Source organism: Onychomys torridus, chromosome X, assembly GCF_903995425.1.
Source record: "Onychomys torridus chromosome X, mOncTor1.1, whole genome shotgun sequence".
Lineage (NCBI taxonomy): Eukaryota > Metazoa > Chordata > Mammalia > Rodentia > Cricetidae > Onychomys > Onychomys torridus.
Genome location: NC_050466.1, coordinates 24860253 through 25148610, shown reverse-complemented (window position 1 = coordinate 25148610; position 288358 = coordinate 24860253). Strand labels below are relative to the sequence as shown.

The 288358-nt window shown below is 36.4% G+C and overlaps 2 protein-coding genes and 1 pseudogene across 2 annotated transcripts; all 3 read right to left on the bottom strand.

Moving 5' to 3' along the window:
- Nucleotides 1-42561: 42561 nt before the first annotated feature.
- Nucleotides 42562-43377, bottom strand: LOC118574535 (annotated as a pseudogene).
- Nucleotides 43378-44986: 1609 nt separating this feature from the next.
- LOC118574580 (melanoma-associated antigen 11-like) lies at nt 44987-45976 on the bottom strand. Its single transcript, XM_036175544.1, is given in 1 exon segment — nt 44987-45976. A coding segment is annotated over 1 exon segment (990 nt).
- Nucleotides 45977-208377: 162401 nt separating this feature from the next.
- LOC118574579 (testis-expressed protein 13C-1-like) lies at nt 208378-210639 on the bottom strand. The gene is made up of 2 exons (XM_036175543.1): nt 208978-210639; nt 208378-208566 (listed from the first exon to the last, which is right to left on the bottom strand). The coding sequence occupies exons 1-2, from the start codon at nt 210637-210639 to the stop codon at nt 208378-208380; spliced, it is 1851 nt and encodes a 616-aa protein (XP_036031436.1).
- Between the last annotated feature and the right edge of the window lie 77719 nt (nt 210640-288358).

Below are 288358 nucleotides of genomic sequence, written 5' to 3'. Positions count from 1 at the left end.
CAAAAAAAATGCTCCATAGGTTTTTGTCAAGTGGACATAAAACCAGTAAGCTACAATGGAAATTGTAGTAGTTTGGACATCTGCAAGAAATTGCTTATATTAGAGCACAAGGAGAAGATGCAGAAACCACAGCAGAATCAGGAATGGTTCCTTCTAAAGTACACTCATTGTTTCGCCCTGACATCTAGGGGCCACATTCCTAAGAGCCTCACAACCTTAAAAATAGCACAACAAAAAGCCAATCTGATGGCAAATGCATAAATCCAAGTACTTAGTGGTCTGAAAAAAGTGGATTGCATGTCCAAGGCCAGCCATAGGTACATAGTAAAACCAATCTCAAACAACAGAAAGAAAGAAGGAAAGAAAGAATGTAGCAAGAATCATAAATGTTCTTATTAATAAAAACCAAACCTGAAGCCAGGTATTGGGGTGAAGCAGGAAGATCAGAGGAGTAGAACAAGCCACAGCTTTCTCACCTCGCTAATTCCTCAGGTGATCCTGTTTCCTCAGACTGGATGCCTCTCAGCTGAACTGTGCTGCTCAAAAACCTAAAAGCTTAACCAGCTCTAGTTCCTGGTCCTCACACCTTATATACATTTTTGCTTTCTGCCATCACTTCCTGGGATTAAAGGCATGAGTCACCCTGCCTGGCTGTTTCCAGTGTGGCCTTGAATTTACAGAGATCCAGAGGGATTTCTGCCTCTCAAAGGCCTGTGTGCCACAATTTTCTGGCTTCTATATTTAGTGGCTGTTCTCTTCTCTGACCCCAGATAAGTTTATTATTGTACACAATATTTTGGGGAGCACAATATCACCACAAAAGAAAGTGAGGGGGGATGGAGGGAGGGAGGGAGAAAGAAAGAATGAGAGAGAGAGACAGAGACAGAGACAGAGAGAAAGAGACAGAATATGAAAAGAGAAAAATAAACTCCATGGCTATAAATCCAGCATTGAAAACAAGTCTGGTAGACATTTAAGAATGAAACTATAGCATTTACCCTTGCCTCTCAAAGGCTTGTGGCCTTATCACAACACAAACTGAAACTTAATGAAGAGGTCTCAAATTTTAGTTGTCTTAAAATTAAAGTTTTATTTTTACAACATAGATTATTGTAAAAGTATTCTCAACCTGATGGCACTGTCCTTTTCCAGTGCAAAGTACATGACTAGTATGTACTAGTGATGATCATTGATGTCACTGCAGTCTCTTTGTCTGCAGCTTTAAACATGTGTGTTCTGGGGCCCAGCAAGGTAGCTCAGCTGGTAAAGGAACTTACCACTAAACTGATGGTCTAAATCCAATCCTCAAGACTCACAAATTGTCATCTGACTACCACAAGTGAATCATGATACACACATGCAAACACAATAAATAAACAAATAAATACATGAATAAATGAGTAAAAATATGAACATATTCAGTTAGTCTACATCTTTAAATTCATCTGTACCCTCAAAACTGCACTTTTCACATTTTTATATTCTTCCAGTTGATCCTGCTTCTTGCTATTAATCTGGTTTTATAAGCCTGACAGTAATCACAATATATTTTGAATTATGATGTCTTCAAATGTGTCCCACAAAATATGTAATCTATTAGTTTTAAATTTAGTCTCATATGAATTTTCAGACCACTAGTAAATCAGGAGCAAATTCTTATTCAGAATGTAAGCAGAAAAGCATATAATATGATTACCAAAGGAATCTACCTTCCTAGTTTTAACTTCATGAGAACAGTTACCCCATGAATGGTTCATTAAATTGTGATTCTTCTTTTTCTTCTCTGATAGAAACTTAAAATATTTTCAGACTTTAAATAATCTTTGAGTATACTGAATCTTTGAAAATGTTATCTGATGTGTGAAAAATGGTACACACCTGTAATCATAACACAGGAAGATGATTCATCATTAATGTGAGTCCATGGCTAACCTGGAATGTATATTTGAGGGTATTTGAGATCAGTATGGGCAACTTAGTGTGATGGAAAACAGGATGGACTACCTCATATAATTTGAGGTATTTAGCCACCATTTCTTGTGAGTTCACATTCTAAGACCCTTTCCTTGACTACAGAAATGTCGTCATCCAACATTTAGAGACAAGATCTGAGAAGACATCATTTTCATAGTTTCACTGAACAAGGTCCAAGATAACCATTCCCCTGAAAATAATTCAGTCATCACATTCTTGAATTATAGAAGTTCTTGTGTTCTCATCAATTACAAAAGAGAGTAAATAAGCTTACATACTGAGGTCAGGCTGTTGCACCAACCTTAAAAGGTCTTATTAATAAAAACAAACCTGGAGTATTGGGGTGAATTCTGGAAGATCAGAGAAGCAAACAAGCCACAGCCACCTCTCCTTGCCAATTCTTCAGCTGACCCCGTTTCCTCAGACTGGATGCCCCTGTGTCCTCATCCAGAATGAAGCTGAACTGTGCTGCTCAAAAGTCTAAAAGCTTAACCAGACTAGTTCCTGTTTTTCACACCTTATATACCTTTCTGCTTTCTGCCCTCACTTCCTGGGATTAAAGGCTCACTTGTTGGGATTAAAGGCATGAGTTACCATACCTGGCTGTTTCCAGTGGGGCTTTAAACTCACAGAGATCTGGATGGATCTCTGCCTCCCAAGTGATAGGATTAAAGGTGTGTGTGCCACCATTTTCTGGCCTCTATGTCTAGTGACTGTTCTGTTCTCTGACCCCAGATAAGTTTATTAGGGTGCACAATATTTGGGGGAACACAATATCATCACACCAGGCTGAGCCCCATATCAAGAGTCTGTGATTTGTAGACTTCTTAGGTGCCCTGGGATATTCCTTAGTAGTATCCAAGAACTAATGTGTCACAGGGTGACAGAATTTATGGCAATATAACCTGGAAATTTTAAAAATAATAGAGAGCCTGAAAACAGCAAAAAAATAGGTGTCGTGTTCCATGTCTATAAATAATAATAATACTAATAAAGAATTTATTTATTAGAAAGGAAAGTAGGAATTAAAATAAAACCAATATAGTGGCTCCTACAACATACACAAAATAAATAGTTATCTTAAAGAAGCAAAATGCTCAAAGAAGCACAGTAATGTATTACTATATATGTAATACAATTGGATGTTTCTAGTTTTCAGTTTTAATTTTATATACCAACCTCATTTCCTTCCACCAAGAACAATTTTGAAGCTATAAATTTACTAGCTCATTTCCTTAATAATATTATCATATACATTTAAGTTTGTGTCATGTAGAATTATATATTTTCCTAAGCTACCATGTGATCCAACAATTCCAATTCTATGTATAAATTTCAGAAAACTGAAAGCAATGTCAAAAAGAGATATTTATTCTTACATTTTCATTGCATACATAAACATAGAGCTAAAAAGAAGAAGCCACTCAAATATCAATAAATAGTTGGTTCTATAAATAAAATATGGTGTATACATATAGGAATACTACTCAATATTTAATGGGAAAAAATTGATGTATTCTATAACATGGATGAACATTGAGGAAATTATGCAAAATGAAATACACCTGTCATGAGAAAATATCCTATAATGGAAGGAAACTAATATAAAATTGACAAGGACAAGATAAAAAATAGTATAAAATTCCTGGAAACAGGGAGAGAAGAAAGCAAGAAGTGCACTAAATTGCTATTTTGCAACATTCGAAGTTCCTAGTGATCTCTTACATAGGAGTGTAAGGCTATATGACATTTAACATTGATTTATTTATATATCACCTATTTATTTTATATATACCATGAAGCTCATGTGGCGATGGGCCCAAATTCAGGTAAGGTTTTGTGACAGTTTTCTTCACTGAGACATTCATTAATCAAATGTGAATTTGTTTAATAATAGTGACACATATATTGAAAAGAAAGGTAACCGTAAATATAACTCAGCCCTGTGACTTAACATAAGTAACCTGCCAACTATATTGTGCAATTGTAACACAAAAGTTACAGGAATAACAAACAACATGAGATTTTTTAATTGAAACTTTATAAATTAGTAGATTTCAATATTATATTTTCAAACATCCTTAGTTTTAATTATTCATCAATCAACCCCCTCCTCCATCCTACCTCTCCGCCCCTCTCCCAACTTAAACCTCCTCCTATTATTCCCATTTCTCCCTTCTTATATATTGCTTTTTTTATTCTATTATACCCCCTCAGTTAAAGATGAATCATCTACCTCCACACTCAATGTCCCTTTTCTAGCTTCCTGGCTTCTATAGGCACTCTTAGCAAAACACAGAAATCTAAAGATTCAGTGGTTGAAGACATGTGTTCCCTCACTCAGTATAGTTTTTCCAATCATGTGTGCACAAACTTTAGAAACTTAATACTTACTTTCATAATACAATATGCCATAAAGGCTGTCAGGGGAGAAGAATAACAGGCAGTCACTAGTACCAAAAGCTACAATAATGATAGCTCAGGCAAGATATGCTACAAGGGCATCCAGCAACTTTCTGATAGTATTTAAAACCCACTTCAAATGAGGAAACTCATATCTAGTACTGTAAATGTAGCCAACATTCCATGGCTGGGAAATTATAGGTCCTAAAATTAAACCTACTAATGTTATTTCCCAAAATAGATATAATATAAAATTACCTTCTGAATTTATACCCATAGATGTGTGCAGCTCTTGGCCCTCACTAGAGAAGTGTTTTTGTGAAGGGGGTTATAGTTAAAACATAGACTCACAACTGGTTAAAATGCAGATAATATATGTCTATAGATTGCTTAGTCATAAATGGTATATCTACATCACACACATTGTCTTTAATTATTAGAGTTTCTATTGCTGTGATAAAACACCAGGACACAAAAGCAAGTTGGGGAGGAAAGGGTTTATTTGGCTTATACTTCCACATTGTGGTCCATTATTGAAGGAAACCCAGAAAGGAACTCAAACATGGCAAGAACCTGTAGGTGGGAGCTGATACAGAGAATGCAGAGGGCTGCTTCTTACTGGCTTGCTCTGCATGGCTTGCTCAGACTGCTTTATAATAGACCCCAGGACTACAAGCCCAGGGATGGCACCACCTACAATAGGCTGAGATGTCCCCATCAATAAATAATTAAGAAAATACCCTAAGGCTTGCATAGGCCTGATCTCATGGAGGCATTTTCCTTTCCCACTTTTTATTAATTGAAAATAGATTTTTCTCTCATATAATACATCCCAACCACAGCTTTCCCTCCTGCACAAAACCTGTACAAGGTCAAGTAAATCAACAGTCCAGCATGGATGAGGAAGTAACACACAGTCTCCCATTCCTACCGAAAAAGCCATTGATAGTGATGGCTGGCGATAGGAGGGGATGTCTTAGTGTCTTAGTTTACATTAGGAGTATGGACCCTGGCAGGTTAATTATGCTCTGAGTCGATGGCCCTATAAATGTATGCAAATGAATAATACAAACTGTACTCAATGGCTTATAATAATAAAAAGGAGGATATGAATTTGGAAGGATATAAATTGTATAAGGAAATTGTTATTCAATTTGTCAATTTGATTAGGATATATTGATCTTATCAGTCATTTCTACTGTAAAATATTACATCAAATGCTTGCAGAAAACAAATCACAAATATTACAATATGTCAGGGTTTATGATGACAAATCAAAATGATACACACTAATTTAAAACTAAGGTTGGAATGGCAATAACCTATAAAGTAATGTTTCAAGGTTTTTAGGGTATCTTCGATACCAACTCCAAAATAATAACCCATTATCAGCACTAGATATATTTGTGCTCTTGTGTCTAGTAAAACCATGTTGCCATATTATAGGATAACTATTGGTGAAATTATTAAGGCCACTCCACGTAGTTAAAAGGGAAGTTTATTTTGTGGGGTAACTTACAAATGAAGGGGTAGGTCGCAGAGTCTGGCAAAGGTATAGGGTAGTCCGGAGGCGTTCACTGGAGAACTCTGCTTGGTCCACCTCCTGCGTCCCGCGTCCCGGAACCAAGAGAGTGAGTCCTTCCCGATCCTTCGTCTTCCGCTTCCTCCTCTGCCCCGCCTTGTGGGTGTGACCATTACCGAAGCCTCAGTGGGGGTTGGAACTTCCAGGCCAATGCTGGGATGCCTATCCACTACAGATAACTATTTTAATCTACTTTATTTATATGTAAAGACATATTTTAGAAAGATTTTGCAATAGTTGGTCTCCATTTCTATATGATTTTCATTTTATTTTGTCTTCATCTCTCCTACACCAATTTATCTATTCATGTTCTGTAATTCTTTTTTTTTTTTTTTTTTTTTGAGCTGAGGACCGAACCCAGGGCCTTGCACTTACTAGGCAAGCACTCTACCACTGAGCTAAATCCCCAACCCCATGTTCAGTAATTCTTATTTAACTCTGTTTAGTAGTATGTTCTTACCTCCCATCACTTGAAAGCCCCTCACTATGGAGGATTACTAATTTCCTGACATCTGTGGGTGTTCAAAAATGCAATATTTTTTCTAAAGAATCAAAGATAATATCAAAATGAGAGAAACACAAGACATATTTTGAGGACTGGGTTACCTCACTTAGAATGATTATTTACAGCTCTACCCATTTACCTGTGATTTTCTAAATGTCACTTTTTTTTAGTAAGGAGTGGTCAATATTCTGTTCTAAATCACATTTTCACTATCAATTTATCTAATCTGTTTCCATCTCCTGGCTATTGTGAGCATCAGTGAAAATAGAAAAGCAACTGTTCCTACAATGGTATACAGAGGCCTTTGGCTATATGCCCAATAGATGTATAGCTAGATCATGCAGTAGATTTCTTTTCAGCCTTTTTGTTTTTTGTTTTTGTTATGTTTTCTTTTGTTTGTTTTGAGACAAGTTTTCTCTGTAGCTTGGAGCCTGTCCTGGACTAGCTCTATAGACCAGGCTGACCTCTAACTCACAGAGATCCACCTGCCTCTGCCTCCCAAGTGCTGGGATCACAGGCATGCACCATCTGCCCAGCTATTTTCAGCCTTTTTAAAATTAGTTCTTTGTGGTTTCATACAATGTGTTGTGGCCATATTCAATCACCTTCCCCTAATTTTTCCCAGATCTACCCCCATCCTTACCTTCCCAACTTGGTATTTTATTTAAAAAAATTTTTTTTCAATAAAATAAAAATTTGTGCTGTCCAAATATTTTTATATGTGTTGTCTTCCAGTGAAGAATGGTAAACTTAGCAAGTTATACTCTTAAGGAAAACTGTCTCTACCTCTCCTTGAGCTAACAATTGCCAATTGATTAAGATGTGCAAGTAGGATCTGAATGTTGGGATTTGCTTTGGCTTAGGCTGACGCAGGTTTTGTACATGCTGGCCCAAACATTGTGAGCTCAAATGTATTACAACCTTGTTGTGTCTAGAAGACAATGTTTTCTTATAGTTATTTTCCACCTCTGTTTTTACACCTTTTTCCCTATTCTGCAATGATTTTTGAACCTTGAGGGGGTGTGATCTGTGCCATATATATGCGATTTTAGGCAGAACATTCTGCAGTCTCATTTTCTCTACAACTTGACCCATTGTGGGTCACTATGCTAATTACCATCTACAACAAACAGAAGCTTCTCAGATAAAGGATTTGAGAAGAGCATAGACCTATGGGTATAACAATAAATTAATAGGATTCAGTTTAATGCTATGTCCATTTAGCAGCATAGCAGTAGTAGGTACTTCACTAGGGCCAATGATCTATTTAGCTATAGTTTCTAAGCCCAATAATGGTGCCAGGCATGTATTTCACCTCATAGTGAAGGCCTTGAAGTCAAGCAGAAAGTAGTTAATGTCAACATGCCCATCCCACTATCACACCAGTGGGCATGTTATCCCAGACCAGTCATATTACTGTAGCTTTCAGGGTTCTTATCTCTGTATGATTAATTTTCTTCTTCTGGTAGCTTACATAGCACTTTCTAATACTACAAAGACTAGCATATATATATAATCTTCCAGCACAGTTCCAGTTTGATTTTATCTTGATCTGTGACTCTGCAATGTGGTGTCAGCCTCTTAGGGAACTGCTATGCTTATTGCCACTACAGTTGCAGGTGCACCTGTGGTCTTATTTTGTTTGTCTTCTCACAAATAAAGCTTGCCTGGAGATCAGAGTGTGGAGCTAGCCACTAGAGGCTAGTCAGTGATGGTACACACCTTTAATCACAGCAACTTGGGAGGAGGAAACAGGAAGTGATATGGCTGGATGTAAAGAGGAATTGATAAAGCAGGGTGGAGAGAGGAGCTGGACCATTTTAGGCTGATGAATTGGCAGAGGTAAGAAGTCTTTCTAGTGGCTGACTACTCTACTTCTTTGATCTTTCAGCATTTACCCAAGTATCTGGCTCAACATTTTTATTATTAAAACCAATTAGGATTCATGCTACATGCACCAATTTGCACTCCCAACAGAAATGAGTCATGATTTCCCTTTCTCCACATACATGCCAACGCTGATCATCATTTGCTCTTGTTTTTGCTGTTTTATTTCAATTTTGTTTTATTTTAGCCATTCTTATATGGGTAAAATAAAATCTCAAATAGTTTTAATTTAATTTTCTTCTTACTTGTTAAGGATGTTGAACATTTTAAAAATGTTTCCTAACTATTTGTATTTCATCTTTTCAGAACTTTCTTTAGGTCCATGTTCCATTTTTTAAGATGGCCTGTTTATTTTCTTTCTTTCTTTCTTTCTTTCTTTCTTTCTTTCTTCCTTCCTTCCTTCCTTTCTTTCTTTTTCTTTCTTTCTTCCTTTCTTCCTTCCTTCCTTCCTTCCTTCCTTCCTTTCTTTCTTTCATGTATTCATACACATTCATTTATTTACATATTCTAGATATTAAATATCTCTCAAATATATAGCTGATAATGATTTTTTAACATTCTGCTCGATTATTCATCATTTAAGTGATAATATCATTTTCTGTAGGGAGTAATTTTAGCTTCACCAAGTCACACTTATTGGTTGTTCATCTCAATGTCTGTGCTATGATGGTCCTATCTAGAAAGTCCTTCTCCTCAGGGAGAAGTATGTTCCCTACTTTCTCCAGACCTTTAGAGAAAGACCCAACTTCTGAAAACAACATTGACCATAGTATTATATGTGATTAACGAACCACTTCTTGAAGCTTATTACATAAGATGAAACACATAACTGGCATCATTATTATCCAAAAAACTGTGGCTAGACAGCTCACAGACCCCAAGATAGAACCTAGTTCTAGTAGTTAGCTAAACAGATATATTATTAAGCCATTCCTAATGACTTTCCATTACACCTACAGATTAAGGCATCTCTCAGCCTTCATTAGAGAAGGGTCTGTTTTCAGTGGAGGATGTTCAGCACAGATACCCAAAATTGTACAAGGTATATATAATACAAAACTACAGAACACTGATCCCTGAGTGGAACATTTACAACACATCCTTCGTCCTAATCCTCAGAGTACACTGCATAAGAGTGGGTAAAGAGAGTGCAAGGTGTAGTAATGATGGATGATTACAAGAACACAGTGTCTTCTGAACACAGCAAGTCATGTGTAGACATTAACTCAACAGTAGTGGTATCAAGCAAGAGATTTGCATAAACATAAGCCAGCTCAAATCCCATCATTTGGGGACTGTGGATATGGGCTTGCATTTTCATCACTACCCAAGAAGAGATTGGCAGTTCTTAGTTGCTAAGGGAGGAAGGGCCAGTTTTCTCTAAGGGTATAGCCCTTCATAAGTAGGCCACACTCAAGAGGAAGGTCACTCATCCAAGAATAATTGGGCAGCACAAATAGGCCTTGACTGTAGTTGGAGATCTTCTCTCCAGGTGCCACCAAGCCCCTGTGGTCCCACAACCACATATAAAATAATCACTCAGACACTTATGTTACTTATAAACTGTATGGCTCTGGCAGGCTTCTTGTTATCTACTTCTTCAATCTTAAATAAACCCATTTCTGTTAGTCTATAAGTTGCCATGTGGCTCATGGCTTACCAGTACCTTACATCTTGCTTGTCATGTTGGCGGCTGGCAGAGTCTCTCTCCACCTTCCTGTTCCCAGAATTCTCTTCTCTGCTTGTCCCACCTATACTTCCTGCCTGGCTACTGGCCAATCAGCATTTTATTTACACAGAGCGATATCCACAGCACTTGACACCACAACAAAGGAAACAAGGTTGAATGGAGGTGAAGACAATGGCTTTGGGAAGAGTTGAGAAAGGGAGAGTGACCAGGATCAAAACATGTCTTATAAAATTCTCAAAGAACTGATTACACACACATACACACATACACACACACACACACACACACACACACACACAAACACACACACGCCACAGGCATGTAGGTTCTGCATAAAGTATTATTTTAATGGTTTTAAGTGAATGCAGTTCTATTCAAAACAATACAATAATACATTTAGTTACATTGGATGTCACTCTATTCATTTTTGTCTCAATATATTCCATGTTGGATTTATATTTTGTTTGTTTCTTAGGGGAAAGAGATTTCCATAAGGTGGGAAGCCTTCTTCAAATCAGTTTATATCTTGAATAGCACACAAGGAATAGCCTTCTTCAAGGAACCAAAAGAGAATTCTGTGTAGTTAAAGGGTTTTGTTTTTGTTTTTTTTTGTTTTTGTTTTTGTTTTTTTTGCTTACAAACTGTATGGCCATGGCAGGCTTCTTGTTATCTACTTCTTCTATCTTAAATTAACCCATTTCTGTTAGTCTATACTTTGCCACATGGCTTGTGGCTTACCAGTGTCTTTACATGTTGCTTCTCATGGTGATGGCTGGCAGTGTCTGTCCTCCCCAGCCTTCCACTTCCCAGAATTCTCTTCTCCCTTGTCCCACCTATATTTCCTGCCTGGCTACTGGCCAATCAGCATTTTATTTATACAGAGTGATATCCACAGCAATTCTGTAATATATTACCTTCAGATATTATTTTCTAACATATCCTAGTTCTGTGACACATAGATTTCAGTTTGGATCTGGCTTGTCTAGTAGAATTTGGACTTGACAGTTTCCATAACCACTTGAGATAATTTCTTAGCATGGGTTTTTCATGTATCTTCACATCCTATTAGTTCTATCTCCATGAATGCTTCATGCATGTCAGTAAAGTTAGAATTGCAAAGTGCTAAGATAAATAGGGTAAATATATAAATAATAGACCACTCTCAAAGTAACTATCTATTTTGAAATGGTCTGATAGAAGAACATGAGAATAACACCTAATAAATGTCAAGTATACCATCATTTACAAAGACATTCACATATTCATGGGATTCAAATTTCAAAATACCCCATTAGTAAAGAAGGTGTAGTATTCACAATTTCACTTTCAGGAAATGCCATGTACTACTTCCTACTGTAACTCAATTATACCTTGCAGAAATTCCATCTAGTTATATATAATTCTAGAGAATCTAGCCACATACTAGTATAGAAATATGAGTTGTTATTGCTATTAATATCCAGATTCAAGTATGTTACAAAAAACATCCTTGACTTTCATAATCAATTATGATGCTTTCATTCTATAGTATGCATTGGTGAATATTTTTGTTTCCTATCATTTTGTAGGACAAATCAACTCCATTCTTATTCTACCTTAAAAACAGACATGAAGATGGTGAGTAGCATTTTGCCTAGTACTATACATATATAGATAGATAGATGGATAGATAGATAGATAGATAGATAGATATAGATAGATGTATAGATAGATAGATATGCTCCATAAATATCTAAGTTGTGTTTTACAGTGATTAATCCAATTTTTAAATAAGAAAACTAGTATAATGACTATTTAATTTTTCCAAGACAATATAAATAAGAAAGGAAAAAATATAAATGAAAAATTATTCTCACATAATAATTTCTAATATATACCTACTATTCTCTTCTAACATCATAGGAGGCCCATTTACCATTGATATGTTTGCATTTTGTGAGTAAATATAGTCACTCTCAATTATTACCCTCTCACTTCGCACATGGATTTGATTTTATGTCTTGTTTTCTATACTCTTACAAAAGCCCTCTAGTGATCCTCAAGACACTCTCAGTCACTTGCAGTTATTGTCTTTTGTGTACATTATTTTCAGCAATATATTGTCTTTCTTCAGATGTATTATTCTAGTTTCTATGTAAGTTTTCAAGTGTTATAGATACTAAAGAAAGAGTGCTCTCAATATCATCATCATAAAACTATGTCTTTGTTATGTCTATCCCTGGGGTTGTACATAATTATTGTTATTGTCAAGAAGTTTGTGCACACCTCTTTCATGTACTAAAACAGTAGTATATCAAGAGGAAAGTGCTTATGCAGCCTTTCAAAGGACAGTTCACTTAATCTTGGCCTTTACCCTACTCTAAAGGAAGATTGCAATATAGGATTTTCATCAATCTTCATAAAAGACTTTGAAAACATTAATTTGCTTAATCCATAGTACTGGTGATTATAGCTGTAGAAAAGACTTCCCTAAGCTGTAAAGTTTAAATACTTTATATAGACACAAGGTTGATAGGTTTTTGAAACTTCTAACTGCTTAAAGCACGTCTTCTCTACCATTAATCGATTGGCATTCTTTGGGCTGTTTGTTCTACAATGACACAGAGGCAACTTCACTACTACATTTCAATGACACACTATAGTGAATACTGAAGAGAGAGTATTTTGCCTGAACTGAAAGAGAGGAGATAAGTAGATTTATACCAGTTTTTTTCATCTTACAACTCTGCAAAAACACAAACAGAATTATATAGCCAATCATTAAAACCCCTTCATTTTATTACATAAGCCTAGATCAAGATAATTCCTTTTTAACACAACAGTGATGATGTTACAGTGCTTCCTAAAGCAGTTTTCATTCTACTGTTTCATTAGCTTTTAAAACTTCTTGCTTTCATCCAGGGTGTTTTGACTTTATTTCATTTGTAAAGCAAGTAAATGTAATAAGCACCCTTTTGGAAAATCAGGCTGGCTTAAATCATGCATTCTTTATACAATGTTAGGAGGAGAATAGTTAACATTTGTAGCCTCATGACTTGCAAATGAAAGAAAATAATAATGCTTAGCAAGACATTAGAAGAACACATTCACCATGAATCATACTGCCCTTGAAGGTGCAGCTTAAAAAAGCAGAGAAATAGATTTGACACCACTTGGACTTGCAGCTTGGACATGCTGCATTAAACTGTTCAAAATTAATTTAATCTGAGCAAGGAGAATAATAGCCTCTCAGTTCAAGGCTTCTGATAGCAGTAATTTGCACTCGAAAGTACTTCCAAAGGGAAAGAATAAATGAAGGGCGACTCTCCAAAACTGAGTGAGCAAATGTATTCACTAAATGAAAGCCTCTTGATCACCCCATAAAAGATCATCCAAAAAAAGATGACACTTTCTATTTCATTCTCTTGGGTAGGAATTTTCTCCTGACTGTTCAGTTGCTCTGCTTTGGGAATAGATTCATCACTTTTTGAACTGTTGATGACTATGGAGAAAAGTGTCTGGCTTCAGTTGCTACATTAATTCAGTTGTCCAAAACCAATTTGATGAAAGATCATGCAGTCATGGGCTTGGTTCTCATTATTTTCTTTCACACTCTTAGAGAAGATATTACTCATTGAGTAAATAAGCAAAGAAATTATGCATAGTAATTATTTAGGATTTGAGACAATCTCTGATGGAAATGATCCCATTGAATGCATATCTCTAAGTGCTAAATATAGACAGGGAAGGATATGTATGCAAGATAGGGAATTCATCCAAATGATTTAATGGATCAAAGTTTTGAATTGACCATTGGAATTAGCATGATACACTATATGATTTGAATGCCAACAACATCTGTTTACTCCAAATTACTTATTCTATTAACTTATGACAGTCAAAAAAAAACTCATCAAAAAATTCATCACTTACCAGTGGTTGATGATACCAGAAATAAATGATAAATAATATTGTTAATTATCTAATATAATTTGTTGACTTATATTTGTGTGTTTATGTGTGTGTGTGTGTGTGTGTGTGTGTGTGTGTGTGTGTGTGTGTGTAAAAGAGAGAGAGAGAGAGAGAGAGAGAGAGAGAGATGGGGGCTGATGGTTTGGGGGTTGGTTAGAGAAGTATTGGGTAAGTAAGAAGTACCTGAGAGGATTTTTTTAATAATGTTTCTTATTAATTTCTAGTAGAAAGGGGAAATTGCAGGCAAAAGTGGTGTTGCTAAGTACCCAAACGATTACATGCATGGAAAGACAAAACTATCTTCATTTTCCATTATTTCTTTGCCTAGATGTTCATCAAATAATTTTTTGCATAAACTGGGACAAATTATTTTTCCCTTGATTTGAGCGCTAATGATGGTGAGAAAGAACATGCAGGCAAATATAAAGCAGTTTTCCCAAACAGCAAGAGAATAAGCAATACATTAGTATTTGCGTTTCACTTTCAGTTCCTTAGTTGCTCTCTTGCAAATTTAGACAAAGAAACAACAAATGGTCTTTTTAAATTCTGTGGTAACACTTAATTTCTCTTTAATAATTTACCTGCCAGTAGATATTTGCTCAATAATAATTCAAAAAATGACTATTATGCTGAAGGCCCTTATTAAAAGGAATACCTCTAGAATATATTATAAATTTAAAATAAATTGAGGACTTTCAAGACATTAAACAACACTGTTTCTATTAGTTAGTGTTAACAATTAAGGATCTTTTGACCCCTAGCAAGAATGATTATCACATAAAAGTTTTATATACAGTATTCTGTATTCATATCTGGCCTTTCATGAAAATTTATCAACTTCCTTCAGTTATACAATTTTTAATGCTTAAGACAAATATTATTATATGAATACTTTAAAAATATTTTGACAATAGAAATTTTGATTGACATATTTCGGTTTCCTCATATTAATCAATTTCCTATCAGTTCAGAAGACTCAAAGACTATTGTGTAAAAATTGTTATTAATGCATTAGATCATATTTCCCAAAATGAGGCTACAACTTTTTTTATTATATTTATTTAATATGGAAGGATGTAGCTAGAAGTTTTCCTGTGTTCATCCCAGTCCTATGTGGTTCAGACAAGTGTCCTGCCCACAGTCCCACAGCCTTTTATAAAATAATCACAGGTTGGGGATTTAGTTCAGTGGTAGAGCACTTGCCTAGCAAGTGTAAGGCCCTGGGTTCGATCCTCAGCTCAAAAAAATATATCACACACAGGTGTAGCTGGAGACCTTCTCTCCAGCCTGTGACAAGCCCTGTTAGTCCAACAACCCACTTATAAAATAAACACTCAGACATTATATTATTTAAGCTGTTTGGCCTTTAGCTCAGGCATACGATTGTCTAGCTCTTACTCTTATATTCAGCCCATTTCTATTAATCTACACATTGCCACGTGGCTCTTGGCTTACCAGTACCTCGCATTTCCCTTGTCATGGTGGCGGCTGGCAGCTCTCTCTTTTGCCTTCCTGTTCCCAGAATTCTCTTCTCTGCTTGTCCCACCTATACTTCCTGCCTGGCTACTGACCAATCAGATCCCCAGCCTTTACTTCCCAGAATTCTCTTCTCTGCTTGTCCCGCCTATACTTCCTGCCTGGCTTCTGGCCAATCAGCATTTTATTTACACAGAGTGATATCCACAGCACAGAGGCTTAATATTATTTATGACTGCTTGGCCATTAGCTCAGGCTTATTACTGATTAGTTCTGACAAATAAGTTAACCTATAATTCTTATTTATGTTTAGCCACATGGCTTGATACCTGTTCTCAGTTCTGCCTTGTCATCTTGCCTCCTCTGTGTCTGGCTGGCAACTCCTGACTTAGCCTTCCTCTTCCCAGAATTCTCCTTGTATCTCACCCCACCTATACTTCTTGCCTGGCTACTAGCCAATCAGCATTTCATTTATCAATCAATTAGAGCAACACATATTCACAGTATATATAATGAAATCCCACAGCAGAAGAACATGACATTTGTGTGCCATATTGCATGTATGGAGTTCAGGGACAGTTTTCTTGAATAGTTTCTGTTTTTCCACCATGAGAGTTTCAAGGATCAAACACAGACCATTAATCTTATTGGAAAGTGTCTTTGTCTACTGAATTATCTGACCAGAACCTATGAACTATTTGTTTTAGATTGAGTTATGATAATAGAAATCCAAGCACTACCACTGTCTATTCTGTAGCTTGACTAACATTTAAATGAATTTCCTTATTTAAAACAACTATTTTCTAGTGTAGAAAACTACTTATAAGAGTCTGGCAGGGTAGGTTTATTGTATCTATTTTATAATATTCACTTAAATAGAATTTATGATGCCACATATCAACCATTTTAAAAGAGTGCTGTTTGAAAGATTACATAACTTTTACTGAGCCAAACTATATCCTGGAACATGTATCTGTTGGTTCTAACTTTCATTATGAAGCCACAAGAAATGATTATACTTTTCCACCAATAAGCCAGTCCTTCAACATTTTGAAAACACTTATATCCTGTGTGTTTTCTACCCTGTGCAGACTCCTTGGCTCTCCCAGTCATTTCTTCTATAATATTTTCAGATAATGTGTCGTTTTACTTTCAAACTGTGGTGGCTAGAGTTGAATGGGATTTTTAAAAAGATGTGACTTGATCAGTCAAGAATACTACAACACTATTTTTTTCTACTCCCTGTTTGGAATACTAGACTCATAAAATACCATGGCCCTCAAAACTGTATTTCATATACATATTATAATCTCCCAGCATACTGTCCTTAAAATAAAAACTTCTTATCCACTTAGGAGAGTATTATTTAGTATTTCTGCATAGTGTACAGATTAAGTCAGTATTCTTTCTTAAGGCAAAGGCATATGAATTATTTTCTTCAGATAAGATGTTATTAAGATTAATAATGGGCCATCATTTAAGTTTACTGACTGTTTTATTAATATTTTTTAATTTTACATAATGACCACAGTTTTACCTCCCTCCTCTCCTCCTGTGACCTCCCCCCACCTGCCCCCTGACTGTCCATCCACTCCTCCTCAGTCTCCATTCAGAAAGGGGCAGGTCTCCCAGTGGGGTCAATAAAGTCTGTCATATCAAGATGAGGCGGGATCAAGCTTTAGCAGCTGCTGGGCACTAGGGAACCTGCGTGGGACCACCCTAGGCCCTCTGCAAGTGGATGGCAGTTGTGTAGCTTGCTCTGTTTGTGAGGCTCCTAGCAGTGAGATTAGGACCTGGACCTGGCCTTTGAGTTGGGTTTTTTGGAACCCATTCCCCATGCTGTGATGCCTTGCCCAGCCTTTATGCACAAAACCTGTTCAAGTCCAAGCCAAACTAAAACTCAGCACTCAAAATGCAGTTGTAGAAAAACTTCCACCTGTAGCTAAGTAATTAGTGGCAATTATCAGCTGCTGGGGGAACTCTTTTCACTAAGAGTATATCCACTAGTAAGTAGACAATGCTCCAGTAAATGACTACAGAAGCAAGAATATTTGGGCAGCACAAACTTGTCCTTATAATTTTAATAAAAGGACAGGTATAAGGGTGAGCAGGGAAGGGCAAGTGGATCTTAGAAAAGTTTGGGTAAGCAGGGTAAATATTATCAAAAAATGCACAAAATTCTAAAGAACAAATTAAAGGTAAATAATTATGTATGGAAGAAAAAGAATCAAAGTCTATGTGATTCAAGCCAAAAGGGAAGAAAAATCCCCTTCAGTTGTATCAACAAGCATTATGCAAAAATAATGTTTAAGACTGGAGACCATCATCTCATGCAGCATGAGGAGTAATTATTATAGAAGTAATTACTAGAGAAGTAATCCTCTGCACTTCATAGTTCACCCACTGGTTCTGTAGAAATCAACTATGTTAGGAGATGAATTAGAGTTAAGTAATTGACCCAAGAGTAGCAATACATACTGTAGTTTTTATATTTCTAAATTGTAAAGGCATTCCTCATTATGTTTGCTGACATGGCCACCCTGAGAATTAGTAGAGATACAGGAAATAGGAATTGCTTATTAACTGGACTCAGGTTTACAGACATGCTAGCAACCCACAAACCAAGCCATGCAATGTTAAAGAAAAATAGATCTGCAAACTCTGGAGGCAGAAGCCAGAAGCCATATCATACAGAGAAGCCAATAAACAAAGGTGTTTCTGTTTCAACTCTGGTAAAGACAGAGAGATGAGATGAGTGTGAATATGAACAGGAGTGATAGGAAGGACATCTGTGAGTTCAGGGAACACAGTACCAATCATAGCCTCATGCCTAGCCAGTGGAGAATGTTTGGTTTGACTGCTTTGTATACTGCCAGATGGCCAGAGAGAATAATAGAAGCACACTGCTTGGAAGGAGTTCAACCTGAAAATAGCTCTTTCTGTTCTAACCTGCTTGGACTCAGAGAGAAAAATAAAACAGCTGTCTAACACACAAACTAAAATGTAAAAGAAAACTGTGAGGACAGGAAATCAACCTTCTAAATGAGGAAAAAACAATTACTGTTTTCTTTTCTTTTTGGCTGTGTTGTTTTTACTTTTATGGTTAATTTTATATGAATTTACTCTTCTGGACTACTATTTCTTATAGTTTCATTCAATATAATTTTCTGTCTTTCCTAGTTTGTTCATATTCACTTTTGATACTTCCCATGCTCATTTATTGATGTTGTTCAGCTATTAATATCTTTATTTTTCACCTTTTTAAACTATTAGGTTATCTCACATGTATTCATCCTAATCAATTTCTTTTCCAATATTTGTAGTATAGTTGATGTTTCTATTTTTAATACACATGAATATACTGTTCTCTTTTGATTTTTTTTATTTTTCACTTTATTTTTTATGGAAATTTTTTACATTCATTTTACACATCAATCAATGATCCCCCTCTTCCCTCCACAAGAAGGCAAGGCCTCCCATGGGGAGGCACATCCACTAGAGGCAAGTCCAAGCCCTTCCTCCTGCCTCAAAGCTGCACGAGGTATCACATCATAGGCATTGGCCTCCAAAAAGGCCCCTCATGCACCAGGGATGGATTCTGATCCTACTGCCAGGGGGACCCCCAAGCTGATCAAGCTATACAACTGTCTCATCATACAGAGGGCCAGTCCCATGCAGGATCCATAGCCATTGATCCAACTTTTATGAGTTCCCACAAGTTTGGTTTGGTCATCTCCGCAGGTTTCCCCATCATGATCCTGATGCACTTACTCATAGAATCCCTCTTCTTTCTCTTTGACTGGACTCCTGGAGCTCTGCCTGGTGCTTGGCTGTGGATCTCTGCATCTGCTTCCATCAGTCATTGGAGACAAACTCTGTGATGACAATTAGGGTATTCACCAGTTCAGTTCAGGCACCCTCTCCACTATTTCTAGAAGTCCAAGCTGGGGTCATCCTTGGGGATTCCTGGCAACTTCCCTAGCACTGGGTTTCTCTATCCCCATGATGTCTCCCTCTATCATGGCATCTCTTTCATTGCTTTCCCACTCCATCCCATTCCCTCCCTGTTCCAGCTCAACCATCCCATTCCCTTACGTTATCATCCCCTATCCCCTATACTCCATTGCCCACACCTAATCACCAGTTTATAATAGATTTCATCTATTTTTCCTTCCCAGGGTGATCCATGCATCCCTCTTTGGGTCTTCCTTGTTAGCTAGCTTCTCTGGAGTTGTGGCTTGTTGCCTAATTATTCATTGTTTTATATCTAATATCCACTTATGAGTGGGTAAATACCATGTTTGTCCTTCTGAGTCTGGGTTACCTCACTCAGGATGATAATTTCTAGTTCCATTCATTTGCCTGCAAATTTTATGATGTCACTGTTTTTCTCTGCTGATTAGTACTCCATTGTGTATATGTACCACATTTTCTTAATCCATTCTTCAGTTGAGGGGCATCTAGGTTGTTTCCATGTGCTGGCTATTATGAATAATGCTGCTATGAACATAGTTGAGCATGTGTCCTTGTGGTAAGATTGATCATTCCTTGGGTATATGCCCAAGAATGGTATAGTTGGGTCTCAAGGTAGATTGATTCCCAATTTTCTGAGAAACTGCCACACTGATTTCTAAAGTGGCTGTACCAGTTTGCACTCCCACCAACAGTGGAAGAGTGTTTCCCTTGCTCCACATCATCTCCATCATAACTTGTTGGCAGTGCTTTTGATCTTAGCCATTCTGACAGGTGTAAGATGGCATCTCAAAGTCATTTTGATTTGCATTTCTCTGATGACTAAGGATGCTAAGTCATTCCTTAAATGTCTTTAGGACATTTGAAATTCTTCCTTTGAGAATTTTCTGTTTAGCTCTATAGCCCATTTTTTGTTTTGCTTTGTTTTTTTTTCATTTCTTTTTTATTGTAAATAGAATTGTATTTAGTATACATGAAGAAATTGGATAAAGCATTATCAAAATAAAACTCAGAATGACTGATGATCTGGAGTGTATTTTCCCTTGGTTACCTGATAGATTATCTTGGCTGGGGTGGGTGGGAAGAGGGAGGACAGGGGAATCTGAGGTTGATAGGTAAAATGAATAGAAAAATCTCTTAATAAAACAAAGTGGAAAAAAATCTATCATTATAGCCCATTTAAAAATTGGATTGTTCATTATTTTCATGTCCAATTTCTTGAGTCCTTTATATATTTTAGAGATGAGACCTCTGTCAGATATGGGGTTGGTGAAAATCATTTCCCTTTCTGTAGGCTATCATTTTTTGTCTTATTTACTATGTCCTTTGTCTTACAGAAGCTTCTAAGTTTCAGGACACCCCATTTATTAATTGTTGTTCTTAGTGTCTGTGCTACTAGTATTATATTTAGGAAGTGGTCTTCTGGGCCAATGATTTCAAGACTACTTCCTACTTTCTCTTCTACAAGGTTCAGTGGAACTGGATTTATGTTGAGTTCTTTGATCCACGTGGACTTGAGTTTTGTGCATGGTGATAGATATGCATCTCTTTGCAGTCTTCTACATGTTGACATCCAATTATGCCAGTACTGTTTGTTGAAGATGCTTTCTGTTTTCCAATGTACAGTTTTGGCTGTTTTTTAAAAAATCAGGTGTTCATAGGTGTGTGGACATGATCATTTCATTAGATGCTGCAAAGACCTTTGATAAAATCCAACACTCCTTCACAATAAAGGTCTTAGAGAGATCAGGAATACAAGGAACATACCTACACATAATAAAGGCAATTTACAGCAAGCCAACAGCCAATATCAAATTAAATGGAGAGAAACTCAAAGTGATACCACTAAAATCAGGAACAAGACAAGGCTGTCCACTCTTCCCATATTTATTCAATATAGTACTTGAAGTTCTAGCTAGAGCAATAAGACAACAAAAGGAGATCAAGGGGATACATTTTGGAAAAGAACAAGTCAAACTTTCACTATTTGCAGATGATATGATAGTATACATAAGTGGCACCAAAAATTCTACCAGCTAACTCATACAGCTGATAAACACCTTCAGTAATGTGGCAGGATACAAGATTAACTAAAAAAAACCCAATAGCCATCCTATATACAAATGACAAAAGGACTGAGAAAGAAGTCAGAGAAATATCACCCTTTACAATGGCCACAAATAACATAAAATACCTTGGAGTAACTCTAACTAAGCAAGTGAAGAACCTGTATGAAAAGAACTTTAAGTCTCTGAAGAAAGAAATTAAAGAAGATATTAGAAAATGGAAAGATATCCCATGCTGATGGATAGGTAGGATTAACATAGTAAAAACGACAATCTTACCAAAAGCAATCTACAGATTCAATGCAATACCCACTAAAATGCCAACACAGTTCTTCACAGATGTGGAAAGAACAATATTCAACTTCATTTGGAAAAAAATAGAAAACCCAGGATAGCTAAAGAATCCTGTACAACAAAGCCACCTCTGGAGGCATCACCATCCCTGACATCAAGCTCTGCTATAGAGCTATAGTAATAAAAACAGCTTGGTTTGGGATTAAAAACTGACCTGTGAACCAATGGAATTATTATTGGTGTCATTGCATTCTGTTTTCTGTCTTCCAAATATTAATAAAGATCTTAAGCTAAACAAGTGGCAGCCCACTAGGAAGAGTCCTCAGAAATTAAATAAAAAAGAAGAAAGTTATATAAATTCAAACTAGAATGTAGGTAGATAATAAATATCAAAAGTTTGTAACTCTCCAATAACAATAACTGAAGATAAAGGAATTGTTGAAATGTGAAATAAATAATTAAATGTTTAGTTTAAAAAATATTTATTAACCTGAATGATTACTCAAACTTAGGGAAGATGGAAATATGGAAATCCTTAAAAGACCTGGGTGAGAAAGTAAGCAACCTGGATGGGAAATTCATCAAATTTTGAAGAAAGGAAAAATTGAAAATTAAAAGTTCAATAAACTCAATAGAAAGAACAATAGGCAGCAAGAAAAATAGGATCATACAGAAGAAAAATAGGAGAAACTGAAGAAATATATTCAACTAGCATTAAAACAAAAGTGAGCATAATGAAAACGTCAATGGTTCTGAATCATGATGAAGATATTGGGCATAAGACACCATGAGACAAATTTATAATATCATAGCAGAAATTTTCCAAAATCCAGATAAAGTTACTCACAGCCATATTAAGCATGCATTTAGAATTCAAAATTATTATAATAAGAAAAAAACTAAAGAAACCCTCCAAATATATTGTGTTTAAACTCCTAAGACTAGAGAACAAAGAAAGAATATTGAAGCCTACAACAGAAAGTGCCAACTTCTAAAAGAAAACCCATCAGAAATATGTGACTTTTCTCAGCAAAGAACCCTAAATATGAAGAAAGTATGGAAAGATGTATTTGAAGCCATAAGAGTAAATTATTGCCAATCATGATCAATATAGTCAGCAAATTTGCCACTAAAATGATGGAGAATTTTACACACCTCAAAGTAAACACAAACTAAGAAAAAACATGACCATTAAGTCATTATTGTAGAAGATAAGGAAGAGGAAGCAAATTATACAAATAAATGCTCTGGAAAGCATCAATTCCATGAAGATAACAGATGAACCAATTTATTTTAAGGAACATACTTATATAACTCAGTAAACCTTCAAACTCCTAAGGTAAATAAGAAAAAAACTAAAGGTTTTCATGTGTTTTTATCTTATGTGTATGAATATATTGCCTGCTTTTATGTCTGCACACCACACACATGCCTGGACCACAGCTTTCACTAGGTTGTTCAGTTCCTAATCATCTGACATATTCTATCTTTTTCATATTATTCTAATATGACTGTCAGGAATAATATTCAGAGACATTTAGCTGATTTCATCAGGAATGATGGAGAAAAATGTATTCTCTTCATCTTCCCCAAAGTAGAAGACTGATGATCAATGATGGAGCTAGAGATGGAGAACCAGCAACGCACTCATCTTACATAATTAAGCATGTAATTATGTGAGTCCACTAATATGGACATAGTGTCACTCAAAATTGAAAGGAAAATAATGGGTATGATATAGGTACAAATTGAGAGAGGGATTTAAGGTAAGGTATAGGGAAGGGGGGAGGACGGAATATTAACATCAATAATGCTTGAAAAAAAGCCATATAAAAAACTACTGTTGTAGCCAGAGTTTTCCTGTGTCCTGCCTGGACTGTGGTCAGGACAAATCTTTCTCATCCGCCAGTCCCACATAAAGACATAGAATGGCTTATATTAATTAAAACTTCTCAGCCATTAGCTCAGGCCTACCACTGACTAGCTCTTACACTTAAATTAACCCATAATTCTTATTTATGCTTAGCCATGTGGCTTGGTATCTTTTCTCAGTTCTACCTTTACATCTTGCTTCCTCTGTGTCTGGCTGGTGACTCTTGACTCAGCCTTCCTCTTCCCAGATACTATTTTATATGCTTCTGAAAAATTATATTTTTAGAAGTATAATTGTAGTTATCCTTTGCGCTTCTTCTGGATGTCACAGGATATCAAACAAAAATCCCAATGCCAGTGGTGGTATGCTTATCCTTAAGATATAGATGTGGGGGTGTTCCCACCTAAATAAATACAAGGTAGTTCATCATCATTTATACTGGCTAACTACCAGTATTTGGTAGTCAGGCTTTATTGCTAAAGATACTACAGCTAGTGCTGACCCGAATCTGCCTCTCTGATGTCTAGTTTATACAGGTGGGATATAGATTTCTGGGAGTGAAAATTCATCAACAATCTTACTCATCTACAAATACTACAATCTACAATAAAGACTAATTATTCAATAGTAGCATTAAAGTTACAGTGCTAACAAGTAGTTTTCTTATTAGATTTAAGATCAGCTCCACTGTAGGGAAATCATACCTGGTATTATAAATCTGACAAACAATCCATGATTAAGGAAATCATATGCCCTAGGAGATAACCTAATACTGTTATTTTGCTAAATAGATATAACATCAAATTATACCATTACCTCTCCACAAGGCTCAAGGGTAATTGTGAAGAGTAGCAGAAAGATTTTAAGAGCCAAAAGTAGGTGAGGACTATTTCAAATTACTGTCTTATGAACATAACAAAGCTGCTGCATTCATGAACTCATGGCTGTGTTTGCCTGCAGAAGACCTGAAAAAGATAAGCCACTCAACATCCTAGCATGTATGGGATAGGTACTCACAAGGTACCCCAATCAGCTGACAGTTATTGGCAGTTGATTCCTTCTAGGAGAGAGAGGTGTGGTCTGTCATATGTTGTTTACCCTCCAATAGATGGTCTATCCACATCTAAGCAACACTAACCACAGTCATTGAGTTACTTAAAAAAGAAAAATAGAGCAGCAATGAACATGGATGCTTAAATATCTATGTATCAGGAAGCCAAGTCCTTCAGGCATGTAGGGAAGAGTGGTATAGATGAGTCATATGGTAGCTATATGTTTTAGTTTAGTTTCTCCACACCAATTCATATCTTCCTCAGCATTTGTTTTTCATTTGTTGTTGTTTTTTTTTTTTTTTCACATTAGCCATTCTGACTAGGGTGAGATGAAAACCAGATCTGCTTTAATTTGCATTTCCAGATTGTTAAAGATGTAGAAAACTTTTAGAAATATTTCTTATCCATTCTTCTTTGAGAATTCTCTTAAAATTCATAGACCATTTTTAATCGGGTCCCCTTTTTTATATTCGTAATGTATTCTGGATAGCAATTCTCTATTATAGCAGGATTTCTCTTTGGCCACCAAGCAGCTTCTAAATCATGACACAGAGACGTATTGTTAGTTTTGAATGCTCTGCCTCATCTTATACTTGTCCCACTAGCTCTTATAACTTAATTTAACCTGTTTCTCTTCATCTAAATTTTGCTTCAGATATTTTTACCTTTATTTCGTTCTGTGTGTCCTATTTTTCCTGCATCCTCTGTGTCTGGCTGGCTGGGGGCTGCGTGGCTGGCTGGCACCAGATGTCTCCTCTTTCTCTGTCATTCTCTCTTCTCTACTGAGCCTAGAACTCCTCCTACTGATTCTCTCTGCCCACCAATCCCTTCTGTCCCTCTACTCCATATCTATTACCTGATTAGCTTTTTATTAGACAAATCAGGCAGGCAAAACAACACATCTTTATATTGTTAAACAAATGCAGCATAAAGAAATGTAACATGTTTTTACATAGTTGAAGTAATATTCCACAACACTCTATCAGATGTATAGCATCAAAAATTCTCTCCCACTTTGGGAGATAGATTTATTTTATTTGCTATAGGCAAAACCAGTAATTCTATTCAGTTTTAATACCTATAAACAATATCAAGTACCAGACTGGTAAGATATAAGGTGTGATAATGACATCAATACTTTGGTGGTAAGAATAGCTGTCAAATTTACTTAAGGTAAAAGCATGAGGAAATTCATATCTGACAGTTAAATCTATCCCACAACTCATGGGTTATTAGACCAAGGATAATAGATAATCTACCACTTCCTTTTCCCAAACCAGTATAATATCTAACTTCATTCTAAATATTTACCCTTATACCTGCAGGTAAGTTTAGCTCTCACCCTGCATCAAAAAACTTCTTTGTTGTGGAATATCAACTTGAGATGTGTTACATTTGTTTATGCTATGGAATATTTATTTAATGATGCAAAGATGTGTTGCATTCTTTTCATTTTTTTTTTTTTTTGGATCGAACCCAGGGCCTTTTGCTTGCTAGGCAAATGCTCTACTACTGAGCTAAATCCCCAACCCTGTGTTGCATTCTTTTATGTTGCATATTTTTAACTCTTTAAAGCTGTGCTACTTTGCCTGCATAAAACACCTAATTGCCTAATAAAGAGCTGAACAGCCAGTAGCTAGGTAGAGAGAGAAACAGGTGTGACTGACATGAGGAAAGAATTTATAGGAAGAAAAACCTTAGGCTCAGAAGAAGAGCAAGGAGGGTTGATTGTGAAAAGGAAAAGAGGACACCAGGGCCAGGCACATAGCCAACAACTCAGCTGTAGAGGAAGAAGGAAAGAAAGCTATATAGAGTATAGAGAGGTAAAAATCCCAGAGTCAAAATGTAGTTAAAGAGAAATGGAATAATTTATGTTAGAAAAGCTGGCTATCAACAAGCCACACTAAGACTGGGCATTCATAAATAAAAGTAAGTCTTGTTACATGAATTGCTAAATGGTCTTATTAATATTAAAAAAAAAAAAAACAGAGCCAGATATTGGAGTGAAAGCTGAAAGATCAAAGGAATAGAGCAAACCAGCCACAAGTTCTTACCACTAGGAAATCCTTAGCCCAAGAGAACCACTTCCTGGATACTCACACCTATATACCATTCTGTGACCTGCCATCTTACTTCTTATCTCTACCCAACTACATCACTTCCTTTTCCCTCCTAGATCTCTAACTTCCAGTCTCTACAGACCCCCAGACATCTATGGTTAACTAGTGCTGTGATTAAAGTCATGTGCCTGGCTCTGTTCTCTGTGTGACCTTGAACTAACAGGCATCCAGATGAATCTCTGCCTCCTGAATTTGAGGATTAAAGTAATGTGCTACCACTGCCTGAACTCTATGTTTAATATAGTGGCTGGCTTTGTCCTCTGATCTCCAGGCAAGCTTTATTTGTTAGAGCACAAATAAAATATCACCATAAAGTCTCTGTGTGTTTATTTGGGAGCTGCTTGCCCCTTCCCCCAAAAAAGAAGAAAAAATCCCCACTAACTACACTTCTTTTTATCGCATTACAGCATACTGACACCATTACAGAAAGACATAATTGGTCAAAGCAAAAAGGACCATGACACACTCAGCCCCAGATGATATACATTTATAGCACAACCTCTATATAAAAAGCTCATGGATCATCTTGGAAGGAGAAACTGAAAGACTGTAAATTCTAGAGGACTGACCAGAAGATCTGCTCCAAGAATATCTTCTACATATGACAGAAAAGTAGACCCATGAAATCTCATCAATACGGATGCTTGAACAAGACTTGAAAATGACAGCACAAATTGACATACTACCTTGGATAGAGGACCCCACCCCTAGATGAAAGGGCACAAGTACATAATGACTGCTGAGAGAGGGATAATCTATATGTAGTGATGAGCTGTCTGATATGCTATGTAATCCCAAGCAATTATTACTACACATGCATAGGTACGAGCAATATTAAATAAACTCCAAAAATTGCGTGTGTGCATGATGTGTGTGTGTGTGTGTGTGTGTATGCAACAGAATAAGAGTCTGTGAACTTTAGAAAGAGTGGGGGCCATGGGAGGAGTTGGAGTGTGAAAGAGAGAGGAGAAATGTTGTAAATAGAGTATTCATACATGAATTGTTCAATAAACAAACAAATAAATAAGAGGACATGAAACTTTAAAAAGCACATGCAAGGGGTAATGGGAAAAGATGGAAGGTGGTATGTGTGTGTGTGTGTGTATAAAATCAAATTACAATGTATATATTGGCATCATCAAAAAAGCCTAGAATAATGTTAAAGAATGATTAATTACTGTCTACTGTGTGGTACATTCTCATATATATAGATATGCATCAACTATTTTTGCCTGTAGTGAAAGGGTAAAAGCAATATTTACTTAAAACATAGTTTCATATGTGCAGTATATTTGGAAAAAATATATTTACTGTACTACTAATGTCTTTGTGAAATCTAGACATGATATTAATTCATTTCCTCTTAATCTTTCAGTTTGCCAAACTACTTATCCATTTATACAAAGGAAACTGAATTAACTTAAGAACATCTTTAGTAATCAGGAAAAGGCACATTAAAACTGCTTTGAGATTTTATATTACTTCCAGTTAGAATGGCTAAGATCCAACAAAAAATGAATGAAGAAAAATACTGGTGTGAATGCAGAAAGGGAAACACTTATTCATTGCTGTTGTTGTACAAACTGGCACAGCTACTGTGGAAGTCACTGTGAAATTCTTAAGAAATCTAGAAATACATCTACCACAGAAACCACGTATATCCATTCTTAGACATACACCCAAAAGCTCAATATCCTTAAACAGAGATATTTGTATTTGGTCATTCTTCTTCATTGCCTCAATATTCACAATAACTAGGAAATTATAACAGTCTTGATGTCCCTCAATTAATGAATGGCTAATGAATATATTGTGCTGTGGGATGTCTTTCTGTGTGCTGTGAATATGTGTTGCTCTGATTGGTTGATAAATAAAGCTACTTTGATCTATGGCAAGATAGCAAGACAGCTTAGAGGCAGGTGGGAAATCCAAGGAGAGCAACTGCGTAGAGAAAGACAGAGTCTGGAGAGACTCCAGAATGCCATCCTGGGAGCAACATATAATGGGATGCAGGTAAAGCCACGGATAACATGGAGATATATAGATGAATAATTATGGGTTCAGTTAAACTATAGGAGCTAGCTAGCAAGAGGCCTGCCATAGGCCATACAGTTTGTAAATAATATTAAGCCTCTGAATGATTATTTTATAAGTAGTTGAGGGACTGTGAGGCTAAATGGAACCTGAGGAACATGGGACCATGGGGCTGAGTGGGACCAGAGAAACTTCTGGCTACAATATTTACATTCCATTTGCACAGTGGAATATTGCTCAGCTAGTAAGAAAAATGTAATGAAATCTGCAAGTAAATGGATGGAAATGAAAACAATCATTTTGCGTGAACTAATCCAGGCCAAGGAAGACAAATATTCTGTTTTCTTTTGCTTATATCTATTACCTTTGAATCTTCTGATAATTCAGGTATTCATTTGGAATAACCATAGTGGTCAGAAAATTACTAATTGGGCATTGGGAGGTATTTTCAAAGGAGGAGAGATAGAATGCCCTGGTATAATATCTGCAACAGTAATTATTGGAAGGATGGGTTAAATTAGAGTTGGGGAGAGGAGGACAGGGTAGACAAGGGAAAACTGGGTGGGATGGATAATACTAAAGACTATTTGAAAAAGTCTTGTGAAAACCTACTATTATAAAATCTTCCTAAAATATATCTATGTAGTCAGAAGACTTGCTGTGTCCCAGCCTGCTGGTGGTCAGAACAAATATCTACCACTTGTGTTCCCCAAATAAACACACAGAGGCTTATATTAATTATATCTATATGGCCCTGGTACAAGCTTTTTGCTAGCTAGCTCTTATATCTTAAATTAGCTCATAACTATTAATCTAGGTATTGCCACATATTCTTTGTCTTTACCTGTGTCCCATTACATGTTGCTCCTTGGGCGGGGCTCACTGGCATCCCCTACCCCTGCTACCTTCTTCCTGTCTCTCCCTTTAAATTTCTCGCCCGCCTCTAAGCTGCCTTGCCATAGGCCAAATGGCTTTATTGATCAACCAATCATAGAAACACATATTTGCTGAGTACAGAAAGACATTCATCCATCATATCTATTTCTCAAACATAAAAAATATTTAAAATGCAGTCTCTATTATGGGCCAGCAATTGCCTCCATTAGACACCAATGGCTAATAAATGAAAAGCCCAGTACATGCAATGGGTTACTTATTTTGGAGTTGTTGGGTAATGAGGTCCCATTGCCTTACCCTGAACATTAAAAAGTAGTAGCCATGTTCTTGCTTGCCCTCTAAAATTTGATAGTAAAAGTCTGTCACTGAAGGTAGCACATAATTGAGTCAAAGAACCTGAAATAATCAAATTGCTATTAACTTTTAAGTTTCATCCCTACTAGCTACCTCTCATATTGCTCGAATGTGTTATATGTGCTATTACAGAAAATTATATTTGCTGTAGATAATAATTAACACAGAGAACTAGTATTGGCCAAGGTGCAGAGAAAAAGAGAAGACAAAATAATAAACTAAATGGAAAATTATATACTTCTTTCTAAGGCTCAAGGAAAGAAAAAAACCTGAAATCTGAGCTACCTAATTTTTGTAGGTATATATGACTATGCAACTCATGATACCTGTTTAAAATTTAATGTGCCTGTAAAAAGCAAACATAATCCTTCTAATAGTTTTTGATTATGTAACATCAGAGGCAAATATCATTACTCTTTATACAATCTGTAGTATCAACATTTCCTGATTTTTATTAAGTTTATATAGCCATATACTTTTAATTGACCATAAAACCAATTTTCTATGAGATCATAAACAAGCCACTAGTGTAAAAGAAACCATAATGACTACTTAGATTAAAAAATTACTTTACTTGGATAGCTTTCTGATTTCAAATAGTGTCAATTCATTATCATCATCATCATCATCATCATCATCATCATCATGAAACTGGTATTAGCACTACAGGCAGAGTATAGAGCTTTCAGTTTGTTGGAGAACAATATATTTTATAAGGCTCATTTTTTTTAATTGGAAATCTTACTATGTTACTCATTAAGAACATAAAATCAGTGTCTTTCATCTCAAATTGCAAATATATTGTTAAATATTTAACTTTTGATAATAGTCACTGTGTTAATTATTTTAAAAATTATACATTACCAATGGTTGCTGTACAAATGAAAAGGTATGAACCCTTTGAAGTTACACTGTTTTTTTGTAAAGTTTATTTTGCAAATTATTTTGCAAATGTAGTTTCCTTCATCCATGCAACATATATTATAGAGCAACGTATTTTTATTCTATTGCATAAAGCTTTTGAAACATGAGTTACTAACCTTCCATGTTAACTGTTAATTTTCTTTGTTTATGTTTTCAATTAATTTAACAGTAGGTTCATAAAATTTAGATTGTTTTTATGGAATCATATGTTGTTTATTTAAAAGTACTATATATATATATATATATATATATATATATATATATATATATATATAGTGAGTTTAATTTTCATTAGTTCTTTGAGAATTTCTTTTTACTTTTAGTAAGATATAACAAATTCAAATATAATAAGAGAAAACAAAAAACTATCATATTGAAGTTTGACAGGACAAGCAAACAGAAAGAAAAGAGCCTAAGAGAAGGCATAAGAATTAGGAATCCCATAAAAAACACTAAACTGGAAGACAGATATGTACAGAGAGGACCTGGTGCAGAGCTGTGCAGGCTCTGTGCATGCTGCCTTAGTCTCTGGGAGTTCATATGAACTTTACTTGTGTTGATTTAGAGTGACTTGTTTTCTTGGAATCTTCTATCCCCTTAGGCTCTTACACTCTTTCTATCTTCTCTTCCACAGGGTTCCCTGAGCTTTGAGAGGAGGGATTTGATGGAGACATTCCACTGACAGCTGAGTATTTCAAGGTCTCTCACTCTCTGTTTAATGTCTGTCTGTGGGTCTCTATATTTGTTCCTATCTGTTGCAGGAGGAAGCTTCTCTATGATGGCTGAACAAGGCCCTGATATAGGAGTATAGCAGAATATCATTAGGAGTCATTTTATCACTAGTTTTTTTTTTGGTGTGTTTGTTTGTTTGTTTTTAAATAAAAGTATTCTTTGGTTTTATCCTAGGTCCCTGGGCTATCTAGTCTCTGGCTCATGGTCATCTAAGAGCATTATGACCTCTACAATCAACCCTGTTTCCCTATATGCCAGAGTTTCCATTTTATATGCTGCATAGCATTTTGTTGTATATAATACATACCACATTCCCTTAATCCATTCATTTTCTGGTAGGTACATTTGTTGTCTGTTTTGGTATGTTCACTATTATGAATAATGGTTCAATTAACATGTCAGTGTAGCTATCTCTTTAAGAATCTTATTACATTCTACTAATATAAAATATATAAATTATATTATCATTCAGATTGTAGTTTTATTTTATTTTTTAAAGAATCTCAGTACTCTTTTTCATAGTAGTTCCACCAGTGCATATTTCTACAACAGTTTACAATGTTCCCAATGTCTTTAAATTTTTATATTTATGGTTTGTTTCAAATCCTCAGAAGGTTCTAAATGATTTAATTTTGTTTACCTGATGAATAATGATGTTGAACATCCTTTCCTATAACAAATTAATTCATATATATTCTACTATGGTCTGTACCTAAAATCCATGCAGAAGGCTCATCAATTAAAAGCAGATTGCCTACTCACAGGCCTTTGGCTGTGATTGAGTCATAAAGAATATAATCCCTTAAGTAGTTAAATCCATTAATGTGTTCACAATTTGATGACATTATTCAGAAGTGGTGTAAACTAGAAGAAAGTCTTGGCAGAGGAAGTGGTTCACAGTGGCATATGCTTCAAGAGTCTACCTGGATTTGGGGGTCTTTCATGCTCTGGTCTACTGATTTCTCATTGTCATGAAGTAAAAGACTCCTTAGCCAGCACATTCCCAATGTCATGATGTACAGCTTGCTTCAGTACTAAAGTACTTTGCTTCAAACAGAAATCAAAATATATTCTTTTACTTGTAATTTGAAACTAAGAGGTCTGTGTTAGTTGTGTTTCATTTATTTAATATTTTACAATTGATTTGTTGCTGTTTATATACACTTTAGCTATAAACTCTTCATCATATAACTCATTTGCAATTATTTGGTCCATTTTGTAGGGTGGTTTTTCACATTGATAATTTAATGTCCTATGCTCAAGAGTTTTAGTTTAATGTATTCCTATTTGTTCAGTGTTGGTGGATTTTCTTATTCTTTAAGTGTTATTGACAGCATTCATTGTAAAGATCAACGACAGGAAATTCTTCTCTTGTTTTGTTCTAAAATTTTTAGCTCTTATTTTATGCTTATTCCTATAATCCATTTTGAGATGATTTTGTTCATAATGTGAGATAAGAGGTCTAATGTTTTATGATGTTTATCAAGTATATCAAGTGTTGTTTCAAGTTTGTTGCATGTATCAGTTAATACTTACACAATCCACTAACACAGGTGCTCCCATATTATATCCATTTTCAAAGTAAGACACTAGGGAAAAAGATAATTGAAACTGGTCAAATGTCAAATTCTGAGTAGGTAGAAAAATGCAATTTGAAATGAGTTAGCATCTACAGTCTACATTCTTAACTAGGACACCATGTTCTACATCTTAGCCCATTTGGCTACTATAACACAATATTGCAAACTAAGAAACTTAACAATAGGAATTTATTTTTTACACATCTAGAAACTGAGAAATCCAAGATGAAAGTTACAGTGAATCTTAGGACTGATGAGCACTCTTTACAAATTTTTCATAGATGGTATATTTTTGATATTTCATAATAGAGTTGAAAGGAGAAAGGAGCCACTTTGAGCTGATTATATAATAGCACTAACCCATTCACCAATGCATGATACCCATGAAATAAGCACTACTAAACTGTACTCCCTCTTGATGCTATGATTTGGGAGTTGGGGTTGTTTTACAGTTTATTAAAATTATTATTATTATTATTATTATTATTATTATTACTGTTATTGCATATGTGTGTGAGTATAAGGGTTGATGTGTGTGACACTGCACATGAATGGAGGACTGAAGAGACAACTTCTAGGATTCGGTTTTCTCCTTCAACTGTAGGTTCTGGGGATAAAACTCAGGACCTTAAGCTTTCCCAACAAACATCTTTACACAAGGAGCCATGTTACAAGCCCAAGGAGTCAGGATTTTAACCTAAGAATTTCAAGAAGACACACTCATTTATACCAGAGCAATCTCTCTTTAAAAGGCTCAATAATTTATATGTAAATGCAGATATAGAAATGTAAAGTTAGAGTTTTATGGAACACAGAGATATGCAATATGTCCATAAGGGGGTAGCTGTGGGAGGGGGCAATGAAATTCATGTAAAATTATGTAGCAGGTGTTTTCAAATTAGCATATTTATTCAATCTCCATGACAACACTATATGTTGGATTATACTATTCTCCTTTCAAAAAGAAGACATATAGATTGAAGGATTTGGCAAAGATATAATAATGACAGCACATAAATAGAAAGTCTTAATCTGTATGTTTAGAATGTTAGCCAGAAAGTGAATGATGGAGGTTGTGCATAAGTTAATATGGTTCAAAATAGTATGGCCACAAAGGCATAAAATTAAGTTTACCTTAACTTATAAATGAATTTCACTTGATGTACAATTATGAGGCTACTAAAATGTAACTTATTTTCAAGCTAGATAACAGTGCTTTTCCTATGCTCATAACATTAGCATTAGCATATTTTATGCAAAACAAAATCAGAAATACATGAGTTAAGGCAAAACAAGTAAATGGAAAAATGTTCAACACTGATGACATTTCAACTTCTTTCCCTGTTATTAGAAAATGCAAACAAATATATGTGAAACAGCATATATAAAAATATCTTTAGGACCAGTATATAATGCTACATGCTAGAAAAAACTAAATGTCTACCAACAATAAAAGGATAAATACATAATGGTATATTCATATGATGGGTACTAACATCAAACTAAATGGAAATGCCATTGACTATCATAACAAAAGTAAACTTTGCAAATGCTATTTTAAAATGAAAACAAAGGTTCAGGATCCACATGTTTCTTAATGCAGTAGAATTTTTTAAAGTGTTTGTACTATATTTTAGAAAACACTAAAATGTAACTCAGAATATAAAGTATATAATAAGTGGAAAATTAAATATGTTGTTCTATAATCCATGTAAAATAAAGAAATAGTTTTCTGGAATTTCTTTCTCATAAGTGTTATTAAATGGCTAGATGACAATGTTTGTAAACACATACATTATTTTATAGTATTAAATGAAGCTTAAAATTCAAAAAGTATATATATGGCAATTTAACAAAAATATTGACTTTAAAATACAATTTTTCTTTCATTAACATTTGCAAGCATTATTCATCATATATTATCTGGAATTATTTCTGATTATAACTACCTTTTTATAATTTGAGGGAAAATATTCATGATATTTTAGATTTCCATGATTTTCAAAATTTATCTTTTTCTAGATACTCTGAAATATATTTAGAAATACAATATATATTGTGTTCATAGTATAATGCATATATATATATGAAATTTTCAATTATCAAATTATAAAAATAAGATTAAAAAGTGAAAGTATCCCTCTCAGATAATCTGCATAGGTAGATAAACTATTGGTAGAAGCCAATGATTATTGAATGAAAACCTCTATATCAAGGGATTTCTTCATCATGAATTTCACTATCTCTACAAAGCAATGCAGGTTATTGCCACTATTGTTGGTTGACCACTAACACAAGAACTAAGACTGATTGCTGAAAATATCACATGCTTTGGTAATAAGAAATAGCTAAATCAAATTAGAAATGAGCTATAAACTTCTTCTCTATTGGCTACCCTTCATAGTGCCCAAAGGTACTACACAGTTAGCTAGATGAGAACTGTCATCAATGATCTTATTCAACTCTTGATCCTTGCAGATATGTTATCATTTGCCCAGGTAAGAAATGCTCACTAATGCAATAGTGGCAAGTCTACTATTGTGTTAACCAAATCCATTCCAATTAGATTTGAGGCTGCCAGCTACACAGAGGGAAATTCATGCCTGGTATGGCAAACCTGATCAAAAGCCCATGACTGCAGATGCAGTAGACACATAGATGCATATATTTATCTAATTGTACATAACATGCCTGTCAAAATCCATTGGAAATACTTTTGTGTATGTGTCCATTAATGGATTTTTCTCTTAGTTTTGATCAGAGAGATTTATTTTCACAATAGTCAGCAGTTACTGCAGAAAATTCTATCAAGTAAAATAAAAAAGTACTGAAAATTAATCACCGTTGAAGCATGAACCCTACATAGGACATCTATATAATAGCTTCCAAGTTTTAGGGACCATTTCAGAAAAAGGAACAGAAAGAAAAATATAAGAACAGGAGGAGAATGTGATAGGGATAGTGTGTTCTTTCATATTTTCTTCCAGACATGGCATGGCCAAATTGATTCTATATCCTACCATGTTGTTTAGTGGTTTATCGTCTTTAGAAGTTGTCTGGCAGAATTTGTGGAACCTCTTAAGTATAATATCATTTTCTCTGGAAATCTGGAGCATTTGACTTCTTTTCCTTTTTGTATCCATTTAATTTGCTCCTTTTCCTTGTTGCTCCACCTAGTACTTCATGCACAAATAGAAAATGAGTAAGGACAGTGGACATTTCCATTTCGTTCCTAACCTCAGTGGGATTCTTCATGATTTTCCCAATTTAGGATGATGTTGGCTGTGGGTTTCTCATAAATAGCACTTATTATGTTGAGATATGTTTGGTCTAGTCCTGCTACTAACATTTATCATAAACGCATGTTGAATTTTCATGGAAGGCTGTTTCTGCATCTATTGAGTTTATCATGATGTTTTTTATCATTAAGGCCACTGAGATGGTTTATTAAATTTATTGACTTGTATATATTGAACTATCCCCGAATCACATCAATTTGATTGTGGTTAATATTTGTGTGTATATGTGTGTGTGTTGTTTTGTTTTTGTATTATGGTGGTTTGAATGAAAACAAGACCAGTGAGTTCATATATTTGAATATTTGGTGGCCAGTTTATTTACTATTGAGGCAGGATTAAAAGGTGTGATATTTTTTGCAGGAGGTGTGTCAATAGACATAGGCTTTAGGGTTTAAAAAGTCCATAGCAGTGTCCCTACCCACCTCCGGTTTGTGGATCTGATGTACACTCTCAGTTACTGCTCCAGGACCATGTCTGCCTGCTTCCTGCCATGCTCCCTACCATGGTGGTCATGAACTCACCCTCCAAAACTGTAAGCCAGCTCCCAATTAAGTGATTCCTTTCATACATTGCTCTAGTAATGATTTCTCTTCACAGAAATAGCAAAGTAACTAAGACACATATTCTATAATTCGTTTGCAAGTAGTTTATTGAGGATTTTTTTAATATCTATGCTCATTAGAGATATTGGTTCACACTTTTGTTGTATCTTTATCTGCTTTTGGTATTAGAGTGAGACTAGCTTCAGAAACGAATTTGGGAGTACTCCTATTTCTTTCTTTTTTTAAAGTAGTTTAAGCATTAACTGTAAATCTTTGAAAGTCTGGAAACTTCTGCTGTGAATCCATCTGGCCTTGTAATTTTTTTCAGTTAGAAGTCTTCTTATTACTATTTCAATCTCCTCATTTGTTATGGCTCTGTCTAGGCTGTTGGCGTCTTCTTGATTTAATTTTTATGGTTTGCATGAAGCTAGAAATCCATTCATTTCTATTGCATTTTTCAAGTGAATGGAGTACAGATTCTTAAAATATTTTCTTATTCTGAATTTCTTTAGTATCTGTTGTAATATTTCCCTGGTCATTTTTGATTATGTTAATTTGCATACTCTTTTTCTTTTGATTAGTTAGACCAAGGGTCTGTTAATCTTGTTTATCTTACAAATGCATTGATCAGCAGTCTAGGCAGACTCATTTCGGAAATTTGACAGTAAAAATATTACCCCATATTATGTATATTCCTAATCTCTAGAAGGATGTTTATCTTCTAAAAGAAGCAACTGTACGTGTTGTTGATTCTTGTAACTTTTTTGTTTCTATTCCATTAATTCCTGCTCCAGTTTTTATTATGTATTTCTGTCCACTGGATTTGGATTTTGTTGTTTATGTCACCAAATTTTTGAGTTCCATAATTAAGTTATTTTTGTGTGGTCATTCTCATTTTTTAATGTAGGCAGGTAGAACTATAAATTTCCCTCAAAGGACTAATTGTAATTCACCCCACAAGTATTTCTGTATTGGGTTTTCATTTTCATTTAGTTCCAAGAAACTTTTTATAGCTTTCTTGGTTTCTTCTTTGACTAATTCATCATTCATTACTGAGTAATTTAATCTCCATGATTTTAGATATTAATTTCAGATTTTTTTGCTGTCAATTTAAAGTTTTATTTCATTAGTGCCATATAGGATGCATGGAATTACTTTAATCTTTCTGAGTTAGTAATTTTTTTTTGTTTCCCAGAATGTGAGCTATCTTAGAAAAATTTCCAAGTGCTGGAATGTGTATTCTTTCATGTTTAGGTGAAATATTCTGTAGAAATCTCTTAAGTGCATTTGATATTTGATGTCATTTAACTCTAGTGTTTCTCTGTTTATTTTTTGCTCAGACGACTTTTCTACTGAACTGAAAATGGAGTATTGCAATCACCTACTATTAATAGGTTGATTTTTGTGTCTTTTATTTAAGTAATACACTGTTGTTTTCTTTTATGAAATTGGGTGAACCAGAATTTGGTACATACATGTCTAGGAGATAGTAATCTCTTCTTGGTTAAATATTCTTTTGATCAATTTTAGTTTAAAGTCTGTTTTTGAAAGTTTATGGTTTAACAGTGTTGGTTTTGTGTGTTAAATTAACAAAGGGTCAATTGTGGTGGCTAGTTTATGTAAACTTGACACAAGATAAAGTGATTTTGAAGTTCCCACTAGATTGGACTGTGGGCAAGCCTGTGGTACATTTTCTTAATTGGGGTTTTGATGTATGAATGCCCAGATCACTGCTGGTGCTGCCAAGCCTGAACTGGTGTTCCTGAGTACTATAAGAAAACGGGACAAGTAATCTATGAGAAGCAAGACAGTAAGCAGAACTCTACTATGGCCTGTGCATCAGGCCCCGCCTTCAGGTTCACACCAGTGCTGACTTCCTTGGATGATAGAATGCAAGTTACATGATGAAATAAACTCTTTCACACCCAAGTTGCTTTTTTTGGCCAGATGTTTTTTCACAATAGTAGAAACTCTAAGACTATAACACAACAAGGTATTTTTATGAAAAATACATGGGTCATCACAGCCTCAACAATTAAAACGTGCATTCTTTCTGTGCCTGGAAAGTCTCTGCCACAGGTGCCTGGCCCTAGAATCAGAGACTTATGTTAGAGACTGGACCTGACCTTCAGCTATGAAACATTGCACAAGTGAGCAGCCTTGGGGAGATAGGCTTAGGATTATAATTAGGAATTTAGAGTGTGAATCTTGCATTATGACCCCCAACATAATAAAATATAACTTTTGTTATACTAACTACATGTATCTATGCTCTTGCTCAAGACACTTGGTTTCTGTTTTGTCTCTGGTCATTTGGCTTGTATCACTTGTGGTTGAGCAAAGGGTATCCACTCAATTTGGGGCTGGACTTCTGGTGGCTGGCATGGTCTCTTTTAAGCAATGTCTCTGCTCCAGTTGGTGGCAGTTCTGGCGGCAATTTTGGCCACTGATATAACAGGGAGTCAGTGCCTGAGATGGAGGCTGGAGTTCTAGTGGCCAGTGTGGTCTCTGGTCCAGCAGAGAGTGTCCACTCAAGTTGAGGGTTGGGATATGTGTGCTTGATATATTGTGTACCCCAATAAACTTATCTGGGGGTCAGAGAACAGAACAGCTACTATATTAAACATAGGTTTAGGCAGTGGTAGCACACGCATTTAATCCTAGCATTCTGGAGGAAGAGATCCATCCAGAATGCTGTGAGTTCAAAGCCACACTGGAAACAGTCAAGTATGGTGACATATGCATTTAATCCCAGGAAGTGATGGCAGGAAGCAGAAAGGCATATAAGGCATGAGGACCAGGAACTAGGGCCTTGTTAAGCTTTTAGTCTTTTAGTAGCAGTTCAGCTGAGATCCATTCAGATGAAGACATAGACACTTCCAATCTGAGGAAACAGGATTGTCTGAGAAAATGGCAAGCTGAGGTTAGCCATGGCTTGTTGTCTCTCTGATCTTTAAACATTCACCCCAATACCTGGCTCTAGGTTTGTTTTTATTAATAAGACCTTTCATGATTCATACTACAGATATGACCATGAAGATGGAAAGGGGACTGAGGATAGGGTGGTGGCCTTCCTGGTCTTTTGGTAAATGTGGCCTGTAGTTGGGCAGGGGGTAGGGGTTGTCAGAGGACAGCTGGCCTACCTGGTCTTCTGGCAGGAGTGGCCTCTGGTTGAGCAGGGATATCAGACAAGAGACAGAGATGGAAGAGCAGGTTCCTGAGGGAAAGAGGCACAAGAGAGTACAAGAACTTGACAGAAATATACCTGAGACAATCTCCTAATTGTGTTTGATCTGTGCATTTAGGTTTTATTAGTGGCTATTTTCAGTGATATTGGCCTCATTGCGAGTGCTTCTATTCCTGGCTTGATAGACACTATGAAGAGCCCTGTTATTAAGATTCAGAGGGTCAGCTTTGGTCTGGGAAGATTGAGAACTGCCTAGGTTACAGTTGCATGCAGACTCCTGGTCTTCTCCCAGCACTATAATTTATTAGTGAGAAATCATGTAAATTCACCATCCTTAGGAGCCTCCAGTCTCTTAACCTAGGAAATGTGATAAAGCCTGATTAAGTCTGGTAAAAACCTGCCAATTAGGACATCTAGAATATGTGCCCTGTGTGGAAAGGCCCTGGTGCAGTGCCTTGAGTTGGGGAACAATAGTAAAAGTCAGGTGGCTGTTATTTCCATTAGTATTTGATTGCAGCCCCTTCTATCCTGTGGTGATACTGTTCTCATGGACATATGAGATAATATGTAATAGAGTGAAACATAAAATAACAAATCTGCCACAATGAAATTCCATGAACAAACATCACGAAATCCTCATTCTTGTTGGATGCATTGAATTCTGGATGCTAATTAGTTGTCCTAACAGGGAGCTTCATAGAATGTGAGTCAAGGATCAGTTCTTCTCCCTATTATCTGCTATTCTAGCCAAAGCATTATTTTCAATCATTCACCAGTTCCCCCCAAAACCTGCATCTCCTTAGAGTTGGAAAAACTGTACTGGACTAACCAAAAGGAAATATTTCCTTAGGGTCAGGGAGAGGCATCATAGGGTAAAAGTACTAGCTGCTCAAGCATGATGATTTGAATTCGATCCCTAGAACTAATGAAGCAGGTTGAAGCAGAATGAATCTATAATGCTAGCAATTTCTTGGCAAAATATGAGACAGAGTTGGGAGAATTGTCCAGAATATCTCAGCCTAGCTAGCCTAAAGCATATAGTGCAGCATTAGAAACAAGAGAGACTATGCCTCGATGAGGTGGAAGGCAAGACCCACACTGAAAGTTTTCCTCTGCCATCCATACCTGAACTATGACATGCATCCAGACTCACACATATATATTGACACACAGTTGTGGTTTTTTTTTTTTAACTTTAGAAATGGTTTTATTTAGGTACAAATAATAGGCAACATTCTATCCATAAATTCTATTTTCAAAAACATTTTTTTTAACAAAATAAAAAATGCTGGGTGTGATGGTGCACACCTTTAATCCCAACACTCAGGAGGCAGAAGAAGGTGGATCTCTGTGAATTCAAGGCAGCCTGGTCTACCTTGTGAGTTCCATGACAGCCAGAGCTACATAATATGAGAGATCCTGCCTCAAAAAAAATGAAAAAGAAAACCACATAATAAATTTTAAAAGGTACCAAGATACTTCTGCTTCTAGACCATTGCTGGGCTGGAGAGAATTGGAGTTGAGGGGTGTTGGGCCAGAAGTCACAACTTGGAATTGAGCATTCTCCAAAGCAGTAATAAGGTACCATGTGACAAAGTTCAGTCAACCATGCCCCACGCCCACACCCACAGGCCGCCTATTGGAATGGCTGAAGCGGGCAGACAGCCCAGCGTAATTCAGCTACATTGTAGCATTGAATGCGGCCAGCATGCAACTCTGAGAAGCTGCTAACCAGATTAAAGCAAAGCAAGAGACTGAGGTGGTCCTGAGAATGGTTAGTTACTTGTGACCTCTGCTGAAATAACCCTAATAAACAGACTATCCTAGTGCAAGGAAAATATTACATCATGACAGATTTCACACTAGAAAGACAGTCAATACAGAAATGTTGCCTGGTACCATTAAGCAACAACTTAAACCATATTATGCCCAGAGTTTATGCCTTCATCTACATATAAACCTTTGTGCTTATGTGAGCACAGCACAGTGACACAGAACACTGAGGTGAGATCTAACACCCACAATGGATGCTTTTACAAGCTGCAGTCTAAGAGGAAAGCATGTGAATCACCTTTGTCTGAGGGACCTTACATAACCATCAGTAACGTAGGGACCAACAGTCTCTACTGGTTTCCAGTGTGACCAGGGCTGGTTGCAGGAGGCAGCATTAGGAAGCATCCTCCTAGTCCACATCCTCCCGCAACTGCTGGACCATTTTTTCTTCCAGCTGCTTTCCTTTGCCTGCAAGAGGAGCCCGGATAAGATGGATGCTCTGCTTGACTTCTTTGATGTGCTGAACCTTCTGTAGCTCTTTGTTTTTCTTCAACCTGTTCATTATAAACTTAGCCTGGCGTTTCTGCTTGATCTCTTCAACTCTCTTCATTGCATCAATAGTTTTACTCCAGAGCTCTCTCTGGTATTTCACAGGTTCATTTCTACGTTTTTTTCTTTTCTTTTTTTTTTTTTCATGATTGCTCAAATTTTATTTATTATTATTATTATCATTATTATTATTATTATGTGTTTTAATTTTATACATCAGCCATGGGTCAGGAAGTGGCTGGGGTCTCCAGCAGATGGGTGTGGGGGCAGGGTGTGGAGACTGCAGAGTCTGCCTGAAGTCTTGGAAAAGGGGAGCCTTCCCGCAAGGCCCGCTGATTGGCAGGAAACTGGGGCCAAGTTGGTCAGGTCCTCCCGGGATGGCCTGTGTCCAGCGGTGGTACCCAGGGGCAGTTGCCTCTCTGGCTATAACCCATTTCTACGTTTTTTGAATTCAAATGAGTTGTCAAGGGTGAGCCCCTTGCCAGCTGCTTTCCAGAAGGCTTTACTTCAACCTGATCTTGCGTGGGTTCCGCTTCTTCTTGAAGTTTTTATGACACTTGGATTTGCAGAATCGGAACACCTTGCAGTTGTTGTGGACAAACATCATGCTGTGGCCCAGGTAGATCGGACCGGAATAGAAGTAACATTTCTCGATCCTCATGTTGACTCCATGTGGCATCCACCTCCCAGGCACCGAGCTGAAGAGGAAGTGGTCCAGATGTGGGTTTTTAATTTGCTTCATTGATTGACTTTTAAGTTTAATATTATCTGGGGCTTGAAAGAAGACTCTGCTGGTTAAGAAAATTTGCTCTTCTTGCAGCAGACCAGGATATGTTTTCCAGCACTCACATGGAGGCTTACAACCATCTATAACTAGTTCCATGTGATCTGGTACCTACTTTTGCCCTCCCAAGGTACCAGGGACACATGTTTGAGTTAGTATACATGCAGACAAAACACCCATACACATAAGTAACATTTAACATTATCTTTTTTTTTTTAAATCTGCATTGTTTTGTGGCATGTATGTCTGTGTGAGAATTCTAGATCCCCTGGCACTAGAGTTACAGACAGTTGTGAGCTGTCATGTGAGTTCTGGGAACTGAACCCAGGTACTCTAGAAGAGCAGTCAATGCTCTTAACTGCTGAGCTATGAGCTAATTAATCACATTTGTATCTCCTGAACAGGAAGGCCACAGAGGCACTAAGAGTTCTGGGTCTCACTTTTCCATGATTCCTCCATGTGACAGAAACCTATTCCAGAGGATGGAGACAAACTATGCAGTCTAGGTGGTGTGTTCAACTGAAACTCCCATTTCTGCCACCTCTCCACTTTTTGGCTGTGTTTTTAGTTGACAGGTCTTTGCTACATAAGCGTTCTACCAATTAGCAACACCCTAGTCTGATTCCTTCCTATGGTGTCTACTAGCCAAAGGAACTGCTCAGAATAGTTTTCTCCTCTCTCAGCCTTAAATCAGTCACACCATCAAAAGGCCAGGCATTTTTGACTTTGTAATTTCATTAAATTCTACTCCCACCCAAGAAGAAATTGTCATTTCTGAGCCTCCCAAACTGCCTTGGTTTAAGATGTTGACACTATGCTGCTTTCCCTCGGAAACCACTCTGCAGTTCTCCTAAAGCCTAAAAGGACTTCTGTCTTTCTCCTGCACTCACCCTTTCTACAGGTGATGGTACATCTAGCTTCTCCTATGTCCCACTGCTAAGAAAGGGCCTTGAAAAGAGCAGGTAGTCAGAGACTGTTTGTTTAAGAGATTCCATTCAGCATAGGTTGTAATTTTAATTAGTAAACCAGAATGAGAGCCTAAATATAGTAAGACAATTGAAAATTAATTTTATTTTGTTTTTAATGTTAACACCAAGTTCTTTTCCATGGTCCACTAAATTCCAATTTCAATGCCATGGTATCTTGTGGTATTACAAATTAGAAGGCAGTTTACTTTGTTTTCAAAATAATATATTTCTTCTAAACTGAATCAACAATAGATGATTTACTAATGTCATTTGAAAAAAAAATCATCCCAATCTAATGAATGATGCAGTAAATGCAGCAACATTTTGAAATACCAAGAGTCCCCAAATCACCCAAATGGAACAGGAGGAGAGGAATGGTTTATACTCCCCTCTCACCAGCTCTCAAATGAGGGTCAACTCCTTAGATCATTGTGTCTCCCTAACCCGATCTTCGTTGGAAACTGCTAGTGCTCTTGAACTGGTCAGGGCCATAGCGTCATATTCCAGGTAGCTCTGGCCTAGGTCCTCTCTAACTGTTCACTCAAAGCTTCTGCATACTTGGTACCATAGGATCTGCGACTTCTCCCAGTGACCTGGGCAAAAAAGGTCAAGATGTTCATCTTGATGGTTTCAACCCAGACCTGTGGGCCCCACAGGAAATCATGGCAAGGAGGTTTTCTGCCAGGAACTTGTCTATATCGCAGATACCTTTCCTGCACAAAATCTTCAAAAATGAGTTTCCTGGGCTCCCCAAATATGGAATGATACTGCCCAGTATATAGCCCCATTTTATTCAATACATGCCAGAATCTCTTCTCACTGATACAGTTGTTCTCTATGAAGATGATACCAAGAATGATTATTAATAGGCCTGTCTTGGGTACGCCCTGAGCACCATGCAGCAACCCATCATAAGTGATCCCCAGGGCAGTGACAAGGATATAGGAGTGATCATCAGGATCTACTTCTATCATGTCAATGCCAAAGATCAGCCTCATGCACTCATATGCCTTACTGAAGATCATAGGATAATACTCCTTATAATTTCTAGTAATCATATCCTGCATACCTGTCTTGCTGACTAGCTGCTTCCTGTGATACTTGAGGAACAGGAATCACAGCAACTCAATTATTTTTGTATTTAATGTAGCCTCTGAGGGGAAATAAGGATCTTCCACATCCTCTGTTTGGTTGGCAGTAGCCTCACCAGATGGTGCCCCTGCAGTGGAGCCCATAAAATTGGAAGGAGAGGAGGCTCTTTGAGAACTCTGGGGAGAGCTTTGTGTTCCTTCATCAGATACCCCCTCTGAGATGGTGGCAGTGCCCTCTGCCTCCACTGCTTCAAGAATGGCAACCTGTGCACACTCCAGGCCCATTTCCTCCCCTGGGACCTGAATATTGTTCAGGAGATTGCACCCCTGGCTATGCCCAGCATGATCCATCCTGACTTTCCTTGGTAACAGCAGGTAGGAGAATGTGCAGTCACAGCAGCGAAGACTCACAGGCATGAGGGATAAGGAGAGAAGGTGAGTGGACTCTGACAGTTGTTCACTGGGCAACTCTCAAATATACCTGTTACAGAATTTAGCTTGCATAGTTCTCTAGAGCCGAATGATTCTTGCCTTGCATGTGCCATTGAGACCTTGAAAGAGGAAGAGACATGGCTACTGAGGGTCTACCCTCTTCTTGGCTGGCAGAGTTTAAGAACAAGTTTCTAGGAGTTTGAGCTGTAACAGAAAGCAGTGAGGGTACCTTACACCTCCTTACACCTATTCAAGGGTAACTGAGAGAAAGCCCAGTAAAGAGTGGTCCATTGATCCTAGGATGGGAGACCAGCCTAATCAACACCTTGATAAATTGTGAGGTTCAGAAAGTTCTGTGTGATTGCTGAGTCCACCTTCCCTAAGGCAAAAGACTATTTTTGTGAGTCAGAAGGAAGAGGGGATCTACATAAAGTACCTAGATTTTTCTCTCAGTGCCAAAAGAAGGGCTGAGATACTAACGGTTCCTTTTATGTTTGGCTGTTGGGACTCCCTGGGTTCTCACCTTGAGTATTGACACACCCAGTCCAACCTCTGACGACTCTCAACAAGATGCTCTCAACAGATCCTTAAGCTCCCTTATGCTCTACCTGAAACAAGGCAGGGAGATCAGACTAACAGTACTGCTCCAAACTGTTTGGATGGCACATCAGGGAAGACTTTTTATCATGAACCTGCGTGTGCTCTGGAGTGGACTTTGCTTCACTCATCCCTTGGGTTTCTTGATTGGAACATACCAAATCCTGGAAGCACTGTACTTAACAAAGTCTCCAACTCTGGTAGAGTTCCTCACCTCCACAGAGATCCTGAAAACTTCCAGAGCAAGTGAGCTGGTGGCACATCCCTTCCACCCCTGGTCGTGATCTCCAGTGCTGTCCACATGACCTGTGCTCATCTCTGATGAGAAAGTGCTTCCCTGAATCCACGTGAAGCTCATTCAACATATTTGTCCTTCTTGAGATTTCTCCTTTATACTAGAACTTGTCTCTCCAAAGACTCCCAACTTTCTGCCTGAGGTAGTTTAAATAAGCAAAGCACATAATCGCCTCTGAGCACTGACTCCAGGGCATAGCCAGTCTGTATAGTAACTTTTGTTTTGGCTTCAGATTCTGTCCTCAGGGGAAGTCCATACATTAAATGCCTTTGCTCTCCATATGTGGTTGCACACACTGACTTGTCTTCAACAGCAGGGCCAAGACCATCACCTACTAAAGAAATTTCAACCCAAATCATGCAGCCTAAAAGAAGCCAACCTCAAAAGCCACCCATCCAGGGCTCTTTAGGCATCAGGAAGGGGGGATACAGGCTCTATGTGCTCCATTGGAGATGGGGACCTTTCACACTTTCAGTTATTAACAAAGTTACTCACCTGGATGGTGCTAGTAGATACTGGACATGTTCCTCTAGTAACAGCACTTGGTTCCTCCTGAGCTCTATGGACAACTCCTCACTTAGCAGACCCAGCTTCCTGAAAGAGGAGACAGAGGTTAAGAAGGAACACATCTAGATATAACTGAGGGGTTTCTCAAGACTACCAGAAGGTCAATGGTCTTCTGTTGTCTTGGGGATTCTGAAATTTTTTTCTTATTTACTCCTTATAAGGTCTTTGATAACCCTCAGGTACATCTTTCAGGCCCAGGCCCCCCTGATACCTACCTTACCATTGAACAGGAAATCTTTGTTCTGGAGATTTTGTTCAAAAAAGCCTTCACTGACAACAGAGACTGCTTGTATATGTATTGTAGCAGAGGTCCCCTTGCTTCTGTTTGAGGCCCATAGTGCCTTACCTCTGAAGGTCCCAGGCCTTACTCCTCACATGGCCCATGCCTCTGTCATACCCCATGGTCTGATACAGAGGTGAACAGAATTTGGTGGCTATTCCAAGTCCTACTAGTGTTGATGACAATGTGTATACACACCTATGACCTGAAGCAAGAATCTCATACAGCAGCATCACACATAAAGCAGGAACCTTCTATCTGAAAGTGTCTTTGTAGGCAAGCTTGTGCTGTAACCTTGACTCTGATAGTGTGCATATCCCCACCAGGAACCAAATACGGATGTGAAAAGTTAGGATGTTTGTTCCTGCAACTGAGCACTATGTAACCTCAATATACTGCTCCAAGTCCCCCAAGTCATAGACAGCAAGTCCAGAAGTTTAAGAAGGGACTCATTCTCACACTTCTGCCTTGATTTGGTTAAGTACTACCAAAAGTATACAATATGGCATGATTATTCCAGCCTGGCTGTCTTGGGGAGTGGTGGCTGCAACCCATACTCAGCTCTCAATAAGATTAAAAAAAAAAAAAAAAACTAGCACTTTAATGTTTTGGAGCCTGCAAAATGGCTCCTAGTCATTGAGTGCAGGGGAAGGAGGGAAAAAGTCGTATTCCTCCAAGTATACCACAGGTGTATTATCATTTGGATACCCCTTAGACTGTAGCTTCAACAGTCAACTCTCAGGCCCCACTACAGTTATAAATAAAGATAAGCTGCTTTGTGGGAACAAATAAGTTCTAAAAATCAATCCATTGTCTTGTGCCGAGTGTCCAAACAAGCAAAAAACTCATTCCTATAATGAGACCCACTGAATGAGGCAGTACTCAAGATAAGTAGAGACTTCCAATCACAATAAAATAAAATGGCTCAAGGCTTCCAACTCCCTAGATGAAGACGAGAAAGCTGGCTGACAGCCCAGCTGTTTCACATATGTACTAAGGTAACTTTAGTCAGGAATATCAAAAATGGCTATAGGCCATAATACTTAGTGTGTTACTAACAAACAGTGGTACAACAGTCTTATCTGTAGCCTTTCCACCCAGTAAAGGGGATTTTTCTATCAACCAAATACTCTCAACTTCTCTTAGCAGAACATGCTGAGAAAAAACCAATAAATGAACCTAAATGATAGGTCATGCTGTGTACTTTGAGGAAAGAACCATTTTCACCACCTCCTAGAATAGCTGGGGTACAGTTAAATTTATTTATTTGGTTGGTTGGTTGTTTGTTTGTTTGTTTGGTTAGTTGGTTGGTTGGTTTTTGTTTGTGTATTTATTTTTGACCCATTCTATCCTGAGTTGGGATTTATCAGAATACACTGGGTCTTTCAGAATAAAGCTGAGGTACAGTTAGATTTATTTATTTGTTTGCTTTGCACAACTTGATCCTGAATTATGAATTACTGGTGTACTCTGGGTCTTTCAGAATAGAGTTGACAGGAGCAAGCCTCTTTCTGGGAACCTTCCTGAAAGAGTACTGTAAGAACATGCCTCAGGGCTGACATGCATGTTATTACTGAGTATCTAGCTGGCCCTCAACATTTACATCTAGGCAATTGGTGGTGAGTAGGCTGCTCACGAGAGAGGCTAAGGTCACATTTCATAAGTTTTCTGGCAGCTAAAGACTGTGTCCATACTGAATTGACTGGAAGGAGCAGTCCTACACCTTTGTGCATTTACATAGGAGGACTTTGGATAGCCTGGGAACAGGGATGTCAGGAACTCAGGAAGTGTTTTCTAAGCCCTGTGCCAAACAAATCTGATCCAACCTGGCTGGACACTGTATGAGAAAGACAGTGAACTTTTAGAGCTCTTTTGTTGTATGATATTTTGTTTGTGTTTTGACAAATGAAGCTTGCATGGAGAAGAGAGGACAGGGCTAGCCACTATTTAACCATAGCAGCAAGCAATGATGGCACACACCTTTAATCCCAGCACTTGGGAGGACAAAGCAGGAAAATCAGGAGTTCAAGGCCATCCTGGGCTACCTGAAATTGAAACAGTTTAAGGGAGAAAAAGAGTCAGGCAGTGGAGGTGCATGCCTTTGATCCCAGCAGTAGGGAGGATCTTGCTTTCATCCCAGAACAGGGGAGGCTCAGGCTTTTAATCCCAGCACAAGGGAGGCAGAGAAAGGAATACAAGGCAGATAGAGACAGGATGTGGCCCACCCCTATTCCTCTAGACTTCTTAGAAGTAAGAAGTCTCTAGAGGCTGTTGCTCTGCTTCTCTGATCTTTAGGTTTTTCACCCTAATATATGACTAGGGGTTTTTATTGTTAAGACTAAATAGGATCAAGCTTCAAATTTTTCCTTGATAAGAATCAGCAAGTATTTCAGAACATAGTGGGTCCTGAGAGTGGAATTCAGAAACACAGTGCTCAAGATGTAAGCAAGATTATAATTGTCTGAAGTACACTATCTATAATGGTGATGATGAAACTCACTATCAGGTCTTCCACAGCAGACTTGACCACAGACACTTCATGTAAACCAAGAAAACAACTTCTGTACAGACCTTCCAATGTTGGACCCAGTCAAGAGCTCTTGACAAAAAAAAAAAAAAAAAAAAAAAAAAGCCTCGATTAGTGACCTTTTAACTAAAGTAGAGAAACTATGTAATTTCTGGCCCTTCTACTCTTTCCAGGAGTCTTTGCCACGCCCCAGATTCTCTTACCTCTTCTCAGCAGAACATGCCCAGAAGCAACCCACAACTCCTTTCAAACACTCTCACAAAATGGCTCCACACCCCCAAGTGCCAGGATGTACAGTCCTAAAGGGACCTAAGCAACCACGGGTGCCATCTCTCTCTTTACCCTTACAGCCTCTAACTGGAGGGAACCTAGCAAAATGGTGCCTGAGGCTCAAGCTGCTGGACATAACTTGTAACGGAGATGTCAAAGGCTACCTGGAACCTCACACATGTCACCTCAGCACTCTGGCACCTGCTAAGTACCAGGAACATCACACAAATGGCTCTGGGACCCCCAAGTCCTGAATAAACTTGTGGAAATGTTTCTAGGGGCTCATTTGTGGCACCTCAGTACCAAGGAAACTTCAAACGGCCAGGACCTCACAAAATGGCTGCCTTGGTGCCAGAGTCCACCATCCCTCCCCCAACCCCATTCCAAAAAGTGTCTTGCTCCTGTCAAATCGACTCTGTAAGATCCAGAGAACGTTGAGAAAACCCAACAGAGGAGAGTGTGGGGCAAAAGACATAAACAAACAAACAAATAAATAAATAGATAAATAAATAAATTTAAACTTACCCTCAACTGTTCTACAAGTAGGGATGCATAGGGTTCATTCTTCCAAGTATACAGCACCACCTGTCATTTGGTTTCCCATTAGCTAGCCTTGTGCTTCTGAATTCCACTCTCAGGGCCCAGTAAGGTCTGAAAAACTTGCTGCTGCTCCTCAGGGAAAAGAGCTCTCAAAATCAGCTAAAGACCTATTGTGCAGAGCGTAGACAGGCTAAGTCCTCTAACTACCAGATTTGTCAGGCACAGGGCTCATCACTGGGTCAGGGTTATAATTTTTGGAGTACACTAACCTTGTACTAACATGACTAGGGATTCATGAGCTCACTGTCAGGTCTTTCCCACTGGACTGGACCTGTGCCTCTTCCTGTGAACCAGGAAACAACTTCTGTACAGACAGTCTAGTGTTGGACCCAGTCTGGAGCTCTTAACAAGAAAAGCAAGCCTTGCTTAATGACTTCCTAATCAAAGCAGTTAAACTCTAATTTTGGTATCTTTCTACCATGTAGTGGGGTCTTCACCTTACCCTGGATGATCTTACCGCTTCTCAGCATAATTTTTTGATATGTAAGTTAGAACTTTCATCAAATACACTCACAAAATGACTCCATATCCCCTTCATCCTTTTGTACAGGGATGAATAAAAATTGTGTAATTTTTGTCGGGGTCTCAATTTCAATCTGTTAACAAGGCAACCCCAACCAGTACTAATCTCCCATTGTGGCTTAGTGATTCACCAAGTTCCAGGATTTAGATCCTGAATTGTGGCTAAGGCTCATCTTTCCCAGTTCAGAACTGAGGCTCCTCTGGCTGATGGAAACTTCACATGATGGCTCCTTACCTTTTTCCTTTCATGTGGTTTTGCCAAGTGGTTAAGGACCACTTAGTGCCAATTCATTTCTGTGGCAAACTCCACTGCCAAGTACCTCAAAAAATGTCTCCATACCCACAAGTCCCTCTTATAGGTGGGGAAAGGTGTTTAGGTGCTTCTTTATGTCATGTAAGTATTGAGGCTAAGTCAAACTATCAAGACTCTCACTAATGGCTCCAGATTTCCCACATTCCCAGTTGAATATGTGGAAGCTTGTGAACCACTGACCCATTGTCACAAGACAGCCTAGGTTTTGCATACAACCCTCGTAAGGATCTTATGTAGCTTGATTATCTGTGCCTATTTATTAATCGTGGGGTTTCTGAAACACATCCAAGCTTCTATCTTGACTAAAAAGTCACATTGTCCCCCTCTGAGAACCTCTGAAATGCCTTATTCTTTAAGAGTTCCCCCTCTGAAGGAGGTAAAGGGGTTCATTTCCACAAATGGACCCTGTTTGATGCAAAACACACTATATTGGCTCAACTATAATATCTGGGCTTCCTCTCATCAAAACAGAGCTTTTATAGCCCACTCTCAGGTTCTACTTTCACTCTTCTGGTTAAGTGCCCCTCTTTCTTTCTAGGAAAATCTGAAAATGGTGCCTATGCGTTGTTCCATGGAATGGAAGTGTAACAATTCTCCTTTGTCCATGTAGGCCCCATTTATCTAGGCTGACCCTAGACATAAAACTGCCTTATTACTGGACCCTCTACCATGTAAAGGGCCACTATAATCCACTATATGCTCTTATTTCCATTCTGAAAGTTCAGTGTCACTGGCTCCATTTCAGCAACTCACAAAATGGCTGTTACTCTCCCAAGTCCCTGGATGAGGACATGTAAAGTTTGGAAAGGTCTCATTCCTGAAGTCAGCATTGAGGCATCCTTGAAGCAGAAATCACCTTACAAAATGGTTCTAACTCCTCCAAGTTCCTGGATGAATATGCAGAAACAAACACCTGTAAAAGGCTCATTTTTCCAAGGAAATCCCCTTTGGTAGAGGACCACAAGTAAAGATGCTGCTGGATCCAGACTTGTTTGTCCTGTCTGAGCCATTCTTAACCCACCCTCTGCTCTCATCTTGACTCTGGAATGAACCAGACACTTACAACATATCTCCTATGCAAAAAGATCTACAACGTGAAGTGGGACTGGAGCTCATAGATGCATGTGGATCACATCTTGATGTCAGGCTTACTACATGAGAGAAAGTACATTATTTTGGGATCCTCCTTGTGAATCAATGGTCCCTATTCCATCCTATATTCTTTATTATTATTATTATTATTATTATTATTATTATTATTATTACTATTATTAATTTATTTATTTTACACCCCAATCACAGGTTCTGCTTCCTCTTCTCCTTCCATTTACCTCTGCCACCTCCTCTCTGTTTTCCCTCAATCCACTCCTCCTTTGTTTCTGTTCAGAAATGGACAGGCCTCCCCTGAGTATCAGCAAAGCATAGAATATCAACTTGCTGTAAGTCTAAGTACCTCCCCTTGTACTTAGGCTCACAAGGCAATCCAGTGTGAGGAATGGGTTCCCAAGATCCAGCCAAAACACTAGGGACAGCCCCTGCTCCCATTGTTCGGAGTCTCACAAATAGACCAAGCTACAGAATTGTCCCATATCTGTAGAGGGCTAAGGATGATCACATGAATGCTCCCTGGTTGTTGGTTTAGACTCTGTGAGTTCCTGTGAGCCAGGTTAATTGTTTCTATGGATTTCCTTATGATGTTATTGACTATTCTAGCTCTATCAATCCTTCCTCCCTCTCTGTAGATGGATTCCCCAAGCTCAACCTAATGTCCACTGCTGTGGTACAAACTTTGTACACTGTGAATATGTATTGCTCTCATTGTTCATAAAAAGCTGAGTGGTCAATGGCTAGGCAGGGTATTTGGAGCAGAGAGAATTCTAGAAAGAAGGAAAGCAGAGTCAAGGGAGTCACGAGAGACACAGAAATAAGCAAGAGGAATGTGCAATGTTGAAGGAAGGTACTGTCACATGGCAGAGGATAGATAAGAAATATGGGTTAATTTAAAATGTAAGATTTAGCTAGTAACAAGCCTGAGCTATCAGTCAAGCACTTATAATTAATAATAAGTCTTTGAATGATTATTTGGAAGCAGCTGCTGTGACACAGAGAAACTCTGCCTGCAAATGGCACCCAAATCTCTGGCAACTAAATCCTGATAAAACCTGAGAAAGCTTTATAAAGGTAATAAACACACAAAAATAGAGTAAAACACAACTTCCTAGACTAGTGTCCCTCATGCTGGTCATAGTACTAAGACATGTCTCCCAGTAGCTGCCTGAGAGAAGAGGCAGCCACCAGCTACCATGTACTACCACCATTAATCAAGCTAAGCTACACTGGTGACATCCACAATAGCAGTTCAAGATTCATCTTATGAGATTAAAAAGCAATACAGATGGTCAGTAAAGCAGATACAAATAGAAGAAAAATCTTAAAACAGGTTACAATGTGTTTAAAAGTATACATAGGTGCCAGGTGGTGGTGGCGCATGCCTTTAATCCCAGCACTCAGGAGGCAGAGCCAGGTGGATCTCCCTGAGTTTTGAGGCCAGCCTGGGCTACCAAGTGAGTTCCAGGAAAAAGGCACAAAGCTACATAGAGAAACCATGTCTCAAAAAACATATATATATATATATATATATATATATATATATATATATATATATATATGTGTGTGTGTGTGTGTGTGTGTGTGTATACATATATGTATGTAAACATATATGTATATACATATACATATGTATACATGTATGAATATACATATATGCATATACACACACACACACACACACACACACACACACACATAATCAGGAGAGAGAAGAAAAAGGATAGAGACAGTCATATATTAAAAAATAGTTTAAAAATAATAAGGTAAATTCCTTAAAAAAGAATAGAGTAAAAAAATATAATAAGCCATGTAGAAATGGAAAATACACAGAGAGTCTGACTTCTGTATGCTATTGTGTTATTAGATTTTCTGGTTGCTAATGAAGAACAACAGCTGCTAAGACATATTAGATTATGAAAACTGCTGGATTAAACCAAGAAATGTTTTGACCTCAAACTGGAAATCAAAAGATATGTTACTTTGAGGAAGAGGTTATGCTTTTATTTCCACAGGAAAGGAGAGCCTGTGGATTCATTCCAGGTTAAAGAAGAACATATTTTTTTGAGAAAGACCCCCTGAAAATCCTGACTACAAACATAAAGAAATAACTACAAATAAACTACAAAACACATGATGTATATTTTACCTGCTTAAACACGTAACAAATATCATCTTTAGCTAACACATATACAAAATACAGTCTAGTCTTATACTAATACAGATATGTAACTTACCTTTAAATGTTGATGTATTTTCAGAGCAAGGGGACCAGGCACCAATAAAAAAAATGGCTCAGATGATCCAGCATCTCAAAATGCCTTGTTGCAGTTTTCTCAGAGTTCTGCATCCATAACAGCTTCGAGGATACTGGCTGAGGTGGTCCAACCTCACAAATCACTCTAGTCAAGACTTAACCTTTATCCTGAATTTTCTCAGGGTACCCCAAAGATTCCAACACCCACAAACAATAGGAAGTACTCTAGAGAAAGGCACCCACATTCCCAAAAGATGAGTTATGAAAGTTTATTGTCATTTAAGGGGAGTTATTTACAAATTATTTTTGGTCTTAGTAAAAAAAAAAATGACTAAAAGTTAAATTTGAAGATCTCTTTCTAAAGGGAAACAGGGAGAAATTATATAGGAATAATAGGAAAAAGGATAAATTGTTGAATCCATTTTAATCCAAAAAGAACTATTAATCTCAAAATATTTTACATTGGTATTATGAATTTTGTTTTATTGATACAAATTTAAAGTTATTTTTATACTGTATATATGTTTCTGCTTTTGTTTGGGGTATTGTGATTATACAGCTCATTTAAAAATATAATGTATATTTAAGAAATACAGGAAATTATTTAGTCATCTATGATAATTAAACTTGTAGTCATATTAGGTATGTTTTCAAGATTAAACAGATATATTTAGATAGATGGTCTTAAAACACATCAAAGAACTACAGTGTCAGGGACCAAGATGTCAGGAAGCAAACATGAACCATGGAAAAGTACTAGCTAGGCCAGAGAACAAGTCACATGCCCACTGCCCTTTCCCAGAGCAGTAACACCTGTTTACTAACAACTGTTTACTAACCAGAGACTCTCAAAGATAAGAGAATATTCCACAGTCAGGTGCCATGACAACCAAATGTAAAGAGCATTCCATGGTCAGGTAGCCTAGCAACAGAACAAATGGGCCCTGACCAGTGACATTAGCCAACATCCTGCAGTTGCACGATCTGCATGTCTCCCATCTCCCACATTCTGCACTCCTTCTACGTTCTGCATACCTCTTTCCCCTTCTCTCCTTCCTGCCCCCTCCCCCCTCCTATGCTATATAAGCCTTGCTGAGGAAAATAAAATTTGCAGCTTGATCAGAATCCTTGTCTTGCTGTTGTCTTTCGTGTCCCCTGTTCCTTTCATTCACTCCCACAGGGGGTTGCCCCCATTGAAACCCCACTGTCCAGGGCACTACAGAATACAGCATTTAAAATGTTTTAATAATGCAAGACTTTTCTTGTCAGTGAGACCCATCTGCTCCTGACAGCACCAATTTACTTGAGAGAAGATGATGGACACTGAAGAACCTCTATATAGAGTTTGCTTTCTTTATGGCAAAAGCTAGCCATTTGGGCAAAAAACTGCTCTTGCCCCAATTGTTGACAGTATACTGTCAAAACTAGACCAGCAGGATAAAAAAAAAAAAAAAAAAAAACTAACACACTTTACCAAGACAGGGTAGGACAGTCCTTCAAAATTCCCTGATTCGCAGAAAACTCTGTCAGATATACTATGCTTGTAGACCAAAGAATGGTGCCCCAATGTTACAGAAGAACTTTGGGTGATTGTCCAGGTAGCCAGTGTCCCTATATTTAGATAACATTTAACCCTTCTGGGGTCTTTGACAGAGTTGAAGGCTGGATAGTCATAGTTAAAGTTTTCCTTAGTTATGATAAAAGATAAATTCAGTATAAAACTTTAGACTCACAAAGATAAAATAAATAATGAGTATTTCCTCTCATTTTAACAAATACAAATGGACTGGTTATTATAACTGTAATTCTTACATGATAACTTTTTGTTGTATATAGTTTTACTATGTTAAAGTTAAAACCTTCTTATATAATTAGAAAAAAAGAGGGGAAATGCTATGGAACAATCTTTGTATACTGTAAATATGTATTGCTCTCGCTCTCTTTGTTAATAATATGCTTATTGGCTAGGTAGGATATTTGGAGCAGAGAAAATGCTGGAAAGGAGGGCAGAATCAGGCAAGTCACAAGAGATGCAGAAAGAAGCAAGATGAATGTGCCATATTGAAAGAAGATACTGTCACATGGCAGAAGGTAGATAAGAGATATGGGTTAATTTAAAATGTAAAAGTTAGCTGGTAACAAGCCTGAACTATCAGCCAAGCATTTATAATTGACAATAATTCTCTGAATGGTTATTTGGGAGTGGCTGCCAAGACATAGAGAAACTCCACCTCTACAATCCACCCTATATTCTTACCTTCACTCCAAGAGACTGGGGCACTCTTCAATATGGAAGATCAGGACCTAGCTCCTATTCAAAGATTCTCTGAAGAGAGAAGGGAGAAATGGCTCATTCACACAAGTAAATTCCATTCCAATGACAAGCTGATCACAGGTGAAGATGTATTTACTTACTGCATATTACTCTATATGAAATGGAGCTTCTTCAGGCTACCCTCAAGTTCTCATCTTGACTCTGAAAAGACTCAGACCTTCTTCACACCATAGACTTCAGAGTTTGGCTTGCAATTGGAGTCCCCATGTGGAAAAGTAGAGGAGGGCCTTCCACGTAATTCTGACTCTGTTTGTGTATGTGTGTGTGAGGGGGGGGGAGAGATTCTTAAATCTATGACTATAATAATGCTTAGTCTCTATAATGTAAATTGAATGTATATGTTTTCAGGGCTGACCATTTGATGTTAGACACAAGATAGTGTACCCTTTCCTGAGGAAAATTATTTCTCCTACTCTCCGCATTTCTTAGTACCCTGTAGTCCTTATCTAAGGTTGATGTCTCCTGAGCTTTATCCCCTACAAATTAGTATGTCTATTGGGGCCTTCCAGCTATGTTGTTGAGACGTCATGGTCATAGCAACTGGCATTTCTTTCTTTCTCTCTCTTTCTTTTCTTCTTTTCTTCCTTTCTTCCTTTCTTTCTTTCTTTCTTTCTTTCTTTTTTGAGACAAGGTTTCTCTTTGTAGTTTTGGTGCCTGTCCTGGATCTTATTCCGTAGGTCAGGCTGGCCTGGAACTCACAGAGATTCATGTGGCTCTGCCTCCCGAGTGTTGGGATTAAAGGTGTGTACCACAGCTGCCTGGCGCATCTGGCATTTCTTTTCTTTTCTTTCTTTTTTTTTTTTTGCTAAAAAATAAGACATTTTAATGTATGTATTTGAACATTTAATGTATTAAGTAGATGAAAACAATTAGAAAATGAAAATTAGCAGTGTTGTACTAATGTATATTAAAGAAGAGCTTTGTAGTACAACCCACAAAGTTTCTCTAAGACCCTTGGGTTTAGCAGGAAACCAAAAGCATAAATACAAACTTCTTATAAAATATCTACCATGATTTTAGTGTTTATCAAAATGTGTGACTTGTGGGTTTTTTCCCTAAATATGATATTTTTTTCCTCCCACACCCAAGACTTCCCCCCTAACCTATGCCCCATTCCCACCTCCTCCAAGGCAAAGTCTTCCTTGGGAAGTCAGCAGAGCCTGGAATATTCATGTGAGGCAGGTCCAAGTCCCTCCCCCCTGCACCAAGGCACCTCCTAAACAGCTCAAGCTAAACAACTTTCTCACTTATCCAGAGGGCCTAGTCCAGTACCATGGGGGCTCCTAAGCTATTGGTCCACAGTTCATGTGTTTCCACTAGTTTGGCTAGTTGTATCTGTACTTTTTCCAATCATGATCTCAGTATCTCTTGCTCATAGAAACTTTCTTCTCTCTCATCGATTGGACTCCTGGAGCTCCACCTGGGACCCAGCTGTAGATCTCTGCATCTGCTTCCATCAGTCACTCTATGAGGGTTCTATCATGACAGTCAGGTTATTCAGCCACCTGATCATCAGAGTAGGTCAGCTCATGCACCCTTTCAACCATTGCTAGTAGTCTATGGTGGAGTCATCTTTGTGGATTCCTGGGAACCACTCTAGCACTCTGTTTCTCCCTATTCCCATGGTGCCTTTATCATGGTATCTCTTTCCTTGTTCTCCTCACTCTGTTCCTGATCCAGCTTGAACCTCCCAATCACCTAAGCTTTCATTCCCCACTCCCTTGTCTTCCATTACTCCCCCTCACCCCTAGTTTGTCCATATAGCTCTCATCCATTTCTCCATGACTGGGCAATCCCTATGTCTTTCCCAGTTCCTCTCTACTAGCTAGTCTCCCTGGAACTGTGGGTAGCAGTCTGGTTATCCTTTGCTTTATATCTAGTATCTACTTATGAGTGAGTACATGCCATGCAATGGAAAAAGGAAAGCATCTTCAACAAATGGTGCTGGCATAACTAGATGTCAATGTGTAGAAGGCTGCAAATAGATCCATATCTGTCACCATGCACAAAACTTAAGTCCAAGTGGATCAAAGACCTCAACATAAATCCAGTTACTCTGAACCTGATAGAAGAGAAAGTAAGAAGTAGTCTTGAATGCATTGGCACCAGAGATCACTTCCTAAATAAAACACCAGTAGTACAGACACTGAGAGCAACAATTAATAAATAGGACCTCTTGAAACTGAGAAGCTTTTGTAGGGCAAAGGATATGATCCATAAGACAAAACGACAGCCTACAGAATGGGAAAAGTTCTTCACCAACCCCATATCTGACAAAGGGCTGATGTCTAGAATCTATAAAGAACTCAAAAAACCAGACATCAAAATATCTAACAGTGGAATTTAAAAAATGAGCTTTAGAGCTAAACAGAATTCTCAACAGAAGGATCTCAAAAGGCTGAAAGACATTTAAAGAATTGCTCAACATCCTTAGTCATCATAGAAATGCAAATGAAATGACTCTGAGATACCACCTTACACCTGTCAGGATGGCTAAGATCAAAAACACTGAAGAGAGCTTATGTTGGAGAGGATGTGGAGCTAGGAGAACACTCCTCCACTGTTGGTGGGAGTGCAAACTTGTACAGCCACTCTGGAAATCAGTGTGATGGTTTCTCAGAAAATTGGGAATCAATCTTCCTCAAGACCCAGCTATGCCACTCTTGGGCATATATCCAAGGAATGCTCAATCATACCACAGGGACACATGCTTAACTATGTTCAGAGCAGCATTATTTGTAATAGCCAGAATAAACAACCTAGATACCCCTCAACTGAAGAATGGATAAAGGAAATGCGGTGCATATACACAGTGAAGTAATACTCAGCAGAGAAAAACAATGACATCATGAGGCTTGCAGTCAAATGGATGGAACTAGAAAATAGCATCCTGAGTGAGGTAACCCAGACTCAGAAGTCTTTTTTTTTAATGAGGAGTGAGAATCAGTCTTATCTGTTGGTATAAGGATAAGTGTTTAGAATTTAGTTAGGGATTTTGCTGGTTTAATAGGTGGAGGCTGTTGCTTCTCCTCCAAGATCCCTGACTTTACTAGTCCTGGGTATATGGCCAGGTTTCCAGTACCAAGAATGATTTATGTATTGGTAAGTGGACCTTAAGCAAAATTAGAGAACTCTTGGTAGTTCCATGGCATTCACTCTACTATTACACTCTTGAGGTATTGTGGAATGCTAGTCATTGCTGTGGTTCATAGGTATCATAGCTGGGTGAGGCTATTGTTTACTTTTGATTTGAAGAGGAAATAGGAAAAGACACATGGAATACATTTTAACCATGCAGAAGGGAGGCATATCATTGCAGAAGAAGGAAAGGGAGAAATATAATAGTAGGGATATCTGAAAAATTCATAAGAAACCATAAAATTTGGTATCCACCCAATATAATGATAATACATTTAAGTCTGTATTTACCTACCTATAACGAACTTTAATTAAATTTAAATTAAATATGTGCTGACAATATTTTTCCCCAAAAGCCATAGACAATCTAACAAAAACCTCAACATCCTGTATTGTAATCTCTATTTTGAATTGTTCAAGGCTGTCTAAAGAAAATCCCAAAAGATTACAGGCTATTGTTATTGCCCTTGATTGTCCTCTGGAGGTAGAAAGTTAAGTCCCAACTGCTGAGTATACAGTGAAACTCAGCTGTAGGACCCAGAGGACCTGAACCTGACCTGAAAGCCTCCTCCTTCAGGACTAGCTTTCATGGTACCAATAAGCACCATTCAGTTGCAAAGAATGAAGTGTTAATTACTCTAATATTCAATTTCCTTTTAAAAATCCTGTTATTTCTAAATAATTGTTCAAAATCTCTGATTAAAGAAACAAGGAAACAATGTCTAATATTAGTAGACTGACCTTTCTAGTAAGTCAAAACACTTAAGCAAAGGACTTTAAAAACCATAATCATCAATACTGCTTGTATTATTTGTAGTTACCAAAGACAATTCAATTTTGTTTTAATATTTATGATAAAACATGACAAATGCAGAAAAAGTCTTTGACAAATCCTCCGTGATAATAGTCCTAGTGAGAATAGGACAGGCAGGAACACACCTCAACATAATAAGAGTGTATATGACGAACCCACAGCTGAAATTATGTTACCTGGAGAAAAGTCAAATCAAGCCAATTAAAATCACAAAGGATACAGGCTGTCCACTACTCCCACTCTTTTCAATGTACTGCTTGAAAACCAGCTAGAACAATAAGATATGCAATGGAAATTAGCAAACCAAATATAGGAAGAGAAGTTAAATTAAACCTATTTGTAGATGATTTGATATTCTACATACGATATCCCAAAAATTCCACCAGAAAACTTCAAGATACAACAAAGTTGCAGGATACAAAAATCACCTTCAAATGAATATATACCTAATTTTATACACAAACAACAAATACTCTGAGAAAGAGATCGTAGACACATTTCTGTTACCAATAACCTCGAAGTAAATCACATATCTAGGAATAAATATAAGCAATTAGGAGAAAGAAACTTAAAATAAAACTTTAAAACACTCAGGAAAAGAACTGAGGAAGATAGATATTGGAAAAGAAGATCTCCCATGTTCATATTAGCAGAATTAATATTGTGAAATTGAGGATTCTACCAAAAAATACCATAAACATTTAATATAATCTCAATCAGAATTCCCAAAACATTCTTCATAGAAATAGAAAAAAGACATTCTAAAATGTATATGGAACCATAAAACCCCTGGATAACCAAAATCATTTTGAGAAAAAACAATGCTGGAAGGATTAATGCTCTAGATTTCAAGATATGTTACAGAGCTGAAGTCATAAAAACAGTACAATACTGGAACAAAACCAGACATGCAGGCCAATGAAACAAAAGAGAAGATGTCAACATGAGATGTCAGTAACATATACTGAGGGGAAAATAGCATCTTCAACAAATGGTCCTGGGAAAACTGGATGTCCACATGTAAAAGAATGATAATAGACTCATATCTATCAGCCTACATGAAAATCAACTCCAAAATGACCAAGGATCACAAATTAAAACCTGAAATTTTAAAACTGCTTGAATACAATAGTTCAGTAACCTAAAAATATAGGTGTAGAAAAGGACTTTCTGACTATGGCTCCATTTACCCAGGCATTAACACAAATAAATTAATTGATAATGGGACCTCTGTAAAACCAAAAAGCTTCCCTATAGCTAAGGAAATAATCAATTAGGTGAAAAAACAAACCTCAAAGAATGGTAGAGTCTTTTCCAAAGGGTCAAGAAAACAAACAACCCAATAATAATTGGGCTACAGATATAAACAGAGTGTTTTCAATAAAATAAAAATAACTAAGAAATTTCTCAAAGAATGCTTATCATCTTGGCAATTAGGGTAATCCAAATCAAAACATGTTGAGATTTCATCTCATTCAATGCAAAGTGTACTAGATCAACAAGGCAGTAAGTACTGGTGAGGATGAGGGGAAAGAGCATTCCTCATTGACTGTTGATTGGGCTCTAAACTACCAGACACTCTGGAAATCTCGTATATGACATAGATATACCCTTCCTTGTTATATGCTTAAAGGATTTGATATCATACCCCACAATTGCTCAAACATTTGCTCAGCAAAGTTCATTGATGTTCTACTCAAAATATAGTGAGGAAATGGAAACAACCTGAATGTCCTTTGGCATATATATATATATATGGAAACTATGATACATAGACATAATGGAATGGAATATTATCCATCTGTAAAGAAAAATGCAATGGAGTGCAGCTAGAAAGGAAAATAGCATGATGCAATTGATATGAAGTGGGGAAGAAAAAACTTGGAAGGGGTTTTAATAGAGAGGGAGAGAGGGGATATAAGTAGCATTAATGATACTTGAAAAAGCCATGGGAATAGAATTATTTCATAGTGAATTAAACTTAAACCATTTTAAATAATTTTTTCCACTTAGAATGACAATACCTTCCCCAAGAGCCATAGAATGGATAACAAAACTTCAATACCAGGCATAAGAAATGTTCTTTTGAGTTGTTGGTCAAAGGAGTCTGAGATTACCCCCAAAGTATATGAGATTGCTGTTGTTTTTGGTTTCTTCCTGGAATGCAAAGTTAAGTCCCTCTTTATGAAGACACCACATACTTTGCACAATGGACTTGGAGAATTAAAGTTTTATTTTACCTGAAAGCTCATAGTAACAGTAGGTGATATGCAAACTTCCAAACGAGGAGAGAAATCGATGATCCTACCCATCTGGGACACCTGAACCATAGCAGTGACCATCATGACAAAGTATCCATAAAATAACTAATAGATATCTCATTGGACTCTTCAACAGGAGGGAAAATGTCTGGTACTGGAAACTCACCTAACCACCCATGGATAGTGAGGTCATAGCTCTTAGAGGAGAATGAAAGAAATATCACTGCCCTAAACCAGTATAATTCTTAACTGTAATCTAAATGCGAATCCTTATGCCCACAATTAAGTGTAGTACTTATAACTCACCAAAGAAGCTTCCCTTTGCAACATATTGAGAATATTAAAGAAGTCCACAACTCATAAAAATGCAAACAACTGACAATGTGGTGCCCAGCCTCAGTTGATATGTCTACAACACAACCCCTACACTAGAAGCTCAAGGATTATCACTGAGGGGCTTAGGTATTGTAAGAGTCAGAGGACCAGGAAGACTCCTAGGAGACTCTGTATTCTAGATATGATGGGAAAGCTACACATATCTCAACAGTACGGATGATTAAGGAAGACCTGAAAAATGACAGTATCAGGTGACATGTCCATGTTGATTGAGAAAAATCATGCGATTTCATCACCAGATGAAGTGTTTCAGACAACTAATGATGTGTGAAAGGGGGAAGCTACTCTTCTCTAGGGGTGAGCCCTCTAAATATGTACAAGAAATACTAAATGGACTCAACAGGTTGCATTGATATATTTTGCATATATAATAACATAATTATATGTAAAAATAATAAATAAAAAAGGCCATGAACATGTGGGGGGCATGGGTAAGTGTTTGAATGAGGAGAGAGGATGATATAATTATATCTTAATTAAATAACTTATAAGATGTTATAATCATTTTACCTACTTGCTGATTATTCATCTTCTTTTAAAACTGAAAATGGTCATGGAATATTAAATAATCTTTTATCATACTCAGGAAAAAATAATATTGTTTGTTTTCTACTGTCATTTTGATATATAAAGGTCAAGTGTCACTACATTAAAGAAATAACTGAGATCTTATAATTTTTAGAGCAGTGTCAAGAGACACCTACTAATCAATTTTCAGACATTTTCTCTTATAAAAATGAAATAAAAGATCCTGATTTGCTTTTCCTATAGATATAACCTGACCTTATCATGGATTTTTTTATCCATTTTAAAAGCTTGCAGTGCATAGAGCATGGCTCAGTGTCTAAAGAGGAAAAAGCTGACAAGTTAATCAAGCAGACTGATGGCTTGGTGCCTACAATAAAAAAGGTCAAAATCATGTATTATTTCTTGAAATGTATCCACTGATTTGATGATAATGTCAAGTTCAAATCTTAAAAGGCCATTTAATAGAGTACAGAAAGAATTTTTCTTGGAGCACAGCAATTTTGACCTCATCAAGTGAAGCTTGTGAACAATTTCAACTGTTGACCTAAGGCTATTTTATTAATTTGTTAATTATATAATTAATTCATCTACTTAGCTATCTATCTATCCACCTGCTCATTCACCTGTTTATTAATTGATTCACCCTTTATTTAAATAAAAAGATGCTGGATAAATAGCACAGAATGATAAATCATGCTTACTGATCATGATCAGCTCACTCTCTGGCTCAATAGTTCACAAAATGTAATGCTCCCGTATTATGGTAACTAGTACTCCTCTGAATTTTCTAGAATAATTGAAAAAATCCTCAGTTTTCTAATTATAAATTGGTTTAGGTTAAAATATTTTTTAAAGTATTTTGATGTTGATCATGGAAATTGGGATAGTTAAAACATCTTGAAAAATGCTTTAAAGTCAGAGCCAGGCAGTGGTGGCACATGCCTTTGATTCCAGCACTAGGGAGACAGAGCCAGGCAGATCTTGTGAGTTCGAGGCCAGCCTGGCATACAGAGCGAGATCCAGGAGAGGTACCAAAACTACACAGAAAAACTGTGACTCAAAAAAAAAATCACTTGGAGTGAATTAGTAAGGAAATATGACAATGGGACAATTTTGGATATTCAATGGTCATGATAGGTACAAATGTGTGTAACTTTTGAAAAAGTGGTTTTTACAAGAAAGTGTAGGGTAAAATTAACTATTTCTAACAATTTCAATTATATTTGAAATTTTTGATGACACATTGGAAAGAGGAACAAATGTAATCAATTTTAATCAGTGACAATCATGATAAACTTAGTGTTTTATTTGAATAAAAGAGTTAAATGAGGAAAGCATTCTAAATGGTTTCATTTCTTTGGGTGGGAAATATTATTTAAAGCACTCTTAGGCATATATACAAAGGCCTTTTTTATTGTACCACCTAAATACTTGAACATTCTTGTTTGTTGCTGTTCTGTTCACAATAATCAAGAAATACAATCAGTACAGAAAGCTCACAAAGACAAATACTGAAGTGATCTCTCATTTGCTGACCTCAGATTTTTGTCTTTCTGTGGATTTGTGTGGATATGAGCATGTGAGTATGGATTTATATCATGAAACTAGTAAGGGGAACCACAAAAGGTGGAAAAAGAGGTTACAAATAAGGGGAAAGGCATTACATGAAAGAGAACTGTTGTAGATGAAAGGGTACAATGAGAAGCATGCCTATAGGTAATAAAAATCATAAATTATACATGAAAATATTGCCATGAAACCTAATACTTGGTTTGTTAGTCAAAAACAAACAAAAATTTCTTGTTAAATAATTAAAAAGGAGAACATATTACATACTGACATAACATTCAGCATTTCAAAAATGATAACTAAATACTCTGTGACTATAATATGAATATAGAAAATAAATAAGGAAACATAAATTCAATGACATCATAAGATCATTGAATTTAACAGACTGTTACAGAGAATTTCACAAATACTACAGAATATGTATTCTTCTCAGCAGTCAACAAAACTTATTCTGATACAGCTTACATATTTAGACACAAAGAAAGTTTCAATAAATACAGGGAAATTAAAATAACTCCACAAATTCTTCCTGACCACAATGGAATAAACCAGAACTTAATAGTAAGAAAAAACACAGAAAATACTCATACTCATGGAGATTAAACAGCATTCTATTGAATGATGATGGGTCACTGAAAAAAAAAATCAAGAGGTAAATAAAAATTACTCTAAAAGGCAACAAAACTACAGCTTACTAAAATCTATGGGACCATGAAAAAAGTGAAATTATACACCAATCTCCCAGATAAACATAGATGCACCACAAATTCTCAATAAAAATACTTGGCAAAGCAAATCTGAGAACATACCAAATATAGATATACATCATGACCAAATAGAATGCATTCCAAAAATACAGAGATAGCTCAAAATACAAAAGTCAATATATATAATTCATCACATAAATTAGCTTCACTGACAGAAATAACATGATAATCTTGTCTATTAGTTTTTAAAAAATCATAAAGTTCTAGAATGTTTTCCAGAATATGTTTTCCAAACCATCAATACCATCAAAACCAAGGTAATACTCTATAAAATTATCATAGTTCAGAGAAGATTAAGGTTACACACCAACTGTCTCTCTTTGTAGTATTCTAACAAAATGTTTAAGACTGATCACTTATAATCATTAGAAATTTACTTCTCACAGTTCTGGGGATGCTTGGAAATCTAAGATCAGATACTCAGCAGGATGGATGAAGGTGAAGGTTACTACTTGATTTTAAAAGATGGTGGATTACTGAATTTTATGTGATTGAGAAATATTATATCCCAATAAGAAAGAATAAATGTAAAGGCAAAAGTCTATTTGCTTGAGTCTTTAGCTATTTTATGAGGACACTAATTGTATAAATTGTCACACCATCCCTATGACTTAGAAATCTCCCAAGCTTATGTTGCCATATTATTATATTAAAACTTAATATTAAATATGAATTTTTGTGTAGATATCATTAATCAAAGTATAGTAACATCAAAATAGAATGTTATTACATAGAGAAGTTTCTAGAACAGAAAAAAAATAGAGAGAGGCAATGTAGGGAAAAGGGGCTGGCTAAAGAAACCCACCCTGACCCTGGAGCCTAGAACTAGGGAAAGATAGCTCAGATAAGGCCAGTGGAAAAAAACACAGTTTGGCTCAGATCAGAGCCATCTCTGCCCCTAGTGAACTGACTTGTGAAACCAACCAATCACACAGCAGGACAGTAGCAGACTGGCCCTGGAGCCCAGGACCAGGGAAAGAAACACAGCCTGGATTTGGAACCGGAGCCAGAGAAATGAACAATTTATCCTCAAACCCAGAACCAAGGAAACATGCCCTGACTCTGAAACCAGTACCAAAGAAACACTCTTGGTCCCTAGAATCAGAGTCACTGAAAGTAATGTGCCCTGGCCTTAGAGGCAGTGTCAAAAAGCCAAAAAAGGCCAGTGAAAGAAACACAGTTTGGCTTTGAAATCAGCACCATCTCTGTCCCTAGCCCACAAAAATGGCCAATCCCTGGGTAGAAAAAATACTAAACAATCACTGGTTGACTCCACCCCCAAGACATCCTATATAAACTACCCTGCCTGGTCACTTTTGGGCTGTTCTCTCCACCATGGTAGAGGCAGCTATGCTTCTGGACTCCTCCTCCCCAAATCTCTTTCTCAAAAGAGTTTTGGGTGTGAAGATCTTCATTCACTAGCGTATAGAAGATCCTTGCTGAGACATCTCCCAGTGAACAGAGCAAGGAGGAGCTGAACAGAAGATCCTTGCTGAGGTGTCTCTCAGTGGAAAGAGCAAGGAGGAGATGAACAGATGTAGTAGGAATCTTAAAAGTTCTTATTAATGAAACTCAACCCGAGGCCAGTTATTGGGGTGAATGCTGGAAGATCAGAGAAGCAGAACAAGCCACAGCTATCTCACCTTGCTAGTTCCTCAGGTGATCCTGTTTCCTCAGGCTGGAAGCTTCTGAGTCCTCCTCCACATGAATCTCAGCTGAACTGTGTTGATCCAAAGCTTAACTAACTACATGCTTTTTCCTCTTTAGTTCCTGGTCCTCACACCTTATATACCTTTTTCTTTCTGCCCCCACTCCCTGGGATTAAAGGCATGGGTCACCATGATTAGCTGTTTCTAAAGTGGCCTTGAACTCAGAGATCTGGCTAGCTCTGCCTCCCAAGTGCTGGGATTAAAGGTGTGTACCGCCACTGCCCAACTTCTGTTATGGCTTACTCTTCCCATTTTCTAGCCACCATTTCTGGCTCTGTTCTAGTGGCTGTCTGTTCTCTGCCCCCAGATATGTTTATTTCGGGGAACACACAATATTTCAGGGAACACAATACCCACCACAAACAGAAGATCCTTGCTGAGACATCCCTCAGTAGACAGAGCAAGGGAGAGCTGAAAGCTGAAAAAGTAACATTTTTTTTTGAGCTGGAGGAGATTGCTACATTTCTGCAGGGGGTTCCCTTTCCCAAAGCAAAGGAAGCAACATCTTAGACTGGAGAAGCAGAGCTCTGCTAGGAAGCCCCCTTAAGTGGGGCCTGGGCAAAGCTCAGCTGTAGAGGCTTCTCCAGGAGAGGAGCAGGATTGCTATATCCTGTGGGGAGACCATCCCCCATCACACCAGGTATACTTTGACTCTTCCCAACAGTCAGGATACCCTTCCCTGAAGAGCTGTCCTGGTAGCTCCAGGCTTGACTTTCCCGAGCAGTCAGAAAAACTTCACCTCCAGGGCTGCTGTCTCATCACAGCTCCAACCATCACCTGACTTCCAAGTGGTCAGGATACTTCTTCCCAGATTTGCAAAACTCACGTTTTGGTGCTGAAATCTGAGACCAAACCCACAGAGTTGCAACAAATTTATTTAGAGATAATACTAGTGAAATTAAACCTACATCACTAGTTTAGTTAAAAATCATATCCTATTATTCTTAATCAAATGTATAAAATTTGTGGAATATCACTTTAACTATGTAAAGGTGTGTTGCGGAATATCATTTTAACTATGTAAAGGTATGTTGCAGTTGTTCATACTGCATTTGTTTAACTATGTAAAGATATGTTATATTGCTTATGCTGCATTTGTTTAATGATGTCAAGATGTGTTGCTTTGCATGCCTAAGGCACTGATTGATCTAATAAAAAGCTGAATGGCCAATAGATAGGCAATAGAGGAATAGGTGGGGTGGTGGGCAGAGAGCATAAATAGGAGGAGGAATCTAAGCTCAAGAAGAGAGGAGAGAACTAGGGAGAAAAAGAGGGAGATTCCTGGAGCCAGCCAGGCAGACAGCCACCAGGTTGACAGACATAGAGGAAGCAGAAAAAAAGTAGGACATACAGAATGAAAGAAAGGTTTTTTAAAAAAGGAGCAAAACATAGATGAAGGGAAACCGGTTAAATTAAGTTATAAGGCTGGGCAACAATGGCGCACGACTTTGGTCCCAGCACTCAGAAGGCAGAGCCAGGCAGATCTATGCGAGTTCAAGGCCAGCCTGGTCTACAGAGTGAGATCAAGGACAGGCACTAAAACTACACAGAGAATCCCTCTCTCGGAAAAAAAAAAAAAAAAGTTTACAAGAGCTAGTGGGACAAGCATAAGATAAGGCCAAGCATTCATAATTCATATTAAGTCTCCTTGTCTTTATTTGGGAGCTGGTTGACAGTCCAAAAGAAAGCCTGCTACATATCACAGAGAACAGCATTAATGAAAAAAGTGAAATGAAGTTATCACCCAAATCATTTTTTATTAATCAATTCTTCAGAAAAATAGAACCAAATTTTTTATAGAAATAAAATAGAGTTATGAGACTGAGTAGTTCCAATGTCTGCACATAGCAAGCCAGGTTCCCAGAAAAGTGAAAGGTATAGTTGCATTATTAATCTGAAGTCAGAAACATACTAGGTCTTAGTTCAATTCATCCAAGTAAGAAGAAAGTTCCCCTTACTTATGGAAGGGTGAGTATTTTTGTTCTATTCAAACCTTTAACTAATTGGATGGGGTTTTCTCATATTAGATGGGACAATTTTTTTTTTGCTTAGTCTATAAATTTAATTGATCTTATGTAGGAAAATACTCATAAGTATACCCACAATAATAGGTAAAACACTTGAAAGATTTTTATATAAATTTTTATTTGGAATAATCTCAGAAGTATAGAAAAGTTAAAATCTAATACAAAGAAGTGGTTGTTAATTTTATGTGTCAGCTTTATTAGGCCATTTAGTGCTCAGATATTTAGACAAATATTGTGAATATATGTATGAGCATTTTCCTAGGTACTATGACTTATATAAATCCTCAATGAGCATAAATTTGATACAGAATATTGAACATTACACTTGGATAGCCATAAGATTTTCAAGGGCAAGACTCCATCATTAATTGTTATATCTTTAACATGCTGTATATTCTTGATAAAGTCAATACTTCTTAAGTAGATACCACAAATGCAATGAGAAATGTTTCCAAAATGAATTTTCCTGCAAATGCTTTCACTTTCCCTCGGGTAAAATAGTTTCCAGTGGAGGCTATTTGAAGGACTAATAAACATACCATTTATATATCTAGTGCAACAATATGAGTAGGAGCTGCAAATCACTCATGGGCATCTTCCAGCATATAGAGGCTGTTCAAACTGTGCTTTCATGTTTTCTGATGTCAGTAAGGACCTTCTCAGTGAATAATTACAACCTTGCATTTATTCATCATCCCTCTTTTATCTCATAAAGCAATTGCCAGGCCAAGTTGTAAATTTGACATTGTTATTTGGAATTTTGAAAGCTTATAACAGAATCCAGGAACTGTATGATTCCCCATGTAATAGAATTTTATCATAAAGGACAATCTCTAAAATTCCTGTACATTAGTTCAGAGGTGGACGCATATGAAGTTTATTTGGAAGAAAGCAGTATGTTCTCTGAGCTTCAGTTTAAAATTGTGAAGAATGCTCAGCTTCTCTCTTGTTTTGTTTTTCAATCAGAAAAATAATGTTAAATGAATGTTCACAGAAGTACAGAATATAAATTCTTGAACTCTGAGCAGAGCACACATCTAACATGAATTGTTAAAATACATTTTTTATTATTATCTTGATCAGTAGTAGCTTTAAATGTAGAAAACTGGGTTCAATCCACAATGTTCATGTAGAAATGGTATTAAAACTTTTATTCTTGCCGGGCGGTGGTGGCACACGCCTTTAGTCCCAGGACTTGGGAGGCAGAGCTAGGCGGATCTCCGTGAGTTCGAGGCCAGCCTGGGCTACCAAGTGAGTTCCAGGAAAGGCACAAAGCTACACAGGGAAACCTTGTCTCGAAAAACCAAAATAATAATAATAATAATAATAATAATAATAATAATAATAATAAAAACTTTTACTCTTGATATACATCTACAGTTAAGCTCTTAAAATCAAGTAAGAGAAAAATTGGAAAAGGAAGGACACTGTAAAAAATAGTTAATGATTGTAGCAATAAAGTATCAAGCTGGGACAAGAGAGGGCAGAGCACAGTAGTTATTTTCACCATGCTTTGACAAGGGATAAGAAATTAAAACTCAAAACACTTCTGGAAGTATGACGAGGGTACAGGAAAGAAACTGGGGGCAGTTCCTGAATCCACTTGCACAAAGGTGGAGCCTTAGAATTTAATCACATTCACAAAGAGCTGCTTCCATAGATTACTATTGTAGCAATGCTTATCTTAGATTTCTACTTATTTTGACTGGTAGAAACTCTTAATTTCAAAACATTTGCTTTTGTAAATAGGCTGTCCTCAGACTTCAGTCCCAGTTCAAAGAACTGAGCTGGTATTACTATATGTGAACATACTCAAACTTAGGTGTCTGTTAGTAAGTCTAGCCATTTAATCAACCCCTAATCTAAGCATTGTTATGAAGAGATTTTGTAGATATGACTAATCTTCTCAGTATGCTGACTTTAAAGTCAGTAAGTGAATCTTGCTTAACCATTCAAAAGCCTTAATAATAAAATGAAAAGTCTCTGAAGAAGGAAGAGATAATTGTCTCACAACTGCAAATCCACTCCTGTCTGAATTTACAACTTGTGAACATCTCAGTTTTTATGTTGTCAGCTTTTATAACTGCAGTAGATAATTACTTAAAAACTCAGGCTGCAGATGTAACTCAGTTGTAGAGGACTTGGCTAATATACACAAAATCCTGGCTTCAGTCTCTTATACCAAAATGATGACATGGCTGAAGAGTAAAATGAAGCATATTACAAATAATTTTTTCTGATTTTCTCATAATTATTGTTCGTATCTGCTGAGTTCTTAATTCTTTTACAAACATAGAAGTACAAAGGGTCTATCAGTGAGGGTCCTCCAGAGAAACTGAGCCAAAATAAAATATACTTCACATCTACATCTGTTTCTAAATATATATATTGAATTATTCATATCTAATACACACATATGTATGTTGTCTATGTTTATATATGTCTAATCTCTTATTGGCTCAGTTCCTCTGGAGATCCCTGACTGATTATACCATCCTCATTAATAAGTTTTTAAATAAAGTTAGATCTAAGGAGATAATCACAATAATGGATACACAGTAAGAAAACTTGTATAAAATATTTTTTTCTTTGTACTCTTCAGCTTTGTCATCAGTTTGGAGGATAGCTGATCAATGAAATTTCGACGGCCAATTGCAAAAGTGCATGAAGTGGAAAAATGTTAATTTAACATATCCTGTTTTTCATTAGAATGAAGGATAGAAGTGTTGCATAGAAAGTCAAGACTGGTCAATGTTTAAAAGAACTTTTCCTATGAAAATAAAGTACCATAAAGTGAGGAAATTTCTTAAAGTTTGTCAAGATATATATGTGTTTGATATAACATTGCATTCTATTTGTGGCAGCATTATACAACAGACCAACCTTTCTGTAATGATTGATTTCTGGCTAGGAAGCATGTGACATGCTAGCACAGTGGAAAAAATGAATTTAAATTTTATCCATTTTTGATTAATTGTAAGTAGAAGTTGCTACATATTACTTGTGGCAACCAGAGTGAACAGCCTGAAAGTTATTACATATAATTTTAAAGTATAAATAAAAAATAAATACCTATAAAGTTCATGCAAACTGAAAAATATATTTGTGGTGCATGCCACCTCCTTTTAGGGCAACTTAAATGTAAATTGCTATGATTATGTTCTCTGGAGTCAGTCTAGTACTCATGTATCACTTGAAAAATATGTCATTTACAAGGTTAACATTTTGCATGGCATTGTAAATGTCCAATTTGTGATAAGGAGTAGATTTTGTTGTGAATGGATAGTTGCCTTTCTCATTCATTTGTATGGTGATATCTTTAAAGACAGGTCCTTTGGGTATATGTACAAAGTTTACTTTTTTGATTTGAGTCAAACTAAATATTGATTTAAAGTAATTTTTAAGTCTTAAATAATTCCAATCTTACTATTATGCCATAAAGTACAATAAATAATGTCAATCCAATTTTCACAAAAAATTATATGAATATAATGATTTCAAAATTAAATACAATTACCATTATACCAACTTGGGAATTCTGGGTAATACAAACTAATAAACTTTTATTTAAACCATAAATAAAGTGACAAGCATGTTAGGTTCATTCATACTCCAAAGGGTGATATTTTTCACTAAGCACATCACTCCATAGCTTACAAAACACAACTTGGGCCCATGAGTTCAGCTATAAACTCTGTCTTTTTATGTTCTTACTTGGAAGTTAGTGCCTAAAATTAGTCCTATTGACACAGTGGGGCTGTTGAACATTTATAAATTTTGCCTATATAAATACAACGAGAGACTAAGTCAGGGAGGGCCATTTATATACAACATGACTTAGTTTTCATCATTAAGAATATGCATCTCTTTAGCATGTTTTGCTTAGCAAAACTAGCATAAATAAAAGTGAGTTTATAGGGATAGTGGACTATGACAGTAACTTCAGGATGTGTGGTTGTAACAATATGATAAATAAATTCTATGCTCACTCTTCTTGTCAACTGCTTATTAAAGCCAAATAATTTGACTAATTAAATGAAATGTTTTATTGTGATTTTAAAACTTTAAGGAAGTTATTTACAACTTTAGTTTATTTGAATCAAGGTTTTCCTACAAAAATTCCATGCTGTTCTAACTCATGCAACTTAAACCAGCAATGTTCCACATTGATTTATATTGACTGTTCATGGTGGGGCCGTTATTATACATTTTTAAAATCAGTTCTCTGCATTTCTTCTCAATTAGCCCTTTATAGACACTTTGATCTTTGAAGATAATGATTTGATTACCTTGGTAACTGACCCTTCTATAAACTGTAAACCTTACTTGATAACCAAGGAAAATTCACTATTGAATGATACTTAGATTCATCTCTTTGTTAACTGTGAAAGGCTTCATTGGTGTCAGTCCAAAATATGCTATGGTGATTAGGTCTGTCCTTATTTAAACTCAAATTGACATCAACCAAGTTTGCTTACAAACTTCCAAATTAAGCCTTTGTCTCTAATTTCTGGTTTGGGTAAAAGATACATCATCAAGAACTTTACTCATCTTTCTTTAGGGGGTTCCTTTTTATTTTGGTTTTGGAGACAAGGTTTTCCTCTGCAACAGCCCTGGCAGTCCTGGATCTATCTCTGTAAACCACGCTGGCCTCAGACTCACAGAGAGCTGCCTGGCTCTGCTTCCCAAGTGCTGGGATTAAAGGTGTGTGCCACTGCCACCTGGATAGAAATTACAATCTTTACAGAAAAGTAATGACAATCCTGTGTTTAGAGTCATGTGAGACACAACTCTGGCCATATCTATGAGGGAAATTTAACCAACAATAAAAAGACTGCCGTAATTATGGGTATACCATCCCAAGGTCTGGGGTTCCAGACTAATTCAAAAGTAAAAGATAAGAAAGCCAAATGAACCTCATAATTGATGTTGCTCTGCTTGCTGGCCTGCCCAGATTTTAGGAGGCCAACTGCATGTTTCTCCCACGATGAACTCTGTCATGTCTTCCTCCATTATGATAGACTGTGCAATCTCCAACCATTTATCAAAATAAATACTTCCTACCACAAATTGCTTTCTGTCAGATATTTGGTCACAACAAGAAAAGAAATAATTCAAATAGAAAATTGGTTTCAGGAGTTAAGGCACTGTTATATCGACCCTAATCATATGCTTTATGTGACTTTGGAGCTAGTTTGTGGAGAAATGAATAAGATTCAGAGCTGTGAGCTTGAGAAGGCTTAAAATATTATAAGCATAGTTTAATGGATCATTGAAGAATGAGTTTATGATATCATAATGATGATTGAAATGAATAAAATGGAAACTATGCTCACAATATTTCAAAGAGGAACACAAGACTATTTGGAACTGAACTCGAGGCCATTCATGTTAGTTTCTAGAAAAGACCATGTCTGTCTTCTACTTTTATCCTGAAAATTTGCTTAAAAATTAACTCAGAGATAAGTTGTTTGGTTAAAGAAATTTTAAGACAATATAACACCCAAGCTGTTTGGCATGGTGACTCCTTCTTCCTCTTCTTAAGATTGACAGGGTAAGACAGCAAAAATGAGTTAAAAATGCTGTTTGATGAGAAAAGGCATGTGAACAAGTTTTAAGTTAAAGATAAGGAGAATACAAAGGCCCCTTTAAACCAAAAAATATAACTTTGTACCTTATATTCTCCTCATTTTTCTCATATACCTACTTATTGCTTCTTTTTATTTTATTTTGCTGAATGAGTATTGAATCCACATTACACACATGACACATTGTAGCAAATACGATTATTTATATATGTATTTTTAATTACCAAGTTTTTCTTCTTGTAGTTTTAGGAAACGTTTACTCTACTTGAAATTTTGAATTTTTCTACTTCTTTATCTCCTCCTGTCCCCCAGTGATCCCAAAAATCTTGAGAGGAAGTTACATTTCTATGAGAGCTTCAGTGATATCAATGACCTTGAATGGGGAAACACTTTTTAAAAACAAGAACAATTTGGTGGTGGAGTACTCAGATCTAAAAATATTTACAGTTTTCATTTAATTTATTCTCATTTTCTTTCTATGGTTTCTTTCTGTGTTTTTGTTTTAGATGATAATTTGGACTTTGAGTTCCTGGATCCTTTCTCACTCTCATTAGGCAGATTTATAGTTTTTAACAATATATTAATCTTTAATGGCTAAACTGCCTCCCCAGCCCCTTTTTGTAACTTTTCATTCTTTGTCTCAGAGGCTCTTTTATATATAATCTCAGGTACTTAGTTGTTTAACCACAATTCATAGACTCGTGTGTGTGTGTGTGTGTGTGTGTGTGTGTGTGTGTGTGTGTAAGACCCAAATCAAAACCTATTGAACATAACAAATATATCCAACCAATTTATCCATAAATGAAAGAATCTTTTCAAATATGTGATCTTATTAGGATTTTTTGTTTAATTATAAATTATTTAAGAGAAAAAGTGAAAAAAAAGAAAAACACCTTGTCATAGAAACCGTAGGGTGACACCAAGCGTCACACTATAAACACTTTTATCCATTTATCTTTACTTGCAAGTGTTCATTGCAAAGAGTCATTGGTCTGGTTTGAGGCCTCTGGTTTCTGCGACACTATTGATGCTGGCCCCTCACTGGGACTCCTTTTGAATAGCCTGTTGTAGCCCTATGTCTGGCTATCCTGCTGCAGCTTTGGGTCTTAAGGACCGCCCCCTTCACATGCTCCAGAAGTTCATAGACAGGACCGTGTTGGAGTGGATGAACTCATAATGCTACTTCTGGTCCTGGGTGGTTGCAGGGTGGGTCTAGCAGCCAGCTCTTCCCTCTCTCTCCTCACCACGAGGGTGAGTTTGCTAGCATTGTCCCAGCTAGTTGACTCCTTGCAGTGATGAGCAAGGGGAGGGGACATCTCTCTAGCTATTTTTAACCTCAGGGCCAGCTCTCCCTCCTGCCACAAGTCCTGAGGGGAGGAGGAGAGGACATCTCTCCCCTGCCCACACCACCATATGGCAGATGAAGAGCAGGGCCAGATCTCCCATGCTCACATTTTAGGGGCTGGTTCACAGCCCTTCCCACCCCACTCACAATCAATAGTGTCAATACTGCGCTGCCCAGGTGAGATGCAGAGCCCAGTTTCTGAGCGCTGCAAGGGATGGTGTGAGGGGAAAAATCTCTCCTCCACCCATGCTGCTGCATGACAGGGCTGAGGGTGGATAGGGTAGAAGGTGTAAATGAGGGATGTTTAAATGAATGGGACTGAGATGCATGAATGAAAGACACAAAGAATATATAAAAAGAAAGTTTATTTTTTTAAAAAAAGCACTTACTTTAAAAAAAATTAAAAGGAGGATATAATTCTCAAAATGTAGACTTTTGTGGGCAGAAATACGGCACATCTGGTAAAGGCCCCTTTTGCTGAACCTGACAACCTAAATTCAAGCCTGGCAATCCACAAGGTGTGGCACTGAAGAACAGATTTCTCTGTACAGTGTCTTCTTACCTCACCTGCATGTCATAGCATTCGTGAACACTCTGCATCCATGTGCCCACCCCCAATAATACATAATGTCATCTCTTTAAAAGAAATTAAAAATCAGGCTTTGAGAAATACCATTCAAGTGTCACATGAAGTAGAAATAACTATAACAGCTGAAGTAACAAAAATCTCTCCTTTTTATAAGTATGTGGTTGTTTTCAGTAAGTGACATTATGTTAATTATAGACGGACCAGTCTATGAAATACATTACCAAGGTCTTCACTGAGGCCTTTTATTATGCATAATATCAGCAAAGGAACCATACTTTATGCAAGACGATAATGAAAGGCACAAGTGAAAACAGACTAGAAGGAAACCTGGATAATTAGTCCCACCACACAGACTTTTCAAGGGAAGAGATGGTCAAAATCAGCTGTTGACACATGAGAAAATGCATTGAGAGTTCAGGGGCTTTGCATTGCAAAAGACAGTACCATCACAAAATGCACATAAAGGAGTGGGGAAAAAGAGAAAATGGGATAAAAATAACCATGATCATAAAAATAAGGACATGAATACATAAAAGAAGGCACTGACATCAATTGAAGAAAAGTTCACTAATTAAATTAGGAGGAAAGAGATCAAATAAGAATCTATTCACCCAGGTAGGTATGTCTGATATTTGTCTCATCTATTCTGGGTAAGGAAGTAAGTCTTATTCTAACTACATAGAACAAACTGAATTTATAAAATAAATAATAGTTTCCAAAAATTGGAACTTAAGTGAAACTTGTAGACAGATATTCGGATTAAAAGCTTATAAATTCTGACAATTATTTACTTTAGATGCTGAAGTACACTAAAGCTTCTCATGAATCGCTTAGCCCTTCATGCATCACTCAACCACTTTGAAATGCAAAAGTTCTATAATTTATTTAAAAATCCCAAACCTGGTGTTATCTAAAATCAGAATAAGAATGAGCCTGAGATAGAAATGCCAGAGGTCATCAGATTCACTTTTCTTTGTCTTCATCATTTTTGAAGATTTTGGAGAAATATTAGGAAAGCAAGTAGAAAGATAATATAAGAAGTTTGCTTCTACTCAATTTTTAGTTCTCAAAGTAATTTTTTGCATGCTGCTGAGTTGAATGGCAGTGAGAACAGGTAAATTACTATTTTTGGATGTCCTAATAAAATACAAAAAGGCTGGGAGAAGAGAAATTAGTTTATATAAAGTGTGAGTTTCTGGTAGGCTATAATGTGCTGTTACTATTTCTCTTCTTAAACAATCATTGGTAGGACAATTAGTGCCTTTCTTTTTCTTTTTTCTTTTTTATTGAATATAGATTCTTCCCTCATCGTGACTACAGTTTCTCCTCCATTCACTCCTCCCAGTTCCACTGTCCTCCTGTCTCCTCCAGATCCACATCCCCTCCCAATCCTCAGAAAAGAGTAGGCCTCTGTAGCCGAATTTGTAAATGGTCTTATTGAATAAGAAACACAGAGCCAAATATAGGGGTGAAAGCCTTAGAGGTCAGGGAAATAGTAATAGCCACCAATCTTACCTCTCCAGCTTTGTAGCTATCAAAAGATGAGTTACTTCCTGTCTACCAGCACCTTTATTGCCTTGCTGTTCTGCCCTCTCATTGGCTCTTTGCCAAGCTACTTCATTTCCTTGTTACTGCCTGTCTGTACAGACCTCTAGGTCTCTATGGTTGGTACTGGGATTAAAGGCATGTGTTATTATGCTTGGTTCTGTTCCCAGAAACCCTGCCTGCCAAGTGATCAGATTAAGGGCATGTGCTACCACCGCCTGACTTTTGTGTTAATGACTTCTATTTTCTCTGATGTCCAGGCAAATTAATATACAAATAAAATATCACCGCACTTCAGCACAAATAAAATATCACCACAGGCCTCCAAGAAACAACAACCAGACACAATAAAACAAGACACAGTAAAGCAAGATAAAAGCCCTCCTATTGAAGATGAACAAGGCAACCCAGTAGGAGGAAAAGAGGCTCAAAAGCAGATAAAAGAGTTGGAGACACAACTGCATCTACTGTTAGGAGTCCCACAAAAACACCAAGTTAATAGCCATAACACATATGCAGAGGATCTGGTAGAGACCCATGTAGGCCCTGGTGAGCCCTGCTTAGTTAATACCATGGAGCATGTTCTCCTGGTGTCCATCCACTCTGATATCTGCAGTTTTTCTTTCCCCTCTTCCACAGTGTTCTCAGGTTCCAAAGGGAGGCAAGCACTCATCATTACTGAGGGATTTTGAAACAATATTGGATGACAAATATTACACAGCTACTTTAGGGTAGTAAAGATGATTGCCAGATAAATCATTAATGGAAGTGCATTGAAAGAAATCTGTGCAGGAAACTTATAAATGTAATTGTCCATATTAGAATAGAAGATACTCAAGAGAAAGTGGATTAATGAATTGAATACTAACATTCATCAATTTAGGGATGGTAGCAACTTTAAATTCCTGTTAAATAAATTTAAAGGAAATAATAGCATGCAGAAATCTCACAAATGGAGAAATGAGATAATATTTAACTATAAGGATTAACAAAATTTAGGCAAGGATAAAATTGCAGTATACTATTTGCTTAGTAGTAAGTCCTACTTGAATAGACACAAAAACATGCAGTGAATGTCTCCTTAACAAAATATGTTGCTATATTGAAGGAATCTGGAAAATGCAAGGAAACTTAGGGTGACTGAACTTAAGAAAAATAAGGTTTTGTCATCTAAAGCATACACATGTGTAGATACATGCAAGTATGGAATATTTAAGAAATATAGGAAAAGTGCATTGATTATGACTGGAAATCTCTACCCCACAATAAAAAGTAGAAAGGATAACTGAAGAATTAGACTGGTCCACAAGTTAGGTTTCTCATGCTCTGGTAAATGGTCTCATAGCTATGCTTATATTGGAAACATTAACAGGAATCAATGGATTTTCAAAACACAACACAAGATTGAGATTGGAAACGTGTTAGGTAGAGGAATAGATTACAAGAGGGAAAGAAAGAAGTAAATATCATATCTTTATACATCTATAAAATTCTCAAAAGAGAAATTTTAAAACAAGAAACAGTACAACAAGGCACAAAGGCTGGACAATGCAACCCAACAGGAGGAAAAAAAATCCCAAGAGCAGGAAATGACTTCCACATAAACACCAAGCTATAGCCCTCTGCAGAGGGCCTGTTCTTGCCTTCTCAGTCTTTGTGAGTCCATATGAGGCCTGCTTACTTAATTCAGTGGGCTATGTTTGTAGTTGGAGTTTTCTCTAGTACTGCTCAGGCCTGCAGCCACTCAGACCCAGTAAACCCACAGAGACTTATATTACTTATAAACTGTATGGCCATGGCAGGCTTCTTGTTCTCTAGTTCTTATATCTTTAATTACCCCATTTCTATTAATCTATAAGTTGCCATGTGGCTTGTGGCTTACAGGTACTTTACATGTTGCTTCTCATTTTGGCAGGGGCTGGCAGCATCTCCTGACACAGCCTTCCACCTTCCAGAATTATCCTTTCTGCTTGTCCTGCCTATACTATATGTCATGCCTGGATACTGGCCAATCAGCATTTTATTTATCAATCTAATCAGAACAATACATTCACAGCATACAGAATGATTGATATTCACAGTACATGTTCTCCTGATGTCCTCCTCCATTTCCTCTGGCTATAACAATCTTTTCTCCCTCTCTTGCATGGAATTCCATGAGCTCTGAGGGGAGGGACCTGATGGAGACCTCCCATTTAGACTGTCTCTCTGCACAATGTCTGGCTGTGGGTCTCTACAACCCCTTCCATCTACTGCTGGAGTAAGCCTCTCTGGTGATTACTTGACTGATCTATGAGTAGGGAAGAATATCATTAGAAATCATTTCATTGATTTTTTTGTTTGCTTTTCTTTATATCAGTTAATACTGGTTCTACTCTATGTCTCTGAGCCATGCAATCTCCTGTTCTAGACAATGCATGAAGTGTTGGGCACAGGCTCCCACTCGAGGAGTGTGTCTCAAGTTAAATCAGATATTGGTTGTCCATTCCTCAAATTCTAGGATACCATTGTCATAGCACATCTTGTAGGCAGAACAGATTGTAGATCAAAGGTTTTGTGACTGGGTTGGTATCCAGATTTTTCTCTAGCCTGCAGAGTCCCTTTCCATACCAAAGAGACTGTCACATAGGTATGAAGGCTCCATGCAGGCACCAGCTCAAGCTCTCTACATTCAGTGAGTTGTGTTGATATTGTTCTTGGCAATAGGTTCTGCTATACATTTTCAGACAGCAACCCTGTAGGCATCAGTCTGGGTTGTTCAGGGATCTCCACAGGACCCCCTTGGCCAGCAACTCAAAAAAATGCAAAGCAGTCCTGACAGTGAGAGCCTTGCCTGGCTACAAAATTTGGATAGTTAAGACTCCTTTCCTCCTAATACCAGGAGTCCTTATTTGGATCACCCTCATAGATTCCAGGAAGTTTATACTGCACTGGGTTTCCACACAGGACCTCAATTCCAACTGTCTTTTCCCATGCTCTCTCCCTCCATCCCATCACCAGCACGCTTGAACACTTTTCTACAATCCCCACTGGCCCCCAGTCCACTCTGAAAATTTATTCTATTTCCCTTTTCCAGGGATATTCATGTGTAAGCACTAGAGGCCTCATCTTTATCTAATCTCTGTTGGTTTGCAAACGATAGCTTTTTTACCATTTACTTAATAGTTTATAAGTGAATACATACCATATTTGTCTTTCTCAGTCTGGGTTATCTCACTTAGCATGATTATTTTTCTAGTCTCATTCATTGGCTGAGCAATATTCTGTTGTATACATGTACCCCTTTTTCTTTATTAATTTTTCTGTCTAGGGACATCTAAGTTGTTTTCAGTTTCTGACTACTATAAATAAAGCCATTATGAGCAAGTATCCTTGCGGTAGGATGGAGTCTACTTTGGATGTAGCTTGTCCTTTGCCCAAAAGGGGTATAGATGTTTCTTAAAGTAGACAATTCTCAATTCTCTGAGGAATCTCCATATTGATTTCCAAAGTGGCTATACAAGTTTGCGCTCCCACCAGCAATGGAGGAGTGATCACCTTACTCCACATCCTTGCCATCATGAGATGTTATTTGTGTTATTGATCTTAGCAATCCTGACAGGTGTAAGTGGAATCTGAGTTATTTTGATTTAACCTTCTGTGATGGCTAAGGATTTTGAACATTTCTTTAAGTGTTCTTGGCCATTTGAGATTCTTCTGTTGAAAATTTTGTTTATATTTGTACCCCAATTTTTAATTGGGTTGTCTGACTTGTTGATGTGTAGTTTCTTTAGTTCTTATATATATTTGAAATTATTCCTCTGTCAGATGTGATGTTGGTGAAAATCTTTTCCCATTCTGTTGTTTGCTGTTTTGTCCAATTGACAATGCCCTTTGCCTTACAGAAGCTTTTCAGTTTCACAAGATCCCATTTGTTAATTGTTGATCTTAGTGCCTGTGCTATCAGTGTTCTGTTCAGAAAGTCCTCTCTTATGCCTATCAACTGCTTTTCAGTAGTACATATATTATTATTATTATTATTATTATTATTATTATTATTATTATTCATAGGCATGAAATCAGATAGACAGATAATAATTAACACATTTTCCAGAGGAAGGCACTGGGATGCTTACACATTTGTCAGTAATTATTACCTTTATTTATAAAGAACTTAGAATTATTTCTTTATTTATAAAGAACTTTGAAATGACCACAGAAATATCAAATCAAATAAACCCTCAAATCCATGCTAATTATGTATATAGTTAGCTAAAAATTAATTTTAGCATGCATTCTAAATATACTTTGCAAATATCAGATGATCTCTTTTCCCTGGTGACTGGTTTGCAGACAGTTTTTATATTTGTCAATGTTTATAACCCTGTTGGACTAAAAATACATCTATTTTCTAAAATAATAATTGTGGTATTTTAAATTCCCTCTTAAGAGTTATACATAGCTTCAATTTTTCATATATTAATGAAAATTATTTTCCCTAACTTCATAAAATTGATAGAAACTATACTAACAAATGCCTTCTTTTTTTTTTTTCCCGAGACAGGGTTTATCTGTGCAGCTTTGCGCCTTTCTTGGAACTCACTCTGTAATCCAGGCTGGACTTGAACTCACAGAGATCTGCCTGCTTCTGCTTCTGCCTCCCAAGTGCTGGGATTAAAGGCATGCACCACCACTGCCCAGCCAAATGCTTAAACAACTATTTTAAAGCCTTTTTTGATGGTATTTTTCTCATTTGATAATTTTCTGCCCTAGGCATGATGGTTACAAATATACTTCTCTGTTTTTGTTTTTCTGTCAATTGTATCCATGAGAAATCTTTTGTTACCATAGACATTTAAATAAACCATTTAACTAAAAATTACTACTAGAAATAAATAAGACTTCAAAGCCAAAAATATAGATTTATGACAATATTCATGCACTGCAGTTTACCAATTTTGTCCTTGTGAATATTTTTAGCTAATAAAAATAGACTATATAATCTTTTTAATAAATAATTTCCTTTAGCTTATTTTTAATTGAAAGAATATTTCAGTAGAAGGATTAGCAGGACAACATACCACAGGGCAGGCTTCACTTCTTGGAGTATTTGGGCAACATATACTCGAGTTAATAGGAAATAAAATAAAAACATACCCCCAAGAAGTTGTATGAGTATAGAAGAGAGAGGAGAGAAAGTAGAAGTTAGGGGAGAAGGGGTGAACATGGTGAATACACTATTCTCAAAGAATTAATAAAAGTGCAATTTTAAATAATAAATTTCTATTTAAAATATATACATTCCATTTAAAAGGGCAATGATAAGAAACAATTAAGATATCTGTTTCCTAAAATAAAATACTTAAAATAGTAGTTATTACTAGATTTTTGTTTGATAATTTATGAAGTTCATTTCGGCTTTCCCAGAAAGAAGAAGTTCTGCATAAATATGTCTTCCGTTAGATGTCTACTCCTCCCTTCTCCATATCTCTTGATCTTATTTTGCTCTTTGGAATTCAGAGGTCCTCTGAGTGATGATGATTATATAACAGACAGCATGGAGTTCTTGAATATACCTATAATAGTTACTGGCCTTCAGGATGTGACTGTAGACTTCACTGAGGAGGCATGAATCCTGCTGGGGAGGAATAAAGGGGATTTTCCAGAATTTTAAGTTAAAGCACGAAGATGAAACCAGAAAAAAAATGAAATGCCACTTGTAAAGGAAACTTTCAGGAAGGACAAACCTGTCTGGAAGTATGATTTAACAATGAAGAGACACCTCCAAATGCTCCAAATCTGGGACAACTAAACTTTCAGTCAACATGTGTTAAGTCAACCAAGAAAGAAACCAAATCATTATGATTATAATCACTGTGAAAGAACCTTTAGATATTATCATTTAATTGATGTAATGAGAGTCCATATGAATGTCATCAATATGGAAAGGACTTCGGGAAGAATTTGAGACATGATCTCAATCTTCTTGCTTCAGTCTCCCATATGTTGAATTATAGCTGTCCACAACCAGAGTGCACTTTGTTTTCTTGCAAAACAATCAAAACAAAAGCAAAATTCCACAAAACACTATGCCAAAAATAGTAACTTTAAATATAAACTTAAAAAAGTAGAATACACTATGATGTGTGGTAAGGATGCTGTTACTGGCCACATCTGTGTGTTAATGTCAAAGATAAACACAAATAAGAATAAATGAAGTTATGAGGCAATGTCACCATACAATTTTATAAAATACCATTGTAAATGTGTGTTTCAAGGTTCAAGAATACTGATAAATAAGTAACTTTTAGAAATTCACAGGATTTACTGGTTACATTATTTTTCTTTCAACTTGACCTGAAATACGGTTATCTGAGATGAGAGTACCTCAACTGAGAAATTATTTGCATATGTCCCTAAGGGAAATCTAACTGAAGCACTTTCTTGATTAAGAGTTGGGGTGGGATCACCCATCCCACATAAGGTAGGTGATCCTGGTTTATATAAAGCATGGCCTGCTCAAGCCAGTAAGCAGCATTCTTCCATGATTTCTGCTTCAGTTCCTGCTTCCAGGCTCCTGTCTTAAGTTCCTGCCTTGATTTTCCTAGGTGATAGACTTCAGTTGGAAGCTGAAATAAGCCCATTCCTCCAAAAGTTGCTTTGGGTCATGATGTTTTATTATAACAGGGATAGAAAGCAAACACAGGGCCATGAATTTGAAAAAAAAAAAATGACACACTCTATTTCTAAAACACAAGAACAAAACAAAAATAGGCAGATATAACATAGGCTTGCTGCATTTTCTTCTTTTCCTATACTGAATTTGCATTAAAATTCAAATATTTCTGTCTTATGCTACTACAACTTGAATGTTAAGTTTCTGACTGTTTGAACTGACTCTTACTTAGTAATATCTTAAAAGAGACAGAGAGGCTGAAGACGGCCATTCATTGAAATATACCCATAAATATGACATCACTGTAGTTATTTTTGCATTTGTTAGATACTTTTAAAATTAATGATTCTTTTATGTTATTTAGGTTTCCTTTAAATGAATTGCATTATTTGTAATAGATGTACTTTCACCTTCTCCATTTATAAAGTATGTAATCAGCTGGACTGTGGTAGCAGATGCTTTTAATCTCAAGATTTAAGAATCAGAGATCAGTGGATCTCTGAGCTTCAGACCAGCTTGGTCTACAGGGAGAGTTCCAGGACAGCCAAGGCTTCACAGAGAAACCCTGTCTTGAAACAAACACACACACACACACACACACACACACACACACACACACACACACATATATATATATACTGAATTTGAATAGCAAGGCCCACAAATACATAGATAAATATATAAATTTCAGTCTGAGTTCCTTATATTTCACCTTGATATAAACAATTTACAGTCTACAATTTAAATGATAATTTTGAACCTGAAGGAAAAATACATCTATATTGAAGTCAAATGTCACATTAGTAAAGTTACATTTTTCACTGTTGTTGGTTTTAAAGATAATATAACATAAAAGTAGGAGATGATAAATATCTTGAACATTGGATGAAAAAATATTTTGTGGAACTCCATCATATACAGAACCTCTATCCTTCAAAAAGTAAAACACTAAGATATACTTTAAAAAATTTAAATCATGAAATTGCACTAGAAAAGACACAGGTGTTATTATTCAAATTGTGATGCAAAAAATTGTATTTAAATTTACTCAACTTTTATTTGAAAATAACTACATATTCCTTTATTTCAGATTAGCTTCATGCTAATTCTACATACCATACGCAATACACTTAAGTATGCTTTTGTATGACAGTTAGGATGTTTGGCCATCCAATCACCAGAGAAGTTCAGTTTGGGCTTTCTCTTGACCATTGTCAATAATCTACAGCGGAGGTATATTTGTGGATTTCCGGGGACCACTCTAGCACTTTGCTTCTTCCTATTCTTATTTGGTCTTCATTTATCATGGTCTCTTATTCCTTGTTCTCCCTCTCTGTTCTTGATCCAGCTGGGATCTCCTGCTCCCCTAAGCTTTCTTTCCCTCAACCCTTGTCCTTCATTACCCCCACTCATGTCCAGGTTGTTCATGTAGATGTCATCCATTTCTCTGTCAAAGGGCGATCCCTGTGTCTTTCTTAGGGTACTGTTTTCTAGGTAGCCTCCCTGGAGTTGTGAGTAGCAGTCTAGTCATCATTGTTTTACATCTAGTATCCTCCTAGATATCTCATCCAATGACTGAGAGAAGCAGATGCAGATATCCACAGCCAGGCCCTAGGTGGAGCTCCAGGTATCCCATTGGCAAGAAAGAGGAGGGATTGTATGAGCAAGAATTGTTGAGACCAAGATTGGAGAAAGCACAGGGACAAATAGCCAAACTAATGGAAACACATGAACTATGAACCAATAGCTGAGGAGCCCCCAACTGGATCAGGCCCTCTGGATAAGTGAGACAGTTGATTAGTTTGAACTGTTTGGGAGGCACCTAGGCAATAGAACTGGGACCTGTCCTTAGTGCATGAGCTGGCTGTTTGGAACCTGGGACTTATGCAGGGACACTGCTCAGCCTGGGAGGAAGGGACTGGACCTGCCTGGACTGAATATACCAGGTTGAGCTGAATCCCCAGAGGAGTCTTTGCCCTGGAGGAGATGGGAATGAGGTTGGGCTGGGAGAAAGGGGGGGGGGGGAGGCAGTGGAATCCATGGATTATATGCAAAATTAAATTAAATTATAAAATAAAATGAAAAGTATGCTTTTGTAGTCTTTTCAATAAATTTTGAAGAAATATTGTTTTCAGAACAATTACATTTATTTTGAAAAAATATATATTTAAATATTTAAATTAAATTTTTTAAAAAATATAGGCTATTAAACACTTTAAATTAAAATTTGGCCACATAATGGGAATAAACATGTGGATAACAGCAAATTTAAATAGTAGCTCCTACTTTTTAAAGGACTTTAGAGCAAATAATTTAGCTAATAAAAAAATTTTTTAGTTTGATTTTTTTTCTGCCTGGCCCACAGGCAGGACAAATCTCTCTCACCTGCCAGTCCCATAGTCGCTCAGACCCAACCAAGTAAACACACAGAAACTTATATTGCCTACAAACTGTATGGTCATGGCAGGCTTTTTGTTATCTACTTCTTCTATCTTAAATTAACCCATTTCTGTTAGTCTATACGTTGCCACATGGCTTGTGGCTTACCAGTGTCTTTACATGTTGCTTCCCAGCCTTCTACCTCCCACAATTCTCTTCTCTGTTTGTCCCGCCTAAACTTCCTGCCTAGCCACTGGCCAAACAGCATTTTATTTATACAGAGCGATATCCACAGCACTTCCCCTTTTCTTTTTTTTTAAAAGGAAGGTTTTAAATTTTACATAGTAAAATTACATATAACAAAACGATTATTAAGCAAGAATTACAGTTACAATATTAAGGAAGATACCTATCTTATATTTGTGAGTCTAAGGTTTTATATCTAACTTATCTTTTATCATAACTTAGGAAATTATAACTATCTAGTCTTCAACCATACCAAAGGCCTCAGAAGGATATAATATTACCTGAGAATTGGGAGAAGGATGTAAGCATTTTTGGGGAGTCTTGCAAGAGTAGACAGAGACAGCTGGCAGCCTGGACAGTCACCTAATGTTTCTTTGTAAAGTTGGGGCATTTGTCTTCAGCCCACAGGGTAAGAGTCTCTCGGTCATTTCTCTCAGTATCCTGTAGAATGTCTGGCAGTTTCCTCTGAGAAGCAGGAACCCAAAGGACCGTTTTGCCAAGCAAAGTTTAGTGGTCACCTTTCTATGGGTCCTGCACGTCCAGTCGATCAAGGAGTCCAAGCAAGAACAGTTTCTTGCCCAAATGGCTATTTTTGCCAAGGTAAAGATAAACTCCATATTAAGTATCTTTAATGCCCATCCTCCTCTCTGAAGTAAATCGGTGCTGCCAGGAGCAGACATGTCTCACTGTCCAGAAAGTCTAAATTTTAAAAATAGTTTAAATGCCATATTCTGTAGACCTTTGAAGTGTTTGAAGATTACCTGTCTATCTGAAATATGTCTATGTACCTAGAAAACTTAACATTACTGTAAGTTTAACTATCATAGAAGACTAATTAATCTGTATTTCTTAATTATCCATTACAATCTAAATGAGTTGCATAAACATAATATCTCAAACTAGAGTAGAAATATATATACAGTGTAACAAAATTAACTTTAAGTTTGTATCAATAGACTAAAATCTACATCAATGTAAAACATTTTAAATGAGTTGTTGCTCTTTAGAAGTAAGTTCATTAATCTATCCTTTCATACTATCATATCTATATCATATCCCCTTTTCATCTTTAGAAACAGATTGCATTTATAATCGACCTGTTTTAAATAAAATGGTGGTTTTTCTCTGTCTTACACTGGAGGTATCTTCTGATTTGGGACACAAGAAGCTCTTAACCTTTTCTTTTAACAATTTGCTTGGGTTTAGAGAAGGAGTGAGCCAATTCCATCTCCAAAGCCAGCTGGGAATTTAGACATAGTTGTTCTTATTACTTCCTGCTAGATTGGGGCGCTGTATCTTATGGGGACACAAAGAAAATTTTAGGATTATGGAGTAGTCCATGAGGGTAAACCTCTGAGCCAGTTGCCTTGAAACCATTTTGGATGTCGGATCATCTGGGCCATGGTGTCATCAGAGACCTTTCAGGTGGTCTTGGCTGATCAAACCTGATGTATCTTAATCTGGGACAAATCCATAGCCTCTGGCTTTCTGTGAAAACAAAAGCAGAGACTCTTTTCCAAAGCAACATATCCTTATATCCAAATTTTGAAGTCAAGGAATCTTTAAAATTTACATATTTGTTTAACTCAACAGCTTTTATGATCAAATCATTTTTTGTAGTTAAAAATCCCAAAGACAAGACAAACCAGATTCTCTGTGTAATATCCATCTTTGTGAAACTTAAATGCCACAGTGGCTGCTGGCTCCACCCACCTCAGTTTCCCAATGTGGCGGTGGTACAGTTTACCACCAGCTCTGGGTCTAGAGCCATGTGTACCATCAACTATCAGAAGCAGTTCTATTAAAGCAGCGCATAGCCCAGAAACTTTTTTTTTTTAACTAGCAAAGGCTAAATCCACCACGCAGCAGAGTAAAGTGCCACTTGTAGATTCCTCATTCCCGCCACATTGCAGGTCAGACGCACACGCCAGGAACCCGCCATAGTAGCTCAAACTGGCAGGCTGCCACTAACTTGAGAGAGACAACTAGGAAGCTGGTTTTAGCTCCATTTTAGAATCTTTTTTGTCAGGTTTTAGGTGGAAACTCTTGCCAACACGTTGGGTGCCATTTTTAGTTTGATTTTTTTCTGCCTGGCCCACAGGCAGGACAAATCTCTCTCACCCGCCAGTCCCACAGTTGCTCAACTCAACCAAGTAAACACACAGAAACTTACATTGCTTACAAACTGTATGGCCATGGCAGGCTTTTTGTTATCTACTTCTTCTATCTTAAATTAACCCATTTCTGTTAGTCTATACTTTGCCACATGGCTTGTGGCTTACCAGTGTCTTTGCATATTGCTTCTCATGGTGGCAGCTGGCAGTGTCTGTCCTCCCCAGCCTTCTACCTCCCATAATTCTCTTCTCTGCTTGTCCTGCCTATACTTCCTGCCTAGCCACTGGACAAACAGCATTTTATTTATACAGAGCGATATCCACAAAACAAAATTAATTAAAATTTACAGTGAAACTGTGATTACACCATCAGTGGAATATATATTCTTTTTTTCTTTAGTGTTTCTTAAACTATACAATTATGTGTATAGAATTTTATTGAAAAATAAATTTCATGTCATGTATTTTTACCGTATTTCCCCAATATAATTCTCCCAGATCCTCCCTATCTTCATAACTGCATGATTTTTCTCTCTCTACCTTTAAAACAATCAAACAAAACACACACACACACACATAGACACACACACACACACACACACACACACACACACACACATCACATAAACACAAAAATGAAAATCAAAATAAACAAGCAAAAGTTCAATTAGACGAAAAATGCCCAAACAAAGCAAAATTAAAAAAAAATGTCTACAAAAGTACCATTGAGGTTTTTGTTTGTTTGTTTGTTTGTTTGTTTGTTTTGTGTGTGTGTGTGTTGGCAAACCACTCTGTTTTCAATTCTGCCTTGAAATGTGGTTAACATAACCAATGCAACTCCACTAGAGAAAAATTGCTTTACCATTTTCAGCAGTATTAATTGCAGATAGCTTCTTCATTAGGGATTGGAGTCTGTTTTCAATTCTCCCTTTCTGTGCTTGGGTACCCTGTATGACTTGATGCTGTGTAAAATTTGTGCATGATATCACAAAATCTGAGTACATATGTATTTCAGTTCTATTGTGTTTGGAGAAATCTCTTTCATTGAAGTCATCCATCTTCTCTGCCCCTTAAAGTCTTTATTAAACCAATCACAGTAACATATATTCACACAGTATAAAGGAATATTCCACATTTCCCCACTTTTGTCTAATTAAAAAGCAAGATTTTAATGTTAACATAGTAAAATTATACACAATAAAAACAGTTATTAAGAAAGAATTACAGTTGCAATATCTAGTCCATTTGTATTTGGAAAATTTCTAGAAAATACTCTATTATTTCTCTTACTTTTGTGAGTCCAAAGTCTTATACCTAACTTACCTTTTATCATAACTAAGGAAAACTTAACTATGATGATCTAGACTTCAACTTTGTCAAAGACACCAAAAGGATGAAATGTTACTTAATGACCGGGAAATCTGGCTGCCTGGACAGTCACCCTTGCTTCTTTTGTAATATTGGGGTATCCATCTTTGGCCTACAGGTCTAGTTTATCTTACAGAGATTTTTGAGAAGTAGGGAATTTTGAAGGACTGTCCTACCTTGTCCTAGCAAAGTTTGGCAGTCACTTTCTTTTACATCCTGTTGGTCCAGTTTGGAAAGTATACTGTCAGCAACTGAGACAAGGGCAGTTTCTTTGCCCAAATGGCTGTCTTTTGCCATAAAAAGTAAACTGCATTCAGAGTTTCTCCAATTCCCCTCATCTTTGAAGTAAATTCTGCTGCCACAATCAGACATGTCTCACTGTCAAGAAAAGTATTATGTTATTAAAACATTTTAAATGACATATTCTGTAGGTCTTTAAAGTGTTTGAAGACCATCTATCTATCTAAATATATACTTTAAATCTTTAAAACATACCTAATATGACTTCAAGTTTGATTATTGTAGATGAATAACAACTAACCTGTATTTCTTAATTAGACATTTAAAATGAGTTGCATAGACACAATACCCCAAATAAGAGTAGAAACATACATAGAATATAATAGAAATAAATTTAATTTTCTATCAATATACCAAAATCCATACCAATGTAAAGTATTTTGAGGTAAATAGCTGTTTTCTTGGATTAAAGTAGATTCAATAGTCTATTTTTCTTATTATTCCTATATAATATCCCCCTTTTTTAGAAAGAAATCTTTGAGTTTATTGTTTTGTTTAGTCCCTTTTCTTTTACTATGACCAATAACAGCTTGTAACCAACTCTCCTTAAATGATTAAAAAAAATCTATAACCCATCTTTTGGGATTGTGAGCATTGTTCTCTAGAATACTTCCTGTAGTTTGGGGACATTGGAATCTTTGGGAGAAAACTTGAGAAAATCAGGATAGTTGTTAAGTCAGTTGGAATATTCTGTAAGGCTAGATTACCTCAGTCATCTGTCTGGAAGCTATTGTGGATGCTGGATCACATGAGTTTTTATTGGTGTCTGGTCCACTTGCTCTGAAAATCTATAAACTTTTAAATGTAACATACATATCTGCATTAATACAAGTATAGACTGTGCATTGTATACAAGTCAGCCAAAGATAATTTCTTGTTTTATGTTAAAACAGGTAAAATATGCACCACATACCTTGTAGTTCTTTTAGGTTTATTTCTTTATGTTTCTAGTTAGGACTTTCAAGGAGTCTTCCCTGATCAAACCTGATCTATATCAACTTAGAATGAATTGACATCCTGTCATTTCCTGTGGAAATGAAAGCATAACTTCTACCTCAAAGTAACACACTTTTTGACTTCTATTTTGAAGTCCACAGTTTTTAAATAAATAGGTTGGTTTAATCCAGCAGTTTTCATAATCCAATGTGTCTTAGCACCTGTAATTTCTTTATTAGCAATCAGAAATGCTAATGACAATACAATTACATACAGAATCCAAACTCTCTGTATATTTCCTGTCATTACATGGCTTTTTTCTTTCATATTACTTCAATCAGTTTTTAAACACTTAATATTTAAAACTATGTATTTTATGCCTGTCTATACCCTTTTTCTTTTCTCTCCCAAGCCTATGTATGTTTTTAAACACACTGTTGTTACCCATTTAGAGTATTTTTTCCCCACCTGGGTCTGTCTTTACTAAGCATCTGTATTGGTTTTTGATTGAATGAGATGAATCTTAAACTGCTATATCAGATGCCAGCACTCCCAGCTTAGTGAATTAATCTAGAGCGTAGAAGGTGGCAGTTGGCTGTCATATTAGGTAGGTTCCATTTCATGGAGGGAGTCTTATATCCAATCAGAAACAGGTTGGTTACTCTTCTAATATTTATGCCACTATTGAGCCACTCTATCTTGCAGGCAGGTCACTGTTGTAGGTCACTGGGTTTGTAGGTGGGAGATACTGATGACTATTTTTCTCTTCCTGTGGATGTACACTAATCATTGGAAGGGGAGATTCTAGTTAAGCACCAATTTTTCTTCTCTGTGTTCAATTAAAAAATGTATGTGTTGTCCTCAGCAATATGGCCTTAAATTCTAGTTATAGATAGCAACCAACAACCTTGTGTCCAGCTTAGGGTTATTATTTGCTATGATGAAACACCATGAACAAAAACATGTTGAGGAAGAAAGGGCTTCTTTGGCTTACAGTTTCTCATCATGTTCTATCATTGAAGCAAGTCATGCAGGAACTTGAAAAGGGCAGAAACCTGGAGGGAAGAGCTGGTGCATAGATCATGGAGGTGTGCTGCTTACAGGGTTGTGCTACATGGCATGTTCAGCCTGCTTTCTTACAGAACCCAGGACTGCTAGCACAGAGGTGCCAACAACCCACAGTGGGCTCTATCTTCCTACACCAATCTCTAATTTAAAAAATGCCTTACAGTCTTGCCTACAGCCCAGTATTATGAAGGAATTTTCTAATTGAGGTTCCTCCTCTCTAATGGCACTAGCTTGTATCAAGTTGACATAAAAATAATCAGCACACTTTGGCAACAGCCTGTGATGTTTGAGAGTTTTCATGGGGCACTATGGCCAATAATTTAATAAGATGTAAACTATTCCTGTAACAGGAGATTTTACTTAGTCGCATGAGATGTCTAGTTAAGACATTGTCTTCCCCCAACCCTCTATTGCTGTGGATATCACTCTGTGTAAATAAAGTTCTGATTGGCCAGTGGCCAGGCAGGAAGTATAGGCAGGACAAGAGAGAAAAGAATTCTGGGAAGTAGAAGGCTGGAAGGAGACACCACCAGCCACCATGAGAAACAACATGTAAAGACACTGGTAAGCCAGAAGCCATGTGGCAAAGTATAGACTAACAGAAATGGGTTAATTTAAGATAGAAGAATTAGATAACAAGAAGCCTGCCATGGCCATACCCTTTATAAGTATTATAAGTCTCTGTGTGCTTACTTGGAAGGGTCTGAGCGACTGTGGGCCTGGTGGATGAGAGAGATTTGTCCTGACTCTGGGCCAGGTAGGAAAACTCCAACTAAAAGTGGCACCCAATGTGTTGGCAAGAGTTTCCACCGAAAACCTGAGAAAAAAGATTCTAAAACAGAGCTAAAAACAACTTCCTAGTTGTCTCTCTCAAGTTAGTGGCAGCCTGCCAGTTTGAGCTACTATGGCGGGTTCCTGGAGTGTGCGTCTGACCTGCAATGTGGCGGGAATGAAAAATCTATAAGGGACACTTTACTCTGCTGCGTGGTGGATTTAGCCTTTGCTAGTAAAAAAAAAAAAGATTTCTGGGCTATGCGCTACTTTAATAGAACTGCTTCTGATAGCTGATGGTACACATGGCTCCAGACACAGAGCTGGTGGTAAACTGAACCACCGCCATGTTGGGAAGCTGAGGTGGGCAGAGCCAGCAGCCACAGAGGCGTTTCAATCTTACAAAGATGGATATTACACAGAGAATCTGGTTTGTCTTGTCTTTGGGACTTTTAACTGCAGAAAAAGATTTGATAGTAAAAGCTGTTGAGTTAAATAAATATGTAAATTTTAAAGGTAACTTGACTTCAAAATTTGGATATAAGGATATGTTGCTTTGGAAAAGAGTCTCTGCTTTTGTTTCCACAGAAAGCCAGAGGCTGTGGATTTGTTCCAGATTAAGATACATCAGGTTTGATCAGCCAAGACCACCTGAAAGGTCTCTGATGACACCATGGCCCAGATGATCCAACATCCAGAATGCTTTCAAGGCAACTGGCTCAGAGGTTCACCCTAATGGACTACTCCATAATCCTAAAATTTTCTTTGTGTCCCCATAAGATACAGCGCCCCCCTCCAGCAGGAAGTAGTAAGAGAAACCCATGTTCCCAAAATTATCAAGCTGGCTTTGGAGATGGAATTGGCTCACTCCTTCTCTAAACCCAGACATACTGCTAAAAGAAAAGGTTAAGAGATTCTTGTGTCCCAAATCAGAAGAGCCCTCTGGTGTGTGACAGAGAAAAACCAATATTTTTCTTTAAAGCAGGTTGATTATAAATGCAATCTCTTTCTAAAGAAGAAAATGGGATATGATATAGATATAGGATGAAAGGGTAGATTAAGGAACTTACTTCTAAAGAGCAACAACTTGTTTAAAATGTTTTACATTGCTATAGACTTTAGTCTATTGATACAAACTTAAAGTTAATTTTGTTATACTATGTGCATATTTCTACTCACGTTTAAGGTATTATGTTTGTATAGCTCATTTTAACTTGTAATGGATAATTAAAAATAGATTAATAATTAGTCATCTATGATAATCATACTCGTAGCCATATTACTTAAGTCTTCTACATATATATATATATATATATATATATATATATATATATATATTTCAGATAGATAGGTAATCTTCAAATACTTCAAAGACCTACAGAATATGGCATTTAAAATATTTTTAAAATTTAGACTTTCTGGACAGTAAGACATATCTGCTCCTGGCAGCACCGTTTTACTTCAGAGAGGAGGATGGACATTGAAGACTCTTCATACGGAGTTTATCTTCACCTTGGCAAAAATAGCCATTTGGGCAAGAAACTGTTCTTGCCTGGACTGCGTGATCGACTGGATGTGCAGAACCCATAGAAAGGTGACCACTAAACTTTGCTTGACAAAATGGTCCTTCAGGTTCCTGCTTCTCAGAGGAAACTGCCAGACATTCTACAGGACACTGAGAGAAGTGACCAAGAGACTTCAGCCCTGTGGGCTGAAAACAAATGCCCCAACTTTACAAAGGAACATTAGGTGACTGTCCAGGCTGCCAGTTGACTCTGTCTACCCTGCAAGACTCCCAAAAGTTGCTTGCATCCTTCTCCTGGTTCTCAGGTAATATTATATCCTTCTGAGGTCTTTGATGTGGTTGAAGGCTAGATAGTTATAATTTCCTCAGTTATGATAAAAGATAAGTTAGATATAAAAGCTTAGACTCACAAATATAAGATAGATAGGATATCTTCTTTAATATTGTAACTGTAATTCTTGATTGATAATTGTTTTGTTATATGTAGTTGTACTATGTAAAAGTTAAAACCTTCCTTAAAAAAAAAAGAAAAGGGGAAGTGCTGTGGATATCACTCTGTGTAAATAAAGTTCTGATTGGCCAGTGGCCAGGCAGGAAGTATAGGCAGGACAAGAGAGAAGAGAATTCTGGGAAGTAGAAGGCTGGAAGGAGACACCACCAGCCACCATGAGAAACAACATGTAAAGACACTGGTAAGCCAGAAGCCATGTGGCAAAGTATAGACTAACAGAAATGGGTTAATTTAAGATAGAAGAAGTAGATAACTAGAAGCCTGCCACGGCCATACAGTTTGTAAGTAATATAAGTCTCTGTGTGCTTACTTGGATGGGTCTGAGCAACTGTGGGCTTGGTGGATGAGAGAGATTTGTCCTGACTCTGGGACAGGTAGGAAAACTCCAACTACACTCTATTGTATATCCTTGGTCACTCTCAAAATTAGGGATTCTTTTTAAAATTATTATTACATATATTTTATATAATATAAAATTTAACTTCATTTTAATCCATTGGTGTAGATACATTGTCATTTTAATAAATAACTGTATAGTTATTATTTTGTTACAAAATACAAACTTTGAAATAGAGAAAATGGTAAAATAATTCTAAAAAGATTTCTGAAAATCTTGTGTAAAATAAGGTTTCCTTCAAATTGTTAGATATATTTATTTCACTGTCACATTTTATGTATGTTAATAAATATAAATAAAATTAAATGAGAATTTAAAAACTTTAATAAAAGAACAAATCAATTTTCACTTGAAAATAGTTACAGTTTTATAAAGTTGCAATTCAAGGCAACATTTTGGACAGAGAACTTTTCACATAAATACAGAATTAGTATAATCACTAATACAAATTATCATATAATTCATTAGTATTTTATCTTTTAGTTAAGCAGAAGTGCCAATTATTTGTCCTTAAGGTATTACATGTAATTGATATCACACATCACCTCTAATTCAGCTCTTTATTTACATTTGTGGTCATAGCACCTGTATTTCAACCACAATGACATTTTGATAACAGATACAATGATTAGAAAGAAAAAGGAGTATGGGGAAACAGAGTGGACATGAGGGCAAAAAAAGGTGGAAATAGAGATGAAGAAAAGAAAGAGACAGAAGGAAAAAAATAGCAAAGCACAATTTACCTTTCATATTTCTTTTGTGATTGGCATACTGTAAGTGGCTTCCATGATACTTGGTGCTAAAATCTGTATAGAATCTCTTTGCTTAGGATGTACGTGGGACTAGTGACTTTATTCTAAGCAACAAACTACAGTAAATATCTTAAAGACATTCTATTAAGCCACAAATTTCTACCACTTACCAAAAGTGCCAAGCTAGGGACAAAGCCTTTTACAAACAGGTAGGTATTTGGGGAACATTTCAGATCCAAACCATAGCCAAGTGGCAGATATCTTAAAGATGGTTACATCTGAATTTTTTTTTTTCAGAATTGAAGGATCTGACACTTAAATAGGCAAAATGACCACAGAAATTTAGTGTTAGGGTAGAAAATAAGAGCCTGCATCTTTTCAGCACTCTGTCTTTACTCCTAGTAATTGTAATGTTATTTGTGGAGAAATTCGTACTCCATTCTCCATTTAAAGGAATATCATCTACTTAGTATGTAAATAAATGTATGTGTAAGTTAGAATTATATTACCCTACTATATTCCTGGATTTTCTTTTCATGTTACTAGAAATAATGTGCTATCACAGTAATAATTCAGGACATTGATCTTGGCATCACATTATTCATGAGTCAAATTGATAGAGGTCAATTTAATTTTGCTTTTGCTGATTAAACACACGATTCTTTTTGAAATGTAAAACATGAAAGTTACATAGTACAAACACTCACTGTATCTATTAAACACCACGTTTTGTAAGTGGTTGCAAAGTTGTTGAGTCAATACTGAAGTATAATAATTCAATACTGTGGTCAATTTAAAATGATTATTTATTAAATCTGTCATGTATTAAATACATTCTTATGTTCTATATAACATGTTTAATTTGAATGTAAACAGAAGCTTCTGTTCCACTAGCACCTTCCAAATATTGAGCAGTAGTTTCCTAAATAATTGACTCAGAGTCTGAATATTAATTATAAATGCTTGGCTGCTAGCTCGAGCTTATTACTAACTAGCTCTTACACTTAAATTAACACATAATTCTTATCTATGTTTAGCCACATGGCTTGATAGCTTTTCTCAATTTGGCATTGTCATCTTGCTTCCTCTGTGTCTGGCTGATGACTCCTGATTCTGCCCTTCCTCTTCCCAGCATTCTTAGTTTGGTTGCCCCACCTATACTTCCTGTCTGGCTACTGGCCAACCAGTGCTTTATTAAATCAATTTGAGTAACAAATCTTTACAAAGAGGATTATTACAGAGCAATTAAGAAAAAAATTATTTCCATTTCTGAAACATGAATTTGCTAGTCAGAACATTGTAATTTTAGAATCTCAAGAAACAACTGAAACAGCAAATCTTTGATAGCCACAATTTATATAAGTGAAACTATCTGATCAGGTAATCTTTGAAACTATAGCACTTGGATTATGGGTAGTTCTTCTTTAGATATCTCAGTAAAAAGCTGAAGAGATAGCTCTGTGGTTGAGAATGCTGACTGTTTTTTCCAAAGACATGGGTTCAGTTCCCAGCACCCACATTGTACCTTATAACCATCTGTAACTACAGTTGCAGGAGATCCAATGCACTCTTCTGGCCTCTGTGGGAAAAATGCATGCGCTTGGTTAACAGAAATACTTGTAGGCAAAATACTTATATGCATAAAATAAAATTTTAAAATTTTAAAGATATTTTCTCAAAAGTAATTGAAGAAATAATACTATATTTATCTTGTTCAATATACAATCCACAAACATAAGCTTGATTTTTGTCTATCAATTTCTATTGTACAGTGAATAACTCTGTACTCTATTTCCTAAGCACTTCCAACAAAGGAAATAAAATGAAAGGAAGAAAAGGACAAAGGCAAGGGAAATAGAAATGCTTTCACTAAAAGTGTGTGGCATTACATTTTTCACCCAATAGTGTGAAAACACTTAACTTTTGAAATAACTTATTATGGAATGGTATCTCATTTTCTCATTGTGGATGATTCCATCCTTGTGAATGCCAGGTATCCTGACATCATTACACATGTTTTGCAATGCATAATTTTCCTCAAGATAGTACTGGTTAAAATGCAAACTCACTCACATGGGAACAGGAGCAAGATTAAAATCGTACTGAATGATCCAAAACATCACACTTGTATCTGGATTATTCACAATAAAATCTTCAAATTTAAATATGTATATGGTTATATCAAGTTTTATTTAACCTGTTTGAACAACAAAAATACATATACTCAGGGTATCAGTATAGAGAATAACACATCCTGGTACTAATTTTTGATAAATTTATTCCCATCAAACAGGTCAATATATCCATTTTTGCCTTTATACAGTTTAATAGAAAGCAAGGCAATGCAGTGTATGAATGTGCCAGGGAATACCAGCTGAGGGGTAATTGTCAGTCCAAATTCTTCAGCTTATTTCCATATTCTAAGATTTCCTATAAATGGATAGAGACCCTTTATTAACACTTTTTCATTATGCAGGAGTTACATGAATGGGTTCAATGATTTCCCTTTCATTTCCATTTTCAGTTTTATAAATATCCTGTAGATAATAAATATATTTTGGTGGCCAAATGTTGTAAAAGTTGTTAAACTAGTGCTCTTAAACAATATTGAAAATGACATTTTTATTAAGTTGGCATGAACCATGTTTCTAAATCGCTTTTAATATGATAATGTCTGCAGTTTACTAGGCCATAAGTGCAGTTTGGCAGTGGAGCACACATGAATATTTCATCCAGCAAAGGCCATGATTCTGTAATTATAAATAGACCTGATCCTACAGAAGCAGACAGATGCTTGTGTTTCAAAGGAAATGTATGAAACTTATAGTGGCTGTGTAAAGGCTTGGGGTAAAGCAGAGGTACATGTTATCTTTAGGAATCCACTTTTAGATGCACAGAAAGGTAAAAAGGAAACATCATCACCCTTGGCTGTAAGTTAGACAATGTAACCTCTCTAGTTTCTATGTTTGCTCTATGTGTTTGCAGACTGACTTAATTAGCTAGTATAATAGTTCTTGTTACTTTCTTTAATATTATCTTATGAAATTTATTGGATATTATGTCACCAACATAAAAACTTGAATGAAAATAAAGTATAACTATTATCTCTCCTTGTGTGCATTTCTACTGAATATTTAATATTATGAAATCCTTACAGTTTCTCCACATGATATTGGTGACTGAAGAACAGGTTTTCACTCTTTGACACTTCATTTCTAGTCTTATATTATTTTGATGTAAATTTTGATGAGGGCAAAACACAATAACACACACACACACACACACACACACACACACAATGAACAAAACACAACTTCAGCATAGGATCAGTAAATTTTTACATTATGCAGCCAGGTAAGAGCACATTGGCACATTCCTATAATACCAGATCTTGGGATGTAGAGGCAGAATCAGGAATTCTGAGTTATCAGTAGAGTTTGAAACCAGCTGGGTTGTAAGAAATTGTATCAAAAAAGCAAAACAAAACAAAAACACATAAGCAAAGCAACAAAAATTATTTTACATTGTACAATTTATCATGAGACTAAATCTTTGCAACATATATTTAGGATCTTTGAGAATATCTTAAGGTTTTTTTTAATGTAATACAGATTAGGTTTTATAATTTTTTTCATTTTTCTTTATTAAAAAAAATTTTCTGTTCATTCTACATAACACCCACAGATCCCACCTCCTCCCTCCTCCCTCCTCCCACCCCCTAGCCCTCTCTCCCAAGCCACCCCGCAACCCCACATCCCCCAAATTGAGATCTTCCAAGGGGCGTCAGCAGAGCCTGGCTCACTGAGCAGATCCAAGCCCCTTCCCACTGCACCAAGGCTGAACATGCTCAACTATGTTCATAATGCCTTAAGGTATTCAACAGACACGTTAATAATACTTCAGTTTTACAAACACAGAATATGAGGCCCTGGGGAGAAGCATTAGAAAAAGAATGAGATGCTTTGAATTTGTTAAGTGGTCAATAAAATATGCCAGGTGAATGAGTTTGTATGAGAACCAAGAGCTAAGGAAATTTATAACTTGTAACCCCCCTGTAATGAATGTGGTTCCTGGCTGTCACAAGGATAGAGTAATCAGAAATGAGATACCATTCCATAATAAATTATTTTAAAAATTAAGTGCTTTTACACTCCTGGGAGAAAATGTAAACTTTTTAATGTAATAATTCCAAGCACTTAAATGTGTACTTATAAGTTTAAAATAGTAAATGATGCTAAAGTATAAATTACAGAAGAAAATGTTATTTCAGACCACTATGTTAATATATACTTCCACAATTTGTACCATTCTTTACCAGAGCAATATAACATAGATAAACCTGATATTTTAGGGAAATTTAAAAAAATGTATGTTTGAAAGCTGTAAAGTAGTTTCTTGGAAGGTGTTTTTTCTTTCATGCTGTTTTTTATTATAAGTTGTTTAGCTTTTACTCCTGTAAAACTTACTGCATATTTCCTTTGTATTTTGTTTATATTCTCCTGCAATAACAGCATTTCTTTCTTCCTTTACAAGTTTGTTTTCCAAAGGATAAAAAAAGAACCTACCACAGAAGCTATAGCATGCTTTGTCTAAACTGTTCTTGTCCTTTGAAAATGTCCCTACACATCTAGACTTTTCTTTGAACATGCAATTCAATTTGTAATCTTGAAGTTTCTTAACAAAACTGGACTTTCATTTCTTTCTGCAAACTGTATTTTCAAAGCTGGTTTCAACAACTCAAGATACTATTAGATTAAATTCTATATTTTTCCTTCATACACTATAACTGAACAAAATATGATTTTGATTTTAGAATAATATAAATTCAAACCCAAAAACTAATTTACATGAAATCTGCTAATATCTCCACTTATATCACTATATATCTTCATCTCTGTCATAATACAGCATAAGTATACTTTTTCTATCTGCTTATTATATTTCATCTTCTTATACAACTCAATATGTAACAGCTTTATTGCAAAATATACTAGAATTCAATCTCTTTAAGAACAGCATAAAAAGTGTAGAATGTTATATTTATCCACTAAAAGAATACAAAAATCACTCAACAAGCTGAATAATGGCATGAAATCTGTAATCTGGCCATGCACCATCTCCCATTAACTTCACTGGGAGTTATTTGTAAAAATTGATTGCAGGATCACATTTCCTGAATATATACTTTAATCTTGTCACTCTCCATCGAAATGTGGTCACCTCTGAGTTTGGACCCAGAAGCTATTTGAAAGCACAATACAACACTCCACATGTTTAGAATAAGAAAGGAGTCTGTTACTATTAAAACAATAGGAGGGAGGTATTTACTTAGTTATAATTGTTTTTATAAATGTACCCAACATTATCAATGGCCTCTGGATACATATACAATACTTAAAGAAAATTTCAAACATGATACAACAAAATGGATGGAGAAAGTCAGAAAAAAATATAAATGATGCACTTTATAGATAAGCTCATACATAAATAAATAGGTTCATAATGGGCTAATTGCCTGCCTACTCTCCTGATGCAGCCAGATCAAAGTTAAAAACACTAGTAAAACTGATTAAAATGTTCATCAAATGTCAAAGAAAAATATTCTAATTGATTCTCAAAAGAATTGATAGCAATGAGAAAGATTCACTAGATGTAATCATTAAGGATATATTTGACAATGCCTCAAAATGTTCTTTTAGGTTGACTAAACAATTTGGGAAATTCTTTTTAACAAGATCATGTCACGCTTCTGCAAACACTAGACTTTCTTGTAGTTCTTGTGTTCTGTCACATAGGACACAGACCCAATGACCATGGAGCGAACCAAAAGTTTATGTCAGTTTCCTTGCCTCTTTCCTTTCATCAGGTGTAAAAGGTCTGGATTTTTATGTCTTACACATCTTGGGCTCATTTTCTGAATTTCACTGTATTCATTCTTTTCCATGGTAGCCATAATACTTCTTTCTGTGCATTATAAAAAATCAGCCAGTCAGGCCTAGTGACAAAGGCCTTTAATCCCAGTGCTTGTGAGTCAGGCTGGTGGATCTCTGTGAGTTCAAGACCAGTTTGGTCTATGAAGTGAGTTCTGGAACAACCAGAGCTGTTACACAGAAAAACCAGTCTCGAAAAACGAACAGAAAAAAAAAAAAAACACATCAGTCACATTAATGATAATAATATAAAGCAGATAAACCCAAGACAGAAAGAAGGAGGGACATGAGTTATGTGGCCAATCTTAGATTATATGGCTCAATGTTGGCAGATCTAGGATTCATATACAATTAATACAAGTTATAGAATTTTGGGTAAACCATGAATCTAAAGTATCTGTTCCTTATTTGAGAACTTCTTATAAAATTATATGTCTCATCATTTTTGAGATAAAATTGGCATAATGTAAAGTTAAACATTTATCATTTTAAATTATACTTTTATTTAAGTGGTGTTAAGAGAATGTATTTCATATGCTCTCAGTTTTGTTCAGCTGCTTCCATTTATACAAATGTTTTCACAATGTACAAAATAAAGGTTGTACCCACTGCCTTATGTCTATGATAAAGACCATGACCAAAAGCAAATTGTTGATTTGATTTTTCAGCTTACAATCCATCATTGAGGGAAGACATGGTAAGAACTCAATACAGAACCTGAGGGCAGAGACTGAAGCAGAAACCATGGAGACATGCTGCTGACTTTCTTGCAACATATGGCATACACAACCTGCTTTTCCATACACCCCAAGACCACATGTCCAGGGGTGGCACCACCTAAAATGTGCTAGTCCCTCACACTTGAGTCACAAATTAAGAAAATGCTTAATAAGATTGCCTATGAGCCAATATTGTGGAAGCATTTTCTTGTTTTCCCCCTTCTCAGAAAGCATCACACTCTTTTCTGCAGTGTGGAATCCTTAATCTACTTTCTATCACCATAGATTTACTTATTCTGGATATTTCCTGTAACCAGAAAAAAAAATGTGGCTTTTTGTGGTTTGGGCATTCATATGTAGCATACTGTTTTCAAATTTCCTCTTGTTCCAGCACGAATTGGGATTTCATGATTTTTATTTGAATGTATTTTATTTATATAGAGTACTTGTTTTTCCATTAATTACTGAATGGACCTTTGAACTGTCTATATTTTGGATCTTATGAATAGTGCCTCTGTGACTTTTGTGTGAACATGTTTTTCATCAATTCTCTAAATTGCGTATCTAAGTGTGAGATTGCTGGCTATATACTAATTCTATATTTAAATTAATTAGAAATTATCACAGTATTCTCCACATCTTCATAAATACTTGCTATTTGGTTTCTCAGTTATCATTATGATGATGATGATGATGATGATGATGATGATGATGATGATGTCAATGTCAATGATTATGGTAATAGGCATCTTACTGGATATTGAACTGTAATATTCTCATGTGTTGTGTGTACCAGACCCTTATAAGGTTTCATATAACAAATATTTTCTGCTTTATATAGGATTTATTTTCACTCTCTTGATGTCATCATTTGATATACAGTTTAAATTTAGACTTATACAATGTCTTTCCATAAACTTTCCACAGTATTTTGTGTGCCCCAATTGCTGATATAAATTTTACTTTTATAGTAACTTTTATTGGTTTCTTTCATAACATGTCTATTATTGTATATCACTATTGTCTACACTCATCTGACAGATGGCCATTCTGTAACACTTCTGCTAAAGTTAAGTTAGAATAAAAATGAACAAAAATAAATCACTTGAATTCCTTTATCATTCTGTTTCAATTAAATGACTGACAGTTGCTCTACATAAAATTGTTCTAAAATTAGATAAAATCAGTTCATTATTTTACTTCTTTATAAATGTGTACTCTTTCAATTCATGTTAACTTTCCTCTTGCTTTATGTGATAAGGACTTAATTTATAAGTCTGTTTGGAAAAATAAATTACCATTGTTTTATATCAAATTTTTAAAGTATGTTTTCTTTCATTACATTATAATATCTTCTCTCCAACAGATATTCCTTAATTATGTGTACTTTTCAAAGATTTGAACATTGTCTCATACAATCTACTATTTAATAATTCTCAGAGACTCTTTAGCAGTCTTTAAATTTCATTTAGACTCCCATGTGAACATATATGATTTATTTTTTCTTTTTCAGTGTTCTCGAAATTTCTACACTGAGATAGTCTTTTCAATTATTGACATTAATGTAAAAGCTAGTAGAAATCTGATTGAAAGAACACAATAGTTGCTGCTCTGAAATAGTTATAAATCATTAAGGAAATAAGTATTATCAACATTTTTTGGCCAGAAGTATAAAATTATCTTCTACTAGTAACTCATATTGACCATTTATGTTAGCAAGGCTAAGTATGGTGTTTACAGACACACATACACTATGTATTAATCATCTATGAAAAGACCATTTCCACTTTTTCTTTCTTCATGTCCTCCTAAAACCCTAATAATCACTTTCATTTCAACATTATTTTGAAGTGGTATGGACATTCTAATACATTTTCAGTGATATATAATATTTTTGTTTTACATTATTTTATCATTTATTAATTATCACCATTATAAATAAAAATGGCTCTCATTATAAAATTTTCACACGTGCATTTAATGTACTTTGGTCATGCTCATACCCATTTCTGAGGCAAGTAAGACTGAAGCACTTGGCCACACCTTAAGCAAACAATGAGCTGTGACATGCACACAGAGCTCTCTGGCCAGAGGAAACATGACCCATACACTCCAAACTGGAAAATGCTATGTACAACCCAGAGCCTACCAAGTAATACCACTGCAGAGAGAGAGAGAGAGAGAGAGAGAGAGAGAGAGAGAGAGAGAGATACATACATATAGATATAGATAGATAGATAGATAGATAGATAGATAGATAGATAGATAGATCAGCCTTTTGTTTAATAAATGAGAGCTTGCTTGCAACCTCCCAGAGTCTGTCATTGACTCTGCCTCTACTTATCCCCTGCCTGGGTATCAGAGACAGCAAGACCCAAGCTGCAGAGCCAGTGAAACATTACCATCTCCTGTCCCTTTTCCACTCCCAGATCCTCTTTCTCCCAACTAGGCCCCACTTCTACTTCCATATAATTAATTAATTGATTGATTGATTTTGTGATGCAATGAGTTTCAGCAGGGCACTCACATTAGTATTAGTGAGAGTCTATTTACAAGATCATGTACCTCTTCTTAGAGGCTACACCACCAAAGAAAATGTATGTCCCTACCCTGTCAACCATTAGCTGCCAGTAGAGCTTCAGAGTGAGTAGCCATCCCTCTCCTATGATGGGATACTGATTGGCCCAGTTTTATTTAAATCTTGTGTGGGTAATCATTTTGAGTGAGTAAATTCTGTGAATCAATAGGTTTTTTTTCCTTTTAAATGATAAAATAGTTTTTTCATGGATTGACTGCATTACAGTTTATATAACTAATCACCTACTGAAGATCTTCTGGATTATTTGTAGTTCAGAGATGATAAAAATAAATCTGCTATAAACATTCATGTGCATATTTTCTGTAAACATATTTTCAGATTGATTAGATACATGCCAAGAGAGCAATTGTTTCCTGTATAGAAAGAATGATTAGTTTGTAAATCTTGTCAGTGTACTTTCCAGAATGACTTGGCCATTTTTGTATTCTCCATATTCTCAAAATAGCATCTTCAGTTGATTTTTTTATTTACATTTTTATTTTATTTAAATATAGTCATTCTGGTAGATATCTAGAAATCACATTATAGTTTTAATTTACACTAACTTAATATTAACAAGATGGATAATCTCACATTATCTTTGCTCTTTGCTCAGTTCTCCAACTTGATTCTTTAGTGATTTTTTCCCCTACTGAATTTTGTTGTAGATTCTACACAATAGCCTTCATTTAGTGTGAGATTTATACAAGTTTTGTTCCAGTGTTTATATTGTCCTGTCATCCTAAAGTTCTTTATGGAGTAATTTTTATGTTGATAAAGACCACTTTATTGATATTTTGGGAGCAGCATATATTTGATGTCAGTTTGAGAACTTTCTTATTGCCTGAAATCCAAAGTTTTTTTTTTTAAATTTTCTTCATGAAGTTGCATAGTCCCACATTTGTACCTTAATTATGTTATTGTAAGTTAGCTTTTCAACTTATAACATGTAAAGTTTAAGTGACATTTCATTTCCTTTGTTTATGGACATCCAGTTGCTCAAGTACTTAATCTATTGCCCCCAAGTTAGTTTTCCATACTTGCATCATTGGTACACTGTTGAATTTTCTCTTTTGTTCTTAATTATTTACATATTGACCCCTCCACAAGTAAGACCAAATCTTTATTACTGTAACTATGTGATAACATTGAACATAAAGAAGACCAATTATCCCCACATTAGTAAACTTGCATATTAGTTTTTAAGTTTTCAAATTATGATTTTCATTTTATTTTATGCGTATGTGTGTTTTATCTACATGTATCGCTGTGTACAATGTGCATGACTGGTGTCCATGAAAGCCAGAAAAGGACATCAGACCTCTAGGACCAGAGTTACAGAAAGTTGTGAGACATCATGTGGTTGCTGGAAGTAGAACTTGGGCCTTCTGAAAGAGTAGTTACTGCTCTTAAGTGCTGATCTATCTCTCCAAGCCTCACTGATAGCTTTATGAGTATTTATAAAGAATTTATACATTTATTGGAGCTTTTTACATTGTCAAGACGTGAAAAAAGCGTCAGTTTTATTTATTCTTTCTTAATCTGTATGCAACAGTTTGTCAACTTCTGGTTCTTGTAGCCTTTCCTCCCCCTCTTCTGTAATTTTCTGTGAGTCTTGGGATAAGATGGTGATATAAATCACCTTTTTAGGGGTAAGGACTCCAATGCCACTAATTCTTTACAGTTTGGTCATTTGTTTCTTTATTTACTCATCACCCATAGCCAAAACAAGCCCCTCTGAGAAAGGCTAAGAGCAGAATAATACACAAGTATAAAGATAAGTATTTTAAAACCATTTGATACTATGTCCATTTAGCAAAATAATAATAGTAGATTCTCCCTTGTCTTGAATTTTTATTTCTATCCCCAAAATGATGTTTGAATATTTACATAATCTCAAAAACTGAAATAACTCAGTGTTGCTCAGTTGAAATAATGGATGTATAAATTATGATAGGCCATATAACTCAATGCATTCTAATACAAAGTAATAATTACTAATACCTATAATAGTAATGATGAATCTCAAGTACTTTACTCCTCATTTCTTTAATCTTAAAGGGATATTTATACCACCCCATTTTGATGATATCTGTAATAAGTATATTATAGGACAAGAAATAAGATCAAGGCTGAAAGTGAATTAGATCATTAATTTCAAAGTAAGATGAAGGGAATTTAGAGAATAATAAAAATTATTTCCTAATTTATTTGAATTAAGATTACATGGTTACCATGCTCTATATGAAAAATAAACATAGTTATATATACTCTAAATAGATACAGTGCTATTATAATTACACTTTAATAAAACTATGTTTTTAAAGTATATGACTACTTAAAGCATACCATTTAATGTTAAGAAAATTTGATAGTTTTTTTCATCATTATGTTTTGAGTTTCTTCCATTTATCATGACAAACATCATAAAATGATTTTCCCTTTTTACATAAAAGTTATAACTATGATACATTTAATATAATCTTTAAAAGTCAATATTGATATAACAAATGTTATTTTAACATATTCTATCTTATTGTTTAGGAAATAATTTGGCAAATATTACAATCAATGGTTTCAAAAGTCTATTTTAGAAAATTCCATGGAAAAACTACTTATATTATTAGAAAAAAAATGTTTAATTATAAAACTTTCAAACATCAAGAATTACTTCTCTCAAATTGTTCTGTTTAGGCTTAATATACATTCCAGAATGTCTTGGGACAGTTATGTTTTTATGTATACAGAAAATAAAAACTCACATTGGAATCTGTAGTTTCCTAATAGTTAAAAGTATAGCTGTCAAATTATGTACTGACATTATAGGGGGGTGAAATTTATATATTTAAATTTTTTAATTAAAATGTATTTTTATCATTTTCTCTCTTCTCTTTTTTCTCTCACTCCTTCCCATGTTCCCTCTCCTCTCAGATTCCTGGCCTCTTTTTCTTTAATTGTTATTTTATATGCACACACACACACACACACACACACACACACACACACATATTATTCACTGAATATGATCAGTATTTTTTGTACACATATGATTTCAAAGCTGACTGCTTGGTATCAGAAATCTACCCTTCTCTCAGAAGTCATTATGTACCTTTAGTTCTTTGGCTAAGAATTGGACCCTATGAGATTAGAGATTTCCCCTTTCTACATTAAATGTCTATTTGTGTTGTCTTTGTCCAGATCTTGTGTACAAAAACATATAGTTGAGGTATCATGAGTTAAAGCTTCTCTATCATATTTAGGAGACATATATCTCAAAACAGACTTTCTGGTTTTCTGGCTCTTGTAGTTTTTCAGTCCCCTCTTCTATGCTGTTCTCTGAGCCTTAGGTATAGGAATTGTGTTGTAGATGTGTCTGATGAAGCCAGGCAACCCACAATCATTTCTTCACTGCATTTTAACCAGTTGTGGCTTTCTGCAATGGTCTCTATCTGATGCTAAGAGAAGTGTCTTTGATGAAGGGTAAGAGCTATACTTAGCTATGAGTATAAGGATATGTATTCGAATGTAGTTAGAAATAATATTGATAGGAAAAGTGGCAGTGTAGTCAGAGGTTTCTCTGGTTGTTCCTGGCCTTGCATTCAGGATGAATCTTTCCCACCTGCAGTCTACAATGTTTTGGCCCCCAAGTAAACACACAGAGGCTTGTATTATTTACAAACTGTATGGTCAATGGCGGGCTTCTTGAGAGCTAACTCTTTTATCTTAAATTAGCCCATTTCTATTAATCTATGTTTTGCCACATGGTCTGTGGCTTTACTGGTCTGCTAGCATCTTGTTTATATTTCCACGGCAGCTGGGGTCTCCCTAGACTCTGCCTTTCTCTTTCCTGTCTCTCTCCTTGGATTTCCTGCCTCCTTCTAAGCTGTCTTGCCATAGGCCAAAGAAGCATATTTATTAACCAATGAGAACAATATATATTCACAGAGTACAGAAAGAAATCTCCCAGCACTTCCCCTTTTCTATCTAAGCAAAAAGGAAAGTTTTAGCTTTAATATAGTAAAATTACATATTACAAACAGTTATCAAGTAAGAATTACAGTTACAATATCTATTCTATTTGTGTTTGGCAAAATTAAAGAAAATATTTTATAATCCAACATGTATTTGTGAGTTTAAATTTTCATATCTAATTTAGCTTTTATCATAACCAAGGAAAATTATAACTATCTAGTCTCCAACTACATCAAAGACCTCAGAAGGATATAATATTACCTAAGTAAACAGGAAGAGCATTATAAGCAACTTCCAAAAATCTAGAATGACAGAGTCAGCTGGCTGCCAGCATAGTCATTCAAACTTCCTCTGCAACATTGGGGCATCTCTCTTCAGCCTATAGGCCTAGAGTCTCTCAGTTGCTTTGCCTTGTGTCTTATAGAATGTCTGGCAGTCTTTTCTGAAAAATAGGAATGTGAAGGACCATTTTGCCTTGTTTTGACAAAATTTAGTGGTCATTTTTTCATGGGTCCTGCATGTCTAGTTGACACAACAGTCCAGACAATAACAGTTTCTTGCCCAAATGGCTAACTTTTGCCACCAGTAGGAAAGGAAACTCCAAATGGATGCCTAGCATCTTCTCTGAAGTAGATTGGTGCTGCCAGGAGCAGACATGTCTCATTATCTAGAAAAGTCAAAGTTTTTAAAAACATTTTAAATGCCATATCCTGTAAGTCTTTGAAGAGTTTGAAGATTACCTATGTAATTGTAATACATATAGTAGGTTCTTCTCTAAGTTTCACTACCTCATCAACCTGGGTTAGCATGCTTTGTTTTCAGTACAAGGTAAGATTTCCCTCCTGATGAACAGACCTTAAATCCAATCAGGCAGCTGTTACTATTTGCTAAGTTTTGAGTACAACTAATGCACCATAGGAATATCTTGCCATGCTGGTCATTGTTGTGGTTCATGGACATCATAGCTAGATAGGGCTTCCTTCCCTTTGCAGTTTGCATAGCATTGTTGTGTCCTATGAAAGTTTGTCCTCAGTGAGTAGGCTTTCAGGTTCTATCCAGTTTCCATCCTCTGAGGCTTATATACAAAATGAATGGTATCTTCAATAATACCAAGTTATTTTCAACTTCTGTAAGGCAACCAAGAGTAACTGCAATCACCTGTCTTGTTTTGGGAGTCTCTTAATCTTCCCTAACCAACAACATTTGAAAAGGATTTTTTTCATGACTGGTACTGGGATTTTTGTTAGATAACCTATGACTTTTGGGAAGAGCACCACCAGTTTAAGTGACATAACTTAAATTATAAGTTTATGTATAAGTGCTGTGGATATCACTCTATGTAAATAAAGTTTTGATTGGCCAGTGGCCAGGCAGGAAGTATAGGCGGGACAAGAGAGAAGAGAATTCTGGGAGGTGGAAGGCTGGGTGGAGAAAGAGACCACCAGTCGCCGCCATGACAAGATGTAAGGTACTGGTAAGCCACGAGCCATGTGGCAAAGTATAGATAAATAGAAATGGCGGGACAAGAGAGAAGAGAATTCTGGGAGGTGGAAGGCTAGGTGGAGAAAGAGACCACCAGTCGCCGCCATGACAAGATGTAAGGTACTGGTAAGCCACGAGCCATGTGACAAAGTATAGATAAATAGAAATGGGTTAATTTAAAATAGAAAAAGTAGATAACAAGAAGCCTGCCACAGCCATACAGTTTCTAAACAATGTAAGTTTCTGTGTGCTTTCTTGGTTGGGTCTGAGCGACTGTGGGACTGGCGGGTAAGAGATATTTGTCCTGATTGGGCCAGGCAGGAAAACTCCAACTACATATATGTATTATATATATTTTTAGGTACATAAAATAATACTGCCAGGCATAATGGTGCAGGCCTTTAATCCAGAACTTGGGAGGTGGAGGCAGAAGAATCTCTGTAATTTTGAGGCAAGACTGGCCTACATAGTGAGTTCCAGGATAGGCAGAGCTATATAGTGAGGCCCTGTCTTGAAAACCAAATGGTTTTTCAGGGCTTTTTCAAACATTTTTAGTGTAACAAGAAACAGAACTCTCATTTTGAGTTGGCATTAAGAAGTAGACACATGTGCATCAGATCACAACAGATGATGTTCTAGCATAGACATTTGAAAGGCTCATAAATTTTTCCCTACCTGAGGAGCTATTGGCAATTGATGACTACTTGTGAGGGAATAGTAAGTTTCCTTTGGGAAAGTAGTCACTGAGAGGCTACCAACAATCCTGTAGATGTTCCTATATTGTGCATATACAAAAATACTCTATGGGTTAAAAATAGGATATGAAGTTTAGAAAGGGCATGGTAATGGACGTTGCGGGAAGTAGAGGGGGGGCTGGGGATGGATGAATTCCAGATACACTGTATGCAGCCAACCTATGTCAGACCCATGCAGACTCCCTGATTGTTTCTGAACAAACTCCCTCTAGTTTCTGAAAGAACCTATGAGTCCAGGTTAGTTGATTTTGTGGGTTTCCTTGTGTTGCCCTTGACCCTTCTGGCTTCTATAATCCTTTTTTCTCCTTTTCTACAGGATTCCCCAAGCTCCTCATAATGTTTGCCTATGGGTTTCTACATCTGCTCCTATGAGTTGCTGGATGAAGCTTCTCTGATGGCTTTGGTCTATGAGTCCAGTAATACCATTAGGAATCATTTCATTGACTTTTTTCTGGAAGTGTTGGGTTCTATCCTTGTGGGATACCTAACAGTGGGACTCTTTTGTTTTCAGGACCCTTTACCTCATACATTCAGCCTTGATATGAGGGGGGTATCTATTCTTATTGTAAATGATACCTCATGTTTAGTTGATATCCTTGGGAAGCCTTCCCTTTTCTTAAGGGAAAGGGAGGAGGAGTGGATCTTGGGGAGAAGGAAGGGACTGGGAGGACAGGAGGAAGGGGAAACTGTGATGAGATGTAATATATGAGAGAAGCCTAAAAATACATTGCATTCAGGTACAAAATTATCAAAGAATGAATAAAAACAAGTTTTAAAAGAAGAAAGCTCCATTGGAAGCGAAACTAATGACATCTTAAAGAAACAAAATCATCTATTCTTTTTCTAACAGGACTCAATTGGCAAACTGTGGAGAATGTCAAGAATGCTAAATGGAAATGAATAGGACCAGAAATAAGCTTGAGCTCCAATAGCAGTGATTGTACCAACTACAGTAAATATTTCATACTAATTAAGCATAAAATTAAGAATCCTCCACAAATTTTTCTAATAAATGCATCTTTATTTTATGCTGTTAAGAAAATCATAATTGTAAACTATAAATACTCTTCACTAATATTATGATTTTATTCATTTTTAAATTTATTAAGGTTTAGTTTTATATCTTATATACTTACTTCATTTGTCATGGGACAACAGCAAAAACAATCAAAACAGGATCATTGTCACTATCTATAATAATACAAAAGGGGAAACAATTATGGCCCAGTCTCTAAACACACACACACACACACACACACACACACACACACACACACACACATATGTATATGGAAGTAATACATGATATTCATTGAGAATCAAGTGTTTATGTATTGTGCTCACAGAGTGAGAACTGTCAAGTCTGTTAGTTTTTATTCTAATTTATTTCAGACTTATTAAAAATTCCTTTATTGGAACAAGTCATAAAATCTTTAATCTATGAATAGTTATTACAATTGTTTTATTTTACTCTGTTCAATGTTTCAATATTACGTAGATATAGCATATTATTATATTTTTTCTCATGGTTATTACTTAAATATGTAATTAAATTATAAGTCTAGAAAGAATGCCAAGGTCCTTTTATCAGCACTATTGGAATACATGCCAGGCATATTCTATTAAAATAATTTTCTAATGATTTGTAGATAAGGAAAGGATATCACTAACTCCTAATAAATTATCTTGAGGTAATTGGAGCATAATATTATTTCAAGTTATTTGAATTTCATGTTAAAGTTTTACGTTCAGTACACATGGATACTGAGTCTTGGCAATTGAATATTATAATAAATAGTTACTGTAATAAAAATCTTGCTATTTTATTTTAATTTTTAAAATATTTTAATACTTTAAAACTTACTTGTAAAACTCAAGTAGGATTGGAAAGGTGGGTCCTTGGTTAAGAGTACTTGGTGCTCTTGCAGAGGATCTGGGTTCAGTTTCCAGAACCCACAGGGTGACTCATAACCATCTATAACCCCAGTTTCAGGAGATTCATCACTCTCTTTTGGCCTTGATGGGCACCAGGCATACACATGGTAGACTTACAAACATAAAGAACAAACACTCATACACATGAAATTAAAAACAAATAAATATTTTAAAAACATGGATAAATTATTATTTATTTCACAGTTAACAAATAAATCTATGTTAAGATACTGATTTAAGTCCTACTGCACAGAATATCAGTTAGGGACAAATAATAGATTGTCCTAAAATTTTATACTAAAAACACTATCATACCAAGGTCATGTTAGGAAAATATATTGTCAGATCTATCAGGTGACTATACTATCTTGTCTAGAAGGAAAACATGTTATTTCAAGGTGATACTAGTGAAACAAACAGAGTAAATAAACCTCTGCAAAATCTATCTACAAACAACCAATGAGATACTTGGCAAAACATTGTCATATTACATTTCTCAGGTCTCTGAAAATCAATCAAACATTTAAGGCTATTCTAGTCACTAGAATCTAGTACCTATTCTAGAAAAAAAAATCAGCTAGAGCTGTGGAATGTTCTGTATGTCAAATGTGTTGTTCTGATTGGTTAAAATAAATAAAGTACTGATTGTCCAGTAGCCAGGCAGGAAGGATAAGGTAGGCGGCACAAGGAAGAGGAGAAGGCTGGGAACAGGAAGGCTGGAAACAGACACTGCCAGCCGCTGCCATGAGAAGCAACATGTAAAGACACTGGTAAGCCACAAGCCATGTGGCAAAGTATAGACTATCAGAAATGGGTTAATTTAAGATAGAAGTAGATAACAAGAAGCCTGCCACAGCCATACAGTTTGTAAACAATGTAAGTTTCTGTGTGTTTACTTGGTTGGGTCTGAGCGACTGTGGGACTGGCGGGTAAGAGAGATTTGTCCTGACTGGGCCAGGCAGGAAAACTCTAACTACAAGCTAGAATATCAGCAACAATAGAAAAGATATGTGATATTTGAACTTACTCTATCATAATCTACTCTTTCCCAGATTGGCAATGCTCTTGAAAACAATGCCATATAATCATGCTGAACAGCAGCCTGGCAGGTGTGTGAAAGAACTAGTATTAAGCTTGAGATCCTTCTAAGCTTCATCCCATCCCCAATTATCCTTATTTTGCTCTTTTCATTCAAAGATGGGACTTACAACATACCTTTTTGTTAGGAGCACTGTAGGGAAAAGGGGCTAGCTAAAGAAACCCACCCTGACCCTGGAGCCCAGAATTAGGGAAGGATCAGGGCAGTGAGAGAGACATAGTTAAGCTCAGATCAGAGCCATCTCTGCCCCTGTCCAACTAACTTGTGAAATCAACCAATCACAGAGCAGGATAGTAGAACCCTGGACCTTGGGTTGACTCCATCCCCTATACTTTCTGTAAAAAACCCCGCCCTGCCTAGTCAGAAAAAGGAAGACTATTCTCTCCACCCTGGTAGAGGCAGCTACTCTCCTGGACACCTCCTCCCCAAATAGACCTCTTCCTCAAAAGAGTATTTGGGGTGTGAAGATCTTCATTCACTGGTACAGAGAAGATCCTTCCTGAGACGTCCCCCAGTGGATAAAACGAGAGAGAGAGAGAGAGAGAGAGAGAGAGAGAGAGAGAGAGAGAGAGAGAGAGAGAGAGAGAACCCTGAAAGAGTAGGGCAAGGAAAGGAGGAGCTGAACAGAAGATCTTTGCTCAGACATCCCTCAGTGGACAGAGAGAACTGTGAGTTAACAATTTTCTCCAGAACTGGAGGAGATAGCTACATTTCTGCAGGGGTTTCCCCTGTGGCAGAGTGAAGCAAAAGAAGCAACATGTTAGGCTGGAGAAACATAGCTCTGCTAGGAAACCCCCTTAAGTGGGGGCTGAGCAAAGCTCAGCTATAGAAGTTCTCCAGGAGAGGGGCAGGATTGCTGTATCCTGCAGGGAGACCATCCCCCACCACACTAGGTATACCTTGACTTTTCCAAAGAGTCAGGATACCCTTCCCTGCTGAAGCAGTTCCAGGCCCGACTCTCCGGAGAAGTCAGAAAAATTTCCTTTCCAGGCTTGGGCTGTTGCTTTGCAGTCCCAGCTGTCAGAGCTGTGCAACACAGCTCCAGGTGTCAAGGACACTTTAGGGGCAGAGCTCTTGTTCAGAGCAGCTCCAGGTGTCTGGGATACCTCACCCTTCAGGGCTGAACTGTCTCCTTGCAGTTTCAGTCATCAATTTACTAACATTTTGGTACTGAAACCTGGACACCAAACCCAGAGTTTTTGCAATTTACTAACAAGCACAAACTTATATAAAACATATTTTCCTGGGGTCTGTGGTCAAAGCAATTGCAAGGTTTGCTGTTGTTACTTCCTAATGTAAAAGATAAAACATTGTATCAAACACCAGGCTGTCTGGAAACTTAAAATGACAAGCTTTCAAATGACCTACACATAGTAACTTATGAAGTTTTAATACATTCTTGAGACTGTAGAACACATTTGCTTATAAGTTTGTGTGTATATTTTCAGGCCTGTATGCTCATTCAAGAGAGGTCTCAGAAGGCCCTCATTTCTCAACATTGACTGGTATTGAGGCTATGAACAAGGAAGAAATAAATAGGAAAGAGTATTCAAAACATGTTTGAGTGTTGATGATATGTCTCAGTAAAGATTCAGAACTATTTGGCAAATACCAAGGAACTTAAAAGAAGGAGCATTTAAGGGAATCCTCATAAATCAGTAATTCACATAATACTAAGCTGCACTAGATGAAATTTCAGTGACCACAAAAATTTATTAGAAAAGTCACCAAACAGGCAATTGAAAATAGCCAAAATATTATCTGTGAAGAACATAGAAGATCTGTTATATTAAACTGTTATATTATTTAAAAAGTCCAATTTTCTTTTCTTTTCTTTTTTTGCTGTTGTTGTGTTTTTTTTTTCCAAGACAGGGTTTCTCTGTGTAGTTTTGGTGCCTTTCCTGGAACTCACTCTGTATCCCAGGATGGACTTGAACTCACAGAGATCCACCTGTCTCTGCCTCCCTAGTGCTGGGATAAAAGGTGTGCGCCACCACTGCCGCCCGGCTAAAAAGCCCAATTTTCAATAGAAACCACAAACATTCATAAGAAAAGCCACTAATAATAACTGTCTTAGTGAAAGCTGAGGCATTTGAGTCACTCGGATAATTCAATATTTTCAATTAATTAAAAGTAACCTCCATAAGACTAAAGATGAGACAGCATTCTCAGCTAAATGATAATTTACATAATTAGATAGTTAAAAAGAGCCAAATAGAAATTTAAATCCTATAAATGTAACATGTACAATGGAAAATTCACCATAGAAGGCAGAGGAATCAGAAATGTGAAAATAGGCCAGGGGACAAGAAAAGAGTGAAGAAAAATGAAGCTTGCCTAACAGACATAAGAAGTACCATCAAGAACACAAACAAAATGATGAAGAAAGACACAGAAGATGAGTGTGAAAAATTGAAAAACAATACCATAAAATTTCCCAATTATGAGGGATAATATGAATTTAATATCAAAAAAGCCAAACAAATTCCACATGGAATGATCTGAAAGACATCCAAACCTAGACCTAAAATATAAGAGTCTAAACACAAAGACAAAATCTTCAAAGAAGGAATAAGGAACCATTTTATCATATAAGGAATATTCATCATGCTTATCTTTTCACATATGAGGTATATATGTAACATGAATCTTAAAAGGTGTTATAATAAAAACCCAAAGCCAGATATCAGGGTGAAAACTGAAAGATCAGAGAAGCCTAACAGCCAGCCACTAGCTTACCTCTACAAAATCCTTAGCCTCAAGAAAGTGAGTTCCCATTTCCTCATGACTTATATACCTTTCTGTGTCCTGACATATTACTTCCTGGGATTAAAGGCATGTGTCACGACTGCCTGGTTCTGTTTCTCTCATGTAGCCCAATGTGGCCTTGAACTCACAAAGGTCCAGAAAGATCTCTGCCTCCTGAGTGATAGGATTAAAGGTGTGTGCCACCACTGCCTGACTTCCATATCTAATTTAGTGGCTGGCTCTGTCCTCTGATCATCAGGTAAGCTTTATTGGGGTACACAATATATCACCACATATATTCACTATGCTTACAGTCAGTTTATCTTTATAAATCATAAACATCAAACAGAAATAAAAATTTTATATCCATCAAAACTATGCTTCACAAAGGAATAAATATGTAAGATGTTCCTAAACGAATAAAAACTATGAAAAACCATTACCAGCAAGCTTGCTGTATAAATAGTATTAAATGGAATGTGTTGAGCTGAAAAGGTAAGACATTGAAAAATTAAACCAAAACAAATTTAAAAGATAAATATCACCAGAAGCATTAATTCCCTTGACCAATATAAAAGTTTATATAAATGGGGGCTGGTGAGATATCTCAGTGGTTAAGAACACTGGCTTTTTTTGTCTAGAACTCAGATTCAGTTGTCAGCATTCACATGCTAGCCCCCAACTCCCTTTAACTCCACTTTCAGGGAATCCCACACCCTCTTCTGGTCTCTGTAGGTATGGCATGCACTTGATATAAGACATACATTCAAACAAGTAAGATGTACATATAAAATAAAAAATAAAGAAATATTTAAAATATGATATAAATACAAATTTCTTTATAATAATTGTTTTTTTGATATAAGTAGATAGCTTCATGCATTACAAATATGTTGAAAAGATCCAAAATATCTCTATAGTCTGCATAACAAGACCATAGAAGAGCAGGAATTTAAGTGGGTCAATATAGGAACAATGTTTTGTATAGTGCTTATAGTAATTTGGTATTAATATGAAATAGACTAGAATAAGTTAAAATGTTAATTTCATTGCATATGGCAACCATTACTAAACATTATAAGAAATGAAAGGGGAATTAACATAGTAGACTACAAAAGAGTAAAATATAAATGATCAACATTGCAGTTTCTATTAGATGTGGGTTCTGGGGTATATGATATAAAGTAGAAGTAACACTAATTCAGAGATGGAAAATCAGTAGTATGAAGAGAAAAAAATAAAAGAGAATATAATGGTGAGTTGAATATGAGAATGTAAATTTTCATGTTGAAACCTACATTTAGTATGTTTGTTTTTATTTTTATTTTTATATTTCTTTTTATTTTACTTTATTTGTTTGGTTTTTCGAGACAGGGTTTCTCTGTGTAGCTTTGCACCTTGACTGGAATTCACTAGGTAGCCCAGGCTGGCCTCGAACTCACAGATATCTGCCTAGCTCTGCCTCCCAAGTGCTGGGATTAAAGGCGTGCACCACCACTGCCCGGCTTACCTTTGTTTTTAAAAGTAGTATACTAAAACAGAATTTAGATTAAAATATAATTTACTAAAAATAAAATATAGAAAAATGTAACATGTTAATAGTAACCCTAGAATATAAAGTGGCTTAATTACATAAATAGATTTTAATAACAACTGGTTAATATAGATTAGAAATAAAATTGCTGGTCTATGAGAAAGAAAAAAATATAAACATCTTTATTCATAACAACAGAACATAAAATAAATAAAGTAAAATCTGACATAACCTAATGAAAAAACAAAATTAGTCAGAAATTTTAACATCCCTTATTCCATAATTGACAAAACAACTGTAAAGATGAATAAAGATATAATACATATAAATAAATCACCTTACAAAAATAGCATATAATGTCTTTCAAATTTATGAAGAACATTATCAATGATAAATTATATATGAGGCAAGAAGGCAAAGCTTAATAAGTTTAAAAGTACTGAAATTATATGAAGTACATTCTCAATATGGTTATGATTATTCCTCCTCACACTGTGAGAAAATGGTGCTGGTAAAGATGGTCTTTCAGAAAAGTAGATTATAATATAAAATAGTATATGATTATCTTAGCAAGCATAATATTTGTATGTTAATCAGAAACTATAATAATTTCTGGCATTAGTGTCAGTTCTTGCCAAGAAATCACAAACCATTGTTATCAAAATAAGCCATTCATTCCCAAAGCACATTATCTATAACACTAGCTCCTTGGTATATTATAAATTTATTTATTTATTTTATATCTCAACTGCAGTTTCACTCCCTCCTTACATCCCAGTCCCTCCCCACTCCTCCCCATGCACCTCCCCCACTCCACATTCCCAATCTACTCCTCTTCTGTTTCTGTTCAGAAAGGGGCAAACCTCCCATGGGTATCAACAAAACATGGCATATCACTTTGTAGTAAGACTAAGCACCTCCCCATGTATTAAGGCTGGGCCAGGCAATCCAGTATGAAGACTAGGGTCCCAAAAGCCAGCAAAAGAGTCAGAGAAGGGCTTTACCAGCTCTTTTACCAACTATAGGGAACTGGTTAAATAAATTAAAGTAAATAAATGAGATGGAAGATGCTACATTTTTAAAATAACGATGAGGGAGTATTTTACACCCTAACATAATATAGTCACAAAATAATGTCAAATTAAAAACCAGTTAAGTAAAGCCCTGTAATTCCAGAATTGAAGAGGCTGCAACAGGAAGTCAAGAGTTTGAGGCCAGTGTGAGCCACAGACCAATTTCCAGGTCATCTCAATCTATAGACAAACAAAACAAAAGGGGGGATTATAATTTCCAAATGTATTTCAAATTATTCACAGTTAAGTACACTCCTTTAATGTAAGACTTCTTGCAAAACATTAATGGATAGTAGATGTGATGGAGATATAATTTGTAGAGTTTTCAACAGAAATTTAAACATAGAAAAGTGTTTTCAAATATTATTCCATAAATCTGATGTTCTACTTAATTACTTTTTAAGGTACATTAAATTAAAACTCTATAACATGAAACAATAAACTCATTGGCCTTTTGTGATTCACAATTCTAAGTGTTAAAATGAGTTTTGACAGTATTCTCAGAGCTTGAGAAGCAAATTTATTTCAATGTTTTAGGGAAAAGTAATGGCTTTGTTTTATTTATGAGATTCTGTTTACTTAAGTAATGTATTGGAAAAGAAGATTGGAACCAAGTAAGTTTTGAGTAAAAGAATAGAAAATATAAACTTAGGAATTTGAATCTGATAGAAAAACTAGCTTGTATAAGCTTGAGACATTGGTCAAGTTACATAACAGAGCTGTATATATTTTATCATCTCTGAAATAAAATGTGATAATAATGCCCAATATACCCAAGATTAATGAAAGAGATACATACTATAACAAACATTTATGGCATCTGACACATAATAAGCATAAAAGGATCGTTGATATCAGATTCTCCATGCACCATGAGTAATATATTAATTATTAAAAGTGATTAAAGAATTGTTTTCCTTAGAATAATCTCAGCACTATGAGGCATTCTCACAGCATCCTGATGGTTTTTTCATTGAACTTTTGTGAACTTACTATTAAAATAAGATTACATCAATTATTGAAAATTAAACAACTAATATATAAATAATTATCTCATATGGATGTTGTGATTTGAGGTCATTCTATCATACTGAAAAGCATAACAGTTGAGTAGAGATGTCTGTGATAGGTATTGAGAAAATACAATATCATGTACAAGCTAAATAAGAAATTATTACTATGTAAGCATCTACCAAATGCTATGGTTTTAGGCTTATATGTCTTTAATATTCTTATTTCTAAATCCTAACCCAAAACTGAAGCTATTAGGAGGCAGAACCTTTGGGAGGATATTGGGCTATTGTGGGGATATTTTATTTGTGCTTTAATAAAATTTTCCTGGAGATCAGAGGAAATAGCAAGCCCATGTTTAAGTAAACTTTTAAGTAAACATAGAAGTCAGGTATTGGTGAAATTATTAAGGCGACTCCACATAGTTAAAAAGGAGGTTTATTTTGTAGCGTAACTTACAAATGAAGGGATAGGTAGATTGTAGGGTTCACCCGTATATTTGGCTCCGGGTTTTTTTATTTAATAAGACCTTTTAGAAATTTGTCTACAGGCTATGGGTACGGATGCTTTACAGATGCAATTAGGTCCTTAAGGAAAAAGAAGAGTATTCTTTAAGCCCTCTTTCAGGTAAGAAGATATGCAGGCCATGATTCTCTTGAAGAAGTGAGCCCTCTTCAAACATCAAATGTTCTGGTATCTTGATTTTGGACTTTGCAGGCTCCAGAACTCTGAGGAATAAATGTGCACTCTTTATGTTATTTTGCTTCAGCAACACAAATAGTCTAATATGTCTAGGGAGAATAAACCAAGGAATGAAATGATAGCTACAATTTATTGAGAATGTACCATGTACTCAAGCTTTACATTACCCAAATCATATTTTATGATCTCATTAGCTTTGTGAGGTTTCAAAACTATCTCAACTCTATAAAGTGAATACCAGTATCTCTTTCCTACTAATGGTGAAAGAGAATCTTGGAAAGGGCAATTGCCCTATCATTCAGGAAATGTATTTAGCAGTTATAAGTATTACAAAGAAGTTCATGAAAACTCTTAGAATCTTTTTTAGCACATAACAAGTCCTTAATACATGTCAGCTATATTATTTTAAATATAGGATCATGTGAATATATATATATATATATACATATATATATATATATATATATATATATATATATATATATAATAATTTTTTTCATATGTGTGAAAGGAATAATTACCCCCCATAGAAATGTTGTAAAGATTAAATAGGATTATACATTGATTAGACAGGCACATATAAGTGCTTGATGTTAGCTATTATTTCTCTCAATTCCAAATATAGAATTGAATCCACAAAAACTGCATGTTGTCTAATATCATATGAACCATAATAGATTCAGATCTATATCCAATAGCTTCAAAACATAAACTGGACAATGTCTAACCAGTGAGCAGCATGCATTCCTCATCTGATTAGCAAAATTGGAGAAAGTGTTCTGCAAAACAGAAATGGAAAAGGAAAAGGCCCTATTTTCTTTTATCTTTGTCAGATTAGCATGTAAAGAGGGTTGATATAATCAAATCAGTTTTTAAATTAAGTCATCATTCCCTCAAGAGACCCAGAAATACTGTAAGAAGAAAAAAGATGGAACTGTAATATTTAATGAGAGGTAAATGGGAGTAATCACAGCAGCTATACAGAATGCAAGCACTATGTCAAGGAAAACAAGGGGGTGTCCAGAAATGTGGATACCAAAATTTAATTACTTTGTAGAGCAGTTCACTAGTTCAGTATTTCTGTTAGATGAAGTACTAGATTCATTAATTTATTTTTCAGTTTTGGGACAGAATGCTATATTTCTGAGCACTCCCAATCAAAGATTCTACAGTTAGATCAAGGAGAAGATGCCAGTTGTATCCACCTTCACAAGTAAACCAGTCATGTCTGGATGGAAAGAGAAAAATATAGCTAGAACCTAAAAGAATATTGTTGTGTGAGGGACTTCAACTGCCCACCAAATCAACACTTTGATCAAAAATTTCCTCTTACGTTTATTAAAATATCCCTCTTTCTAGTGCCCAATTGTATTTTCTTGTGCCTTCTCATATAAGGATTAAATTTATGGGTTGGCATAATGTTCTGCTCTGGCATATGTTTAAAATGGTCGGGTCTGACTTCAATTTTCCCTCCCTAATCATGCACTAAGTTAAGCATTAAAGCTAATCAATCCTTTTTGTCAAAAAACAAAACAAAATAAAACAAAGCAAAATAAAACAAAACAAAACAAAACAAGTATAAGTTCCTGCTTTAGCCCTGAGCAATCAGATCCATTTTGATGACAGACCACAGAACTACTCAAATAAGTGAATCATGTTTTCCTGTACAAGGGGTCATTTCATCCTCCTAATATAAATCTCTATTTCCACAGCCTGTGTTTTTCCAGCCTATTCCCATGAGCAAAGACATGGTATCCCTTAACAATATGCTATGTTCTCTTCTCTGTGGCCTACTTATGACACCACTGAACTGTCATACAAACCTTTCTGCATAGCTCTGTATATTTGAAAATTCAGAAATGCTAGACAGAGACAGAAATCTGTTTCTTAAAAGAAATAAATAAAAGACAGTTGAAATGATTGAACTCATGAACAAAATGGTCCAAACATGTCCAAGGACACTTATTAAGGACTATTTGATTTTGCAAGTTGCCTGACTTTATGACATGGTTAACGCTACCTGCAGTGAACCTGACCATTGCTTATGAACTTATATTTTCAAGTGAACGAGTCTGTTGTCTTTGTTGAATGCTTGCTGTCTCTTTCCAACCTAAAATGCTTTTATCACAAAATACATTTTACAAGTAACCCAAAAGGACACATGATGCCTTCTACTTTCCAATGAACTGGCACAGTCCCCATTGTCATCATGCCTCTGTCACCATGACCATTACCAAATGAATAGTGCATGGAATTATGTACCTCTTAGAGTAACCTAACAAAGACCATCTGTGAGGTTTGTAGAAAACTAGGACCTAATTACTACAAGACAGAAATAAAAGTGGTATCCAAATGCTCAAAAGAAACTCTTATTCAGGCAATGTAAAGAATTAAGGTCCATATTTGTGGTATCCCATGGCCAAGTGTTAATTAGAAAAGAGAAAAAGGATAATATGTTTTCCAAAGGTTGATAACTTAATTCCCTTTGTGTGAAATCCCTTGTTGTGATGGATGGAAGTTCTGAATTGTGCTGACTAGTTTCATGTCAAATTGATACAAGCTATAGTCATTTGAGAGGAAGAAACCTCAATTGAAAAAGAACGCTGTGTCATGAGGTAGATCAATTCCCAATTTTCTGAGAAACTGCCATATTGATTCCATAGTGGATGTACAAGTTTGCATTCCCACCAGCAATGGAGGAGTATTCACTACACTTCTCTTGGGCATACACCCAGAGGATATTCCATCTTACCACAGGGACACTTGTTCAGTTATATTCAGTGTGGCTTTATTTATAATAGCCAGAAACTGGAAACAACCTAGATGTCCCTCTACCAAAGAAGGGATAAAGAAAAGGTGGTTTATTTACACAATTGAGTTGTGTAAATGTGTTAAAAAAATGATACTATGAAATTTGCAAGCAAATGGATGCAACTAGAAAAAAATCATCCAGAGTGAGATAAAAAAAAAGACCCCAAAAGATAAATATGATATGTATTGACTTGTAAGTGTATTGTAGCATGATCTTAAATGGTCTAAATTTTTTGTCTAAAATTTTTTAAAAAGCTTATAACTAATACAAGAAAAACTATCCAATAAGCATATACAATATATACAGTCAAGAATTACATTAACAATGTCTAGTCAACCAACATTTGACAGATTCAGACAAAAAACTCCACTATATATATTAACAATTTCCAGTCCAGTAACATTTGATAAACTCAGACAAAAAAAATTACTTATCCTATTTAAAACAAGTAGTTCATTTTTAAAAGTAGATTCAATAATTGACTTTTTTATCTTATCATATTCATAGTCTTTCTTTTTTCTTTTCATAATAGATTCAATAATCTACCTTTTGTCATTTTTATACCTTCCCCCCTATTTTTTAAAGAATAGATTCAGTGATCCTATTATCCTATTATTTCTTTATCTTTTTTTCTCAGAGCAGATTCAATGATTTACCTCAAATCTATTTTCATTTTTTTCTTTTTCAAATAAAAACTGTGAATCAAATATCCTTGTTCAGCTTTTTTTCCAATTAACAACTTGTAACCAATTATCTTAAACAATGACAATATCCAAAACTCTTGGGAATATGGGCGTCATTTTCTTAAAATTACTTCCCACTTTCTGGGGGTGAAGACATCTTTAGGTGATTCTGAAAAGAAAAATTTTGCCTTAATTGTCAAGTCTTGTATCATTTGTCCAGTCGCTGCATAATGAGAAAATGCAGGGCTTGTTTCAAGTCCTTGTTCAAGTAGTCTGTCAGGCTGGATCATCTCAACTAGCCATCTCGAAATTGTCCTGAGTAGTTTGTAGTCCAAAGTCAATCCTTGAGTGGTGTTAATCAGCTTAATGACTTTACCGTAGTCCATATGGAATCATCATTGTGGGATCCTGTCATCTTTTTTAAGATTTCAGAGTTGCTGTTAGGCGTGGTCATAGTTCCCTGAAGAATTTGTGTGTGTGTGTGTGTGTGTGTGTGTGTGTGTGTGTGTGTGTGTGTGAACGTTCTTCCCTAGAAGAGAATATCTTACAGCAATTTTTCCCCACCATTTGTCTTGCCCAACTTTTCCAAACTGACCTTTGCCAATGCTTTCTTGTAACATGATGGTCCTGGCAATTCTTCTCTGAACAAGCAGCAGTAAACCCTTCATCCCAGGTAGCAGCAAAATTTCAGTCACCAACATGATGAGAAGAAGCCAGCAACTCGGAGCAGCAGCCACTGCCTCCATGGTCCCACCAATGTTTGTGGCTCAGCCCCGGCCAAAGCTTCTCCTAGGTTGGCCTCAAACTCGGGATCCTCCTGCCTCTGCCTTCAATAAATCCAACCAGTGTGCCACCACAACTGGCTGAATGTAGCTCAGGTCTGAGTTGGGGCCCACCAGGCCACAGGAAAGTAGCTTTTTCGTGAATTCATACCACAAAAGTTTGATGCCAGATGTAGCATGAATCTTAAAGGGTCTTATTAATAAAAACAAACCTGGAGCCAAGTATTGGGGTGAATGCTGGGAGATCATAGAATCAGAACAAGCCACAGCTTCCTCACCTCACCAGTTCCTCAGCTGATCCTGTTTCCTCAGACTGGAAGCCTCTGAGTCCTCATCTGAATGGATCTCAGCTGAACTGCTTCTCGAAAGCCTGAAGTTTAACCAGGCTAAAAGCTTCTAGTTTCTGGTCTTCACACCTTATATACCTTTCTGATTTCTGCCTGGGATTAAAGGCTCACTTCATGGGACTAAAGGCATGAGTCACTATGCCTGGCTGTTTCCAATGTGGCCTTGAATTCACAGAGATCCAGATGGATCTCTGCCTCTGGAATGCTAGGATTAAAAGCTTGAGTACCACCATTTTCTAGTCTCTGTCTTTAGTGGTTATTCTGTTCTCTGACCCCAGATAAGTTTATTAGGATGCACAATATTTTGTGGAACACAATACCACCACAGTGTATATTAGCTGTTAAATAAATGATAATCAAGTCATAATCCATAGACCCAAAGAGGTTAGGTAAAAAGGAGGACTATAGGAAGGGCACATGAATCTCCTTGGGAAGGGGAAATAGAATAGATTTTGCAGGACTGGGAGTGGGTGGAGCTGGGAAGGGGTGAGATCAGGTGGTGGTAGATAGAGAGTAAGGGAGAGACAGGTGGAATTGGGGGCCATTTGGGGGTCAATATGGAAACCTAGTGCAGTGGAAACTTCCTGGAATCTGTAAGGGAGACTTTAGTGAAGATTCCTGTTAAAGGAAGAAACATAGTTTGAACTAGGTAAGGTTTCCATTTGTGGAACTGTGTTGCATTACACTGAGTTTTTTGGCCTATGGGGTCCTGTGGAGATCCCTAAACAACCTAGGGTGATGCTAGGAGATAGGGTCACTTTCCTCAACTGACAGCAGGGCCCTATGGCTAAGGACAACATCCACACAGCCCACTCAACACAGAGAGGTGGAGCTGGGGCCTGTAAGGAGCCTTCACTCCCGTGTTCCAGTCTCACTGGTGCATGAAAGAGAAACATGGACACCAACCCAGCCACAAAATCTCTGACATATCATGTGTCCTGACTGTAAAACATGCTGTAGCAATGGTGGTGCAGAACTTGAAGAAGTGGCCAGCCAATATCTGATTTAACTTGAGGCTGAACCCACAAGAAGGAACCCATGCTCTCTACTGCCTGGATGGTCAGGAAACAGTATAAGATACCCCAGAGACCTAAAATAGAACTAGTCATGGCTGCTAAAATAAATAAATAAATAAAAATAAAATGATTACTAATAATATTCTGCTATACTCACAAAATTTTTGCCTTGTCCAGTCATTATCAGAGAGGCTTCCTCTAGCAGCATATGGGAGCAGGTACATAGAGGCACACAGCCAGAAATTATGCAGAGAAAGATTCTAAATTAGAGGTTTCCATTGGGTCGCTCCCCTCAGAGATCAGGAAACCCTGAGGAAGAGGGGGAGAAATAATAGTAGGAGTCACAGGGGATGGAGGACACCAGGAGAACATGGCCCACTGAATCAAATTAACAGGCCTCATATGGGCTCACAGAGATTGAAGAGTCAAGTATGGGGCCTACATGGGTCTGTACAAGGTTCCCTGCATATATGTAATGATTGTGCAGGTTGGTGGTTTTTTGTTTTGTTTTGTTTTGTTTGTTTGTTTGTTTGTTTGTTTTTGTAGGACTCCTGACAGCGAGAGCAATTCTGTTTCTGACTCTTGTCTGCTCTTGGAACCCTTCCTCCTATTGGGTTGTCTTGTCTGGCCTCAATATGAAGACCCTTGCCTTGTGTTACTTTATATTTTTTTTTGTCCTGTTTGTTGTCCCTTGGAGGCCTCCTCTATTTTTTTTTTAAGAGAAATGGGGAATGAATCTGGGGGAGATGTGAGGTGGGTGGGAGCTGGGTGGAGTGAGGGGAAAGGAAACTCTGGTCAGAATGTATTGTATGAAAGAAAATACTTTCAAATAAAAAAATACCAAGATGTTAGGAGACAAACCTGTAGGGCATCAACTAGTGATTCATGGGGGAGGGTCCAGCCTATTTCAGGTAAAGATATCCCTGGGAAAGTGATCCTGGGTTCTATAAGAAATCAGACTGAGCAAGCCTTCAGGAGCAAGCCAGTAGCAACACGCTTTCATTGCTTCTATGTCAACTCCTGCCTCCAGGTGGCTGCCCTGACTTTCTTTAATGTTGAACAATTATGTGGAATGAAATGAAATCCAAAAAAAAGAAAGAAAAACAATTGTCCTCCCCAATTTGCTTTTGGCCATGATGGTGTTTCATCATAGCAATAGTAATCCTCTTGTGACCATGGGGCTTGATGCTCCCCATCTTGGCCATAATTTAAATAACTTCACTGGATGTGTATCCTAAACTTTGAGACTGACTGAAGACCCTAGTGTACAAGCAGGATGAGAACTATACTTTGCCCAAACATTTACCAGAAACCCATCAAAAGGTCTATGCCATGGCTGAACAGATGGTTAAATGAAAAGCTGTAACTGCACATGTCTAGAAATTTAGAATATTTTGAAGAAAGTTTTACAGAGAGGAAATGTTATATAGTGTCCATGATGTGGTATTTGAAATTCCACATACCTCATAACCAATAGCTCATCATATTCCTTAAACACTTCCGCTATAGTGACTTTCTACCAATAAAGTTTCTGATCTTTACACCTCTGTACACTGACAATATTGGTTTGAGGCTCTCTGGCAAAATCAACTTATAAATAAAACTAGGGTATAAGGGCATTTATAAGTATCTTCAGTGTGGCACAGAAGGAAGAACTGAAACAGTAGGGGCAGAAGCAGTAGCTATGCAGTAAAAAGCAGCACTGCTCTTGCAAAAGACCTGAGTTTGCTTCCCAGCACCTACACAAGGCAGCTTACAGCCAGCTTAAACTCTAGCTCCATCATACTCCATCTTCTCTCATTTGCCTTCACTGGAACATACATACCCTCCTGTGCCCATATCCACACCCAGACACACATACATGCCCAGAATTAAAAATAAGATAAATCTAAGAAAAGAACTGGAACAGAAGTACATGATTTCATGCAGTTAAAATTTCAAATATTGGCTGGGCGGAGGTGGCGCATGCCTTTAATCCCAGCACTTGGGAGGCAGAGCCAGGCAGATCTCTGTGAGTTCGAGGCCAGCCTGGACTACAGATTGAGTTCCAGGAAAGGCACAAAGCTACACAGAGAAACCCTGACTTGAAAACAAAAAAACAAAACAAAACAAAAATCAAATTTTATCAAGCTGTCCCTATGGTCATAAGAGTGGGAGAGCTGTCCTTGGCCCTCATCAGCTGCAACACTCAGTATAGCGGCCCCTATACCTTGCCTGGACAACACAGTAGAGCTGGCTCTGAAGGTGCAGGAGTGGGAGAACCTACCCTGATAATGCAAAAGCATGAGAATTGGCTCCTCCCCTTGCTCCTCAGTGAACTAGCCAGGGCAATGCTGGAGAACTCAGCCTGGTGTTGAAGACAGGGGAGAGTTGGCAGGCTGACCAACCCTTCAACTACCCAGAACCAGGATTATGTGTTGGCCCACCCCAATATCCACTCCAACTGTGATCTGTTGGAACACGGGGTTGGGGTTGGGGTTGGTCCTGTGGACGCAGGGCTACAGGATCTCCACCACACAGGGCAGCAAAAAGAAGTCCAGAAGAGTTCCAGTGAGGGCCCAGCTTTGATTTAGAGACAATGTCCTTGAACCAGACCAATGGTTCTTTGCAATGAATGCCTGCATGTAAAAATGTACGAATAAAGGAGTTCACTGGGTGACACACTGTGTCACACTGCAGCTTCCACGATGAGATTTTTCCCCTTTCCCCTCTTTTTTCTCTAAATTTTATTTTGTTTGTCTTGGTGGTGGGAGGGAGATGGGTGGGATTGGGAGGCAGAAAAACACAAAGAATAAGTACATAGAAAGTGGAAAAAAAACATTCATAAAGTAAAACCATACTAGTTTACTTTTGTACCTGTGCAACAAAGATTTTGGAATATCTTTAGATCTAGATCTATCCAAATTAATCAATTGGCAAGATTTCTTAGCCAGAATCAATATTGAGATTCAGAAGATGGACCTTGCTAAATTTAACTCTTACATACCTAAATTTCTGATGTTCATTGTGCCCACTACCCTACTTTCAGAGAATATTTATAATGGGAGTAAATATTTTGACACAATATGCAATGATTCAAAGTTCTTAAGTCTTTGATACAAATTGGGTAAAAAAGGTGTCTTGATGAGCCCTATTCCCAGATAAAATACCATGTCAAGAAATAAAATCCATTATACTAAACTCTATAATTGAAAGGATAATTATTTCTATATTTCTTCCTTCTGACAGTCCAATTTCCTGTTATTTAACTTTGAATTACATACAGTGTAGAGCATATTAGAACATTAAACATGTGGTCACATCAATTAAAGAATTTATGTCCCATATACTCTATTATTAAAATTGTTAATTCTTGCAATCAGAAGTCATATACAGGTATATATTGACATAGATATATATTCATATATATGTATGTATAATCAATATTTTCTATGTAGCATCTTCATCAATGTTCTATCAAAAGCCTCCCTCACATATAAAGAGAAAGTAATATTTATATCCCATAGAATACTTCGTCAGTCTTTATGACATACTGCAAGTTGTCATTTCAGAGAAGCAACAGATGCCAATTGGCTTCAGGGGATTGGCCCACCAGGAAACAAAACCTTGAAGGAAAAATCTAGGATAGGCAAGACCTGAGATCATGGACTCCAGAATGTCTTTTGCTTCTGCTGTGCCTTTACATGTTTGCCATTTCTATCTCTCTCTGGCATTTGGCATGGTGTCAATGGATATGGGGAGATCCCCACTGCCTGTGATGTAGTGTGTTTAATTTCATGGTAATATCCTTATCTACTAGGCATTTTTACCTGTGGATTATTATGAAGATGATTGCTTCTTAAGCTGTACTATTTAACTGATAATAATAATGTTAGTTTATACAGCATTTTGATGAATAAAAATATGTACAAGGAAATGTTACACAGCTAGGGCACATGAATTTCACCTAAGGAGCTGCATAGATCATAGTCCAGGTTAATGATTAAAGAAAACAATTGAGTCCCAGGAGCCAGGCTTGCTCAAATTCTTTTAATTGTAATGTTGGGAGATGTGTTCATAGGTTTTGGGGTGCATCATAGCTGAATTGAAGTTTTGAAAATAACTTAAAGTTAGACTAAGATGTTTTTGTTAAGTAGCTTTGAGGTTAAAAACCCAAGATGACAACCTAAAGTTTTAGAAAGGCACATAGTTGAATGAGGAGCTTATTAAGGCCAGGGAGCAAGAACAAAGCAGCCCCATTATCATTAGCTGAAATGCCAATCTCGATAAGGCTGGTTGATGATTAAAGGTGATGATCAATTCCTTATACCAATTTCTGCCCTCAATCTCCTGATATAAAAAACCATTGATGAGTGGGCATGTCCCCTAAAGATTGAAAGTAGAGCTGACTGATTCTTTTTCATATATAACAGTTTAGGTTTGTGATTCCTTATAAGATTACCTTTTAAGATTACTAATAAAGTTATTGGTCCTTTCTTTGTAACTGCAAAATGCAGTTTGCTTGCTTCATACTGTTAATCTATATGTATGATTACATGAAGTATGTAATGTTTGGGTATGAATGTACATGGCTTCTTGGGATAATTTGTTTTTCACTTATAATATGTAAAATGTTTAATCATGTAAGAGTTATGAAAAACATCCTGTTGTTTACTTGTATTAATTGTAATCATTCACTTGAAAAACAGAATGTAACCACATTGTAATTTTTATGTATCCTGAAAGATTTTGCTGGTATATATAAGCTGTAAGGGAAAGAATAAAGATAGAGTTAAAATGAGTTAGAAGGAAAACATCAAGAATGAGAGAGTTAGAAGGGAAACATCAAAAATGAGAGAAACAAATCACCAGGAAAATAAAGAATAGAGAATAAAAAAGAAGAAGAAAGAAAATATCTAAAGGAAACCATCAAGAGAGTGTGTGTCTTTTTCCCTAAACCCTTCAGATAAAAAGTCATAGTACACCCTGACTCTTTGGATTCCATTTGAGCCCTGTGCTGCTGGAGGCAGCAGCATCCTACAACATCCAAAGGCAGTGTCTTAACCATACTCACTTACTATTCTTGAAGGACACATATATGACATAACATGGATGTCATGCTTTGAGAAGAAAAAAGTCCTTTGACAGCCCTATTCAGACTTCTGATACAAAAGCACTCAAAGTAGGTGGACTGTGGTTCCATATTTAATGTAAGGTCATCTCATCCTGGTTAAATACATAAAAACCACTTCACATACTAAAAGCTACTACTTTGTTATTACTCAAAACACACAATCACTAACAATTTCAGCACCCCAATATGAAACAAGTCAAGTCAAACATCTTTGCTGCTTATTTGATGGTTCTTGTAAGCAATATATTTTTCTCTTTCAGTCTCTCTTTCTCTTTTTTTTTTTTTTTTTTTTTTTTTTTTTTTTACTGGTGAATTAGTTCAAGGGCAATGACACTTCCTCTAATAAACACATAATAATACCTTAAAAATTGTATTCATTAGGCACTTCTACTAAGGCCCCTAAACCTATTTCATCTATAAAGTTTTAGTGATCTTTCGTGCAATCGAAAATCTCTAGACCTGCTGTGATATATGAAAGTTGTGAATGCTATTTTTGATAAATAATAGAAATATATGTCTTAAAAACAAGGTTAAGAGGAAGAATCATGGTACTGACCAAGTCTATGGCTGGTAAATTTCTCTTTTCTATGCATAGATTCTAAATTCTGTATCAATATATGGTGATATGTAGTGATATTTTATTTGTGCTTGCCTGAAAATCAGAAGGAGGAGTGAGCCACTAATTAACCATAAAGGTCTGGTGGTCTGTACAGCAGACAGAATGTGATAGACCTAGGCAGAGAGAGGAAGTGATAAGGCAGAGTGGAAAGAAGAGCTTGCTTATTTTCGGCAGAGGATTTTGTAGGGGTAAGAACTAGTGGCTTGCTGCTCCGCCTCTCTGATCTTTCATCTTTTACCCCAATATCTGGCTCTGGATTTTTTTTAACTAATAAGACCATTTAGCAATTTGTATTACAGTGATAGGAAGGCATAAAGGAGAAACAACACAACCTCATTCATGGTGTCATACATTTCATTCCTGAAGGTTCTTTTCTAGTAGTTTAATAATTAACTTAAGATGGAGTTCTCAAATTTTAACGTTTAAGGTTTTTATTAATATGTATTAATTATACATAATAATGAGATTTATTGTGATGTCTTACAAGAATATAATATATTTTGATGACATTCATTCCCCATTGTCTTCTCTTATCAATTTCCCTGTTTCTGATCTCCTTCCTCTTAGTAAACTAGACCGCTTTCTCTCTCTCTCTCTCTCTCTCTCTCTCTCTCTCTCTCTCTCTCTCTCTCTCTCTGTGTGTGTGTGTGTGTGTGTGTGTGTGTGTGTGAGTGTGTGTACCAATGATTTAATGAGGGTTACTTACATGAGCATGGGTAAAGAAATCATTTATAGGACCATAGACAACTTGATAGAGGCCACAATACTGAACAAAATGTTTCCTTTACTCAAAAATCATTAACTGCAGGTAGATCCTCAGAGGGTAATAAGGTCTGTGAATATCTCCTCTTGCAACTATTAACTCAATTGTATAACAGAATGCTCACATATCTGCATAAATGAATGTAGAAGCAATTTATGGAAAACTGTTTTTAATCACTTAATCAGAATATTGCTACAGATGTACCAGGTCCTTAACTATGTTCTCTTGGCTATTAACAAAACTTCATTCAATCACTTTCTCACCAGATGCCTCAGCTTGGGAATAAATAAATAGCAATCTTGTAGGCTAATAATGCATTTTGGTCATATCCATTTCGCACTATTCTCTCTTATCAGCCTCTTCGTGCTTATCGTTAATTAATGTTATCACTTATTAGTATTACTAATGAGACCCCTTTTGATGCACATGAACTTAGTACCTTTAGAGGTCAAGAAAAAGGAGAATCAGAGCTAGTAATTATATTCACATATACATTTTTATATTCTTGAACTATTGTCTAAAAGTTATTATTTCTTACTATGTAAAGAAACATGGGAATTTCTTCACACACAGTTACCAAAGATATATATCAATGTAACAGGCATTTCTCTGAAAAGTAAGGCTATGATATAAAACCTTAACAGAACATTCTTATTTACACAGAGATCCAGGAATGGAAATAATGGTCAAGGTATTCATATCAGCAATTGCAACATACAGTGTTTACTTTTGTATAAGGTATTTAGTTCAATTCCCATTCACCTTATAGGCCCTCAGCAACAGATTTAATTGTGAAATACATTATTTCTTATATAATTTTTATTTTAATTACAAAGTGGCAAATCTACAAAATTCTGGATGTTACTATAGCCGTTTGTGGATATGCATGTTCTTTACCAATGCTGCACATGTTGACTTCATTAGCCACAGGACCGTACATAATAAAGGTTCACTAGGTTTACTGTCTTTATGATCATATCATAATTTAATCCTCTCCCTATTTGTTAATGACATCTTTTTCTTGAAAGGATTCATGCCTCCTACTCTTTTCCTTGTGTTTTGTTTTGTTGTTTGTTGCATTTTCAAAACAGGGTTTCTCTGTAACTTTGGAGCCTGTCCTGGAACTCCACTTTGTAGACCGGGCTGGCCTCAAACCCATACAAGTCTGTCTTTGCCTCTCAGGTGCTGGAATTAAAGGCGTGTTCCACCACCTCCTGGCATCTCCTACTCTTTATAAATCCATCACATTGCCAAAGTTTAAGTTGCTGTAAAGGCGTCAGTGGCTCTATTTTAATTACGTATTCTGTACTTCTTTGATATGCGGAAAAATGATAAGATAAGATAATATTTTTAATGCAAGTGCTTCTTCCCCAGTCTTTCTTGGGTTCCTTAGCCAAACAATTTTACTTACTTGGGAGACCAGACATAGTTCTTTATTTTCGAGATTATAGTATACTTACGTTTCTCCTTTCCTTTCCCTCCACCAAAACCTCCCATATGCACCTCATTGATCTCTTTAAATCCAGGACCTATTTGTCATTGTTATTACATGCATATATATATATATATATACATATAATCTTAAATATTAACATGCTCAGTTTGTATAATGTTACTTCCATGTATGTTTTTAGGACTAATCATTTGGTATTGGATAACCAATGGATGTGCTCTTCCCTGAGGATGAATATTTTGATTGTCTCTGAATATCAGGTTCCCTATCAACAATGCAGAGCAATTCAAGCACCTTCTATGACAGAGGTACCTCATCTTTTTAATACTACAAAGCTCGTGAATATCCATTCTTTTCTCAGCTGCAAAGTCAACATAGTTTGGTATGATGATTACTCACTTCTCACAGGCTATAGGTGTCTATGAATAATCATTGTTATCATTCTTTTCTGTCCAGTGCTGGCATTCTCTGCCCATGTTCATAAAAATACTGTAAGAATCATTCCCTCACCACAGTACAAACAAGTGATTAAACACACTATTTCATTTAGCCACCAATAAGCCCTAATAAATAACTACCACCTGTCTTTCTAGAAAAATCTATTCTCTACCAGACATGAAAAAAAGGGAACAAGAGACACATTTTATTTTAGAAGTACAAGTTGTATCAGAGTAAATACGGAATATGTAAGGAAATGATGTACAAAAATGAGTCACATTTAAGAATCGTAGCCTAGATTATTTTTCTCTTCCCAGAATGAAGTTGTGAGTCATGAGAATTAAAGGTAGTGAAGTAATAGAAAAGCAAAGTAGGTGAGTTTAAATACGACTTCCTAAAATGTTCCAAAGGAACTTGTGAGACAGAAGGTGAATGACATAAAAGAGCAAGAAAGCAGGTGGATCATGTACAACACATTTAAATAGAAATCAGCATTTTATTTAAACACAAGGAAATGTGCATTTATAAGAATGGATCAAGTGAGGAAAAAGCCATGGTAGGAATCATCTCTCTATTATTTTTTACTACACATTCTCAGACTCTAATGGGCAGTCAATATTAAGACTCAATAAAAGTTGCTATAATGAATCTAGTCTATTATCTTTTTGCCTCATTTATAAATCCACAATTATTTTGTTATTTTTCTCTCCTATGATACTGTAATTAATATACGTTTCTGTAAATGATTAACCTTTCAGAAAGGATCTTTACTCACAACTTTAACTCAGGTATTAACTGTATCTACAGGCACATCAATGCTTAGATTTGTCAACTTGACAAGCTGTAATCACCTGGGAATAGATTCTCAATTAAGGTTATCTGTATCAGGTTGGCCTGTGGAAATATCTGTGGGGGATTATCTTGATTACATCAATTCAGGTGGGAAGGTTCTCCCACTGTGAATGGCACCATTCCCTAAGCAAGGGATCCTGAATTCTGTTCAGAATGAACAAAAAAATCTGGGAGAAAGGGTACATTTATTCCTTTGCCTCTTCTCTTTACTGTGAGTGTATTGTCACCAGTTCCCTCTGCTACTCCTTCTATAACTCTGAATTTGAACCTGGAACTATGAATCAGGGGAACTTTCCCCGTGAGTTGTATTTGTGACAACACTTGATTCCAGCAACAAAAACAAAATTAAAGTAGATTGCAATATCACAATTTTATATTAGGCAAACATGTTTAAGCCTGGATTGAAAAATTAAAAAAATATTCATGCAACTCATAAAACCATCACTGCATATAGAAAATAAGATGAGAACTTTTGTGTATTTTTCTGCACATGCTTTCCTGACTTAAATATAACTATTTTGTGCTACTAATACAGACTGAGTGTTCTCCAAGGATCTCTCCTAATGAACTAATGCTGCTGGATGAAGTTTCCATTGATTTTGCCTATATCTAAGATAGATTCACTTTACTTTTATTTGTTCATAGGACTCACACAATCTTGGGCATTTTTAAAAAAATAACTATAGGAGAAACATTGGCATCCCGTAATAAACAAATGAACAGTGTTGTTTGATTTTTTTGAATGTAGAATTGAGGGGTCAATAAATGTAGGGTCTTGGATTTAATTTGGTTATTTCTTGCTTCTCCTGCCGCAGCTACAAGAAGTCTGAGCCTACCTATTATGCGCAGTAAATTCCTAATGATTTCTATTTTTCTATTATTGTACAAATTCAAAACTAAAAAATTTCACCTATACATAGGAAAATTTGTTCTTGTTCACTAACATCTATATCTAATCAGAAAATAAATTCTAATGCTGGGGAGCAAATACCTTGGTAAATTCATCTAACTTATCTTCTTAATCTTATTTATAACATTCATTAATTATCCTTTGTATTTCCTGTACAAATGAAGGCTGGTTCTGGTAATTGATTCCTGGGATAATCTACTAAACATTTAATTACAAACCTGTAAACTGTAGGCATCTATGTTAGAATGGTTTTGTTTTAAATAATGTTCATCCATAAGTAAACTTTATTCCCTTATCTAGATTAAAAAATAGTAGAAAATCTGATATGGTTTGTAGCATGAATCTTAAAGGTACTTGTTAATAAAACTCAAACCTGAGGCCAGTTATTGGGGTGAATGCTGGAAGATCAGAGAAGCAGAACAAGCCACAGCTATCTCACCTTGCTAGTTCCTCAGGTGATCCTGTTTCCTCAGGCTGGAAGCTTCTGAGACCTCATCCCAATGGCTCTCAGCTGAACTGTGTTTCTCCAAAGCCTGAATGCTAACCAACCAAATGCTTAACTAACTACATACCTTTCTCTTTTAGTTCCTGGTCCTCATGCCTTATGTACCTTTCTCTTTCTGCCCCCACTCCCTGGGATTAAAGGTTGGGTTTCTGGGATTAAAGGCGTGGGTCACCATGCTTAGCTGTTTGTAAAGTGGCCTAGAACTCAGAGATCTGGCTAGCTCTGCCTCCCAAGTGCTGGTTATTAAAGGCGTGCATCACCACCGCCCAACTTCTGTTATGGCTTACTCTTCCCATTTTCTAGCCACCATTTTTGGCTTTGTTCTAGTGGCTGTCAGTTCTCTGAGCCCAGATATGTTTATTTTGGGGAACACACAATATTTCAGGGAACACAAAGCCCACCACAACGGTTCCTTTAACAATTAGTTATAAAATAGATATTGTCTTAATAATAATTTTTGCTATTTCTTTCAAAATTTCATGCATTTATACATTATACTTTGATATTTTCCACTTCATCTTCCTCCCTTCCAATTTCCCTGGGGCTCCCTAATCCATCTCTACCTTTACTTCATGTCCCCTTTTTATTATTTTATTTATATTACTATTTGTTAAGAATTATTTATTACTTATTACTATTAGTAGTAATAGTAGTAGTAGTAGTTGTTGTAGTAGGTTGTTTGTAAAAGACCTACACAAGGTCAGACAGTCACAATGTCAGTATGGATGGAAGAGAAGCTACCAGGACCCTATATATATATGGAGGACTTAGTGGAAGTTATTTGCTGCTGTAGAAGAGTGATTTCTTTTCTTGGTTGTCACCTTGACTACATCTGGTATTAACTAAAACTCTAATGGCTAGACACACCTGTGAGGAAAATTTTCATTGTTGAATCAGTTGAAGTGGAAAGGCCCACTTCTAATGTGGATCTTTCAGTGGGAAGATACACCTTTAATTCATCCATATCTTTTTTTTTTTTTTCTCTGAGACAGGGTTTCTCTATGTAGCTTTGCTCCTTTCCTGGAACTCGCTGTGGAGACCATGCTGGCCTCGAACTCACAGAGATCCGCCTGGCTCTGCCTCCCGAGTGTTGGGATTATAGGCGTGCGCCACCACCGCCTGGCATCATCCATATCTTTTGATGTGGGAAATTCCACCTTTAATCTAGGCCATAATCTTCTGCTGACAGCCTATATAAAGGACATAGAACATGGAAGCTTGCTGTCTCATTGCCAGCTTTCTCTCCATCTAGTTAGTGCTACTGTTCCCTGTCATTAGAGCCTACTTTTTAGGATTCTTGCAAATACTGAAGACCATCTAAGACATCCAGTCTCCTGTACTGAACAACTACTAGATTCTTGGATTTTCCACTGATTGACAGCTAATGTTGAAGTAGTTGGATCACAGTCTGTAAGCCATTCTAATAAATCCCCCATCTCTCTGTCTCTGTCTCTGTCTCTGTCTCTCTCTGTCTCTCTGTCTCTCTCTCTCTCTCTCTCTCTCTATATATATATATATATATATATATATATATATATATATATATATATATTTATATATTTTTTATACATGTTTATATATATTTTTTTCATTGTGTAAGTTCTGTTCTTCTAGAGAACCCTAATACAAAGGCTCACTTCCCTTTGGGAATATGGACACTAGTAGTTTGTCTATGTGCCAGTCAATGGCACCACATCCATGTGCATGTGGCTGGCACTAATTGAACTCAGGTATTCCTAATAAAATGAATAATGCTTTATAACCTGGAAAAATTCATTTCCAAATCTTAACTTATGACAACTTATTCCCTGAACTTGATTATTTCTCTAAGTCTCATTCTTTATGCTACAATACCATATATAATTAAATCTCAAATTCTATAGATGTTAATGGTGTCTTTAATTTCATTTAAAAACATCGGTAAATGAAAAACAATATACAACATTTTGTATGGATTTTAATTTTGATTGTATTAAAGAAGCAGGCTGTAGGAAAACAAAGCAAGATTATAGATTATTAATATCTTCTTCTTTATTCATTTTATAATTCCAAAGTTTTTATCCAAGCAAAAAATAATTTCAGCAATAATCAAATGTTTTGTAAGGGTTTTTTTAAATAAAAGAGTTAAGCAGAATAATATTGTGAAATTTCTAAAAGGTTTCTCTACTAGGACATGCAGCTTTTCTAAAATAACATTTAAGTTTTCCTCCTGGGGATTAATTTATTTTTTGTTAATATAAGTCAAGAAGAATGGAAAAGCTAAAGTTACCAGAAAGCTTTAAGGAATTAAGCATTTGCATCTATTATCTTCTGCTCACATGGGGAAAGTGAAAAGGATTACTGAAGCAGAGTCTTCTGCAAACTTACAAAAACTTCATCAAATCAATTCAATACTTCTCCACAGGATCCCTCAGAAAAATATTGGTATCAATTCTACCAAATTCTCTCTATCTGCATCAAGTTTTAATACTCTGTGCTTATGTCTAAGTCTAGCACATTTAACATTCAAGAATCACTTGGTTTCCAGTGACTCACCCTGTTTACTATACCAGTAACATTCTAAGCACTCAACCACCACAGAAGTAAATAATATGTCACTGTAGATTTGTGTGAATGATGTATTCAATTGACTATTTAAATGATTTATTCTTTTTGGTTTCCAAATTCGTCATTCTTTTTTATAATTCTTAAAATGCTCTTTTGTGAAATTAAAATATAATTACAGTATCTCTCCCTCCATCTTTCTCTCTCCAAGCCACATACTCCTCCTTTCTCTCTTTCAAATCCATGGCTTCTTTTCTCATTAACTGTTACTGCATGCATGTATGTTTATGTACAAACATTATTCTGTTTTTTAACTCTTCATTGATTATTTGTGGTTTTTACATCATACATACCAATCCCACTCATTTCCCCATCCCCTCACCTCTACCCTCTTCCCTTGTGACCACCCCACAAAACAAAACAAAATTTAAAAGTATAGCCTAAAACCAAATAAAACATAAACAAAAAGATAAAGAAAACATAAAGAGAGATAGAAAGAAAGAAAGAAAGAAAAATTGGATGTGGAGGCTATAATGTGGCCCAGTGAGTCAAATAGTATACCCCTTAGTAAGTGTTCATTGCAATGGATAATTTGTCTGGTTCTGGCTTCTGCTACTCTATGGATACTGAGACTCCCTCCTGGATAACCTGTTGCTATCCTGTGTCATGGGGATCCTGTAGGCTCAGTAGTTAAGAGCATCTATTGCTCTTTCAGAGGTTCTAAGTTCAATTCTCAGCAAAGGTGTGGTGGCTCACAACCATCTATAGGAACAGCTGATGCCCTCTTCTGGCATAAAGCCGTATTCTTTTTTTCTGTGTGTGTGTGTGTGTGTGTGTGTGTGTGTGTGTGTGTGTGTGTGTAGCCTTAACTGTCCTGGAACTAACTCTTTAAATCAGATTGACCTTTAACTCACAGATATCCACTTGTCTCTGCCTCCTAAGTACTATGCACTATTCTTTTCAGCATATAGAAAAGAATCAATATTACTCAAACTTGTGTAAAGTAGAACTCCACAATTTCCTTATTCTTCAATTTATTTGGAAAGCAGCCAGTCTCTTCAATGATATTTCTTTTTAATTCACATCTTTTCAGTCACTAAATATTTGATTTATTATGTATTACAAGACCACTTTTATGTGGAAAAATGTTATGAAAGAATTGAATACCATGTATTTATATGTTATCTATTCATTGTATACATTAGGATTGAACTCAGATATTTTTGTGGCTTATTTCTCATTAGTCCATGATTTTGATGTGCATTCCAAAGTGACTAGTGATAATATGTATCTTAATGCACTTGTACTTCATTTGTATATCTTTGAGAATAAGACTGTACATGTCATTTCACATTATTAAAATTGAAGCTTTTAACCTTTTCTTGTTAAAGTTTTAGTTCATGACATGTTCTAAATACTAGATCTTATCCTTTATGGTTTGCAATTTTTTCTACCATTTTTCACTATCATAATGTTACCTTTTTAAAACAGAAACATTCATATAAATGAAATAAAATCTGGGATTCTTCACATTAGGAGCCCCAGCCCCCTGCAGCTCTACAGGAAGCCAGAGCAGTCCGAAGGACCCAAGGGAAGACACTGCCCACTGCCCACTAAACTTCTTTAAGCCTGTCCAACAACTCCAGACTGCACCCTCACTCCTAGGCCCGATATCCTGACCTACTACTTTGGGAGAAGGCTTTGGCTTTATCAGAGACCAGGCAGGATCAAGGAACCCCAGGTCTACAACTTCAATAGAACTCAGCCTTACTGGAGCATAGGACAGATCTAGGAATCCCTGCTGTCAGCAGCTGTACTGGAGGCCAGGCTGGTCCTAGGGATCCGAGGCCAGACTAGATCTAGGGACCCTAATCTGCATCCCTTCCCCTGGTCTCCATATCCTGACCTATAAATTTGGAAGGGGATTTTGACCTTAGCAAAAGCCAGCTCAAACCTATGGATACTTAACCCCTAAAAAACCAGAGGGGACACCCTACTGAACATGAAGACATACTAGTCACCAGAACCCTTGAAGATTTACACCAGAACACCAGAGAGGAAATAGAAACCATGAAACAAAACACCTTTCCAACAAAGACAAAGGTAAAATTCCACAACTAGATCAAAAATCATCCCAAATGCTGCTCTCTGAATGCCAGTGTGAGGACACACTCAGTAACAAAAACAGCAATATGGAATCAGTAGAGCCCAGCTATGCTACAACAACAAGACCTGAACAATCCAACAGAGCTGAAGCACAAGAAAATGACCTTAAAAAATATGTCATGAAGATAATAGAGGTCCTTAAAGAGGATGTGAACAAATCTCTTAAAGATATTGAGGAAAAAAAAAACTGGAAAAAAAATCAATAAATCCCTCAAAGAAAATCCAGTAAAAAAAAAAAAAATCAGATAAAAGAAACTTCTTAAGACCTGAAAATGGAAATAAAGCAGTAAAGAAAACACAAATGGAGACAATCCCAGAGATGGAAAATCTAGGTAAGCAAACAGAAACTACAGACATAGGCATCACCAAAAGAATACAAGACATACAAGACAGAATCTCAGGTGTTGAAGACACAATAGAGGAAACAGACTCATCAGTCAAAGAAAATATTAAATACAAAAAATTCCTAACAGAAAACATCCAGAAAATCTTGAACAATATGAAAAGACAATATATAAGAATAATAGGAGTAAAAAAAGGAAAAGAAACCCAGCTAAAAAACCCAGAGAATATATTTAACAAAATCATAGAAGAAAATTGTCTCAACCTAAATAAAGATATGACTATAAAAGTACATGAAGCTTAGAGAACACAAGACAGATTGGATCAGAAAAGAAAGAATCTTGGCCACATAATAATCAAAACAAAATATACAGAACAAAGAAAGAAAATTAAAGGTGTCAAGAAGAAAGGGCTAAGTAACACATAAAGTCTGACCTATTAGAATCACACCTAACTTCTCATTGGAGACATTAAAATCTGGAAGGGTATGGACTGTCTTGCAGAATCTAAGAGACCATTTATGCCATCACAGACTACTATATCCAGCAAAATTATCAATCATCATAGACAGTGAAAACAAGATATTTCATGGCAAAGTCAAACTTAAACAATATCTATCCACAAGCCCAGCACTATGGAAGGCACTAGAAGGAAAACTCTAACCCAAGGAAAGTAACTACACCCACAAAAACAGAAGCAATAGACAGTCTCTCATATCAGCAAAACTCAAAGAAGGTATACACAAAGACACACACACACACACACACACACACACACACACACACAAACACTACAACCACCACCAACAAAAAACAAGAATTAACAATCATTGGCATTAATATCCCTCAATATCAATGGGCTCAATCTACCAGTAAAAAGACACAGGCTAATGGATTGGATACAGAACAGGATCTAACATTTTGCTGCATACAAGAAACACACCTCAGCATCAAAGACAGATATTACCTCAGAGTAAAAGTTTGGAAAAAGATTTTCCAATAAAATGGACCTAAAAAGCAAGATGGTATAGCCATCCTAATTCTAAAAAAATAGACTTCCAATCAAAATTAATCAAAAGAGATGGAGAAGGGCATTATTCATCAAAGGATGATCCACCAAGATGATGTCTCAATTGTTAACATCTATACCCCAAATGTAAGGGCACCCACATCTGTAAAAGAAACATTACTAAAGCTTAAATTACATCTAGAACCCCACACAACAATAGTGGGAAATTCATCCCATTCTCGCTAATTTACAGGACATCCAGACAGAAACTAAACAGAGAAATAATGGAACTAATAGACGTTATGACTCAAATAGATCTGACAGATAGCTACAGAATATTTCACCCTGTAGATAGAAGTTTTCCTGTGTCCCAACTGGCCAGCATTGGGACAAATCTCTCCCACTAAAGTCCTCCAAGCAAACACACAGAGGCTTATATTAATTATAACTGCTCAGCCATTAGCTCAGGCTTATTAATGACTAGTTCTTACACTTAAATTAACCCATAATTCTTATCTTTGTTTAGCCACATGGCTTGGTACCTTTTCTCAGTTCTGGCTTGTCATCTTGCTTCTTCTGTGTCTGGCTGGCGACTCCTGACTGAGCCTTCCTCTTCCTCGAATTCTCCCTGTCTGTTTGCCCCTCCTATATTTTCTGTCTGGCTAGTGACCAATAAGCACCTTATTAAACCAGGGTACAAGAGCATTATCCCACAGCACAGGGAGGACCCCATCTTAGACTCCTAGCATTAGTGGATAAGTAGCCTGGTTTGGCCATCTCCTGTGACCACATTGGTGCCTGTCCCAATTGTCATCTGAGAGGTATCATCCAGAAACTGATGGAGGCAGATGCAGAGACTCACAGCCAAACATTAGGTAGGCAGAGCTCAGGAATCCTGCATAGGAGGAGGAAGAGAAAGGAGTGTAGGAACCAGAGGAGTCAAAGACACCATGGGAATGCTCACACAAACAACTAACTTGTGCTCATAGAGACTCACAGATACTGAACCAAAACCCAAGAATTCTATATGAGACTGACCTAGGCACTCTGCATATATGTTACAGTTGTGTGTCTTGATCCTTTTATGGGACTCCTAACAGCAGGAACAAATTATAGTGATATATTCTGTACCTTAATAAACTTTGTCTGAAGATCAGAGAAGCAGAGCAAGTCACAGCTACCACCTCTTACCTCGCCAACTCCTCAGCCAATAGGAATCTAGACAAATGAGCTTTCTCAACCAAAATGGCTTCTAGTTCCTCTCTCCTCACGTGTTATATACTGTTCTCTACTTACTATATCATTTCCTGGCTCAACCTCTCTAGTGCTGAGATTAAAGGCATGAGATCTCAAGTGTCACCAAATGCCTGGCTCTTTCTCTCCTAGACTGAGTCAATCTCATGTAGTACAGGGTGGTTTTTGCCTCCCGAGTCCTAGGATTAAAAGGGTGTTTCACTCCTCTCTGGCCTCTATATTTAATCACCATGCTTAGCTGTTTGTAAAGTGGCCTTGAACTCAGAGATCCCGCTAGCTCTGCCTCCCAATTGCTGGGATTAAAGGCGTGTACCACTACTGCCCAACTTCTGCTATGCTTTACTCTTCCCATTTTCTAGCCACCATTTTTGGCTTTGTTCTAGTGGCTGTCTGTTCTCTGACCCCAGATATGTTTATTTTGGGGAACACACAATATTTTGGGGAACACAATACCACCCAGATGCCCATCATCTTTTCTGAGGTAGATTGGTGCTCTCAGAAGCAGATATGTCTCACTTCCATAAAAAAATCTATGTTATTAAAACATCTTAAATGACATATTCTATAGATCTTTGAAGTGTTTGAAAATGACCAGTCTAACCAAAATATATTTTTGTTTGACCTTGAAAACATACCTAATATGACTACAAATTTGATTGTAATAACTACTTTCATTTCTTTATATTCTAATTAGTGGTAATAATAACTTTCAAAGTCTAGCAATTTGCATTACATTGTTAAATGTACTGTATAGGTACAATATATTGAACAAAAGTAGAAATACATGTACAGTGTGTTCCAACAGAAATAATCTCAACTCTGTGTCAATATACACAATTTGTACACAATATACAAAAATCCAATCCAATGTAAAATATTTAAAACTAGTAGTTCCTTTTTAAAAGTAGAGTCAGAATTATCCAGGAAATGAAAATCAAAACGACTCTGAGATACCACCTTACACCTGTCAGAGTTGCTAAAATCAAAACCACAGAAGACAGCTTATGCTGGAGAGGATGTGGAGCAAGGGGAACTCTCCTCCACTGCTGGTGGGAATGCAAGCTTGTACAGCCACTTTGGAAATCAATATGGTGCTTCCTTAGAAAATTGGGAATCCATCTCCCCCAAGTCCAAGCTGTAGCACACTTGGGCATACATCCAAGGAATGCTCAATCATACCACAAGGGCATTTGCTCAGCTATGTTCATATCAGCTTTGTTTGTAATAGCCAGAACCTGGAAACAACCTAGATGCCCTTCAACTGAAGAATGGATAAAGAAAATATGGTACATATACACAATGGAGTACTACTCAGCAGAGAAAAACAATGACATCATGAGGTTTGCAGGCAAATGGATGGATCTAGAAAAAATCATCCTGAGTGAGGTAACCCAGACTCAGAAGGACAAACATGATATGTACTCACTCATAAGAGAATACTAGATGTAAAACAAAGATGACTAGACTGCTACACAACTCCAGGGGGGGCTATCTAGAAAACGGGACCCTAGGAAAGACCCAGGGATCACCCAATGACAGAGAAATGGATGATATCTACATGAACAACCTGGAGGACAGTGAGAGTAATGAAGGGCAAGATTTGAGGGAAAGAAAGCTTAGGGGAGCAGAAGATCCCAGCTGGATCAAGAACAGAAAGGGAGAATGAGGAATAACAGACCATGATAGATGAAGACCACATGAGAACAGGAATAGGTAGAGTGCTCAAGAGGTCCCCAGAAATCCACAATGATATATCCTCTGTAGACTGCTGGCAATGGTTGAGAGAAAGCCTGATCTGACCTAGTCTGATGATCAGATGACTAAACACCCTAACAGTCGTCTTGGAACTCTCATCCAATAACTGATGGAAGTGGATGCAGAGATCCTCAGCCTGGCCCCAGGTGGAGCTCCAGGTGTCGAGAAAGAGGAGGGTCTGCAAGAGCGTGAATTGTTGAGCCCAATATTGCAAAAAGCCCAGGGACAAATAGCCAGTCGAATGGAAGCACATGAATTATGAACCCACGGCTGAGGAGCCCCCAGCTAGATCAGGACCTCTGGATAAGTGAGGCAATTGAATAGCTTGATCTGTTCCAGTCTGTGGGACCAGGACCTGTCCTTAGTGCATGAGCTGGCTGTTTGGAACCTTGGGCTTACACAGGGACACTTTGTTCAGTCTGGAAGGAGGGGACAGGACCTGCCTGTACTGAATCCACCAGGTTTAAATGAATCCCCAGGGGTGTCTTGGTCCTGGAGGACATGGGAATGGAGCGGAGGGGCTGGGGAGAAGGTGGGGGGGGGGTAGGAGAGGGGAGGACAGGGAAACCCATGGCTGATGTACAAAATTAAAACACATAATAATAATTTAAAAAGTAGAGTCAGTAATCTATCTTTTTATCTTATCATATCCATTTTTTTTTCAGAGTAGATTCAATAATCTACCCTATTATCCTAATATGTATATATATATATATATATATATATATATATATATATATATATATATATTTCATATTCAATAATCTTCCTCTATATCACCACAACAGGGACTGTCTCTGAGTCTTTTACTGGCTTCTGGCACCCTACTTTTCATACCGGATCAACTTACCCAGCCTTAATACATGGGGAGGTACTTAGTCCTGTTTCAACTTGATAGGCCATGCTTTGTTGGTACTCATAAAAGAAGTGCCCTTTCCTGGATAGAGAGAGAAGAGAAGGGAATTGGGGGATGGGAAGGAGCAATGGTGGAGAGAGCCTGGGAGGGGTGGATAGGAGTGCTACAGCTGATAGATAAAATAAATCAATGAACAAAAACTTTTGTGTCTTACATATGCCCAATTGAAAATAGCAAAGATAAATACCTGTTTTCTTCTAAAGCCTTTATAGTTTCAGCACTTATATTTAGGTTTTTAATTCATTTCTAATTAGTCATCTGATGTATGGAAGAGAGCCACACATCTCTCTTTTATATATAGCTCTCCTGTCAACTGTGTAGTCTTGTTGAAGATGATATATTTTTCAATATATGTTCTTGCATAATTATTTTAAAAGGGGGGATTTAAATATGTCTCTACTTCTAGACTTTCAATATCTCATTCATATATGTGTCCACACTTCTGAAAGCATCACTTTTTATTACTATAGTATTTTTAAAAACTGTAAATGGGAATATTCTATGAGCTTCATTTAGAGTGTTGTTTTGGTTTTTATCCATCTTTTGACATTCTATACCAATATTAAGATCAAGCTTTCTATTTTGGCTTAAAATATGTGGATACCACAATCATAATTGTATAGGATCATTATAACAATAAGGAATCTATTTCCATCTTCACCACACTGCCTTACATTTATGAATATATGTTGTGTGGCACTATTCCTGGGGAGACATGAACAAAATCTACTCACCTCAGATGGGGAACCATGGCAGAGTTCAACACAGACACTACAAAATCCAACTTGGTGAACCAGTGAGTTTTGTTACAGTTACGGGAAAGACAGTGAGGGTTTACATACAGGAATTACTCAAAGATGGCTGCATCATCAAAGTCCATCCCAGCATGGGTGACCGATCCCAAGAGCTGGAAACTTGGAGAATACTGCCGATTGTTAAGGCAGTTCAACAAGTTGAAGAGTACACTCTCTAGACAGTTGTATCTGTCTGAACATCTTCCAGGTGTCTTTATTTCTCTGAATGTGACTCTCATCAGTCTTCACTGCTATATATACTGGGGAGTGAGATACCTAGTGAATATGTTCAGGTTTGGGCACTTCTTGAAGCTGTTTTAAGCTGTTTACTTCCTGAGCTAAAGGAACTTTTCTGTAGGAGTGTTTCACCTGCCCTTAGGACATCCTGTTGTGTCAATATATCATGTTGTTTAAATCTCCTCTTTAACATCCTGTGTCATACAGAATTTCCTTCCAAGACGACAGGTTTTAAACTGCTACACAACAATATAGAGTGTCTTTGCACTTATTTATGTCATTATTCCAATAGTCCCTTCCAGCTTTTTCAGACATCTGCTTTTCATGGTATTTCCTCAATTTGGTGCATAAAATGTCCCTTTTTCTGTCCCAATATCAATGTGTGTTCAAGAAACTCTAATTGGACGCAGAGAAGGAGGAAGAGCAGGAGGAGGAAGAGGAAGAGGAGGAAGGGGAGGAAGATGAAAAGGATGAGGAGGATGAGGAGGGGGAGGAGGAAAAAGAGGAGGGGTGGAAGATGAGGAGGATGAGGAGAGGGGGAGGGGAAGGAGGGAAGGGAGGAGGGGGAAGAGGAGCAGAAACCAAGAAGTTTGGAATTGACTGGGAAAGTGATCCATGATTCAGTTTGGATAGAGGAGTTTGTAGGTAGTACTTGTATGACAGGGCAGGACAGCGCAGAGGTTCCTCCATCTTGTATATTTCCTGAGGCCAACCCAGGTTTAAACAGAATTTTATCTCCTCCATGGAGAATCATATGTAAAATTACCAAATTCTAGCCTAGAACCTGAAGCCAAAATGCCCCAGCTAATTTATTATAACTTATATTAAACTCCCGCCTTGTACAAATCTTCTGCAGCTGCTAAACAAGATAATAGGTTGTGGTTTTCACCCTTAAAAGCCCCTTGGTCTAAATGCTTGGGGATAAACTTAGGTTTGAATACCTGAGTCTACACTCAGCTGGCTGAAATAAAGACTTTCAATTGGCTGTAAACTATGTCTGAGTAGTCACCTCTGGTGGGCTCCCTGTAACAATAAGGGATGGGTATGATCAAAATATTTATATGTATTTATGAACTTCTCAAATAATAAATATTTTTAAAGTTTACTTTTTGAATTCTATTGTGAATTAAATTGTCTTCTGAAATTTTGTAGGGTTCATTTTTCATGTATAGGTTTAAACCTGGCTGTTGTGTATTGTTCTATATCCTTCAGCCTTGTAGAAATCATGTGGAATTTATTCATGAAATACTGTGATTTTCCTCTGGGTGGTAGAGGCAGGTGGATCACAGTGAATTCGAGGCCAGCCTGGGGAAAAAAAAAGTGAGTTCCAGGAAAGGTGAACAACTACACAGAGAAGCCCTGTCTTAAAAAAGAAAAAGAAGAAGAAGAAGAAGAAGAAGAAGAAGAAGAAGAAGAAGAAGAAGAAGAAGAAGAAGAAGAAGAAATATTGTGATTTTTCCATATGTACAATTACAAAACTTGTTTATAGGGAGTTTTATCTCTTTGTTTTCTTTTTTACAGATTATGTTAGCCTGTGTTTATTGTACACTATTGTGTATTTCATTAAGGTATTTTCATTTGTGCTGGGCAAAAAGGTTCATGCATGTAATTTTGCCACTTAGGAGCTTGAGACAAGATTATTACTATATGTTCTGTAAGTCCAAAGATATACATAGTGAGTTCCAAGACTGCCTGGGATAAATGGTCAGATTTTGTTCAATTAAACAAAACAAAAAAGATAGACATTTCATTCATGTAAAGTGTATTATATAAATTGATCATACCTCTATTACCATATCTGTTTCCCCATCCTGCTTGTGACTTTTATCCTATCTTGATTTCCCAAATATTATCAAATATAAAATAGTTACACTATTTTCATACATACATACATACATACCACAAAGGATCTATATATGAGAACAAATGTGATATTTTCCTTCTGCATCTTACATATTTAATACAATACCTAATTGCATACATTTTCCTTCAAACGATGATAGACGTTTATTTTTTATTATGGTTAAATAAAGCTTCATTGTATATATGTAACACATTTGTTCATATGTTGATGACACTCAGGCTCTTTCTATAACTTGGTTATTGGAAATAGTGCTGCAATAAACATGGGTATGTCAGTGTCTCTTGACTTTCAATCATTTTTCCATTTATTTTATCCTTCAAAATTGACAACACTGGAATTTGTCAGTCCAATGTTGAATAGAACTCATGGAAGCAAACATACTTTCGTTTATGACACTTTCTGTAAATTGTCCATTTTTAAATTGCTGTTAACTTACCGCTATAGATATATGAATATTGGTTTTCTATATGTACATTCCTTTATATACAATTAATGGATTATTGGTATAATCAGATGTTGAATTGATCAGTTTTTCAATATATAAAAACTTCCTTGTCTCACTTTTCTAGTTTGAACTTACAGAAGATTTTGAAGTATGTAAATAGAGCTCTTGCTGCTTTTTTTGGTTTTACTCCCATGCAGTCTTTTCCATTTCCTTTATACTTACAGTTTATATATTTATCTTTTAATTTTATGTTTATTGAAAATTTCATACATAATATTATATTTGAATCATAACTACACTATCCTTTCTCCCTAACCCCCATACTCCATACTCCCTCTCAGATTTCATGACCTTTTGTTCTTTAATTATAATTGTTACACACACACACACACACACACACACACACACACACACACACACACATTTGATTATATAACCTATCAGAGTGTTCCTCTCTGGAGGAGTCTGATCATCCTTGTCCTAGAAGCAAGCAATTACCTACAGATTTTCATCTACAGGTAGGCCCTTATGAGATTTCCTCCAGCAAAGTTGACATGTTAGCCAGTGTTTACATAATGTAGGTCTTGTTAAGTGTATTATCTCAAAGCAAATGTTTTGGTACTCATTTTCTTACAATCTTTCTGTTCCAGTTTTCTTGGAGTTTCATGACCCTTAGCTATGAGGAAGTGTATCAATTAGAGATGAACAACCTGCTACCAATTTTTCTCTGAAGCTTGATCAGTTGTGGCTTTCTGATATGACCTCCATCTGTTGCAAAATGAAGCTCCTTTGATGATGAATGAAAGCTACACTTATCTGTAAATATAAATATAGGTATTTAGAATACATTTAGGGAATATACTGCTTTAGGGAAGTATCAGTAGTCACTTCTCTAGGATCCAGGACCTCAACAGCTGTAGCTGAGTCTGTTGAAGGAGATCTGCTGTAACATGTATTTGGCCCCTTTCAAATTTAATTCAAGCATTCTTTGCTTTGTAAATGGAGAATTTCATTTGTATACATCTATTATCATTATTAATACAGTGGTTTACTACTTCTACTTCGTTGCCTTTTCTCTATTGTTTTTAGCTTATTCCTTCTTCTTATCTTCCATTTGCATTTCTGGAAAAAATAAAAATAAAAAAATACCAATACATCATGGTTACAATGTTTAGGGTATTCTTACCTTGACAATATACTTCATTTACTGTAATTTTTATGCCTTCATATGCTTACACATTGCCCATTAATTTGCTTTTCTTTATTCCTGAAGAGTTCCTTCCCTTCAGCATTTTTATAAAATAGATCTCCTTAACAGAAAGGGAATGGATCCTGATGGGAAGGGAGGTGAGAAGGAACTGGGAGGAGCAGATAGAGGGGAAACTGTAATCAGGATGTATTGTATGGGAAAATAATCTATTTTCAATAAAAGGGAAAAAAATCTAAAATGAAAAAATCCCACAGCTTTTATTTATATAGGAAAGTATTAGCCTGTCATTTATTTCTAGGATATTTTAAAGATTCTGGATATGGTAATATTGGGTGTCATTTTATTCCCTTCAGGACTCTGAAAATGTCATTATACTCCATTCTTTCATATATATTTTTTTCTGTGAAGTGATTTCCAGGAATATTATAGCTTAAATATATGTTAAACATTCCCTTTTCTTTCTGCATTTAGGATCCTCTCTTTGTGTTGGACCTCTGAAAATTTGGTTATAATAATCTGGGAATCAATGTATTTTTGATGAATCTGATTTGTAAACTTTGACTGTTTTTTCATTGTAATTGTTTTGTTTTTTGTGAGCCAGTAGTTTTTTGTTTTTTTGTTTTTTTTTTATAATTGTTTCCACTAGTTTAGTTTAGGATAGCAGTTTTATCCAAAAGTAAACTAAATAATACAATAATCATAATTAATTATAATAATATTAAAATTAATGCTAGTTTTGCCTAATTTCAATGAACTAACATTCTGTAGTCAAGCTTCCTGATTTTAACTCTTTTGTCTGTGTTAAACAGGCTCTGTAAACTGGGTAAATTTAATTTATTTCTCTATCTCAAGTTTCTCTTTTGAAAAAGGAGGTAATATAAAATACCTTTCCATAGGATAAGTGTGAGGTTTGAAGGAGCCAGGGCATGTAGAATATAGTTCTCGACACAAAACAAGTGGTCAGTGCTTATTGTCACTTACTCAGTACTAAGCTAATGTTGTCTGACAACAATGCATGTTTATTACTTACTATGACTACAAATAGTTTTATAAAATTATTAGCATTACTTATGTCTACAAGTATTTTTAGAAAATTATTGGCATTAAAAATAGTAGACACAATTTAATTTCAACCCATAGGAAATTTTTTTAAAAGGTAAGTAAGAAGAAATAAGTCAAAGCCACCTGGGATTTCTGGTGCTTTTAACTGCCTACAAAAAAAGTGCTTCTCTCTCCTTTTCTGGTCTCTTGAATGTTAATGGCCCAAATATTTGGCCTTTTTATGTTCCATAAATTTCAGGATCTTTCTTATCAATTTCCATTATTTTTCTCTTTTATTCTCTGCCTATATACTTTCAAATAACTGGTATCCAAGCTCATTGTTTTCTATTGATTCTTAATGTTTTGATTAACATTCTCTATTATATGTTTTATTTTGTCATCATTTGAATAATATTAGTATCATTTTTAAAGACTTAATTTTATTATTTTAAATGTGAGTGTGTGTGTATGTGTGTGTGTGAACAAGTGTCCACCAAGGCATTGTAACTGTAATCACACACAGTTATGACCACCTGCTGGGAATAGAACATTTGTATTTTAGGAAAAAGTACATGATTTTTGAGGTATTACTTCAATATTTTAAATTTCTCTATAAATTTTTAAATTGCTTCTCTATATTTCCTTTATGTTTGTTCTTAGCTTACTTAAAATTACTATTTTAAATGATCAATTTCTTTGTGACCAATTGCTCCCATATTATTCTGTGTGATTGATACTCCTTTTTTTGTTTTTTGGTTTTTCGAGACAGGGTTTCTCTGTGTAGCTTTGTGTCTTTCCTGGATCTCGCTTGGTGGACCAGGCTGGCCTCGAACTCACAAAGATCTGTCTGCCTCTGCCTCTTGAGTGCTGGGATTACAGGCGTGCACCACTACCACCCGGCTGACTGATTGTCTTATAATTCCTTGATTATTATTGATCCTTGTGGATGAGTGTCAGTATTTGTGCATTGAAGATGGATATTTCTTACAGTCTTGTCTGTTTGAATTTGGCTATAGATGTCCCTCTGTATATACCTGCCACATAATACTGAAGGCACTAGACTAGAGTGGTGCTTAGGTTCAAAATTGCCTGTACCATCTGAATCATTCTGGGTCACTTTATAGAGCCTAGAAAGCTTGTTATGAAAGGCAAGAGTTCTTTGTGAGATAATTCCAAGGCTCTGAGATAGAACTGTGTTAGAATATTCTATGGGACACAAAGTAGAATGTATTTCTTAGAGACTAGGATAAATCTCCTCCATGGTGCTTTTGTATACAATAATCATGGCTGAAAGAGCTTGAATCATAATCCTAGAGTAGCTTTGGAGTCCAATTCCAACAACATTTTTGGCAGATACATCAAACTTTTTGAAGAGGCACTAGCATGTCTGGCTCCTCATTGTCCTCTTGGTAGATGCCTTCCCTTGAATAAAAAAGTCAAAACATGACCATTGGAGAATGATATTATTTCTGAATCTGATTCCAGAAACACAACAGACTAGTTCATTGATATCTCTGGACCTCTTACCTAAATCTCTATGTTCCTAAAAGTCAACTTAGTCTGTGGGTTCAAAAATCTTATAATGGACCTGTTCTACCATTTTGATGGTGTCACTCATACAGTGTTTGATGGTGTCCCCTAAGTCTCTCCTTGTATTCCTTTTCCTACATTTTGTATATTTTCTGCTCTTTGAACTGTATATTCTTAATGAATCTATTTTCATATCAATCAATTTTTTCCTCTGCCAACTTTGTTCATTAGAGATCTTCTCAGTAGAATATTTGTATTATGCATCTCAGCTCCCAAATTTCATTTCTCCTTGATTATTTTGGAAAAGTTTTGATATTAAAATATATCTTTTGGTGAGAGATCATTCTGGGAGTCTCTCTCTCTCTCTCTCTCTCTCTCTCTCTCTCTTCTTTCTTTCTTTCTTTCTTTTTTTTTTCGAGACAGGATTTCTCTGTGTAGTTTTGGTGCCTGTCTCAGATTTCGCTCTGTAGACCAGACTGGCCTTGAACTCACAGAGTTCTTCCTGGCTCTGCCTCCCAAGTGCTGGGATTAAAGGCATGTGCCGCCACTGTCAGGCTCTACTAGTCTCTTTTAGTACTTTATCCATGGTTTCCCTTGACCCATTGAGCATATTTGACATAGCTGATTCAAAGTTCTTCTTCAGTGAATTCAACTTCTGTGCTTCCTTAGGGACAGTTTGTATTAATTTGCTTTTTCTTCCCTGGACATAAGCCAAATGTATTTGTTTCTTCGCATGTTTTATAGTATTTCACTTAAAACTAGACAATTTTATAAAGGGCTAACTCTGAAAAACAGATTCTTCACCCCTTCTGGATTTACTATAAATGGTTACTGTGGATTGTAATTGCTTGTTTATTTAGTGACTTTTGTTATCACTTTTAAGGACTGTTTGTTATTGTGTTTCTGAATTCTGTTTTGTTAGGTTATTGTGAACTAGAAATTTTACAAGGATTTATTTATACACATGGGGAATAGAAACAGAAGGAAGTGGGCCAGGAAGACAGGGAGGGAGGGATGGAAGAGAGGGAAGGAAGGAAGTACTCTGGGTATTGTCAGGTTAGCTTTGGATTGAACACTCACACAAAGAACCCACCATTTTAAACATTCTACCCTTGTTTCTCCTCTTTAGTAGTTTTGACCCTAAATAGTATTCATAGATAAAAACTTATTGCCTTCATGGGTCCTCTAAGAATACCTGTCTTGACTTGTATCTATCATGCACATAATGCTTTATACTCTCTGCCATCATTTGACCTTCAGTGGCCTCATTCCTCAAACTAACACACTTATTAGATAATCCCGCAAACAATTGTGGCATCATCAGCAGGTCTGTTTCAATTGAATGTCAATGTTTTGGGCAAATGCCTTAGGCATCCTGAGTTGGTGAAAACAAATACAAACACCTTATGTCAGTCCTTCAAGGAAGGCCCAGATAGGATGAAAATATAAGCATTGTTGTTTCTCAGCTATGTGGACCCAGAGCAAGAACATAGATACCACTTTCAAGACATCCACTTCACCAGGAAAGAGAAGACAAGAATTAAAAACTTCAGAAAATTATCCTTTCATATCCTTTTTGTTCTCTTTTCAACTCTAAGTATAATGTTATTCATATGGCTATGATTTCAGAGATGATCACTTGATATTGGATAACCAATCTGGAGCTCTGTGGGGAACACTGCATTCCTTTCTCTCAGAAATTATTTACATATGTATATTGTAAGACTGTAATACTAACTGAAGAAATAGAGACCACAAATTTGAGAAAGGGCAGGGAACTGCATGGAAAGGTTTGGATAGAGGAATGGGGGGAAAGATGTATTATATTTTATTTTCAAAACAATCAAATATATTCAAATGTATTGATATGTTATTCATGCCTGTTAGAATAGCTATTGTTAAATACAGTGTGCAAAGGGGTGTTTTTTTCTGTATCTTTTCTTCAGTTTGCCACTACTGCCGCTGTTCTCATTTTATGAGGGTAGCACACAGGTATTGGAATTTAGTTGCAAAGAAAGATACAAGGAATAATCAAGGACTTGATGAGTAGGTCCTACCTAGAAATTTTGGAATAATTACAGAATATTCTGGCCATGGTATATGTTTATATAACCTGGTGTGACTTTGCCATATGTGGTGCACATGCTTGTTCATGTTATTGAACAGCAAGTAATACCTAAAAGTGAAGAATTATTAAATGCCAGTGAATCCTTCCATAAAAGTGAGAGTTTCACACTTACATCCTTGGGAATCTAAACATGTACAAAATATTATTGCAAATTGAAAGTCTTTAGAATTAGGTGGTAACAATTAGAAAGGAGAAGGAAGCAGGTTGCTACATGGTGAAGTAATACAAGAAGATGTAACAAAATTTAACAATTTTTAAAAAATCAATTAATTCTACCACTGATTTTGTAACTTATGTGTCCCATTAGACTCATCTCATAATAGATTAAAATGTTTGTAGTTGTATACCACACCTAAATTATTAACTGGATAGGAACAACCCTTGGGAAAAAATGACCTTGAGTAAGGTTCTTTTCTATTGTTGAGGAACTACATGGAGAAACGGATATCTAGGAAAACATGTCCTTCTTTGAAGGGCTTTATTGGTAAATATTAAGTCAATCATAGCTACTGAATTTCTGTTCTGTATATGAGTACATACAGTGTCTAATATGACTAACACTGTTTCACACAGAGACAGAATTCTTAAGAAAAATAAGTAATGCATAGTTTAGATTAATTGTCAAATATTGACAAAGACATACACTATTAAAGATATTGTCATTTCAGGGTCCTTCACTAATGCTTCTTATGAAAGTTGATTTAAGTAAATTCATGTTTAGAGGAAAACAAACAAACTAGGTAATGGAAGGATCTAAAATGGAACAAACAAACATATTATTTAGCAACAGTTGTTTTACTTAAAACTTCTTTAGTATTCACACTAGGGGGATGTAGTCAAGTTTACCTTCATTGTCTAAATTCATAACCCCTTTAAATAATAAAAATATACATTTGTCTGTTCACCTGTTAGCCATATGAAATGCTATTAAGAGTATGTAATCTAGATGTAATGCTTGAAATATTGATTTTTTTATCTTAATTACTAAGTCAAATCCTATTCTAAAACACAACATGTGTTATTTTATTTACCTGAAATGTCAAAACTCTGATATGGAGGTTAGAAGAGTGTAATATCATAAACATAATGCTCCTCTTCCTGACATGCTATGGAAAAGGTAAAGAAACATTCATTATGTTACACAGGTAATATTCCAGGTTGTCAATGAAGTCTAACTTCAAAGTTAGTAGTCCCTTATGTGTTTGTCTTACAAACTAGTGTTATAATAAAGAGTGTGTGTATATGTTGAAATTTGGAGATTTACCGTTAGCAAAACATAGAAAACAAGAAAGTTCTCCTTTCTAAAATCAAGTGCACCTGAAATCTTTCAGTTATGAAGTAATTAGTATATTGATATCTTGCTTTTTTTTTTTTTTTGGTTTTTTGAAACAAAGTTTCTCTGTAGCTTTGGAGCCTGTCCTGAACTAGCTCTGTAGACCAGGCTGGCCTCAAACTCACAGAGATCCACCTGCCTCTGACTCCCAAGTGCTGGGATTACAAGCGTGCACCACCGCCACCCGGCATGATATACTGCTTTTATTGTTGAAAAGAAAATAAGAAGGCTTGCAACATTGGTTAATTAACCATTATTTTCTGATAACTTTATAATCATATAACATACTTTTTATCATTTTGAGTTCTTTATTCATAGTCTTTGTGATACCCTGTTGAAAGAGTATAAAACTAACCTTTTATATATGTCATTCAGCTCCTATGTCAATCCAAATTTTATGATTTGGGGATGAATTGGTCTTTATTTAACTATACTGTGTGTACCAAAACCTAGATAAAGCACTGGACATGAAAACAAAATGAAATAGTATCTACATAATACTAATCATTATATTCAAACTAGAACACCAGGGATGGCAAAAGCATCTCACAACTTTGCATAAGACAATTCCATTTCCATAGATATGATGCAATTCATAAAATATGCAAAAGCAAAAATTCTTCATATAAGTAGGAAATGAAAACATTTTCTGGCTTTTAAAAGCTTATCAATAAAAGAAGGTGATTCACTTTCACTTAGAGTTTTATAAAGGCCTCCTCTTTCAATATAACTTTTTTCCATCTCTAAAAATGCATAGTTAACATCATAGAAATTGGGAAGAGCTATTGAGTCACTCAGTCAGTCATTCAAAAATGCTTTTTACTGTATGTGCTATAAAAAGAATATAGAAAAACACATATGTTGCTGAATAAACAAAATGCTTGTGAATGATATGAAAAAAAATAAAACAAAGAAATAGTAATTCATATGGAGGGGATTGGTAAGTAGTTTCATAGGTTTCAGAACCTTTCCTTCAGTCCTGTTGATGTCTTAGGAAGAGAAGAATCTTGACTTATTCTCACATATTTCTGGCCTCCATCTTGACTGTTTTTAAATGAGATGTTGAGGACTCCACATGATAAAATAAATCATATATTTTAATCCTTTAAGTATATAACAAACTGCTAAATGAAAATCAAAGTAAACATTTTGACAACTGTGAGTTAAATATTCTCCCAAATATTTGAAAGATTGTAGAAGTTTATGGCCTTTTCACAGGTTGTTGATACACTTGTGTTTTTCTTGCAAAATTAGGCAGACTCACAGGGCAGGAAATGGCTGAGTAAAATTTATTTTGTGTCTTACAGGTATTTTGTTGGGTAGAACATCAAGAAAAATACAATCATGTTTGATTCATATTCATTCTTCAGTATCCACAATATTTTACTGTACAGCAACCTAAAAAAGTAACCTGACACATTGGAAAGATTTTATAGTGCTATTCTCCAGTAACTTTTATATACTGTTTCCTTTCATAATTTGAGAAGCAATAATGATTTTTGTTATAAATTTCTTCATAAATATTCTTCCTGAAGGATGATGCATTTATTTAAGCATCAGTGGACAAATAAAGTTATCCATGGGTGACTAACAACCTTGAATAAATACCCCTTCACTCAGTTGCTATCCATAGCACCTAAGAAATGCAATTACATGCTGGGACCTATTATCCCAATTAATGGACTGTTTTATATTCAATGTGCATTATACTTGAAACACTTTAGAGGCCTGGCCTTCACTTAGCTATGGGCAGAAGAAAAAATTATAACAAATAACCAAGAAAAGCCTTTCATTTACTTACCAAGATATGTAGCGTGTAATTATACTTTAAGCATAACTAGGCAGAGCTCAAAATACCCTTTGATTTAAACCACAATAAAATTATATTTCTTAAAATATAACAAATATAACTTTGTAATGAACAAGTCCTTGTGGATTACTGCAATACTGGAGGCTTCATTATCAGTTATATCTAGCTCTCCTTTCTTTTAATGATGTGGTCAAAGGTTATACTTGATTATTATTTATTACATTCAGAGAGATTTTCATTGTTCCAAGCATATGAACAAAAAGAGCAGCAATACACAGAGGTCTTTGACTAGCTAGATGCATTAACAAATAAAATAGTCTGCTGAGAAGTACACAGCCCCTTGTTGTGTTGCTACTTTGTAAAATGTCAGCCTGGGGCTATGTTTTATGGCATTGGAATTTGACCACTGAAGTTTAACTCTACTCCCTCTGGTGGTTTCCATAGCTGTATCACCAAAGCTATAAAATAAAACACAGTTGTAATTCTTCTCCTTATTGTAAGAAGCATTGATTGCCTCTGATTGTATATTATAGCAAAGGGGCAGTCTATTACATAAATTTATTGCATCTTATTCCTGATAATTACTGGAAGTTATTGAACAAGGCGGGGAGTTATAGCCAGCAAGTTCCTGCTCTAGCTGAGGAAGCAAATATACAGATATTTAGTGGATCTAAACAGCTGTAAACAACGCATCCTACTTTCAGTCTGCTACAAATGTATAATTTACAGTGTAAGTGAGCTTGTTTTAAGAATCATATTGACTTCCATGATATTAGATTTGAAATATTAACAGTTTCAAAATGCTGTGATAAGAACAACACCTTTGTTTCTTGTAAACTTATCTGACAGCACATAAAATGTCAAAAAAATCAGACCACATGGTGTTACTATTTACTTTAAGACAAGTGTGTTTTGAGGATTTCAATTTAAATGCTTCATCTATAGTGCAAATGACATCTTAATCATGTTTAATTTTACACTTAAGATGTAATTACTTTATTGTTTTAAACTCATTTTTAGTTAAAAAAGGTCTTCACTAACCAAAAATATAACCAAGATTAAAACATTACTAATAATAGCTTCTCTTTCTATAAAACCCACAACAAAATAGGAAAAACTGAAATAATTTGGCTTTTCTTAAAGTACATGTTATGTATTTAGGTTCTACCCAAAATCTGGAAAAATATTATATTTGCACAATAGTCAAGAAAGGACAGTTAGTACTATTAACTGTCTTATTTGTAGAACATAAAATCACCTCATTTGAATGTTCTCTGTCTGGTAAGGTAAAATTCCTTCTTAATTTATCAATATATATAACAATATATAACAGAGTTAGTTAAAGTGTGACAAATCCTCCAACAAGTATAATGAGCTTTTGTAGACCAATAATGAACACTGAGAAAAAAAATCAGGAAAACACTGCTTTTCACAATAGCCTAAACAAATATTAATAATGAATTAGGAAGAAAACAAGCCTTCTCCAATCAGAACTTTAAAAATTGTTTTAAAAATGCACAACCTCTGGAGACGTCACGATCCCTATTACAGAGCTACAGTAATAAAAACAGCTGGGTCTGGCATAAAAACCAACATGTGGACCAATGGAATAAAATTGAAGACCCTGACATTAATCCACACACCTATAAACATATAATTTTTGACAAAGAAGCCAAAACTGTACAATGGAAAAAAGAAAGCATCTTCAACAAATGGTGCTGGCATAACTGGATGTCAGCATGTAGAAGGATGCATATACATCCATATCTGTCACTATGCACAAAACTTAGGTCCAAGTGGATCAAAGACTTCAACATAAATCCAGTTACACTGAACCTGACAAAAGAGAAAGTAGGAAGTAGTCTTGAATGCATTGGCACAGGAGATCACTTCCCAAATATAACACCAGTAGCACAGACACTGAGAGAAACAATCAAACAATGGGACCTGTAGAGCAAAGGACACAGTCAACAAGACAAAGCGATAGCGTACAGAATGGGAAAAGGTCTTCACCAACCCCACATCTGACAGAGGGCTGGCTAATATCCAAAATATATAAAGAACTCAAGAAATTAGACATCAAAATGCCCAACAGTCCAATTAAGAAATGGGCTATAAAACTAAACAGGGAATTCTCAACAGAGGAAGCTCAAATGGCTGAAAGACATCCCTAGTCATCAGGGAAATGCAAATTAAAACGACTCTGAGATAAAAAAAAACACTGAAGACAGCTTATGCTGGAGAGGATGTGAAGCAAGGGGAACTCTTCTCCACTCTTGGTGAGAATGAAAGCTTGTTCAGCCACTTTGGAAATCAATATGGTGCTTAGAAAATTTGGAATCAATCTCCCGCAAGACCCAGCTATACCACTCTTGGGCATATTCCCAAGGAATGCTCAATCATACCACAAGGGTACATACTCAGTTATGTTCATAGCAGCATTATTTTTAATAGCCAGAACCTGGAAACAACCTAGATGCCCTTCAACTGAAGAATGGATAAAGAAAATGTGGTACACATATACACAATGGAGTACTACTCAGCAGAGAAAAACAATGACATGAGGTTTTCAGGCAAATGGATGGATCTAGAAAAAATCATCCTGAGTGAGGTAATCCAGACTCAGAAAGAGTAATCCACTCATAGGTGGATACTAGATGTAAAACAAAGGATGACTAGACTGCTACTCACAACTCCAGGGAGGCTGCCTAGAAAAGAGGACCCTAAGAAAGACACAGGGATTGCCCAACAACAGAGAAATGGATGAGATCTACATGAGCAAACTGAACCTGAGGGTGGGTAATGAAGGGCAAGCGTCAAGGGAAAGAGAGCTTGGAGGAGCTGGAAATCCTAGCTGTATCTAGAACAGAGGGGGAGAACAAGGAAAAAGAGACCCTGATAAATGAAGACCCCGTGGGAATAGGAAGAAGCAAAGTGCTAGAGATGTCCCCAGAAATCCACAAAGATACCTCCACAATAGACTACTGGCAATGGTTGAGAGAAAGCCTGAACTTACCTACTCTGGTGATTGGATGGTCAAACACCCTAACTGTCGTGGTAGAATTCTCATCCAATGACTGGTGGAAGCAGATGCAGAGATACACAGCCAGGCCCCAGGTGGAGCTCAAGGAGTCCAATTGGTGAGATAGAGGAGGAATTTTATGAGTGAGAATTACTGAGACCATGATTGGAAAAAGCACAGGTACAAATAGCCAAACTAATGGGAACACATGAACTATGAACCAATAGCTGAGGAGCCTCCAACTGGATCAGGCCCTCTGGATAAGTGAGACAGTTGATTTTAGCTTAAACTGTATGGAAGACACCCAGGCAGTGGGACTGGGACCTGTCCTTAGTGCATGAGCTGGCTGTTTGGAACCTGGGGCCTATGCAGAGACACTTTGCTTAGCCTGGGTGAATGGAGGAGACTGGACCTGCCTGGACTGAATCTACCAGGCTGAGCTGAATCCCCAGGGGAGTCCTTGCCCTGGAGGAGATGGGAATGGGGGGTGGGCTGAGGAGAGGGGAGGGGAGGGGCAGGAGGGAGGTCAGGGGAATCAATGGCTGATATGTAAAATTAAATTAAATTAAAAATTAAAATAAAATAAATGGTTTTAAAAATACAATTTCATTCAGGATGTATCAATAACAGCAATATATTAATAAATGAATGTAACAAAATACAAGCAACCATCTGTAATCTTAATTGCAAATAATTTTGTGGAGAAACTGGAATTTTAAATTTTATTAAAAATATTAGGATGTACCATTTATATGGACTATACCATGTGTCTTTAGTATGTAAATTCCTCCAAGGAGTATTGTGCAGTGTGTGTGTGTGTGTGTGTGTGTGTGTGCACAGATTATTGTATACTTCCATGGGCAGACTTAAGAATGTATGGGGAAAGGCAAGTTGACTCAAGGTATCTAAAAAATTATTGTAACAGAAAACTATATCTTAAAGATTAGTACTGCAATATTCTAACTTACTATAAAACCATTGGAATCATGAAAATATGGTCATGGATTAAAGCTTTAAAATAAATGAAGAAATCAAAGTAGAGAGTCTAGGTAACTTTAAATGATGAGTTGTCTATTGAAAAAGTCAGCAAAGTTAATAAGGAAAAATAATTTTTCCAATGAATTAAAATGGAAGAACCGAATGGAAAAATAATCCTTAACATCTATTTTGTATCATGATTGAAAATAGCTTAAGATAATTCATATTCCCAAAATAAAACATAAAAGCATGAAACATATAAAAGAAACACGCATGAATAATTTTATTAATTGAGGTTGCAATGGAGATTTTATACAAGAAACAAAAAGTAATACTGGTGACAGGAAACTTCTACCTATCCAAAGAACAGATAAATGACTGGATAAACAGAAAGTGAAAAGTATTTTTAAAGTAGAACCAGACTAAAAACATACCCAAGATATCTAAAGAGCACCTATTGATCAACAACAAAAAATTGATTACACAGTAAAAAAGACTTGAGCAGCTTTTAAAATGAAGAAAATGAATAGCCAATAAGCCCATTAAAAATACACCTTCTACATCATTGCCTGTTAAGAGACTTCAACTTAAAACCACAATGGAACAGCACACTACTTACTGCATGTGCTCCAGAATAGCTACAAATAATAAACTGATAATTGCAAATATTGTCAAGGATATAATAAAACTAGACCCTTCACATGTTGCTATTACAAATGTAAAATTGTTTATCTACTTTCACAAACTTCCATCTGAATGGAATGATCTTAAAAACAGTTGAGAATTTATCACACATTTAATATGAATTTTTAGATGAGGCGAAAATATAGCAAAAGAAAAATCAGGAAAAAAAGGCCTTCTTGGGATGCTAGAGAAAATTTCTGGAATCAAACAAATGTTCTACATCTTCATGTAGTTTTGAATTACACAGGTATATGAGTTCTTCAAATCTCAGCAAATGGTCAATACAATGTAGATATTTTATTGAATGCAAATTTTTACTATAAAGAAAAATGCATGCATAATCATAGTCAACTCTAATTAAGGATATCCATGCTGAAGTGTTTTATGAATAAAGTATATTGATGTCAACTTATTTTAAAATACATCAAAATAAGATTTTTGATAGACCAACAGAGGGTTGGTCTAATACATAACTATGTGATGAAATAAATATGAAAACGATTAAATTGCAGGCTTAAACAATGAATAAGTTATTTTACTATAGTTTCTTTTGTTCATTTTATTTTTTCTTACATAATGTTAAAATGTTATATGGTTTTGAAACTTAATTTTAAGCTATTACCAATTAATAAAGTATTTTAAAACTGTATTACTTAAACAATAGCCACTTTATTTGATATAATGAGGTTTATTGTCATGCATATGGAGAACATTTTATTTAATAATTCTTTTACTTCATGAATTTATGTTTTCTTACTCAATTAACATCTGCACTAACATGTAGAATAAAGAATAATTTCATTCATGCCTGATTTCTTGGTTGGGTTGGCTTGAAGACTGAGCATATCTATACCTTTTTATATTGTTTCAAATTCTCTGTAGTCATGTAGACTTAAAGAAAAGTTCAGAGTTTTAAAATTCCATCATAGAACTTGTTTAAAAGCCAGGTCATCATAGTCTGTTAGGTAAGAACATAATAGACAAATCCAAAATAAAATGATGAATGTAATGTGAGTTGTAACATAATTTGTAGCTCAATTTAAATTGCCATTATTATTGTAATTTTAAACATTTCAAATGAATCAATCTTACTACTGAAATGTTCCATATTGAGTGCATATATTCTGACTCTATACTACCTATGGTCAGATGAGTGATATGTGATTTTAAACATGACCTTTTCCATCAATGACGTTATAGTTTATGGTGGTAGGGGTGACAAATAACCACAAGGTTTTGATAAGTACTTAACTGAAGGTAACTGAAGGTACACACAAAGATAGCTAAAGCCAGAGAATCTACAGCAGAGAAAGAAAGAGAAAAAAAGAAAGGAACTCAAGTGCTGGAATTTTCCCCCACACATGGAGTGACATTTTATCATTTACAGAGAAAATGGAGAGAAACTCCTTTAACTGGAAATTATGAAACATTACATTTTGTTGTGCCCTTTTACACCATCATGTATTTCTCTCATAACAGCATGCATTTTATCTATAATAATATAGGAAATCTTTTGATATTAGAGATTACTGATAAAATATATTATCTTAATGAATAAATTTTTATGAAGGAGATAAACAAAACAATTTCCTTCCCATACTTCTGAGTCGTAAAGAAATGCCCAAAAAGCTAAGAGGAAATGACCTTAGCAAAAAAAAAAAAAAAAAAAAGAGTCATTCAAAAACAATATGAACCTTTCAAAGTCTCCTAGTGATTTAATTCCAAGAACAGTGATGTCCTAAAAGAATCTGATTAGATGAATTCATGTTAGATTTTTCAGATGAGTAAGGACAGTCTCATCCACAGTCCAGACAAGTAAGACATTAAAATCCTAGTCTCAGACAACAACCTCTTATCTTTCTTCACGTCTACTGACTGATCACAACTAATGGATGCAAAAAAAAAAGGAAAAACAGAAGCAGGAGGAGGAGAAGAAGGGGGAGGAGGAGAAGGAAACAAGTACACTGGACAAGTAAAAACATAAGTGAACAAAAAGAAAGGAAAGAAAATACAAACCATGTGTCAGGAACTACCTTCTCTTTTATGAGGACCTCCGGTTTTTCTTTGTATTATTTACCTGTGTATAGCCTCATTTTGAATATTTTATCATATTGACACATTTATATTTTCATTTTAATGAAGGCTTATCTTCTTGGCATACACACTCAGTGACTGCAACTGGAAAGAACAGAAGTGAATATATATGTTTCTCTAAACATCTTTTGCTTCTAACTCAAATGATTAAAACTATTTTTATTATGCATGGTAATTTTCCCAAAATGTGTTGGCTAACCAATTAAGTTTATGACTTTTATTTTTTATTTATTGATATATCACATTACTTTTGAGATTCATGATTTATCCTTAGGACTAAACCACTACTTCCATACTATTTCACAACTGACTTACCAATTTCCTTCATTATGATAAAATTCAAATTATCACTGATGTCCATCCAAGTCAGAAGTAAAGACAGAATAAAAAGCAATCACCCAATCTCTCTCTCTCTCTCTCTCTCTCTCTCTCTCTCTCTCTCTCTCTCTCTCTTTCTCTGTGTGTGTGTGTGCGTGTTTGTTTGTTTGTGTGTGTGTGTGTGTGTGTGTGTGTGTGTGTGTGTGTGTGTAGCCTACTGACTCTAGTGCTTTTTATATATGTTTAGGACTGACCATTTGGGGTTAGATAACCCATAACTGATTACACAGCTTGTCTCCGGAGAAAACCGATTCTCACTCTCTCAGCAGCTATTACCTACTTGACACTCTTTACTGGGCCTTATGTGATTTCCCCCATCCATGCTGGCATGTCAACTGGTACTGTATGTTTGCAAGTCTATGTTATGGGATGACATTTTGGGGATTTCATGAGGGAAGCTTCCTTTTTATATATAAAGATACTATCTCACACAGTAGATGTCTTGGTCCTCTGCCTCTACAAGATTTCCAGCTCCTCTTTTGCACTCAGCTTTAGGTGTCAAAGTTGTGTTGTAGATGTATCAGTTGGGGTTGGGTACCCCATGCTCAGTTGTTTGCATTTTGACAAGCTGTGATTTCTATAATGGTCTCTGTCTGCTACAAAATGAAGCTTCTTTGATGAGGAGTGAGCACTAGGCTTGTCTTTGGAGGTAAGGATAATTACTTAGAATGCACTTAGAAATTATACTGATTTAGTAAATTTGGGAGTAGTAGGTTCTCTTCTATGATTCATGACTTTATCAGCCATAGGTATTCTGTAAGTCTAAAGTATAAGAAATGAATTCCTTCCTATGTACCGCAAGATGGATTGAAATTTAGTTCAATTTTCTTCTACAGGCCTCCAAAGCACTAGAATTAAAGATGTTTGCAATTGCATATAGATAGCTACCTGTTCTTATAAAGGTTTTTGTACAGACTCCATTATAAATTCTCCTAGTGAGAAATTGGTTTGTACATAGATTAAATACCTCTGGACTATAGTGTGTTAAAGTTCTAATGGACTTTTGCCTCTATTTCTTGAAAATTAATCTCCTGTCACTCATTAAGTCAATACTAAAATGTTACTGAATAAATGAGAAACATCTATATAATGCATTTTGAGGCTAAATCCCAAATGTTGTTCTGTGTGTGTGTATTTCACTGATGAACTGTTGCAAAAGATCTGAGCTTAATTCTCAACACCACCAAAAGTTGCATGAGCAAACATTGGTTTCTAGAAGTTTTCCATGGCTTCCTTTAAAGTCTACTGCTTATCTCTACTTTTAGGGTGTTTGTTAGTCATCTGTTTCTTCAATAAATCAGGATTCTGGTTATAACAGGGAGTTAACAAACAAAAGACATTGATGTATGTGTCATGTCAAAAAATGAAGTGTCACAATGAATGCTGTAATTAAGATGAAAATGGCAACTAAACTATAAACACATAATTTTAAGCCTTTTCTTCCTAAGTGAAAAATTAAGGTAGGTAAAAGAAAAAATAAAATTTTCATTGTTCTTCTTTGCCTAACTTCCGACTTTGTTTAGAAAGTTTTGGAAAAATGAGTCACTGTTTCATAGTTAATTTGGTCTAAAATCCATTTCCTACTTATGCTGAAATTATTTATAGGCTTTTATCTACTGCTAAATGACTAAAAATAATTTGGTTTTAAAATGTCAAGCTTGTCATGTTTATAATACTTAATGGTGAAATATGACATTGCCATAATAAAGTCAATTTGATTTTCAATTAGAAAACTATGGAAATTTAATATAGCATATTTGAAATGTTTTTCTTTATATTGTATCAACATTTGCACACTATAAACATAATTATTCAACATGAAGAATAAAAAAATAAAGATCCCTTTCTATAATTAATACATTCAAGACAAAATTTATTTTATTTTGGTAAAAACACATGCCATGAGATTTATCTTTGGAAATTGTAAGTATACAGTACAAGAGTGTTAACTATATTCTTATACCAAATATGTAGAACATTTTATAGCACATGACCCATTTGTTAGACATGCTCCCTTACCCCCTTTCTTTACCCATTGGAAACAGTGATTTTTTTTTGGTTTCTACAAGTGTAAGTATACCAGATACTACATATTACTTCAAAAATGCAATATTTAGCACTCATATATACTGAACATGACTTTTATTTATTTGTACTCCATATATGATATATATCATACTTTTGGGATCCATTCATCAACTGATATTTAGTTTGCATTTCTTGATTGCACTGAATAATGTTTTAATAAACATGCTATACATAATGAGAAAGCATGCTCAGGAATGATCACCAAGTATATGGCCAAAAAATTTTGATGAATTAACCATCATAGCAGAAATTAGCAACTGTTCATTAAGAAACCTAAATAAAAGTCAGTATGTGTGGGTAAAACAGTGAAAGAATGACAGTAACGTCATTGTATAAATCTACAGAATTAATCAATCTACTATCATAGCCCCAAAGCATGAAAGTCTGAGGTAATGATGGCTGCCCAGCAAGGTTGCACATGCACTCTGTTTCCCCAATTCTGCTGTTTAACATCTCCAGATATGCCTCCAAAGAACCCTCCGCTCAATAAACTTGAGAGGTGTGTCTGACCTCACATATTTTAAGGCTACTCCAGAGATCTGTGAGGTCCAGACAAACAGTATCTGGAGGAGGAGTGGGGCTGCTACACAGAGATCCTATTTGTATGGGTCCTCCTAACTCCTAAATGTAGACTATTAACATTAGTCACATCCAACACTGGGACAAAGTCAGTCAGACAACTCTAACCTATGAGAGCAACTGCATGGGCTATGCCTAGCAAAGTCATTTAGGATCATAGCAGTCAAAGCCTCAGAGCTCAGCACTTACACAACAAAAGTGCAAGGTGAAGTCCTAGTGTGTCCATTTGCAAGTCTTGTTTAGAGGAAGACAGTTTTGGGATTTCATGAGGGCAGCTTCCTTGTCATATATGAATTGAACTATATTATGGAAATCTTGGGTCTTATTTTTTTTTAATTCCATATAATCCTTTTCTAGCAGAAATAGAACATGGAACATATTCTTGTGCTGAGTTTCAAAGAGCTTCTTTTAGCAATACCCTGAAAGTATGGATTTGGTGTGACAGAAGACAGGCTTCAAAGAAAATTTTGATCTTAAAAACTAATAATTGACTGACTTTTTTTTCCGTGTGAAGAGACACAATGACCATGGCACCTCTTACAGAGGAAAATATTTACTTAGGGCTTTCATACTTAGGTCCATTATCATCACTGTGGGAAGCATGGTTGCATGCAGGCAGATGTGGTGCTGGAGAAGACACTTAGAGTTCTGCACCTGGATCAGCAGGCAGCAGAGATACCAGGTCTTGGGTTGAGTATCTGAAACTTCAAAGACCACCCCCAGTGACACACTCCCTACGAGCCTATTATGAGTATTTTCATTCTAATCACCACATTGACTTTCATAAGCCCATTGGACCTTTCGCTGTGATAAAGTACCAAGACCAAAGCAACTTTGTAGAAGGAAGTTTATTTGACATTACAATTTGAGAGGTATAAGAGTCCATCTTGAAGAGAAAACCTGGGAGTAATTGTCAGACTTGGAAACAGGAGCAAGAAGCTTTAACCAAAAGCATGAAATAGAAGTGGAAGTAAGGTGAAACTGTTTACTTTCAAAGCCTGTTTCTAGGGACATGCATGCTTTGTCAAGCAAGATCACATCCCCTAAACCTCCATAAACCATGCCACCAGCTGGGAAACAAGTGCTCAAATCTGTGAACCTATATAAACCACCACTGTTAAAAGCAAAAGCAAAAAACAACAACAACAAAAAAAAAACCTTAGTATCTGAAAATAAGTTATATATAGAAGCAGCATGTATGAAAACATGAGACTGTTAATCATGACAATTCAAAAGTAATAGAATGTATGCTGTTCATTTAATCCTTAATTGTGATTATTCCTTATTTTCTTATTCTAGTACTTCAAAAATTTTCAGTTTAAATAGCATGTTACTCAAACTATTCCATGTATACATTTATATTAATATATATGTGTGTGTCTGTGTGTGTGTGTGTGTGTATTTTATGAGTGACTACAAACAAAAATCCCATTTCTAGTGTATATTTTTCTCCAGAGCTTCAAAAAAACTTCCTGCAGTTGTATTATGTTCTTTTAATTCATTTACAGAAGTGCAGTCATTTTACATAAAGAAACATTTATAAGTAGTAAAATAAAATTTTATCAGTCATGTGTATACTATAAATAGAGAAAATAATATCAATAACCAAACAAAATGCTTTTCAAAACTTACTGTAGTGGAAATCATTTGACATGTTTTATGGTTCTCTAGTTAAAACTGTGAGAAAAATGAATTTAATGCTTCTCAAGCATTATAAATCATTTCAGATTTATAAATAAATATCCAACATTTTAGCTAGAAAACTAATCATTTTATTTTTGCTATAATTAATTAGCTCAAAGAATGACTTTGCTTCCATTATTAAAAAATCATAAGTACTATTACAAATAGAAGATAAGTATGTCACCATTTAATCTCCATATTTTATGTAGAGTATTTGTGAACCTATTCCTTTTACTAAATATTGGATGTATAGCTTTTCATGGTGCATTTATAATACACCAATGGTTTAACACCAATGTTTTATTGCACATTGAACCATTTCTGCATGCTTGTTACCAAAAATGAGTTTTCTTTTTAAAGATTATATGTATAGGAGGGGGCTGCTTAAATAAAATTTCTGGCTGCCAATCTTCTCATTTCTCTAGTTACGTCAAGGAAACTAACAGATTCAAGTGATTGTGGGAGTCATTTATATTGAAATAAAGTTATTTTCATGTTAAATAGTCTGCATGCCTCAGCAGTGATTCTCTTGGAGAGACCCGAAATAGAAATCCTCTGAGGTCATATGTATTTTGCTTCTATTGATTTTAGCTGATTCAGATGTTATATACACAAGTGTTTCCAAACCTGAGTGTATAAAAACTGCTTAACTAACTGGTATGAGAGTAAGGTAAATATGGACTTCTCTCTTTCAGTTATTTTAACAAGCCAAGCCTCATTAATATACCTTAATTGAATTTAGCCCATCAATAAATATTGAAGAAGTATTCTATCTGATACTGTAAAAGATACTGTACAGATAACATATAAAGATAAAGCAATATATATTGTTACTGAACTTCAATTTTAGAAAATGTTAAAGGAAAAATATCTAAATAGCTTTAATATAAGATAAGCCATACTACCCTGTCATTTGAATGGCAAAGAGTAAAGGAATATTGTATTGGATTTTAAGTATAACGAAATTGTTATAAAACTAAATATTTAATGTTTTTTTTTAACCTCAGAAAACACTGTTTTGCCCCATGTTTCTTTGACTTTAAATAATTTAAACATTTCAATGAAGTAAATAATGCACTAATTTTTATGGTTTGTTGCAGTAGTATTGTTGTACTTTGCAAAGAGTTTCTCAAGGTCCGACCCAAGTTTTATACATAGCAGAGTCACCTTCTTGTTCAAGGCTGTTAATTGCCCATTTTTAACCTATCTACCTCATTTTCTTTATTCAGTCTAGGCAATGGGATTGGAGCTGCTTTCAACCTTTGACTACAGTGGAACATGAAATAACAAGTTTCTCTTTATATCACATTTTTAATTTTTGCTTATATAACCAAAACTGGAATTTCTATATTTTTATTAAAATACAGGATTCCTAGAGAAGAAGACAAAGTGGAAAAGGACTCAAATAAATTTTCATGCCAGTGAATTCATGCAGAAAATTCTACATCTTCCCAAGCATCATTTTATATTTATCTGAGTTGGATCACATTTTGAAAACAAGACCTCATGTAGCCCAGGGTGGTTTTAATCTCTCCATGTAAGTGATGATAATTTTGAAATCTTACTCTAACTTCTTTGACTTCCTAAGTGATGGAATTACAGTCATGTACTACAATGTTTGATCCATTAACCACTTTTTCATTTCAAGCTGCCATAGCTCATTTTTAAAAAATAATGTTTTTGTTTATTTTTTGAGAATTTCGTGAAACAAATTTTGATCATATAAATCATCTTCTCTCAAGTCCTCCAAGATATTCCTACACCTCTCTACCCACCTAACTCATGTTCTCTCTCCAAATAAAGTCCAGTTTATGTTAGCCAATTACTCTTGGGCATAGGACCTGCCCTGGAGTGTGGCTGATATACCAGGTGTCATTCCATTAAAGAAAACTGTGTTCTTTCCCCCCAGCAGCATTCAAATGCCAATAGCTCCTTAGTAGTGGAACTTTGTACGTACTAGCCCTCCACTATGCTGTGATTTTGTCTGGACTGAGTTTGTACAGATAGGAAGAGACCTTGTAATGGCCAGCCTTAAATAGTATATATATACAATATCCCTCACTTCAAAGCACAAAGATCAATGAGAAAGAGGGGTTGGAAAGATTATAAGAGTTAAATAGGTGGTGGAAAACTTCTAGGAAATGGTATTTTTCCAGATGCAATGGGTCAGACACATATATTAACTCATAGATATAGTAATAGCATGCAGTAGTTCATTAATGAAAGCTTGGAACCTTTTAAGCAAGAGTTCAACTAAGATATACTCTTTCATGTTTCTTTCCTGTACCTCACAAATATACATGCAAAAGTTACCCTTTTGGTTACATGCAGTTTTGAGTCATTCATTTGCTTTACGGTGTATCATTTATTATGTGAATATATAGCACAATACCTTCCTCCTTTTCTTCCTTGCTTTTTTCTCTCTCCTCTCTCTTCTTTTCCCTTCCCTCCATTCCTTCCTTCCTTCCTTCCTTCCTGTCTGTCATTTTTTCCTTTCTCCCTTCCTTCCTTCCTTCCTTCCTTCCTTCCTTCCTTCCTTCCTTCCTCCCTCTCTCCTTTCTTCCTTCCTCCATTTCTTTCCTTCTTCTATGAGACAGGATATTGTTTTGTAGTCCATGCTGAATTTGAACTCATGATCCTCATTTCAGTTTTGAGCCTTGCATTACACATATAGCTCTAAGGCAATTTCATTTCATAAATAGAATGTATATTAACATTTACTAATAACTAGTATTAATAAACAGCCTGTTTTTAAAAATATCATACTCTATGTTTAAATTACATGTGTTTGTGTAGATGTTCACCTGTCCAAGCATATGTGTATATGTACATATCTCAGAAGTTGACATCTGATACATTATCTCTATTACTCTACACCTTTTAAAAAAATTTTTGGGAATTTTATACTATGTTTTCAATTTCACTATTGATAAATATTTGAATTATTTTGAGTTTGAAGATGTTCCAATTCACGCTGTCATGGATGCCTTTGAATAGGCCTACTGGTCCAAATGAAAACAAAGTGTAGGATGATTTTATTTTAATTTTCTTTCTTTAATTGAAAATATATTTTTATACAATATATTCTCATGACAGTTTCCTTTCTCCAAACTCCTCTGAGATTATCCTCACTTTCCCTCCACCATCAGAATCTATACTTCTTTTGTCTCTTGTTGGGAAACAAACAGTATCTTAAAAAAATAATAATAAAGCAAAATAAAACCAAATAGGAATAAGACAAAACAAACAAACATAATAAGAAGTGTCAAAGAAAAAAGCATGAGATACACATGTAGATGCAGCGACACACGTGTTCATATACACAGTAATCCCTTAAAAATCAAAAAACCAGAAGCCATAATATATGTGCAAAATATGTTCTGTCAAAACCTTATAAGACAAAGAATCTCCCCAAAGATGCCATTGAGTCCATTTTGTGTTAGCAATCTATTGCTGGACATAGGGCCTTTCCTTAAGAGTAGTTTATGCCACCATTCAGAGAATATATTTTTCATTTAAAAGTGGTTATCAATAATACATAGTTACTGTATTAGGGAGAGGGGCTTGTGTCCACTTCTTTCAGTGTTGGGACCTTGTGTGGCAGTATGTGAGTGTGAGCTGTTAAGTCTTCAACAAGCAAACTCCAATCCATATAAACACTGAGTTTATGTATAGCGTAAGAGACTTGGGGTAGTGGTAGATCTCCCTAGGAATGGGAAATAGAATAGTTATAGATGGTTCTGCTAAAAGAACAGCCATAAAAGGACTTCTAACAACATTCTGCTGTGCTCATATATCAGTTTTTGCTTAGTCATCATCAAAGCATCCCCCTATAGTAGACGAGCACAAATAAAGAGACCCATAGGAAAACAATGAGAGACCATGAATACTCAGTCCTAAACAGGATGCCTCCATCAAAACCCTCTACTCAAGACTCAGGAAACCTTGCTGAAGACTAGGCAGAAAGGTTATAAGATGAAGAAGGGGTAGAGAACAAGGCCCACTAAACACAGCAGTACCAACACACACAGGAATTCACAAACATTGTGGCAGCATGAATAGTTTGGGTGCTTTTAAACAAGGACAGAGATTGAGTTATTTCAATAATTTCAAACTCATACACACTACCTAACTTTTTCAAAGAGTTTGTATCAGTTTACAGTGTCATAAGCAAAGTGATAGTTACTCTATATTCTTGACAATATATGACCTTTTTTTCTCTTTAAATTTTAGTTTACTTGTGAAAAATGTCTAATTGACCTTAAATTTGCATCTTCTTTGAGGGTCATATCTTTATTGAACATTTGCATATCATTTGTGTGATGTTTTAGTTTAAAAGCCCTCCTATTTTACTATATTATCTGCCATTTTATTCCTTTGTTCTAGTTTTTGCATATTAGATAAACACATTATTATTATTAGCCTTTTTCAGTTATATATAGTAAAAATAAAAACTTCCCTCTGTGTCTTACAGAGATATTCTATAAATGGCATCTATTTTCAAACTTTTATTTGTAGGCAGAAGTTTCTCTGTCCCACCTAGCCCCATGGTTCAGATGAATCTCTCCCACCAAAGCTCTCATTGCTGTTTATGAAATAATTACTCAGGGGTTCATATTAATTACCAGCTCTGTGGCCTATGGCTGAGGCTTCTTGCTAGCTAGCTCTTTCATCTTAAATTAACCCATTTTGATTCATCTATATGTTGCCACGTGGCTGTGGTGTTGTTACCAGCCTGCTGGCATCTTGTTGCTCCTTGGCAGGCTGGAGGGCGTCTTTCTGATTCTACCCTTCTTCATCTCTGTCTTCAGTTTGAATGTACTGCCTAACCTTATTCTGTCTTGCCATTGGCCAAACAGCATTATTTATCAACCAATGAGAGCAATATATATTCACATCATGCAGAAAGGTCTCCCATGGCATTTATTTTGTTTCTGTTATTTTTAGTTAACATATTCTTACCTGAAAGACATGAGTTTATGGAACCAGTAATAGGAGTTACCTGTAGAGACTTTCATTGATTTGTTTTTGTTATTTTGATGGGTAGTTTCATCCTATTCTGGTGCACTTCTCTATTTGTCTCATACAAAACCAAAACTAAACTGTGTTCACTTAAAAACAATACTAACACCAGTAGATTTAATACTATTTTGTAGTTTGATTTTTTTTGTTTTGTTTTGTTTTTCAAGACAGGGTTTCTTTGTGTAGCTTTGTGCCTTTCCTGGAACTCACTTGGTAGCCCAGGCTGGCCTTGAACTCACAGAGATCTGCCTGGCTCTGCCTCCCAAGTGTTGAGATTAAAGGCGTGCGCCGCTACTGCCTGGCTAGTTTGATATTTTTTGTATTCTTTTCTCTTACAATGAGTTTCAATGTTAAATTTTAGAACTGGCTTTTTCAAGTTCCATTAAAAGGTCTGATTGTATTCAATTGAAACTTTAGGCTTGTTTGGGACTCACCATGATAACTGACACAGCAGAAATTCGGCAAACATTGCTTTGAAGTTTGTATGATCAAATCTACCCAGAGTTTCCAATTTATAAAACATTCATTTACATGCATTGTTTTAAACATCATGAGATTTCTAAATTTGTCAGTTGACCTGCTAGACACATCATATGGCCTAAAATAACATAATAAAGTAAAAAATATGGAATTGTCAAATCAAAAAAAATTGCATTCACTCATTTTTAATTGCATTTTTATTGAGACATAATTCACATTACATAAAATTCACCATTTAAAAGTGCCCACTTCAGTGGACTTTTTGATTATTCATAATGTTAATCAACCTTCATCACTATGTAATTTAAGACCATTTCCTTCATCTCAAAGAAAAAATTCACACTATTAGTAGCCATTTCAAGTGTTCTTTACCTTATTTTTCTTATAATACAAACTTTACTTTGGGAATTTCTAGATTTTCCAATTATGGAAACTTCATACAAGTGAACCAAAACAATAAACAATTTGTGTGTCAGGCTTCTTGCACATTGTGTCATAATATGATATAACTCTTTTCCACTTGAGGAGCTTCCAGACTGTTTTTCAGTGCACAAATAAAATTTCCCTCTTCCATCAACTAATTTGTGCTATGAATCAAATTCTCTTATAATTTTGCCAGTACTTTTTATTTTCCTGTTTTGTTTGTTCTAACATGTTATAGAAATCATAACAGCCATGAAGTGGCATTTCATTTGTTTTTGTTTATGAATTCCTAATGAGTAATGAATTTGTACACTTTAAAATTATTATTGGTAATTTGCACATCTTCATTGGAGAAATATTAACTGGATTCTTCCATTGTTAATTGGGTTGACTATATTTTGTGGTTAATTGTATGGCTTTTATATTCTGGACACTAATTCTTTTTAGGTAAATAATAAGGACATAAATTCCATTCAGGCAAATGATAAGTAATGTTCTCTACTGTTCTATAGAGTGTCCTTACTTTTTAAAAAATTCTCTCATACATGATATCCCAACCACAGTTTCTGTTCTTTCCATTTCTCTAAGTCCCACCACTACCTCTTTTCTCTCCCAGATCCACTCCTCCTGTTTTCCTTCAAAAAAAAAAAGAAAGAAAGAAAGAAAAGAAAAAGAGCTGGCTTCCCCAGGATATCAACCAAATATGGCATAACAAATTACAATAAGACCAAGCACAAACCCTCATATCAAGGTTGGACGAGGCAACCTACGAGGAGGAAATGGGTCCCAAGATCAAGCAAAAGAGTCAGAGACATCCCCCACTCCCACTCTTAGGAGTTCCACAAGAGCATACAGCTACACAACTATAACATCATATATTCAGAGGACCTAGGTCAGACCCATACAGGGTCTGTGATTGTCAGTTCAGTCTCTGTGATCTCCTATGAACCTTGCTTAGTTGATTCTGTGGACAATGTTCTCATTGTATCCTTGACCCCACAGGCTCCTATAATCCTTCCTCTTCCACTTCTGTGGGGTTTCACTGGCTCTACCTAGTTTTGGCTGTGGGTCTCTGCCTCTGTTCCCTTCAAATACTGGATGATACTTCTCTGATGACAATTGGGTTAGGCACTGATCTATAAGTATAACAGATTTTCATTAGGAATCATTTCATTGATTTTTTTCCAATCATGTTTGGTTCTATCCTAGGTCTTTGGGCTGTCAAGCCTCTGGTTCCTGGTCATGCAAGCATTGTCAGGTATGGGCTCCCTCTCATGGCATGGGTCTCCAGTTGAACCATCCATTGATTGGCCACTCTCAAAAGTTCTATGCTACCATTATCCCAGCATATGTTAAAGGCAGGACAGATTGTAAGATGATGGTTTTGTGCACAGGTTGGTTTCCTAATCTCACTGTAGGAGCCTTCACTAGGGCCACTCTAATATGTTCCGGGGATTTTCTACTGCACTAGGTTTACACTGTATGAAGTACTGCATGGTGAGAGAGGTATGTAAATGAGATGTATAGGTGTGGCTGTGTGGAGATTTGTAACCATGTGGAGACAAGGAAGATGAAGCTGCATAAAAAAGAGATATAAAACAGAAATATACATAAAAGATAGATGTGCAGCCATATGAAAATAGATATAACAAGAAGGGGGAATGAATAACCAAAGCACCCCCACTTCAAGCAAGCCCTTCACACCAGCTTGAAACAGGCCTGAGTTTCAAACTTCTCAGAGCTGCTGACATAGGTCCCAGGACAAAGTCAGGATGTTTGAAGAGCCATCTGGTAGCAACTGATTAACCATAGAATGCCCCAATGCCAGAGAAGGTCAAAGTACAAAGTCAGGATGTTTGAAGGACTATCTGGTAACAATTGATTAACCACAGAATGCCCCAATGCCGTAGGTAGTCTATAAAATTTAACAAAAGCCAGTTAAAACTACAAAATAAGATAACACAGAAATTCTGAAAAGCCCCTAAAACTTGAGCCAATCAGAATTGTACTCATACTCACACACCTAAGTGATGTAACCTTGTGGTTTTTGCCTTTAAAAACTGAGCTTGCAGAGGGGTGGGCGCCTCCTCTAACCTTTAGCTGTGTCTGGGTGCTCGAACAAGTTCTGCAGCTTGAAGTGAAATAAACCTTGCTTTTGAAAAATGGAAAAAGGAAATAGATGTAACTATGTATAGAGATGTATGGCTGTGTAGGAGAGACATGTATGTATGTAAAGAGAGATATATAGCTGTATGTAAAGAATGTAACTGTGTGAAGACAGAGGTTTTCAGAGAGAAGAATTTTTCAAGATGCCGTAAAAAGTTTTATGAGTTTTTTTTTTCCTAAAGACTTTTATACAGATAAGAGTTTTCTCTTAAACTTTGCTACTCTGGTAGCCTTTCTTTTTGCTACCTTGCAGCAGTTCTGGGAACTGGCCTCTGAGGCTGTGTTAGGCTATGTAAGGGGAGGAAGAGATTAATAGGATGTGGAGAATTCTACAATCTGCAATACCAAGCTGACAGGCAAGATGGGCCCACTGTTGCAATAGAAGCATGGTTGTTGTTGAGATACCATCAGCTTTTGGATTCTATTTAAGTACCATTCCACAAGAGGGGATTCATACCTGGTATAGTAATCCCAGTCCAAAACCCATGATTGAGATCTTGGGCCCAAGAGACAAACTTAATATTGTTCTTTAGATATTCATCATGGCATGGCAACAAGCTGACTTCTAAATATATGTATGTATGTATGTATATATATATATATATATATATATATATATATATATGTATATAGATAGATAGATATAGATAGATATAGATATAGATACACACACACACACACACACACACACACACACACACACACACACATATATATATATATACAAATGTTAGCCCTAGCCTTAATCAGAGAAATCTCTCTTTACAATGACATGCAGAGATTTATGGTTTCTCAATGATCTGAGAAAAGGTTACTGTTGAGTGTTCAGCATCAAACAGGACATTCAAACAACCTTCTTTGTTGCTCAAGGAACATAGCAGAAGTGGGAGTAGAAAAAATAGAAAAGCCAGAATTTAGGGAGAAAGACTATTAAATGCTTTGTACTGGGCATAGTACAGTCAATGGAGTCATATCTCATAGCCTGCAATAGGCCAACATTATACTGGATATATCAACAGTCATCATGGTTTGAGGAGGTGCTTAATGGGCCCTACCACTCTTTACTGAATTTTTGGCTACTGATAGATTCTGGCAGTGGGGAGTCATTGTTTTCAATTGTTTATATATTCAGGAGACCAACAGGCTCAATTAATAGTTACAAACCACAAGCCAAGAAGCTGGTTAAAATCATTAAATTTAAAAAAATGCAAATGAAAAACAAACCAAAACAACAGCAATGCCAACAATTTACAAATGTGGGAAAGAAACATGTGAAAATAATGTAGATTACCACATGCAGGAGAATTAAGAGGGTGGGAGTTTAAAATGAGCTCAGTGTATATGTACATGGAGAACAAACTGAGTAAAAGGTATAAAAAAATCAGGTAAATAAAACATAATTATCTTATATATGAACAGCAGATGAGAGTAAAATGGTGGTTATGAAAAGCCTACTGAGTACTTAATTTTTTTTAAAAAAACATCTCAGCAACAGCTTCTAAAAACTCATATTAACATTTTAGCAGAAGACTATAATGAGTATTCCTTAAATGCCAATTCTTATGTTTTAACTTATGAGAGTTCTATAGAGCACACAAGGAAAAAATGAAAATATGAATCAGAAATAAACAAAATCAATTCTCGGTGTATATTCAGACCAAATACTAAAACTTATGAACAGCATGACTGACCTTAGGTCATTGTGTTCAGAAAAACAGTAGTCATTTTATACATGAGTTACAAAATATTAAAACCAACTGAAATTCAAAATGTTATATTCTTACAAAATAGTTAAATTTGTATGTAATTCTCTTTCTTTGTTGAGTTTTTATGTGGTTTAGGTATTAGGGTGCCTGTGGCCTAATAGCAGAATTTAGCAATGTTCTTTCTATTTTGTGGACTAATTTGAAGAGTATTGAAATTAGCTCTTCTTTGAAAGTCTTGTAGAATTCTTCATTAAAATTGCCTGGTCCTTTTTGTTTGTTTGTTTATTTGTTTGTTTGTTTTTGGAGGGGGACTTTAAATGACCGTTTCTATTTCCTAGGGTTATCAGTCTACAGAAATTGTTTATCTGATCTAGGATCTAGATTTAACTTTGGTAAATGGTATCTATTGAGAAAATTGCTCATTTCTTTTATATTTTCCAATTTTGTGGAGTACAGGTTTTTGAAGTATGATCTAATGATTCTCTGTATTCCCTCAGAATCTGTTGTTCTGTTCTCCTTTACATTTCTGATTCTGTTGATTTGGAGATCTCTCTCTGTCTTTTAGTTAGTTTGGATAAGGGTTTATCTATCTTATTGATTTTCTCAAAGGACCAACTCTTTGATTCTTTGTATTGTTCTCTTTGTTTCTATTTTATTAATTTCAGCCATCAATTTGAATATTTCCTGCAATCTACTCCTCTTAGGTGTGCCTGCTTCTTTTTGTTCTAGAGCTGTTAAGTCATTATTATGGGATCTCTCCAAATTCTTCATGAAAGTATTTAGTGCTATAAACTTTCCTCTTAGTACCACTTCCATTGCATCCCATAAGTTTGGACATGTTGTGCATTCATTTTCATTGAAGACTATGAAGTCTTTAATTTATTTTTTTTTTATTTTATTTCAAATTTTATTTTTTAAATATGGATATTTGTGTTTTAATTTTACATATCATCCATGGGTTCTCCTGTCCTCCCCCTCCTACTCCCACCCCCGCCTTCCCCCCAGTTGCTCCCCCCATTCCCATCTCCTCCAGGGCAAAGACTCCCCTGGGGATTCAGTTCAACCTGGTAGATTCAGTACAGGCAAGTCCAGTCCCCTCCTTCCAGGCTGAGCAAAGTGTCCCCACATAAGCCCCAGGTTCCAAACAGCCAGCTCATGCATCAAGGACAGGTCCAGGTCCCACTGCCTGGGAGTCTCCCAAACAGTTCAAGCTATTCAGTTGTCTCACTTATCCAGAGGACCTGATCCACAGCTTTTGGTTCATATTAGGATAGCTATACCAGCTTGCTTCTTAGGTCCATTTGATTGGAAAATCTTTCTCCAAACTTTTTCTCTGAGGTGGTATCTCTCTTTAATTTTGAGGTATGATCAACAGAATGATGGACCCTGTTTTCATATCCATTCTGTTAGCCCCTATCTTTTCATTGGTGAATGGAGCCCATTGATTTTGAGGGATATTAATGACCTGACTGATAATTCCTGTTATTTTATTGTTGATGGTGGTAGTGTGTGTGTGTGTGTGTGTGTGTGTGTGTGTGTGTGTGTGTGTGTGTGTGTGTGTGTGTGTGTATCTGTTTGTCTGTCTGTCTCTGTCTCTGTGTGTCTGTGTGTTTCCCTTCTTTGGATTTTGATGGTATTTTCTGTGTTTTAGTGAGTGTAGTTAACTTCTTGGGTTTGAAGTGTTCCCTCCAGTACCTTCATATATATATATAAAATTTTATAATTAACTTGATTTCACATATCAGCCACAGATTCCCCTGTCCTCCCTCCTCCCATCCCCCACTCTCCCCCCAATCCACCCCCCAATTCCCACCTCCTTCAAGGCAAGTTTCTCCCCTGGGGAGTTAGCCCAGCCTGGTAGACTCAGCCAAGGCAGGTCCAGTTCCCTCCTCCCTACACCAAGGCATAGGCCCCAGGGCTCCAAAAAGCTAGCCCATGAACCAAGGACAGGTTTGAGCTCTACTGCCTGGGGGCCTCCCAAACAGTTTAAGCTAATCAACTGTCACACTTATCCTGGTCCAGTTCCATGGGGGCTCCTCAGCCATTGGTTCACACTTCATGAATTTCCACTAGTTTATCTCTTTGTCCCTGTGCTTTTTTCAATCATAGTCTCAATATCTCTTGCTCATGCAATCCCTCCTCTCTGTTGCCAATTGGGCTCCTGGAACCTCATGTGGATCTCTGCATCTGCTTCCATCAGACACTGGATGAGAGTTCTATCATGACAGCCAGGGTGGGGATGGAATTATGGATAGATATTGTTTAAATCTGACTTTGCCATGAAATATCTTGTTTTCTCAATCTGTGGTGATGGATAGTTTTACTGGATATAGTAATCTGGGCTGGCATCCATGGTCTCTACGAGTGTGAAAGGTATCAATCTAGGGCCTTCTAGATTTTAACATCTTCATTGAGAAGTTGGCTGTGAGTTGAATAGGTCTGCCTTTATATGTTACCTGGTCTTTTCTCTTTCCACTTTTAATATTCTTCTTTTGTTTTGTATGTTTAGTGTTTTGATTATTATGTAGCAAAGGGATTTTCTTTTCTGATCCAATCTTTTTGGTGTTTTCAAAGCTTCTTGTGCCTTTATACACATGTCCAACTTTAGGTTGTTAAAATTTTCTTCTATAATTTTGTTAAATATATTTTCTGGGTTTTTGAGATGGATTCCTTCTTTCTATTCCTATTATTTATATGTTTGGTCACTGTTCCAGAAGGGATAAGAGTTCGTCATCATTGTCATGGCAGCATTCAAGAATGGTGCTGATGTAGTTAGAGTTTTCTTGCCTGGCCCACAGTCAGGACAAATCTCTCTTACCCGCCAGTCCCACAGTCGCTCAGACCCAACCAAGAAAGCACACAGAAACTTATATTGTTTACAAACTGTATGGCCATGGCAGGCTTCTTGTTATCTACTTCTTCTCTCTTAAATTAACCCATTTCTGTTAGTCTATACTTTGCCACATGGCTTGTGGCTTACCAGTGTCTTTAAATGTTGCTTCTCATGGTGGCGGCTGGTGGTGTCTCTCCCCAGCCTTCTACTTCCCAGAATTCTCTTCTCTCTTGTCCCGCCTATACTTCCTGCCTAGCCACTGGCCAATCAGAACTTTATTTACACAGAGCGATATCCACAGCATGCTGAAGCAGCAGCTAAGAGTTCACATCTTGCTTCATAAACAGAAAACAGAGAAAGAGCACTATGGAAAAGAGGTTTTTGAAACATTAAGTATAGAACAAGTAACATAAATCTTTCAACAAGGCCACATGTCTTAACTCTTCCCAAAGAGCCACCAACTAGGTACCAAGTACTTAAATGACCCAGACTTATATGGAGCATTTTATTTAAACCATCACACAGTATAATAATAAATGTCCCATTTATAACTGACTAGTCCTAGCCACTTATTCTTGGAATGTGACTGGTTTATATCTATATTAATAGTAGTCTAGTGCACAAAGATGCTTTCTGTGTTGAGGGTTGAGAGATGCAGAAAGTATAAAGATAAGCACATAAGAAGTAGTTTAATACTATTATCATTGAACAAAGAATTTAAGTTCTCACTTGGCACTCATGATCTTCCCAGTCACAGGTCCTTGGCTAAACTAATTATAAGAGGCATGAATTTTATCATATGGAGCAGGCCTTAAATTCCAAAAGATAATTGTTGGTTATGTTCATAACATTTGTGCCATTATTGCACCAGTGGTAATGTCTTGCCAGGTCAGTCATTATTCTAGATTTTATGTATCACAGATGGGTAAAAAATTGACTACATTTCTTGCCATGGTATTAGGTATATCACCTTCCAGCATGTGAAGCCTACCTAGTAGGAATGAATCTGTCAGTTGAGTACCAGTGTGATTTATCCATGTCCTATTACTCAAGTAAGTTATGTATGCCGAATATTTTTATGTCAACTTAAGACAAGCTAAAGTCCTCTGAGAGGAGGGAACATCAGTTAAGAAAATGCCTCCCAGGGGTTGGGAATTTAGCTCAGTGTTAGAGTGCTTGCCTGGCAAGCACAAGGCCCTAGGTTTGATCCTCAGCTCAAAAAAAAGAAAAAGAAAATGCCTCCATAAGATCAAGCTGGAATCAAGCCTCTAGAGCTTTTCTTAGTGATTGATATGAGAGAACCCAGTCAATTGTGGGTGGGCACATCCCTGGGCTAATCATCTTGGGTTGTACAAGAAAAGAGACTTAGCAAGCCAGAGTGAGCAAGTCAATAAGCAGCACTCCTCCATAGCTTCTGTATTAGCCCCTGCCTCCAGGTTCCTGCTCTGTTTGGTTCCCTGTCTTGATTTTCTTCCATTATGAATTGTGATGTGAATGTGTTAATGTAAATAAACCCTTTCCTCCTCAAATTGTTTTTTGCCATGATATTTCATCACAGCAACATTAACGCTAACTGGGACACAATATATTCAGAACTAGGATCTTATCATGTTCAGAAAAAGAATTAAGTAAAATTTCAATAGCCTATAATATTTAGAGTCTTTGTATTCAGAAATAGGATCTTATCAAGTTTGGGAAGGCAATTAAGTGAAATGTGAATAGCCTACAAGATTTGGACAGTTTATGGGACCACCTGTGACCAACAACTCAAAAAAACTTAGTATCTGACATTTATCTTTTTATTTGGTACCCTATGTTGTCTGGGGAAGACATTGTCCCTATTACAGGGTGACTCCATTTAAACTGTGGGTTTTCCTGTGGCTTTTTCACAAGTCTTTAATGGAGATGGAGAAAGGCTCAGCAGTTAAGAGTGTTCAGTGGTATTCAAGAAGACCTAAGTTCAGTTCCCAATAGCCATGTTGGTAGCTTACAACCTCCTTTAACTCCATCTTCAGAGTATCTGATATTCTCTTCTGACCTATGCTGATACCCACATTCATACTTGCTTGATACCCCCACACAGGTATATATATATATATTTAAGTTTTAAAACAGAGGTCTTTGGTGTTATTTGTTACCATAGTCCTTCCACTACCCTGTCCTCCTACGTCACTTTTAACTCTTCCTGTTTTGTTATTCCCCCATTCTTCCTTCTTATTACCTATGTTCTATACCTATCCTTTGAGTTCTCATGGCCCCTCATTACTTTTCTGACTTATACAGTTACTCTAATTTAAATACACGCATAAATGTTCAAAATCAGCATCTACATATGATAGAATAAATTGACTTTGTCTTTCTGGGTATGGATTACTTCAGTGTGAATGATTACTTCCAGTTCTATCCATTTTGATGAAATTCCATAATTTAATTTGTTTAAAGATTAATAAAATCACATTGTGTAATTATACTACATTTCCATTTCACATTCACCAACTGATGAATATATAGACTATTTCCATTTCCTGGCTACAGTGACTAGGACAGTGAGGATCATTGATGAAGAAGTATCTGTATGGTGAAGTGTGGGGTTATTTGAGTGTATTTACAGGAATGGTTCTTCTGGGTCATATAGTAGATATGTGTCTGACTTCTTAAGGAACTTCTACACTGATTTTCACAGTGACTGCATCAGTATTCTCTCCCATCAAAGTGAGTAAGTGTTCCTATTTCCCCACATTTATGTCATCATTTACAGTCATTAGTTAAAAAGTATCAGTCATTTTGATTTGGGTAGGATAAAAATCTCAAAGTTGTTTTATTTCCCATGTCCCTAATAGCTTAGGATGCTAAATATTTAAAATAAATTTTTCAGTCATTTGTGTTACTTCTGAGGATTTCCCATTTAATTCTATACCTCAATTTTTAGCTAGATTGTTTGGTTTCTTTGTGTTTATGACATTTTAGGTTATTTGAATATTCTAGATACCAAACTTTTATTGTATAACTGGTATAGAATTTTCCCTGTTCTGCTGCTTCTTCACTTGAATGATAGAACCTTTTTTTTGTTTCATGAAGATCCATTTGTAATAAGACCATGCTACTATTATTTTGTTCAGGAATCTCTTTTCTGGTCTTATAGGTTATGCTTTCATGTTTTTCTTACAGGTTTAAACATGTTTTCCTCATTGATGATTGCTTTTTAAAAATGATTACATTTTTAAAGCTTATTTTGGTTTCACACAAAAAAACCACTGACTATACACTAAACACAAAACATGTATATGCAGATATGAGAAAAGCAAACAAAATTTCTGTGAAAGATGAAGATTTAAAAAAAAAAAAAAAAAACTTCAGCTGGGCAGTGGTGGTGCATGCCTTTAATCCCAGCACTTGGGAGGCAGAGGCAGACGGATCTTTGTGAGTTCAAGGCCAGCCTGGTCTACAAGAGCAAGATCCAGGGAAGGCGCAAATTTATGCAGAGAAACCCTGTCTCAAAACAACAACAACAACAAAAATTGTAATATACATGGTTCAAAGTAAGTTATGCTAATGAACTGTCAGCCTTGAAGCGTTTAGATCATCTGTAGTTCAAGTACTTCATAGAAGTCATGTTGATTTTACAGAATAAGTTATTCTCTTATTTTGTCCTCTTTTATTTCTTCCTGTACAAAATATTCCACAAGAAATAACACTGATGACCAGACAACACCATTTTGTAAGTGTCTCTGCCATTAATCAACATGCTTGAAACCAAGGAGCTATTATTTTAACCACATTTAAATCCTGATTGCATTTTATTCTGCCTTGGCAATGTTCACAATGTGATCTTCATTAGAATGTATTTTAAGCTTTCTCATGCTGGCATGGCCATTAATTGTATCCTGCACTCTAAGCAGTAAATCATGTGGAATATGCCTAGATGTAGTGTTACAGGATTCAAAATTCCCATCCTTTTGTTTTCATTTGGTTCTTTAGTGTTTCTCAAAGACTGAACAGAAATTTATAATATAACTACCTCTGGAAAATAAACATATTATCATGAGAATCCCATCTATCACTTTCAAGTACATCTAGTGATATCATCCTAGTTCCTTTTACTCTGATAAGTCACTGTAAAGTAGATTGTATACGTACAGATAGCTTGGTAGAGGTCAGGAGTAAATATGGAAAATAATAAAGGAACTTATTATTTGTTTCCCATCTCTGGAAGCTCTTATCATTTGCTTATGAAATGGCCTTGATCACTTGTACTTAATACCTGTCCCTTAGTAGTGTGAGGCTCTGCCTCCACTTTCATCAGTTATTGGATGAGAGTTCCAAGACGACTGTTAGGGTGTTTAGTCATCTGATAACCAGAGTCGGTCAGATCAGGCTTTCTCTCGACCATTGCCAGCAGACTACAGAGGATATATCATTGTGGATTTCTGGGGACCTCTCAAGCACTCTGCCTATTCCTGTTCTAATGTGGTCTTCATTTATCATGTTCTGCTATTCCTCACTTTTCCTTTCTGTGATCCTGGAGGACATGGGAATGGAGGGGAGGGGCTAGGGAAAAGGTGGGGGTGGGGGCGGGAGGGGGGAGGACAGGGGAACCCATGGCTGATGTATAAAATTTAAAACACATAATAATAAAGAAAAAAATATATAAAAAAGTAATCATTTTTAAAATTTCTTTTCCAGTAAAAAAAAAAATTTCTGTTGTTCAGCATGAAAACATAGGAATGATAACATGTTCCCTTATCTTCTGCTTGCCAGCCAGAGGCTATGACATATTCTACAGTGCCACATAACATTGAAATCTATGTGATTCTAAATCAGGTTGGCATGGTTTCAATTCTAGTTTCCCAACTATAGGTTTATAGCCTTAGGCAGTGTTTTCAACAAGGATCAGTTTGTTCCTTGCACCATCCTGGAAGTATATGGAAATATCTGAGATATTTTCTGTTATATTGGCAGTTGAGTACCAGTATTTCTGCAGAGCAGGATTAGAATTAGTGTAGATCCTACAGGTAGCATGGCACCAGTGCCCTTAAGCTTTGAGGATTCCAAAGCTGAGATCAAGAAAAGAACCTTGATAGATCTTGCAGTGGGCCCCTAGGAGTGCTTGCTAATAGACAGGGTATATGTCTATATTATCTGCAGGATGTGATCTGGCTGTGATTGAAGTTTCAAAGTAATCCATTCAAATCCAATTTCTCAGTACTCATAAAGAGTATGAGTTGCTCTACAAGGTGTTCTGTAGGATGGAGCCTGAGATGAACTGTTGGGCTACAGGTTACACCACTTCTTGCTGTTTTGCATGTATATCTTCTTGGAATTCCTGTCTATATTAAGGGCCTCAATGACCCCATTCACTATCAGCTCCCACCTCTGAGAGGTTCAATCAATATCTCTTCTGTCTCTAGGAGAAGGTGTAGAGCAAAAAAGAAGCATTGCCATGAAGGCCAGAGGGTCCTAGGAACAAGCCGTAGTATAATCACTGCTTTTCCTAGTACTTGGAAGTCTTGGGAATCTTTGATAAAGGGGAGTAATGGCCTTGGGCAGATTTCTATGATCCTCACACTTTTTGAAACTAAAATTATCAAATTTGCAAAATGCTCTATCCTTTGAAGTCATACTGATAAAGACAGAATGATACTGATACAAAGGCAGAGATGTGGACTAATCAAATGGAAAATAATACCTAGAATAAAGTCTACACACTATGGATAATTAACTGATTTTTATCAAAGGTGTTAGTAACAAATATTTTTAAAGAAATACAAATGTCCAGCAAACGTAAAGTGCTCAATATCGTTAGTCATAAGAGAAATGCAAATGGAAACTTCAGTGAGATACTGTTTACTCCAGTTATAATGAGGATTATAAAATTTAAAAAATAGCACATGCTATCAAAGAAGAGGAGTAAGAAAGAAGAAACCTGTGCAATGTTGGTGGTAGTGTATATCTGTTTGGCTGTTATGGAGAACTATGAGAAGTTTCCTTCAATTTTAACCTAAAACTGGAACTTCTATATGACCCAGATACTTTATCTCAGGCATCTACTTAAAGGAAATTAAAACTGAATACAAAAGAGGCTGCACATTGTCATGTTTATCTCACTATTTCCATGGTAACTGAGGTATGAAACCAGCCCAGATGCCCATTAGCAGATGAACAGATGACATAAATGAGATATACCTATATAATGGATTGTTATTTAGCTATAAAGGATGAAAATCTTGTTACTGTCTTACTTTCTCATCTGTCCTTAGTGCATGAGCTGGCTGTTTGGAACCTGGGGCTTATGTGGGGACACTCTGCTCAGCCTGAAAGGAGGGGTCTGGACTTGCCTGTACTGAATCCACCAGGTTGAGCTGAATCCCCAGGGGAGTCCTTGCCCTGGAGGAGATGGGAATTGGGGGTGGGCTGGGAAGAGGTAGACGGGAGAAGGGAGGACAGGGGAATCCATGGCTGATATGTAAAATTAAAATAAAAAAGATAGTGTTGGCCAACTGAGTCTTCATCACATCTGCATTACTCTCAAGCTGACTATGCTGTCCCCTAGCTCTACTTTAAATACACCTCGTGCTGAAAATAGACCCTGATAAGATAAGTAATCTCTTTGCTTTAAAATGGTTGGTTTTTAATTTAAATCCATCCATAATAATGTTTTTGCCACGTAACAACAAATCAACATATCTATGTACTAGAATATAGATATTTGCAGGGACAGTTAACTATTACTACTGCATCTTCTTCTAGCAATCATGTAAGTGACATTGAAAGTTTATCCTTCCAGAGTAGATTCACAAGAACTACCATCATCAGATAAATTCATTTTCTAAATATTTTTAAAGGATTTACTAGAATTATTTTTGTTATGTGTATGTGAGTGGGCATAAGAGCATGTAACTGTGAATTCCCAAGGAAGGCAGAGGCATTAGATCTTGTAAAACTAGAGTTACAGACAACTTTGAACCACCAATTATCGGTCTAGGGAACCCCATTTAGAACTTTTGACAGAGCAGTGTGCAGTTAACCACAGAGACTTCTCTGCTGTCTCCAAAATAACAAAGTTCATGTAGTTATGTGAAAGTACATCAGGCAGAGAAGAATGATCTCAGTCATACTCAGATTTCTGAGCCACTGGACTTATTCTCCAACTCATTGTTCATATCTCCCATCTGTTGAATTATGGACAATTTGGTATACAGTAATAGATAACTAATATAGTACTTGAAATTATTGTCCTTATTTAAAATTTTTCTCAATTTTTTATTTTTTGTATTCATTTCATTAAAAACAGGCACTCCATGGATTTGAAGTCATTCAAATTGCAGATTATGTTCAGGTTATTGAAACCAATAGATAAAATAAACTTTTTGATAGCTTTTATAATTAAAAAAACACTAATGAACTACATTCACAGTATTCCTACTCTTCAACAATAAAAGCCTCTCTTTTTTTAAACTATAAACTGATCCTCAAAATAGGATTACAGTATATAAAATTTATTACTCAGAAGAAAAGACCTGGTAGTCCAGCTACACCACAATAATTATAATGTATAGAAATTATGGACATTTAACTGAAAATTTAATTATTGGAATCAAATTAATGTGTCGTTAGTTAAATTTCTATTTCTTAGAAACTAAGGGTACTTTCTTTTGTATGAAACATGGAGTGACAAGAGATGAAATCACTATAATAAATTAAGAGTTGATTTCTCACTTAATGCTTTTGATATAGTCAATAAGATAGTATGTATATACTCACTGATGTGTAGCTAAATTAATTAATTGGTTAAACTGTACAGATAATGAGTGAAGCCAATTGCCCTGGCTAAAACTGAAATCAAGACTATGGGAAATGTATGCTTATCAACTGAATGAATAGTTGTATACAAACCATTATATATTAACAGAAGCTTTGTCATTCACGGGTAAAGAATTTGAAATAAGTACACTTCAATAAACCTGTATTTTATTCAATGACTCTTCAGACTAACTTCTTTTTAAATGTTATTCATGTTTTTGTTGTTGTATTTGAGGAGAAAATACTTTGATTAACAAATGGAGACTTGTATTCTTTGAAGTATGTTTAAATATATTCTTCCATGTAATACTTATAGCACCTATACATCTATATTTTGTAGGTATTACTATTGCTACTTTGTAGAAGGAAAAGAGACAAACATTTGGTTATGTAAGACTTCCAGCAATTTCCAGTGCTAGGAATCAAATTCTTTTGGATAAAATTTACAAAGTTTGGTGGTCTTAAATATCCAAAGATTTAGCAGTCCAAGTAGCAAGTAATATATATATATATATATATATATATATATATATATATATGTAGAGAGAGAGAGAGACAGAGAGACAGAGACAGAGACAGAGAGACAGAGAGAGACAGATAGATAGGTAGATGGATGGATAGATAGATAGATAGACGGACAGACAGACAGACAGGTGATAAATAGATATAGATGTACAGAAATAGACAGACAGATAGGTAGATAGAGATATACATGATAGATAAAGATATTTAGGAGTGTTATATGTTGAATTATGTATATATAAGTCCAGAATACTACTAGCTGTGAATTGGATTTTAATTGATTTGTTAGTTATATTTCTCATCTCTGTAACAAAATACATAAAAGAAGTAAATTAAGGGACACAGGATTCATTTCAGATTATAGTCTGAGAATGCATAGTGCATCATGGCAGGCAATGAACAGTGGAGCTCATGACAACTTTCATCTGTGACTTCTCACAACTCAATAGGCCAGAAGGAACCCAGCTTGGGCCAGAACTACAATAGATTATAACCCCAAAGCTATCTCTCCATGATAATACCTCTACCAGTTAAGCCATACCTCCCTAATGTACAAATCTTCAAAAACAACACTAACACCTATGGACCAACTTTTAAAACACAAAAACCTGTGGGGAATACTTTACGATGAAACTATAACATCTGCTGGCAGTTATTTCTGGTGTTGCTCATTAGTATGAGTTGAAGTCCAATATCACTGCTGTACCTATAAAGATAGAAAATTCAAAGACATAAACATAAACCCAGAGAGAAAATTATGTCAATAAACAATGCAAAAAGCAATTATCTGAAAGCCTAAGAGAAAGATCTGGAACAGGTACCTCTTTCTTAGTCACTATAAAAAAACCAACTCTTCCGACATCTTGATCTTGGACATCAATTCCCAAAAACTACACTAAACTTAAATTTTAAAGGTTTTGACCTAATCAGTGATTTGATCCATTTGATAGAATGAAAATGGAAAATTTGAAGAGGCTTGTAGGTGCATATATTCAATTCTTCCAGCATCACCCTCCATTTCTTCACTGGCATAAATTAAATATCTCTGAGTTATCATGATGTTTGGCCTTATCACAAACCCAAAACAGTGGTGCCAGCTGACTATGACCTTAAGCAGTTACCACAATAAATCTTTAAACCTTTGCATGGTTTTCTCAATACTTTGTCAAAAAGGTATGTGAGAAAAATTAACACAACTATTTTCCACAGCATAAGAAGCTTTATTCCAATTAAGGTTCTTTGCATTGCTTATCAAATCCGATGAAAAAGTAATTTAGGTATGCAAATGATTATCCAGTATCTATGTAAACTTGCTCAGATTCCATGAATTTTTCTGACTCAGCATACAAACAAATACAAAGCAGAAAGTATTATTTCAGAAGAAAACATACGGTAACACTAGAGGACCTCCAACATAGCCACACTTTACCAAATGCTTTACCCTTTCCTTGATTTATAAACTCATCATTTGAAAAAAATCTTATAAAGTTATGTATATTACAACAGAAGTTTAATTATTTAGTTGCAATTATTGCAAACTCATTGGATGTCAAGTATCCATTCCAAAGATTCATTTCCTTATTGAGAAAAAGCAATTCACCAAGGACAATAGCCTTTCACTTTCTACTCTTATGAAGGATAAAGCAGGCTTTATCATTACTTTTGCCCCCTACAGTCTCAGAAAAAGATACAACCATCAAGTTTAATATACATTCTTCAATCCATTCTTTTTATAATTCTCATGTTTTTGGTTACTCCAAGTGAAGTTGATTCTTTTATTTCTAACTCTTTGTGGGGCCCAACACCTAACTCCCAAATAAATAAATGGAAATAAATTCTTACTTATGAATACCTGACCTTAGGTTGCCTTGTTTCTAACCAGCTTCTCCTAAATTATCCCATCTACCTTTGCCTCTGGGCTATATATGTCTGTATATCTTTTCTTTCTTATTCCATATCTGGCTGTATGGCTGGAGGGCTGGCCACTGGCATCCTCCTCTTCTTCTCTGTTTCTTGCCCCTGCCTCTTCTCTTTTTCCCTTCTATTTATTCTTTCTACCTGCCAGTCCCTCCTACCCCTCCCTTGCGTAGCTATTGGCCATTCAGTTCTTTATTAGAACAATAAGATGTTTTAGAGAGTCAAAGTAACACAAATTCACAGAGTTAAACAAATGCAACATTAAAGAATGCAACACATCTTTGCATCATTAAACAAACATTTTGCAGCATAAACAAATTCCATAACACTAAAACTATCTTCCATCTAGCTCTTCCTATTATAATAAATGATCCTATTTAATTTAAAAGCTCAAATATTTTCTAGCTTGAGAGAAAATTCACCTGATTACATATATTTCCTTTTCAGTACAATTGAAATTAACTTCCTATTATAATCAAATATTTTAGAAATGGTTCATATTCAGAGCATGTAATTTCATGTTTCTTATGCTTTAATCATTATAAAGAGTTTAGGTGCTAACTGAGGATAGATATATAAAAACCAAAACATGTAGTCTTTTTAGTATTCTACTACTTTCTAATATTCTTAATACTTGCTGAATTTGGCACTGCCAATCAATATCATTTCCTTCAAAATCTCTAGTTTGATATACAGTACAAAGAAAAGTAGGTAATCTCAAATTCCAATGGTGAAAATGAAGAAAAATTTAAAAACAATTCAAATTTCCATGAGTAGGTATTTGACTAAATAAATATAATTCCCACTGTATAGGGAAAATTAATCATTAGAAAAGAAGCCATGTGTAGCAGAAATAGCACAGTGAAGTTTTATGCACACTATTGTACACAAAAGTCTTTGATTGGCTACCAAAGAGAAAAAATTAGAGATGTCTCTTCTACATTGGTGATGGAAGCTCCTTTTAAATTCACAATTTATTTCAAATGTTATCATCCAGGAATTTTCCTAGAAATATATAACAATTGGCCATTTTCTTATGTACATCCCTATAGTGTCTCACTTTCTAAGTTATTAAATTTTTTCACTGTCTTTTTAAATTTATTATATTTGTATTTTAATTTTACACATTAGCCATGGGTTCCCCTGTCCTCCCCCTCCTGCCTCCACCCCTGCCTTCCCCCCAGCCCCTCCCCTCCATTCCCATCTCCTCCAGGGCCAAGACTCCACTGGGGATTCAATTCAACCTGGTGGATTCAGTATAGGCAGGTCCTGTCCCCTCCTTACAGGCTAAGCAAAGTGTCCCTGTGTAGGCCCAAGGTTCCAAACAGCCAGCTCATGCACTAAGGTCAGGTACAGGACCCACTGCCTGAGTGCCTCCCATACAGTTCAAGCTATTCAATTGTCTCACTTATCCAGAGGGCCTGATCCAGTTGGGGGCTCCACATCTTTTAGTTCATAATTCATGAAGACCATATGAGAACAGGAAGAAGCAAAGTGCTAGAGAGGTCCCCAGAAATCCACAATGATACATCCACTATAGACTACTGGCAATGGTAGAGGGAAAGCCCGTTCTGACCTAGTCTCGTGATCAGATGGCCAAACACCCTAACTGTCGTGCTGGAACTCTCATCCAATAACTGATGGAAGTGGATGCAGAGATCCTTGGCCAGGCCCCAAGTGGAGCTCCAGGAGTCCAATTGTCGAGAAAGAGGAGGGACTGTAAGAGTGTGAATTGTTGAGACCAAGATTGGGAATCTAAGATATTAAATTTGATAGTTCTACTTGAATAACTAAATGCTTCTATACTAGGCAATCTTCCCAACTCATCATGGAGAAGAACACAAAGTCTAGTTTCCTGCCCAAGACTGATAGTCAGGTTGGTATAAAATATGCACAGGTCAGAGGACCCACAAGGCACCTGTCAATGTAAATAAGTTACTCATGTAAAGGACCTCCTCAGGTCAGACAAAATATCCATCTGGGCCATGAAGTAAAAGGGGTACTTCATGACAGGCACACAGTAAAAATGTACATTTGAGAAGTATTGCTAGTCACTAGGGTAGTGAATCACATTTCTGCTGAAGGTTGTCAAAACATTATGTTATTAAATAATATTTAAGAATCTAAGATATTATTTCAATGTTAATTAACAATATAGCCACATATAAAACTTCAATAATGTCAGATGACAGAGTTCTCAATATTTGCTGTACATTATGTTTATATTTAATTATACTGAACTGTGAACACAAAATTTTTTTAAGAGAGTAGTGCTAATAGATGAGATTGTAATAGATGCAACGTTCCATGTAAAGGATACTTGGGAAAGCTACAAGACCCTGAAAGACAAATACTGGTTGTTTTTTTTAAAACAGAGAGACATGAAAGTATAAGGGGACCAATGAGATGAGGATAAGACAGATAAATGGGAGAGTGAATATAATCAGTGAAAGTTATATATACAAGTAATATCATAATGAAACCTATTAATTTTATATAATTAATAATATACTAATAAAGTTTTAAAAGTGGGATATTAAAATGATATGTATTATCTGTGCTTATATAAATATATGCATATTATTTAAGAGATAATTTATTCAAAGATTTATGCATATATATATATGGAATTAAATGCATGGGAATATAAATAATAGCATTTCTTAAAATTTTGGAAACTCTTCATTATCTTTTGCTGTGTTTTCAATTTTTTCTGAAGTAAAATAAAGTCACATTCAAAATAAAAAACAAAATAATTTCACATCAGAATTTATACCAGGTCATCATAATTCTCATGTATATGAAATAAAAAAAGATAGTCCTCATCAAAAGAAAAAACTTTTACTCCACTTGAGGATCAGACTTCCTTTAAAGCATGGATTTATCAAAAAAAACCAAACTACACATATTTTAAAATTACTGCCAGTATTCTTTCCCATGTTTTTTAAGAATAATTTTCTTGTCTTTAAGGGACTTCAAAGCACAAAGAGCTTTATGTTCTCTGATTTTTGCTCAAAGGCTACTGAGAAATATTTTCCACACCCCATACTTAACTATGCTAGCTACAGATACCCCACAAAAATGCTCTTATTAAAGATGCCTCCTTTGATACTGGTTTTGCTAGAAGTTGAAGTATAATTAGAAATGATATATTAATGTTTGTAATGGTTGTCAACTAGACAGAATTTAAAAACCAATATGGAACCTAATGTTTGTGCATGTCTGCGAGATATTATCTTTCTATCTAGGTTAGGTTAATTTCTATGCAAAGAGAATTCTAAATTTGGGTTATGCCATTATATAGGCTAGAGTTCTAATCTAAATTAAAGGGAGAATGTTAGTTAAGCACAATCATTTATCACATTCTACTTCCTGATTATAAGTGTACTATAGGCAGACAACTCCTGGTTCTACTTCCATGTCTTCTTTGCCATGATGGACTGTATCCCTAGAACTGTTATCGAAAGATCTTTAATTACTTATTACTTTTGTCAGGTATTTTGTCACAGCAATGAGAAGAGCAACTTATGTGAAACATTAACATACCCTTGTTTTGTTAAACCTGACCATGTGATTCTCAGGCCTTCGGAACTGGTTTTCAGCAGAATGTAGAGGAGTTTAAAACATTGCTGTACTAGCTATGATTAATACTGTTGTGACAAACTATTGTAGGCCAAATCAACTTGGGGCAGCCAAGTGTTTATTCTGCTTACACTTGCAGGTAGTACTCTTAGAGTTTGCTATTGCTATGAATAGACACCATGACCATGGCAACTCTTGCAAAGTAAAACATCTAATTGGGGCTAACTTACAGTTCAGAGGTTTAGTCCATTATTGTCATGATGGAGAGCATGGTGGCATTTAGGGAGAGATAGTGTTGGAGAGTAGCTGAGAATTCTGTAGCCCAATCCTCAAGCAGCAGGAGAAAAGATTGAGCCACTGGTCCTGGGTTAGGCTTCTAAACCCTCAAAGCCCACTTACAATGACACACTTCCTCTAACATGGCCACACCTACTCTAACAAGGTCACATACCCTAATGTTTTCAAATAGTGCCACTCCCTATGAGCCTATGGGAGCCATTTTCATTCAAACCACCATCATTGAAGGAAGTTGTGATAGGAACTCAAATAGGGTAGAAATATAAAAGCAGGAGCTGATCCAGAGACTAAGGAGGAAGGCTACTAATTGACTTGCTCTCCATGGATTGCTCAGCCTGCTTTTTTATAGAACCCAGGACTAGGCCAACCAACATTAATTACTAATTAAGAAAATGTCCTATAGTTTTGCCTAAAGATCAATTTTATGGAGGTGTTTTCTCAATTGAGGTTCTCTTCTATCAGATGATAGAACCCTCTCTTTATTAAAATCCTAACATGGTGTAAGCTTATTGGACTCTTGTGGTGGGAGCTTGGAAAATAGGAATGCTGAAAGAATACCATCAATGAAGCTCAACTCAAGAGGTTTCAGTGAGGAACATGCATTTTATTGATAACTGGTACAGAGGCCATGTGTGTGATATTATGGCAAACAACCTTGCAACACTCTACCCATGTCCATAGAATTTAAGTGGGGCTGAATATAGGGCAATGGACCTATTTTTGCTATCATAATTTCAAAACAGGATACCATTCCAGTTATGGCATGGCTACTGCTTGCTGCTTTCATTTTTATCTATAATAAAAGAAACAAAAAAACCCTGAAATAATGGTATTAAAGCTGTTTAGTGTGGTAAAGTAAAGAATGAGTGAATGTAAACTAATAGACAAGACATATCTGAAAGCAGTTCCAATTGTAAAAACGACTAATATCATTGAAAACAAGTCCTTTGTGCTGAAAGAACAAGGAAGGTGTCCTGAGGGGAAGACTGCCTACCTCAGAGGCTCCATCATACAAATATGAAAGGAGAGAGATTAAACAGAGAATGCCACTGCTCCTTGATTCCCTGTTTATTGAAAATAACTTAATGAGTAAGTACTTCCCTGGGATCAGCACACAGAAATTCAACTGCATCCAAGTGAGCCAGAATTTGTTCCAACTTAGCAACAAGCCCTAGCAGCATATTCTAAGTGGTATTAGTTTTGTAGAAAGACGTAGGATTGAATGAGCCATGGAATCATGTCCAGTGGTTCCAGAGAGCTTTTAAGGCCAGGCAACAAGTGGTATGTCAGAGTCCCTGCAATTAGGTCATGAGATGCCACTACATAAAGTAATGAATGAGATGACTGTGTTATGATGGAGACTGTAAGATGTGAGAGGTTCTAGAACCATGGTTCATCTTACCTGAGAAAAGTTTCAGGAAAGGAATGGAGTGCTGTGAGTATCTTTCTGTATGCTGTGAATATATGTGGCTCCCATTGGATAATAAATAAAGCTGTTTTGGCCTATAGCAAGAAAGCTTACAGACATGTGGGAAATCCAAGCAGAGATACAGAGAGAGGAAGGGCAGAGTCGGGAGAGATGCAAGCTGCTGCCCAAGGAGCAACAAGATGTCAGGAGACCAATAATGCCACAGCCACATGGCAACATGTAGATGAATAGAAATGAGTTAATTTAAGATTAAAGAAGCTAGCAAGAAGCTGAAGCCTTAGGCCATATAGTTTGTAATTAATATAAACCTCAGTGTGATTATTTTATTAGCAACTGTGGGACCACAGGGCCATATGTGACTGAGAAACGTTCTAAGAAACGTTCCAGCTACAAATAGCTCCCAGATATGATGGCAAGAGTTTCCACCTAAAACCTGAGAGATCTTAAGAGGAGACTATAAGTGTAGCTACAAGTACCTTCTTAGTTAATATTGCTTTTGGTGAGCCACAGTACAGTGACATACCCTCTCGCTGAGGTGGGCTTCAGAAGTAACATGGCAGACTCCTGAGATCTCTGATAAGCCTGGGCCATAATACAAAAAGGCTTCTCCCATTTGCTGCCTATGGGCTTGGGAACACAGTCATTGGCTTAAAAACACCAGCATACTGCTTAATACTGATTCCCAGAATTGGGGAGGTAAGAATGACTTGTGGTACCTGAACCATATTAAAAAGCCGAATTGGGCAGAGTCAACAGACAAAGTCACTTCACAGTTTAACAGTTTAAAATCTCTCCTGGTCAGAAATGGATTATAGGTACACAATAAAACAGATTCCGAGAGAATAAACCTCTAAACAGTTTACAACATATGTAAAAGATATGAAGTCTTGAGAAAGAGAAGAAGAAGGATACAGATAGTCATAAAATAAAATAAAGTCTTAAAAATAAAATATCTAAAAAATATAATAAGCCACTTAAAGATGGAAATTACACAGAGAGTCTGGATTATATTGTCTTTGGGATTTTTAACTGAAGAGAGACATTTGATTGTAGGGGATACTAAGTTAAACCAACATGTATATTTTAAAGGTATCTTGACTTCAAAATTTATGTCTAAGGATATGTTGATTTGGAAAGGAGTTTCTGCTTTTCTTTCCATAGAAGATGGGAAGTGGTGGATTCCTTCCAGGTTAATATGGTTCCTTGAGAGGTTTCCAGATAATCCAACATCCTGAACAGCTTCAAGACAACTGGCTCAGACAATACAGCCTCAAAGACTACTCCAGTCAGGACTTGACCATAATCCTAAAATTTACTTTTGTTCCTATAACATTACCAGTGCCCCTAATCAGCAGGAAGTAGCCTAGAAAACTACACCCACATTCCCCCCAAAATGGATTATGGATGATTGTCTTTGTTTAGGGTTTGGTTACAAATTGTTATTGGTCAGAGTTAATCTCTTTCTAAAAGAAAAAAGAGGGATATTATATAGAAATATATGATATATATATGAAAGTGTGGATTATTGAATCTACTTTTAAAGAGCAACAACTTGTTTGAAATGTTTTACATTGTATGGATTTTAGTTTACTGATACAAATTTTGTTATACTGCATATATATTTCTACTCTTGTTTAAGGTATTATGTTTATGCAATTCATTTTAAATTGTAATGTATGATCAAGAAATACAAACTAATAGTCATCTATGATAATCAAACTTGTAGTCATGTTAGTTAAGTTTTCTAGGTATACATAGATATATTTCAATTAGGTAAGTAATCTTCAAACACTTCAAAGACCTACAAAATATGACATTTAAAATGTTCTAAGAACTTAAACTTTTTTGGACATTGAGACATGTCTGCTCCTGATAGCACCAATTACTTCAAAGAGGGTGATGGGCATAGATGAAACTCATTATGAAGTTTGCTTTCTTTGTGGTAAAAGTTAGCCACTGGGCAAAAAAAGTACCCTTGCCTCAACTGCTTGACAAGATGCTGTATAAACTGGACATGCAGAAGGCAAAATGGTCCTTCAGGATCCTGCTTTGCAGAAGATACTACCAGACATTCTACAGGACATGAAGAGAAGCTACTGACAAACTTTGCCAGAATGACCAAAACAGTTCTTAATATTTTCCTGCTACTTGTAAGGCTAGGTGTCACCTGAACCCCCTAGACTGTTCTGTTTGTCTCAGACTTTTCCCAGACTCCTGATCATTTCTCCTCAGTCAATAGAACCCATTCTTATAGAAGAAGTCATAGGAACTTTGAAAAAGACATGTATATGGCAAAGGAGTTTTGATGTGGTCACTCCTTAAGCTTTATTGTGATAATAGTCACAAGAAACTTTTTTCTGATTTTGTTATATTTTGAAATATGTCAAAAATAAACTGCTCAGGGCAGACTCTAGAATTTGAACCAAGACCATCTAACAAAGTTATGTTGACCTGGATTTCCTTCTTGCCTCATGAGGAATATTACTTTGCCAGTAGTGGTGTTTGCAGGGATGCCCTCCCCCTCCCCCAACACACACACACACACACACACACACACACACACACACACACACACACAGAACCATTTCATGAGTTATAGTTGCAGACTGTATAAAGAAAATAGAAAAAGGAAGAAAGCAAGATGTGTGAAAGACCAGTCACTTGCTATTTGGGTCACCATGTCTTCCCAAATATATGTGCTGGAACTATAGTCTCCTTAGATTGCTTTTATCAGTTGTTTTTTTTTTTGTTTGTTTGTTTGTTTTGTTTTGTTTTTTGTTTTTTTTAAGTCACAGCAATGAGACAAATAGCTAATGTTAAAGGTAGAAATGTAAATGAGAGTTTTAAAACACTGCTATCCCTGTCTAGACTGTAGTAGAAGATATTTAGGTGACATGAAAAAGTAAAGAAATGAGTATATAGGTAGAATAGGGGAGAATGTTTTTCATTTTCTCTACTTCTACCCAGAACAGAATTTTACGTTATTTATTCTGAAATCACCAAGGCTCCCCAACTTGTTTCTGCTCTCTTCTCCCTTACTATCTTTCCCTGTCATCTTTCTAAGTGCCTGCAGAGCAACAGTTCCAATTCCTCCCCTGCTGGCAATGATCATTGCCAGAACTAATTCTTCTTCATCTTCCTCTACCACAATTTCTACCCTTTAATCTCCATTTAAATCCTTCAAACCATCATATTTAAAGACAATAAAATATGGGCATATGTGAATATCTAGAAAGTTAGGGGATATAAACGGACAAGGTATGACAGTATCTACAGCATTGCTTGTTAGTTTTCCATTAGACCCTCTCCTTTTCCTCATACTCTTGCCTCAGATGTTAGACATATCTCTGAGAAAACTTAAATTTTTAATCTGACAGGATCATTTTCATTGTTTCTCATCTCATTGTACTTATTTGAAGAAGGTAAGTAAAAGTTTCCTTTTTGTGGAGTGAGATCTATGCTATCAGCTTCCATTTGGCTTTCTATGGTTTTGAAACTGTTGAAAGAATGATTATGTAAGTGGAATAGCTTGAGAGAATGGAAAATAAAAGATAAATTACTGATCATGATACCTAATTACCCAATACTCCATGGCAGAAACCTAGGAAAAGGCAAGTCTAAGAGATGAATGGCTATTTGACACATAGGGATAACATCAAGGAAGTCCAGTGTTAGCAGGCACTCCCATCTTCCTCTGGCCCCAAAACAGCAGTGTCCCACCTCCAAGTTACAATGATTTGGACAATGAAACGTATCAGGGAAAATGGTTGTCATTTGTATTTAAGCATCACAAGTCCTCTGATTCTTATGTTACCAAAAAGAAGGACTATCTAATAGTGAGTAAGATTAAAACTAAGCAACCATGCATACTATTTATTAGTAGTAAGCATCAGAAGAATATTTGACAGTAGATCTTAGTAAACCTGGTGGAATCTTTCAGGGATGCCATCATTTAGACTTGGAGATATAAATGAACTCCCATAACCAACTTCATTCTGACTTGAACTTGCCTGGAAGCCTTTGTCTTATGGGAGCGAAGAATCTGCAGATGTGATCCAGGAATAATGGTATTCCACACACCAGTTCTATTTTTCATTCAATCAATCCTGACCAGAGAGGCACCATCCATGTATAGCACCATGGTGGTCCTATGATGCTTTCCATCCACTGTTAACAGGAGAGAGATTTAAGACGAGCATTCAGGTAACAAGGGCCAGAGTGTATGTCTAAGTACTTTCTTCTGCACAACCCATGCAGACAGGCAAGTGAGTAGAGAGAAAAATATCTATCTATGACTCAAGAGAGGGAAAATGGGCAGAGAGCCAGAAAAGTCCTATCTACATTTTCATGAGGCCATGTTTCTGATCATGTCCCTGGTCATTTGTCCCACTTGGGACAAGAACAGGAACAGTTAAGTTAGGTCATGTTAGTCCATTCATTAAAGACTCCTAAATTTTGCCCCAAGCAACGATTGCAAATATGAATCTGGGCTTTTTTATATGTAAGAAATAGATGGCAGTCTATTTTTCTAAATAATGCTCTCACCTGTCCTCTAAGGAGCTCACCAAAAAAAATCATGATGTACTGACCAGAAAATACTATAAAGTTCCACTTCCTAGCAAACACTAAATGATAGCAAGTGTTTCATGAATTGCATGAAAATTATCAAATTTGCTATTAGTACTATAACTCTGACACCCATTCCAAGTTAATTCCTTGTCCTAGAAAAATTATTTCATTCTCTAGTACCCCACCCCAATAAGTACCAATGAATTTCCTCTTTCCCTATTGATTATGCTTCTGGACTCAAGCCAATGCGAGTCACATTCCATTATAATGAAGGGTTGTTTTTTTGTTTTGTTTTTGATTGTTTGTTTGTTCTCTTAGGGATTATTCTAATGGAATATGTTCACCTTTGTCAACAACAACAACTTTAGTGGGGCTGAGACACATTAAACAGTACCTTCCCATTAAATGTAGAATGCAAGGATAAGAACAGCAACAGTTTCAAATAACTCAATTTTCAAGGACAAGTGGTGTTACAAATGTTGTTTTTAATTGTAATATCATATGGCTGCTTCCAATTAAATGTATGCTTTTAGGAAAAGGAAATTAAAAAGAGAAAAGGAAGGAATAGTTTAATAAAGAGCTTCATAACTTGAGCTTCTCAGGGATGTCATACAATTGGGAACAGCCGTACCAACTCCACCATCTGTAAAATAGGGATAAAATGATTAGAAATTCACAATTTAAAAAGTGGATGTGACACTTCAAAATAGTTCTTCTTAGTTCAAGTAAATTAATAAAGTAAGAACATAAACTTTGGCATATTTGCATGTATGTGTGCCTTCCCACAATGAGGATAAGTAGTTCATTTGGAAAATAGGAAAATGGGCTTTTCATTTTACTCTATACATTTCTGCATTTAATTTTTCTGTGAAGTTACTGTTGGAGCAGAAGAGGGGATGAATCTTAAGAAATTGGTTTTCTCTTAGGAGTGTTTCCATTACTTACCTTCCTGAAATCAGTAAGTTGGTTTGGGGTCAAAATATTTCCTCTGAAATTGAACACCTGCTTTTGTACATTTATAGCAGCCTCTGGACCATGACCGATTCACAGCTTTACATGATGGGCACACCCAATTCATTTGAGTACGGTGTAAGGAGGTTTTCTCCTGTTGTTTGGCTTCAGAGGATTTTGCCCTTTGAGGTGGCTTGGATTCAAAGGCCCCTTGAGGTGGCTTGGATTCGAAGGCCTTTACCCGTTGAGGTGGCTTGGATTCAAAGGCCTTCACCCCTTGGGGTGGCTTGGATTCAAAGGCTTTTACCCCTTGAGGGGGCTTGGATTCGAAGGCTTTTACCACTTGAGGTGGCTTGGGTTCGAAGGCCTTTACCCCTTGAGGTGGCTTGGATTCAAAGGCCTTTACCCCTTGAGGGAGCTTAGAGTCGAAGGCTTTTACCCCTTGAGGTGACTTGGATTCGAAGGCCTTTACCCCTTGAGGTGGCTTGGATTCAAAGGCCTTTAACCCTTGAGGTGGCTTGGATTCAAAGGCCATTACCCCTTGAGGTGGCTTGGATTCAAAGGCCTTTACCCCTTGAAGTGGCTTGGATTCAAAGGCCTTTACCCCTTGAGGTGGTTTGGGTTCAAAGGCCTTTGCTTCTTGAGGTGGCTTGTTCTTTTGCTTTGGAGGCAGATGTTTTGGGAGACCTTTATTCACACAATAACTTGTACATTTTCCTAGAGGGCTTGCTTGGAATCTGTTTGGCTCTTCTTTCTGGTTCTGGCTCTTGCCAGTCACTGGTGGCATCACCTGATCTTTCCTCTCACTAGGGCTTCCACCAGTAGCCTGGGGTAACCTCTGCTGAAAAGTGATTATATCCTCCTGTTTGCTATTTCTGTTATCTTCTCCCAGGGCAGCTGTCTCCTGGGATATCTTTGGACCCTCTTTCTGTTTATAGCTAAGGCTACTTTCCAGGCTAGGTCTCCTCAGGAGAAACCCTGGATATTTTTTCAGGATGGGGCTAGTTTTGTTCACCTGGGTAGCTGTTTCCTGGGGAGATACTGAATCTTCTTTGGTATTATGGTTGATGCTGTCTCTTGGGCCAACCACCTTCCTGGGAATCCCTGGATATTTCTTCAGGGTGCAGCTGGGATTGTTCTCCTGGGAAGCCATACCCTGGGGCATTACTGATGCTTCCTTTATGCTGTGGTTACTGTTGACCTCCAGTGCAGCTGTTACCTGGTCCTTCCCTGGATTTTTCTCCTCAGTGGCAGCCATGACCTGGGGTATGACATTACTTTCCTTATGGTTGTTGCTGCTGTTCTCATGGGGTTTCTGTGGACCTTCTTCACTGTGGCTTACACTGTCTCCCAGGTGACTTACATGCTGGAGGAACGCAGAACATTCATTCTGCCTTTGGCAGACTTGGTCCCAAGCAGAAGACATTGTTTCCTGGGACCCCATTGTAACCCACAAGCTAGATGGGCAGATTGCTGCAGGATCCATCTGAGGTACAGCTGCAGTCATGTCTGATGCTGTTGCTCCTGATTCCATCACTACTGGACATGGTACAGGTGTTGAATATGGTAATCCCAAGGGAAGTTGCGAATTGAGTGGTAGTGGATGTGGCACAGGCATTCGAAGAAAGGGATGCACTGCTTTCACCCAAGGACCTGGAAGTCCTGGCAAATAAGACAAGATTGGTGAGACTGGCATCTGACCTGCCAAATTGCCTGTGTTCTGGGCCTCTCTGGATCCTACCTCTTCCTCAAGGGACCACAATTCTGCCCTACACTGTTGCATTCTAGGTTCAGGTACATCCGCCAATGCAGACCTCTCTGCTTGGAGCAGCCTCCCGCGAAGTACTTCCCGCTCATCCATTGCCTCTTGTAGGGCAGTCAGTGTAGAAACAAGTTGAGCTGCTGCCTGGTCCCTCTCCTCTCGCAACCGCTGCTGTTCAGAGGCTAGAGTCCAGGAAGCTGTCTCACGCTCTCCCACCTGGTCCTGTAACCTCCCAACTCTACGTGTCTGCTGCTCCCGCTGCCTGGCAGCCACTCTCACACTCAAAGCCAAAGCGCTCCAGGTACAAGCCCTCTTGAGGGAGCGTGGCACTTTGGGGTCAACAAGGATGGTATGAAGCTGGTCTTCTATCTCATTCCAAGACCGAGAGCGGAAGGTCATATAGAATTCTGGACCCCCTCCATTCATAAGGACTTCATTGTTAATGAATCTGATTACTTCAATATGGCGGAAGCCACTGGAATGGTCCCCAAATTCAACTGCCATGGCTGTTTTAGCTTAGCCAAGTAATGCTCTCATGGACCTCCTCTAAAACCACTATCACAGCTGCCACAGAGGTGACCAAATTGTTAACCCAACCCCTCCAGCCTCAGTCCTACTTCAGTTCTCGTCGAATCCTTGTTTCCTCCTCTACTTCTGTCTTCCTCTCTTTCCTTCTCCAGACAAAAGACAAGCTGATCCTTTCACCAAGCCCTCCATCCTCAAGTGTGACTTTGAGGGTAGTTAACACCTCACTGGACGAGTCACAAAGGGAAAAAACTGAGTCATGCCGCAAGGCATGCTGGGAACAACCATATTCATCCTTAAACTCCCTAAAAGAAGCGCAGCAAGATAGCTACTGGGTACCGCATTGAACACAGGAAAGGATACATGAAAGAAGATCGTCTTGGAGACTATAAACTAGGGGATAAAACGAGGTCTTCAACAACATACTTGTCGCTGAGGAGCAAGACAGAATTTCTGGGCTGGGTAATGGAGATGGGAGGAGCAATAAAAACTGGGCTACAGACCTAGTTAGGTGAAGAAATTGTTTGTTTGTTTTTGTTTTTGTTTTTTGAGACAGGGTTTCTGTGTGTAGCTTTGCGCCTATCCTGGAACTCACTTGGTAGCCCAGGCTGGCCTCGAACTCAACAGAGATCCACCTGCCTCTGCCTCCCAAGTGCTGGGATTAAAGGGATGAAAAGGATTCAATATGTTTTTTTTTTTTCTTTTTGTTGTTGTTGTTGTTTTGTTAAACCAAAAATTGGAAGAGGAGAGGAGGTGCAGGGGTACATTGTCAGAGATGTGAAACAGAGAACTGGGTTTGCAAAGCAGGCATCAAGAAGACTAGAAAATGTAATAATAGTGGGAACCAGACTGTTATGTACCTGTACATAAGTAGAATGAGAAGTGAGCAGTTTGGGAACATTACAAATCACAAACAAGAGGTAAAAATTTTTGAAGGGAATGATGGTGAACACCATTTCACTTACTGAGGAGGTGAGGAAGAGAAAGCCAGGAGGAGGTCATCTAGGAAGTCTGAAGACAGAATGCCACAACAAAGGTGCATGCCCCCATTCAGTGAAAGGCAGACAGGAAATTTCAGAACCTCCCCTTCCAAATTAGAATTCTCTGATGTAATGTTTGCAGCTAAAGTGAAGATCATTGGGTGTCAGGAGCTTCTGAGACCTTTTGTGTGCTACTATAAACTGCAGGCAAGAGCATTTGCATTTTTTGAGTGGAAGGATGGAGTCACTCTTCATTCAACTCTTGTATAGTTCATACCTCAGTCCCTTTCACACACAAAAAGAATCTTCTGTTTTCTAATTTCATACTGATTTCTTCATCTGTTATTTTAATACCAGGCTTTCCCATTTCTTGAGCTCAAACCAGACATTATATCCCTACTGACATATTTTTCAGTCTCTTTCCTTACACCACCTTCTTTCCCAATATCATCTGATCATATTTAAGTTTCTCCCATACTACATAATAATCTAGGGGTTCATTTTCTGTTCCTTGATTCCCATCTATATGACTAAAGAAAATATCAAAAGGGTACTATTAGTGTCTCTCCCTGCACAATAATCCAAGGTTCCAAATATCCAGTTCTTCCTACATGACTTTTCTGTAACACTGATAATGAGAAAGAAAAAATAAAATAAAAATGAACTACCAGAAAAAAATGAAAATCAGCCAGGCAGTGGCGGCGTACACCTTTGATCCCAGCACTCAGGAGGCAGAGGCAGGTGGATCTCTGTGAGTTCAAGGCCAGCCTGGGCTACGGAGTGATTTCCAGGAAAGGCACAAAGCTACACAGAGAAACCCTGTCTAGAAAAACCGAAAAGAAAAAGAAAAAAAAAAGAAATCAATAGTGCTAGAGAGGTCCCCAGAAATTCACAATGATACATCTACTGTAGACTACTGGCAATGGTGGAGAGAAAGCCTGATCTGACCTAGTCTGGTGATCAGGTGGCCAAAAACCCTAACAGTCATGCTGGAACTCTCATCCAGTAGCTGATGGAAGTGGATGCAGAGATCCTAGGCCAGGCCCCAGGTGGAGCTCCAGGACTCCAATTGTTGAGAAAGATGAGGGACTGAAAGAGTGTGAATTGTTGAGAACAAGATTGGAAAAGCACAGGGACAAATAGCCAAACAAATGGAAACACATGAATTATGAACCAAAAGTTGTGAAGCCCCCAACTGGATCAATCCCTCTGGATAAGTGAGACAATTGAATAGCTTGAACTGTTTGGGAGGCACCCAGGCAGTGGGATCTGGACCTGTCCTTAGTGCATGAGCTGGCTGTTTGGAACCTTGGGCTTACACAGGGACACTTTGCTCAGTCTGGAAGGAGGGGACTGGACCTGGCTGTACTGAATCCACCAGGTTTAAATGAATCCCCAGGGGAGTCTTGTCCCTGGAGGAGATGGGAATGGAGGGGAGGGGTTGGGGGGAAGGTGGGGGCGGGGGCGGGAGGGAGGAGGACAAGGGAACCCATGGCTGATGTGTAAAATTAAAACACAAATATAATTAAAAAATCAGAATTAAAAAAAATAGAGTCTGCCACTCATTAAAATCAATGTTCCCTACTTTTTTCTAAAGCACAGACTGTTAATTAAAATAAGGTTCATTTGAGCAAATGATTTGATTATTGGACAACTACTAAGTACCTATTAGTCAGGTAATATATATTCTGTGCATACTTTAAACAAAGGAATGATTCATGTCCCCAGTAGAATGTGTCAGAATGGGGTGAAATTTCATCACATTGTTCAGAACAAAATGTAAATTTAATCTTACATTTGCAGATTCCCCCTTAATATTTTCAGGACATAGGAAATTGAAGGAAGTGAAACTATGAAGAGAAAGAGAATATTGTAAAGTAATTATCATTTTCATATCACCTCCCTTGTAATTACCAAGGAAGCCAGTTTTTAGAAACTGGTATTTAAGCTGAGATTTAAACAATATATAAGATTCACACAAAGAACTTGAGGAAAGCAAATCTAAAGTTGGTAAATTGGTGTTTCTACATTATTTGCCAATTGGCTGTTTGAACAAGATCTGAAATTGGTCATACTGTTCTGTCATATCCAGTTACATCATTGTACTCCATTTGTAGGACAAATATTTCTTGTGTTTTTCATACCACTATGTTTTTAGAAATTTGAAACTGGTCTACCACCTACCTGCCTTGTGTATTCCAGCTATTTCCATGCTAGAGATACAAATCTGATACCACCAGGAAGGTACCATGTGTGTACTGGCATTTGTGACATTTTCAGGATCTACATGCCTTATGGGCATTGAAGGCATCATCTTCTTCTTATCAGAAACAAAACATATCCTGTATATGAAAGCAGAAACAAGAGTCAGCTTTACAAGTAGAATTAGTCTGTAGCATGGAATATTTAGAAATATGAAGACGAATATTAAAGGAAATATAGAGTAATATTAAAAACATCATATAAATTTTTGTATGTCTGCCATGAAAATATAAAAATAAATTGAAAATATTTAATATGACCCTCAAATACTACTAATGTAATGTAGTTATCTGTGAAAATGAACATGTATGTCTTACCAAAATAAAGACATTTTACTGATTCTACCAGTTTTGAATAGCTATTATGAGAACCATCAGTGCGTTCCTAGACATATTAAAAGGCAGGTGTAAGGGGAACAGTTCCCATCTCTTATTATGTATTAGCTATGCAAAACTGTTGAAATTATAAATTATGAACAGTAGCATTTGTAGATTGTCAGAAAATGTCAAGTTACATTGTATATTTCTGGTGACATTATGTTAAAGTAACTATCATGATAGTCTACTTGAAGAATTCATTGTGTATATGTAGTAAATGTAGTATATGTAGTAAATTTAATAGCTATAGCTAATAGATTATTACTGCCTTAAAGCCACCTATTTTAATGACCATGTTCATAGTAATAGTGTACTGTGTTTCCCAAAGAGTCATTTTATAATCTACTACTTTTTATTCTGTTGTCTCTCAATATTCATTATCAATGAGCTAGAAATATCACAGTCTCCTTCATTAGTATGCTTTAATTGACACAAAATTAGGATGCAGTCATGGTCCCTATCTATGGTCTTATACTTGTTCTTCAGTATGATAAAAATGATGGGTTATGTTGATGCATTTAATTAATTAATATTTTTATTTTAATATTGATTATTTTAATATTAATTCTTTAATCAACATAGGCCATTTTACAAATGGTCATATGAGTGAATATTGGTATAAATACAATGGAAATTTTATTCTGTCTGTCTATTTTAAAAATTAGTAATGCCCATAAGAAATCTTCAATTAATAAATATTACATATCTACAATTTACAAAATTATCTAAAACATGTTAATTTTTTTTCAATTAGGATCAAAGTATCAAACTTGGAAATTCTAATGTTCTTCATTCTTCACTCATGCCTTATTAACTCTTGAATTGCTACTGAATGTTTAGTTTACTGAATTCTAGATACTTTATCCACAGTCCAGCCTAATTAATTTTGCTACATTCACAGAACAGTGCTAATTATAAGTTCCAAGGAGGATTGTCAACATTTACTGCTGTGGGATGTTCTGTATGTCAAATGTGTTGATCTGATTGGTTAAAATAAATAAAGTGCTAATTGGCCAGTAGCCAGGCAGGAAGGATACAGTAGGCAGGACAAGGAAGAGGAGAAGGTGTGAAGTGAAGGCTGGGGCAGAGAGATGCTGCCAGCTACCGCCATGACAAGAAAGATGTAAGGTATTGGTAAGCCACGAACCATGTGGCAACTTATAGATGAATAGAAATGGGTTAATTTAAGTTAGAAGAAGTAGATAACAAGAAGCCTGCCACGGCCATACAGTTTGTAAACAATATAAGTTTCTGTGTGTTTACTTGGTTGGGTCTGAGCATCTATGGGCCTGGCAGGTGAGAGATTTGTCCTGACTCTGGGCCAGGCAGGAAAATTCTAACTACAATTTGCTATTGGAACTATACACTATACTTGGTATTGACAATCACACTCCCTCCCCTGATACTCCCTACTCTTTACTTTCTGAGGATTAAATACCCTGACATCAAACTTATCTAGTTAATATGTATGCCTCCAATTATTATTTTTGTATTTTAATATGGGCTACTTTTCTTGCATTTCTTAAATAGATACTGATGTTCCCTGGATTTGACATTGTTTTGCTTTTTATTTTACATCTTTTATCAGGTGATCAAATTTACACTAAAGCTTCCAAATATTACTCCTGTGATGATCACTGCTATTCTCTGTCTCTAAGCACAGTCTCTTATTCAAGTTTAAGACTTGTACTATATAATGAATTTCCTGAATGCCTCACATAAACCTTAATGAGTAAAACTGAACTTACCATATCCTCCTCTCTTCATGGAGTTATTTATTATCCCTTATCATCATCTTCTCAGTTATTCAAACTAGAAATTTCAGTCAATGGGATTCCTCTCTTCTTCCTTTCCCCTCTTTCAACTTGGGCACAATGTCATTTGTCAGTCTTATTATCCCCTTGGCCTTTAATTGATTTTACATTTATTCTACCATTTCCCAACAGTAACTGTCATAATTTCTTAGTACAATGACTTCATAGTTATTCTATCAACTTCATATATTTCCCTTTGAATTTATTTTCCAGACAATGTCTAGAACACTTCGTTGTCAAATTTTTACATAAATACTGTGCTTAAAATATCCATTGCTCCTTATGGAATAATGCCTACATTCTTTACGCTCCTAGAATTTCCTACTAGTCGACAATCTCATTTTTATCCTTTTACATACCTTCATTCAAGAAATGTTGAGCTATTTCTATCACTCTCACATGTCTTATTGTCTCTAATTTACTTAGCAACCTTTCCACTTTCTCTTTTGCCTGGATCTAAGCACTCTTCACTGAGTTATTTTTTAAAGATTTATTTTATACACAAAACAAGAGATTTGAAGATAAGATCTAAATATGAAATAGAACATAAGGTGTTTGTCTTGCTAGGCATGAGTTACTTCACTCAGTATAATGTTTTTCTACTTCCATCCATTTACCTGAAAATGTCATGATTTCATTTTCATTTTCCTTTATAACTGAGTAATAGTCTATTATGCATATATGCTACATTTTTCTTATCTATACATCTTTTGATTCCATTGAAAACAGATGTACAAGTGACTCAGTAGAAGGATGTAAATTTAATTGTGTATATACCCAGGTGTAGTGGATAGCCATCCCAGCATTGGCCTGGAAGTTTTAATGCCCATTGAGGCTTCAGTAATGGTCATGCCCACAAGGCAGGGTGGAGAAGGAAGCAGAAGACGCAGGGATAGAGAGGAGGGCTCTCTCTTGGTTCTGGGATGCTGGACGCAGGAGGTAGACCGAGCAGAGTTCTCCAGAGAACACTGCCAGACTGTGCCATACCTTTGCCAGACCCTACAACCTATCCCTTCATTTGTAAGTTACCCCACAAAATAAACCTCCCTTTTAACTATGTGGAGTGGCCTTAATAATTTCACCAATACCCAGGAGTAATATGGGTGGGTCATACAGCAGTTCTAATTCTTTGAGAAAGTTACAGACTGATTTTCAAAGTGACTTATCTAGTTTACATTCCAGGAAACAATGTATATTTAAGAGTTCCCTTCCCCCTAATGTCAGCATTTGTGTTATTTGTATTGTTGATTATGGCCATTCTGACTCGAGTGGAGTAGAATCTTAAAGTAGTTCTAATTCGTATTTTCCTGAAAGCTAAGGATATTGAGCTCTTTTTAAAGTGTTTCCTAACCATAAGCATTTCTTCTTTTGAGAATTTTCTGTCCCATTCTATAACTCATTTTTAATTAAATTGTTTATTTTTTCACTTTTACTAAAAATGGGTTGTTCTCTCATATAGTATCCCATGATTAGTTTACACTCTCTCTAATGCTCTTACTTCCTTCTCACATTCCTTCCCATCCAGATTCACTCCCTTTCTTTCTCTCCTTAGAAAAGAACAGGCTTCTAAGTGATAGCAATCAAATATAACAAAATAAAACATAAGATAAAACAAAAGCATTACATTGAAGTTGGACAAAGTAGACCAACACAAAGAAAAGAGCCCAAGAGCAGGCACATGAATCAGAGACCCACACATTCATACTTTCAAGAGTCTAATAAAAATACTAAACTGAAAGCTAAAATGTATATATATATACACACAGTGGACCCAGTGCAGACACGTGTCAGCCCTGTGCTTACTGCTTCAGTCTCTGTGAGTTCATATGATCCTTGCTCAGTTAATACAGAGGGCATTGTTCTTTTGGTGTCCTCCATCCCCTATGGTTCTTACACTCTTCCTGTCTCCTCTTCAGCAGGATTCCCTGAGCTCTGAGGGGACAGATTAGATGGAGACATTTGCTTAGACCTGTGTGTTCCAAGATATCTCTCTCTGCTCAATGTTTGCTTGTGTGTCTCTGTATATGCTCTGCTACAAGAGGAGCTTCTCTGATGCTAGCTGAGTAAGGTACACATCTATGAGTATATCATTAGGAATCATTTTTGTTACATATTTAGAACAGACTTGGTTTTTACTCTAGGTCTCTGCGCTGTTTGGTCTCTGGTTCTTGGTCATCCAAGCACTATTAAGTATATACTCCATCTTGTGGAGTGAGTCTTAAGTCAAGTTATATATTGGTTGGTTACATCCACAACTTCTGTTCTACCATTACCCTAGCATATTTTGCAGGCAGGACAGATCAAAGGTTTTGCAGTTGGATTGGAGTTTATTTTTCTCTTTTGGTAGCCTGAAGAGTAACTAACTTCCCATACCAAAGTCACTAGAACATAGAAGTGAAAGTTCTATGTAGGTACCAGCTTGCCCTCTTCATATTCAATGAGTTGTATGGATGTTGTCTTTAGAATGGCCAAGATCAATAACATAATTGACAGCTTTTGCTGGTGAGGATGTGGAATAAGGGAACACTCCTCCATTGCTGGCAGGAGTACAAACTTGTACAGCCAGAATGGAAATGAGTATGGCAGTTCCTCAGAATATTGAGAATCCGTCTACCTCAAGACTGAGCTATACCTCTCTTGGGCTGATGCCCAAAGGACACTTCATCCTACCACATGTACACTTGATGAACCATGTTCATTGATGTTCTATTCATAATAGCTAGAAACTAGAAATAACCTAGATGTCCCTCAACAGAAGAATAGATGGAGAATATGTGATATATTTACACAATGGAGAACTAAGCCAATAAAAAAATGACCTCTTCCAATTTTCAGTCAAATTGATAGAACTAGAAAAAAAAATCCGGAATAGGTAACACAGAACCTGAGTGATATATAGTATGTATCTGATTATATGTGGATATTACACATTAAATAAATGATAACCAAGTTACAACATACAGCCCTAGAGAGGTTAGGTATAGAGGAAAGGACTAAGGGGGACACTGGGATCTCTCTGGGAGAGGTAAATAGACCAGAGTTTATGGCTGGAATGGAGTTGGAGGGGCACTGGGACCAGAGGATCGTGTGGGTATGAGGAGGGGATGTAGGGTTAAGAGAGGGAATGTGTGGTAATTTCAGGGTATTTGAGGTGTGCCGTGGAAACTTAGTTCAGCGTAAACTTCCTAAAATATATGAAGGTGATCCTAATGAAATCTCCAAATAATGAGGAAAACAGAGTCCCAACTGGCCTTCTCTTGTCACCAAGTGAAGCTTCCAATACCAGGAGTGGGTTGTATTCAATTGAGTTGTTGGCCATAGGGGTCCCATGGAAATGACCAAACAACCCAAGCTGTTACCAAGACAATAGGTTGTTCTCTGCATGCAAGGCCTACTGGTGAAATTATTAAGGCCACTCCATGTAGTTAAAAAGGAGGTTTATTTTATGGGGTAACTTACAAATGAGGGAATAGGTAGGTTGTAGGGTCTAGCAAAGGTATGGTGCAGTCTGGTGGTGTTCTCTGGAGAACTCTGCTCAGTCTATCTCCAGCATCCAGGGCCCAGGCACCAAGAGAGCCGTGACCATTACCAAAGCCTCAATGGGAGTTGGAACTTCCAGGTCACAGCTGGAATGGCTACCCACTACAAAGGCCCCATTGCTGGAGAGTTGTTTATTTTCTTAAAGATTAGTGTTTTGAGTTCTTTGTTTATTCTAGACACTCTACTTCTGTCAGGTGAATAGATGATAAAGATTTCCCTCCTCTTCTGTGACCTTTCTACATAATTTAAACAAAGTAAGTGGAGGTGTAGTAGAACACAAGTGAAAAGAAAGGAAGGTAGAATACTGAAGGTTAGTGAATTAAGCATGGATGGAGGAGGAGGATGGAGGAGAGGAGGAGGGACTGGTTGGGTTAAAAAAAAGTAATGGTGTATGAAAAAAAACTTATGAAAAATCCACTAGTTTGTAAGCAGATTTCAAAATTAAAAAAAAAAAAAACACTTTAAAAACTAGAGTACAAATCGAACTACATTGCATGGATAAACAATGTTACTCAGAGAAGACATGGATTATTAAATGAAAAATCACAATATAAGGCATGTGATACCTCCCTATGAGTTATTGGCCAGGGAGGTTCTAGAATCCTCCAAAATAGCACAACTTACTGCCTTTGCCTTGGTTATCCACCCTGACTACATGGTAACTCCCTGTTGCTAGAGATATCAAATGCACTGGCTCCAGGACATGGCAAAAATAGTCTAATACCAACCTGGAAATATCATGCCTGCTATGTGACTTTTACAATTTTGGAAGGTGCTATGTAGGATAATTGGGTATAAAAGACATCAATGGGCTTATCCAGTCCTGGATCTTATATGACGTAATATAGATCTGCCTGGAAAAATCTACCTACTATTGCAATTGTAGCACAAATCTTATGCAGTAAATTACCACTTTCTGATTGGATTTTAGGAACTTCCTGCATAGTACTGTATACAATCTTGGTCAAAAGCCCACAGCTGGCGATATCATAAGCCCTACCTAGGATAAAGTCATATATTGCATCTTATTAGATGGTTATGGTGTTAAGTTATCTAATGATTATTTTTGTTTATGATAATGTTTGTACTCATAGACCTAGAATGACTTAAACCTTGATAAGAGAAGCATCATTTTGCATTAGGTAGCAGTCAATGCTGCTGGGTATGTCTTTCTGTATGCTGTGAATATATGTTGGTCCCATTGTTTAATAAATAAGCTGTTTTGGCCTATGGCAAGGCAGCTTAGAGGTAGGTGAGAAATCCAAGTTGAGAGACAAGAGAGAGAAAAGCAGAGTCTAGAGAGACATCAGCCACCACCAAAGTAACAAGATAGCAGCAGACTAGTGAAGCCATGGAACATGTGGCAAAACATAGATTAATAGAAATAGGTTAATTGAAGATATAAGAGCTAGCGAGCAAGAGGGCTGCCATAAGCCACACAGTTTTTATCTGAGTGATTATTTTTATAAGTAGCCATGGTACTTCTGGGTCACACTGACAGGAGAAAACTTCTGGCTACAAGACACACTACTGGTCAAGCATTAAGAATTAGAGAATGAACCGTGTGGTGAGGACACACGCCTGTAATCCCAGCACTTGGGAGTCAGAGGCAGGTGGATCTCTGTGAGTTTGAGATCAGCCTGGTCTACAGAGCGAAATCCAGGATAGGCACCAAAACTACATGAAGAAACATTGAATCAAAAATAAATAAATAGGGCTGGGTGGTGGTGGCACATGCCTTTAATCCCAGTACTCAGGAGGCAGAGCCAGGCAGATCTCTGTGAGTTTGAGGCCAGCCTGGTCTACAAAGTGAGTTCCAGAAAAAAGGCACAAAGCTACATAGAGAAACCCTGTCTCAAAAAACCAGAAAGAAAGAAAGAAAGAAAGAAAGAAAGAAAGAAAGAAAGAAAGAAAGAAAGAAAGAAAGAAAGAGAGTGTTTAGCCCTAAACAGGACAACTATATTACCACCACCAGTAGCAATAAGCCACTGAAAATATCATGTAAGAGTAAGCAGAAAGAATGCAAGAGTCATCTCCCCACATTATAAAAAATTTGAGTGATCATTTTTTGTGATATTGTCCCTTAGTACTTTTAATTTGACATTTTACTCTCATAAAGACTTTAGTATTAACAGCCAACTTGGAAGATGAATCATAAGCTAAATACACTGAACATATATTGAGCAAACATTCTATGTCAGAGACAATTATTCCCAGTGTTTATCTGTATGATACACCAAAATTTTCATGTGTCTATCCAGAGAAATTTATAGCCAGCATCAGGTTTTTTTTTTTTGTGTTCAAGAATCATTCTGGAAATAATAAAACTTTGATTTCTTTGTGTATTAAAAAATACCCAAAATATATTGCTAGTATTGGTGAAGCAAAGGAAGAAAGAAAATGATGACTCCTAGACAGTGCTATTTGCCGTATTCAGAATTTCCATATTCTCTGGATATATACTTTGTGACATTTAATATTTCTAAAATTGATTAATATGTGACCACATGGGTTAGACACACAAAATAATATAAATTTTCTGGACATCCCATTTAGACAACCACAGTATGGAGAGTGAAAGGAGGCAGGATATCTTTTTTAAGTACCATATGAATAGAATGATATCTTGGAGCTTATACTACTTTTGTCATAAGATGTAGTACATGTAAAATAGATGATAAAGGGTACCATAAATAAGTGGTACTCAATAATACCCTCATTCCTTTACTCAAATTCTGATACTGATTTAGGTTTATGTATATTATTTCTAAAACTCTTCTGTCTATGTGAAATAACATAAATGTTATACTGTGATTGTGATTTTATTCCACAAATTTTCTCAGATAATCCTAACACATGTGTCACTTTCCCACGCTGTAGTAACTATGGTATCAAACAGTCTTCAAAACTGATTTTTCTTTAGGCATTTGATTTCAGTCCTTCATCAGTATTATTTGCACTTATCAGTTTTTGTTTCTGATGTCAAGGACAGAACAAAGGGATTTGCTCTTGTGAGACAAAATTTGCACCACTCAGATAAATCTGCACCACTATCATTTATTTTCCATTTAAGGAGGTTTCAAATCTCAAAATTTTTCATAATTAAGTAATGATTCTTCTACTCATTTATCCTTTGGTAAGTATAGGTCAATTTTACAGAACAATATTTTAATCTTTGGAGTCATAAAACTAATTAGAGTTAGGAATAAATGGGGGAAAATCTTATTATTCAGCCTTAATAGTTTTTTTTTCATTTATTTTACAGAACAATCAGTTTCCCCTCCCTCCCCTCCTCCCATTTTCTCCTCCCACCTCCCATCTACCCTCTTCCCATCCAGTCCTCTCCAGTCTCCATTCAGATAGGGGAAGGAACCAACAAAGTATGGCACATCAAGTTGAGGCAGAAACCAGCTCCTCCCCCTTCATCAAGGCTTGCCAAGACAAACTAGCATGAGTAGATTCCCCAATATTAGCTCAAGGGCCAGGGACAGGTCCTGATCCTATTGCTAGGAGCCCCACAAGCAGACCAAGATACACAGTTGTCACACACATGCAGAGATCCTAGGTCAGTCTCATTAAGGCTACCTAGCTGTGGGTCCAGAGTCCATGAACTGCTGGTAGGCCAGACCAGCTGTCTCTATGGATTCCTCCTTCATGATCTTGACCCCTCTGGCTGGTACAATCCTCCTTCCTCTCTTTAACAGGACTCCCAGAGCTCAACCCAGTTCTTAGCTGTGGATATCTGCATCTGCTTCCATCAGTTCCCAGATGAAGGCTCTCTGACGAAAATTAGTGTAGTCACCAATCTGATTATAGGATAAAGCCAGACCAGGCACCCTCCTCAATATTGCGAGGTGTCTTAGCTGGGATCTTCCTTGTGGATTCCTGCGACTTTCACTGGAACCAGCTTTCCCTAACCCTGAAATGTACCCCCTATCAAGACATCTCTTTCATTACTCTCCTCCATCCAGCCTCCAACCTGCCCAACTCAATCCCTCATATTCCCATGCCTCCCACCCCAGAGAGATCTCTTCTATTTCCCATTCCTAGGGAAATCCATGCATCCTTCTTTGGGCCTCTCTTGTTAGCCTCTTATCCTTTACTTTAAACCTAATTATCACTTATGAGTGAGTACATACCATGTTTGTCTTTCTGGATCTGGGTTACCTCAGTCACCACTCCTTCCCACTTTACATTGAAATAAGTTATTTTAAATGCTGAAGAGCAGTAAATAAATTGCTAGGTGTTGTACATTTTTTTTGTTTTGTTGAATATATTCTCAAATGGAGTAATATTTAGAGTAAATGTTGAGTTTTAGAAATATCAAATCTAATTAGTATCACTATTATTCATTTTAAATATCTTATCTCTGATCATCATAGTTGCAGATATTTCAGGTTTAACTATAAGTGGATGTAAGGGAATCTATTCTAAAATTCATTTATTCCTGTGGACTTGAGTTTCTCAGAAGTGATGTCATTAAGAATGAATTTCCTAATTCATGATCTTCCATTCGTTTGGCTATTTGTCCCTGTACTTTTCCAATCTTGGTCTCAACAATTCACATTCTTATAGTCCCTCCTCTTTCTCGACAATTGGAGTCCTGGAGCTCCACCTGGGGCCTGGCCAAGGATCTCTGCATCCACTTCCATCAGTTATTGGATGAGAGTTCTAGCACGACAGTTAGGGTGTTTGGCCATCTGATCACCAGACTAGATCAAAGGCTGTGGAGCCCCCAACTGGATCAGGCCCTCTGGAAAAGTGAGACAATTGAATAGCTTGAACTGTTTGGGAGGCATCCAGGCTGTGGGACCCAGACCTGTCCTTAGTGCATGAGCTGGCTGTTTGGAACCTTGGGCTTACACAGGGACACTTTGCTCAGCCTGCGAGGAGGGGACTGGACCTGCCTGTACTGAAAGCACCAGGCAGGTTTGAATGAATCCCTAGTGGAGTCATGGCCCTGGAGGAGATGGGAATGGAGGGAAGGGGAGGAGGGGAATGTGGGGGCAGCGTCAGGAGGGGGAGGACAAGGGAACCCATGGCTAATGTGTAAAATAAAACACAAATATAATAAATTAAAAAAATTTTTAAAGGAGAATGAATTTCCAGAAACACACCAATTTTTTAAACATGGTACAGTAGTTAACACAACTCAAGAGAAGTTTATTAACTAATCACAAGTTAAATTTCTTAGGATATCCTTTATATTTTAAATTTCTCATCTTCATGTTACTTTCCCCAAATATAGGTGGGCAGTACTTAGAGAGCAGAAACTACATGTTAAATATCCGGTTTTCTGCACATCATTTTATAAATAGCCATTAAATAAATGCTATTTCATTGAGTACATTCTCTAAGAATTATGAGATACTGCAGTGCTTCAGGATAGTATTTAAGTGAATGAGACCTTTTCTCAGAATCAGGCAAAAAAGTAAACTATGCTTCACAAAAATTGAGCACCCAAGTTGAATCTGCTCTTCAGAAAGCATTTTTTTTTTGTCTCAGTGTCTATGTAGCATGAATGTGTATTGCTCATGGAGGCCAGAAGATGGTACTTAGGTACCCTGGGGCTGGAGATACAGATGGTTGTGTAGGTACTGAGAATTTAACTTATGTCCTCTGAAACAGCAATAAATGCTCTTAACAGTTTAGCCAAACTCTTCAGCCCCATATGCTAAATATTTTTATCATGTAGAGTACATAAAAATAGAATTAGAGAATACATTACTTTTCTTCTTTTAGTATTCATGATTCTTCTCAATGATAGTTTCTACATTCCTATAATATTAACATTGTATAGAAACAAGATTGTCACATCTTTATTTTTCCTCCAACATATATTCCTGATATTAAATTTCTAAACAACAATGAACATTTTCTTCTCAGTGTTTTACAATTATATCAATGTCAGATTATATTTAAACCAAGGATTAGTTCCTCTCTCTTTCTCCAAATTATTATTTTACTCCTCAAACTGTATGTTTTGCATTTCTTTTTATCCTAATCGCTATTTTTCATTTTAAGTCTACATAAATGTGATCACTAATAACCATACAACAGAATCAATATTAGTCTTTAAATCTACTCTGTGAAAGAAATTAGTCCATGCAGCTTCTTAGGACAAAGGCAAATGCCAGCCACATTCTTTGCCAAAATATCACTGAAATGGCTTTAGCACAGTTGCTAATATTGTTCTTCTCTGAAAGATGGGCCTTCACAGTCTCAGCACTACTGTCTTCTAAGATCCTACTAAGATGACCTGATGAACTTTGCTTACATCATCCAACAGCTTTCCTGGTTCAAAATTCTCAGTGTTCCATAGTTCTTCAAATAATAGCATGGTCAGGCCAGTCAGAGAAATATGCCACTCCCTGGTATCAACTTCTGTCTTAGTTATAGTTATTTCATAGTGCTGTTAAGTGACACCATGGCCCAGACAGCATAATGTCTAGCTCTGGTTGTTCCCATCTGCTGTAGAAAGCAATTTCTCTGATGATGGCCAAGCAAGGCACTGATCTCTGAGTATAGCAGAATGGAATGTCATTGGGGGTCATTTTGTTGCTACTTTTTTTTTTCTCGAACAGTAGTGTTTGGTGTAACCCTAGGTCCAGAGATCTTGGAACACTCAACCTTAAATTGGATGTCTCCATCAAATGCCTCTCCTTAGATATCAGGGAATCCCATGGAAAAGAAGGCAGCAAGAATGTAGAGGGGATGGAACATTCCAAGAAAGCATGACCCTCTAAATCAACATGATCAAAGTTTTCATTCCTATGAACTTAGAGACTGAGGTAGCATACAAAGTGCCTGCATGCGTCTACACCAGGTCCTCTATGTATATATTGTGACTTTCAGTGTTTCATGTTTTTGTGGGATTCCTGAGTATGGGCTCTAATTCTCGTGCCTTCTCTTAGAGTCTTTTACTTCTGTTTGCTTGTTTTTTCTAATTCTGATATTAATATTGTATTATATTATATTATATTATGTTATGTTATATTATTATATTATATTATATTATATTATATTATATTATATTATATTATATTATATTATATTATTATTCCCTTAGAATCCTGTTTGTTATTTAATGAGAACCAGAAATGGCATGGATCTGGATAGGAGAGGAGGAAGGGAAGGACTAGGGGAAGTAAAAGGAGGGAAAACCATAATCAGAATATATTATGTGAAAAAAACTATTTACCTTTCTTTCTTTCTTTCTTCCTTCCTTCCTTCCTTCCTTCCTTTCTTTCTTTCTTTCTTTCTTTCTGTCTTTCTTTGTTTCTTTCTTTCTCTTTTTCTTCTTTTTCTCTTGAAACAAGGTTTCTCCATGTAGCCCTGGCTGTCTGGAAACTCACTCTGTAGATCAGGCATGCATAACTCAGAGATTCTCCTGTCTCTGCTTTCCAATGCTGGGATTAAAGGTGTATGCCACCATCACCTGTCAAAAAATTATTTTCACTAAAAAGTAAAGGAAAAGCAGGAGACACCATGACCAAGACAACTTATAAAAGAATCACTTAATTGAGGCTGTACTTACAGTTTTAGAGGGTGAGTCCATAAACATCATCACAAAGAGTGTGCAAACAGACAGGCATGGCACTGGAGCAATAACTAAGAGCTTACATCTGATTCACAAGCATGAGACACAGAGAGAAAGCTAACTTGGAAGGTTCTAGACTTTTGAAACTTCAAACCCTACCCACAGTAAGATACCTTTTCCAACAAGGCCCTACTACCTATTCCTTCCCAAACAGTTCCACCAACTGTAGACCAAGCATCTAAATATATGAGCCTATGAGAGCCACTTTGACTCAAACCACCAAACTGGGCTTTAATTTGCTAGTGTGTCACTGCTATATAAAGTGAAGACAAGACCACTCCAAGGTAGGTTGAAGAAGGATTTTATTGTAGATAAATAGAGGGAGTGTACAGGCAGAGGCATCCGGACAAATCCAGAACAGGGAGAGAAAGTAATACATTGTACATGGCTAGTAGACTGAGCTAGGCCATGAAAAGGGATGGAGGCCAGCAGACATGTTGGTATGCTAATAGGCACCACTGTTAGCCATGAGTCCTCAGTTTCTTTTGTCTGACATTACAGACTTTTGCTTGATGATAAGGTACAAATAATTTCTGTAATTGCTTCTTAGATGAAATTAGGGCCTCATTGTCAGGGCTTAGGAAGGCTAGAAATGCTGGTCAAAGGCCAGAAGTAGAGAGAGGAGTGCAGGCTAAGCAACAGAACCACATAGGGCTGGCAAAATGCACGCAGCTTTTGAACAGTCTGGAAGTGCTGATATAAGTTAAGTAAGACTGGTTGGGTATTCCTTAAACCTTCAATGAAATGAAGTACAGTATTATGGAAGGACATAGGGCTTTGCTCTGGTTTGAACATGAAGCCCCTTCCCTCCCCCAAAGTCTCATATTTTAACCATTTGGTCCTAAACTATTGTTGGGACTTGGGGAGAGCTGGAAACTTTAGGAAATAATATTGATGGGTCACTGTTTGGAGGTCTTGGGTATACATTATTCTTAGCCTCTTTCTATTCAATTCTCTACTTTCTGTTTTAGTCTTTGCTTCTTGTCTGACGTGAGGTGAAGCTTTAAGTTGCTACTACAATAATATATTGTCTGAGTATGTTGAATCCTAAATAGTAGATCTATAGTTAATCATTACATCAAACTAATAATCTATTAAATTGTACATTTTAGTACAGAAAGCAGAATTTCTTGATGTAAAGCAAAACATTCACTATTTTTCTTTTTCCTAAAAACCAAAATTTTCCAGTGAAGATATTTTCATCACATCAAATGCATTGATTATATTAATTACTTATATGTTGAAATTAAATACAAAATTTCAACACAAAACTTCTTTTTACTTTACTGAGTCTAATTTTAAATGGAGCTCTGTTTCACAAATTTGTTATGGGGACACTTTTCTCCTGGGTCAGGGAGTTAGACTAGGCAATATCTACCTCTCCTAAGTTCCCAAACACAAAACATGGTAAATTTCATTCAAATTACCTTGAGGAATCAATGAGAGTATTGGGGTTTCTAATAGAACATAGGTGAGCATTGTCAACAAGATCTTAGGTGATTCAAAAGCAGCCAGACTGGAAAGTCAGTCTCTAGTTGCTTTTTCCAATAGCACCATGAAGTGTGCCTCCAATTCTTCCTAGCCTATTTACTCTAGCTCCTCCTTATAATACCATGAGGTTATAAGTACTTATGGAAGACTTGACATCAGCTATTTTGGGGAAGTGGCCATGACCCTCCTATTTCTCTTTCTGTGATGGAACATAAATATCAACAAGCCCAGATGTAAGGGTCTTCAACAAGCAGGCAGAGGTAATGAAAATGACCTGTTTGACTGTTTGACTCAGAGAATTATGCTGTGCAACACTAATTGTGAAGTTCTCAGGAAAAAGGCACACAAGTTAAAACCTCTACAAAATTTGTTGACATCAACAAACTCAACTCATACAGATATCAGCATGCTTAAACACATTGGGTAAATATGTGATATTCATACTAAAATACTCAATTTTCTGTGACACTAAAGTTCTGTAGTTGTGTACTGTGATATTAAAATCTCTTATCAAAACAACCTAAGACTACTTGGTTTGTTGAGCATAATGAGTCTCCTGTGTCTATCTAAGAGAAAACACATCTGTTAAGTAAAAGGTTGGAATGAAATAAGGAACTTACTAAATAAGGAATTACTTGAATTGACCACCAACATTTAGAAAGCAGTTTGATTTGTGTAGTGTTTCAGAAGGAAGCTAAGGCTATCCAGTGTGATTTTCTATCAAAGTGAAGGATTATTGACCATTGGTGCTTAGCTCATTTTTCCAATTCTCATGACAAAAAGTAGTTGTAGATTTAGTGCTTTATTTATCTTTATAATAAATGTTGTTGATTACTCATTACATACCTAGCACTGTGTTAGGCACTAAAGGAAAACAGACATAATAAAACACACTGATGTTCCCAAGGGGCTCTTGCCTAATCAGAGAAATAACCCCAGAAGCAGATAATTAAAATACAATGTACTAAATTCTGTACAAGTGATGTCCTTAATATTCTCTTGGAGCAGAGATGTAGGATTACTTAGTTCTACTCAATAGTGTCATAAAAAGATTAATGGAGGATTTTCAAAAGTCTCTTATGACAAAGAAGAGAACATGTAAGCACAGAATGGATAAGTGAATGTGGGGCCCCTCCCACTTTTCATGAAGTTACTAACTTTCTTGTGTCAAAACACTTGACATTAAAAATAAGAAATTAATGTGGAAACAAATCATTGTGTATTTCCTTAATCAATTCTAGAAACAGCATTTATATTCATTCTCTCTCTCTCTCTCTCTCTCTCTGTGTGTGTGTGTGTGTGTGTCCCTCCTCATCATCTGTCTCCCTCTGTCCCAATTCCTTCTTTTTTCTAGTTTTTTTATACCCACATACACATGTACATATATACGTACATATGTGTATATATATATATATATATATGTTTATGTATAAATGTGCACACACACACACAAAAAAAAATTAAAATCTCAGCTCTGCATTTGAGAGAAAATGTGATGTTTATCTTTTTGAGTTCATGATATCCTAACTTATTATCAATCCATAGACATGTGTTCTAGTTCCATGTCTTTGCTTTTGTGAATACTGTAGCCTTAAACAAAGATATCCAAGTACCTCTGCGGCAGTATTTAGAGTCCTTCAAGTATTCACTCCAGAATGATTTATCTGGATCATCTAGTAAATCTATTTTTAGTTGTGAATTTTTTATATGGCTTTCTTATTGAGTTGCAGAGTGCCTGAATCAGTTCACATTTGTGCCAGCAATGAATAAGACTCCAACTTTCTCTAGTACCTAAGCAGAATTTGTTGCCCCTTGTTTCCATCTCCTTTGTTAGGACATCAGTTCTAAGTGGAAGGAGATTAAATATTCAAGTAATTTAAATTTAAATTTTTCAGATGACAATGGATATTGTATGTTTCTTTTACAATTGTTTGTTGGACAGGTTTTTTTTTTAAAACTTTCTATTCATTAGATTTGGGGTATTTCATTTTTATTTTTATTTTTTTTATTTTTTTGGTTTTTCAAGACAGGATTTCTCTGTGTAGTTTTGGTGCCTGTCCTGGATCTCGCTGTGTAGACCAGGCTGCCCTCGAACTCACAGAGATTCACTTGGCTCTGCCTCCCAAGTGCTGGGATTAAATGTGTGCGTCACCGCCATCTGGCTCATTTTTATTTTTACTTATTTTTCTTGGAGAATTTTGTACTTGCCAATGACAGCTACATTATTTCCACTGCACTCTTCCTCTCCCACTCCAAGTCCTCCATCATCTCCCAATCCCTCTTTAATTCATGACCTCTTCTTTTAAAATTATTATTGGTTATAGAGCACACACAGGCACACACACACACACACACACACGCACATACACACACACATACACACACACATACACACACAGATAAGCACACACATGCTGCTGAATCCCTATCTTGTTGCTCATAAATCTGCATGTAGTACTGACCACTTACAATTGGATAACTTATCAGAGGGTTCATCTCTGGAGAAAATTGGTTTATCTTCTCCTAGCAACCAGTATCTAGTACCTCTTCATCTAGGAGTGGGGTCATGTGAAATGTCCTTACTACATGTTGGTAAGTCAACTGGTGTCATATTTATGCAGGTCTTTATTAGGCAACCATATTGTTGTATTTCATGGATACAGCTTTCCTGTCAAGTCTAAGAGACACTATCTTGAAGGAAGTCCTCATTATTAACCTCTTACATTCTTTGTGTTCTCTTCCACAAATTTCCCTGAGCCTTACATGTAGTGGTTGCATTGTAGACCCATCAATTGAGATTATACATACTACAGGAATCAACAGCTGTAGATCATCAATATGACTTTTTATAAAATAAAATACTGGTTTCTAGTTTTGATCACTCAGAGCACTATATCATTTTTATAATATATTGAATCTTTATTACTCCAAAGGAAGGGTCACAAGCTTAATTTTGAATTGATTTTCCATGTAATATTTATTTATATTTATTAAAGATACATTGGCAACAATTAATAAGCAAATATTTACTCCATATCTTTCTGTACTCCTTAAGAGTACAGAAAACTTCTCTTAAACAAATTTAAGAATCTCTTAATATTATTTACTCAAAACTTTCCACGCATGAAATCATGATCACACATTACAAAAATGTCCTCTCATTTCTTGACTGTGAGATACAATAACATTAGACTGTTTTCTGAGATGGATCTTCTTTTTCTTTCTTTCTTGATTGTACTCCTTGGCTGTACTCTAGTTGTATATTCATTCACAGATACATATTTTCTTCAATTTAACTATCACTTCTGTGACTTCACTCTTAGAAAACACTACCAAATTAACCAGTTGATCAACTAAATCTGGACACATTACTTGAAAGAATGATGCTAGATATTGATGCAGTTTGTGGGTTTACTTTAAGAAATGTCTTTAATGCATGCATGTATCTATATGAACATATAAGAGACACTTGATTTTTATACTAGTGAACATGCTAGGACTATTTTTAATATATTTCAATGAGTATTAATTTGATAAGCAACCAGTTTGTCTACAAAGTGACCCATGATCCTGAAAATGAGAATAGTTACACTATTAGTAACTTCTTACCTTTAAAAATACAGCTAGTTGAGCAGTGTATTGTGCAGATAAATAATTTTTATAACTTTATTTTCCTAAAAAAGAATTTCCTGGAATAGTAATACTAATAATGACAGCATTAATTCCTGATCTTTTAAAGCAGTTTTCTTAATGTAAAATTGTCCTCACTTAAATTCAAAGAACTTTCACATGGTATTTGTAGGGCACAGTCTTATTTAACTTCACTGCCTATTATATACTTTCTTATCACCAATTTTATTTTATTAGTGTTATTAATATATTTCAGCAATCTGTACCCATGGCAATACTTCTAACTCCTCTTTCAATATGATTCCTTATATCTAGCTAGATTTAGCTACTACCAGTTTGTAAATGACTAATTCTCCCAAAATTGTTAGATTTAATTAAGGAAGAAATAATCAAGTAGTAAGGATTATGTTTGAACTTGCTGAAGCAAAAGGTCCTGAATAAGTCAATACTTGTGAAAATTAAAATAATGGAATAGTTATTTGTCTAGAACATAATTCCCAAAAGCACAATATAAAAAGAAAAGTTTAAATTGTAAAACAAATAAAGGAAAAGTGAAATAAGAAAACCACTTGAGAGGAGGCTGTGGTAAGATGTATTATATGAGAGAAGAATAAATAAATAAAATACAACACAATAAAATAAAGAAAAACACTAATAAAACTTAAATTGAAATCTCCAATGATATGGAATACCATAATTATAATCTGCAACCAGTGTGATATCTTTACAAAGTCAATTTCAACAAGGCATTAGTTGAATCATACTTAGTTTAATTGACAAACATCCCCAATAAGAAAGAATAAATACTGTCTGACTTGAGAGGAACACTCATTATTTTTGTGAAACAATGAAGCCAAAGTATTATTGTACAATGAGTCCCTCCAAATCAAATGCATATAAAAATTATATCCTATCTAATCAACCTCTCTAAGGAACATTAAGTTCATCCTTATTTTTTACTTTCCAACATTTTGGTCATAATTTGATATTTGAGAAATTATTGATTCCATATTCCCTTTTAGCAATGTATTCCCCATACTAGAAAGATAATTTTGGTAATTCTGATGTCAGTTTCTTCTAATGAAACAATTATTACCACGGGTTCTGGAGAGATTGCTGTTGTGAAATGTCATGGCACAGGTAGGTGGCTTCACGTGAATATGTGGAAAGAAAACTAAGAAGCACCTTAAGAATTAATCTAGCCTTTGTGGCTTCAGGAGGATCTGATCTCTATTTTATTAACATTTAGAAAATTTAAGGTTAATAAGGCATTAGCAGTCTATCTCTGGGGTTCCTCCAAGCATCTCTTTTAGGGTGCAGTTAGATAGTTCAACAATTGCTTGTTCTGCAGGATTGTACGGTATCTGGTAACATGTTTTGTTGTAACATGCAAAAAAAATTGTTTTGTTTTACTGGAAACATAAGCTGGGGCATTATAAGCCTTAATTTGTGCCGCTATGCCCATTACAGCCATTGTTTCTAATAAATGTGTAATTATAGAATCTGCCTTTTCAGAACATAAGGCAGATGCCCATTGGAACCAAGAATAAATGTCAATGGTATGATGAATATATTTTAATTTTCCCAAATCTACTAAATTAAATACATTCATTTGCCAAATTTCATTCTTTCATATACCTTTTGGATTATTTCCTGCAGGTAAAGGAACTTGCTTATAAAAAGAACAAACAGGACAGTTTTTTTTTTTTTATGATTTCCTTAGCCTGTGACTTTCCCTTTTAATTCTTTCCAATATCTTCTGTAGGAAAATACAACATTTTACAAGCTGTTTTTGAGCTCCTCATTGTTGTAACAAATCTCTCCCCCAATAAATTCACAGCTGTATCAGTCACATTTCAAGCATGCATGAGAGCCTGGTTTTATATGCCTCACATCTACTTCAAAAGCTGAGGATAGCTGTAGTGTATGTTTCCCAGTACTGGAAAAGTGGAGCTAGGAGGAACTCATTGGTCAGTGAGGCTCCAAATTCAGTTAGTGACTCTGTCACAATAAAAAAGAAAGAAAGAAAGGAAGGAAGGAGGGAGGGAGGGAGGAAGGAAAGGAAGGAAAGGAAGGAAGGAAGGAAGGAAGGAAGGAAGGAAGGAAGGAAGGAAGGAAGGAAGGGAAGGAAAGAGAAAGAAAGAAAGAAAGAAAGAAAGAAAGAAAGAAAGAAAGAAAGAAAGAAAGAAAGAAAGGAAGGAAGGAAGGAAGGAAGGAAGAAAGAAAGAAAGAAAGAAAGAATAAGAAAAAGAAAGAAAGGAACAATTGAGGAAAACATGCAGTTTCTTTCTCTGCCTACATAAACACAGAGTCACACAAATGCACACATACACATGGAAAGACACACACACACACACACACACACACACACACACACACACAGAGAGAGAGAGAGAGAGAGAGAGAGAGAGAGAGACTGTAATGATTAGAAAACAAATGGACACTATTTTAAATCGCCAAACTTGACTATCCAGTGAAAATTCTCAAAAAAGTTCCAACAAAATGACTCATATTCTCAATATTCTCCGTATTTTATTTTTAGATAATGTTTCTCTATAACACTCAAGCCCACTTTTCATGACATACTCTGAAAAACTTTAATTATATTTTTCTACACTAAATATCATGATATGAAAGTTATATAGTCTTATAAATCAATAGAATTCCTAATAAAGTGATGCAGTGTCAGCATGCTTCAATACTACAAGTGTACTTAGGACACGGATTTCTATGGTTTACAGATTTTCAAAATCTCTTTCATATAAAAAGTTAGTCTTCTTGTACTATTCCAAAAATTAAACACTAATATTTTCAGTTAAAACTATTATCCTTAATTGTGTAAATTGGAAACCCTAATGTGATAGTTTCAAGATACAAGATGCCTTACCTGTTAATTATCTAGTTACTTCAGAGAGACACATTTTATGCTAATTATTAACCCATAATTTTTAATTAAAATTATCTCGTTTCATATTAATCAGACCCCTTATTTACAGGTTCAAAATATTTTAAAGTAAATTTACAAGTAAATTCTCAGCAAGTCTGGTAAGTCCATCACAAAAATCCTCCTCATTCTGCATGACGTGGAAGGAAGAATGTAGGAGACAAGTGGTACATGAACAACTCTGCTTCTAAATGGGCAAGTAAGTACGTATCTATCTGTTGATCCTACTAGAATTAGAATTCCACATACGAAAGCCTTGTTCTCTTTTCTTGTAATTCTAACTTCGTTTTGTAGATATATTATTAAACTGATGAGGGTAAGGTCCCCTGTGACTTGGTTATTGTCCTATTCATGACTGACAGAATAGTTACTAATGAATGATAGAATAAATTAATGTATATGTTAATGAATAAAATGAGTCATCCCAGGCTATTATTTAAATCTCAAGGCCCTTAAAATTTCCTTATGTAAAAACTGGGAATAATATATACTTCACATTACTAATTTGACATCCTTATCTCAAGTGTACTTTACATGGTGCTACCACATTAATTTTCCCTATCACTGACTACATTTACTTCACTTTTATATAATTATCTCTTTCATTGTCTGATTTTTCTCAGTGGATTATGGATTTGTAGAACGCTGATACTTGACATTTAAAGTCTATCCACAGAACAAGTAATGTGAAAAACACAGAGCAGGCCTCAATGAATGCTTAGTGAATGAATAAATCTCCCTGAGTCATTGAAATAGTTAAAATTAAAGTATCCATTATTGCTATTAAGTATCTAAGTACCAAATTTGATATCCTTATGTTCAAGATTGACCCACTGAGAAAGTTTCTATTCTATTATTAAACGACATCATGTTAAAGGTTAGCTTTTTATAGGAAATTAATTCTTCAGAGTATGTTAACTGAGCCAGTTGATTTGTGGCTGTGTGTACAAAAGCAAATGAAATAGAAAGCTAAGTAACTGCCGTGTCAATTCAGTCGATATTGACAGCTATTCTATAGCACCCATGCAGTTTACTTTTTACTTAAATTGTATAGATAATTGTCTCAAATCTATAAAGAAATAAGGGACCTGCATTTGTTTCTCACGTGACATAAAATTGTTTGTTGTGACATGAAAAATTATATAAAATACTAGCTCCAAAGTACTAGTTTTTTTTAAGCACCATAAGGACCTAGTTATAAGTCATTTTGCCTATTTAAAAGCTACATGGCATGAATTTTGAAGAGAATACTATTGATGGCTATAGATATCAATGAAGGACACTAAAGAATCTAAACTTTATTTTCACCAGTAAACATAATTGACAGGTACATATCAACAAATAAAAACCCTTTCTGGGTCACATTTAGCCTACTAATAAAAAGCCAAAATTATTAGAGCCTCCATGTTTATAGTTATCCTGCCATAACTTTAAAGTATGCAAATATCTTTAAATTCAAAATATAGAAAAATAGAAAAGAAAAGCAGCCCCTTCCCTCCAGGCTGGGGGTGAAGATGGGGGCAGGGACGGAAGGGGGGAGGACAGGGGAACCCATGGCTGATATGTAAAATTAAAACACAAAGAGTTTTTGCAATGAAAAAATAAAGTAGTATTAAATATTTTTTTTAAAAAGAAAAGCAAAGTCATTGGGAACAAGCAATAATATTTCCCATTCTTTCTAGTTCAAGTCAATTTTCACTATTATTCATGTGTATATGTTACAGTGTAAATGTGTGTGTAGAGGTGCTTGTATAATGTGTATGCATGGGTATGAAGGACAGTGATTGACATAAGGTACTGTCTTCAGTAGTCCTTCCATATAATATTTTTTTTGACACAGGGTTTCTCACTTGACCAGGAACTCACTTACTCAGCTATACTGGTTAACCATATCCCAACTCACCATTTTTTGCCTATTGTTATCTTCATATTGTTGATATTTAAAATATAAAAATGATTCCAAAGTGGATAACATAGTTTCGCTCATTTTAACTTATGATTGATTGACAATACTGACATTGATTTAACTTTAGTTGAATTAGCATAAATATTAAAACATATATGTAGATCACACCATTTATTAGTAAAAGCTAAATTTTACCAAAAGGAAAATGTTTATTTAGTCACAGTTGAGGTATAATTATATGCCAATGTTTATGGAATTCATGGAAAATGGGAAATATGGAGTTATTTTTTCTGTTTTTGTGATGATAAAGATCCAGTGAATTTTCCAGTCTGTCTAAGCACTCTACTACCATAATACATGCCAAGGACATTCATTTTTTTCTTTTTTTACATTTATTTTGCATGTTAATTTATGAACATATGTGTGTGTTCATATGCCAGAGTGTGAAGGCAGTGCATAATTTTCAGGAGTCATTTCATCTTCTATAGCATGGGTTCTTAGGCTCATACTCTTGTCTTTAACCTTAACATGAAGTACTTTTACCCACTGAGCAAACTTAACTGCCTCACACCTTTAGTTTTTCATGGGAATCTCATTATATACCATTAAGTTGACTAGAGCTCCCTGTATAGCTGGGGCTGAACATGAATTCATAATCAACTTACATTAGCCTTCTGAGTGTTGGAATTGCAGATAAGTGACAACATATCTAGATGGTGTCATGCTTTATTTTTTAAAAATTTTACTCATTTATTTCAATCTATGAAAATTTCATAAAAGTATACATTGCATCTTGGTCATATTCACTCCTACTCCTTCCCTCCAACTCTTCCTGTCCCTAACACAGCTAGCTCCCAAATCCATGTCTTCTTTCTTAATAATAAATGAGTTCAGTTAGTGCTTTTCATATTCCCTTGGGCGTGGGGTCATCCACTAAGGCAAAGATAGCCTAACAATGGCCACCTCCCATAAGAAAAGTGTCATTCTTCCCCAGAAGTTACACTCAATAGCTTCTCAGTACAGCATAGAACTTCATGAGCCCATCCTCCTTCCATGATGGAATTTTAAACTGGTTAGCTCTTGTACAGGCAACAACAGCTCCTGTGAGTTCTTATGTACAACAGTCATGGCACATACAAAAGACGGCATTTCACAGTATTCCTCTTTATCTTCTGGCTCTTACATTCTTTACACTCCTTCTTCAGAAATGTTCCCTGAAACTTGGAGCAAGGAGAGTTTGATACAGATGTTCCATGTATGACTGAGAACTAAAAGCCTCATAATCTCAGCATTTTTGAACAGTTCTGAGTCTATACATTAACCACTACCTTATGCAAAAAGAAATGTCTCTGGCCAAGTTTGGGAGCAGCACATATCTATTATTATAAACATAAATATATAGAATGCAGTTTAAGAACCTAACTAGTAAAACAGCATCAATATGGTCTCTATAGTCATGGATATTAACCATGTTTAAAGGACTAGGCATGCATTTTTCCTGTTGGCCTTACCTCAAATACAATAAGAAAGAAATGATTCGTCCCCATACTGTAGCATGCTAGGTCTATCTTAGGGTAAGGTCACTTAAGACTTTTTTTCCACCAACAGTCTGCATAGCACTTTCCAGCACTACAAAAGTTAGCCATCAGGGAAGAAGCTTCTAGCTTAGTTCCAGATTGATTTTCTAAGTTCTGCTATCAAAATGTGTGGTGCATTTAGGGTGTTATCATCTATTTATGGTGGGGAACCAAGAGCAATACTAATAGATTGTATTGTTTTGGGTGTTTCTATGGATAGCTTGGCTAGTAACTAGTCAAGAGGTTACCTGTATTTGAGTAAGACTTTTATTTATATCTAGAAGCAGCATTGTTCAACCACATGAGACGCCTCTGTTGAAAGTCTTTTTTAGTGCTGGGGAGATAGCTCAGAGGTTAAGAGCGCTACTTGCTCTTCCAGAGGTCCTGAGTTCAATTCCCAGCAACCACATGGTGGCTCACAACCATCTGTAATGAGATCTGGTGCCCTCTTCTGGCCTGTAGGGATATGTGCAGACAGAACACTGTATACATAATAAACAAATAAATCTTTAAAAAAAAGAAAGTCTTTTTTAAAAAGGAATTTTTAAAATCACCTTAAATTAATAGGTTTTCATAATCCTTCTTTATACATTCTTAAATTTGTTTAAGTCTACCTTTACCTTTTTCTTCCTACATCCCTGTGCTTCCTACCCCACTCAAATTTTTAGATCTCAGTATTCCACTGTTATGTCATGATATATGGTGTGTTCTACTATCCTTCTATTATATTTTTACTGGGGTTGCAAGACCATAAGTTCTTATGTAGCTTCTTCATGGATACTTCCTTGTGATTATGTTGGAGCACACTGATAAGATATTCTCAATAGGCAGAGACAAAATGATCAGGAGACAGTTTTTTAATCTGATGAAAGGAAAAGAGGTATTTGCTAGTATACACCAAGGTTGGCATTGTTAAAATGTTATATGAGTGCTTTGAAGAACATAAAATAGAGCCTTGAGGAATATGGTAGTTATTGACTCCACACTTTCACAAATTAGGTCATTATGTGTGGCAAAGTGGGTAAAGACTCAAAAGTAAAATTTACTGGTATGACAGAAAGTTTTGATACAGTAATGGTATTGCTATTAAGACAAAAATAAAATTGGAAGCCTTTAGCCAGAAGTTTGCATGTGTCCCTCAGCAGCTCAGTCTTGTAAACATATAGAGGTTTATATTAATTACAAACTGCTTTGTCTATAGTTCAGCCTTATTGCTAGCTAGCTTTTTCCATCTTAAATTAACCCATTGCTACCAGTCTATATTTTGCCATATGGCCATGGCATTACTTTTCTGCTGGCATCTTGTTGCTCCTTAGGTGGTGTTTTTTTGTCTGCCCCAACTCTGCTCTTTTTCCCTGTATCTTTCTTGGACTTTCCACCTGGCTCTTATACTGCCTTACCATAGATCAAAATAGCTTCTTTATTAACCAATGGTAGCAACATACATTCACATCATACAGAAAGATCATCACACAGCAAAAGTCCATTAGAGAATCTCAATCTCCTTCTGCAGTTTAACTGACCACTCAGTCACAACAGATCAGTTACAGTCTTCTACAGCCTACTAAGGATAGCAAGATGAGAAGAATGAAAACATCTTTAAAGTTGTTTTCATCAGAGACTTTTGGTCTTGAATCACTTGAAATAAATTTAATTTGGAGTAGAAGAAAACTACTGAAGTATGATTTGCAAAAAAGAAATATCCATTAGGTTTCAGACAACTCTAATGGAAATATACTACATTGTCAGAAATGAACATATGTCCCTAGAATTTTATTTATGGTCTGACAATAAGGAGCTTAGAAGTATTCATTCTGTCTTAACAAGTAAAAAGTGTCAACAAACTGAAAACTCAATTATTGTTTCACTTGTCAGAAAAGTGGGATCACAGAGAAAATGGGAAATATAAGTAAAGAATGGAAATCCTGGAAAGAATGAAAAGTAAACTACAGATAAAAAAGGAATCAATAGAAGCATGGTTTTGGTGCCTTCTTTGAATTAACGAGTATCTGAATTTGAGTATGATGGTAGAAAGTCCTCCTTTTTCAGATAGTCTTACTGTTACCTAGGCTAGCTTTGGATTTCTAGATCAACAAATACTCCTTTCATAGTCCTCCAATAAGTGGGAACACAAAAGAGATGCTATGATCCAAGCTGAAGCTAGAAACTTCTAAGACTAAAAAATAAGAAAAATATTTTAGAAAATACAACTATAAAAAAAAAACACTCACGTAGTGGAAATACAGAAAAAATGAACAAGAAAGAAAGCAGTAGTTAAAACAATAATGAGAGATAATTTTTTTCCCATTAATGTCAGCCATCAAGCAATAGGCCAAGTATTATAAATGGAAAATCATAAAATACTTTTGTAATTAGAATTTTCCTGCCTGGCCCACAGTCAGGACAAATCTCTCTTACCCGCCAGTCCCACAGTCGCTCAGACCCAACCAAGAAAGCACACAGAAACTTATATTGCTTACAAACTGTATGGCCATGGCAGGCTGCTTGTTATCTACCGTTTCTATCTTAAATTAGCCCGTTTCTGTTAGTCTATACTTTGCCACATGGCTTGTGGCTTACCAGTGTCTTTACATGTTGCTTTTCATGGTGGCTGCTTTCGGTGTCTCCCCCAGCCTTCTACTTCCCAGAATTCTCTTCTCTTTGTCCCACCTATACTTCCTGCCTGGCCACTGGCCAATCAGAATTTTATTTACACAAAGGGATAACCACAGCACTTCCCCTTTTCTTTTTTTTTTTAAAGGAAGGTTTTAACTTTTACATAGTAAAATTACATATAACAAAACAATTATCAAGCAAGAATTACAGTTACAATATTAAAGAAGATATCCTATCTATCTTATATTTGTGAGTTTAAGGTTTTATATCTAACTTATCTTGTATCATAACTGAGGAAATTATAACTATCTAGTCTTTAACCACATCAAAGACCTCAGAAGGATATAATATTACCTGAGAACTGGGAGAAGGATGCAAGCAATTTTCGGGAGTCTTGCAGGGTAGACAGAGACAGCTGGCAGCCTGGACAGTCACCTAATGTTCCTTTGTAAAGTTGGGACATTTGTCTTCAGCCCACAGGGCTAGAGTCTCTCAGTCACTTCTCTCAGTGTCCTGTAGAATTTCTGGCAGTTTCCTCTGCGAAGCAGGAACCTGAAGGAACATTTTGTCAAGCAAAGTTCAGTGGTCACCTTTCTACAGGTCCTGCATGTCCAGTTGATCGAGCAGTCCAGGCAAGAACAGTTTCTTGCCCAAATGGCTATTTTTGCCAAGGTGAAGATAAACTCCATATGAAGTGTCTTCAATGCCTATCCTCCTCTCTGAAGTAAATCGGTGCTGCCAGGAGCAGACCTGTCTCACTGTCCAGAAAGTCTAAATTTTAAAAGTATTTTAAATGCCATATTCTGTAGGTCTTTGAAGTATTTGAAGATTACCTATCTATCTGAAATATGTCTATGTATATCTAGAAGACTTAACTAACATGGCTACAAGTATGATTATCATAGATGACTAATTATTAATCTATTTTTAATTATCCATTACAATTTTAAATGAGCTATATAAACATAATACCTTAAACACAAGTAGAAATATATACATAGTATAACAAAATTAACTTTAAGTTTGTATCAATAGACTAAAATCTATACCAATGTAAAATATTTTAAACAAGTTGTTGCTCTTTAGAAGTAAGTTCCTTCCTTCATCTACCCTTTTATCCTATTATATCTATATCATATCCCCTTTTCTTCTTTAGAAAGAGATCGCATTTATAATCAACCTGCTTTAAAGAAAAATATTGGTTTTTCTCTGTCCCACACCAGAGGGCTCTTCTGATTTGGGACACAAGAATCTCTTAACCTTTTCTTTTAGCAATATCTGGGTTTAGAGAAGGAGTGAGCCAATTCCATCTCCAAAGCCAGCTTGATAATTTTGGGAATGTGGGCGTAGTTTCTCTTACTACTTCCTGCTGGAGGGGGGTGCTGTATTTTATGGGAACACAAAGAAAATTTTAGGATTATAGAGTAGTCCATTAGGGTGAACCTCTGAGCCAGTTGCCTTGAAACCATTCTGGATGTCAGATCATCTGGGCCATGGTGTCATTGGAGACCTTTCAGGTGGTCTTGGCTGATCAAACCTGATATATCTTAATCTGGAACAAATCCACAGCCTCTGGCTTTCTGTGGAAACAAAAGCAGAGACTCTTTTCCAAAGCAACATATCCTTATATCCAAAATTTGAAGTCAAGGTACCTTTAAAATTTACATACTTGTTTAACTCAACAGCTTTTACGATCAAATCTTTTTCTGCAGTTAAAAATCCCAAAGACAACATAAACCAGATTTTCTGTGTAATATCCATCTTTGTAAGACTGAAACACCACTGTTGCTGCTGGCTCCGCCCACCTCAGCTTCCCAACATGGCGGTGGTAGAGTTTACCACCAGCTCTGGGTCTGGGTCTGGAGCCATGTGTACCATCAACTATCAGAAGCAGTTCTATCAAAGCAGTGCATAGCCCAGAAACTTTTTTTTCTTTTTTTAAACTAGCAAAGACTAAATCTACCACGCAGCAGAGTAAAGTGCTGCTTGTAGACTCCTCATTCCCGCTGCACTGCAGGTCAGACGCACATGCCAGGAACCCGCCATAGTAACTCAAACTGGCAGGCTGCCGCTAACTTGAGAGAGACAATTAGGAAGCTGTTTTTAGCTCCATCTTAGAATCTTTTTTCTCAGATTTTAGGTGGAAACTCTTGCCAACACGTTGGGCGCCATTTGTAATTAGAGTTTTCCTGCCTGGCCCACAGTCAGGACAAATCTCTCTTACCCGCCAGTCCCACAGTCGCTCAGACCCAACCAAGAAAGCACACAGAAACTTATATTGCTTACAAACTGTATGGCTATGGCAGGCTGCTTGTTATCTACCGTTTCTATCTTAAATTAGCCCATTTCTGTTAGTCTATACTTTGCCACATGGCTTGTGGCTTACCAGTGTCTTTACATGTTGCTTTTCATGGTGGCTGCTGGCGGTGTCTCCCCCAGCCTTCTACTTCCCAGAATTCTCTTCTCTTTGTCCCGCCTATACTTCCTGCCTGGCCATTGGCCAATCAGAACTTTATTTACACAGAGGGATATCCACAGCATACTTTATATATAATATTCAATTTTCAGAATAGTAAAAGTAATGAAAAATGGATTGAAACATGCCAAGAGGGAAATCATCATACTTTTATAGATATAATAATAATAATAATAATAATAATAATAATAATAATTTGATGTCCTATCTCAGAAACATGCAAACTGTCAGGAGAAATATTCAAAATGCTGATAGAAGCTTGGCATGGTGGTACACACCTTTAATCCCAGCACTCTGGAGGCAGAGGCAGGTAGATCTCTGTAAGCTCAAGTCCAGCATGGTCTACAAAGAGAGTTTCAGGAAATCCAGGGCTACACAGAAAAACCCTGTTTCAAAAATTAAAGAAAAAAATACTGAAAACAGTAAGCAAAGGGGAAAAAAGCCAATTAATTAATTAAAATGCTTATAGGAAAAGTCTATCATACTAGATTTCTATTTGTTTAGAAATTATGTCTCATGTGATGAAGAAAGACCTCTTAATAAGAACCAGTGACCAGTCTTATAATATAGTAAAATACTTTAGAAAGAAGGAAACTTATATTTCAAAAACAATGATAGCAACAGTGTACCCAAACCTTATATACAAATAAACTTAACATGACTTTAATCCCAGCATTTGGGAGGCATAAGTAGGTGGGTCTCTGAGTTCAAAGCCATCCTGGTCTACAAAGTGAGTTCCAAGTCTGCAAGGGCTACTCAGAGAAACTCTGTCTGACTCATTCCAGTGAACCATGACTTACTCCTACCTAGGCTATTACAAATAAAAATAAAACAACAATTGAATAGCTTGAACTGTTTGGGAGGCACCCAGGCTGTGTGACCGGGACCTGTCCTTAGTGCATGAGCTGGTTGTTTGGAACCTTGGGCTTACACAGGGACACTTTGCTCAGCCTGGAAGGAGGGTCTGGACCTGCCTATACTGAATCCACCAGGTTTAAATGAATCCCCAGGGGAGTCTTGGTCCTGGAGGAGATGGGAATGGAGTGGAGGGGCTGGGGGGAAGGTGGGGGCAGGGACTGGAGGGGGGATGACAGGGGAACCCATGGCTGATGTGTAAAATTAAAACATAAATATAATAAATAACAAAAAAGTCAGGTAATAAAATCTCTGGTCAATTTTCTATCCCCAGGGTCATGTAGAGCATAGAAAGTGAAGCTTAGTTCAATATACTCCATGACCATCAACTCCTGTTGACTCAATCATCAAAGCATATTAGGTGGCAATAATTATAGTCTATTTTAAAATATTTACATTGTATTTCATTCAATTACTTCTATCCTTTCTTCTTTTATAACATTTTAGTCTTTTCTTTTTTGCTTCATTCGTTTGTTACATTAAAGAAATTTATTTCAACCAGCATAATCTCTAACAACAGTAAATATTTGTCCCTATACCCTCTGATAAGTGTAGTCTTCATCTTCCATCAAGAGAACTTCTCTTTGCAGCAAACAACCAATCACTTTGCTGAGTTGTAGATATGTGTATATCTACATATACAGTATCTACTGGCTATGGATATGTGTATAATACTACATATACAGTAATTACATATAGTAATGCACACACACACACACACACACACACACACACACACACACACATATATTCCCATAAATCCCATACATAAATCTAGGGAACATTGCAGACAGGGTAAAAAGACTATAAGAGCCAGGCGACTTTGCTGTGAAACTGTGTCTCCTAGTAATGCCAGAGTCTATATCTACAGTCTCTCCAGCATGACTTCCCAAATGTGATATGAACAAAGAAGACACTAAAGAACATACCAAAATGGATGGAGAAAAACCCATGAAGCCTTAACCATACAAAAAACACTAAAGGCAATGGAATAAAGCTCAGAGCAGGGATGGTAACCCTCCCCAGGGAGAGTACATCAATTGGTGGTCCAGTGCAAAATGATCAGTCCTGAAAATACATATACAAGTAACACTATATAGGCACAATAGGCTATATTTAGAAATAAATATTTATATGCAAATACATTTATGCATTCAAAAGCAATTGATGAAAAAAGGGTCATGAATTTGAAGGAGAGTAGGAAGTGGTATATTGGAGGTGTTGGAGGGAAAAATGTTTTAATTAAAATACAATATTGGCTTGCTGTATATTGCTTTTATTTATTTAGGTATGTTCTTTGTATCCCTGATCTCTTCAATACTTTTACCATGAAGGGATGTTGGATTTTGTCAAGGGCTTTTATAGCATCTAATGAGATGATCATGTGATTTTTCTTTTTTCAGGTTGATTATATGGTGGGTTACATTGACAGATTTTCATATGTTGAAGCATCACTGCATCCTTTGAATGAAGCCTACTTGATTATGGTGGATCATCTTTTAGATGTGTTCTTGGATTCAGTTTGCCAACATCTTATTGAGTATTTTCACATCAATGTTCATGAGGGAAATTAGTCTACAATTCTTTTTCTTTGTTGAGTCTTTGTGCAGTTTCGGTATCAGGGTAGCTGCAGCTACATAAAAAGAATTTGGGGATGCTCCTTCCATTTCTATTTGTGGAATAATTTGAGGAGTACTGGTATTAGCTTTTCTTTGAAAGTCTGATAGAATTCTGTGCTGAAACAACCAGGCTCTAGGTTTCTATTGGTTGAGAGACTTTTAATGACTTATTCTATTTGGGGGGGGGGGTTATAAGTCTGTTTAAATTGGTTTTCTGATCTTGGTTTAATTTTGGTATGTGGTATCTAAATATAGTCAAAGCAATATACAGCAAGCTGACAACCAATGTCAATTTAAATGTAGAGAAACTCAAAACAATTATACTAAAATCAGGAACAAGGTAAAGCTGTGCACTCTCTCCATATCTATTCAATATAGCACTCAAAGTTCTAACTAGAGCAATAAGTCAAAAAATAGAGATCAAGGTGATAAAAACTGGAAAAGAAGTCAACATATCACTGTTTGCAGATGACATGATAGTATATGTAAGTAACCCCAAAAATTCTACCTGGGAACTCCTTGAGCTGATGAACACCTTTAGTGATGTGGTGAGATATAAGATTAACTAAAAAAACATAAGCAGTCCTATTAAATACAAAAGATAAAATGGCTAAGGAAAAAATCATGGAAACAACACCTTTCACAATAGCCACAAACAATATAAAATATCTTGGGGTAACTCAAACCAAGAAAGTAAAAGATCTGTAAGATAAGAGCTTCAAGCCTTTGAAGAAATAAATTTGAGTAGATATCAGAAGATAGAAAGACCTTCCATGCTCATGAATCAGTAGGATTAACATAGTAACAAAGGCCATCTTACCCAAACAACCTACAGATTCAATGCAATCTCCAAAATTCCAATACCATTCTTTATAGACCTTAAAAGAACAATAGTCAACCTCATATGAAAAAACAAAAACAAAACAAAACAAAAACAGGAAAACTAAAACAATCCCGTACAATAAAAGAACTTCTCGAATATCACCATCCCTGATCTCAAGCTCTATTACAGAGCTATAGTAATAAAAATAGCATCCTATTGGCATAAAAACAGACAAATGGATCAATGTAATCAAATCAAAGACCCAGACACAAATCCACACACCTATGGACACTTGGATTTTTACAAAGAAGCCAAAAATACAGAATTAAAAAAAAACCATCTTCAACAAATGGTGCTAACTGGATGTTGACATGAGGAAGAATGCAAATAGATCCATATCAATAATCCTGCACAAAATTCAAGTTCAAATGGGTCAAAGACCTCAACATAAATCCATTTGTCCTGAACTGGATAGAAGAGAAAGTGGGAAGTAATCTCAAACACTTTGGCACAGAGGGGCAACTTCCTGAACAGAACACTGGTAGCACAGACACTGAGATAGACAAATAATGGGACCTCATGGAACTAAAAAGCATTTGTAAGGCAAAGGACACTGTCAATAGGACAAAATCTAGCCTACAGAATGGGAAAAGTTCCTTACCAACCCCACATCCAAGAAAGGACTGATGATTGAAATACGAAGAGAACTCAACAAATTAGACATCAAAGAACCAAACAATGTAATTAAAAATGGGGTAGAAGTCTAAACAGAAAATTCTCAACAGAGGAATCTCAAATGGCTGTGAAGCAGTTAAAAAAATTTTCAACATCCTTAGCCATCAGGGAAACACAAATCAAAATGACTCTGAGATTCCATCTTACACCTGTCATAATGGCTACATCAAAAACACAAGTGACAGCTTATGCTGGAGATATGGAATAAGGGGAACACTCCTACAGTGCTGGTGGGAATGCAAACTTTTACAGCCACTTTGGAAATCAATATGGCAGTTTCTCAGAAAACTGGGAATCTCTCTACCTCAAGATCCAGCAATACCACTCTAGGGCATATACCCAAAGGATGCTCAATCATATCACAAGAACAGTTGCTCAACTATGTTCATACCATCTTTATTTGTAATATCCAGAACCTGGAAACAACCTATATGCTCCTCAGCTGAAGAATGAATAAATAAAATGTAGTAAATTTACACAATGGAGTATTACTCGGCTCCTAAAAATAATGACATAAGAAAACTTGAAGGCAGATGTATGGAACAAGAAAAAATAAGCCTGAGTAAGGTAATTCAGACCCAGAAAGACAAACATAGTATGTACTCACTCATAAGTGGATACTAAAAATGTAAAGGATAACCATACTGCAATTCACAGACCCAGAGAGGCTATATAACAAGGAGGGTCCAAGGGGAGGTAGAGGGGAAACACATATCCCTGGAAAGGAGAAATAGAAAATATCTCCTGGGTGGACTAGGGGTTGGTGAGGATGAGACATTGAGAGATTGGGGTGGAAGGGAATGGTGGGGAGGGTACTGAAAGAGATGGCTGGAAAGGAGGGCTTTTCAGGGTCAGGTAGAAACCTGATACAAGAGAAACTTCCACAAATCTACAAGGAAGACCCCAGATAAGACTCCTAGCAATGCTAGATATGTAGCATGAACATACATCTCCTGTGACCAGATTGGTGACCACATCAATTGTTATCAGAGAGCCTTCATCCAGTAACTGATGAAACCAGATGCAGAGACACATAGCCAAATATTAGGCTGAGCTTGGGGAATCCTGCTGAAGAGAAGGAGGAAGGATTGTAGCAGCCAGAGTTGTCAAGAACATCACAAGAAAACCCACAGAAACAACTAACATGGCTCATAGGATCTCACAGAGTTTTAACCAATAATCAGCCTGTGTGGGACTGTCCTAAGCCCTTACATATATTTGACAGTTGTGTAGCTTGATCTATTGGTGGTGCTCCTAACAATAGGAGCAGGGGCTGCCCCTAATGTGTTGGCAGACTCTTGAAAACTTATTCCTCATACTGGGTCTCCTTGCCCAGTCTAAATATAAGCGGAGGTGCTTAGTCTTACTGCAAATTGATATGTCATGCCTTGTTAATACCCATGGGAGACCTGCCCCTTTCTGAACAGAAACATAGGAGTAAATGGTGATCAGAGGTGAGGTGGAGGGAGGGAATGGGAGAAAAGGAGGGAGGGGAAGCTGTGGTCAGGATGCAAAATGAACAAATTAATTAAATTAAAAATACAATCTCTAAATAAACAATGTTTCCCTTTTTTATGTTGGCCATTTCCTTAGATTTGGACTTGTAGAATAGAACAATTGTGATTAAATGTGTCACCAATTCTTTCTTAGACTTACTTTAGTTGTTGTAGAAGTGGAAGTAGATTTTTAATTCAGACTTTTCTCAAATGATGATGATGACTTCTAGCTAAATTGATGTAAATATACAGTGATTCAAATAATCATCTACTTGAATTTTTGCACCATAAATTATGTATCTACAATTAAGGAAGTCATTATTCTAAAGTTTGAGATACATATTGTCATTATGTCCCTGAACTTAGGTAAGTGGTTAATACTTTTAAGGCATTGTCTATTCTGAATTGTTCCAAACCAGGTTTTTAATTGTTATGGAGAAGACTGTAACAAAGTAGTGGCTTGTCTGTCTGTGAACCTGTGCAGAAACTCTACCAATAATTAAGAAAAATATCATACTTAACTCTTGGAATAGTTCCTTTATAATAGTCAAAATCATGAGATTATTTTTAACAAAACCATTTTTCAGATGGAAAAGAGAACAGGTGGCTTAAGAAAGAAATTATTTTAACTTATGAAAGTGACTAAGTCTCTCTAAATCCATAAATAGCATCTTGTCTTCTAGTTGTTCATTTCTGAAAATTTAAACATTTTTGGCTATAAAAATATTATACTTAATAATTTTGAAGTATGCTCTCAGTAATGTATATTTTATTTTAAAATGTCTTAACAATGAGGATATCATTGTGAATTATAAGACTTTTCTATTTTTAATTTAATTTGGTGCTGTGGGCTATGAAGAAAAGATTTTAGTGAAATGAAGGTTAATAATATCTTCAATTTAACCTTAATTATTTTTCTTTCATTTTTCCTTTTACTCATTTTTAAACTGTCTAATTGTACTTGAGTGCCCTTTAAATCGGGACACCAATGACACTTTCTTTCCAATTAACAGTAAAAACCTTTTTTGATCCTTTGACTTTTTATGAGATGAATTTATATTTTCCAGACTAACATGCATGACAACATAATTCTCAATACTTATTAATATTCAACTTTGCTGCTTTAATGAGATGAACCAGAAGAGGTGTAATGTCATCTGCTTATCTAAGGCATTAATAACTTTCACTAATATGAAGGGTCCAAAAATAGCTTTGAGACATATACTGGACTCATTAGCATTAAATGAGCACTTACTATATGCTTAACACTTTCAAGTATCAAATATGTATTAATTCATTTAATACTAAAAACAGTTCCATGGTTTGGAAATTATGTATGTTACAATTACTTAAATTATTGATTATTAATAAAAACTTGGGAGTAAGATATGGGCTTCAAACCAAATTGATCAGAGAATTAATAGAGAAGCAAGCAGTGACATCCTCTCTCTCTCCTTCCTCCATTCAAACTGACCACAAATCTTTCTAATCCTTCCTTACTACTTCATGGGGTTCTCTACACATGCTCTAGGTACTCCAAATCCTCTATGGCTGATTCTCATCAGCTAGTAGCTAGCTCTGCCCTCTGATTCAAGATATACTTTCTTGGCAGTCTCAGGAGAGTCAGAGTGTGATCAGAATTTCCGACAACATTTCCTCCTTTTTGTCTAAATAAAACAGCAAAGTTTTAACTCTAACACAGTAAAACAATGTAGAATAAGAACTATTATCAGGTAAGAATTCCAATCACCATGTCCAGGCCATTTTCATTTGGCAAATTCAGAATAAATATTCCATTATCTATCCTATCATGGTGAGTCAAAATTTTTATACCTAATTTACTTTCTATCCTAATTTGTATTACCAAATCAAAACTATCTTTTTAGACCTCAAGACATTTTCTTAGATAAACAATTTAATCTTTTATATTTCTCACCCTTATACACTTTATACCTCTTTTGTGAGTTTCTTTTTTGAATTTTGTAAAAAGGAAAACTGTAACTATATCTAGTCTTCAACCCCATCAGAGACCTGAGAAGGCTATATTACCAGAGTAAACAGGAAGTGTAGGGCAAATAACTTCCAAAACTATAGAAACAACAGAGATATCAGGCTGTCTGGACAGTCATCCCAAGGTTCCTCTGTAATGACTCGGCATCCATCCTTGGTAAATAGGCCTAGAATATATGGCAGATATTTCTATGAGGCAGGGATTTTGAAGGATTGTCCTGCCTTGTCCTGACAATGTTTGGCAGTCACTTTCCTTTATGTCTTGCATGTCCTATTTGGACAGTATACTGTCAGAAGTTGAGGAAAGGACAGTTTTTTAATCAAATGGTTAGCTTTGAAACAATGAAAGCAAACTCCATATGGAGGTTCCTCAATGTTCATCAATATTTTATGAAGTTGATTGGTGCTGACATGAGCAGACATGTCTCACTGTCATAAAAATTTTATGTTATTAAAGTATTCTTGTGAGGGCATGTGAAGAGGGAGACAAAGCTGACCACAGTGGTGCCTGCAAAGAGGTAGCAGGTTAACTAATTGCCTTGGTGTGCTTTAATAACGCCATGGGTTAGATGTCAGAGGTCGTGATTATCTAAATTATTCTATTATTAGTAAAAACTCAGGAGTCAAATATGGGGTGAAGAGAGGAGGGCATTTTTCCCTTACCCATGCCACCATATGGCATACAAGAAGGGTGCCACCTGTTCTCCCATTTTCACACCGTCAGGGCCAGCTCAGTCATGTCCCTACAAATAGGGTCAGTTCTATTGTGCTGCCCAGGTGAGGTGTAGAACACTTTCTCCTGAGTCCTTCAGCTGGTGAGGGGAAAGACCAGTTCTCCCTAGTTTTGTTGCCAGTGAGGGACAGAACAGACTCTGTATAGCCCTATCCTCTCAGCCTTCAGTGGTATCAGGAGCCATGAACATCATCACAGACCTTTGCTGCATCAGGGCCATGAACCCAGACATGGGCCCAGGCAGTAGCCCAGGCCCAGATATCACCATGGCCCTGGGAAGCAAACAGGCCACCCAGCTCAGCCTGCTTCTCACCACTTTCACGTCTTCAGATATGCCTCTGTCCACAGGAAGTGAACTATTTTGTCTCTCCCTCTCTCCCTACTACATCATACATTTGTTCACCATAATAGTGCCCTTCTGCCTCACACTTCAAGGCACTAGGCTGGCCTGTGTTTTCGCATCAAGCTTAGGGCAATCTGTCACAGTCCTGGATGTGTGTCTCTTTGCACTGCTCAGTCCATCTTGGCAGTGGGTAGGAACATGCATCATCCTTGAAGCATCCCAGTGATTCTAATTACTGCCCTAGCAATAAGATTTGGTCTCTTATGGGTTATATTCCTAAAAACACATTCTCACAGGATATGACTGCATTGTGGTCACTTGAACTGAGTACAGAATTATCTCAGAAAAAAAAAGGATATGCCTTTATACACTTTATAGTAACATAGAATAGTGAATTTCAAATGTTTACATTTCTGAATAAATTCTTTTTATCTTCAGTATGAATTATTTGTATAAAATAGTGGGCTTCACAGTAAAATTTGTGTGTATAAAATTGTGTTCTGAACATGTTCAACCACTGCATTAATTGAGCTCCCCATATATTATCTACTAAAATCGCAACACCTGAAGACAGGTTCAAATCTTTTGAAAAGTAATTTCTAGATGATTTTGATGGTCACCAGTGTCAAAACTACTGGGCTAGAGTGCTTGATAGTTCAAGGATTTCACTAAGAGCCAGTTATGCCTTTTTAAAAGAAGTATCTCTTTTACTTTTTGAAATTAGGATATAATTACATCATTTTCCCCTTCCCTTTCCCACTCCCCCATCCTTACCCATATGCCACTTGTTGCTCACTTTCAAATTATGTTTTTTTTTCTTTAAAGGAACCTTTTTTAAATTTATTATTATTATTATTATGTGTTTTAATTTTATACATCAGCCATGGGTTCCCCTGTCCTCCCCCCTCCTGCACCCACCCCTACCTTCCCCCCACCCGTCCCCTCCATTCCCATGTCCTACAGGACCAAGACACCCCTGGGGACTCATTTAAACATGGTGGATTCAGTACAGGCAGGTACTGTCACCTCCTTCCAGACTGAGCAAAGTGTCCCTGTGTAAGCCCAAGTTTCCAAACAGCCAGCTCATGCACTAAGGACAGGTCCCAGTCCCACAGCCTGGGTGCCTCCCAAACAGATCAAGCTTCAATTGTCTCACTTATCCAGAGGGCCTGATCCAGCTGGGGGCTCCACAGCCTTTGGTTCATAATTCATGTGCTTCCATTCGATTGGCTATTTGTCCCTGTGCTCTTCCAATCTTGGTCTCAAAAATTCACGCTCTTGCAGACCCTCCTCCTTCTCGACAGTTGGACACCTGGAGCTCCACCTGGGGCCTGGCTGAGGATCTCTGCATCCACTTCCATCAGTTATTGGATGAGAGTTCCAAGATGACTGCTAGGGTGTTTAGTCATCTGATCACCAGACTAGGTCAGATCAGGCCCTCCTTCGACCACTACCAGCAGTCTACAGAGGATATATCATTGTGGATTTCTGGGGACCTCTTGAGCATTCTGCCTATTCCTGTTCTCATGTGGTCTTCATTTATCATGGTCTGTTATTCCTCATTCTCCCTCTCTGTTCTTGATCCAGCTGGAATCTCCTGAAACCCTAAGCTTTCTTTCCCTCAAATCTTGCCCTTCATTACTCCCACTGTCATCTAGGTTGTTCATGCAGATTTGATCCATTTCTCTGTCATTGGGTGATCCCTGGGTCTTTCCTAGGGTCTCGTTTTCTAGGTAGCCTCCCTGGAGTTGTGTAGCAGTCTAGTCATCTTTGTTTTACATCTAATATCCTCTTATGAGTGAGTATATACCATGTTTGTCCTTCTGAGTCTGGGTTACCTCACTCAGGATGATTTTTTCTATATCCATCCATTTGCCTGCAAACCTCATGATGTCATTGTTTTCCTCTGCTGAGTAGTACTCCATTGTGTATATGTACCACATCTTATTTATCCATTCTTCAGTTGAAGGGCATCTAGGTTGTTTCCAGGTTCTAGCTATTACACACAATGCTGATACGAACATAGCTGAGCAAATTCCCTTGTGGTGTGATTGAGCATTCCTTGGGTATATGCCCAAGAGTGCTATACCTGGGTCTTGGGAGAGATGGATTCCCAATTTTCTAAGGAAGCGCCATATTGATTAACAAAGTGGCTGTACAAGCTTGCATTCCAACCAGCAGTGGAGGAGAGTTCCCCTTGCTCTACATTCTCTCCAGCATAAGCTCTCTTCTGTGTTTTTGATCTTAGCCACTCTGACAGGTGTAAGGTGGTATCTCAGAGTCGTTTTGATTTGCATTTCCCAGACAATTGGGGATGTTGAGCAATTCCTTCAATGTCTTTCAGCCATTTGAACTTCCTCTGTGGAGAATTATCTGTTTAGTTCTATAGCCCATTTCTTAATTGGACTGTTGGGCATTTTGATGTCTAATTTCTTGAGTTCTTTATATATTCTGGATATCAGCCCTCTGTCAGATGTGTGGTTGGTGAAGACCTTTTCCCATTCTGTAGGCTGGGAAAAGGCTTCTTTGTCAAAAATTATATATTCATAGGTGTGCAGGTTAATGTCAGGGTCTTCAATTCGATTCCATTGGTCCACATGTCAGTTTTTATGCCAGTACCAAGCTGTTTTTATTACAGTAGCTCTATAGTACAGCTTGAGGTTGGGATTGTGATGCCTCCAGAGGTTGTTTTACTGTACAGGATTCTTTTGGCTATCCTGGGTTTTTTGTTTTTCCATATGAAGTTGAGTACTATTCTTTCCAGATCTGTGAAAAATTGTGTTGGTAATTTGACGGGAATTGCATTGAATCTCTAGATTGCTTTTGGTAAGATTGCCATTTTTACTATGTCAAGATCTTTCCATTTTCTGACATCTTCTTCAATTTCTTTTTTCAGGGACTTAAGGTTCTTGTCATATAGGTCCTTCACATGCTTAGTTAGCGTAACCCCAAGGTATTTTATATCATTTGTGGCTATTGTAAAGGGTGATGTATCTCTGATTTCCTTCTCAGCCTATTTGTCAATTGTATATAGGAGAGCTACTGATTTTTTTTTTTAGTTGATCTTGTATCCTGCTATGTTGCTGAAGGTTTTTATTGGCTAAAGCAGTTCCTTGGTTGAATTTTTGGGGTCACTAATGTATACTATCATGTCATCTGCAAATAGGGAGAGCTTGACTTCTTCCTCTCCAATTTGTATCCCCTTAATCTCTTTGTGTTGTCTTATAGCTCTGGCTAGAACTTCAAGTACTATATTGAACAAGTATGGGGAGAGGGGACAGCCTTGCCTTTTTCCTGATTTTATTGGTATTGCTTTGAGTTTCTCTCCATTTAATTTGATGTGTGCTGTTGGCTTGCTGTAGATTGCCTTTATTATGTTTAGGTATGTGCCCTGTATTCCTGATTTCTCCAAGACCTTTATCATGAAGGGGTGTTGGATTTTGTCAAATGCCTTTTCTGCATCTAGTGAGATGATCATGTGGTTTTTTTTCTTTGAGTTTGTTTATATGGTGTATTACATTGATGGACTTTTATATGTTGAACCACCCTTGCATCCCTGGGATGAAGCCTACTTGATCATGGTGGATAATTGTTTTGATGTGTTCTTGGAGTCTGTTTGCCAGAATTTTATTGAGTATTTTTACATCAGTGTTCATGAGGGAGATCGGTCTGTAGTTCTCTTTCTTTGTTGAATCTTTGTTTGGTTTAGGAATCAGGGTAATTGTAGCCTCATAGAAGGAGTTTGGTAATATCTCTTCTGCTTCTATTGTGTGGAACAATTTAAAGAGTATTGGTATTAAGTCTTCTTTGAAGACCTGGTAGAATTCTGCAGTGAAACCATCTGGTCATAGGCTTTTTTTGGTTGGGAGATTTTAATGACTGATTCTATTTCCTTAGGGGTTATTGGACTATTTAATTGGTTTATCTGGTCTTGATTTAACTTAGGTATGTATTACCTATCCAGAAAATTATCCATTTCTTTTAGATTTTCCAGTTTTGTGGAGTAGAAATTTTTGAAGTATGACATGATGATTCTCTGGATTTCCTCATTGTCTGTTGTTATGACCCCCTTTTCATTTCTGATTTTGTTAATTTGGATGCTCTCTCTCTGTCTTTTGGTTAGTTTGGATAAGGGCTTGTCTATCATGTTGATCTTCTCAAAGAACCAACTCTTTGTTTCACTAATCCTTTGTATTGTTCTCTTTATTTCTATTTTATTGATTTCAGCTCTCAATTTGATACTTTCCTGGCATCTGTTCCTCCTGGGAGACTTTGCTTCTTCCCGTTCAAGGGCTTTCAGTTGTGCTGTCAAGTCACTAGTGTGAGATTTCTCCAGCTTCTTTATGTGGGCATTCAGTGCTTTGAATTTCCCTGTTAGCACTGCTTTCTTAGTATCCCATAAGTTTGGGTATGTGGTGTATTCATTTTCATTGATCTCTAGGAAGTCTTTAATTTCTTTCTTTATTTCTTCCTTAACCCATTGGTGATTCAGTTGAGCATTTTTCAGTTTCCATGAGATTGTAGGATTTCTGTAGTTTTTTCTGTTGTTGAAATCTAACTTTAAAGCATGGTGGTCTGATAGAACACAGGAGGTTTTTCCAATTGTTTTGTATCTGTTGAGATTTGCTTTGTGGCCAAGTATGTGGTCGATTTTAGAGAAGGCTCTATGGGGTGCTGAGAAGAAGGTATATTCTTTTTTGTTTGGGTGGAATGTTCTGTAGATATCGATTAAGTCCATTTGGGCCATAACATCAGTTAAGTCCATTATGTCTCTGTTAAGTTTCAATTTGGCCAATCTGTCCAGAGGTGAAAGTGGGGTGTTGAAGTCTCCCACTATTAATGTGTGGGGGTTATATGTGCTTTAAGCTTTAGTAATGTTTCTTTTACTATGTGGGTACCCTCATGTTTGGGGCATAAATGTTCAGAAGTGAGACTTCATCTTGGTGGATCTTTCCTGAAATGAGTATGTTATGTCCTTCATCATTTCTTTTGATTGATTTTAGTTTGAAGTCTACTTTGCTGGATATTAGGGTGGCTACACCAGCTTGCTTCTTAAGACCATTTGATTGGAATGTCTTTTCTGAGTCTTTTATTCTGAGGAGGTGTCTGTCTTTTAATTTGAGGTGAGTTTCTTGAATGCAGCAGAAAGATGGGTCCTGTTTTCATATCCATTCTGTTAGTCTGTGTCTTTTTATAGGTGAATTAAGTCCATTGATATTAAGGGATATTAATGACCAGTGATTGTTCATTCCTGTTGTTATTTTTATTTTTTTCATGGTAGTGTGTGTGTACTTCTCTTCTTTGGGGTTTACTGCTGTGGTGTTATCTATTGCCTGTGTTTTCATGGGTGTATCTGTCTTCCTTAGGTTGAAATTTTCCTTCTAGTGCTTTCTGTAGGGCTGGGTTTGTGGATTAGTATTGTTTAAATCTGGTTTTGTCGTTGAAGGTCTTGTTCACTCCATCTATGATGATTGAAAGTTTTGGTGGGTATATTAGTCTAGGCTGGCATCCATGGTCTCTTAGTGTCTGCATTATATCTGTCCAGTTCCTTCTGGCTTTCAAAGTCTCCATTGATAAATCAGGTGTTATTCTGATGGGTTTGTCTTTATAAGTCACTTGGCCTTTTTCCTTTGTTGCCCTTAATATTCTTTCTTTATTCTGTACGTTTAGTTATTTAATTATTATGCGTCGAGGGGAATTTTTTGGGGGGTCTAGTTTGTTTGGTGTTCTATAGGCTTCTTGTATCTTCATAGGCATTTCCTTCTTTAAGTTGGGAAAGTTTTCTTCTATGATCTTGTTAAATATATTTTGTGTGCCTTTGAGTTGGTATTCTTCTCCTTCCTCTATCGCTATTATTTGTAGGTTTGGTCATTTCATGGTGTCTCAAATTTCTTGGACAGTTTGGGTCATGACTTTGTTGGTTTTAGTGTTTTCTTTGACTGATGAATCTATTTCTTCTACCGTATCTTCAACACCAGAGATCCTCTCTTCCCTCTCTTGCAGTCTGTTGGTTATACTTGCCCCTGAGTTTCCTGTTTGTTTACTCAGATTTTCTATTTCCAACATTCCTTCTGCTTGTGTCTTCTTCAGTTTTTCTAATTCCCTCTTCAGGTCTTGGATTATCTCCCTTGCTTTTCATGATTTTCTTTCAAGGACTTATTGTTTTCTTCTGCTTTAATTGTCCTTTCCTCTAGTTTTTTATAGTGTTCTTCCCATTTTTTGTTTGTCTGTTCCTCTACTTTATTTTTGATTTCTTCTATATAAGGCTCTAGCCTCTTCATGATGTTACTTATAAGATTGTTTTCTTCTTCTTCTTCTTCCATTCCATGATGTTCAGGTCTAGCTGTTGGAGAAGGGCTAGGTTCTGGTGATGCTGTGCTGCTCTTTATTTTCTTGTATGTACTTCTGCCTTGACGTCTGCCCATCTCTCTTGGGTTTGTTCTTGGTCTTATCAGTGTACTTGGTCCAGAGAGAGCTGACAGATTTAGGGAGCCTCTCTCTGATCCATATGGAAGCTCTGGGCCAGATGGGAGCACTGGTCCAGATGAGAATGCTAGCCAGATGGGAACTGGGGGGCTGGACTCTGAGTCCCAAGAAGTCCCTGGGGTCTCCTTATTTTGTCCAGATGGGAGCTCCTCTTGTCCAATTCCTCTGGTCTCTTGTCCAGATGGGAGTTCCTCTGGTCTCTGGTCCAGATGGGAGTTCCAGGGCAAGATGAAAGCTGGGGGCTGGTCTCTGAGTCTCAAGAAGTGGCTAGGATCTCCAGCAGATGGGTGTAGGGGCAGGGTGTGGCGACTCCAGGGTCTGCCTGCAGTCTTGGAAAAGGGGAGCCTTCCTGCAGGGCCTGCTGATTGCCTGGAAACTGGGGCCAAGTTGGGCAGTTTCTCCTGAGATGGCCTGTGTCCAGGGGTGGGACCCAGGGGCAGTTGCCTCTCTGACTATAATCCCAGGCACTTTCCTCTGGTGCAGATGGGAGTTTTGGGGTGGACAGGAGCTGGGGGTTGGTCTCTGAGTCTCAGGAAGAGGCCTTGTTTTTTTCTTTTTACTAAGTGTGGCTATATAAAAATAGATAGATATGTGATAGATAGATGATAGAAGATAGATATAAGCATACATATATACATATACTTATATCTATATATGAAAATACATAAATTCAACTGTCTCCATGTTTATAATATAATAAACATAATATATATTTAAAATATATATGTATGGTTTTAGAGCTTACCATTTGGTGCTGGATAACCAATTAGTGTGCTCTTCCCTAAGAAAGACTGTTTCTCCCATGCTCATTATTTATTAGTTGCCTATAGTCTTTGTGTGGTATTGAGGCCTTATGGTCTTCCCTTGTTCACTTTGGCATGCCTACTCTTGTTGTCCTTGTTGAGCTCATGGTTAGGCAGTCATGTTGTTGATAATTTATGGGATTAGCTTCTGACATTCCTAGGGACATAAGTTCACAGCCAAATTTCCTGATACTTATATTATTTGCCAGTTAAAATGAAAGATTATAAGAGTCAAAGGATCAGGGTATTTTGCCGTGAAATTTTGTCTTTTCATAAATACACCTAAATTCTATCCAGTGTTGTTGTGGGATGTCCTGTATGTTGTGAATAAATAAAACGCTGATTGGCCAGTAGCCAGGCAGGAAGTATAGAATAGGCGGGACAAACAGAGAGGAGAGGCTGGGAGGTAAAAGTCTGGAGGAGACACCAGCTTGCAGGCCAGGGAGCATCATGCAAAGGCCACAGGTAAAGCCACAGAACATGTGGTGACATATAGATTAACAGAAATGGGCAGAGTATAAGAGTAGGAACTATGGGACTGGATAGATGGCTCAGAAGTTAAGAGTACTGGCTGTTCTTCCAGAGGTCCTGAGTTCAATTCCCAGAAACCACTTGGTGGCTCACAACGATCTAGAATGAAATCTGGTGCCATCTTCTGGCAGAACACTATATACATAATAAATAAATAAACCTTAAAAAAAGAAAAGAAAGACAAGATCGGGCGCGTTCAGGGTGGTATACCACTCTTGGGCATATACCCAAGGAATGCTCAGTCATACCACAAGGGTATTTGCTCAGCTATGTTCATATCAGCATTGTTTGTAATAGCCAGAACCTGAAAACAACCTAGATGCCCTTCAACTGAAGAATTGATAAAGAAAATGTGGTACATATACACAATGGAGTACTACTCAGCAGAGAAAAACAATGACATCATGAGGTTTGCAGGCAAACGGATGGATCTAGAAAAAAATCATACTGAGTGAGGTAACCCAGACTCAGAAGGACAAACATGGTATGTACTCACTCATAGGAGGATACTAGATGTAAAACAAAGATGACTAGACTGCTACTCACACTCCAGGGAGGCTACCTAAAAAAGGGACCCTAAGAAAGACCCAGGGATTGCCCAATGACAGAGAAATGGATGAGATCTACATGAACAACCTGGACGTGAGTGGGAGTAATGAAGGGCAATGTTTGAGGGAAAGAGAGCTTAGGGTAGCTAGATATCCCAGCTAGATCAAGAACAGAAAGGGAAAACAAGGAATAACAGACCATGATAAATGAAGACCACATGAGAACAGGAAGAAGCAAAGTGCTAGAGAAGTCCCTAGAAATCCACAATGATACACCCACTGTAGACTGCTGGCAATGGTCGAGAGAAAGCCCAAACTGACCTAGTCTGGTGATCAGATGGCCAAACACCCTAACTGTCGTGCTAGTACTCTCATCCAGTAACTGATGGAAGTGGATGCAGAGATCCTCAGGCAGGCCCCAGGTGGAGCTCCAGGATTCCAATTGTCAAGAAAGAGGAGGGATAGTAAGACTGTTAATTGTTGAGACCAATACTAGAAAAAGCACAGGGACAAATAGACAAACTAATGGAAACACATGAATTATGAACAAAAGCTTTGGAGCCCCCAACTGGATCAGGCCCTCTGGATAAGTGAGACAATTGAATAGCTTGAACTGTTTGGGAGGCACCCAGGAAGTGGGACCTGTTCTTAGTGCATGAGCTGGTTGTTTGGAACTTTAGGCTTACACAGAGACACTTTGCTCAGCCTGGCAGGGGGGGGACTGGGCCTGCCTGTACTGAATCCACCAGGTTTAAATGAATCCCCAGGGGAGTCTTGGCCCTGGAGGAGATGGGAATGGAGGGGAGGGTCGGGGGAAGGCGGTGGTGAGGGCAGGAGGAGGGAGGACAGGGGAACCCATGGCTGATATGTAAAATTAAAACACAAATATAACTTGAAAATATATAAAAAAGAAAGAAAGAAAAGAATAAATCAAAAAAAGAATAAGAGCTAGACAATGGTAGGCTTGAGCTAATGGCAGAGCAGTTTAAATGATATAAGTATCTGTATGTTTATTTTATAAGTGAGCTATGGGACTGCCAGGGCTTGGCAGGACACAGAGAGAAAAACAAAACTCTTGCTACACAGTGTTTGTAGAGATTCTAATGTTTTAATTTTTTTGACAGTTTCATATGTGTGTAATAATGAATTTTAGTTATGTTTCATATCCAATTTCTTGTACTTAAACCTTTCATTTAGGCAACCCTCCATTCTATTTTGATTGCTTTTTGTGTGTAGTTTCCAAAAACCATTTAATACTAAAGTGCATCATTTTATCTGGGAATATTAAAGAAATCTGTAAAGTAGATTATTTAAATAATTTGATGTATGATTAATACACTACTTATTCAAGTTGAAAGAACATGGGATGCATGCAAAGTATTGTAACATTAAGCACATAGAAGTGAGCTTATTGAAGGGTGCATTTCCAGCATGCATAAGTTCCTGGGTCTCAAAAGTTGCATCATAAAAATATGAAAACAAAGCTAGATTTCTCTTACGAATTTTTTTTATTATCTAAAACTCTGCTTAAAAAGATTATGAGTTATGGACTTGTTTATGTTTTTGACATAGTCATATGTAGCCTGAGCTTGCCTTGAATTAACTCTGTAGCCTTCGAGTCTTCATGATTCTATGGTCTTTACAAACTGAGTGTCTGAATTGGAGATATACAAAACAATTATCAAGCAAGAATTACAGTTACAATATTAAAGAAGATATCCTATCTATCTTATATTTGTGAGTTTAAGGTTTTATATCTAACTTATCTTTTATCATAACTGAGGAAATTATAACTATCTAGCTATTAACCTAAGCTAGATAATCCCGTACAAGAACGTCCAGTTGCATATTTACTAGCTGATTCTAGATCTTGTCAAATTGATAGCCAATATAAATATTATTATTGTCCATATTTTAAAACTGTGAATATGAAACTACAAAAATTCTGTATCCTTTAATTTTAGTTTGGGTGATTTGTAAACGGGATAGAGTAAAAAGTCTTCTGAAAATCAGTTGCTACATACAACATCACTCACTGAGGAGAATTCATAAAAAAATATATAATAATTCGTTTCTCCACCCTAGTTATTCACATTCAAACATAGTTTAAAAAATAGGGCAAACCAAACAACCACGATAGTAGTAATCACAAAGCAATCCAAAGAGCAAAACATCAACCATGAGGATGGACAAGATGAAGACAAAGGAAGATCACAATGATGTTAATAAGAAGTTCACTCTACTCTCAAAAAGAGAGAAGGGTTTTTTTTTTTTTTGACTCCCCAAATGGGGAGGATTTTGTTAAAAAAAAAATAAAATAAAATAACACAACACTGTCTACTGCCTATTTTGTGACACATTTCATGCCACCACAGACTTAAATACAAGATCAACCTTTCTGTCCCAACAAGGACTCTACTAATTGCATAGGGAGAGGTGCATTGGTAGAATTTGGAAAAGTTCATTCTATTCAAATAAAAGACATATTGGACATTAAAAATCACTTCAATTTTTGAAGAACAAGCAAGACCTTTATCTCATTCTCTTATTATCATTTCTTGGCTCATAATTGTGCAGTAGAAGTTTCCAAATAAAAGGGCTCGATCTTAACAAGAGTTAGAAGTGATTTTTAAACTTATCAGCAAATCTTTTCTTGACCAAAACTGACTTTGTCCAAACCAGATTTTGTTTAGTATTTATGCGTGCCTAGAGGGTAATAAGCACTATAAGTGCAATGAATAAAGTAAAATACACTTGACCATATACTCTGATGTCTTAGTCTTTCCCAGAGAATTGAAAAAAAAAAGTTGTTAAGGAGGCTTTGATGTTTTTAGTCTACTAACTGCATAACTGCTAAAACAGGTTAGTACCTTAGTGGGCTCCCTAAGCCTCTAATGTACTCAGAAGGAGAAACTTCTTGGGAATATTAACTTCTAAATCACACACAACTTTGATCCAGTGCTAAAAGAATAGTGAAATATCATGCTAGAGATAGAATGAATGGTGTCATGTAAAAAGTATATCGAGAAACTAGACTAAGCCACATTTCCAAAATCAAGGCATGGAATGCAAGGTACATAAAATAATTAAGGCTATTTTCTTCACAGTAAAAATTAGTAGATATAGTAAAGATGCATCTCTCTTGCTTTGTTGTATGTTATATATCATTGCAGATCAATATTTTTGTTAGGGTTTAAATTTACTCATGTTATCGTATATTTACAGCATTATCACACAATTTTATCTTAAGGGAAATAATATGTTTTTAGATTTTGTTCACTTGTTTTGTTGCCAGTTTTTATTCTTATAGCAACATGTCCTCTATTTAGAAAAACAGGGGGTGGGGGGTGGGATCAACAGTTTTGCCAGGTAGAATAACAACTGTTGACATTTATTTCAATTCCAGTTCTATCCAGTTATCAGTACAAAAATTTTCTATTTCAGTGCAAGTTTTATTGTTATTAACAAGCATTGATTGTGATGCATTATGATATTTGATACAGACTGTTCCATTTAATAGTTTCACATATTCACCTGTACTTGCATACAAACAAATCATTTCTCTATATGCATGCATAGAAATCTGCTAATATAAATGTTGCGGTGGATGCTAAAGTATATTTCTCTTCCTGCTGCTGGAAAATCGGGAGTGTGTATTTAAAACTTCTATTAGTTAATAAAGAAATGGATACTAATATACACTCATCTTGTTCAAAATGCAGTAGTGCTTAAAATGGGTTCATAAGAAAGGATTCATTGCTCATCTTCCATAGGCCATTGAGTCAGAATTTGTATTCTCAATGTTTAAATAATTGAATGCTTTATTTAGGAAGAATAAATAGATAAAGGTAAAAGAAAGAAGAAAGAGGGAAGTGAAGGGAGAGGAGTTTGTTTTGTTTTTAACATTAGGAAATATTTATTATTTCTAATTTATTAAAATATTTGTTTCCAACTATACTCTGATTTAGTGTGCAAAGGTAGTGTGAGAAACAGTCATAACACATCAAGTCAGTGGGGCATTAAAATATATTTGAGTGGAACTGGCTTTTAATTAAAGGAAGAGCATTGATATTCAGCAGAAAGTATATTTTCAGTTTTGTATTCTATAAATACAATTTGGGCTATGCTTTAATATGCATGCATTATAGTTTATTTACTAAATTTAAAAAATATGAAAAATCTATTCTTCCATTGGCATGTGAGGAAATTATATAGGGACAAAACTCTCAAATGAATCAATGAAAGACCAAGGTATTTAGCATTTCACAGCACTCTTTATTCAGCCATTCCATTTCCCTAATGAATACAGCCCAAACCTCAGAACCAGAATCTATAAAATTACAACCTATGATATCTTGTACTCTTCCAGGAAAGGGCTATGTGTGAGCACTTTGTGCATCTAGATTTACTTATCTTTGTGATTTTGGAATTTTAAAAATCCATTATCCTTATGAACTATCCATTTTGAAATACCCACATTGAAAACTTTTTAAACAATACTTGCACCACAATCTATGTTCTTCAGTTATAGGACACACTCTTCTTCATCAAAGCATTTTTCAAGGCTTTTACTGGCAAAGAATTTCTCACTACTTTCCTACTTTAGATAGCAATTTACAGGAAATTCATACACTGTCAGAATATTCTGGGAAAGAGCAATACCGATTTATTCAAATGTTTTTGTATGTTACACACACACACACACACACACACACACACACACAATGCAATTCTTAATTAACATAAAATATTATATTCCCCAATATATTTTTCAAGCATACTTAGTGTTCTTTATACCCCTGCCATCCCTTGCCTTCTGTTTTATCTTTACTTCTTCCTCCCCAATTTAAACCTTCCCTCTGTTTTTCCCATTCCTTTCTACCTTCTCATGGTCCCTTTTTATTTTCCACGTTTCTTCATTTATTGCAGATAATATAGTCAAATCTTTAGAGCCACAAATGAGAGAAAAAATATTGTGTATGTTTTTATAGGTGTGGATTACCTCATTCAGTGCAGTATTTTTTAGTTACAGCCATTTAGTTTAAAAATTCATAATTTAGTTTTTCTTTACTGATGAATAGAACTTCATTGTGTATGTACTACATTTTCATTATCTACTCAACAGTTGACATACATTTTATTTCCTTCCCTTTTCCTATTATTAGTAGAATAAAAATGAACATGGTTGAGCAAGTATTTGTGGAGTAGCATGCCAAGTCATTTTTACATATGCCAAAGAATAGTATAGTTGGGTCACATATGTTAAATGTGCTTTTGGATTTTTTAAGAATTCTCCACGCTAATTTCCAGAGCAGTTGAACCAGTTTACAATCCTACCAAATCTTTTCCAGCATTGTTTTCAGTTGTTTTGTTTAATTATACATAGAATATTCCTACTACATACAGCATAATTTGCATTCAGTACTTTGTTTCTGAGATAGCTCAAAAACTTACCCCTCTGTAAGTGAATCAACAAGATTCTATTAAAAGGATATCAAGGATTTATTAAGATATAAAGTGAGGAAAATGCACTCACAGATAAAGAACAAAGCAAACAGCCACTATAGTCCTCCATTCTGCCTGGGGGTGAATGGAATCAGCAGTCCTATCTCCAACCACTGCAAGAGAGAGCAAGCATGTGCTCTCTCCTCAGTTTTAAGCAGTCATGTACCCAGAGAAAAGCATACCTCTATCAAGCCACATACCTCAAGGTCATTGGCGAAGTGAATTCCCATAAATTTTTGTCTAAATAAGAAGGTTCTAAACCTAATACAGAACTATATGCAATAAAAACAAATATCAAGTACTGTCCAGGAGAAAGAAAACAAAATGGGACTACAACCAACAAGAACATCAAGCAAGCAATACATACTAAATGTCCAGACCATAGGTACATGGCAAATTACAGAGATCACTCCAATAGCTGTCCTATCCTGAAGAATCTAAATCTAGTACCTGATATGCTCTTAGCTAAGATATGAGAGGAAAGTAACTGTAACTATCTAGTCTTTAACCCCATCAAAGACCAGAGAAGAAAAATAATATTACCTAGGTAAACAGGAAGAGCAAGTAAGCAACTTCCCATAAATGCAAGATATGACAGAGACAGCGGGCAGCCTGGAGAGTCACCCAGTGTTTCTTTGCTATGTTGGGGCCTATATCTGACAGACCATTTTCAAAAGCAGGAAATTTTGTAAGACTGTTCTACCCTGTCTTGGCAAGGTTCAGCAGTAGCTTTTCCTTGTGTCCTGCTTGTCCAGTAAGGACAGTGTGCTTATTTTCAGCAGCCAAGGCAAGGGCATTTCTGTACCCAACAGGCCATTTTTGCCAAGAAGACAAATTCCATATGGTGTGTCTTCAATGCCCAACATCCACTTGGGAGTGGATCACCGCTACCAGGAGCAATCATGTCTCACATCAACAGAATTCTAAGTTATTAAAACATTTAAATGCCATATTCTCTAGGTCTATGAAGTGTTTGAAGTTTACCTATGCACCTGACATATGTTTCTATATATCTAGAAAACCTAACAAATATAAGTATGACAAGCATAGGTGACTATTGACTTGTAATTCTTATCAACATGTATAACTTAAAGACTAAACTTTCACATTATAAAGTAAACAAGGAAAATGACCTCAAATTTGTGACAATATATAAAAACATCATAATCAGAGGTAGGAATGTACAGTGCAATATGACAATAACATCCTTAATATGTATCAATATACAAAATATCATAAAAAGAAGTATAATATGCATATAGTATTACAAATATAGTTTTACATTTTTATCAATCTACAAAAACATTTTAAACAGGTGTAGAAACATATGTACAATATGACAAATATAGTTTTGTATTTTTATCAACATACAATTTATCTTAAACTAGAACAGAAAAATAATTTTACATTTGTATCACTATACAATGATTCAATGCAAACTATCTAAAGCTGATAGTTGCTAAATTAGTTAACAAGTAGATACAATAATCTCCCTTATTATTCTATCCTATCTATTCTCCTTTTTTTCTTTTCCAAAAGAGATTCCTGAGCCTAAACTTCATTGTTCCATCCTCAACCCTATTAACTTATAACCGAACCTTTACAGATGACAATTATCCATAACCGTGAGAAGATAAAAACCTTTATGAACTGTTTTCTTAGAATTGCTCTCTGCTGTCTAAGGGACAATGGTATCTCTGTGGGGTCCTGTAAAAAGCTAAAACAATGGTTAAGTCTCATTAGGACTAGCTGTAGCATTTGTAGCCAGTCTTAGAATAATGTGTAAAACTTGTCTGAAGTTCTGGATAGAGGTATAAGATGGTGGACGATCTCACCTAGCCACTTTGGAACTGTCCTGGATAGTTTATAGTCCAATGCCAATCTCTGAGTGATATTTATCAATTCAATGGCATCATTATGAACCAGATAGAATCATTGTTGTGGGGCCCCACCTTCCTTCAGGAGACTTCAAAGATTGGTGTTAGGAAAATTTATTGTTCACTATGGAATACTTAAACATTATTAACATCAAAATGGAAGTTTAAATTTTAGGATAGCACTATATCTAAAGAAAGTTTCCAAAGAGTCAAGAATAAGAATTGGGAGAGATAGAATTTTGACAATAGTCCCTAGATTTTTGATGTTTTGGTTTTTTTGTTGTTGTTGTTTTTGTTATTCCACACCAGGTGACTCTTTTGATATGAAACAGAAACTTTGTGAAGGTCAACATGATATGCTCTTATATTTTGCTGAGTATTTTATTGGAATACATTCAGTGTACGCAGTAATTCTTGATCTACAGAAATGTTCATGTGAGATTTCAGTGTTTAATAATTACTCTTAATGAAAATCTAGTGAATTCGTATGAAACTTGTTCTTTACCCACTCTCTTAGTGAGTATTAATGTGACAGGCATGATAATGATCCTGCAAAGATATCCATATTGTAATTCTTAGAGGCTGTGAATGCATTGCTTTATGATCTGAAGAACTTTACTGATATAGAAATGTCGGATATAGATAGGGTAAGATGGAAGAGTAGATTATTGAATATAATTTTAAAGAGCAACAACTTGTTTAAAATGTTTTACATGGCTATGGATTTTAGTTTATTGATACAAATTTAAAGTTAATTTTGTTATACTGTATGTATATTTCTACTATTTTTAAGGTATTATGTTTGTGCAACTCATTTGAAATTGTAATGTATAATTAAGAAATACAGATAATACATGATAATCAAGCTTACAGTCATGTTAGTTAAGTTTTCTAGGTATACATAGATATATTTCAATTAGGAAGGTAATCTTTAAACACTTCAAAGACCTACAGAATATGGCATTTAAAGTGTTTTAAGAATTTTTTTTTTGTTTTCTGGACATTGAGACATATCTGCTCATGGCAGCACCAATATACTTCAGAGAAGATGATGGGTATCAAAGAAACTACATATGGAGTTTGCTTTCCTAATCGCAAAAGTTAGCCTTTTGTGAAAGATACTGTTCTTGCCTGGACTGCTTAACAAAATATTGTGTCAACTGGACATGCAGGACCCATGGAAAAATTACCACTAAATTTTGCCAAAGCAGGGCAATATGGTCCTTCAAATTCCTGTTTCTCAGAGGAGACTGCCAGACATTCTACAAAATACAGAGAGAAACAACTGAAAAATTCTAGGCCTATAGGCTGAAAGATGGATGCCCCAATGTTGCAGAGGAACTTTGGGTGGCTGTTCAGGCAGCCAGTTGTCTCTGTCATTCTAGATTTTTGGAAATTGCCTACAATGCTCTTCCTGTTTACTTAGGTAATATTATACCCTTTTGAAGTCTTTGATGTAGTTGAAGACTAGATAGTTATAATTTTCCTTGGTTATGATAAAGATAAATTAGATATGAAAATTTAGACTCACCAATATAGGATAGGAGATAAAATATTTTCTTTAATTTTGTCAAATACAAATAGACTAGATATTGTAACTATAATTCTTGTTTAATAAATGTGTGTTATATATAATTTTACTATATTAAAGCTAAAACTTTTTTTTTGATTAGATATAAAAGGGGAAGTGCTGGGAGGTATCTTTCTGTATGCTGTGAATATATATTGTTCCCATTGGTTAATAAATAAGCTGCTTTGGCCTATGGAAAGACAGTTTAGAGGCATGTGGGAAATCCAAGGAGAGAAACAGGAAAGAGAAAGGCAGAGTTGAGGGAGACACCAGTGACTGCCTGGAGAAGCAAGATGTGAAAGTACCGAAGATGAGAACCTCAGGTATCTGAGGGAGTGGAAGATTAGATAGTTATACTTTTCCTTGTTAACAAAGTCAGAAAAGAAACTCACTAAGACGTGTAAAGTGTATAAGTTTGAAAGTCATCAAAAGATAATTTTGGTAATGCAATTAGGATAGAAGGTAAATTAGGTACAATCCTTTGGATTCACAAAGATAAGATAGATAATGGAATTTTTTCTGAATTTGTCAAATGCAAATGGACTAGACATTATTGATATATTTATTGCCTATGTATATTATATATAGTTATTGTACTTATTGTATATAGTTTTCTTATATTAGTTATAATTTTTTTTTTAATTTTAGACAGCAAAAGGGGAAATGTGGTATTTTATTTGTGTACCCTAATAAAGCTTATCTGGGAATCAGAGGAAAACCCAGTCTATATTAAGCATAGAGGTCAGGCCATGGTAGTACATGCCTTTAATCCTAGCATTTGGGAGGCAGACATTCATCTGGATCTCTGTGAATTCAAGGCCACACTGGGAACAGAGCCACGTGTGGTGGCACACACCTTTAATCCCAGCATTAGTTAACCATAGAGGTCTGGAGGTCTGTACACAAAGACAGGAAACCATAGAGCTGGGCAGAAAGAGAAAGTGATGGGTGGAGAGAGGAAGTAAAATGACAGGGCACAGAAAGTATATAGTCATGAGTATACAGGAAGTAGCTCTCTCTGGAGGCTGGGGAGTTGGGAAGGTGAGGATGGCTATGGCTTGTTCTAGTCCTCTGGTCTCTCAGTTTTCACCTCAATATCTGGCTCCAGCTTTGTTATTCATAAGACAGTTTAGCAATTCATCTTACAAGAGGATAGAACAAAACAGTGACTTCTAGACTTGATAGCAAAACTTAGAAACTCATAGCAGTTGTGGTTGTCTGCACAAGACCTACACATGATCAAGACAATAACCATTCTATCATTGAAGAGGTGAGAGGATCACTGAAGAGTTAGTGATAATTAATGGTTTGTGGCCTCTGGTTGGTCCATCGTGCTCCAGTAGATGCTCCCACATCCATGAGTAACACAAATTGGATTCAGTGGGTTATTAATTTTAAAAAAATGAGTGGGACTGGTGAGATGGCTCAGTGATTAAGAGCATTGATTGCTCTTCTAGACAACCCAGGTTTGATTCCCAACAGCTACGTGGTGGCTCACAAACAATGAGTAACTCCAATTCCACAGAATAGATGCCATCTTCTTATCTCCTTTGGCACTGTATACACAATGTATATAGACATATATGCAAGCAAAGCACCTCATACACAAAATTTTGAAAATTAAAATAAATTTTTTTTTTACAAATTTTAAAAGGAGGACTCTGGGTTGGGGGGGACAATGGGAGATGCTTTGGTGTGGAGTTAGCAGAAGTAGGGGTGAATTTATTTTAAATACATTGTTATGTTATGGAATCTCTAATAGTTAATAACAATATTAGATGAATCACAGTAAAGGGATTAATCTGGATGATCTCAGCAGACCATTAGCTAGATATGGCACTGTTAATTTTGAAGCGTGAAGAACAGACCATGTGCGAGGGAAAGTAAGTAGTCTCTAGAAGAAACTGCAAATGGAAAGGAAATTGATTCCCCCTAGAACTTTCAGGAAGGAATGGAAATATGACAGTAATTTTAAGTTTAGCATAGAATTACAGGATGACAATGAAGTATTCTGAAAGGATCTTATGTAGAAGATTCATTCCCTCAATGCAGAGTTCAAGGCTAAAGCTTTTGAGTAATTATTGGAACCTGAGACCTCAAATCTTAGTGAATTTAATAAGTGATTGATACACTAGGGGAATGCCTTTTCAGTTTTGAACAGCCTAGCTTGACCTGTAACTCATTATGAACAACTCAATAAGGCTTAAAAAAATCATGGCAATCTTCTTGCTTCAGCTTTCCAGTTACTGGTGGTACTGCAGGAGCCCCTATGGCCAGATTTAGGTATTTAGATTTGAACAGTATAATTTTCTGTGTACCCTGCTTGCCTGTCTCTTTGATTCCTATCTACCATAAGTACAGTACTTTTGTTCAATCTTATGCTTTCTCCATGATACTCTTCTTCACTTGGGGCCCAAAGTGCCTAATCTTTCTAGACATAAGCCAAAATAGATATTTTCTTATTTTGTATACTGAGGCATTTTGTTAGCTCAGCACAAAGCTAACTAACACATTTGGTTAAGATCTGTGTTTGACTTCTTTTCTACAAGTCAGTTTAAGTTTTTGTTGCTGTTGTTGTTCAGGCCAAAATCTATTACAGCATCTGATATAGCAGCAATAGAAAACTAATTCTGTTAATCTATTTCTAAATTGTTTATTTCTCTATTGTCTGATTTTTCACTTAAGGACTAAAGTAACACAGAAGCATACAAATTATAAAACAGGGAAATATTAACTAAATATAGATATACTAGGATAAAAACAAATCAAGAATAGGAATATATAATCAAATATAATGGTGAGAGTGATTCAAGCATGCATCCTGTTAGTGTATATGTTACAGTGTGTGCTTAGCTTTCTAGTCCCCAATAAGAAAAGGAAATCTCCTCACTTATATAACCCATCCTTATCAATTACATTCAATGTCTCACAATGCTTTACATTCTTGGAAGAAATTAAATTTCACTTGAGACTCCCACAACTTGAGAATCACTCAAAACAATTTCTTTTATGTTATGGAATAGTAACATTCACAGGAAAAGTCCAAAATGTACACTAAATTATATGATTTGTGCTGTATTTCAATGAATGTAGCTTTGTTTATGACTTTCCAAATCAATATACCCGTGACCTAAGTTATAGACCTTCATAAGTACTTTTGAACCATAGGAAACCCACAGATCTTATATTTGACATCTTCAAAGCTGACAGTGTTAACTGCGGAATGAAATTTGTTTTTTTAGTAGATTTATAATCTTCCCATAAATAGCTAGGTTCTTTTAGTCTCCACAGAATAAATTATTTTCTCTCTGTGTACTATGAGAGGTAGAAAATTCTTCATAATGCTGTAAAAGAGATTCTAGGTAAGGAAAAATACAGGTGAGATTAAGACCAAAGAAATGTTATCTGCCCATTGCTCATAGACTCCTCCTCTCTCTTTGACTGGACTCCTGAAGCTCTGCCAGTGCTTGGCTGTGGATCTCTGCATCTGCTCCCATCAGTTACTGGATGAAGGCTCTATGAGGACAGTTAGGATAGTCACCAATCTGATTTCTGGGGAACAAGGGGCATCAAGATCATGATGGAGAAACCTACAGAGACAAAAAAACCAAACTAGTGGGAGCTCATGAACTTTAGACCAACAACTGTGGAGCTTCCGTGGGACTGAACTAGGCCCTCTGTGTAAGAGAAATAGTTGTGTAGCTTGATCTGCTTAAGGGTCCCCCTGGAAGTAGTATCAGGATCCATCCCTGGTACATGAGCTGGCTATTTGGATCCCACTCCCTATGGTGGGACACCTTGCACAGCCTTGATGCAGCGGGAGGGGCTTGGGCCTACCCCAACTGAATGTACCAGGCTCTGGTGACTCCCCATGAGTGGCCTTACCTTTTCTGGGGAGAGAATAAGGGGTGGGTTGAGGGTGGAAGGCTAGGTAGTGGGAGGAGGGAAGAGAGGAGGATCTGTGTTTGGTATGTAAAATGAATAAAAAATTCCTTAAAGAATAAGAAATGTCTGTTTACCATTTACTGGAAAAACTGTTTTTAGGACTGAAGAATCATACTGTGTTCTCTGTCAGGTTCATAATTACACCTTAAAATCTTCTGTTAAAAGAGTGACAACAGATTTGCTTCATCCAGAATTCAGAAAGATCTTTGATTCTGTCTCACATTTATCTCCCTTTGGAAAATGCAAATCCTTACAAAATTAAGATGTTAAAACACAGCAGAATAGAAATGCATGATAGTGCAACTGAAAATGATTTAAGTGTTTTCCTTTAATTTATATTACTGGATGTCATTCCTTTGTTATGATTGTACTGTTTGATGGAAGAAAATGCATCAACTTTATTGAACACTTAAATTGTTGTGGTACATTGTCTGTTTCAATACTGTAAACCATTGATATATTTAAATGCTGGAAATTGATAAATGAAAGTTGTAAGTAAGTTATTATCTTTTAGAATGTGAAGTTACATTTTCATTCTTAGGGAGTTTCTTTTCTCTCTAATTAAAACAATATGTTCTATTGTTTAATATTCTGCATGAGAAATCACTAGGCTGTACAATGAGATTTTAAAAGAAAAATCAGTTACCAAAGAACCAAAGGGATGAAGTCACACAGAAGTGACAAAAACTTGCCAGATAAGAATTGAAAGATTGCTGAAAATGAAGCTGAGCAATAGTAATAAAGCAATCCTCATTTTCAATCATTTTTCAAGTCATATTTGTATTAATAGACAGTGACATTTTACATATATATTTCAGTTTCCAAGCATGTTATATGCCAAGTAATATAGAGAAGTAGAGTTTCATATAGGTTGACCAAATAAATCCATAGACAAGAAGGGCACTTAGAAAAATTTGAAGATGTCCCATCCACAGCAATGATTTTAGGGAAAAAAATTGAAAGAAAAAGCACCATGCAGAGTTTTGTAGCCCTGTAGCCTAAGTCTATGCCCTCCACCTTCTAAGGATACCCTGGGTTGTTTCCACCAGATACAGCAGAATTATTCTACCTCTTTTTGTTTCTAGTCAGAATATTTAGCCCTGCCTTAGTAGAATCACATTCTCTTGGTTTGTTTAATAAGTAAGAAAATCTATATAAGACCTGAAGATTCTAAATATACATGGTTTGTTATAAATGTATGATTCTTGAATTTCCTGAAATGCTCTATAAAGATACGTGACTCTACATTTCTCTTAGTTATTCTTCAAAATATTTATGAATGGATACTACATATGACAATAATATCCACCTCAGCTCCACCCATAAATGTTTTTCCAGGACACCCAGCATATCTCTATCACAACATCACTACCTATCTATCTATCTATCTATCTATCTATCTATCTATCTATCATCTATCCATCTATTTATAATGGTTTAAATGAGTCACAACCATATGTGCAAGGCATGTGTGGGGTCATTTACTGCAGAATATGCAACTAACCAGTGGCCATCTACTCCAATATACTCCAAGAAAACCGACTCCCTCTCCCCCAGGAGCCATTCCCTCATCTATATTGGATATTTGACCTGGCTTGATCATGTGCAGGGCTTGAGCCAGTAATCACAGCTACAATGAGTTCATGTGTGCAAAAGTAATGCCATGCCCAGGGTACAGCATTTCTCTTTTTTTTTCTTTTTTCTTTTTTTTCTTTTTTCTTTTTTTCTTTTTTCTTTTTTTCTTTTTCTTTTTTTGGTTTTTTGAGACAGGGTTTCTCTGTGTAGTTTTGCGCCTTTCCTGGAACTCACTTGGTAGCCCAGGCTGGCCTCGAACTCACAGAGATCCGTCTGCCTCTGCCTCCCGAGTGCTGGGATTAAAGGAGTGCACCACCACTGCCCGGCCTGGGTACAGCATTTCAATGCACTCCTTCCCATTCTTTGGCTCCTACATTCTTTCTGCCCCCTTTCCCAGTGTTCTCTGAGCCTTAGCTGGGATATGGGGAGCAGGTTGATAGATAAGTTACTTATAATGCTAATTACTCAAAGTCAATTATTCTCAGGATTTTGAACAGTTATGAGTCTCTATATTAACCACTACCCACTGCTTTAAGAAGTTTCCCTAACCAAGGTTGAGAGTAGTACAAAATTATAGATATAAATATAAATATTAGAAAGCAGTATGACAACACAGCCATTTAGAATATCAACATTAAGTTCTTTCCCTAGGGCCTAGGACCTCTATAGCAATGGGTTTTAAACATGCTTACAGAAATATGCATCCATTTATTTCTGTGGAACAAGCTGTAATCTAATCAAGATTGAAGTGAGATTATTTTATCTCCACAAAGAGTAGTGCCAGTATTGCCCCAGTGGGCATACCTCACCTATCAGGTCTATACTGTAGCATGTAGTTCCAGTGCTGAATGGAACAATTGGTCTTTTCCACCATCACATTCTTAAAACACCTTCTACCACTATGAAAGCTAACCAACAGGGAGAAAGTGTCTTGGAAAGTTCAAGATAGATTTCTCTATGTCCTGCAACCAGTATGTGATGTTTTAAAAAACAGCTTATCATCTTCTTAAAATGAGCAACCCAGAGCAACGTCAGTGTCAATGACTTGTTTCAGGTGCCTCAAATGCCTCCCTGACCGGTAACAAGTAAGGAGGTTAAACCATTTCCAGCACTGAAATTTTCATTTAATAAGTCATGTTTTCTGAGAGCAGCATCATTCATTCATGTGAGGTACCTTTGTTCAAACACCCTTCTTAAAATTGTACTTTAATTACCTCATAAACTAGTGTGTTTTTGTAAGGATTTCATATATCCATAGTTATGATTAACCTGCTCCCCCTCTTCTTTCTCCCATTCCCTGTCATTGTCTCTCCTAAAACCTTTTACAACCCAATATTCTTCCAGATTCTTTCATATTACAAAAGACCCACTATTCCAATTATTTTGTTATTACTTGAGTAGTAAGACCAAAGGTTTCCACATGGCTTTTCAAAGACACATCAGTGTTCTCTCCTTTCACTTCCCCTATATTCTTCCACTTCCCCTTCCTTAAAGCACATCCTCAATGGCCTATGTCTGATTTTAATTATCTTCTACATGTTACCCCCAGATTAGATACACAAAACATTAAAGTTTGAACCCACATACAAATGAGGATATTTGGAATTTATATTTGGGGGCCTGGGTGACTTCACTGGGTATAATTTTTTTTAAGTTCCAGCCATTTACCTAAAATTTTCATCATGTTTCAACCCCATTCAAAGTACCAGGGCTTTTCTTCAGAGTCAGCAAAAGCAGTCTCAAATTTTTCTTTTGTTTTTTTTAAATTTTTTATTGTATTTGTGTTTTAATTTTACATATCGGCCATGGGTTCCCCTGACAAAAAGATTGGTGGAATTGAATAGAGGACCTAGATATAACATTATAACTACATCTACCTAATTCTTGACACATATGCCAAAAGTATACATTGGAGAGAAGACAGCATCTTTCACAAATAGATCTTGGAATTTAACAAACAGAAGCACAGAGTTCAGCATGCAGAAAAAAAACCCTGTGAAACTAGAATATTGTCTCTCACACAAGACCTAATCATCTCACACTGCTAGAGGAAAAACTAAGGAGTACACTTCAATTTTCACTTATGAATAAGTACTTTCTGAGTAAGATTCCAATAACAAATAAAATAGGACCAACAATCCACAAATAGTATCTCATAATGAAAACAGTCTTCTGTACACAACAGAAACTGTCAATTGTGTGAAGAGACAACTCAAAAAAAATTAAATATCTAGAAAACAGACCAATTTAAGAAAAAAATGGGCTATGGAACTTAACAGAAAATTCTCAAAACAACAACAACAAAATATATAAATACCACCAGGCAGTGGTGGCACAGGCCTTTAATCCCAGCATTAGGGAGGCAGAGGCAGGTGGATCTCTGTGAGTTCGAGGCCAGCCTGGACTACAGCGTGAGTTCCAGGAAAGGCACAAAGCTACACAGAGAAACCCTGTCTCAAAAAACCAAAAACCAAACAAACAAATAAATAAATACCTAGTAAACACCTAGAAAAGTTCAATATCCTTAGCTATCAGGGAAATTCAAGTTAAAACAACTTTGAGATTTAACCTTATCCTTGTCAAAATAACAAGAGTCAAGAAAACAGCCAAAAACACATGCTGGCAAGTCTATGGAGAAAAGGAAACCCTCATTCCCTGTTGATGTGATTGCAAGCTGGTTGAGGCACTCTAGAATAATCAGTGTAGGAAATTCTTGAAAAACTAAAAATAATTCTGCCATATGACCCAGAGAAACTACTCTTTGATGTGTGTCCAAAGGACTCAACATCCTACTCCACAAGTACTTGCTCAACCATGTCTGTTACTACTCATTTAATATTAACTAGGTAATGGGAACAACATAAATGTCCTTCAGCTGAAAAATGGATAATGAAAATATAGACAATGCAATATTACTCAATGTCAAGAAATGTGGATACATTACTAGGATTAAGGGACATACTTCTTTCTTATATTCCTGAAAGAATATGTTGCCCTACAATCTTTAGTATTAGTAAATATCCATATATCCATGAATTTCATTTGGCTTTGACCTAGAATGATTATGATTGTGGTACTGGGAAAAATTACATGTCATCATATATATATATATATATATATATATATATATATATATATATATATATGATTACTTTTGTACAAGCATCTATCCTTGAAAAGTTTACAATTTTCTTGAGACCAAAATACATATAAAATCATTTATTAAATATTAAGTTTCCACTAGATGAAATGCCTGTTCTACCTACTTGAAATACATAGTAAATAAAATAATTATCTCTGCCCCCAAAGATCATCTTACAAAAATGTCAAATATGAGAACTGGAAAACAGTTTAAAGTTATAAATGGTAAGAAGTAAACTGACTATAGGCTAGAAAGAAAAATATTTTCATTTTTACCTTTCTTTAAAATATCATCAGGCTACACGTGGTGGCACACTCCTTTAATTACAGCACTCAGGAGGCAGAGCAGGTAGAAGGCCAGCCTGGTCCACAGAGTTAGTTCTAGGATTGCCAGGGCTATGTAGAGAGACCATATTTCAAAAACAATGACAACAACAACAACAAAACATCCTCATCAACAACAACAATTGTGGTGGGTATTGTGTTCCCTGAAATATTGTGTGTTCCCCGAAATAAACATGTCTGGGGTCAGAGAACAGACAGCCACTAGAACAAAGCCAAAAATGGTGGCTAGAAAATGGGAAGAGTAAGCCATAACAGAAGTTGGGCGGTGGTGATGCACGCCTTTAATAACCAGCACTTGGGAGGCAGAGCTAGCCAGATCTCTGAGTTCAAGGACACTTTAGAAACAGTTCAGCATGTTGATCCGTGCCTTTAATCCCAGAAACCCAACCTTTAATCCCAGGGAGTGGGGGCAGAAAGAGAGGTACACAAGGCGTGAGGACCAGGAACAGGAGGAGTAAAGCATGTAGTTAGTTAAGCATTTGGTTGGTTAAGCATTCAGGCTTTGGAGCAACACAGTTCAGCTGAGATTCATGTGGAGGAGGACTTAGAAGCTTCCAGCCTGAGGAAACAGGATCACCTGAGGAACTAGCAAGGTGAGATAGCCGTGGCTTGTTCTGCTTCTCTGATCTTCCAGCATTCACCCCAATAACTGGCCTCAGGTTTGTTTTCATTAATAAGAACTTTTAAGATTCATGCTATAAACAATAAACAAAAAATTAGGACTGGGGAGATGAATATGTGGGTAATAAATGTTGTACAATCCTGAGGGCCAGAGTTTGGATCCCCAGCACCCACCAGAAAAGCTGGGTATAGCTTCATGTGCCTATACTCCCAACATTAGGTAGGGAAAATGAGTGGATGAAAGCATGATGGCCAAGCATACATTTCAATGAGAGACCCTGTCTCAAGAAAATAAGATATGGATCTATTTGCTGTCTTCTACACATTGACATCCAGTGTTGTCAGCACATTTGTGGAAGATGCTTTCTGTTTCCCATTGTACAGTTTTGGCATCTTTGTCGAAAATTATATGTTCATAGGTGTGCGGGTTAATATCAGGGTCTTCAGTTCGGTTCTATTGGTCCACATGTCAGTTTTTTATGCCAGTACCTAGCTGTTTTTATTACGGTAGCTCTATAGTAGAGCTTGAAGTCAAGGATTGTGATGCCTCCAGAGGCTGTTTTATTGTACAGGATTCTTTAGGCTATCTTGGGTTTTTTTGTTTTGTTTTGTTTTGGTTTGGTTTTGGTTTTGGTTTTGGTTTTGGTTTTTTTTGTTTGTTTGTTTTTGTTTTTGTTTTCCATGTGAAGTTTAGTATTGTTCTTTCCAGGTCTGTGAAGAATTATGTTGGGATTTTGATGGAGATTGCATTGAATTTGTAGATTGCTTTTGGTAAGATTACCATTTTTACTATGTTAATTCTACCTATCCAAGAACATGGGAGATCTTTCCATTTTCTGACATCTTCTTCAATTTCTTTCTTCAGGGACTTAAAGTTCTTATCATACAGGTCCTTCACTTGTTCAGTTAGTGTTACCCCCAAGGTATTTTATATCATTAGTGGTATTGTAAAGGGTAATATTTCTCTGATTTCTTTCTCAGCCCGTTTGTCATTTGTATATAGGAGGGCTACTGGTGTTTTGTTTTGTTTTGTTTTGTTTTGTTTTGTTTGGTGTGTGTTTTTTTTTGTTTTGATTTTTTTTTTTTTTTTTGGTTTTTCGAGACAGGGTTTCTCTGTGTAGCTTTGTGCCTTTTCCTGGAACTCACTTGGTAGCCCAGGCTTGCCTTGAACTCACAGAGATCTGCCTGGCTCTGCCTCCCAAGTGCTGGGATTAAAGGCATGCACCACCACAGCCCAGCTAATTTTTTTTTTCTGATTTTCTTTTCAGTTAATCATGTATCCTGCTACATTACTGAAGGTGTTTATCAACTGTAGGAGTTCCTTCGTTGAATTTTTGGGATCACTTATGTATACTATCATGTCATCTGTGAATTGTATCCCCTTGATCTCCTTATGTTGTCTTATTGCTCTGGCTAGAACTTCAAAAACTATATTGAATGAGTATGGGGTGAGAAGACAGCCTTATGTTGTTCCTGATTTTAGTGGAATTGCTTTGAGTTTCTCTCCATTTACATTGATGTTGGCTTTTGGCTTGCTGTAAATTACCTTTATTATGTTTAGGAATGTTCCCTATATTCCTGATCTTTCCATTGACCTTTATCATAAAGGGGTGTTGGATTTTTTCAAAGGCCTTTTCAGCATCTAGTGAGATGATCATGTTGTTTTAAACATTTAGAAGACTGCAAAAAGATCCATATCTGTAATCATGCACAAAACTTAAGTCCAAGAGGATCAAAGACCTCAACATAAATCCAGTTACCCTGAACCTGATAGAAGAGAAAGTAGGAAGTACTCTTGAGCGCATTGGCACAGGAGATCACTTCCTAAATATAACACCAGCAGCACAGACACTGAAACAATCAATCAATGGGACCTCTTGAAACTGAGAAGCTTTTGTAGGCAAAGGACACAGTCAATAATACAAAATGACAGCCTACAGAATGGGAAAATATCTTCACCAACCCCATATCTGACAGAGGGCTGATATTCAGAATATATAAAGAACTCAAGAAATTAGACATCAAAATATCCAACAGTCCAATTTTAAAATGGGCTAAAGAGATAAACAGAGAATTCTCAACAGAAGATGCTCAAATGGCTGAAAGACATTTAAGGAATTTCTCAACATCCTTAATCATCAGGGAAATGCAAATCAAAACAACTCTGAGATACCACCTTATACCTGTCAGAATGGCTAAGATAAAAAACACTGAAGACAGCTTATGTTGGAGAAGATGTGGAGCAAGGGAAACATTCCTACACTGTTGGTGGGAATGCAAACTTGTACAGCCACTTTTGGACTCCATATGGCAGTTTCTCAGAAAATTGGGAATCAACCTCCCTCAAGACCCAGCTATACCACTCTTGGACATATACCCAAGGAATGCTCAATCATACCACAAGGACATATGCTCAACTATGCTCACAGCAACATTATTTGTAATGGCCAGAACCTGGAAACAACTTAGATGCCCTTCAACTGAAGAATAGGTAAAGAAAATATGGTACATATACACAATGGAGTACTACTCAGCAGAGAAAAACAATGACATCATGAGATTTGTAGGCAAATGGATGGATCTAGAAAATATCATCTTGAGTGAGGTAACCCAGACTCAGAAAGACAAACATGTTATGTACTCACTCATAGTAGGATACTAGATGTAAAATAAAGGATGACTAGACTGCTATTCACAACTCCAGGGAGGCTACCTAGAAAACAGGAACCTAGGAAAGACCCAAGGATCACCCAATGACAGTGAAATATATGAGATCTACATGAGCACCCCAGGGATGGGGGGCAGTTAATGGAGGGCAAAGGTTGGGGGAAAGAGAGCTTAGGGGAGCGGGAGGTCCCAGCTGGATTAGGAACAAAGTGGGAAAACAAGGAAAGAGATACCACGATAAATGAAAACCCCATGGGAATAGGAAGAAGCAGAGTGCTAGAGAGGCCCCCAGAAATCCACAAGGATAACTCCACTATAGACTACTGGCAATGGTGGAGAGAAAGCCCGAACTGACCTACTCTGGTGATTGGATGGCCAAACAACCTAACTGTCATGATAGAACTCTCATCCAGTGACTGGTGGAAGCAGATGCAGAGATCCATGGCCAAACCGCAAGTGGAGCTCCAGGAGTCCAAGTGGCAAGAGAGAGGAGGGATTATATGAGCCAGAGATATCAAGACTATGATCAGAAAAGGCACAGGGACAAATAGCCAAACTAGCAGAAACACATGAATTGTGAACCAATCACTGAGGAGAGCCCATGGAACTGGATCAGGCCCTCTGGATAAGTGAGACAGTTGATTAGCTTGAACTATTTAGGAGGCCCCCAGGCAGTGGGACTGGGACCTGTCCTTGTGCATGACCTGGCTTTTTGGAACCTATTCTGAGACACTTTGCTCAGCCTTGGTGAAGGTAGGAGAGGACTAGACTTGCTGCAACTGAATCTACCAGGCTAGGCTGAATCCCCAGGAAAGACCTTGCCTTGGAGGAGATGGGAATGGGAGGTGCACTGGGGATGGGGGGTAGGCTGTGGGGTGGGAGGAGGGAGGACAGGGGAATCTGTGGCTGATATGTAAAATTAATTATAAAATAAAAATATAGCTGGGTGGTGGTGGTACATGCCTTTAATCCCAGCACTTGGGAGGCAGAGGCAGGTAGATCTCTGTGATTTCAAGGCCATCCTGGTCTACAGAGTGAGATCCAGGACAGGCACCAAAACTACACAGAGAAACCCTTTCTCAAAAAACCAAAATAAATAAATAAATAAATAGATAAATAAATAAAATATTTATTAAAATAGTAAAGAGACTGTGATGAAGGAAGATGCCTAAAGCCCTCCTTTATCTTCTGTTTATACATATAGGATATAATACAACACACACACACACACACATACACACACACACACATCTGCATATACACACACTCAGCATTTGAGAGATAGGCAAGAAAACTTTGAATTCATTTCAACCTAAGCTACATAGCAAGAGATTGCATCAAAAACATTATATTAACTTTGATTTTAGTATGGACCCAGCGTTTTCCATGTTCTTTCTTGGAAACCTTCTCAGCCTTTGCTTTCAGCACATCTCCATTCTTTTGATACATCACCTAACCTGCAGAAATACTATCTACAAGGTAAATCACAGCTTGAATAAGAACCAGACCATGCAACAGAAACTAAAGAATGGAACATCCACCCAACAAAGATAAAACAGATATCTATGCCAAGAAACATTAAACATCCCAACTCCAGATGCCTAGATCCCACTACAAACCCCAAACTTGAACACCCAAGACAATATACTTCCTCCAGAAGTCAGAAACCCTGTTATAATAGATCTTGAAAAAGGAAGTTAGATGAAGCATAAGAAAAGGATTTCAAAACAACAATCATTAATATGCATAAGGATTTTAATGCAGAAATGAATAAATGCCTTAATGAAGACATAAACAGTTGAATGAAATACTGCAAACAATCTAAGATGTGAATGTAGAACTTAACAACAGAATAGGATCATTAAATAAATTCCAAAATGAAACAAAACTGAAAATAGAAAAACCAGGATGTAATACAAAAACCTCAGAAGTAAACCTCTCCAATCAAGTAGAAGACATGGAAGAAAAAAACATAGATCCTGGTTGGGGATTTAGCTCAATGGTAGAGCGCTTGCCTAGCAAGTGCAAGGCCCTGGGTTCGATCCTCAGCTCAAAAAAAAAAAATCATAGATCCTAAAAACTAGGTAGAGGAAATGGGTAGCTCATTTTTCATTTTTTTAAAAGTTAAATATATTTTTTTAATCAGGGCAAAAAAGCCCAGAAAATATAGAACATTGAGAAAATATCAAACCTATGAAGAATAGAGTTAGAGGAAGGAGAGGAAACCCTTCATAGGCACAGAAAATAATTTTTACAGTAATATTGCAAGAAAATTTCCACAATCTAAAGAAAAAGATTTCTGCAAGGTACAAGAAGCTTATAGAACACCAAATAGAAAGGACTACAAAAGAAATTCCCCATGTCACATACTATTCAAAATATCAAATGTACAGAACAAAGACAATTTAAAACAAACTGTAATGGAAAAAGACCAAGTCACATATAAATGCAGGCCATTAGAATAACACCTGTGGGGTGTTTTTTCTTGTTGTTGTTTTGTTTGTTTGTTTGTTTGTTTGGTTGGTTGGTTGGTTGGTTGGTTGGTTGGTTGGTTTTTCAAGACAGGGTTTCTTTGTGTAGCTTTGCGCCTTTCCTGGAACTCAGTTTGGAGACCAGTCTGGCCTTGAACAATCAAAGATCCGACTGCCTCTGCCTCCCAAGTGCTGGGATTAGAGGCATGCGCCATCACTGCACAGCAACACCTATGTCTATTTAAGCAATTTCTGTCTACCAATACAGCTCAGAAGAACACACTAGAAGCAAACTTTCAGTCTGAAAAGTAGTTTAACACCCCTAAGTGGACACAAGTAATAATCTCAGAATAACACATTAAAAGAGAGGAAAACCCACATCATGACAACAAAATAACAGCAATTAATAAACACTTCTCATTAATAACTATTAATGTTAATGGTCTCAATTTCCCCAGTAGAAAGATACAGTCTAACAGACTAGAGTATGAGACAGGATCCACCTTTTTGCTGACTCTAAGAAACACACTTTACTATTGAGGACAGACATCACTCTAGGGCAAAAGATTAGATAAATGTATTCCAAGCAAATGGGCCAAAGAAACAAGCAGGTATAGCAGTTTTTATACCTGACAAAATAGAACCCAAAACTAATCAGAACAGATATGGAAAGGACACTCCATACTCATCCAAGAAAAAAAAGGGGGGGATATCGCAATTCTAAATATTTATGCACCAAAGGCCACCCAAATTCATAAAAGAAACTATTACAGCCAAAATTATTTAGTAACCGTCACACAGTGATAATAGAGTAGTCAGTTGCCACAAAACAGACTTCATTTTTTAGTTTTCTGTGGGCTTCTTGTTTCATTTTGGCATTTTCTGTAGTATTGCTTGTTTGATTTTTCATTGCTTTATTTTGGGAGAGAGAGTGTGAGGGAGAGCATGAAGTTGAATAGATAGGGAGGTGGAATGGATCTTGGAGAAGTTGGAAGAAGGGAAAAACAAGATCAAAATACACTGTAAAATACTGAAACAAATAGTAGTCAATTCATTATTAATCTACAACTGCCTATATAAAGATATTGTGCTTTTAACTTTCAAATAATGTTATAAAATGGTATTTGAAACTTACCTGACCTTGAAAACTGGATTTTTTTTCTAATTTTGTATTTTTCCCTTCATTTAATGTGTATGGGTGTTTTGCCTGAAGGTATATCTGTGAACCTATTACATCTTTTGTGTTGCAGAGGCCAAAAGAGAGTGTTGGGTCTCCTGGAACTGGAGTTAAAGACAATTTTGAGTTGCCAAGTAGGTGCCAGGAATGGAACCCAGTCCATTGAATCATCTATCCAAATTCAAGACATGGATTAGTCTTTTTTTTAAAAAAAATTATTAAATAGAGGTCTTCCTCACTGTAGAAACAACTTATTAAATTGATTGTTGACTTTTCCTACTCTTTTTCTTCTTCTTTTTTTTATCATAATTATATTTGTGTTTTAATTTTACACATCAGCCATGGGTTCCCCTGTCCTCCCCCCTCCTGCCCCCACCCCCATCTTTCCTCCAGCCCCGCTCTCCATTTCCATGTCCTCCAGGGCCAAGACTCCCCTGGGGATTCATTTAAACCTGGTGGATTCAGTACAGGCAGGTCCAGTCCCCTCCTTCCAGGCTGAGCAAAGTGTCCCTGTGTAAGCCCAAGGTTCCAAACAGCCAGCTCATGCACTAAGGACAGGTCCAGGTCCCACTGCCTGGGTGCCTCCCAAACAGTTCAAGCTATTCAATTGTCTCACTTATCCAGAGGTCCTGATCCAGCTGGGGGCTCCACAGCCTTTGGTTCATAATTCATGTGCTTCCATTCCTTTGGCTATTTGTCCCTGTGATTTTTCCAATCTTGGATTGAACAATTCACGCTCTTGCAGACCCTCCTCTTTCTTGACAGTTGGAGTCCTGGAGCTCCACCTGGGGCCTGGCCGAGGATCTCTGCATCCACTTCCATCAGTTATTGGATGAGAGTTCCAGCTCAACTGTTAGACTACTCCTCCTTTAAAATATTAGTAGTATAAATATGTCACATTTATGATGCTTACCCTTTCTGCTTTGATTTTATGTCTTACTGGCAATGTGTTTCATATAAGTTGAAAACAGCACAACATCATTTTACTTTCCAATTAATAATAATAATAGTAACAATCAATTTTCAATAAAAAGAAGCAAGAAATAAAATATTATGAAAATACATAGCAATGTATATTTAGGAGCACAAAAAATATATATAAACACATTTATTTGAGTTGTTAATAATACCAAGGAAAAAAATCAAGATCAAAACCTAAGAAACCATTGATAATCATAAAGTCTTTTTTCCCTTTGCTCAAGCAATACCAGTATGCAAACACAGGTACTTAACAAAATGTGGTGAGCTCAGAGCACAGTATCCTCTGTTCTAAGAGAGAAATAACAGTATGAATAATTAGCATGAGTGACATCTTCATATTTAAAGGCCGTACACATTGTCTTTGGATCATATTCATGACTTTGGGATTGGCAGAACTTTTCCAATTTTATTCTTCCTGCCACCCCTCTTGTATATAGAAGATGTAGCCATTTATCTCTTTATTCTTAATTTTTGATATCATGTAAGGTGTTAATCTTTTCTCAAGGGTCAGAATAGTTTCTGGTAAATCATAAAACTGATGTTCTGGGAAGAATTGCTGTAATTGCTGTTCTAACAGATTTCTTTGTGCCTTTGTATCTATGGAGTAAAGAAAGAGAAATTTCCCTTTACTAATTGTCTTTCCTTCTCCTTTGAGTGCCAATTTCATTTTGTGGTACTATTTTAAAACTATTCTTTAGAAAATGATTCCTGTCATTCTTTGTAATATCTAATTCTTATGGGGTTCATTACACAGGATTTCTACTGCTGCCTTGTTTATTTGACACACAAATGTTTTCTTTTCCACTTTTTACATATTTGCCGTGTTTATACTCTCTACTGAAGAATACATCTAATTTTCTTTTAATCCCCAGTTCTTTATAAACTCACTTTAAATCCAATAAATATAAACTAATTTTAAACATGCTCCATACTCAGAGAAATGCTATTACTGGGGAAGTAGCTGTTAGAACCCACCTAACATGACCTTGAGGCACCTCAGCCATCCGAAACCAGAAGAGCTAGAGGTAAAAGCACTTCCCCCAACTCAGCACTTGAGATGAGATCACCACCATAATCAATTATGTCTTTGGCTCTTCTCCAAGTGCTTAGGCTCATGGATTGTGGGCTTGTAGTAGTCCCTTCCTCTGCCATAACAATATACCACAGACTGGATGGCTTCAGCAGCCTACATTTATTTTTTTTTCATATCTATAAACTGGATGTCGAAGTTGAAGGTGCAAATTCTGCCTTGTGATGACAGCTTTCCAACACACCAATGACTTTCCTTATATAGTGTCGTTACATAGCTATACCTCAGCGCAGAGAGAGAGAGAGAGAGAGAGAGAGAGAGAGAGAGAGAGATTGAGAGAAGAACAATAACAATGAAAAGCTCTTATCAAAAAGACACCAGTAAGCCAGTCAGGAGCATGATCATAATATTTTGTTATTAATTTTTTTCTATAAAATTAATAAGAAAAAATGAAAACAACATCAATAATATCAGATTATAAGCTTACCCTTATGACCTCTTTTAACCTTTATAACATTGTTCATTGTAAGATTTATTT

What these genes read in the sequence shown, in the direction of transcription:
- LOC118574579 (XM_036175543.1), bottom strand. Translation starts at nt 210,639, where the DNA reads ATGGCAGTTGAATTTGGGGACCATTCCAGTGGCTTCCGCCATATTGAA. An exon ending in AACCCAAACCACCTCAAGGG is followed by an intron (nt 208,567 to 208,977) that starts GTAAAGGCCTTT and finishes TTTGAATCCAAG; the next exon opens with CCACCTCAAAGGGCAAAATC.